Below are 249,491 nucleotides of genomic sequence, written 5' to 3'. Positions count from 1 at the left end.
AATTATCCTCATGCACAGAATTCACACTTTTGCATAACCAGTCACAAACAAGAAGACGTGGAGATATGTTTGATAACCAAGCAGGGAAGACTGATGCAAAGAAATGCAGGCAAAGTGCTGGCTGGAGAAGCAGGGTCAAGAACCGCTGCCTGTTCCCAACCTGCGCGGTCCCACAGCTGGAGCAGGTACACAACACTCCCCTGCATATTTTTTTTTTTTTAGTAACTTCAGGGCTCAAGTCATTGACAAAAGCTTTCCTGAGGGTTTCTAGTATTTGTGCCTCTTGAAATGTCTGCAAGCTCCAGCACTGCCTTCCTTCTCAAGTCACACATGCTAACTGTGAGGTGCCTGTGCTGTGGGAGCAGCCCTGCTCTGCCCAGATGTAATTACACAGTACACTTTGTGGCTTTCTATAAGGAAGTGGCGTCACCACTTCTGTCTTCCGCCAGGCACCTCTCCAGAAGCAGCCCAAATAGGAATGCAGAGCCATGAAAGGACTTCCTCCGTCCTCCCAGCCGCATAGGGCGGGGAGGATCCCTGGAAGCATCACCCCAGCTTACGTGCCAGGGCATCCTCTGCCTTCAGCAGGGTCTAGGCACTCCTTGCTGAAGAAATCGGGCCAGAATCACAAAAACTGATCCATCTCACCCATACTCCTCTCAGCATCGTGGGCTTAAGCACTTCACTATGCAGCCCACGTTCAAACGTTGCCCATGCCCACAGCCGTCAATTCTTCATATGACTAATGTACTCCAGCAGGTAAGCTCAAACCTTTCCATTCCCTCCAACACCCAGTCACACAACTGAAAAATAAATGGAATAAAGGAAGGTTTCAGGTTTTTTTTACCTTTTAATGAAAACAAAAACAAAAATGAAGCTAGTGAGAGCTGGCTGAGCATTAATGCAAATGGTGCACTTGAACAGGCATCGTCAAAATACACTCACTTCTGTGAACTTTTCAAGAAAACTCATTTCCCAGCGTAGATCCATTAGCAAAACCAGCCCATGCCGGCTGCGTGCTGTACCGGGGCTGCCCCGCAGCATGGCATTGCGGTTGCCATCGCCAGTGGCAGCCATAAGCTTTCTGCTGAGCTGGTGCGGGCTGGGGACTGACGCCAGCCAGGCTTGCTCTGTCTGAGCTTTTCCTGATCCACCTGCAGCGTATTGTACTAGGTTTGGCTGTGATGGCCATTTCTCTAGCTGACCCTCTCTCCTGGGGTAGGGACAGGCAGCAGACCTGCCTGCAAAAGGTGTGCCCAGGTGGAAGACCTCCTGCAGCAGGTGGCTGAGCTGCAGGATGCGGTGAGAAGACTGCGTAACGTCAGGGAGGCAGAGAAGGAGCTAGATAGCTGGTTCCAAGCGCAGTCTGCAGCGGACCCACAGCCCATGGCCAAAGAGCCAAAAACTCCCCCACCGGCACACGCAGAAGGGAGCGGGGGGGCCAATAACGCAGAAGAATGGATGGTTGCAAAGGCAAGGACCAGCAGGAGGAAGAGACTACCCCTGAAGACTGAAGTGCCTTGCAGAACCGCTTCACCACTCTGCAGGCTGAAGAGGAAAGTCCTGTCACACCAGGAGAAGTGCTGGAGTATAACAACCAGCGCCACTAAGAAAAGGCAAAGGGTGATAGTAGTAGGTGACTCTCTTCTGAGAGGTAGAGAAGCACCCATTTACCAACCGGACGCACTCTCTAGAGAGGTGTGCTGCTTACCCGGGGCTCGCGTCAGGGATGTCACCGAGAGGCTGCCAAGCCTTGTGCAGTCCACTGACTGTTATCCACTGCTGCTGTTTCACGTGGGCACCAGTGACACAGCCAGGAGCAGTCTGAGGACTACCAAGAAGGACTACAGAGCCCTGGCAGCAGCGGTAAGGGACTCAGGAGGGCAGGTAGTTTTTTCATCAATTCTGCCAGTCAAAGGGAAGGGGTTTGAAAGGGCCAGTCAAATCTGGCGATTCAACAAATGGTTACAGGACTGGTGCCACAGCCAGGGGTTTGGCTACTTAGACCATGGGACTCGCTTTGAGAAACCTGGTCTACTGGGGGCTGACGGGGTCCCTCTGTCAGAGAACGGGAAGAGCATCTTCGGACATAGGCTTGCCAAGCTGGTGAAGAGGGCTTTAAACTACAGATGCCGGGGGAGGGGAACCTCAATCCATCCCACTCCTACCAGTTTGATGCCAGGGCCAGCAATACATGCCCAGAGCCTGGGGAAGGAACACAGGTCAGCAGGAGAGCACCTGAAGAGCAGCACAAAGGAACTCCAGCCAGTAAGACAGCTTCATCGGGGGCCCAACTTAAATGCCCCTATGCAAATGCACGTAGCATGGGGAATAAACAAGAGGAGCTAGAGACGTGCGCACACCTGCAGGGCTACAACCTTATTGGCATCACAGAGACGTGGTGGGATGGCTCCTATGATTGGAGTGTTGGGATGGAGGGATACAGGCTCTTTAGGAAGGACCGGCAGGGGAGACGAGGAGGGGCTGTCGCCCTCTGTGTCAATGACCAGCTGGAGTGCACAGAGCTCTGCCTGGGGATGGATGAGGAGCCGACCGAGAGCTTATGGGTCAGGATTAAAGGGAAGGCAGGGACAGGTGACATTACGGTGGGGCTCTGCTACAGGCCACCTGACCAGGAAGACCGAGCGGATGAGGCCCTCTATAGACAGGAGCAGCCTCACGCTCACAAGCCCTGGTCCTCATCGGGGACTTCAAGCACGCCGACATCTGTTGGAGGGACAACACGGCAGGGCATAAGCAATCTGGGAGGTTCCTGGAAGGCGTCGATGAGAACTTCCTTCTCCAAGTGGTAGAGGAGCCAACGAGGAGAGGTGCTACGCTGGACCTTGTTCTCACCAACAAGGAGGGGCTGGTGGGGAATGTGAAGCTCAAGGGCTGCCTTGGCTGCAGTGACCATGGAATGGTGGAGTTCAAGATCCTACTTAGGGCACCGAGGAGGGCGCACAGCAAGCTCACTACCCTGGACTTCAGGAGAGCAGACTTTGGCCTCTTCAGGGATCTGCTTGGTAGAATGCCAGGGGACAAAGCCCTGGAGGGAAGAAGGGCCCAAGAAAGCTGGGTAATATTCAAGGATCACCTCCTCCAAGCTCAGGAGCGATGCATCCCAACAAAGAGGAAGGGAGGCAAAAACGCCAGGAGGCCTGCATGGATGAACAAGGAGCTCCTGGACAAACTCAAACACAAAAAGGAAGCCCACGGAGGGTGGAAGCAAGGACAGGTAGCCTGGCAGGAACACAGAGAAATTGTCCGAGCAGCCAGGGATCAGGTTAGGAAAGCTAAAGCCCTGATAGACTTAAATCTGGCCAGGGATGTCAAGGGCAACACAAAAAGATTCTATAGGTACATCAGGGATAAAAGGAAGACAAGGGAAAATGTGGGCCCTCTCCGGAACAAAACGGGAAATCTGGTTACCTGGGATACAGAGAAGGCGGAGGTACTCAATGACTTTTTTGCCTCAGTCTTCACCAGCAAGTGCCCGAGTCTCACTGCCCAAGCCACAGAAGGCAAAGGCAGGGACTGGGAGAACGAAAAGCCACCCACTCTGGGAGAACACCAGGTTCGAGACCATCTAAGGCACCTGAAGGTGCTCAAGTCCATGGGACCCGATGAGACCCACCTGCGGGTCCTGAAGGAACTGGCAGATGAAGCTGCCAAGCCACTGTCCATCGTATTTGAGAAGTCGTGGCAGTCCAGTGAAGTTCCCACTGACTGGAAAAGGGGAAACATAACCCCCATTTTTAAAAAGGGAAAAAAGGAAGACCCGGGGAACTACAGACCAGTCAGTCTCACCTCTGTGCCTGGGAAGATCATGGAACAGATCCTCCTGGAAGCTATGCTAAGGCACATGGAGGACAGGGAGGTGATTCGAGACAGCCAGCATGGCTTCACCAAGGGCAAGTCCTGCCTGACCAACCTAGTGGCCTTCTATGATGGAGTCACTACATCAGTGAACATGGGAAGGGCTACAGATGTCATCTATCTGGACTTCTGTAAGGCCTTTGACACGGTCCCCCACAACATCCTTCTCTCTAAACCGGAGAGGGATGGATTTGATGGGTGGACTGTCCAGTGGGTGAGCAATTGGTTGGATGGTCGCATCTAGAGGGTAGTGGTCAACGGCTCAATGTCCAGATGGAGGTTGGTGACGAGTGGTGTCCCGCAGGGGTCCGTATTGGGACCAGTACTGTTTAATATCTTCATCAATGACATAGACAGTGGGATTGAGTGCACCCTCAGCAAATTTGCAGATGACACCAAGCTGAGTGCTGTGGCTGACACGCCAGGGGGATGGGATGCCATCCAGAGGGACCTGGACAAGCTGGAGAAGTGGGCCTGTGTGAACCTCATGAGGTTTAACAAGGCCAAGTGCAAGGTCCTGCACCTGGGTCAGGGCAACCCCCAGTATCAATACAGGCTGGGGGATGAAGGGATTGAGAGCAGCCCTGCCGAGAAGGACCTGGGGGTACTGGTGGATGAAAAACTGGATGTGAGCTGGCAATGTGCACTCGCGGCCCAGAAGGCCAACCGTATCCTGGGCTGCATCAAAAGAAGCGTGGCCAGTAGGTTGAGGGAGGTGATTCTGCCCCTCTACTCTGCTCTGGTGAGACCCCACCTGGAATACTGTGTCCAGCTCTGGAGTCCTCAGCATAAGAAAGACACAGACCTGTTGGGAGCAGGTCCAGAGGAGGGTCACAAAAAATATCAGGGGGATGGAACACCTCTCCTATGAAGAAAGGCTGAGAGAGTTGGGGTTGTTCAGCCTAGAGAAGAGGTGGCTTTGGGGAGACCTTATTGCAGCCTATCGGTACTTAAAGGGGGCTTATAGAAAAGATGGCAGCAAACTTTTTAGCAGGGCCTGTTGCAAGAGGACAAGGGGGAATGGCTTTAAACTAAAGGGGAGTAGATTTAGACTAGATATAAGGAAGAAATTTTTTACGCTGAGGGTGGTGAAACACTGGCACGGGTTGCCCAGAGAGGTGGTGGATGCCCCATCCCTGGAAACATTCCAGGTCAGGTTGGACGGGGCTCTGAGCAACCTGACCTAGTTGAAGATGTCCCTGCCTCTGGCAGGGGGGTTGGACTAGATGACCTTTAGAGGTCCCTTCCAACCCAAACTATTCTATGATTCTGTGATTCTATGACCAGGTGCTTGCGGCCACAAGTCCAACAGAGTGATGCAGCGTAGGGAAATGCTGCCATGATGGAGGTGCAGGATGCAGCACGGAGAGGCACAGGTGTGGGGGGCAAGAGATGGGCACATGCTAGGCACTGCAGACCCATGGGCTATGCGCAGCTCACCAACGCTCAGGCCTGGAGCTTCTGGCTTTAGAGGTAACAAAGAAACTAGCAAATGTATGGTACTATTGAGAATTTTACATGCAGGAATATTCTAAATTATTATTCCTTCCTTCCTTTTCTGTAATGATTAGATCCCGATGCAACAGCTGTGCTCTACAATGTGTGGTGCTGCTGACAGGCTGTTTTTTTCTAGCTGTGGATCTCAGGAGCTGAATTTCTGGGGGAAGGCAGGCGACAGTCACAGCTCCCTGCAAGGTGGTGCCTCCACATGGTGGTCTGTTTGCTCCCAGTTCAGGTCCTGCTTCCCTCTGAGCACAGGGAGACAGGCACCCATGCCCACACAGGGAGAAGGTGCAGCATCCTTCTCCTTCCCACCACCTCTTCCCACGGTAAAACTATAATTTGATTCCTCTCCCCACAGCCATTTTTGGATTTTCAGCACTGAAATTAGTATAACTTGTTCAGACAGGGAGTCGTTGCTACAGCACTAGACAAGGGTACTTGGAAACGAATACCAGTCTTTGATGAAAAGATAGATGTCTAAAACCCTTTTAATAAAACAAACTGAAACAGACATACAAAAAAAGGCCTATCAAAAGAATGCTCTACTCCCTTATCCTTACTTCATTTAGGCAAAAGGCAATGGAAACACTTTTATAACAGTACTGTATAATTTACCAAGGAGTTTCTGCAATGGCAAGGAAATGATCAAACAAAGCTCTTTAAATAAAAGTAAATAACAAGAAAATGAAATAAATAGAAATAAAAGTTTTACTATGTGAGACATCTTGAATGTCCAGAGTAAACGCAACCATCTGGAGTCATCCATGAAGCCTTCACTCAAAAAATAATTTAGAACACTTACAAAAGAGGTGAGATGGATTTGTGTAAAAATCCAAGGAATTGACTGAGGACCAGTCAGACACACATCTTAAACCAGCTCAACTACATCGAGCCTTCACTAACCCCAAACCTTTGCCTAAAGGGGAAACGGGCCCATGTAAACGTCTTCTGCATTTCTGGTGCTGGGGGAGCTAGAGACAATGGACATCTTAGGGCAAGAGTGTTTCTCTCTCCTCACTCCTCCCTTCTCGCCAGAAGGTTCCTGTCACCCTGTGAAAAGCAAGCTGCCTGCTTACTCCCCTCCCAGCTCACCCCATCTCATTGCGCCTTTGGTTCCCCGCTCCTCAATACAAATCCAGTGACCTGAGCTACCCCAAAGAGGCATTGGGACTGCAATGAAAACCGCCAGCCACTGTAACACTGATGCTGCCCGAGTCCAGAAGTTATTTATCTCCTCTCAGCACCCTGTCCCCTTCATGTTTAGTTAATTCTGTTGTGAAATAACCATCTCTTCAAATACCATTCCCACCAGAGAACTGAAATATGCCGGGCGTGGACTGCCTTCTAAAACTGCTCCCATCAGGTAATTCACAAGTGGTATTTTTAAGCCCATCGCTTGCTGAACAACAAACATTACACCCACCCACCCACAGACTTCTTTGTCTTGTGAGAGAGAGGCTGTAAGCAGCGAGACATCACACACGCAGATGGCAGATTTGATAGGAGCCTAACCTTCATGCTGTCACGAATAACACACGCTCCTCAGTATTTATTTCTATTTGAGGAAGAGGCAATTGCACAGTCAAGGATGCACGCAGCAAGGGAAAAACCTGAGGGAAGAGAGGAGCAGTCATCCAGGGCAGAAGCCGGGGGCACAATACCGCAGGGGATACCGAAACCTTCATGTGCTCTGCAAACCCTGAGAGCAGCTGCCCACTCCAGGCCAATGCCTAGCTGCCCTCAGCCAAGTAAAAAAAACCCAAGAGCTGCCATCCCGGAGCTCCCAGCAGCAAGGGAAGCACCCTGAAATGCTGCCTTAGGGGCAGGGTAAGAGGGGCCCAGGAGCAGGGCAGAGCTTGTTTAGCTATACAAAACCACACATGCTTTTTGCCAATTCCTGAGCAAGAGGGAGCCAGCATTAGAGCCGAAATAAGCCATTTACAGGCTATATGGAATATCAGCAGCAGAACCAGGACCAAGACAGGAGATGTTGATACTCCAGGCTAAGGCCATGCTGTTCCTGAATCAACAAGGAACAGATTAAGTACCATGTTGCACAATTTTTATGTCTCCTTAGGGACAAAGGCTTTGCTGCTTGTCATCACCAAAGATCACAGCACTTATTAAATAAACAGTCTTGACATGCTTTTTACATGAACTTCCCCATTACAAGCGGATGTGGCTTTTTCTCCACTTACATTTGTTTCATGGTGTTCCCAAACAACTGCAGAGCCACTTCAGGTGGCAGTCGGGTTCAATGCTGAATGAAATGGCATCCATCCGTAATATAAAACGTGTTTGACCCCCTGCCCCGAGACTTAAATCCATCTACAGAGGCAGTCTTAAGGCAAGTACTCAGTAGAACATCAGCAACGATGTAGATGAGCCACAACAATATCCAACCCTATTCGGACAGCAGTCTCCGCTGTGTAACTGTCTGCTTCTGCATTACACTTCCCCGAAAGCCTCTTGACTGCACTGTGTACCTGAAATGATTAAGTGAAATAACCACCAACTCTTGAGCCACACTTGGAGATTGCATGACTTGTGCAACGTGAGTGCTTTCAGCAGAATTGCCCTTAAATACCCACGCTGACCTCAATCTCTGTGTCCCATTATATTAAAGCAAATGCACACTTGAATAATATGGCAAGACAAAGCACATCTCTGCAACCCTGAACTACAGAAGGGTTCAGGTACAGATAAGATCTTTTCAGTTTAGAGCCATGTCTACCTCCTCCTGGTTTAAGGACTTTTCCTGTTCTTTTTTTCTACTTCTTTTTAAGAATTTGGTCAACAAAACATTTTGAACAATACAGACCATTAGCTCAGTCTGTCTGGCTGAAGGGCAAAAATAGCCATCCCTCAGTCTGAGCTTTAAAATAGCTCCTCCCCAACGGGAGACAAATGTTCCCCAGCTGGGAAAGATGTTTATTTCTCTCCCTCTTTTTTAAACATTTAATTTCAGCTTATGTAGGCAATGTGGTCAAACATGACACAACCCAGTGCAGCAGCTCACAGGAGGCAGGATGAGTGTCTCTAATACACTAACTGCATCACGCCTCGAAAGACAAAGGCCTGATTTAGCAGCAGCACACAGGCAGCCTCATCAGACCCTCGGCCCATTTTAGAGTCAGTTCCCGCACATTGTAAGTGCGACTTGTGTCCATACATTCAGGTGATGAGTCCTGGCTGGCATTTGTTCTCTTCTCAGGCATCATGAAAATCATACACAGAAATACATTCAGTACAGCATTTAATAAAGATAGATCAAGAAATAAAAAGCAGCAATATTTAAAAAAAGCAATACATGGTTTTGACGAATCGAGATTGCTGAAGGATTGAAAAACACCATGTAATAAAATAAAAGAATTATAATGTGCAAGTAGACAGAACTCCTGCTATATGGAATAAAACATTGATGATGGGGGGCTCCTGGACTAGTGCACAAGATAAACTGTGAAACTGCGTAGTCTGTATGGCTCTTGAACCTGTTTTTAGATGCAGAGCTGACCAAGTAACAGGTGAAAAAGAACACATAGGAGAACTTTTAACTTAGCTTCTCTGTGATTTTTTTTTTTTAAATGTTTTTAATGATATGCCATACTTTGTTGAGATTTTTCACTGAAACAACCTCTTAGGAGATAGCTCAGTTTCAAAAAATTCATCATCAACTCATATGCATTTGTTATTATGCTCCATCTTAAGAGATGCTTGTTAATCTTGAAAGGACTCAGGACATTGCTGATCTCTAATTGAGAAGGGCAGCTTTTAGACTCAAAAAAGCTGTGCTGAAATTTAATTTTCCAGAGTATAAAAATTTCAGTCCAAATTCAGTACAATGAGCCTTCAGAAGGCAGTCGAGTTTTCTTTCGAGGTAAAATAGAAGGAAGGAGTAATGTATGAATATTACCTTGTCCAGAGGATGTAATATGTATGCACATATATACACACACATATGTTATATAAACACTATAATTACCAGTGATTTATTTTCAGTAGATAAATTAATTTAGAAAGCAATGCATGCAAAAATACTTGGGCAAACTTCCCTATCAGAGTATCTATCATAAGATATAGAGAGCCACAACTGGCCATACACCGACATATCTAGATATTTCTCCTGCCTCCTCAAGAACAAGGCACAGAAAACCCCTCATGGTATTCCTTTGGTGCAGCACAGCTGAACTCAAGTTGAACAGAACTGGTCAAAGGCACCTGTCCGGCACTGTCTCCAACCAGTTCTTCTACCTGGCTAACTCTCAAGAAAACTAAACTCCCCATGAAATGCCTCTATGGCCAACCCAAGCAATTATTTCCAATAGGAAAGGACAAGCAGTACTTGCCAACATTTCCAACAGGAACTGCTACAGGCTGTGGTCTTTTAAGAATCTAAACTATCTATATAGTTATCCTAAATGAAGGCTATTTCACAGGCTCATGAGAGGTTTCAGGTGCACCATTTAGTAAGGAAGTTACACAGAGACTTCCCTTAATTTCCTGATCAGTTGTTAATTAATTACTAACAGGCAACCAGAGATATGCTTAGAGCCCTATCAACACCAACTGGCAGACTATGATCTGCAGCAACCTGGGAAGCCATGGCACATGCACATCAGCACTGCATGATCAGCCCTGGCTGTAATCAGATTCAAACTGTTTCATGTCTCGTTTTTTGTGTTTCTTTTTTTCCCCCCTCCAGTAAAAAGAGAAAAAGCAGGGACACGTAAACTAGGTACAATATCATGGATACAATAGCCAGTGTACACGTACAGTTTCTTTATCTACTCTAAAAACCCCACTTGAATTCCAACTTGCTTACATTTTTTCATTTCAAGGTAAAGCATAGTTGATGGAAAAGTCAAACTTTATTTGTGAATCAGAACTAGCACTGAGGTTAAAACATACTTTACATTTAAAAAACCTGTAAATTGAACCCTCATACCTGGTATGGAAGTGGATGGCTCAACACCACTCTCTTGTGGGCAAAGATCTGAAGGCCTATGGCTGTACCAAGCATGCAGATGTCCAGACAGCTCCAATAAAAACAAATGTTTTTTCAGTCTAACTCCCTCTCCTCCACAGTCAGTCATACCCACTGACCTTTTCTGCCAGGGAATACAATGCAAGACAGGCATATTAATAAATGTAACTCTAACTTCTCTGAGCTTTTCCTCTTATTCCTTTGTTTCAAGTGTTCATTTAGCAGCTGTCACAGTGAGACATGGATAAATCCATTTTTTTCACTTCCCTGTACTCATTTGTCTTTTCTTCCGTGTTTAGTCTTTATTGTTTGCTGCATATTCTCCCTTTCACTTTCCTCTACATGTAGTTTTCTTCCTTCCAACAGCCATACTCCTCCTCACCACAGGTTAGACTTACTGAAGACCAGCACGTAATATTCACCAGTAAGCACTCATTTTGCCCAAAAATACCCTTAAGGAGAACCCCACATGTCCAGTTTTCCCATCCTCCTGCTGGATAATGCACAACTTCACTGTAACAGTGTCGGCTGCAATTAAAGAGACTAAGTCTAAAATGAAACCGGGCATTTCACGTGAGGTACATCAATAATTGCACAGTACAGCAGACAACCAAAATGGGACCCACTGATGCTCCAATCACAGTGATACATCAATGCTTCTCAAGCACATGTTGATGAAGCTGTCATGTTCACTGCTGTCTAACGGCCATGCATGGATCAGGCAATTTGGGGAATATCTGGTCTTAACTAATTAAATTGGGGTTTAGTCCAAAGTCTACTGAAATGAGAAAGTGTCTCTCCAGTGACATGGCTGCTGAGATGCGTCCCACATTTTTGTATCCAGCACACAGGCTACAAGCACAGCACTGAAACACAAATGGAAACCAAAGCAAAGATCAAAGCCAGGATATCAGGACCTCTGGCGCAATACTGGTATTAAATGAATTCATGCCCTTCTATTGTTGAGCGAGAATTGACGCAGCCATATACTTCACTAAAAGGTCATCTAGCTGTCAAACACGCTAGTGCTCAAGTCCTTCCTCCCAAGTAAAATAGAGGTGGAGACAGGATATAATTATTCTGTTTCCAATGAAATCATCTAATGAGTCACAACAGTAATTTCCAGGTTGCAGTTTTCCAGCACAGCAACTATTTGGCTTCCTCCTCGCCCCTGTACTTGACCACGATGGTACCGCACTTCTTTCTGGTGAGAGAACTATTAATCCATCAATGATAGGGTTTCCAAAAATTATGCTACCTGACACAGGGGGACTGGCTACAGACTTCCTTGCTAGTACTGATGGCTCTGGGATAAGCTCAAGCCACCTGATGACACTCAGAAAACAACCAAGGGATCTTTTCTTGGCCAAAGCATCTTGTCATCAAACACAAAACCAGAAATTTTGATTTAATGAAACATTGCAAATATGTAACAACTTTGATAAACAATGTATAATCCTTCAACATCCTCAAAAGCAAAACATTTCCTCCCCCATTGCCCTGTAAGTCCCAAGAAAGCTGTTTAAACACAGAAACAGGCAAAGCTTAGAAATCACATGCACGTTTTCCAATAAGCTTCAAACCCCTACAAATTTCAGCTTCAAGTTCATGCATGGTTCTTCGCAGTCTGGCACTTTTTTGTGAATTAACAACTTCAAGGCAACGTTAATAGCCATTATCTGAAAATCTTATGAGAAAGAGCTAAATACTTAGCTAGTGTAAAATTAGCATTGGCGTATTTGTCCTAATTTCTGGGGAGCCACCTGAATATCTTTCTTCTATTAGTTGAGGATCTGTCCATACCTGGAATATTTAAAAATCACAGAAGAACACTTATCGCTGATCCCCCAATAAAGCTAATCTGATGGTACAAAGAGGGATGCTCATGGCACACAACAAAGTTTTGAATAGATAAAACCAGTCATCTTTTAGTAATGCACAGCAAAAGAAAAAACAAACAGGAAATTCTAAAATATCACCGCTCCTTTCAGATGCTGACTGGCTGACAGACTAGCAGAATTTCAACTCCAGTAGGCACGAATTAGTTTCCAGGCAAAGAAGCAGAGATAAAAGGGGAAGGGATTTAAAGAATTTCTCATGGGGCTTTGTCAATGTTTTATTTTCTGCTTGGTCTACAGAGAGAGGGCTCAGCTGTGATTTCAGCCTCTCTTTTTTTTAATTTTATTAACAATAAACTTCACAGTTGGCCACATAAAACATGGTAAATTTTCATACATTTCTCACTGTATCTTGTCTAATCACCTTCACAATGTCTATTACCTTTTGGGATGAACAGAGTAGAAGCTAGTAAAACTGTAACCTTAAAAAAAGTTAAAACATTATCTACAATGACTGAATTTTCAGCATTTGCATTACAGTTCTTACCATTCATACACTATTTCATTTTACTTTGACCTTCTCTTCCAATCATTTCAGCACAATATGCAAAGCGTCCTTGTTAGCAAGACATGATATTGGCAGAATGGGAAATCGGAGGCCTGATCTGCTGACTTCGCCACATATGCCACTGGAAGTGCCTCTATTCTTACATTGGTGCATCCGCTCCACTATTTCTGATCTGAGAACCTCCCAGAAAGTATCCCAGTTCAGGAGGTGCATTTTATGGAATAATGAAATGAGAAGGAAAAAAGAAAGATCCAACTCATTAATACTGAATCATAACAAAACCAAAAGCTACAAAGCATCTGTTGCAGGCAGGCAGCACTTGTAGAGGTTTTCACACTTATACCAGCTTGCTCTGTACCATCACTATCAAACAGACAGCACAGCCATGGCAACAGCTTCAAAATAGCTAACTCCTAAGAGTTATGCAAGACTCTCCAACTGATCCTATTTTTAATTTAGAGCTTTGCTCTTGACTCCTCTACCTTCTTCCTTTTTACAGGCTTACACGCACCATGTACAGTATATTGAAACAACACTGAAAAGCTTAGCAAGGATCGGCATCCTCCGTGCTTTACTTTCCCCCAGGCCCACAATGTGACTGCCCCAGCTGATCCCTTAGTTCAGCTCTTCTGGGGCCAGCCAACACGGCAGAAACGATTGCACCCGCTCCCTTTGGCTCCCCTCCCCACAAAAGACTAAATATGTCCTTCCCACACAATGGCTGAGCTCCACTGGCCCAGTGCCTGTGAACACTGAATGGTCTTTCTGATCCAATTAATTCAGCAGAATTACACTAGCCCATTACCCCCCGCCTCATCCCATGGAAGCCTAGGAGATTGTTTCCTTTAGTTTTACCAAGACCCATAGAGTATCATCTTCCTTCATTGAAGCTTACAGCAAAACACACTTGCTGAGAGAGTCCATATCAGACACCAAAATATATCACAGAAAAAGCAGCAAGATTTTGCAAGGCTCAAGGATTTCCAGTTCATCAGTGGCTAACCAAGAAGGAGCACCTCTTCTACTGCTATGGTACTGTTTCTTTATTTTTAATTAAACCTTAGAATGCCTTGTATCTAACTGTCTGCAAACTTTTTTTAACTTATTGTTAAATAGCTGAAGTTTTCATAGAGTATCGTTGTTTGTTTTAAGGATAAATCATTTCAGACGTGTATGCCTAGAACAGAAAGAAGTGTTCTTTATAAGAGAAAACACCGTATAGTTATTGTATTGAGGAAGATGACCTTTATCTTACCGCTGGGACCATTATTTTCCCTGTGATCCTGCAAAACAATAAAGCATTATGTGATGGCCAACAAGTCAAGCAAAATACATGCCTCTTGCAGAAGCATACAATCATCCAGCTGAAAGCCACGGTGCGACCTGATTTCCCAACACTTGTCACAATCTCCTGTAATATCAGTTCAGGAACTTTAATCCAATAGACAAGGCCACAAAAAGCAGATTCACCCTTCTCTTTTCCCATAATGGAGAGGAGAGAGAGAAACTGTGGCTGGTCTTGGAGGAACCTTTCACAAAGGTGTTGGTAGAACTGGTAAAAACCTGTAGCAAACGGGGCATCCATGAAGGAAATGCAGATTCTGGGAGACAACAAAACCCACCAATTGATATCAAATATAGAAAATAATTCTGGCTACTAAAGAGGTCTCATTTTGACCCCTCTCAAATCAAAGCAGCTCTTTTTGGCTTGAACTGGACTTAAACTACACAGGGCTCTGAAAAAAAAAAAAACCAAACCAAAAACCAAACCTAAAACCCCAGATCTCGACAAGTAGAAAATAAAATCAAATGGTAGAAGGGATGCATAACAGATCAAACAATTACATTAAGTTAATGTAAATGGTTTATTTAAAAACTGTTTTAACATGTCCCGAAATACTATTGGTTTGGGGTGGGGTTTTTTTGCATTCAGCCATCAAGGACTTATGGCCGATGGCTTTTGCAGCTGTAAAACTGGTAGCATCGGAGGGATCAATTCTCATTAGCAGCTATTTACTGGTACAGAATGAGTAGAATAGTTTCATGCTTTGGTATTTATTTTCTTACTACAATCTCTTCTTTTACTCAGATCAGATCTCTGCCTTTTATTTTTATATATGTACACACATGAACCAGCTTATACATGTGTAACATGTATACACACATGCTCTCACAAGGGCTTTTGAAACAGACCTAGACATAAGAATATGCTGTACCAGTTGCAATTTAAGAGTATCACATGTACATCTTGGTTATAGAAAGAACAGAGAATTCTCCACACTCATGAATTTCCCCTTGTACACAAATACACAAAACTCCATCCACTCAGAGTATTAGTGCTGTGATCATCACCTGGCTATGAGGACTACATCTTTACAGCATTTATCAGTGAGGATGTGGGCATCAGCATTTCTTGCTAACAAGCTTGATATAGCACCAAGCAGAGACTTTTTACAATAATTACAAGACATCCAAATTTATTGCATTCCAAAAAAGTTTCAACGGGGTGATTTAAGAAATCACATTACATGGTTTCTTAATGATACTTTAGGGATATATGAATGAAAGCTTAATTCTGAAACTTCTTTATCATTTTAATAATTATGAAAATCATAGTGTCTTAAAACATTTCAGCTGACTCAAGGTTTTACAAAAGCTTATTACCCAAGTCTCATCCTCATGAAATGAGCATTCATGCCCATTCTACACAATGAAAAACTGAGTTCCGAAGTTGACCCCATTGTCTTCCAGATCTTTTTTTGTAAATGCCAGACAACATCCATGCTCATTAGCGATGGCAAGGGATTGGACAACTTCATCCTCTAGAGTTAGGTCTAACAACAAAAGCCTATGCAGAGTTTTCTGCCAACGCTAGAGCTGAAAGTAGGTCAGTCTGCATGATTTCTTTTGTTAAACATGAGGTGTGTCACCTTCAGCCACAGCCTTTGCAAGTTAATCACTTCTGGGTGGCATTTCAAAAAGCAAGAGAACCTGCTAGGTCGCAGCTGTGTGAGGTTCACGATTTCAGTGGCTGACAACAATGCTGAATCAGAAACAAAATACAGAGACAGCAGTAAAGACTGCACTTGGCATTTCATCTATTCTTGAAATTCTCTCCAATTTTGGTTAAAGATGCAGACTTCCTGCTATGAGCAATGAGAAACAGTGAACCCTGGTGAAATTCCTGGTGACTGAGCTGCACTGGTGTACAAAATGCACATGGTACAGCATAGCTGAGAAGGACAGGCAAGACTAGCAGGCATGCCAGATGCCATTACTTCAAGCCCTCTAGACAAAAATAATGTCATTGATCAGTATTTCAAGTGACTGCTGACATACTATTAGAATGGCAACCCTTGTGCAGTCTTCCTGTCAGGGATAAGGTCACAAGTAGTCTCTCTGATCCCCAAGAATGCATTGCTTGAGTTTCAGCAAAGATGCCAGCAACTGCAGAACCATGAGAAGTGAAATAACCCCTGAGCAGCAGTCTCCACAACTGAAGGCTGAAGGACACAAGCAGTCATCTCAGCTAAAACTTGAACTGTTAAGTTATAACCTTTGGGTTTCCAAACAGAAGACACAATCGTGAACCTTTAAATGGCACTTTTTTTAATGCACTTATCTTAAGGATAAACTAACATTTAACTTGTGATCCATTTTTCCAGCTCTCCTTACTGGAGGGGAAAGTGTTACTGTTTGCAAGTTCAGCAAACCAAGTAGATGGATCATTCAATCTTTTAAAGCCTACTGATGTATCGGAGGTTTCAGTTACCCATCACACACTTCTGTAAGTCTGATCTCAGGCTAGGACTGATGTTCGCCATGTTCAGCAGGCCCTCAGATGCATACAGAGATGACAATGCAGGGCTGTTGTGTGCAGCCCATACTCAGAAGGCAACTCCTCTTCATAAAGCAACTCTGCTCAAGTCCTGGCAGAGGCTTTCACGAGCTGGACATACTTCACTGTGCAGCAGCTGCAGGATCCTACCCTGGAGCTGTCTAACATGGCCCACTGCATCTGTGTTCAATAAGACTGCATGCACCAAAGCACCCTTAGCCCCATCGCAGCTCAGCAGCTGTGCACTGTCCTCTGAAAAAAGGTCATTCAGGGGTTGTTTACTCAGAGCAATTATCACATCCACATCAAGAAAAGTTTGGGTTTTTTTTTCCATTTTAAGCTGAGCTATATGTATCCTGCCTGGAACCCACTGCGATGGAATAAACAACTCGGAGCTTTTGCCTCCTCCAAGTTTCAGGCAAAACATATTCTTCTTTCCAAGCCTGAAAAAGGGGTGGAGGGCCTAGTTAACATTGCTTTCTCAATACCCCAAGCTGAAGTATTGTCAAATTCCTCATTTCTTGGTCAAATAATCATATTCAAGAAATTTCATATTCATCTTCTAGCTAAGTTTTCCTACAGATTTTCCTGCAGAGTATAGTGACTGCATTTCTCCAGGGGGATGTCTGCTTCCTTTTAAAATAGCTTCTTGTGTAATAGTTCTTTACTGACAGTTCTATTAATCTTCTATGTTACAAAAGCTTGTTTTTAGGAATTCTGTTCTGCAGGACAAATTTGGAAATTAAAGCAAGAACAAAGTGTCTTCACATTTAGATTTCAGTGTAAAAAAAGTGAATGTCACAATGCAGATCCCTGCATCATATGACAATTAGCTAATGATTAATTTCTTCCATCACCATCATCTTAATTGCCATATATTACATACGACCCACAAGAGCTTTCTCATCTCTGCACCTGCTCGGGCTGGCTATTCTACTACTTCAGCAAAAATGAGTTTTCCTTTCTAACACTGAAAGACTAAATGAGCAAGTACAAAAATCCCATTGCCATGAGCCACAACCTTTGCAGCAAAAAGGGCTGTAGGTTTGCAGGAAGAGTTCCTTGTGGGTTTTTCCCCTTCATTAAGAGCTTTACCCTTCAAGCTGCATATCCCTTGGCTCCTGCTCCAGCAAACCACCTAAAACCCTTCACATGGATTATGTGTAGGAAGCAAAAATGTTCTCCTGGATTCTGGCAAAAGGTCTTGGTATATTGTGCAACCAAGCCCCTGGAGCCTAACCAAACATGGAGTGACACCATAGAAACACTCTTTTCACCCCTGGAGGACAGAAGGGATATGTGCTCCATTGTACAAAGATTTTTTTTTTTTCCTCCCTGTTGAAGTGGCTGTTGTGATTGACTTTGCAGCTTTTATAACAGTCATCCCAACTTCCCCACTGCTCTCCCTTCATGCGTACCATCAGCATTGAAAAAAATCTTTGTGACTATGGCTATTGAACTTGCCTGGCAGTTTCCAGCCACCAGTCGCAAACAGCTGCCTGTACTGGCTGCACAATGGGACTGGTATCACAGGAAGGAGACGCAGAATTACATGGTTAACTTAGAGCAGTCAGGTCCACTACGACGCACCAGCTAAACCCCAAAACTCCTTGCTCTGAAAACAGTGGGAGGAGATACTTATTGCACAGCAATTGGTATTGCTGCCATACTCAGAAAGGCAAAAACCAGGAATTAACACCGGCAATACTTGCACATGCGTTACAGTTTAAGAGTGTGTTTTGCAATGCTACTTAATGTTTGGGGCAGATTATCCTACTGGAGGAAACAAACCCTTGCAACTCATTTGGACTATCGTGACTAGAAAAAAACCCCCTCAACTCGACTATGTTCCTATACTCCATTCAAGGTGGTCAGACTTACCTAAAGACTTATGCTCCCTGTGGGCTAGTTACTAAGAGAAAAATACAAAAGCCCTGTCCTGCCAGCTTAACTCAGATTCATTCCAACCACTTTTTCATTATTTGGACAAAGGTGGCAGAAGCAACTTTTAGAGCCAGTGACAGAACCAAATTCGAAAATTGTAATTATAAATAAAATACAACATGCAGAGCTTTTCATTTATAGCTCTCAAACTAGTTTACCAAAACAAATGTGACAAATGAGATTTTTTAGAAAAAGAAACTCAGTCAAGTGACATGCCCAGAGCTGTGCTGCTCACCAGGAGCAGAGAGAAACAGAAATCAAGACTACCTGACTAATTCAAATACTTCTTTCCTCAGTCACTTGCCAGGCCTTCAAAAGCACAGTATACAGTTTTTAGGGCTATACATGAAATTGGATTACGCCCCTGTGTTTCTGGCAAGTCGCCTGCATGACCCTCAGTCTAACAAAACTTGCCTTGATCTGAAGTGACTGCCCATACACAGTCCAGTGAGGCATTTTGCAGATGCTCATTAATGGCTTTTGTTGTATTCTGTCTCTCCCTCTGAAAACGTCTTAAACAACTAACTCTGGATGCCAGAGAGATAATAGATAATTAGATAAGAGATAATTTGGGGGCTAAATCAGTTAACTGCAAGAAAGATGGTTTGCATACTAGATATGCCCCAGTAATGAAGTCTTTTGCTCTTCATTAACTAAAAGATATTGACATTAAATAATGTGTAACACAGGGATCTTCCAAAGTGTACACTTCAGATCCAAGCACAGCAGTAGCCAGGATACTTTTGCAAGCTTCTACACCAAAAAATCAATGTAATGCTCAAAGTCCTTGCTTCTTGCTTCACCATTCTGGCTCCCATAAACACAAGCTCCCCTGGAATTCTCCTTTTGGGGTTTTGGGTTCTTCCCCTCCCCAAGAAAAAACATCTGGGTGAACAACATTTTAAAACCATACATTGAGCCTCATGTGATTGAATACAATTGATTTAACTGGCTGAAATCACTGCCACTTTCTTCATATGCCAGGGAGCTCAACCAGCAAAAGACACACTGTTCTTCAACTAAGGACATGGCGATAAGTGTTTCATTAGGAAAGGGGGAAGCAATGAAAAAGGACATATGTTAGGTGGAAAGTGAAAATATTTTAAAGGGCAAGGGGGTGTGAAGTCCGAGAAGACAATTTCCAAGGAAGAACAGCCAGTAGAATGAGAGCAGAAACAGAAGCAGAATGAAAGTCCTACTGATTCTGTATGAATACAGAAAAAAGAACAGGAGGAAATTAAAAAGAATAAGAAAGAAACACAGTAAAAAAAAAGGGGAAACAGAAACAATGACTTGTTTATTTTTGCTTCTCCCAGTGATACAGCTACAGCCATAGAAACTTCCAGTTCACGTGCACTGCAAAAGTGAGAAAATTTGCTGGTGACATCCAAGGTAAAAATGAGTTGCCTTTCACTCACATGAGGATATTAGCATCGACTGAAGAAATTCCTAATGCATTGTGTGTTCTTCCAGCCATCCATCTCGCACACTACTGCACAGCAGAGTTGGGTTTGTTGCTTCCAAGGCAGGACTGCACCCGTCTGTCCAAAGCAGCCCAGACAGTATTTTTGGGCTTTGAGGCCTGCTGAGCAGAACTTCACCACTTAATTCTTCCTACTACAGCCACAAAGGAGAGCAGCCAGGAGACACCTTGGCTGTAGAGATGCCACAAACAGGCATTGTCTCAGAACTAAATAAAAAGGGACATTTTTCACAAAGTAGTATCTCAGAAGAGCGGATAAAGATTTACAGGGCTGAACCTATGTACATTCATAACTCTGCCTTTCAGTAACACCACTAGAGTTTGTGAACACAGTGTACAGCTTAAGTCCTGTAAAAGAACTAAGACCAAAGTGTCCTCTAGATAAGCTGGTCTAACACCTGAATTTACATACAACTGGACACTGCGTGGAAATTTTGTGGGTCTTCAGACTAAGCAAGTTACAGCAGCCACTACATTGCTTCCATCAGTCATTTCTAGACCATTATACCCAAATCCTGACTTTATTTCTCTTCATGTTGCTTGCAGAAAAGAAACCTCTAAACTCTACCACTGTACCATTAACTATTGTCCTCTACGAGATCTGAAAAGCATGAAGGCTGTAGCTCTCTTCATTTGTCTTGTAGGATCAGCTTTTGCTATTCCAGTAAGTTCTCATCATGCTATTATTACTGGGCACTTAATTTCCCATTCTGTGAATACTCTATGTTATCCCATTGACCTATACAAGATTTTTATTTACGTGCTGATATTGAATATATTTGTCTATTCTAGACCCATCCCTTAAACTACAAACTCGGAACCGATGGACATAAAACTCCAGAAAAGGTACTCTTCTTGTTCTTTAAGCATTAAGAGGCAACCTATATTATTCATCCCAAATATATAAAATACATTAGCACATATGTAGTGGTTGGCAAATTGATTTAGGTTAAAAAAATGTAGCCCCCCCCCCACCCCAAGAATTAGTACCAAGCATCTCATGCCTCACATATTACATAGCTAGAAACAGAACAGGACAAAATCTAAAGCTCACAGCAGAATTTTCACTTATTTGAAAAAATTACCTTAAATGAATCCCCACATATTACACCCATATTCGTTCAAACAATAAGCTCCACTGACAGTCAAACTTGTGATTATTGCTGCTCCAGTAAACAAGGAGGATGCAATCTTCAATTTACCACACCAAGCAATCATATGGAGTCTCAAACATGTAAGAATTTTAGCCACCATGTTTCATTATTCACAATACAGAGCATCAGATACAGCTCATCTTGGAAAAGTACACTGTGGCTGACAAGCCAAATACACAGCCCTGATGGTAATGAGACAGGTGACTTCAGCAGCCCTATGCCATATATGTATGCTAATGACAAAGCTCACAATTTTGCATTCATGGTTGACCCAAATTAAAATTCCTTTTTGTTGCACCATTCTGGTGAGCATTTGTGGTTCAGACACATTGAATGTAGCTCCAAGCCAATGAATGTTTTGGAACAAGTAAATTCAGAGCATGCTCTGTAGTAAGAAATGCAAAATCCCAACTCTTATGCTAACCTTTTTTATGCTAACATCATTATGTTAGCATAACATAACATGCTAACATCATTATGTAGGCACAACAGCCTACAGCTGTCTCCCAGAAAACAACTCATACAGAAGACACTTGCATCGAAACAAAACATTGCAATACCCAGCGAATCATCAGTTCCAAGTGAATATGCAGCATCTATCAAAGGCCAGTTGTCCCCTAACAGTAGCTAATTAAAGCTATATTGACTGAAATTTGCCATCATATTAAGAGACCCAAGTATCTTCACAAGCAACCGAGTTCTAAAAGTTTCTTATTCTGGGGACAAAGGTATAACAAAAAGCAGCAGCTGAAAGCCACATTCGGGCACATTTCTGCATTGAGGTGACGGCACATAACAAGGCTTCCTGTCAAGACATGAGCCACATCTTTCTCAAACTACTGCTTCAAATACAGGCACCCATAATAGACAATCTTAATGACTGTTTGGCCTTATATTTTCTAACTCTATAGAACTGGAAGCCTGAAGAACAGAAGACTGCTTTTTGCTTAAACTTAAAGACATATTATATGTTGTGCACAGCAGTGCCCAAACACATATGAAAAACCTCTGTTCTTGAAACTTAATTTTCAAATGTTTTAATATCAGCTTGAGATGCTTGGTAACACATAGATCACTTTTTATAAGGTCTTCAAGAAATGCGCATTTAATCTGGAAAGGCTCTTCACTGAATTTCTGTTGGATTTGAGCAAACATACAATCTTCCCCTGAAAAAGTTGAGTTGGAAATGACATAGTGAATATGTTGCCTAGTACTTTTCCTGCATCAGCAAGTACACTAAGCAAAAGATAAACTTGTAAAACATTCAGATACCACCTTGACATTACGAAATAGGATATAGCTGATCTGCCAAAAGCCAAATATTTCTAATCCTACCTTTTTTTTTAAAATTTGTATAAGTATTTGTTAGTGGAGTGTTTGTTTCCAAGCAGTCATGACTCTGCCCACACTAAGGGAAATGCTATTCCAACAACTCAGGCACTGAGAAGGTCTCAACTTCATAAGTAAGCCACCCAAAAGCTTTAAGGAAAATCAGCATCAGGTGCTATATTGTAGTAAGCAATAAGCAACACTGAACATCCATAGGCATTCAGAAATACATCAGATGTTGCTGCTATTGGAAGTGCCTGTACTCACCCAGCAGCTGCTGTGATGCTAACAGCAGCAGAAAGGCAATTGCTGCAGCAAGAGCTAACAGTCATTTTAGTACCTGCTTTCTCCTCAAGCATTTGAACCTTTTCTACTGAAGTTACTAGTTTTGCTATTGGCTTGACAGCATGCAAAAAAAAAAAGCCACTCAAACACCTACGACTCCTGCTAGTGAGCTTATGATACAGTAGTTGCCACCAAATACAATAGTTCCTGATGAATTCAGCTAGGAAGCAATGATGTATCAGATGTATCAGACTCAAAGTAGATGAATCAATTTCATTGATTATGAAATAGTTAAGATGCAGTGTGCTCCTCAGGAATTACTACCACAACAGCTTGTGAAAGGTGCTTTCTCGCCCCCGGCCCTCTTTTCCCAGGCGACCCATTTATCTGTGTAGGAAGATGAGTATCACATCCCACTTCTCTGAGGTAAGTGATAATTACTGCAGCCTACAAGTACATGAAGTTATGACACTAAATTACTAATTAAGCATTTTGAGATTTCACAAGACACCCATATGTATCTATCTCCTGTAAGATCTTAAACAGAGTTGCACAGACTTCTTCAGAAACTCCAGCAATAAAAGAAGGGACAGAAAAAAATTTGCTGAGAAATGGAAATTACATCAGCTGTGAATTTCATGCTCTGGGCTAGCTTAAGAGGAGCATTTACAAAGAAAACAAATAAAGTCAGTGTCATGCTTTGCAATACAAGGCAAAAATAACATTGACTTCAAATAAATTCTAAGATTTATTAATCTACTTGTTTATTTTTTTTTAAGACTGAATATATTAATCCTGAAGCCCCAAAGAAAGAGAACGCAGGTTATGTAGACAAGGGTGATTTGCTGCCCAGTCACAAAAACTTAAAACCAGAGGTATCGGTACCAGACGCTGAACACCAGGATGAGCCCCAGACCACTAGAAAACAAGGAAGAACTGGTAGCGAGCATCAAGTGAAGAATAGCCTAAAAAGCATCAATTTCCTCGCGCTGCACAATAAACCAGGTTTGGCTTCTGATAATCAGGACAGTGACTCTGGAAGCAGCGGCAGAGAACAGTCCAGCTCTGAGCATTACCAGTTCAGGAGGCATGAGAAACACAGCAATACGGCCAATCGACATGTTCTGGGCAATGCAGAAAATCCAGTGGATGCTCTCAGTCTTGATCATGAGCATAACATGTGGAAATATAATAAAAATACAGTTGGCCTATCTGAAAAAAACAGTGAAAGTGGTGAAGAAGAAGGTGTGGAAGAAGAGGATGAGGAATGGGGTGAAGAAACTGATTACAGATATATGAAGCACAATGGCCACCAGACAAATCAAGGTAACCAATACAAAAAACAGCAAAATGAAAACAGTACGCAACCTGATGAAATCCTGAGAGATTCCAGTCAACCAATCCGGTTAACCAAGAGACATGGTGAGAAATTTGACCTAGAGGAAGAAGAGAGGGAAAACAGCCAGAAGAAGCCCTATAAAGAAGAAATCCCCCCCTCTCAGAAAACCCATAATGAAGATCAGGATGACAAATGGCAAAGCCAAGAGAGGAAAGACAATATTCAAGTAAACTATCAGAGTGACCATGACACAGTGGTGAAAAGACAAGATATGGAGGACAGTAGTGTTGATGATGGTCATGACAGTGTTGATGGCAAGGAAGATCTCAGCAATACCTGGAAAGAATCAGCCTACGAGGAAGAGGAGAGAATCCAGAGTAATGACCAGGACAGCACCAGTACTGAGCACGAAGGGGAAGGAACAACCAAAGATGACACTGCAGGTCCCAGAGCGACTGAGGATTACCAAGATGTCAAGATTAAAGACCTTATTCACTCTGAACAAGATTATTACAATCATGAGCCACCTAATTCTGACAGCAAGCAACAACTGGAAACGAGTAGCTCTGTTCAGAGCATGAATTCAATGGAAAGTGAAGATAAGGTAAATTCTCTTTAAAATAAAGTTGGAATAATAGAAAAGGGGGGGGGGACACCAGTCCCAAATTTAAGTTCCTGATAATTGAAAGGACATTTTGGAGAAAAACAGGTTTAATGATTTATTAATATGCAGAAGTCTCATCTCCCCTTTTATTCACTATTCATCTGGTTCATGCTGTGTCACTTCACATATAACATTTAGATGAATGGTACCAGAAAGGAAGTGAGCACAACTCATGTAAGAGCTCCAGCCCCAATGGGCTGTGTAATGAAACATACAAATAAATATGGATATACAGATACAAAACCTGGAACCCAGTCTCAAGCCAACTAGGAAAGCCTGTTCACTCCTTTCTCCTGAAGATTTTAAACACTACCATACAAAAGTGAACAGCTTGGAAAGGCAATCCCTGGAATAATTACCATCCTAGTGGCTAGGGCACTTTCACACAAGATGAAGGATGTGGGCTTTGTGCCTTCAGACAAAGGAGGATGTTGCACCCAGATCTCCCGTACCGCAGTCAGCCACTGGATAACCAGTGGACTATCAGGGGTGTTCTTCAAAAGAAAGGAGTGTTCCTATGGCTGTTAAATAAGGATCTGTAATATTAAAAAAAATTATAGGAGGCATCCACTAGAAAGAGGGCAGGCACCTCCCCACAGCACCAAAGAAGGGTCAGAACTGAAGACATCTTTCCCTTCTTCTGCTCCATGTGTCTGGCCTGGCAGCTCACGGCGCTGCTGCTCTGAGGCACTATTGAGAGGCAGTTCATGCTTGCTGACCTGGAGGGCCCCAGTGCAAACTAAGACTTAAAGCACCAATTCTGCCAACCTCAAGGCACTAGACTGCTGTATGTCAAGTACTGCAGAACCTCCAGGTGCTCAGGCCTTACTGAGCCCCTGTTTCTCTCTCTCCACCTCCTACTTTTTTTTTTTTCTGAATAACAGAGCACCTTAATACTACCAGAGGCTTTATGCACTTCTCATGCATTTTGCATAGCAACTTCTTTCTGCTGCAAGCAGAGCACACTGTGCCTCAGTCAGCTCTATATTTATACCTGACAAAATTTTGTCCAAGTATTTTTTTCTTGCCAAGATTTACCACAACTTCCACTTATGTCTCTGTGACTGTACAGGTTAAGACTATAGGCAGTTCCTATGGTGAGATGGAAAGTGCAAGCAACAGGAGTGAGAAGGCTCTCCTGGGTAAGCCACAAGCAAAGCTATCATGTAACTGCTAACTCTCTGCAGCTGGGGAATCTGCTGGCCTGCAGTTCTTTTCTGCCTTTGGCAGCACACGATTTCACATGACTGAACTGCACTTGTGCATAATCCTGCATCACAATTATGTTCCCAGAGAATCCCTTCCCTTGGATTTACTCATTTGTTTGTGAAAAACATTTGTAGACAGTGCACAAATTTTTGTGTCAGTTATACAGGAATGGGAATTACCTTGCATTGAAACCATTCAGTTTCAGAACAGTAGCTTGTATTCAACTAGGAGTGGGACAAGTGCCAGTGCTGGATTCAGCAAGGACAGATGGGGTATGTTTCACCAAAGGAAGCTGGAAGTGAATGTCAGTCCTTATAGAAGAAATAGCTTTTTCTGAGAAATTTATTTCCCTATCCAAGTCAAACTTGACTGTTAGAAGTCTCTCAAAAATCCTCATTTAAAGTTTGGCTTGCTTTATTCAATACAAGATCCAGCTGCATTTTAACAAACTTACAAAAAGCACTTGACTTCTTGGTGAATATTGGGCTGTATTTTACTTTGACTGTCAGTAGTACCTGACAGAAACACCTAGCTTCGTCCTATCCCCTCTAACAGTCCCTCCTTGCTATGACTGCTAGACCCATGTAGGAACTTCCACTGCAAAAGAGGTAAAGTCTGCCGTGTGGACAAACAAGGGAAACCCAGCTGTATCTGCCAAGATCCTGCTGCTTGCCCTTCCACCAAAGACTATGAGCATGTAAGTATTTCATTCAGTGCACAGCATGGGGGAAAGCCAACTAAAATGTTTACAAGAGAACACATTCCCCTGCTATTATTTAGAGTAATTCTACCCTAAAAAGCATGCAAGTGGGTTTGGGTGATTCCAGTAATTGTAAAAGTAAGTATAAAGTACCTAAACTCAGTGACTATAGCTTGAGAATAGTATGAACACATGTAGCTATGTAGTACCTAAAGTGATTTGCTTCACTTAGTCTCTCAGGGATCATAACTTTTCCCCATCACTAAAAGTTCTATTGATCCATTTGATGTTTTGGAGCATAGACTGAATACTAGTACATATCTAGTGTGATAATCCTGTACCATCTCAGAAACTATACTACTGCCACACAAAAATAAATTCAAGTGTCTCTAAACTGGGTGTGTAAGTACAAACAACTAATCCTTATGTAGGCATATAACAACTACAATTTTCAGTACTTCTGATCACGTGTATTCCCTGTGGGTATTCACAACTGCTACACCATATGTTAACAATACTTTTATTATTGTAATGCCTATATGAGTGACCAGAATTTTTCTCAACACAGTGGCGGGGGTGGTTTTGTTTTTCACTCCTCCTCTAGGTTTGTGGTACAGATAATAAGACTTATGATGGCACATGTCAACTCTTTGGCACCAAATGTCAACTTGAAGGGACAAAAATGGGACGCCAGCTGCACCTAGACTATATGGGCTCCTGCAAATGTAAGGCTTGTTTTTCTATGAAGAATTCACCTAGGTATAAAGAGCCAGTAGCCTTAACCACCAGCTAGCCTTAAGTTATCTGCTTTCATGCTGTGCTCTCCCCCTTCTGCATCAATTATCTGCTAATTAAGACCTTCAAACCCTAAGCATGTCTAAAAAGTCACTTTTTCTATAATTAAAGGTATTAAGCATCTGAATCCTAAAGACATCCCTCCTGTGCTTACACCAATTTGTTGTCAACCCTGTCTTCCCCCTGCACTGTCTTACATGCTCCCATTGCTATAGCATCTGAAGATTTTTTTAACACCTTGACCAGAAAACCAGTATTTACAGCCAGTTAATAAATGAAAATGTCAAGTCCAAAAAAAAACCACCATAAAAAACTACTTTGATGCCAAATGCAGAAGTCAGGATCTAAAAGCCAGAACTGATTTCCAAGCCCTTCAATTGCTGCATACCCTGGGAGGAAAGTGCACTCTTAGCCAGAATATTCCTTTGCTGCCGAGAACTCTGTTTTCATGCAACTGAGTGGTAACAGTTTCACTGCACAACTGTGCTCAGAAGCTGCACAGATAAAGGTTGTGTCTTGCACAACTGGTTAAACGTGCACCAAAGAATGGTAGATTTATAATTGAACCCATTAGTTGCACTCCTAATTTTATATATTAACAGTTCCATCAATTTTAAGCCTAACTGGAAGTTTGCTAGTGAGAATCAAATCTAACTTGGCTCAGAAATGCTCGAATGGGGACTTAACAGATAACTTGTTAACAAAAGCTTTCCTGTTTGGCACAGACATTCCCCACTGTACTGATTATGAAGTGGATCAGTTCCCCCTCCGGATGCGAGACTGGCTCAAAAACATCCTTATGCAATATTACGAACGTGATCTGGATACTTCTGGATTTCTAACTGAAAAGCAAAGGAGTAAGGTCAGCAATTCTTTTCAAGTAAGACCATACAGTCACATTGTTAGAGCCAGACTAACCATGTGAAAAAAAAGTGATTCACATCTTACAAGTTCTCCCATTTCCTATGAGCATTCCCTTTTTGGTTAAGGCAATTTAGACTCAGTTAGATTCACAAGTTGCAAAATACACTTACATGTCCCCTCGCACTCATTTAAGCTGAGACATTTCTGCTATGAGTATTCCTTTTGTCCAAGCAAATGTAAGCCAAGTATATTACTTTGAAGTCAGTGTCTACAGGCAAGAGGCAGAAAAGTCAGAATTAGTACACACCTAGATAAACATCGTTTGCTTGAGAAGACACAAAAGAGCTTTGAAGGAACTGCTTTGTGACAAATCTCTTGGAAAGATCAACTAATACGTAGATAAGGATGACCCAGTTCATGCAGTCAATGCCATTTTCCAAAGGACTTGAGAAAACTAAGCAGCCATAGCATAAGACGGAAGGTCTGGATATGGATAACTAATTAAAAGACAGAATAAGAGGGAACAGCCAGCCAAGAACTCACCTGTGGAGTCCCACAAGTTGAAAGGACTTGTGCCATTCAGCTTTCGTTAAGTGACCTGGAAGAGGAAGGTAGGGGACTGTCGTGGTTTAATCTCAGTCGGCAACTAAGCACCATGCAGCCGCTCGCTCACTCCCCCCCAGTGGGATGGGGGAGAGAATCGGAAGGGTAAAAGTGAGAAAAACTCATGGGTTGAGATGAAGACAATGTAATAGGTAAAGCAAAAGCCGTGCACGCAAGCAAAGCAAAACAAGGAATTCATTCACTACTTCCCATCGGCAGGCAGGTGTTCAGCCATCTCCAGGAAAGCAGGGCTCCATCACGCATAACGGTTACTTGGGAAGACAAACGCCATCACTCCAAACGTCCCCCCCTTCCTCCTTCTTCCCCCAGCTTTATATACTGAGCATGACGTCCCATGGTATGGAATATCCCTTTGGCCAGTTTGGGTCAGCTGTCCTGGCTGTGCCCCCTCCCAGCTTCTTGTGCACCAAGCTGAAAAGTCCTTGACTAGTGTAAACACTACCTAGCAACTAAGACATTGGTGTGTTATCAACATTGTTCTCACCCTAAATCCAAAACACAGCACTGTACCAGCTACTAGGAAGGAAATTAACTCTATCCCTGCCGAAACCAGGACAGGGACAAAGTCTGGTGACAATGCACAGATATTCAAAGGAAGGAAGGAAGGACTTGGAATCACCATGAAGAAAACCGCTCAAACCTCATGAGACTGAGCAACCAGGCAGTCACACAGCAGGATTCGAGACAGAATTACAACAGAGAGTTTAGGGGACCCTCATGGGGGCAGGGGATCCCTGCCTTGGACCGACCAAAAGTAGCTCCTCTTCTGTTCTTGAGACACACCTTGTACTTGGCCATCAATACAGAAGTACCTGAAAATGGACTCAACAGTTAAGGGCATCATTTGCACTTTTTAATCCGGCCACATACACTGTCCATCTATACCATGATGATAGGGCTATAAAATTACACAAGTCTGATGCTCAGTTTTAAGAGAAAAGAGCTGCTTTCTACCATCCAGTAGACCTGCAGCATCACACTTCATTGGCTTAAAATGGAGTCAGCATTTATTACCATTAGGCCTTTTTTTTTTTAGAGAAGGATTTATGTCAAGTGAATTGGTGACAGTAGTTTGTTTTTGAAGATATAGATGCCATAACTGCCTAAAAAGCCATAACTGTTAGAAAATAGTTTAAGTTAAACCAGACCTGGGCTGCTCTAACTCTGGAGTAGGAGATGCATGCAGTAGGTCACAGCAGGTTTATACAAAATATACTTGAGCAACATCAAAGACTACTTACACAGTTACCAAGAGGGACATTGACCTACCCGGAACATCTCATACTAAATGGTACGAATTAGCTAATTTCTGAGATGGCTTATTTCATACCAAAAGCTGAGTTGCTTGCCTCAGGACAGAAGCTCATTAAATGTGATTGGTTTCATCTTCTACCAACCTGAGGCTACTGCCCTGCTTAGCCAAGTCTGATGATTAGGCCACAGGAATTTCACTTCCTTTCTAGTTACTACCAAAGTCGACATCGACAGCAACAAAAATCATCTGGACTACTTGAGGCAAGCTTTTCATGCTGTGTATGGTCACAAACACTAAAACCCATTTCCCCGCTAGTATTTTATCGTTTCATTTCTCCAAACCACCTCCTTGCAGGATAGTTCTCTTCAGGACAGATCTTCATCCCTAAACAAAAAATATCAATTTCTGTTGTATTCAGGTCAAAAAAATCTACCAGAACAACAAGCGCCTCGTGGCTGGCAACCATGCAGTTGAGCTGCTCCTGCATGACTTTGAGAAAAATTATCACATCTATGTGTATCCTGTGCACTGGCAATTTCATCAGCTCGATCAGCACCCTGTTGACAGGTAAAAAGAAAAATCTTTGCAGATTCAGTTCCAATTTGCTGTTTAAACTCAGGCTGTTTTACTTTTCTAAACCACTTGAAGGATTCTCTACATACAGGACCAGTCCCTCAGCTGACAGAAGCCAGTATTCCCCTCTAAGGAGGCATTCATCTCTAACGCAGAACTTCTCTCACTGTTTTGCTGGAGCCATGTCTTGGGTCAGAACCTGCTATCCTCTTGCCTTTCATAATCATCATGTATTACACCTTAAGCTCTAAAGTGTCTTAATAGCTACGAATGCCCTGATCCTGGAAGAAAACAAGGCTCATGAGATCCTGTTATTACTGAAGCTAAGAGCAACAGGCTAAGTACAAAGGGCAGAGGCCTGTCAGCAATAATTCACTAGTGAGGCACCCATAGTTTTCAACTAATACTACAGAAGTCTCTTAGTTTAAGGAGCAGATATAGTAAGACAGCACCAGTGTCACAGTTCAGAGGAAGCCCCCAGCTTCTGAGAATGTGACTCAAATTTCAGGCTTTTGGTCATGACGCTTGGTGGCGAGATCCATGTTTCAAGGCTGCAGGCCCTCAGTTAACATAGCTAAGCACCTTTGCAAGCTTGATCTCCTGAAGATTAACGGCAAAACTCCACAACTGATGAGTTGTGAACAAGTCACAGTAATACTTGTTCTAGAAAAAAATGTTAGCGAACAAATAGCAGTTAAAACATTTTAGTTTATCAGGTATTATACATCACTGTAATGACCTGGGACAGATTCACTACAGAAGCACCACAACAGAATCCACCGGGGCATGTCAAAGCCACCATTGCCATCTTCTAGCAGCTTAGATCATCTTTGATGATCCTGATGATTTATTAATGAAATACAGCTCTACATACCTCCTCTTTCTTTCAGATTATTAACACACTCAGAGCTCGCGCCTTTGAGAGCCTCCCTTGTTCCCATGGAACACTGCATAACCCGTTTCTTCCAAGAGTGCGATGGAGACCAAGACAAACTCATTGCTTTGAAGGAATGGTGCCACTGCTTTGGGATTAAGGAAGGTAAACCTAAAAGAACAGGCAGATGTACAGGACAAAATGTTCCCATCAAGACTAGGCACATTCTCAGACCACAACATACAGGAAAGAAATTGGAGCCAGAAGCTCATGGCTACTGTGCATGGAGGCAAATGGAACAGTAACAAGATGACTGCAAAAGGTGCAAGGTTCTCAATTGTTTCATAAAAATAGGAAAAAGTTATCTTTTCCATGAGGAAAAATTTGGAAGGTAGTTTGTACTAAATATCAAGTCATTCCTGTGTAGTGTCTGAACCTGTATGTTCTGCATGTCTGCCTCTCAAGAAACACTATTTTACTCTTCAGGGCCAAAGGAAAGGTAAAGCACACTTGTACTTTTAAATCAGTGGTCAAAGCATATTGATTGAAAATGCATTTAAAGATCTCAAGCCAAGTAGGGAAAACAGATCTCTCACTGATCAAGTAACTGTGCTCACCTCTAGATTACTATATACAACACAAATGCTGTCATCACACTGTAGTTGCAGGCCAAACCATCTATTTTACCTAATCTGTCAGATACAACACATGCTCAGATGGTGCCCACCAGACTGCATGCATCAAGAGACTTAGGTAGAGGCAGGGACAGTTTCTGAATCCTAAATGGACTAGCCATATGTTTGGTTCAGCTCAATCCACATCGAGACTTCTCTAGGAAAGTGAAAAGCTAGGTACTACTGTGCTGATGTCTCCAGAATTAGGCAGCAGCTGAACAGAAGCTGTCATGATAGCAATTTGAGATTTACACGACTACATTCAACCTAAGGCATTCCTTTGCAATCTACCTTCTGATCTAGCCCTGAGTCACAGCTGAACAATACTGCCAGTCATTAAGCAAGGGTAGCAGTAGCACAGGTTAATCCCAGAACCCTTATGTGACAGAAGGCATTTGGCTAAACATGCGGACTGAAGAACATGTTCAAAATCCTACTAGCAACTCCCTAATTTTAAGTGGATGCTGCTCCTGGTCAGAGGTCAGACATGCAGAGCCTTCACTCTTCCCCAAATTTTTCCAGCTCTTCTGATGACAATTTACCAGTCACAAACCACGTGTGGAAGTAAGCTGCAAGTAGTTTTCGTAATACACATGTACTGCTGCCAATGATTGTTCATCCAAAGAGGGGTTTAGGGTCAGTCATTTGTGAAGAGGGGAGTGGAAGGGATTCTTGACTCACAAATAGATCAAGGAGACCTAACACTAGAAACAAGAAAGCACCTATCGAGAAAGGTCTAAATGAATGGCTCCTGAATATGAATCAGCAACCATACTTGGTTTTTGTTAGGGATAGTGTTCCCCTACATGAGCCCTCTGAAACTTTAGTGTACCACTTTCTTGATAGTGATACAGCATAAAAATGTCTCTTTGGCATCAAACGTTAATAACATTTTCTACTTTGTTGCAGAAGACACAAATGAAAATCTCCTGGTCTGAGCCTGGCTGAACAGAATCCCAGTGCTGCACTAAAACTGGTGAAATATGTGAATCCCATTTATTTCTGTAATTAACAGCTTCATAGTTTTCAAGACAAAGGTGGCATAAGGTTCACTGCATTCTTATCAAATAACACAAGTGCAGAAAAGTTCTACATTCATTAACAGCAGAAAAATTTAACTACTCCAAGTGGTTCTTAGCTAAACAACCAGTGTTTTCCCCTGCATGTATCCATGATCTCTTTGAACCAATAAATAGTACTAACCTGATGACTGAGCTGTTCACAAAACTCTTCAGCAGAATTAAGATGTGGATTTTACCATAGACTGAAGAAAATTACCTTGAAATAGGACTTGTTTCCTTTATTTACTGTATTGTCAGTTTAACATTCTGCATAGAAGCCTCAAATAAAATAAGTCTACCAAGAGATATGGGTTTTGCCAGAACTTCGTCAAAGAAAAGGTATCAAGGCAATGGTTCAATGAAAATTTCATTTTAGATTTAAGGGAGGAGAAGAAACTAGACTGTAGATCATATACACCAGTCCTTAAACCACAATTCCTAAAATACGTGAAAAAATCAGCGCTTTTCAGATACTTCTTCCCCCACCTCTTGAAATGCAACAGTAATAGTACCAATGCCACACAGCAGAATTCCTTCTGACAAACTGTGTAACGAGCTAATTGTATAAGCATGGCAAGTGTGGATGCATGTCAAAAGACTGATTAGCAACAGGTCCACCATCACAAGGAGCAGAGGATATCACAGCTCCAACACCTCCTTATTCTCCTTAGCAGGCACATTCTTCCTTCCTCCCACAGAAGCACCAATTACTGCTACCATTTTTCCTGAGAAAGAAATGCTAACTTTCTTTCATCTCCCAACTTTTGCTTGCCTGAAGACAGGCACAATGTAGGCATAAAAAACACGACAGAATGAGACTATTCCTGAATCCCATTAACTTTGTGATTTTAAGCCAAGCACTTCACTGAAAACGCTCCAGGCATGCTCTGCTGTAAGCAAGCAGCCCCAAATGCTGTTCCTACAAAGGAAGATCAGAAAACACCTTTCACCTGAACCATGTCACCTTTCCAATGAAAAGAAAATGGGATTCAGAAATGCTGTTTTGGTAGCTCATATAGCGGAAGTCCACTTGCCCCTTAATAATTTGCTCTTGAAACAGCAAGGGCTGCTATCCTAGTCCAACTCCAGCCTGATGCCCTGAGAGACAATGAATCAAGCTATGATTATTTTCAACACAGGAACTTCTTACACAAAAGATTATTTCCCACCAAAACCAGTTTCACTGACAGTTTCTCCCATAAGCCTGACTTGTCACCCACTTCACATTCTACAACATCACACAGCCGTATATATAAATCAACCTGGACTGCATGTACAAAAGCATTCTATGTGCTAATTCCATTTGAAAAAGACCCTTTCTCTGGGACTTCAAATGTCTCAGGGAAAAAGTAATTGTGACAGCATTTTTTTCTGCCTGACTGCAGCCTATTGCTTATTTGCTCTTTCTACAGCCAAGAGTCAACCACCTTAAAACAAATATAGTTCACACAAGGACAACTCACAAGGGATTGACCTATTCTTTACTGAGGCTAATACTCACCATTGCTCTGCTCAAACCAAGTACTAGAAAAAGATACAATGAAATTGAATTTATCAGGGCAAATGGGGAAGATCTTCCTTTAAACAGACCAAGTTCTGCAGGGCAAACAATGACCATCTCCAAGATGATTACAGCCATGGATGTATGAAGCACCTAATGTATTAAGAAGCAGATCAGCATCCCACCTGTTTTGAAATTCTGAGTGATGCTGCCACTTACACTTTTCCACTGCAAGACACAGAAAAGGAGCATTTGCTAATGTATGCATAGGTAGATGCTACAGTCACAGTATGAAAAAAATTTTCACCTGAGCTCTTGTAGTCCGCGAGGGGGCAAGCACCACCAATATTTAATCTACAAATTATAAGAACATTAAGAGTAAGGATGATAAATGAAAGCTAGTTTCCCCATCAGTACTTTAACTATATTGTTAATATTCTAGCTTAAAATATTTTAATCTTTATTATTTCTTCATTTTGTGAAGTAGGTAACAAAGTTAGTGATTTTATTGACCTTCTGTAGACTTGATTGTTTCCATTTAGTTTTAATGAACCTAAATTAAACATCTGTTTAGTCATAAGTATTTTCCCTCTCTACAAGGGAGAAAATGGTGAATCATATTCCTACCAAGACTCAGGCACCCTTTGAGGCACACAGACATACACACATATTCACATACATACGCACATATAGAGAGTACACTCACAAATGCACCCATTGCTCACACTTAAACCATGGCACAACCTTATCTACTGCGTGCAGCTGGTTATAACATGAATGGGACTAAAATTATCTGACTTACTGACTTTCCCTCTATTTCAGCTAAAACAGCAGGTCAATGTTAAGTGAGAAGAAAAGCAGATGGGGATAGATGTTTTTAGATAGGTCCATTAACAGATATCAAAGTCCAGGATGCAGCCATAACTTCCAACCCTAATGGAAGACTGACAACACGCAGAATATTCCAGGAGAAACATCAACCTGCACTTCCTCTCTCCTCATATTCTAAGCCAAAGCACCCACTGCTACAGACATCACACCTGACCAGACAATCCTTCCCTCTGATCCAGGACAACCACTGCTAAGTGCTCTGTAGATCAAGTCTGTCCTCAGGACCTAGAACTGTACATGTCAGGGCAAGTGTCCTCATCAGCTACATAGAATCATAGAATAGTTTGGGTTGGAAGGGACCTTTAAAGGTCATCTAGTCCAACCCCCCTGCATTGAGCAGGGACATCACTAATCCTTGTGACCATAAATTCAACAGAAATGGCCTGCTCTCATCCATTTAGGTCTCACCTGCTATGAGGCAGGACATTCAGCTCAAGGCAAGCATGAGCTCCTCCTCCATTAAATGTGGCTTTGAGTCACTGTGAGTAGAGCTTTCAAGACAACACAAATAGGCTTAAAAACAGAAAAGAGTTTAGATATATTTTGTTAGTTTAGGCTTAAGAACAGACAGAATGTTGTCAATAGCACAAATGAGCAACACCACCTCTGTCTAGTTTCCACCAACTGGCACCAAACAGCAGTTAACTCACAAAACCTTTCCTCCAAAATTTAGTGAAATTGCTCAGTTAAGTGGGCCTCCTCTGCGTGAAGAGGAGCAAGGATCTAATCCAACATTAACAAACCAGAAAGATATAGCTGCCAAAGGCAAGCTGGCTTATCTCTTTTCACTGACTTGGCCATCTGAATCTCCTTTTCAAAGGAGATCAATCTCCTTATCAGTGCTGTACTGATACTAGATGTGTTTGCATTACGTTTCATTTTCAGTCCTCCTGCATGGCCACATGGAAGACTCCAAAAAGAAGGAAATGCAGGTGGCCACCACCTCACCCATGGGTTCTGGCTCAACAGTCCTGCCTCCACAACAGGCAAATAGGATGCTTTGTAACAAATTTACAGTTCACCTCGCATCCTTACTAAACTGCATGTGTGATCCAACAAGTATGTATTATGCTTTACACCTTCAGACATGTCCCCAGAAGAGAGCACGGAGATGAGCTGTTGATGTCAGTGGTCTCAAACAGTTCCAACACAATGCCAACTTCTTCTGAATTGCATCCTGCAAGACTTTCCCCAGATACATATATTAATTTAAACTTATTTACCAGTTCAGACTTTTCTACTAAAATAATCACCAAACAGAAGGACCAAGCAAGCACCGTAATTGAAAACTTAGAGACTTGTCTTTCAATAGCTTTTTGCTTAACCTGCACGTAGTCAGATGTCAGAAAGCACAGTTCTCAAACTGCAAGTATGCTGCCGGTATACAGCTGGTCTCAAAAGGTAGCAGTGACTTTAATTCACAAGTTCCCATTTCTTCAGGAAAAAGGAGGTAATTTTTGAATTTGTAACACTCCCTCTCAGTTAGCAACTTCAGTACTCTAGGTATTATCACCCAAGTATTCCTCCAGCATCACTAAAGTGCAGAACCCTACAGTCAAAATATCTATATTGAAAAAACACACAACAAATATTCCTTTTATAATACATACACACTTCCATTGCCAAACCTGTCAATCCTCCAAGGATTAGTAGGGGTCATAAAAAAATGGCTTCTTTATCAGCTGAGAAGTAAACTAAACATCCAAAAGGTCTTAAGAAGGTATGATTCATGATGTCTTGTAGTTTTCTGACGTAAGCCATAGTACTCAAAACTGTATATATAGACACCAGCCATTCACACAACACTATCACTGGAGCCAGCCAACTTCATCTGATCCACTGACCAGCTGTTCAACATGCAATCCAAAGGTAATACAGATGCTTTAATGTTACCTGGACTAAATTTCATAACAAAAATCATTTGCAGTATGGCTGTAGACTGCATGACTGTGAATGGGAAGGAAAAACTTTCTTCCACAGTGAGAGTGGTCAAGCACTGATGTAAGTTGCCCAGAGAGGTTGTGTATTCTCCATCCTGGGAGATGCTCAAAACCTGACTGGACAGTCCTGGACAACTTGCTCTAGCTGACCTTGTTTGAGAGTGTCTGGGGAATGGACTAAATCTCCAGAGGTCCCTGCCAACCTCAACCATTCTGAGAGTCTGAAAAAAGAGCATGTGACAAGAACTACTCAGAGGAATACCAATGCTCTGCTGCTATGCCTGTTGCTTAAAACAAAAAATTGCAAAAGGCTTCCATAAGCATTGTTAAGAAAGAGTAAAGTTAGGGAGAGGTAAAATCAAAGACAAAAAACAAGGAGAAGTAAAATGCTGACAAGATCTCAAAGCACAGACAAGGCAGCAGGAAGCAGAAGCATAGCAAGCTTTATTCCATAATGACTTATCCTGACCATGTACATGAGCAAGTAAGATACAGAGATGTCACTTAAGGTCACACCACAAGCCATACTCAACTAGGAAGAAGCTCCTGCTGTCTGATTTTCCTTTCTCTCTACACGGAGGAGAGCCATACTCCCCCCAGGTTTTTCCTTTTGCCAAAACCAGGACATTATAACTCTTTGTTTTCAATCTGCTTCACAGGACTCTCTCTCAAAATGCAATTCCTGTTGCTTTCTTGCGTTCTGAGCATGGTTCTTGCTGTTGCGAACGCAGTAAGTACTGAAGAAACTAAACACGCATTCAATGTGGGAAATGTTAACATTGTAAACTGGAAATCACATGCTTTTAAACTAATACAGCAGCCTTAAAAATACTTGTTTGCTACAGGCCTAAACTTATTTATGTATTACCATTCTTAAGTTATTACTGAGCCCTCAAACTTTAAAGCAAAAAATAAATTGTAAGCACTAGTAACAAGTTTATACCCAGCCCAACAACAGGGGCAATATTTTCTCCATTAGCTATTTCAGCTAACAGTATTACAGACATTGAAGATTAAGTTCCCTTTGCAGAACTATCTTTGCTTTCTAACACGAAAAGAAAAAAAAATCAAAACCAAAATGAAGTACTTGATTTTTTTTTTTAAAGAAATACAAGCAGGAGGAATTATACCTTAATCTAAAAGAAAATTAATTCTTTTTCTACAGGAAAGCAGCAGTGAAAGCAGCAGTGAAAGCAGCAGTGAAAGCAGCAGTGAAAGCAGCAGTGAAAGCAGCAGTGAAAGCAGCAGTGAAAGCAGCAGTGAAAGCAGCAGTGAAAGCAGCAGTGAAAGCAGCAGTGAAAGCAGCAGTGAAAGCAGCAGTGAAAGCAGCAGTGAAAGCAGCAGTGAAAGCAGCAGTGAAAGCAGCAGTGAAAGCAGCAGTGAAAGCAGCAGTGAAAGCAGCAGTGAAAGCAGCAGTGAAAGCAGCAGTGAAAGCAGCAGTGAAAGCAGCAGTGAAAGCAGCAGTGAAAGCTCCTTTTCGGACAGTATGGGGGACATTAAGTCTTTTCTTTGTAAATTAACAGAATCTCCCTAGTTCTAACATTTGTATTTAACTGGGGATTTTGGTACTGAACAGGAAGATACTAACACAGATGACTTTCTTTTCACAGCAACCAAAAAGGTTCATAAACGCTGTCAGTTGCTTCTTTAGATGCCCAGGCTGGAAGGCTGCTCTGCAGGCTTATCAAGCTCAAGTCTGAGGTAATTGAACTGTCCGGTAGTACAATGGGACATAAGACTGCAGGAAGCTGTAGCTGGCCAGGGAGCACTTCATCAGGGATATTGAGAGAGCTGCTTCTGAATGACAAACTACCATAGAAGGGAGCGGGGGAGGGACTGTGGTTTATCTTTGAAGCTTGAGGACAGTAATCCACTTTGCTTTCCTATTAGCAGACATGCATTCTATGGGGTAACTTTTTTTTTTAATAAAAAACCACTTTCTTCAGCTTGAAAAGAGGTTACAAACTTTCTCAAAATTCTGCTGCTCTTCCTTAGATATTCTTTGAGTATTTGTCTGGGTATGCCAAGCCTTGGGGATAGATGATCTCTTAGATATTTTTAAAAAGTAGTTTAGGATAAGTTAGAGACACAACACATAGGACTGAAAAATAACGCTTGCCAACACATCTAACTTGCATTAATACACAAGCTAACATCACCCATATAAAGAAGTTGTCCATTTTCCAGAAGATTTGCCAAACGAAAAGAAATGCCACTACATTTGCTTACTTATAAACTTTCAATATTGTAATTATGCAATAAATTTCAGGACACAAGAATGCATCAAGACCTAATTAGTAAGGTTCTGAGATACGCATAAAGTAATTGCATTCTGTACAGCATACCGTCTAAGATCACACACTCCAACTGAAAACTGTCTAACCAGAAAGCTTTCCTGGAAACATGACAATCAAAAAAACATACAGCCAAGTCCACTTAGCCTGTCAAAAAAAGACTTTAACACAAGACCAGTGAGGACTGAAAAGATTCTTTACAGAAATTTTGCTTTCCAGGAATAACACACTGGCTATCGAAACAGTGGAGTTTTTCTATCTCATTGAGTATGGTACTTTCAGAATTTAAATTATTTTCTTATGTTTTCATCTTTAGTACTGTACATTATGTTAAGAGCTTCATATGTAAACAGTAACATCCAAGAAAAAAACCCCATGCTATTTTGACATGCCACAGTATAGTCACCCTTGTTCTCAGCCATGATGAGCTGCACATTCACCTCCCATGAACTGCTCTGAATGAGCAAAGGGTCTGCTCTTGTGGTCATGCTTTCAAGACCTAACTACACTGCTAGGGGCCTGCTCTGCATAATGTATTAATTGCACATTACAGTAATTAACTGCTATTAATTCTAACCTGCCATTCTCTTCTTACTCTGCAGATACCTGGAAAACTATGGATGTCTCCTACATCTCCTACTGTTACTTCCAGATAATCTTCAACTTTCTACAGCTCATTCCCACCCTTTGTCTCACCAGTGCACTGGAAACTGAGGATAACTAACAAGCAAGTCCTGTGTCACATGCCCACCTCTGAAGCCAGTGTGGGTTATAGTGCACAGCGCTCTCAAACCTTGTCTGATTGCTTGTTAAGCTTGAATAAATGCTAAGCATAGAATTTCTTAGTTGTCTTCATCTTTTCTTAAGAAAAAATATACCCAGGTCATTTCAGTGATCCTGTTTCCAAAAACCAGGAGTAGAAAGGGAAGGGAACTCCTGAAGCTGGCTATGCCTTTTGTCCATTCTGAGTTTCACAGGTTCTCTCAGGTCTTGATCTGGCCCTACCAGATATTACCCAGTCTCCATACTATGCTGAGGACAGATTTATCAAAATTGTTTCTGCCTAAGCAACCACTAGATCTTACCTACAGTTTGAAGAAAGATTTTGCATAAACCAAGTCTATGGAAGCTTCTACTGCAACAGAAAGCATTCATGCTGTTTTAGTAAGACCACAGAAGAAATCAAATGTGCAGGAGGAGGTGAGCAAGGATTGAAGGAAAAATTAGTAACGCTTAGCATTACTTTTTTCTTTGAAAGGAACAACTCTACAAGATTCCCAGGGTTCCTCGCATAAACGCACATGAGTCCTCCAGATTTCATTAGCTAACTGGGAGGAAGGGGTGGTGTTGAAAAGGAACAAGCCCTAAAATCATTCGTTACTTAAGTAGGATGTGGCCGACAGTCTCAACAATGCATGAGCATGTCACAGTACTGTTACACAAGGTAATTCCAGACCATATCACCACCCTACTTCAACACATGGCTCAAAATTCATTAAGATCCCCTCCCCAGGTCTCAACCACAACTTTTAGCCGTTACTGGCACCAACTCTTGACACTATTACACAATTAACAGCATTTACCCCTTGATTAAAAACACAGGGAGAAATGTCAGCAACTGTTGTGCAGCTCTTGTTATCAGCATAAATGCCATAGAAGACCCACATCAGCCTCCTGACTGCAAGTTACTCACATTACCTAAACTGTAAAAAACCACCACAATTTACAAGATTACACTTTAAGGCTGCTCTTTCCAATGATCTTATTTATGGCACAGTCTCCCCAACAGCTGTACTGCCATAAGCAGTAGGAAGAGAGGAACCTCGAAATCCAGCTCCCAAAAATCAGTCATCAAGTTACATCCTCCAACAGTTATCTTTTTAGATAGAGGCACTGTCAAACATTCAGATGTGAATACCATCCATACTGTAAACAAGAAAGCAATTAAATGTGAAAACTAGTCTCTCAAAATAGAAAAATCACTGAAAAGACATGTTAAGTGAAACGACTCAGAAAAGAAACTTCACTTTATTATGTAGCACTTAGAATTATTCAGGTTACCATCCTACAAATCTCACATCCCTTAAGGATTCATACTCCTGACAAGAAATCAGTGCAAAAATACAGAGCTAAAGCGAACAGCCTCTGAACTACAACCAGAATCCCAGCGTTGCCATGCTGTCGTGACACATGCAAATCTGCAGATATTATGAAATGGCTGCAAATAATGAAGACAAGAAAGCAAAACAAGGTAACAGCTCCACATTTATCTCATTTCACACTAGCTAAGAAATCAAAAGAAGCAATCTGAAGTCTCTGAAAAAGCCTCTATTTATCACTGCCAAGTGTTTTTGCCAGCTGAATTTCATGGAATTTTCACTGAATTTCCACTGAAAAGGACAACGTCATCTGTTTCAAAGCTGGAAAACATTCTCCCCTTGGTGTCTGTCGGTTCCTTGTTTACATCACTCACAGCACTCAGGACCAGGATCCTCACTCCAGTGGGCTCCCCGTTTCTCAGTCACAAGCTTAATGAAGTAGCTATGACTTGCATACAGCTTGAGCTTCTCACTGATGTCAACCCACTTCACTATTCCAGCATCATCACCTGCTTCCAGAGGCAAATTATCCATTGTCTCACCTGTTCACAAAACAAGAGTTAGGACATGCTATTGCATCTTCTTTCCTGCTTTTTCTTCTCACATCTGATCAGTTCCGCCCTTCCACATGGCTCCTTCACAGGCAGCAACCTTCAATTGTTTTTTCTCTGAGAAGCAGTTAAGTTGCTCATCAATTCTGTGCCAGAAACCTTTTTCATACTTGGACTATTTTAAGGCAAATCTGCATGGCAGAGGTGCTGTTAACTCCTTGTCACCACTCCTAGGGTACCATCAGCAGCATGACAAGTTACTAGAAATCATTATGACAACATGCACTCACTACCTCAAGTTTAGCCAATCCTCTGCCTTGACTTTTGTTTGTTTGCCTAACATTTGACTGCTTCCTTTCTCAGGTACTATTCTACAGGACAAACTGAGTTCTGAAACTTATATATGCTTATGGAAAACCAGAATAATTAAAATTTTACTAAAGGCCCCAAAATCAAAAATAGTACTTAAGGAGGGATGCAGAAAGACTTCTGAATTGCTCTCCAAAGTTTCTTGCTCTGTTTCCAAAAAGAATCCCAGGACTTCACAGACAACAACCAAAGAAATGGTTTTAAAAGTATTACAAAAAGTGTATTAGAAACAGAGGCCAAAGGAACAGTATCTTCACTGTTTCTGGGGGCTGATAAATCAAGGACATGTGAAACTTCACCACTGGTATCTACCACGCAAAACACAGTGGAAATGTCACCATATGAAGTCTCTGACTTGAACAAGTCAGACACCTAACTAGACTGATTTACCTTAAAAGGTGAGAGATGAGAATCCAAGATAATAGATCGATCTAAGAACTAGCAATGTATGCCCATTCCTACTGATTTACAGAAGTAAAATAAAGTCCAACAATTACTCTGGTAGAGTAACGGATAAAAGGTCTCAGAGCAATTACAACACCAAAGCAATAAACGCAGTGAAAATCTGCCAGCAGCCAGAGGCAATGCTCCTGAAGCACACACTAGCTACTAAAGGAAAAATAACAAAAGAAACAGACTATCCTTCTACCCCACACTCATTAAAAAGGGAAATTAAACCAACTCAAGTTAAATACAGTGACAAGAAGGAACCCTTGTCCAATGTTCAATCTCCATACGAAGGCACATGGTCCATAGCTTAGAACTAGCTGACAAATGAATAATCAATCTTCAGGCAGTCTGTATGTTCCTTATTTCAAGACTGACAGAAACCAAAGGGGAACGACAACTACCTGTCATGGCTGAATATCTTAGGAGACAAGAGACCCTCACACCCATTGGTTTTAGTCCAATATTTTACACCTGACTTGCATGCTCCCCCATTTCATTGCCAATCTCAGCCCAACACACATCCCAAGTTCAAACCAACATATAGAGTAAAAGGCAACTAAAAGCACACTTGGAGATACCCACCAGTTTCATCATGATAGTTCACAGCCTCCGTCTCCATCCAGGCATTATCAGTGTTACGAGGGTCGTCCACATATCCTCTGTACACCTAAGGCCCAAAACAAACTGAAACAAGCTCAGTGTCACAACAAACAAGGTGAAATCAGTAAGAAGATTTTTTTCTTTTCCTCCAATACATTTGCCCTTACAGAGTTTTCAATAGTCCCTTCCATTTCCTACACCATGACAACCTGAGCATCACAGCTTATTTTCATTTCAGCTACACTTTTTCAAGTTCCATACAGCTGCAAGTTACATGCATAGCTTAAGAGGCTATCACAAGAGACACAGAGCTCACCACAAAGTGTTCCTGGCTGAACAGCTTGTGGAGTTGCTTCTCCAATTCTGCTCTCTCCTCAGGCGATTTCTGCAAGGAGTTCAAGGCCTCCTCCTCAAATTCTCGCTTCAGGGTAGTGCTAATCTTCTCTCCTGGGTCCACCATCCCCTTAGAGGCGGGGGGAGGGGGAAAGAAAAACAGTGACTATCCCTCAGATTCCACTTGTTTTTACTCCCTTTTGACTGGTTCTTAGTATATTACATCCACCTGCATCATACTCTGGACATGGGAGGAACTTTACACTTAGTTGTAAAGAGCAAGCACACACATCCTTCAAAACCTCCAATGGATTAAATTGTGCCTGCATTAAGCAAAAGACATGGTCAGAATTAAATATGAATACTGCCTAGCAATGCAGAAACAGCAGAAGGCATACCAGCCGATGCTTGGGCAAAGCTAGTTTAAGGAACATTTCTCCTCACCTCTGCAAAACGAGGTCATTCATCAAAAAAACATGCTTTTATCACACACATGCCAGTTATCGCATTGTTGCCTTACCAGCAGGGAAATGTCTACTGGCTCTGGAGCTTTGTTCTTACCCCTGGAATGGCCCACTCCCCACAGTCTCTCCTCTTGATAGCTACGAACTGTAAGATGTTTTTGCCAGTAACTGGATGAGCAACTTTATTGCCACTTCCATCCCTCTTCCACCTGCAGCAAACAACAAACAAGAACATGCTTTGCTGCTACTTGACACAAGGGCCTGGGAGAGGAACAGCAAGGTGCCTGTGCTGTCACCTGTGCGGGGGCAAACAAAGCAGAGAAAGAACAGTCACGGGGGGACCGACGGATGCCGTCCGGCAAGATCGATCGCAACCAAGGGCAAAACACTTGAGTTTTTCGCACACCTCTACCAACTGTGTTTTCCTCAGCCAAGGGGGCAGAAACCGCCCAAGGGGGCAGAAACCGCCCGAGAGTCACATTTCTGTAGCCACGCTGAGAGCAGCAGCTCCTTTGAGAGCTACCTCCAGCACATCCCATCAGCTGCAACGCTCACTGAGCTGCACTTGTGCCTATCCACAACGAGAGGATAAGTAAGCCTTCTGCTAGAACAGAATGTACATGCAGGCTGCAACACCTCCGAACGGCTCACCCAGCACCAGCACAAGGCCACAAACATCCACCATTGCCTTCAGTAGAGAATTAAGAAGAACTACCAATAGTTAAAGCAAAAGCTATCTAAGCAAAGACAAAATAAAAACAGTATTTCTTTTACTTTCAAGGACAACTCCGTATCATTGGCAGCCTTCTGAAAAGGGGAAGAAGTAAAATGCATTAGGATGATTTTCACAATGGTTCTATCTTCAGCATGGCACTTCTTAGCCTGCACCTTTGTTAACTATGCAATCTTTTCTGAATGCTTTATTTGTGTAAAATAGCATGTACACACAGATCCTGCTGGTAAAAACACCATTAAAACAGAGCATACACTGACAAAAAAAAGAGGAGCCTAACCCCACCTCCTCCTATAATATACTAGGCCAAGTCAGTATTTCTTACAGAGCAAAAGCAGGCACACTGCTTTTTTTTTTTGCAGTTGAGTCATTATGATAAAAAAGCCTATTCCTGCAATTTGACATGCCTCATCTAAGGCCTTTTGGCATATTATGTATACAGTATCAAAGCATCATGTAATCCTTTCAGTTTTTACATTAGTTACTGAAGATTATTTGTATAATGTATTTCTACTGAATTATATTTCCTGGGTTGTTTTTTTTTTTTTAAATCTGTTTCCTCAGCATTTCAGAAGTGATTGCTTGTCATTAGCAGTGAGTCCTTACTCTTTTCCAGAGATGAAGACTAAAAAAATTACGAAATTAGTGTTCCACATGTCTATATATCTCTCCATTCAGATACCCATATCTGAATGGGCTTACACATACAGGAACACACACAAAAGGCCCATGAAAAGTAATAGCCTGTCCAGAGATGCACAGAAAAAGCAAAACGCATGGTTCTTTTGCTCTACTGCAGGGCACCTTTCAGTCACCTGTCCCTTACCTAGTTACAACAGGATCAGCAGCATGGTTTGGTCCCCAGCGCCCTAACAAACCTCTGCCTGTGAGGCCAGTCCTTCCCGATGGATTTCTGAAAGAAGTGGAACAGTACATTCAACATATTTACTTCCCCACATGCCAAATATGCTCCAATTAATCTAAAAAGTAGCTTTAAAGAAGCTTAAATAACAACAAAGGGAAGGATAGCAACATACATTCGGTGCCACCATATGCTTTAAAAAGCAAGAGAGACAGCGTGGTTTCCTCCTTCATCAACCTCTTTTTGTGTTTGATAGTACAGAGAAAGGAAATATACAAAATGGCTTTGTCATTTCCCAGATCTTGTGTCCTGAGATACTCCTGACCAAGTGTTACTCTCATTGTGCACACAACCTTGTCTGAAAGGTTGCAATCTGCAATCTAGTTTCCAAGACTATAGCTGCACAGAGCATTCAATTATGTACAAACAGCAGAAAGAAAAGAAAATTTTCGGTGAGATTACCCATCTGTGCTATGTCAGGATTTGTCAGTGGAAGGAAATACTCTTCCGCTCTGCCATAGCACACAAGCAGTACAAAAGCTTCAGAGCCCAACACCTGGTCAAACTGTGGAAACAATTAATTCAACAGACCCTACTATTAACAGCATTAGACCTCCTCCAACTCCAGCATCACCACAACCCTCTGTTGTGTTAGTAGTGGCTAACCTTTTAGTGCCTCTCTGCCACAACGTTCTTTCAGAAAGAACTCTCTGGCCCTGAGGTATCATTTTTCCTGTCTCTAGGGGAGACTATCTTGATTTTGTTCTAGCAGGTACCATGTATCAAAACTGATAGACCTGTAAGAGCTCTGAAACTACAACAGTGAAATGAATATGCAAACAAAAAAAAACACTCACCGGGGCCTCCCATTTTCAACCACATACAAGCCATTCAGACTCCTCCTCTCCACTTCTCCATCTCTCTCATTGAATTTGGGAGAAAAACCTTTATCACTGTGTGGAAAAGAATAATTCAATAGAGATAAGTTATAAAATGCAACACACTCCTCTGCCCCACAAAAGCTTGAAGGCCAACCACCAGATTGGCAACACCCATTTGACCAATGAGCAGTTTTTACCAGAACTTAAGTTGCAGGCCCTCCCTTTTCTATAGGCTGCTATGAAGTCTCAACCTTTACTGATGACAGTCTCCCTGTATTTAGTTCTGCAGACATAAGTGCGCCACTCTAAAGTATTTAACATTGAATCTCTCTAGATTTTCATTTAGACAAAGTGTTTCAAAAGTGTTCTTGTTAAGGTTAGAGAACATAGAAGGATGTTATCCATTGATAAAACTAAAAATGATAAAACTAAAAAAGATTTTGCTAATTAAAAAAATTGAGCAGAAATTTTTATTAGATATGACTTATCAGAATTACAAGCTAATAATCACCTACTTTCAAAATTAGCTTAATGCCAATCTCCTATGTGCACCTCTGAAAAACCAGCAGAGAAGCAGCTATCTGTCTACAGAAGTGTATTTCCTTTCCCAAAAGCAATTCCTCCCAAACCATCACAGGTTTCAATCTACTGACTAGCTTCTTCCACACATAATTCATTTGGGAAGTTACAGTAATACCTAAAAAATGACTCCGCATTTTCAATTATTACCAACACCTAATAAAAGATTACTTGACACTTTCCCAACTATGCCTTAGCAGAATATCAGCAGCCCTATGGAGTCTGAAGAGTAGTGTACCTTGCAATCAGCAGAATACTAAACCATTAAGAGCAAACAGAAGCACATGTTCACACAGCAATGGGAAACAAGGAAGGTAAGGCTGAAACCTCAAGTGCCATTTTCTTCTGATCTTTCTACACAGGTGTGCACACACAGGAATCACCACATTATCACAGGTTGCATTAGATGCATGCATCTAACTTTCTAGCCAAGAAGCATACAGCATTCCTTGAGAGGAAAATATATTCACAGAATCAATAAAAATGAATACACACATTCACAAAAAAAGTTAGTCATGCATTCAACCTGTCACACTTCCTGAGTCAGAGCACTCAACTCTCAAACTACAACTCTACTTTAATTCTTTTCTCATCTTGCATTCAATCCATGAACAAACAAACAAGTATATTATGAAAATGTTCTCCCAAATTCCTATGGAGAATTAGATTTTTACTTAGCTCACAACAGAGAAGAAGCACTACACAACAACGGACACAGCTGTCCATTATTCCAATTAACACTACTCTTATCTCAATCACCAGCTCAGTAAAATCACGTGTCAAAGACCTTCACAGCTAATCCAAACCATTCAGTTCTCTAACCACCATTTTTCTAGGTCTTGACTTTCACACATCACTGTAGAATCACATATCCCCTAAGCTAATGATCTTATTAACTCAGCTGATCACTACTTTCTGCTTCCACATTCACAGGAAAAAAGAGCCACAATTTCCACTCACTTGATTTGGGGATCTGCCCAATTAGGTCCAGCCAAAACAGACATCGCAGTGTACTCCACAGGATTATAATCTTTCCACTCAATCAGCCAGTCCACTTTATCTTCAGGAACTTGGCTACGCTCAACACATGATCCTGGATACGGGGAGGTGAGAGCTTTGCTGTGGTAGAACTTAACATTATAACTGTTGAACATGTTAAGAGGATGAAGATGGGACCAACAGTTCGCAGATGAGTTACTGAAAGAAAAAAAAGAGTACCTCATTCATTAGGCTTTAACCCTATTATTTAATCCCAGACCTGCATAGTACATTATAGCAAGTGGAACAGACTACGCTTTTTCCACAAAACAGCTCTCAGTAATATATTATTGCTTCTTTCAAACATCATGCATCTGTATGCCTGGACCAACAAATCCTGAATTTTACCTCCAGCTTCTTGAAGCAGAAGAGTACTCTACTAGACACATATGAAGATTTCATAGCATGAGTGAGAAGCTGAGAAATAGAAATGCCATCCCAGACTGTGTGGAACACCGACCAGTTGTTAATCATATCCAAGGAACACCTCAAAGATATTTACCATAAATGCAGCAGGAAGGCCTGCTTCAGCATTAAATCTCCATGTTGGCATTTCATCAACAAACCAACCTACGACAGTCCTGCTCACACATCCAGTGGTAGACTAGGTAAGAGCAAGAAAGAAATATCCAAAAGCCTGAGCAACACAGCTCTACAAGTCGCTGTGACCACCAAAATGTAATTTTGTGCAATACTGAGTAGGATAACACATACCTTGTTTTTCAATTTTAAAGAAGGCTAGAACTATCAAACTAGTTAAGTTAAAAGAAGAAAATACTTGAGACCTCTAGTGATTTTATTTTGCCATGGGTTTTCAGGAGCTGAAAGACCAGTCAACAATAAAATACTTAACAGCAGATTGGGTTACAGCATCTGATCACCAGCTCTTAAAAATTCTACACAGATTTCCTTCAACACACAAAGGGGCCTTCCTGTACTCAATTGGGTTTTTTTAACTATTACAAAAATAAAGAGGATTATTCTAGATAAGAGGCTCAAAGCTTAGCAAGGGGCTATAACCTACAGGAGTACTCTAAAAGCAAGATATCTGTAAGTTCTTAGTGAAAAGCTTTTTTTTTTAAATCAATAATCACTTCCAGCATATAAGGAAATATACGTCCTCTGCAAAAATGCATCCAGGTTTTAACAACTTAACACCTGAGCAAGGTGGTGATAGGACCAATGAGTTTGAGATAAAAAAAAAAAAGCAGCTCACACATTAAGTATTAACCCTGCTATTTGAAACCAGATAGGAATATTAGATTGTAACTAGCAGAAAAGGCCAGGCTTTTTCAAAAACAGCAGTTCCAATTCTAAACTCCTCACTCATGCTATGAAAACTTCAGGTGCATCTAGGAGAGTAGGTTCCGCTTCACACTGAAGTTGAGAATTCAATGGTCACAGTTACAGCATGCATGTGCTGTCACATTAACTGCTGAGGTGATGTTCTCAAGGGCACGATTCAACTCATGAACCACTTGAGGATCATAAAATCTTTAACAGAGAAGGCGAAAAGAGCATACTTGATAGGGTGCCAGCCTCCATACACAGGTCAATGTTTCATCACTTTTGTATTTTTCAATAGCTGCATCAGTTCAATTTTAAAGGACAGCCTAATTTTTGTTCCTGCCATGTCCAAACAGGACACCCTCAGCTACACAGCACATCCCGTGCCAAGCTCCCCCTCAGCTGGTAGGGGATGGCAAGGCAGCCCTGAGATCTTGGCCCAGCGATGAGGTGGCTGCTCCCTCGAGAACAGGGCCCTACTTCAACAGGGCCAAACGCCAGCAGAGCCACCGACTCCGACAGGCTCTGAGACTCTGGAGCAGCGGTCCCAGCCTGGTCAGAACACCGCCCAGCTTCACCATCAACAGGCCACGGTACCTGAGGGGCGGGCGGCGCTGGAGAACACACCGGGCAGGCTGGGTGGACAGCACAACAGTGGAAGAAAACACGGCGACTGCCGGAGGGAAACCGGGCACCGTGGCCGCACGCAGGGCGCCGGCGAGAAGAAGCATCGACGCCGCCAACGACCCCACCTCGGCAGGAGCAACCCCTGCCTCAGCTCCACAGGGCTGGGACGGGGCCCAGGACAGAGATGCGGGCGCTGGACCAGCTGGGCGAGGCAGCCCGCTCCGAGCTACCGCCCCCGCCCCGCGCAGGGAGCCGCCGGGGACGCCCGAGCGCCGGCCGCACCGCGCCTCCGCCGCGCTGCCCCTCCCGCCCAACGGCCGCCGCCGCCACCCCCGCCGCCCTCTTTACAAGCTCGCCTCTCATTGGGCGGAGCGCCACCAATCGCGAGCGCCTCCAGCCCACAGGCTTTTCCCCGCCCACGGGCAGGCCCCTCCCCAAGCGCCGCTCTCTGATTGGTTGCTGCTGCCCTGGGAGGCGTGGCCGGGCGCGCGGCCCGTCGGACCGTGGGCGGCCGGCGCTCCTCGCGCCGCGGGCGCGCCCCGGCCTCGGCGATCGCGGTCCCCGCGTTTCGCGGAGCCCCGCGCGGCGAGGGGAGCCCGGGGCCCGGCCGGGGCGGGCCGGGCGGCGCGGGGAGGGCGGCGGCGAGGGGGTGGTCGCTGCCGGGGCAGAGGCCTGTGACTGACAGGACGAGCGGTGCGTGCTCGGGCGGGCCGCGGGCGCCCCCTGGCGGCGATGGAGGGGAGCGCCCCCCGCGCAGCCCCACCGCGCCCGGGCGGGCCCCCGCGGGAGCGGCGCTGAGCCGTGCATCACCGCACACACGGGCCCGCCCCGGGCCCGCCCCGCTCCCGCCCCCGCCCCGGGCCCGCTGTGCTGCCGTCAGACGTTGCAGGGCCCAGCTCGGTACGGCAATCAAAGGACTTCCAGAAAAACAATGAATCCCTTTCTGGATCTTCTCCTGTTCTTGGGTACGCTCGTCTACTCCTACTTAGAGGCTTTTGTGAAGCTTTTTGTCCCTGCGAAGAGAAAGTCTGTCAGCGGAGAGCTTGTTCTCATCACGGGTGCTGGCCATGGTGTAGGGAGAGCGACTGCCTTGGAGTTCGCCAAGCGTCAAAGCAGACTGGTTCTGTGGGACATCAATAAGGTAATGGCACAATTCATGTCTTGACTTGCACCAGAGGACGTAGGTGTCTGGGTCCCACAGTTACGCAGTGCTAATCAGCGGGGTGGCATGCACAGCACGTCAAAGAGTACCTGCAAGAGGGAATGCAGTGGTCAGCAAGCTGCTGTTGGAACCGCTGCCTAGGCTGGCAGAAGGCGGCGTGCGCAGGCCAGAAACCTGCTTCTACAGGGAAGCAGGTTTACCTTCTGCTCGCTGTCTCTCTAGCCTCACATATTTTGCGTACACTGCTGGAAGGCATGTCTCGCTACTCATATTGACGGGCATCACTGCGTTGAGCTGTGTGTGAGCCCTGCTGCCCTCTGGCACAGTTAACACGTGTAGGCAGCGCCTGGCTAAACGTTTATGCTAGCCCAAACTCTTTATTGCAGCTAAATTGACTGGAACGCAAAAAGACCTTGGCAAGCGGACGATGGACAGATACAAGCACGCAGAACGTCGTTCAGTAGGGATCGAGGCAAAGTGCTGTGCATAGGAGCGATTGGCTGTACAGAGGGGGTGAGTGGCTGGGCAGCAGTGCACGGGGAAGGTTTCTGACACAGTGGACCAGAAACCGCAGAGGAGTTCATCATGTCATCCTGAAGCTGCAAAAAACCCGCAGCCCACCACAAACAAACAAACAAACAAAGAAAAAAAACCCCGAGACAAGCCTAGCATAAGGGGTTTTATAAATAGGGAGGATATTGTTGACTGTTTTCAGTGTCTGTTCATGCTACCCATTACGGCTAAGGCCAGACGCTGGAGGGGTGGGAGGAGGCATGGCACCAGCCTCCCGATGCGTAAAGGGCTGCTGCCAAGTCGAGTGTTGTCCATGTCCACTGGAATGGGGAAAAAGGAATAAACTTAGTAGCGGGCGAGACCTGGCTTTGGTGCTGGGAAATATGTTGTAAGGGTGGGTGTAAGCAGGCACTGAAACACAGTGCCAAAGGAGGTGGAGGATGCCAAAGGTTTTAGGAGTATGCTTCGAAAGACACGGACCTGTTGGGAGCAGGTCCAGAGGAGGGTCACAAAAAAGATCGGGGGGATGGAACACCTCTCCTATGAAGAAAGGCTGAGAGAGTTCAGCCTAGAGAAGAGAAGGCTTCGGGGAGACCTTAGTGCAGCCTTTCAGTACTTAAAGGGGGCTTATAAACAAGATGGCAGCAAACTTTTTAGCGGGGCCTGTTGCGACAGGACAAGGGGGGGATGGCTTTAAACTAAAGGGGGGTAGATTTAGGCTAGATCTAAGGAAGAAATTTTTTACGCTGAGGGTGGTGAAACACTGGCACGGGTTGCCCAGAGAGGTGGTGGATGCCCCATCCCTGGAAACATTCCAGGTCAGGTTGGACGGGGCTCTGAGCAACCTGATCTAGTTGAAGATGTCCCTGCCCACGGCGGGGGGGTTAGACTAGATGACCTTCAGAGGTCCCTTCCAACCCAAACTATTCTATGATTCTACGATTCCCCAATCCAACTGCCTTGACAAAGGCCTCATTCCTGGGGGCCATCAGCCTTAAGCAGCAGCTGGGGCTGCGTGGAGCTGCCCGGTCACCCACCCCAGGGACCTGCACAGCTTCTGTCAAGTGCTGAGCTGTCCCAGGCCATTTGTGAACTGGGGCTTTTCACTGCACGGGTCCCCGTTGGCATGGCTTTCTGGCACCTGGGGACAAGGCTACAGCAAAGTCACTTCTGCCCTCACTTAGTGGGTTGATAATAATGACACAGGGGAGCTTCTGTGTGTGTCAAACGCTGTTCTCACAAGAAGCGTCTCTCTACATTGTGCACTTTGGAGCACACTTCTCTTCTCACATCCAGTCTGTGAATACAGAAACGCATAGGGCCACTTTTCGTATCTCGGGGGCGTCAGCTGGGCCTGTGTTTCAAGAGCTCTGCTTACAGTCACGGTGTCTGCCTGCCGTGCTGTGAAAGTCACCGAGTGCCCCCTTTCTGCAGCCTAGCTACGTGTGCTTTACCAAGGCAAACTCACTCTTGTTGCCACATTCCCTTTGTGGCGGTCACTCTACGCAGGTCTGAAATTTAAGGTCGGAATACTAGTCCTCCCACGGACCCCGGCTACAGCTTGAATTTCCCTGGGTAGCCATGAACCGTTCCAGGGCTTGGCAGCGTTTATGCAATCAGGACAAATCTTCAGCCTCTAACTGGTCTGCCGCCATGCCCGAGCAGCGACACGCGGGCAGGGTACAGCTGCGCATGCATGTCTGTCTTTTCTGCCTCTTACAGCATGGCGTCGAGGACACGGCAGCAGAATGCGAAAGGCTGGGAGCCACTGTTCAAGCCTTCGTGGTGGACTGCAGCAAAAGGGAGGAAATCTACAGCGCTGCAGAGAAGGTAGGGGAGCAGGGGCACGTCCAAAGGCTTACCCAAACGTGCTCGGTTTTCAGAAAGGTCAGGCAAACAAGAGAAGAGGTACTGTACACAAGTCATGCCAGCCCTTGGACTCTCCCCGCTTCTGGCTGCTTTCTGTACGGAGAGTGAAGTAGCACTTCCGAGATCGCAGCCAGTCTCATCCTCTTTTGTGAGGCTCTGGCGTATCGCGCCTTGTTGCCAAGTTTGCTCTTTAGGCTTCCAGCTCCTGAAGGAACTTCTGCTTTTTAGTTTCCTGAACAGCACACAGACAACACTGGGGACATTTGAAACATTTTATTGTAAAGGATATGGTCCAGCTGGCTCAAAACAGTCTGTACGTCCATAGTCTCAACTGTGAGTACGCAGAGCATACTGTGTCTGTGGGCAACGTGTGGAAGACTATAAATACTGGCAGTAATTAAGGGAGAAGCATCAGAGCTAAACCAGCTTTCATGGTACTACTGCACAGTTCCTACCACATCTGGAAATGTGGCGCCATCTTCCTCTCCCTAAAAGGAACAACGTTAAGAATTAAATTGTCGCTCATCTTCCACAGCCTTGCATTTTTTTTATAACTAATGACACGCACCTTTCTGGGCTTTTTTCTGTCCAAAAGGTGAAAAAGGACATTGGGGATGTCTCCATCCTGGTGAATAACGCTGGCGTGATTACAGCTGCCGACCTGCTCTCGACTCAGGACCACCAGATTGAAAGAATGTTTGAAGTCAACATTCTTGCTCACATCTGGGTAAGGGCCACTACCATCTTCATACCTACGTTTTTTGGGGAGCGTTGCTGAGGAGGCATAGTTAGACTAACAATTATTTTCAGCAACCAGTGAATTACAGAAGCGTCTTTCGGACATGTATAGCACAGGGGCACCCAGCTAGACTGACTGCTGGGAAACCTGATTATCCTCTTGCTGATCTGAGCCTGGCCCAGTTTTTTCATTCTCTCTTTCCTCTGCGTGAGCTAGCCGGTGGCGGCCTCATCTGCAGCATGGGTTGGTCTCTGTCAGAGGTGTATTAGGGTTCTCTTTGCATCGGGTAGTTTCGGCACCTGCAGCATAGCGCCGAGACCCTGCAAGTAGAAGATACACAGCTGAAACATACAAAGCAATGTTTTTATCGGCTGAACCGCACAAAGGGCAGCCGGCACGTGGCCCGAATGGCCAGGCAGGGTCTGGCAGGTGCGGGTCGGGCAGAGCAGGGGAGGGGAGGGCCAGCCCCACAGCTCCCAGCACAGCCCAGCTGCAGGGCACAGCGAGGCCTGGCCCCTCCCTGACTGCACCCACCAGCCCAGCCGATCTCCCTGGGTGCTCTTCCCCTCGCGGTTTGTACCTCGCTGTGTCGCCACCTTCCCTCCTGTCTCCTTGAGCTACTTCTGAGCCCGTCTCCCATCATCAACCCTGCCTCTCCTCGTGTTTTGTACCTCTCTCATCTCTCTGCGGACTTTCTCCCAGCAGCCTGAGTCAAGGTGACACAGCTGGGCCCTATCAGAGCTGAGCCCTGGGTCTTTGGCATGCCTGCAGCTGACCCCTGGGGTAGGGCAGCTGCCAGCAGGGGTTACAGAGTGGGAGGGTTTCAGCTGTTAAGGACTTGTTGTTTGCAGCAGAAGAAAAGAGATGCTACAGATTGCTGAGCGAGTGTTTTATTGTACGTGCTGGGGTGAGACACTGGCAGCATTGCCGCTGACACCTGAAACCTAAAAAGCGGCACAGGAAGGATGTGAGAATCGGCTCCTGTTTATAGTCGACTTCAGGGTCAGTGTTGAATCTGCCTAAGAAAACATTGTTCTTTTCCTCCTCTACCCCCGCCCCCATGTTTGCCTCTTGGTTTCCATGACTTTCAAGACCACAAGAGCTTTTCTACCAACCATGATGAACAACAACCACGGTCACGTTGTCACGGTGGCTTCGGCAGCAGGTCATTTTGTGACTTCTTTCATGGTGGCTTACTGGTAAGTGATTTTAAAATCGGCTCTCTTCATTTTTTTTATTTTTAATTGCGTCTTCTCCATCAGAAAGCACAGAGTAACCGAAATAGTCCTCCTGCTGAATACGGTACGTCCAAAGGACCATGCCAAGGAGGAAAAGAGCACAACCGCCAGCACTTAAGGATGCCTGGAAGTTCCTGCCGATTTGCTTATGAGCTCTGACTGAATCAGGAGCAATGCTTGTATGAAGGAATAGTCATGTGACACATCAGCTAATGCAAGCTTCTTTTTTCTCTCCCTCACTGATCCAGACTTTTGCTTGGCAAAAAAGGTATCCTCTTCCCTTGTCATTCTTAGAAAGTAGCACTCCTGTGAGTTGTTGTAGTGTTGTCAAGTAAACCCCTAATGAGTAGCTTTTGATCTTTCTACCATTGTGGTAGTGACTAGTGTATAGAAATACTTCTGCCATCGTGAGATAAAATTGCTTTTTGACTGCAAAATTACCTTTCAGAAGGCAAAAACATGACGATGCTTACTGTGTTGTGAGCAACCTAACTGATGCAACTGAGAGGTCGATGCATTGCCTATTTCTACTAGAAGCACTCGAGTCACGGTGCACGAACAGAAAAGCTGTTAGATTGCATTTTGTCATTCTGTGTCAGATCTAGCCCTCTATAATAGCAGCTCCAGGCGGAGCAATCTTCCCCTGGGAACGCTCCTTCTTAGAGAGTCGCTCGCTGTCGGCAACGTGAGAACTCCCCAGCCAGGGATTTTACTGGGATTACACTGTTCAAATCAACAGCAGTCAGTAAACTGATTCTCTGGTTCAACTTTCTTTGAAGTTGATTTATACTCCTGGCCTGCACCAATTTCTGTGGCAGTAAGTTCCTCAACTTTTGCACGCATAATGCTCCTCTATTTCAAAACTCACACGCGAGTGTCACAAGACGCTCCTGTGTGGCACGAGAAACAGTAGAGGGTTGTTCTCCATTTCTACCCTGCCCATCCTTCTTAATTTTAGAGATTCAGGCTGCGTTCCTTCTAAGACTCTTCTCACATGGGAAAAACGGGAAGTCCATCGATTGAGGCACATTAGTTACCATTTTCTAAGAATTCCTGACGTTCATCTGTCTGTTTGCAGCTAAGGCAACTTTTTCTGAAAGACACCCACTCTGCATGCCACAATTACTCCCCCAAGCAGCAATATCTAATCCAGCACTACACTCTGGCACAGGGAAGGTTAGAATTATTCCCTGCCCTCTCTTCTCAGCTGGATTACATTTTCTTTTTGCCTCCTAGTCAGTACTGTGTGATCTTTTAGGCCATTTCCCTTTGTAGAAAGCTAGAAATAGTATTTCTGCCTTCTCTTCTCATTTGTGCTTTTTCCCCCTCCCGCAGTTCAAGCAAGTTTGCTGCAGTTGGATTTCACAAAGCTCTGACAGAGGAGCTGTCTACCCTGGGAAAGGACGGAATAAAAACTACGTGTCTTTGTCCGGTTTTTATAAACACTGGATTTGTCAAAAACCCCAGTACGAGGTAACTATCAGAACTCTGCCTTCCTGCCCGCCCTTCTTTGCATCGAGGCACTACATACTAGCCCCACCTTTAGGCCTTGTATTCCAACTGACTATATAAAACCGGAGATAAATCGGTATATAGCATTGGCTACAGAAAATCTGCAGTGTCATTTAACCCACATTATGGTTGCATTTGAATTACCTGAGTTTGTGCCCATGTGAAGCATCCTACATCAGCTAGTACCGCCCCTGTTTTACCACCACAGCTCTTACACGTATACTTTCCTGTGTAGGCTTGGAAAGATTTTGGAGATTGAAGAAGTTGTAGAGGCCCTGATGGAAGGAATACTGACCAACCAGAAAATGATTTTTGTTCCATCACATCTAAGCATTGCTTTACTTTCTGAAATGTAAGTAGCAAAAGAAAAAAAAAAGGGGGGGAAACATATCAATGCTAACTACCCGAGTATACAAGCATCAAACTTGTAACATCTGATTCAAGTTTAAGTTTTATTTTATGAGGAAGTGCATTTTGCACTCATGGTAGTAAAAGATATGGTTTGGCAGCATAGAGAAACCCTGGAATGACAGTTGGAGAACAGAAGATGTTGTTGTTCAACTCTGTTTCATTTATTTTGTATTATCTTCAGTGTTTGACATCACTATACTCAGTTATTTATCAGTCCAGATTTTACATCAATATGCCTATAGTAACTAGATAATGTGTAACTGTCTGCAGGAGAGAGTATTATTTTTTAAACAACCACCCATCTGAAATATTTTAGTGTAAGAACACCACATCACAAGGTAATGAAAGAGCAGCAGTTCTTTCTAATGACAACAGCAGACATCATGCACAGATTTTTTTGAGCCCTCTCATAGGTCCTTGTGATCCACCTTCTGCAGCTAACTATTCTCAGTGGAGAACTCAACTGCTTTACAGGCTGATAGGGAAGGAGAGGGAGAACAAGAGAACACTTTCTCTTCACAGATCTCCATTTCCCTTGGGCTTGCAAATGAGAGTTTCTCTGAACCACCAGCCCCAGCGTAGTTCCAGACAGAGCTGAGGACCTGCTGCTTATTAGTGTTTGTTTCTTCATGTCAACACCAAAGATTGAGGTCACAGAGGCTGGGAAAATTGCTTCAAAAGGGCTCTACTGCTTCTCTCTGCCATGTAAAGCAAGATTTGCTCTCTCACATGTCTTTAATGTCCAGAGTAGTTGCTCTGCTGAGGAGGCGTTTTTACCAGAGCTCAGGTTCCAAGTCTGGAATTCACATCAGGACAACTAAGTTAACTTTTCAGTTAACTTCTACAGTATTTCATTAAACACTTGGTAATATCTTGTTTGCAAAACCCAACACCAGACAGTGGTAAAAAGCTTTTAAGTCTTTTTGCATCTCCAAGAGCTGCATGCTGACGGTACAAGTCTGTAGAAGCACAGACAAGTCAAACATAGCGCTGCCAAAGCCCTTAGCATAACTTTGCCTTTTTGTCTTAATTTGGGGCAGGGAGACACAAAGAGACACGACTCATAAGAGAAAAAATCCTAGGAGAGGAAACAACACGTCAGTTTTAACATCTCATCCTTCCATAGGCCTGCTGCTTTTCAGAGCATGAAACACTCAATACACACCTATCTCTGTTCAATACTGAACCTTCTTGGATGCTGCAGCAAGATTGCAACCCAAATACTGCCAAGTAGATACCCAGCCTTGGAACTATCATAAAAGGAGATGGGTGGGATTTGAGTTAAACGAGACAGAGATCGATAAGGGCTACGTATTCTTTGGAAATAAAACCCTGTTTAAGCCTTGGTCTCAGTCTGTGTGTGCACGCTTCCACTCCCAGACCAGCTCTTCCCTCACCTGCAGTGCCACTTTTTCCCATAATTTAAGTTTCTTATCCCACATTTAATTTCAAGTTCTCTCTTTCAGGTTGTTTCCAGAACGTGCCGTGGCTGTTCTGAAAAAGCTGACCAATGCCAAGTTTGATGCAGTCGTTGGGCAGAGAAGCACCCAGTGAAAAGCAAAAATTGATTCTCATTTCCCAGTGGCACGAGTGAAAACAGAACATGTGTGAGCATAGTTCAGCTGGTTCAATTCAGAGCAGAACTAAGACAGATGCTTCCAGGCCACCATTTCCAAGCACACCTAAGGGCTTATCCCACACCTGCAGCAGGGACTTACCCACATAACATGGAATGTTAACAAGCAGAGATGCAGCTCTAGAAGTCTAAAGGGCTGCTTTGGCTGTATGTCACATCGTCTCCATCTCCTAGTGCTGAGGCAGACAGGAATTCCCACAAAGCCCATCTTTGGGACAGCACAGCTGCGTACTTGAGTGCAAAGGGATTGCCTGAGAATATGTTAATCTGGACTCATCCCTGAGCAAAGGTATCTTGCAAGAAGCAATTTATAGAGGAGGTGGATGGCCTGTTTCACCTCAATTTTTCTCTTTAAATTTAAAAAAAAAAGTGCTCTAATGAACACTCACAGTTTTGTGTGCTTTTGTAGCGAGTACCTGAAATAATACAGCCTTGTTTGTAATGTAATACCTAATTACATCGATTATCAATTATGCATTAGCACCATCAACACTCCTTATTCCAAATAAATACAGTTCTTTAACACAAAGGTGTCTCTCAGCAATGAAAGTGGTAACCAGGTCTGAGCAAGGACAGCGGAGCAGGTGCCGCAACGGTGAAAGGGTCAGCCAGAGTCTGCCAACCACCAGGCCAGGCTGCAGGGACGAGGCAGGTCCCCGGTCACACCAGGAAGCCACATCAGGATCAGCGAGGTACAGGGCCAGGCATGGCACACCGACACCACAGCCCATGCAAGGGCCGGGGCCAAGGCCAGGGCTTAAAGGCAGGTGCCAGGCCAGGGGGCAGAGGGTGCACGGGGGAAGGCTCCAGATGAGCCTTCTCACAGCTCCTCATCACAGGCTAGCGGCCTGCTCTGACGGGACCCACCCTGACCAGGAGGTTAAACCCCCAAAGGTCTTTGGCCTGTGGTACAAGACAACAGCACCTGATGAAACACAGGTCAAAGACCTCTACAGAGCACAGATTATCTTTCCACCTACTTGTGCAACTCCCGACTGCGCCAGGCACTTGCTGGCTCACAGACATCCAAGGGAGGCCTGAACACGCTGCCACCTTCAGTACAGCTGGAAATGGGTAGCAGCCATCCCACCAACCTGAGCATTCATGTTGTTCTGTAAACTGAGGTTCTTCAGAAAAGGGAGAGCCCTTGTCATCCAGCTCCTCCTGCTCTTAGGTGGCAACAGGAAGAAGTTTGTGCTGCTGGAAGCCTAAATGACACAAAAACGGTTTCCTTTTTGCTCATGTAACGTTCATGTTACAGGACATTCAGGGTGTGTCAAAACAGAAGTTCCCAGCTTGTGACCTTTCGCTTCACAGTGCAAAATTCCTGTAGCCAAGAAAGGAAAAAAAGAAGGGGTTTGCAACATTCAGGGCATCAAAAAAAAGTTAAAAGCCAATTAAAGAACAATTAGGCATGGTTTCCATTTAAGACCAAAGCCAAATTCTGTGTTTTGTGCTGGCCCTGCTTTTTTTTGAGCTGTATATTGCCCTCTTGCTAAGATGACAGTCCTGTCACATATATGAGACACTTGAAGCCAGAGAACATCTGTTTGGCTTTTTCATTATGTTCACTTCCACCTATTCTTACCTAGTGAGGAGTCAAAGGGTCTAAAATACAGATGCTTCAAAAGCCCTTCAGAGGGAGCAGCATACTGGCCAAAATGTTTATTCTTAACACTGGAACCTAAAGGCTAAATCAGTACTTATTTGTATGTATTTGGCAGTTGTCTCTTGTACTGCTGGTAAACATTCTTAACCTTCCACCCAGCTTAGCCTCTCCTGGTACACACCTTTCATGTTTCTGTTATTTCATGGCTTGAATCCTTGCTCAAAGGAAGGGCACAGTATGGTCCAATAACTCCAAAGAAAAAGCTCAAAAAGACAGCCCCCAAGATAGACAAATCAACATCCTGATGCGTAGGGTCTCTTCTCAGGCAGGGGAAGAACTGGCTCCAATAGGACACATCAGACAAGACATTTGACCTCTCCTGGCCCGTTATCCCCACTAGCCCTGCGCATCATTCAGATTCTGATGGCAGCATTAAACTGGAAGACAAAAATCCATCTAGGGAATGATAGACAGCACTCTCCTGCAGAATCTGTTTCTCAGCACACTTGCACCTAAGGAAAGGGAGACTGTGTTCACTCCTGCTTTGCCAGATCTAGTCCAATCTCTCAGAACCCAGAGGAATTACCAGGCAACGCAACTTGTGCACTATCCATAAGGGGCTACAGTTCCTCTCTCTGTCTCCTATGGCTACAAGTCTTCTGCCTGGCATAAAGAAACAGACACAAAAGGAAGGATTTAAACCTGCATCTCCTGAACACCAGTGACAGAACTGAACCATCAAGCCTCCTAGGCTCTCAGTTCTCTTTCTGACCACAACAGACAACTGAAGCTTATCCCAAAGTCTGGTCCTTGTGGGTGCCTAGCAGGAGCCTATGTGAGCCAGCCTCATATAGGCGCCTACAGCTAAGTCCCAAATTTGAAGCGTAATACCTCACATCCTGACTTCGGACTCCTTATGAGTCGGGTTAGTGACTCTGGCCTCGTGCTCTGCCTTCCTCTGAGGTGTCTCTTGGAGTCAGCGCTTCTCTGCCCTCCCTGCCTCCTCCGTCTCGGCCACAGCACTGACTGGAGCCCCGTGCCAGGAAAATGACAGCACCGCTGAGCTGTGCAATTAGGGTCTGGCCCAAATGCCGATGCGTTAATTAAGAAGAGAACGAAGTTCCAAGAGAAAAGTAGGAAGTGTCTAGCACTGAATCTCTCTGCTGGAGTCAACCCAGTCTCCCGCAGACAAGATGAGCAATGGTGCAGCCAAACCACCAGGACAAAAAAGAGATCCTTTTCAACAACTCTAGTCTTAACTGGAGATCAATTTTGGTCAGAGGACAGATGTTCATGCAACCTTCATTCTTCCCCAAGCGGCTCAAAAATATCCTCCAGTAAAATTATGAACACGACCTGGATACATCTAGCTTTCTAACTGAAAAGCAAAGGAGTAAGGTCAGCAATCCTTTTCAAATAAGACCATGAAGTTACATTGTTAGAGCCAGATGAACAATTAGTTTCAGGTGTTCTCCCATTTCCTATACGCATTCCTGTTCGCATTCCTGTTCCGATTAAGGTTCTGGATACTCCATTACACACAAACAAGTCCAAGTGTGAGCTGTGTAATTTAGACTCAGTTACATAAGGATGACCCAGTTCATGCAGTCAATGCCATTTTCCAAAGGACTTGAGAAAACTAAGCAGCCATAGCATAAGATGGAAAGTCTGGCTATGGATAACTAATTAAAAGACAGAATAAGAGGGAACAGCCAGCCAAGAACTCACCTGTGGAACCCCACAAGTTGAAAAGACTTGTGCCACTCAGCTTTTGTTAAGTGACCTGGAAAAGGAAGGTGGGGGAAAAAGTCTGCTGACAATGCACAGGTATTCAAAGGAAGGAAGAACTTGGACTCACCATGAAGAAAACTGCTCAAACCTCATGAGATTGAGCAGTCGTACAGCAGGATTCGAGACAGAATTACAATACAGAGTTTATGGGACCCTCAAGGTGTTTTTGCCAGTAACTGGATGAGCAACTTTATTGCCACTTCCATCCCTCTTCCACCTGCAGCAAACAACAAACAAGAACATGCTTTGCTGCTACTTGACACAAGGGCCTGGGAGAGGAACAGCAAGGCGCCTGTGCTGTCACCTGTGCGGGGGCAAACAAAGCAGAGAAAGAACAGTCACGGGGGGACCGACGGATGCCGTCCGGCAAGATCGATCGCAACCAAGGGCAAAACACTTGAGTTTTTCGCACACCTCTACCAACTGTGTTTTCCTCAGCCAAGGGGGCAGAAACCGCCCGAGAGTCACATTTCTGTAGCCACGCTGAGAGCAGCAGCTCCTTTGAGAGCTACCTCCAGCACATCCCATCAGCTGCAACGCTCACTGAGCTGCACTTGTGCCTATCCACAATGAGAGGATAAGTAAGCCTTCTGCTAGAACAGAATGTACATGCAGGCTGCAACACCTCCGAACGGCTCACCCAGCACCAGGCCACCAGGCAGCGAGTTCAGGGCGGGGCTGAGCGAGGCAGCCCGCTCCGAGCTACCGCCCCCGCCCCGCGCAGGGAGCCGCCGGGGACGCCCGAGCGCCGGCCGCACCGCGCCTCCGCCGCGCTGCCCCTCCCGCCCAACGGCCGCCGCCGCCGCCGCCACCCCCGCCGCCCTCTTTACAAGCTCGCCTCTCATTGGGCGGAGCGCCACCAATCGCGAGCGCCTCCAGCCCACAGGCTTTTCCCCGCCCACGGGCAGGCCCCTCCCCAAGCGCCGCTCTCTGATTGGTTGCTGCTGCCCTGGGAGGCGTGGCCGGGCGCGCGGCCCGTCGGACCGTGGGCGGCCGGCGCTCCTCGCGCCCCGGGCGCGCCCCGGCCGCGCCCCGGCCTCGGCGATCGCGGTCCCCGCGTTTCGCGGAGCCCCGCGCGGCGAGGGGAGCCCGGGGCCCGGCCGGGGCGGGCCGGGCGGCGCGGGGAGGGCGGCGGCGAGGGGGTGGTCGCTGCCGGGGCAGAGGCCTGTGACTGACAGGACGAGCGGTGCGTGCTCGGGCGGGCCGCGGGCGCCCCCTGGCGGCGATGGAGGGGAGCGCCCCCCGCGCAGCCCCACCGCGCCCGGGCGGGCCCCCGCGGGAGCGGCGCTGAGCCGTGCATCACCGCACACACGGGCCCGCCCCGGGCCCGCCCCGCTCCCGCCCCCGCCCCGGGCCCGCTGTGCTGCCGTCAGACGTTGCAGGGCCCAGCTCGGTACGGCAATCAAAGGACTTCCAGAAAAACAATGAATCCCTTTCTGGATCTTCTCCTGTTCTTGGGTACGCTCGTCTACTCCTACTTAGAGGCTTTTGTGAAGCTTTTTGTCCCTGCGAAGAGAAAGTCTGTCAGCGGAGAGCTTGTTCTCATCACGGGTGCTGGCCATGGTGTAGGGAGAGCGACTGCCTTGGAGTTCGCCAAGCGTCAAAGCAGACTGGTTCTGTGGGACATCAATAAGGTAATGGCACAATTCATGTCTTGACTTGCACCAGAGGACGTAGGTGTCTGGGTCCCACAGTTACGCAGTGCTAATCAGCGGGGTGGCATGCACAGCACGTCAAAGAGTACCTGCAAGAGGGAATGCAGTGGTCAGCAAGCTGCTGTTGGAACCGCTGCCTAGGCTGGCAGAAGGCGGCGTGCGCAGGCCAGAAACCTGCTTCTACAGGGAAGCAGGTTTACCTTCTGCTCGCTGTCTCTCTAGCCTCACATATTTTGCGTACACTGCTGGAAGGCATGTCTCGCTACTCATATTGACGGGCATCACTGCGTTGAGCTGTGTGTGAGCCCTGCTGCCCTCTGGCACAGTTAACACGTGTAGGCAGCGCCTGGCTAAACGTTTATGCTAGCCCAAACTCTTTATTGCAGCTAAATTGACTGGAACGCAAAAAGACCTTGGCAAGCGGACGATGGACAGATACAAGCACGCAGAACGTCGTTCAGTAGGGATCGAGGCAAAGTGCTGTGCATAGGAGCGATTGGCTGTACAGAGGGGGTGAGTGGCTGGGCAGCAGTGCACGGGGAAGGTTTCTGACACAGTGGACCAGAAACCGCAGAGGAGTTCATCATGTCATCCTGAAGCTGCAAAAAACCCGCAGCCCACCACAAACAAACAAACAAACAAAGAAAAAAAACCCCGAGACAAGCCTAGCATAAGGGGTTTTATAAATAGGGAGGATATTGTTGACTGTTTTCAGTGTCTGTTCATGCTACCCATTACGGCTAAGGCCAGACGCTGGAGGGGTGGGAGGAGGCATGGCACCAGCCTCCCGATGCGTAAAGGGCTGCTGCCAAGTCGAGTGTTGTCCATGTCCACTGGAATGGGGAAAAAGGAATAAACTTAGTAGCGGGCGAGACCTGGCTTTGGTGCTGGGAAATATGTTGTAAGGGTGGGTGTAAGCAGGCACTGAAACACAGTGCCAAAGGAGGTGGAGGATGCCAAAGGTTTTAGGAGTATGCTTCGAAAGACACGGACCTGTTGGGAGCAGGTCCAGAGGAGGGTCACAAAAAAGATCGGGGGGATGGAACACCTCTCCTATGAAGAAAGGCTGAGAGAGTTCAGCCTAGAGAAGAGAAGGCTTCGGGGAGACCTTAGTGCAGCCTTTCAGTACTTAAAGGGGGCTTATAAACAAGATGGCAGCAAACTTTTTAGCGGGGCCTGTTGCGACAGGACAAGGGGGGGATGGCTTTAAACTAAAGGGGGGTAGATTTAGGCTAGATCTAAGGAAGAAATTTTTTACGCTGAGGGTGGTGAAACACTGGCACGGGTTGCCCAGAGAGGTGGTGGATGCCCCATCCCTGGAAACATTCCAGGTCAGGTTGGACGGGGCTCTGAGCAACCTGATCTAGTTGAAGATGTCCCTGCCCACGGCGGGGGGGTTAGACTAGATGACCTTCAGAGGTCCCTTCCAACCCAAACTATTCTATGATTCTACGATTCCCCAATCCAACTGCCTTGACAAAGGCCTCATTCCTGGGGGCCATCAGCCTTAAGCAGCAGCTGGGGCTGCGTGGAGCTGCCCGGTCACCCACCCCAGGGACCTGCACAGCTTCTGTCAAGTGCTGAGCTGTCCCAGGCCATTTGTGAACTGGGGCTTTTCACTGCACGGGTCCCCGTTGGCATGGCTTTCTGGCACCTGGGGACAAGGCTACAGCAAAGTCACTTCTGCCCTCACTTAGTGGGTTGATAATAATGACACAGGGGAGCTTCTGTGTGTGTCAAACGCTGTTCTCACAAGAAGCGTCTCTCTACATTGTGCACTTTGGAGCACACTTCTCTTCTCACATCCAGTCTGTGAATACAGAAACGCATAGGGCCACTTTTCGTATCTCGGGGGCGTCAGCTGGGCCTGTGTTTCAAGAGCTCTGCTTACAGTCACGGTGTCTGCCTGCCGTGCTGTGAAAGTCACCGAGTGCCCCCTTTCTGCAGCCTAGCTACGTGTGCTTTACCAAGGCAAACTCACTCTTGTTGCCACATTCCCTTTGTGGCGGTCACTCTACGCAGGTCTGAAATTTAAGGTCGGAATACTAGTCCTCCCACGGACCCCGGCTACAGCTTGAATTTCCCTGGGTAGCCATGAACCGTTCCAGGGCTTGGCAGCGTTTATGCAATCAGGACAAATCTTCAGCCTCTAACTGGTCTGCCGCCATGCCCGAGCAGCGACACGCGGGCAGGGTACAGCTGCGCATGCATGTCTGTCTTTTCTGCCTCTTACAGCATGGCGTCGAGGACACGGCAGCAGAATGCGAAAGGCTGGGAGCCACTGTTCAAGCCTTCGTGGTGGACTGCAGCAAAAGGGAGGAAATCTACAGCGCTGCAGAGAAGGTAGGGGAGCAGGGGCACGTCCAAAGGCTTACCCAAACGTGCTCGGTTTTCAGAAAGGTCAGGCAAACAAGAGAAGAGGTACTGTACACAAGTCATGCCAGCCCTTGGACTCTCCCCGCTTCTGGCTGCTTTCTGTACGGAGAGTGAAGTAGCACTTCCGAGATCGCAGCCAGTCTCATCCTCTTTTGTGAGGCTCTGGCGTATCGCGCCTTGTTGCCAAGTTTGCTCTTTAGGCTTCCAGCTCCTGAAGGAACTTCTGCTTTTTAGTTTCCTGAACAGCACACAGACAACACTGGGGACATTTGAAACATTTTATTGTAAAGGATATGGTCCAGCTGGCTCAAAACAGTCTGTACGTCCATAGTCTCAACTGTGAGTACGCAGAGCATACTGTGTCTGTGGGCAACGTGTGGAAGACTATAAATACTGGCAGTAATTAAGGGAGAAGCATCAGAGCTAAACCAGCTTTCATGGTACTACTGCACAGTTCCTACCACATCTGGAAATGTGGCGCCATCTTCCTCTCCCTAAAAGGAACAACGTTAAGAATTAAATTGTCGCTCATCTTCCACAGCCTTGCATTTTTTTGATAACTAATGACACGCACCTTTCTGGGCTTTTTTCTGTCCAAAAGGTGAAAAAGGACATTGGGGATGTCTCCATCCTGGTGAATAACGCTGGCGTGATTACAGCTGCCGACCTGCTCTCGACTCAGGACCACCAGATTGAAAGAATGTTTGAAGTCAACATTCTTGCTCACATCTGGGTAAGGGCCACTACCATCTTCATACCTACGTTTTTTGGGGAGCGTTGCTGAGGAGGCATAGTTAGACTAACAATTATTTTCAGCAACCAGTGAATTACAGAAGCGTCTTTCGGACATGTATAGCACAGGGGCACCCAGCTAGACTGACTGCTGGGAAACCTGATTATCCTCTTGCTGATCTGAGCCTGGCCCAGTTTTTTCATTCTCTCTTTCCTCTGCGTGAGCTAGCCGGTGGCGGCCTCATCTGCAGCATGGGTTGGTCTCTGTCAGAGGTGTATTAGGGTTCTCTTTGCATCGGGTAGTTTCGGCACCTGCAGCATAGCGCCGAGACCCTGCAAGTAGAAGATACACAGCTGAAACATACAAAGCAATGTTTTTATCGGCTGAACCGCACAAAGGGCAGCCGGCACGTGGCCCGAATGGCCAGGCAGGGTCTGGCAGGTGCGGGTCGGGCAGAGCAGGGGAGGGGAGGGCCAGCCCCACAGCTCCCAGCACAGCCCAGCTGCAGGGCACAGCGAGGCCTGGCCCCTCCCTGACTGCACCCACCAGCCCAGCCGATCTCCCTGGGTGCTCTTCCCCTCGCGGTTTGTACCTCGCTGTGTCGCCACCTTCCCTCCTGTCTCCTTGAGCTACTTCTGAGCCCGTCTCCCATCATCAACCCTGCCTCTCCTCGTGTTTTGTACCTCTCTCATCTCTCTGCGGACTTTCTCCCAGCAGCCTGAGTCAAGGTGACACAGCTGGGCCCTATCAGAGCTGAGCCCTGGGTCTTTGGCATGCCTGCAGCTGACCCCTGGGGTAGGGCAGCTGCCAGCAGGGGTTACAGAGTGGGAGGGTTTCAGCTGTTAAGGACTTGTTGTTTGCAGCAGAAGAAAAGAGATGCTACAGATTGCTGAGCGAGTGTTTTATTGTACGTGCTGGGGTGAGACACTGGCAGCATTGCCGCTGACACCTGAAACCTAAAAAGCGGCACAGGAAGGATGTGAGAATCGGCTCCTGTTTATAGTCGACTTCAGGGTCAGTGTTGAATCTGCCTAAGAAAACATTGTTCTTTTCCTCCTCTACCCCCGCCCCCATGTTTGCCTCTTGGTTTCCATGACTTTCAAGACCACAAGAGCTTTTCTACCAACCATGATGAACAACAACCACGGTCACGTTGTCACGGTGGCTTCGGCAGCAGGTCATTTTGTGACTTCTTTCATGGTGGCTTACTGGTAAGTGATTTTAAAATCGGCTCTCTTCATTTTTTTTATTTTTAATTGCGTCTTCTCCATCAGAAAGCACAGAGTAACCGAAATAGTCCTCCTGCTGAATACGGTACGTCCAAAGGACCATGCCAAGGAGGAAAAGAGCACAACCGCCAGCACTTAAGGATGCCTGGAAGTTCCTGCCGATTTGCTTATGAGCTCTGACTGAATCAGGAGCAATGCTTGTATGAAGGAATAGTCATGTGACACATCAGCTAATGCAAGCTTCTTTTTTCTCTCCCTCACTGATCCAGACTTTTGCTTGGCAAAAAAGGTATCCTCTTCCCTTGTCATTCTTAGAAAGTAGCACTCCTGTGAGTTGTTGTAGTGTTGTCAAGTAAACCCCTAATGAGTAGCTTTTGATCTTTCTACCATTGTGGTAGTGACTAGTGTATAGAAATACTTCTGCCATCGTGAGATAAAATTGCTTTTTGACTGCAAAATTACCTTTCAGAAGGCAAAAACATGACGATGCTTACTGTGTTGTGAGCAACCTAACTGATGCAACTGAGAGGTCGATGCATTGCCTATTTCTACTAGAAGCACTCGAGTCACGGTGCACGAACAGAAAAGCTGTTAGATTGCATTTTGTCATTCTGTGTCAGATCTAGCCCTCTATAATAGCAGCTCCAGGCGGAGCAATCTTCCCCTGGGAACGCTCCTTCTTAGAGAGTCGCTCGCTGTCGGCAACGTGAGAACTCCCCAGCCAGGGATTTTACTGGGATTACACTGTTCAAATCAACAGCAGTCAGTAAACTGATTCTCTGGTTCAACTTTCTTTGAAGTTGATTTATACTCCTGGCCTGCACCAATTTCTGTGGCAGTAAGTTCCTCAACTTTTGCACGCATAATGCTCCTCTATTTCAAAACTCACACGCGAGTGTCACAAGACGCTCCTGTGTGGCACGAGAAACAGTAGAGGGTTGTTCTCCATTTCTACCCTGCCCATCCTTCTTAATTTTAGAGATTCAGGCTGCGTTCCTTCTAAGACTCTTCTCACATGGGAAAAACGGGAAGTCCATCGATTGAGGCACATTAGTTACCATTTTCTAAGAATTCCTGACGTTCATCTGTCTGTTTGCAGCTAAGGCAACTTTTTCTGAAAGACACCCACTCTGCATGCCACAATTACTCCCCCAAGCAGCAATATCTAATCCAGCACTACACTCTGGCACAGGGAAGGTTAGAATTATTCCCTGCCCTCTCTTCTCAGCTGGATTACATTTTCTTTTTGCCTCCTAGTCAGTACTGTGTGATCTTTTAGGCCATTTCCCTTTGTAGAAAGCTAGAAATAGTATTTCTGCCTTCTCTTCTCATTTGTGCTTTTTCCCCCTCCCGCAGTTCAAGCAAGTTTGCTGCAGTTGGATTTCACAAAGCTCTGACAGAGGAGCTGTCTACCCTGGGAAAGGACGGAATAAAAACTACGTGTCTTTGTCCGGTTTTTATAAACACTGGATTTGTCAAAAACCCCAGTACGAGGTAACTATCAGAACTCTGCCTTCCTGCCCGCCCTTCTTTGCATCGAGGCACTACATACTAGCCCCACCTTTAGGCCTTGTATTCCAACTGACTATATAAAACCGGAGATAAATCGGTATATAGCATTGGCTACAGAAAATCTGCAGTGTCATTTAACCCACATTATGGTTGCATTTGAATTACCTGAGTTTGTGCCCATGTGAAGCATCCTACATCAGCTAGTACCGCCCCTGTTTTACCACCACAGCTCTTACACGTATACTTTCCTGTGTAGGCTTGGAAAGATTTTGGAGATTGAAGAAGTTGTAGAGGCCCTGATGGAAGGAATACTGACCAACCAGAAAATGATTTTTGTTCCATCAAATCAACGTGTTGCTTTACTTCTTGAAAGGTAAGTAGGAAAAAAAAACCCAAAACCGAAAAAAACCCTACATGTATCAAATATAACTTGCTGAGTGTAGAACCCTCAAACTTGTAACTTCTGATTCAAAATTAAGTTTTATTTTAGAACACATCACAAGGTAACCAAATAGTGCAGTGATTCTTTCTAATGACAACAGCAGACATCATACACAGAAAGATTTTCTTGAGTCCTCTCATAGGTCATTATGACCCACTTTCTGCAGCTAACTGTTCTCGGTGGAGAACTCGACCGCTCTATAGGCTGCTAGGGAGGGAGGGGGAGACAAAAAAACACACTTTCTTCACAGATTGCGATTTCCCTTTTGCCTGCAAACAACACTTTCTCTGAAACAGCAGCCTCAGAGAAGTTCCAGACAGAGCTGAGGACCCACCGCTTATTAGTATTTGTTTCTTCATGTCAACACCAAAGATGGAGGTCACAGAGGCTGGGAAAATTGCTTTAAAAGGGCTCTATTGCTTAGCTCTGCCATATAAAGCAGGATTTGTCCTCTCACATGTCTTTAATATACAGCGTAGCTGCTCTGCTGAGGAGGTGTTTTCATCAGAGCTCAGGTTCCAAACCTAAAATTAACATCAGAACAACTAAATTAAGTTTTCAGTTAATTTCTACAATATCTCATGAAACACCTGGTAATTTCTTGTTTGTGAAAGCCAGAAAACTTGGGTCTAACCCCAAATTTCTTTTTGAGGTGTAAAGATGTTTGGGGTTTTTTTTCCCCCAAGAATTCCCCAAACTAACCAGATAAGCTTTTGAAAGCGGAGAGAAAGCAAATGCACACGTCTATGTTCAATATTAAAACTTCCTGGATTCTTTGGAAATATTGCTTGGTTTAAGTCTTAGTCTCAGTCTGTGTGTGTGCACACATTCTGCTCCCAGACCAGCTCTTCCCTCACCTGCAGTGCCACTCTTTCCCATAATTTAAGTTTCTTATCCCACATTTAATTTCAAGTTCTCTCTTCCAGGTTGTTTCCAGAACGTGCCTTGGATGTTCTGAAAAAGCTGACCGATGTCAAGTTTGATGCAGTCGTTGGGCAGAGAAGCACCCAGTGAAAAGCAAAAATTGATTCTCATTTCCCAGTGGCACGAGTGAAAACAGAACATGTGTGAGCATAGTTCAGCTGGTTCAATTCAGAGCAGAACTAAGACAGATGCTTCCAGGCCACCATTTCCAAGCACACCTAAGGGCTTATCCCACACCTGCAGCAGGGACTTACCCACATAACATGGAATGTTAACAAGCAGAGATGCAGCTCTAGAAGTCTAAAGGGCTGCTTTGGCTGTATGTCACATCGTCTCCATCTCCTAGTGCTGAGGCAGACAGGAATTCCCACAAAGCCCATCTTTGGGACAGCACAGCTGCGTACTTGAGTGCAAAGGGATTGCCTGAGAATATGTTAATCTGGACTCATCCCTGAGCAAAGGTATCTTGCAAGAAGCAATTTATAGAGGAGGTGGATGGCCTGTTTCACCTCAATTTTTCTCTTTAAATTTAAAAAACGCTCTAATGCACACTGAATTTCATGTGCTTTTGTAGCAACTACCTGTAATAATACAGGCTTATATGTAATGTAATACCTAATTACATCGATTATCAATTATGCATTAGCACCATGAACATGCCTTATTCCAAATAAATACATTTCTTTAACACAAAGGTGCCTGTTGGCACTGAAAGTCATAACCAGGTCCCAGAGGTGCTTTTAAAGTACGGTATCAAGTAATACACCCTTTCCCCATATCATTTCTCACACTGCTCATCTGCAATTCTCAGACACCTTTAAAACACCTTCCTGTGAAAACAGTGCAGTATTTCTCTACAAATCACTGGGTGCCCTCCTGCATTTCATGCATGCTAGAGAATATGATTTATTACATGAGAACGCAGACTGAGTTGGACTATTTTTCTCCTTGCATTACAAGGCAAATAATCCAACCTAATGAAAATTCTGCATTCTGTCTGCTTCAGTATTCATAAGTCAGACTTGTGTATTAAAGAAAAGAGCAAGATTATGCTAAGCCAGGAAAACCTTCTTTCACGTGCAGCAGGCAAGTCTAAGTTGAAGTCCACAGGGCTTCTGCACCTGTGTACAATGCAAGAGAAGGCCTGAACTCCTGGAAACTCCTGAATACGTCTTCATTTTGACTAATTAACACATTCACAGCACAAAGTTACACCCATACAGACACCGGATAACACATGTGCCTCCACATACCTCTTTTCCTTCTGCCTCTTGAAACACACGTGCACCAGACTGAGGGTTTATGTATTCCACTCCTCTGAAACACTGCCTCGCTGACTGCAGAAGATGCTGCAGCAAGAACATCCCTGTGTGATCCTGGGCTTTACCTTCCCAACCCTGCTCTGCCCCTTCTGGGTGCAGGGGAGCACTGGAGCGGGGATTCTTGGCAGGAGGCACGCCAGGTGCCACAGGTGGGGGCAAGGCAGGCATCACACCGACAGGTCGCTGCCTCACTGCTCCCGAGCAAGGATGGCAGAGCAGGTGCTGCAACGGTGAAAGGGTCAGCCAGAGTCTGCCGACCACCAGGCCAGGCTGCAGGGACGAGGCAGGTCCCCGGTCACACCAGGAAGCCACATCAGGATCAGCGAGGTACAGGGCCAGGCATGGCACACCGACACCACAGCCCACGCAAGGGCCGGGGCCAAGGCCAGGGCTTAAAGGCAGGTGCCAGGCCAGGGGGCAGAGGGTGCACGGGGGAAGGCTCCAGATGAGCCTTCTCACAGCTCCTCATCACAGGCTAGCGGCCTGCTCTGACGGGACCCACCCTGACCAGGAGGTTAAACCCCCAAAGGTCTTTGGCCTGTGGTACAAGACAACAGCACCTGATGAAACACAGGTCAAAGACCTCTACAGAGCACAGATTATCTTTCCACCTACTTGTGCAACTCCCGACTGCGCCAGGCACTTGCTGGCTCACAGACATCCAAGGGAGGCCTGAACACGCTGCCACCTTCAGTACAGCTGGAAATGGGTAGCAGCCATCCCACCCACCTGAGCATTCATGTTGTTCTGTAAACTGAGGTTCTTCAGAAAAGGGAGAGCCCTTGTCATCCAGCTCCTCCTGCTCTTAGGTGGCAACAGGAAGAAGTTTGTGCTGCCAGCAGCACAAATGGTTGCTAAATGTGCTAAGTGACACGAAAACGGTTTCCTTTTTGCTCATGTAACGTTCATGTTACAGGACGTTCAGGGTGTGCCAAAGCACAAGTTCCCAGCTTGGGAACTTCTGCTTCACAGTGCAAAATTTCTGTAGCCAAGAAAGGAAAAGAAAGAAGGGATTTGTAAATTTCAGGGAATAAAAAAAAAAGTTAACAGACACGGGTTGACCAAGACCCTCCAAACCCCAAAACTTTTGAGAGAAGCATGCTTTGAGTCCTGAAGGATAAAGGAGGCCAATTTGCGTGCATGTTCAGTGGGTTATTTTGTAAGTCTGTTTTCCCTGCCTCAGAGGCATCCCCCAAATCTGAAAACAGTGATTTAATGTCTTGTGTCTACTCTGGAAGAAGTTCTCTGTTTTGTGCTGCTTCTGCTTTTATTTGAGCTACATATTCAGCTCTTGCTAAGAGGACAGGCCTGTCACAGCTGAGAGCCACTTGCTCTTCTCCATGTTGCCTGAGACTGCAAGTCTTCTGCTTGACATAAAGAAACAGACACAAAAGGAAGGATTTAAACCTGCACCTCCTGAACACCAGTGACAGAACTGAACCATCAAGCCTCCTAGGCTCTCAGTTCTCTTTCTGACCACAACAGACAACTGAAGCTTATCCCAAAGTCTGGTCCTTGTGGGTGCCTAGCAGGAGCCTATGTGAGCCAGCCTCATATAGGCGCCTACAGCTAAGTCCCAAATTTGAAGCGTAATACCTCACATCCTGACTTCGGACTCCTTATGAGTCGGGTTAGTGACTCTGGCCTCGTGCTCTGCCTTCCTCTGAGGTGTCTCTTGGAGTCAGCGCTTCTCTGCCCTCCCTGCCTCCTCCGTCTCGGCCACAGCACTGACTGGAGCCCCGTGCCAGGAAAATGACAGCACCGCTGAGCTGTGCAATTAGGGTCTGGCCCAAATGCCGATGCGTTAATTAAGAAGAGAACGAAGTTCCAAGAGAAAAGTAGGAAGTGTCTAGCACTGAATCTCTCTGCTGGAGTCAACCCAGTCTCCCGCAGACAAGATGAGCAATGGTGCAGCTAAAGCAGTGGGACATTGGCTAGAGGTCTGTGGAGCTCCTTCCTCAGCTCTTGCAGCTGTTCCACTTTCAGAAAGCAGATGAGTGTGAGGACCCCACAGGGATTTTATGTACCGGGTGCACTATGTGTTCCCTCAGCTGCTGCACCCAGCATGCAGATGCCACTGCCGTGACTGCCCTGCTAGCTGACAGAGGCTCTGTTCCCCAGTACGGGAGGCATGAAGCTATGGTATCACAAACCCTATAACTGTGTTCGTAAGCTACATGGCCAGGCAGCATGCTCATGCACTGTTTTGCAGTCATCCATACTGTCGAAGTGTTAGCATGCTTCCTGGCACAGTTTTGGCCCATAACCGTGTCTGGCGGCACATGCACTAGCATAGTGTGGGGGAGTGCGTCCCTGGGTACAGAGCTGCTGGGCAGGCAGTGTGGGTGAGACCATCTACTTTGCAAGAGGAGTGGAAGTTTACAGACACAGAAGCCTTCTGAGGACACTATCCAAATCAACAGTAAATAAAACAAAGGAGCAGCCGTGATAGTTTCCCTTTTCCACTATATATGCAGACCTGACTGGTCTGAAATTTGGGAAGCTCATTATTAGAGGAAAGAACAACATTTAACAACAATATTTAATAACAATATTTAACATTCATAATTATTGTCTTCATCATGATAGGTGAGATTTTCAAGAGTGTCTAAGTGGCTTCAGCTCATCTCGGTCACATTGAGTCTTACTGAATTTCTAATAGCATGGATTAAAGCTCCCCACAGCACTGCAGCCTGATCTGTCTCTTCAGCAAAGTCTGAGAGTACTTCTTCGGAGACTGGCTCTGCTGCATTTTTCCAAAGTCCTTGAATTCTACTCAGAATGTTAGGAGAATCATCCCAAATTGTGTTTCTTGTCACAAACCTAGGCCACTTAAAAGTGAAAGTCATGGCTGTACATCTTATTGCCACTGTCTGCTAGCACTGAGGCCAACCTCATGACTGGGGCAATACTCATAGTATTTTAATGCTTGCAGGTAATGCCAGTATGCATAATAAAATACGCAATTTTAGGCAGCATTTCAGAACATGGATTTCAAATGCACAGAAATTCCTGAACCCAGCAGTTCAATGAAAGGGGGTTTTGGGTTTGGGTTTTTTCTACTGCTCCACTGAAATTAAGCATCTGAGATCACTGGCTGTTCACAGCGTTGCAAAACTGTCTGCAAAATTCCATTCTGAAACAAATTTTTGGTACCCTAAACCTTTCAGATTCTTTCATTCTGCATCTAGTATCTGGCCATGCATTTTGCTTTTTTCCAAGCAGGTCTCTTGCTTTCTGTACTTATGCTACAGTTGGAGCTCACCACTGAGAGGATCGCGGTTTTACTGCAAAACCTCTATTAGAGTATGAATAAGCTTACATTTATCCAACAAGCCAGGTGTTGCTAGGAGTAAACATGCTCTCATGCAAACTATTTCCTCTCTGTGTTCTCAGCCTTTTAATGTTCATAGCTGGTAGCTGATCATTTTCCAAAACATCACAATCAGAATGTTTTTCAAGAAACATTCTAGTTAAACAGATGTTGCAACAGGAAGATATGCTCATTGCTCAAAAATAATCCAGTGACAATAGTGACTTGTTTTTATATAAAGGTATTCCAGACATTCATGTTCACTAGTACCTACCAGCTTGCTAATCACAAGGTAATCTCTAATGGGAAAAAAAACCAAACAAACACTGAGCAGGAACTTGCACTAATCTTTTGATGACCACATAGCTTTGATGATGAAATGCTGCTGCTTTCTTTTCAAGAGTTGACCTGGAATATAGTACATAAGAAGTTCTTTAAGCCTCATAGCACTGACACCTGCACTCTAAGAGAGGTGAAAAATTGAAGATCATGTAATAACGGTTTTTATTATTATGCAGAGGCGATGGTCTGCATTTACTCTCATCTAGTGATTTCTGTGTAGTTACACTGAAATTATACTGGCAAAAGATAAAATTCAAGTCTCTCTGGTATGAAAAACATCGAGGGGGGAAAAAAGTATTTATCTGGAGCTCAGTTCTCAAAGCCCTTAAAGCATACACATGCAGTTAAGACCAGTTCTGGCTGCACAGCCTAATCATCAGTGTTCTCTTCCCAGCTAAGCACTTTGTTCATGTGGCACATTTCCACTTCCATCCTCCTCTTTCTCTTTGACATAAAATGGTATCAAGAGCCCTTTTAAACACAAGCACAATTCCAAGGGGATTTTAATGAGCTTGTCTGGGAGGAGGCTACACCATGATTTACAGCAAGCAAAATAATATGGAACAAAAAAAGCTAAAACATTTTAGATTAATTGGTTATTTCCTTAGAAGTACCCTTTTTGGTCACTCAGAGCTACATGTCAGTTCCTGTGAATTTAATGCATACTTTCAGACAAAAAAGAGTGTAAAACATTTTGAGGAAGATAAATTGAGCTAAGTTTAATTTTACAAGGGAAAAACAAATGCAAACTTTTTTTTTTTTTTTAAATGAAGTCACCAAGACAAAATATGTGATTTCCATGGCTCTGATATGGAAAAGAAAATGTTTACTCTGGGACATGATGATGCAGATCCTGCTTCACAAAGGCTCTGCATTTTATACATACAGGCTAGTTGTTATATGACAGATCTCTGTTTGGCTAAGGTAGCTCTACTTGGGCCACACAGCTAATGTCGGCCACAGGACACATCAGGATCCCACTGTGCCAGTTTAAAATGACACATTTGGTAACTGTTTGTCATTTTAGGAAGTTCAAAAGAGTACAAGTGCAGTAAGAATATTCTACTGAGTATGAGCTAAACTTTATTCCTCACAAGGACAAAGAATGTATGAGCAAAAACAATCTGACATTAGCACACTAATTAACAGAGGCACAGTTACAGCTAACACAGCTATGTTGCTCCTGAGATTCAAGTGAGTATCTCTGCACAGGACCATGGAAATACTTTGTAAAGAATACTCCATTTATGTCTGTTAATTGTAATGGATGCAACATCAGGAATGAGTAGCTGAGAATCATTCAAAAATGCAACATATTATGAACGTAGTTTATACTCACTGTTTATATGTTCATTTTCTAGATAAAGAATTCCTGACTCACAAGGATTATTTTGTTCCTAATCCACACAGTTAATCAGTAACCAATTTAGGGGCAAGAGTGGCTGTAGCTCACGTCATGCTCTCTCTCCTCAGGAGCAAGGAACAGATAAAAAGGAAGGAATGGCAGCATGTGCCAAACAGAGGTGTATTCTCCTTTAGCAGGATGACGTAAGTCCATGTATACCCCAGGCCTATATATAAGAAAGCAGCAGCACAGATTTTTCAGACTGTTATTTTTCAAGCCATGGATTGTTTCAATCTTGCCCTGTCACATACAACACTACCTTTACATCTGCAGCCTCAGAAGTCATGAAACTTAGGATGCTCCGTACACAGTTACATTAAGCACAGATCCTCTCAAGTTCTTAAACACATAATATGGGCCGCAGACAACCAAATCCTAAAGCATGATCCTCAAAACTGTAAAGGCAGTTTTAGATAATGTCTGTGCTGTGCAACGCTGAGCTACCTCAGCGCTAGCTCAAAGGCACTGAGAAAGAGATGTTTTGCATATATAGATAGCCCTGTGCTTATCTGCTACCTTGGAGCCTGGCAGTGGTACAGCTGTGTTAGTGCAGCTCTGTAGTAACATGTTTGGGAAAGGGATTGTTCTGCATTCAGCAGCTAACTCGAGGATCTGTGGATGATGCCAAGTGACACAGTGCAAACCTATACTCAGTGCATGACACCTTCTTGGCGAGACAAAACTACCTGGCATTCAGTCCCTATCTGAAGCCTCCTCAAGGTAGGTGTTTATGCTCCTGCAGGATTTCACCTTGTAGGCATATCTGACACATACTGATTTAGTTGAGCTTAGCACACAAAGCCACAGTCACTCAACACCCAAAGATCCTTTTCACCCAAGCTTATGTTCTGTCTCTGAGCTGTCAGGTCATGATTTCTCTTTTGGACCAAGTGAACTTCATTTTTCCCCCTGAAGAGTAACACTGGAAAAAAAAAAATCAGCTATTTAAGCTTTCACAGTTGGCTCTTTAGTCATATATCTGCTTCTCTCTCTCTCTTTTTTTTTTGAGAATTGTTACTATCAGGGAAGAGCAATATTTTTAAATTAGTTTTTCAGAGGGCACTCCTGTTCTCAAAGCATCCCTGCTTGATAAAAAGTCTCTATCCCTTGCCTGACTGGGCACAGTTGGAAACTATTTCTTAGTTTGTTGACATTAATCCTGGATACAAGACATATTAAAAATAGACAGCAGAAAGATACATGACAATAAAGGATAGTTTTAAGAATCTATGTTTTAATTTGTTGCATTTCTCAGTTTAATAAGTCAGCCTTTACAGCAAGGAGATAAAGTATCGAAGTCTTACAGATCCCTTAAAGCCAACCAACCAACAAAGCTTAGCAACCATCCAGGCTTTATTCTTTTGTTGTAGATTATTTTATATTATCACTAATCCTGCTACGAAACTTCCAATTCCATAGGCTCTATATTGCCTAACTTCAGATACAGTCCAATGCTTGGAAGTCTGAGGTCCCTTTCACTACTAATATGCATCGTGCAGCATAGCATACACAGGCTAGTCTTTTGTGTTCTTAAATTATTGTTGCAGAGCTAATGAGATGGCTGAATAAACTTAAATACATTAGGAGACTAATCAGATTTCCATTTCCTAAAATGTAATTCCTTAGCAGTGCAATTTTATAAATATTAACTGCATTTTCTAGAAGACATTTCCTGATTCTACAATTGCTAACCCAATGAGCCAGTGTAGTTTTAAACTCAAATCTTTAAGAGAACCCAATCACAGAAGTTATTTTATATTTACTAACAGAACAGAGCAAAAGCATTTACCAGAACAGTCACAATGGACCGCCAGGATTTCGGCCTCAATGTCTCTCCACGTCCAGGAAAAGGTAACCTCCTTCTGTCATCAGAGATTATACATCACGCATGTAAATCACTGTTTGCAAGGACTTAGTAGATATATGTATCTGAGGGCAGGAGGGGAGCACTGTGCCAAAACCCCCAATGGCAGCAAAACTAAACAATGGCATCTTTGTGGGTTGAAGGCCTGATCAAACTATTACTGAAGTCAATGGGAGCCTTTTCGGTGGTTTCCAGGGGCGCTGGATGAGAGCCACAATACATTACAAGCAGTATCGCTAACTCTCAAAACCAGAAATAAGAGCACAAAGGCGTTAGTTTCTCATTTAGAATAGCAGTCTGCCCACTCATTCCTCCTACCTTTTTACAGACCAGAGCGACGAGCATGTTCCAATCCGCGGCACTCATTGCAGGAAGCTGGGAGGTAAGGTTTCCTACAACTTCTTAAGTATCAGGCTTTCATCCTGAAGAGAACCAATCTGGGGAAGTAAAGCAGCTGCCAGGCTGGACATTGTGGACATACGACGTAGAAACTATGAGGCCAATAAAGAATAAAAGTGTGCACTACAATAGAAGGCAAGGAGAAAACTGCAAAACACAAAGCTCTGACAAACTTGTTCCCATCAGACCACTGGCTGTGTGCCTGCGGTTCCCGAGGCCTGCTGGGAAGCCCCCTTCTTAACCCTCTGACCAAGAGGTCTGTCTGTATGGGTCAGTTTGTCCGATTACAGCCTTCAGGAAACTACTCATGGCCAGCAGCGTCTCTGCCACATACATACAGGTTAGTACCTTTTAACCACATGGATGGATTTGGGGAGGATTACTTGGTTTTTTGTATTCAGAAAAATAGCCACTAAGGCATTGCCGAATTGGAATTTTCCGAGATGTATTGACGCAAAACCTAAAATGTTTTGGATTGATCACAACTAGTGCACTCTGGGCAGTTCAGCACATCATGCAATCATTTCAGCTGTTTGTGACTGAATTTTCACCACCTCTGACCTGTATGAAATACATGGCAGGGGGTGAGGGAGGGGGAATAACAACCCAAACCCATTAAATAGCTATATTTTAGATAATAACGATTATTTCCATTTTCACATGGATAGTGTTCTGGTTCTTTCTCAAACAGGTCAGCTCAAATAGCAGTGTTATTTAGTTGGACATTTTTGCCTTTAAAAACTCCAAAATAAATGTGCATCTCCTCCTAAACATAGTACATGTTGTGTGGAACTGTAAACTTCCAGCCACTCATTCTCAGATAAGCATGGATTTATAAAACACCTTCCTGCTTTTCAGCAGAATTGTGTTGTATTCAGGAAAAAAGGAAATCCTAGAATTATTATGCACATCTATAGAGGTGAACTTGGCATGCAGCATGAGAGTCCAGCTTTCAACTCTGCAGTATGTAACTGGAAAAACTATCGAGCTATTTAGCTGTGGGGCTGGAGGCCAAGGGCATTTTCAGTTGGCTAGCTGTGCTTGCTTTTGTGCAAGGCAGTTACTTAAGAAGACTCCGTACTTCCCAGGGCATGTATTTCTTTAATAAGGTCTTTCTTTGATTCTAACAGCCTGTTAAACATTCCTAGCCAACTCTTTTCAAGTTCTCAAGTCAAGCTTTAAGCAAAATGGGACCAAGACTTATCCTTAGTGCTCCACAGGCAGAGAGAGGCACTACGAACAAAGAGACTGAAACAAACCTGGGGAGAAGTGTGTAATGGGGAAACGTATTCCTGCACTGAAGGGGGTGTATGGTAGCACTGTGTGAGACATGTATGTATCTACTGTATGGGCCAGAGCTGGTGGACAGGTGGGGAGGAAGGAGCTGGTATAGTCTTTTCCCCTCTCTCCTAGATCCTTCTCTCTCTGAACTCATGGAGAGCAGTTCCTCCAAAATCCGAAGCGAGATCACTCTGATCTGTATTGCCTAAGAGATTGCACTAGTTCAGATTTTGGGGGCACAGGGAGATGGTATTTCTTCAGAATTGTTCTGCCTGCCTCTGCTTCCCACTGAAGGGCAGCTTTTTTACGTGCCAAGAGGAAAGGAGATAAGCTTTGGTACGCGGCATTGAACCAGAAAAGGGAAACACAGTAATGGGAGAATAGCAAGCCAACAGACTCATTGTCACTGTGAATCTGTCCTGGGATGGATGCCTAGCATGTGCTCCAGCAGCACTCATGTGCCTTTATTCACATGCAAATTTTGTTTTTTTTAAATTTGCCTGGAAGATATGTTTTTCACAGAAATCACTCTCTAATGGAAAGAAAATAGTCAAAGACCAGCTATAGCAAGAAGAGTAACTATTCTCATATGCCGTTTGATAAACGAGTGGAGCTGGCACAGAAGGATTAGCCACCCTGCACAGCCATCAGCTCTTGCCGACCTCTGTTGTTCTCCTCTCTCCGCGAGGATGAAGTAAAGCACAGCCAGAGCAACTCACATCAGCAACACTGCATCAAAGCCCGCCCTTGGAGCAGCAGCAGCTGCTGCTTTGTGCAGTCACCGTAAACTGCCTGTGCTAAAATAAACTCTGCTGCTGGCCCACTGTTAAATAGCGATGGAGCGCACCTTCCTGTTTTTACTGCGCAGCCTGCCTTCTCCCCTTTTCTTCCAGCACGTCATTTCACACCAGCAAAACCCTCACGTGCAGCTGCCTCCCCTCAACGTGTCGCTTTGCCTGTGTTTCTTAAAAGGCGGCCCTGGAACTACAGGTGCTGTAGCACACCGAGCCCTTCCAGCACAACGCTCCTGCCCCGTCAGGTACAGCACGGTTCCGGTGAAACACCAAGAAAAGTAAAAAATGCAGTATCAGCTCAGACACGGACCAAACCCTTCCTTCTCCTAACGGGGTTCTTGGGGGGGTGCGGGGGGGCGGGAAGAGAAGCGCTGGGTTTTCGTAACGTCACAGGCCCAAGGTGGACGGAGCATTAAATCGAAGAGCCTTGCCGGAGCGGGGTGCATAACGGAGACCTCGTCACGTAGGGCCGGCGGAGCCCCGCAGCCGCCCGCCTCCCCCGCACGAGGCAGCGGGCCGCGGCCCCAACGGCCGCCCCACCCTCCCCGGCGCGGCGCATGCGCCCCGGCCCGCCGCCCTGCCCCGCGCGGGCGCGCGTCCCCCTCCCCTCCGCCGAACCCCGGTTCTCCGCGGCGGCGGCGGCAGCAGCAGCAGCGCAGGTGAGCGGGGCGGCCACCGGGAGGGAACCGAGACTCTCGTCCCAGCCGGCGGGGCCGCCCTCCCCTTCCGCCGCAGCGGGAGGGCTGCACCCCACTCCCGGCCCCTTCCCCCGCGGCCGCGCTCCTGCTGCCGCCCCTCGCCGTCGTACCGCGCTCGTCCTCGGTCAGGGCCCACCGCCGCCATCCTGGGTTGCTCTGCCTTTATGTAACTCGCCCCCCTCCCCTCAGGTGTAAAGGGAAGCGGTCCTGCTTGCTTTGGCGCGAAGGGTCGGTCGGGATGGTTTTTCCTCCTCCTTGCAGCCCCCCCCCCGTCCATCCTTACCCCTGAAACGCCCCTGTCGCCTCACAGCGCGCCGCCAGCCGGAGGGTAGGGCAGCCCGGACCCCGCTCCTGTGAGGCACTCCTTCGGCCGCGGGGCGGGGGGATGGTAACGGGCCCGGCTGCCTTGCATTGCAAACGCTTATTGCCACGACCGGCTTCAGAGACCCAAACCGAGCGTGGATTTCTTGTAAGTTAACCTAGAATTGCTGCAAATTACCCAGGGCTGGATTACGCCCTTTGCAAGAGCATGCGGGGGTGGCAGGCTGCCTGGGCTAGCCTCTCCTCGGCATCAGTGGGCTTATTCTTTGGGAGGCACCCCTGGAGTCCTGTGCTCACAGAGCTCTTAGTTGCCATACGATTCAAGCACAGAGACAAAAACATGCAAATAAACTGAGCTGGGAGTCCACGTGTTTCAAGACGTTGCATGTAATTCACTACCATGGAGGCTGCAGCCCAAGAAACTAGCACCCTAATCAGCTTACTATTGACATATGTAATGGATAACAAGTAAAGTCACTTCAGTTACCCCAAACCAAATATTTCTTGTGTTAAAAAAACAGCAAGAAATTACCTGTTGCTACTGGGGAGAGCCTCAGGAGTTCCTAGCCTCTCCTTCCTTCTCAAATAAATGAGAATTTTAGATACCACAACTCCACCAGCTCTTTATATTGCCTCCGTGAGTTTCCTTCCTGCTTCCACCTTTCCATCTCCACTCAAGCCGATTGCTTACTGGCTGCTGGGAAGTATCAGTTAATCAAGCTCTTATCCCTAAGGGGTGTGGAGGTAGTTCACAAACCATGTAGGGCCTCCTAGTTCATAGATCTGCGTTTCCTCCTTTGCCTAGTCATTCCTATGTATTCTGCAGTAGTAAAAGTTATAAAACTGAGAGATACCCATCTTTCTGTGCCTGTTGCAAAGGCTTCTGGAAGTATAATCAAGAAACAATTCACGCATGGGTGACTATGGAAAAGTGCCACAGCAGGTAAAATAGCTCATCAAATGTTAACAAGCTAAAACTGCAACAGGTGCATCACATATGGCTTTGATTGCTTGTAATGAAGGTTAAGCTGCAAAAGGTTCAGCCACCTTCTTTAAGCAATTGGGTGTGAGGTTTTTGAGTCAGTTTGGGCTGATTCCCCTATAATCTCTGTGTGAACTCTTGTGCTATGTAAGAAGCGTGTCCACTTTGTAACGTGCCAAGATTGTACCTGTAGTTTCTGTGCAGCATGTGATTAGCAGTGTACTCATGACCTGATTTATTTTATAAACTGTTAGTGAGATGTCAGTAGCCTGGCACCCAGTTTTCTAGTTGCCCATTTATTTGTAAAAGCAAGTTTAATCATTGTGGTCACAAGAGGACACAATCATTCTGTAATTACTGCCAGTAATTTGATGCAAGGCAGCATAGTACTGTGTTAGTCAGTGTCTTAGCTCTTCCTCAGCAGGCTTCACCAAACAGATTTTGTAATAATAATTTCCTGCATCAACAGTTGTAGCTTCTTGGGTTGTGAAGCCTTTTATCTTACATTACCTCTACTCCCTTCTGATTTCAAACAGATTTTGAAGGAGCCTTGCAGCTCTGGGACAAAAGGAAGATGATACTGCTTTATGGTTTGAGCCCTTTGACTTGTGAGTGTAACGTGAGGCTGCAGCCTCAGTGAATCTCGACTCTAGATGAGAGAATATGATGATGGTTGGCAGCTAAGGCAGAGAGCCCTGAGAGGATGGGGCTGGTGGGTGTATGGGAAATGGTGTTTGGCTACAGCTCTGGGATGCTCTGGCGGGTACCATGCCTTGATTTACACGTCCAGGATAAAGGACAGCTGGCAAATGACTTAGAAATTATTTCGCTCTCCGCTAACACTTCCTAGGAAAGGCTGGACTAAACACTGCTGTGGAGACCATTAAACTATTGTAGTTTTCAGTCAGGTCCATCAGAGAAGACAATAGTCCCTCTCCTTGGTAAGGCCTGTTCTGTGTTCTTACAAATGTAAAGTACTAGTTAAAATTTTTATTACGTATCTATCAACACTTCCCTATGCTCCCAAGAATTGCACTGATCTGCAGTGTTTTTTCTTTTGTGTTCTACTTTTTGGATATTCCTAAGGTTACCTTGCATAAATAAATAACTTCTTAAGTACACCTGTATCTGCAAAGCAGAGTCTTCTTCACTGTTCTGGGGCTTCTGATGGGTTTTGGTGGTTGTTCTGAAGCAAAAGTAAATCAAGTGTAAGTAAATTGTGGCATATTAGGTTGTTTGATTATGCAAAATTGAAAAAAACTGTGAACTTGTTGCCCCATAAAGCCCAGAAGACAGTTGGCCTTTCTGGTGTTCGATGGAAACTGGGATTAGACCTCAGTAGAACTTTGCTGAGCATATTCATATATTGGATCAAAGGAAGCGGGGAAGAAGCTGTCTCAAAACAGGATTAAGGGATTGCCAGGCAGAATTATTTCCAAAATGAGATTTTATCTGACTATGCTTTTCATGCTCTGCAAAACACCTTTTCTGTCCTTTTTCTGTTGCATTTTTCCAAGAAAGAGCAGTCCTCATTCACTGTTGGTGCGTCTGCAGCACTGTGGGGGTTTTGGTTATAGAAGCAGATAAAAGATGGTGCCAACTATACGCCTTTCACTGTTTTCTGAACTACGTGTGTGACAAGTAACACAAAACAGTAATACATGTCAGTTTTTGCTACAAAAAACTTTTGAAATACTGAAAGGATGTAGAAATTTTATATTAGTGTTAGAATTTCTACAAAAGGAAGCCTGGTAGTTTTAAACAAGCTAAACCAGTTAGATGTGTGGTTTCTGAATTATTTTTTTTTCTGTTAAATTAACTTTCTGCTGAAAAGTACAGTAGGCTTAGGCTTGTAATACAGTGTGTAACTTGAACTTTCCCATACTTTCCAACCTTGTCTGATTTGACCTAATTAGCATGGGCATCTGAGCAGTTTTGCATGAGGTTTCCATAACTCCTTTGATGGAATTGGTGAATGGAGAAGGGGAGAGCACTAAGATTTTTTTACACTATTTTGTCTATCAGTTTTTTCTCCCCATGTTCCTTCTTGGTGATGCAGCTGTAACCAGACTGAACAGCAAACAGCTGCTTGTGCAGTCCCTGCCAAAGCTGCTGCTTGGCTGCAGTTTGCACTGCAGCTGCCTCCTGCCCTTCCCACTTCTCTCCCTCTGTCTCTTTCTTAGTTCTGCCAGCTGCCCTCTTTTCAAATGTTCAGGTTTTCTTAGTGCAACACAGGACAACAGCTAGACTTGTTCTGTTAGCTAGATTAAACTGGAGAAGATCTTGTCACTGCATATGCTTATCTAATCTTGTGGTCAGCAGCACCAGTGTATAATTACCTGCAGAGACTCATCAGGCTCTATATTAGACAAGTTAGTTTTACACAGCCACACGTACAAACTTACATATATTTATATGCATGCAGTCTGTGCGTACTTGAGTCACTTCCAAAACCTCTCTGCTCATAGGGCTACAAACGTTGCATTTGGAGAAGGCAAATTTGTCATCTCCTTCAATTAAAAGGCCCTTTTGTTTTCTGAGTGAGGCTAACTGCCCTTCTCTGCACAGATCGTGATGTGATTTTTGTTCATCTTGTGGGTGGGTAACCAAAATTACATACAGGATAGTTGGTGAAACTTCACCTATATCTTGATTTCTCATGGACTTCTGCCTTCTTTTTTCCAACTTCAGTACCACTGCTCATAAAGAGCATTAGATTTACGGGTATCATACTACTTCTCATCTGAACACTGCCTAGTTGCAGTTAGAGTGGGAGTCCTGGTTTTGTTTCTGTTCTGTATCACCGAAACATCTTCCTCCCTTGCGTCAGTGGAAGAACAAGGACGATCCCCTCTTTCTGGGGCACTGTCTCCCAAGGTACCTGACAGAGGGAGGAGGCCATGTACTGCAACATCTAGGTTGGCTTGTCGGCCAGGATTCCTGGGGTTTAATTTCATGACAGGGAAAAACAGAACAATGTTCATTCATGTCCTGCCACTGTCTATTGTCTTCCATTTCTTTTTGCTTCAAAATTATTTGAGGTATTTTACCTCTACTGAACATAAGTACTCTATGTGACTTAAGGAATTTTACACTTAATTCAGTTTGAGATTTAGCTAGAATGTGTGAATCAAAATCGCTTCACTTTAGGATGTTACTGTTACCTGAATTGCAGCAGATACAAGATTACGTGCTTGTGCTCTGACCTCCCATCCCTGCTTGCTTTTCTAAGTTTGATAGTGAGGAATAGCTAGGAGGGGATCTTCTGTCCCTTGCCTGAGGACCAGCACTGAGGACCAGAACACCAACTCTGGGGTCTGGAACAGCTGCACTCTGGGAACAGCAGACATCATCAATATTTCTAAATATTTAACTTGAACAAGAAAATTGCTGACCTGCTCTCAGCAAACAATGGTGAGCTATAAGCAATGTGTGGTTTGTTTTTTTTATTCAGACAGTTACTCCTTCATGGAAAGTGTCAAGCAGCTGTCTACAAGGAATAACAGATGATGTTATGAATGAGGCACTTCCTTTAGTTTCCTGAGAGTCAGTCACTTTCTGTGATGGTCACTTACTCTTAGCGTAGTCAAAATATTAGATTGTATGGAGGCTGGAAGACTTAATTGTCAAGATGAAAAGGGAGCACATGTTACTGAGGTTTTGAATGGCCATGGCAGTGTTTTGTTCGAGAAAGGAAAGACTGTGTGTGTAAGTCTGCAGCATTCACCCAATACTAAACTAACGTCAAGTAGTTGGATGTTACTGTTGCATTACTGTTGATTTGGGGAGCAAATCTGTAAAAGGCTCTTCTCTCTCAGTTTGTGGATTCTTAGTACATAATTAAAAGAGCATCATGCATGCTAACCTAAATGCTGATTAATCCTCCTAGCTAGTGGTTCTTAAACTAGTGAACTTCTATGTAATTAAAGATGTGAAAATACAACTTCTTGCTCTTTTCATATGCTATCCCTTTAAGGCTGTGCAATGACAAAACTATTTGCCATTCCACTTCAAGCTAGAAGGAGGAGTAGGTTTGGAGTTGAAATATACTGACCTTCATGACTTCTGCGTGACCTTCAGATTTCCAGAGTTCAGTATCTTGATTCAAGGGCTACTAAAACTCATTTCTGTTCCGTTTGAAATCTGAGAACAGTAAAGGCCTATAGCTAAGCATTCAGATTAGCCCAAACCAGTATTTTCTGCAAATGAAACGTCTGTTCTCTCCTTCTGTCTGGGTCGTGATAGCTTGTATCACACACTTCAATACATTATCTTAATATTGTGTTTTACATCTGTAATATTACTTCTCTTTGTGTTTAACTCTAGTAGTGCACCGTGTTGATAAGACTGGCTCTTTACAGAAGCTAAGTATGGTAGTGGCTCTTGACTTACCTTAAACCTCTGATTGTGAAAATGCCTTGATTTTTCAAATAGATGATAGAATTCCTAACAGTGCTATTTCTCAAGCCAGATACAATTAACAGCGAACTGGATATATACAGTGACCTGGCCCTCCTTCAAAGTTAGTTTTACAGCTGTCACATGGCTACAGCTGGTACTTTCCATAGTAGATGATGATTTGTTTGAAGACTCAAACTGTGAGATGCTGTAATTAAGACAAGTGGAGGATTTGTGGACAGATATCTAAAAAGATTTGAATGTTCGAGATGTATCACAGAAACAAGATGCTCCTGAATTGGTGACTTGGGGGAAGAATAAAAATCTTTTATCTAAGATATTATTATCTGGCACAAAGCCTCATCAAAATGAAACTGAAGTGTGTCAGACTATTGCTATCGGAATATTTCCTTAAGGTTATATTAAACATGTTAATTTTTAACATGTCACAGAAACTTCTTTTTACCTGAGGAGCAGTAACTGACTTGCTCTCATGTTCCCATACACTTATTTGATATTGCCATACTGGGAGCTCCCTCGTACATGTGATTCTCCTATCTATGGCTATGTGCCTGAGTAATGGCCTTGGTCTCCTCTGATGTGATTTCTAGTTTCTTCCCCTGCAATATCAAGTGTGTACTTAGTATGTACTAAATATATAAATCCAAATATGTGCTCAACTTCTTTTAGAATCATGGAATCATAGAATAGTTTGGGTTGGAAGGGACCTCTAAAGGTCTTCTAGTCCAACCCCCCTGCTGTGGGCAGGGACATCTTCAACTAGATCAGAGTTGAACTTCTTCTTCAACTAGGGCTCAGAGCCCCGTCCAGCCTGACCTTGAATGTTTCCAGGGATGGGGCATCCACCACCTCTCTGGGCAACCTAGAGGTGGTGGATGCCCACCACTTCTTTCTTACAGGTGAGGGCTCAGAGTATCTTCAAGAACTTCATTTGATATAAGCATCAGATACGGATGAAAAGCCTTGCTTAAAATCAGTTATGTTTGGCTTTTGTGTTATTGCTTAGTTTATTTAAAACATTAAAAAAGTCACCCCAACAGCACTGATTTATCTTAAGACTCATGGTTTTTGTATTGGTGTTTATGATGGCATACCCAGAATAGGTAAAATGTACACCATCAGCCTCTTTTACAGTGAGACACAGAATAGTTTTGGAAAGTATATGTGCAGTTGCAATTAAAGCATGAGGATAAATGTAGCATATATGCCAGATGGAAAAACCTTATGATCTGGGAGCTGCAAACTATCATTTAGTAGTCAGTGGCAGTTCTGTCTGAAAGCAGCATTTCTACTCGGCTGTAAAAACACTGTTAGGTGTGAGTAGCTAGGGAGCGGTGAAGTGAGAGTGTCAGTTAAGGACCAAAATAAGCAAGAGTTCCCTAGAAGTGTAGGCTAAAGACGCTGTATCTTACCTCTGAATGAATAATACATGATGCTTTTCAAAACCCTTGTACAGCATTTCAACTTCTCTCTTTTTCCTCATTTGTCTGTGTTCACTTTTGTAACTTCAGTAGGTTGCCTCTGAAGCTCTGTGTTAGCTTCGTATCTCAATGGTAATAGCGACTTCTTCAAAGGGCATGTTAAAGCAAAAGTGGAAGATTAATTTGAAGTTAAAAGAGGAGAAACAAAATATCAAGATTTTTCCTCCTAACGAACTAGGAAAACATCTTAGTATAGTAATTTGTAAAATCTGGCATAATAGAAGTTAAGTTTTCAGCAGAAAAAGGTATTCCTTGCTATAAACTATATAAATATCCCATGATCCATAATATCTTTGAGCTAGTTTGTGGTTTTGGAAGAAATAAGATATTTTAAAGGAAGAATACTTACCTTGCTTACAGCACCATTAGTGAATATTCTAGGCATGTTTGATCTTGCTTTAACCTGCCTGGCCCAGTGTAACCAACAGCCTTGTCACCGTGCAGGACATGATGCTGGCAACAACCCTGCGACCTACAGCAGAAATGAGTATGATCGCCTCAAGTCAATTCCTGCTCTTTCTCTGGTACCAATGCATGAAGAGTTGTAAATTTAGTAAGAGGCATGGATATTTTCAAAATATCCCAGAAGAAAATCAGTTCTGCTCCCAAACATGTGACTGACTGACATTTTTATTGTAGAAGACTTTTTTGTTACTTCAGTCAGTCCACTTCCTCCAACACCAGAGTCCGTGAGCAGAAATCACTGAACTACAGCAAAGCAATCATCAACTCTTAGCGTAGAATGAAGAATGAATGCATAATAAATTAACCAGAAAACATTTAAAGCAAAGCTAGCCAGTGTAAGAGAGGAACACGCTACTAAATATGTTCTCCAGAGACTTTGTCTTAAAACCTTACAAATCCATTTGCTTCCCTTGCCAAAATCTAACAGAACTCTTGCTTGTAAGCTGATTCAGTAACTCCATGCTTTCAAACAGTATTTCATTTTTTTCTTGAGGGCTTCATAATCTTCCACAAAGCATGTGGATGCTCAGCCTAAATCTCACTGAGTTGGCTTTCATGGCTTTTAAACACACAGAGCTGAAACTTAAAATATGCTACCGAACTGGAAAAAAATTTGCTCTTCCCCTACTGCTTAACTTTTTTTTGCAAATAAAAAGGTGGACTTCAAGCTTAACCTAATTGAAGCTCACAGTAGCAGGAAGAGTAAAATATTTGAGTGACAAACAGAAAAAGCCTCCTCCCCATTGTCTGTGGTATCCCTGATTTGTCTTTCAGCCCTGGGAAAGCTGTGATGTCAGGATAGCTAAGATTCCTTTAGTCCAAGCTGTATATATCTTAGACACCTTAAGTGTCTTCAGCTAAGCTGGGTAAACAGTCTAAAATAAAAGCTAGCAAGCAGGAGCAAACTTTTGTGTAACACTCATTGTCATGCTTTAAATATCAATCTGTTGGATTAATAAGGTTGCTAGACAAAAGGAAATAATTTTAATTCCAAGATTTTTCTATAAGTGTAAGTTCTTGTTCTCTAGTTCTGCAGAAGCTTTTTATATTTTGCTTACATTTGCATAAATTCACAAAACACTTAAGGATTGCTTTGGGTTTTGACAAGACCTAGGAAAGCTGAGTAATAAGTATGTACAAAATACCCATCGGGGTCAGATCAATGTCTGTGGCAGTAGTGATGAGAGATGCTATTTAGGGATCAAAGAAGCACAACTGTCTGTGGGCCATGTCCCTTCTGTTCCTCTGTCATGCACAGGAGTGAGATCAGGAATGTCGCAAGATACATCCTTGCCTTTTCTTTTTCATGTCTTTTTCAAGAAGTGTGGGCAACGTGTTCAGAAACAACGGCTTTTCCTAAAGGTACCTGCATGGGATTCTTGACTGTGGGTCTTTCCCCCCGCTTCTCCTCCCACCTTCCCCAAGTAAGATTATAGGTAGTATTTATAACATGTAATCAAAGTGTTAGGTACTAGCAGTACCTAATGTCTCATCTGCTTTTTTTTTGTGTCTTTTTAAACAGGAAGATGAACAGAACTTAACTGCATTCTAGGACTTGACTCCTGATGGGCTGGATTTTGTCTTGGCAGGAGTTCTTGAAGATTCACGCGGTGAAAGAAGAAACAGCCAATGGCTTCAGAATCCATGGTTCCAGAGCAGGCAAAACAACATCTGATAAAGGGAAAAAGGCGGCAGCAACAGCAGCAGCAGCAGCAAACTAGGTCTTCCAACAGTGATGGTGAAGATGACATCTTTGTATTTGAAGCAAATGAGGCTTGGAAGGATTTTCACAGCTCTCTTCTTCACTTCTTTGAAGCTGGAGAGCTCTGTGATGTTACACTGAAGGTGATATTGTCACACATCCATTGCATTTAACAGTCTGAAGATTAAGCTATGAATAAGTGTGCTGGAGGCTGGCTGTGCATTTGAGCAGGGGTATGGAAGCTATAGAATACCTGTTGGATCTGAGGCCTCTCTAGATATGCTTGTGGTTTTTTTCCTTATTTAGGAAGTTTACAACTGAAATGTAAACACTTAAGGTATTGACAGTCTGAGAGAGGAAGTACCTGACTTTGACCTCACCCAACTTGCCTTCTAAGCAAGTTCCCATGGTTGATCAGTATATTACTGTGCAGTTTCAGCTCGTCGTAGCCTCTTTGTTCTCACATCCCCAATTTTATCTCTATTTTTGCATTCTCTGTTGCTCTGCTAGATCTTTCCTGGCAAACAGGATTTCTGGAACAAATCTAACTTCCAGCATTCTCAAAGAAAGAAGAAAAAAACAACCCCAGACAATTATGTTCTACAGCTGATCAAAGAGTAAAGGAGGAGGAAGAAACCAGTTTTATGATTCTTGCATAGCATTGCTTTAATGCATTCTTTGTAACTCAGCTGTATATTACTTAATCCTGATCACAATAAATTTATACCTAGCATCCGTAACAGTGGTTGCCAGAACCTACAAATATTAAGTAGTGCTTAGCTAGGCATCTTAGTAGTGTAAGATAGTTATTTAAGAAAAAGAGATGAAGCATAGCTCCTATACCAAGAACAAATGACAGATGCCTTTAGGAGAAATTGTTTGCCTCCCACTTTCACTATTAGATATTAACAGGGAAAATCATTGACAGATGTGTGTCCCTGGTGCCCCCCCCCCCGCCGGTAGGCATCTCATCTTTGTAAAACACTTGGGAGACAATGGAAATCTCTGAGAGGAAGAGGGTTTCTCTCCCTTCCACCCTAGTGGACAACAGGAGTAGAATAAGCAAGAACATTTTTCTGTTCTGCTTCACAGCAGATATTAAATTGCCTGTCAGCAGGCACTAGATGCAGCAGCGGATAGGTCCAGTGGCTCATAACAGTTGAGTTAATGCTCATAGGGCACTCACTGAATGACAATACTGAAGCTGCTCCAGCATGAGAGCCATGAAACAGAACTTGCCTGAGAGCTCATCATCAGGTCTTTTTACATCTGTAATTTTAAAAGGCGTTTTGGGTAAGAAGGTTCATGTCAGAACTCTTAACAACCCTCCTCTTCCCTTTTTTTGACCTCATCCTCACCTTTCTCCCTTTCCACCCACCCTTGCAAAAAAGACAGAAAGTCTTGTTTTATAAATGTAGTTAAATGTATACTCCTGCTAGGGAAACTTGGCTTGGAAAATACACTTCACTGTGGGTGCAGTTTTTCTCCTCCCAAGTTAGGCTTGTATTAATGTTCATCTGTATTATTTGTGTGGAGCTACTTTGGTAATTTAAGAATATTAGATTGCATGACTTGGCTTCCAGTCCTCAAGTAGAGAATATAATCTATGGAGGCTAGAGCAACCTATGTACATCTTACCATAAGGCTTCCTAAATCAGTGATTTTCAAGTAACTGGTAACTATATCTTGAACTAGAATTTTCTGGAGGACTTGATTTTTCTTTCTGTAGTGCTCAGGCATTTATCATGTTTTAAGAATAATTACTTCTCTACTGAACTTTCTGCTTTTGTGCGTGACCTCTGATAGCGAGCAGTTCTGGCATTGCTGTTGTCAAACCAATTACTGATTTAACTGCTGGCTCTTAAAATATGATCGTTAATAACTGGAGGGGAACTCTGATTTTGAAATACCAAGAACATGTTAGATATTTAAAATTAAGCTGATTTGGGTAAAATAGTGAAGCCACTTAGTTAAAAAGAAAGATCTAGTTAGAGAGTGGGATGATGGGCAGAATAAAAATCTCTGAAGGTGAGAAATGGCCTAGGACCTTTCCCTGATATAGCAGACCAGCTGGTAGCATCTTTTTGCATGAGTACTATAATTAGTTGGAGTGCTGACACTGTAAACAGTCATAAACTATGGGAGCACACAGGGAGACTTCCTCTGCTCCAAAGAGTTAAAATCTGGAATTCGCCTACTGTACTGCTACTGTTATATGAACAGTTCCCTGTTAGAAGGTGGAGAGTGGCAGATACATACCATCTGCTTTTCTCCTGTTGGTTTGGTTTTTTGTTCATTTGGTAGGTCTATGAATTGTTCCTTCTGGAGTGATCTTATTAACTCACACTGAACCATCCATCTTTTCCTCTCTTTTAATCTGCGTACTCTTTCATGTGTGTCTGCTTTCTGTACTCAACTTACTGCTCACCAGACAGGTTACACTTGTGTTGATAATACACACTTTTAAAAAGGGTAGAGCAATTGTGTATTGAATCAGAGCTAGAAAAAACTCCAAATTATCTTTTATAATTTAATATCCTTTTTTTTAAAATTGCAAGACAACTCACTGTAACACCTTAATCTGAAAATGAACGTGTAATTCAAATCTGTCAGGGAAACTGGTTGCTTAACTCAGCCATCCCTTTATGTTAGTGCAGACTGCAGAATGACAAAGGCTGTTAAGAAAGCACTCCTGTAACACAAGTAGTGGATTGCTCATTTACCTTCAATATTTACATTCTCTTTTAATGTAATTGAATTCTAGAATTTTGTAAGTGAAAAGCTTGTTTTGTGCTTTCTGATCAGAATTTTGAAAAATACCTCATCTTTATGGGGAATACTCTATCTTTTGTGGCTAAACAGCTTCTAAAAACCTTGATGTGATTGGTAACTTTTAATAATCCCTGTAATAGCTGTTATTACTGCGGTTTTACTTGAATTTGCTTCTATAAACAGCATCATCAATTCTTCAAGAAGTCCAGAGGTTTAAATTAAGTAGTTTAAAAATGTCACTTTACAGTTTCCCCTCCGCCCCCGCTTAAAGTCTCTGAATACACATAAAACAAACAAGTGCCTAGCAGTCTCCTCCTGTCTCCAAGATGCATCTAGAAGATTCCTAAGGATGTTTCATTTAAAAAATAGGACACGGCTCTTAAAGAAAAGCAAGTTCAGTGCATCAGTGCTATTGCTTCCTTGTGTTATGGCTTTGCCCTACTCTGGCGGCCAAGTTACAACTCCGGTCGGCTTGGGATACATTGATCTAATGTCAGAAGTACAGAGCAAATTGAGTTAATTTGTTTGCACAAAATACAGTAGCTCAATGCATATTGAGTTCAGAATTCTTATTTCAGCTTAACTGTCCATCCTTTCATAGCTGAAACTGACGTTCCAGTAAAAGATTGGGTTGGTTTTTTTTCTTTTTTTTCAGGTTGGTTCAAAGCTTATCTCCTGCCACAAACTGGTGCTAGCTTGTGTTATACCTTACTTCAGAGCCATGTTTCTTTCGGAAATGGCTGAAGCCAAGCAGACGTTGATCGAGATCAGGGACTTCGATGGCGATGCAATAGAAGACCTAGTGAAGTTTGTGTACTCCTCCCGGCTTACTCTGACGGTGGATAACGTCCAGCCTCTCTTGTACGCTGCTTGCATTCTTCAGGTGGAACTGGTAGCAAAGGCGTGCTGTGAATACATGAAGCTGCACTTCCATCCCTCCAACTGCCTGGCAGTCAGGGCATTTGCAGAGAGTCACAACCGCATTGACTTGATGGACATGGCCGATCAGTATGCTTGCGAACATTTTACAGAAGTGGTAGAGTGTGAAGACTTTGTGAGCGTGTCACCACAGCACCTCCATAAACTCCTGTCCTCCAGTGACCTGAATATTGAAAATGAAAAGCAAGTTTACAACGCTGCTATCAAGTGGCTGCTAGCCAATCCACAGCATCATGCTACGTGGCTGGATGAAATACTTGCGCAGGTAGGGCAGACCGAGGCGCTGGGTGCCTGACTCATCACTGGTTTGGTTGTATAATCAACTGTTTGTATTTGGGTAGGTCTCAAGATGAAAATGTTCTTAGCAGTTGGTGCCTCATCTGGTATTCACAGTTGTGAGTTGACAGTGGAAAAGCAGGTTAGATCTCTTGACTATCAGGAAGAATTCATATTCTCCAGTTTCTGTAGAGAGAAGAGTACTCACTTTATGCTCATGGCTGGGGGGGTGGGGAGCCGACAAAAAGCTGCACCTGTGTTAGAGCAGAAGCTTCTTACATTTAAACATAGTGGAGAACATAAAGCCATCACTTCACTTGGTTTGATACTACTACAGCTTGAAATGCTTACTTCCCTTACTGGTAAGTATTTGTACTTAACAAAGGAGAGCAAAGCTGTTGAGGTTTTTTTACATGGCTAGGAAAGTAAAACTGTAACGGAGATGTGTCACATCAAGTCGTGCTACTTCTAGAATGTTCTGTATATTTAATTAACAAAAGACCAAGATACGTTAGCCCTACGAGCAGGCTAGGAAACATATGCTAGACCCTTTAATGCTCACTAGACTAGCACTGCTGGTTACCTGTAGGATCTGAAAGGAGTTTGCAGTTTAATCATCTAGACTTGATGCGAGTCCACTGCTTCTGAAAGAAACACATTGAGGTATCAAAAGATCACTCAGCTGAACTTATTTAAACACCCATTGGACCTCCTCCGGTCAAAGCGTTAGGTACTTCAGTTATTCAACTCCATATGTGCTGGTTATGGGAGTTTAGAATACAGTATTTGAGACAGGTATGGAGAACCTGTGCTGGGAAGGAGGGGGGTACATGCCATGCGCTGCAAAATGCCTTATGTATCTTAGCAGGCAGAATCAACTGTGCTGTTTCAGTTGTCACTGAGCTCCAACTTGAATATTTTGCATTTGGCAGAACTGCTAATATTGGCGTCGTGTGAGTAACGAGAGGTCCACTAACATGCTGCTGTCATTGTCTTCATGCATCATTTTTCACGTTTCCTGGTAAAAGACCACAAAAAAAAACTTCTTTAGTACACTATAATTAAATTTACAGGCAATATAATTTGAGATTTAAAAAAAAAAAACCCTAGATTTATTTTTGTTGCCCAGTTGTGCTAGCAGATGAAATTAACAGCTTTATTCTATTCACAGAAACCAGAGTCTAGAACGAAGCAATGAAAAAGTAAACCCCTTCCTGTAAATATGGGTTATTTGCCAGAGTACATGGAGCCATCAGTTGATTTGGACATTATTGGTAGCAGAAAACATGACTGGGCTTCTTGACAGTTATTATCCACATCATAATCAGCCTTATGGATTTCACTGTTAGAATGAGGTTCTGAATTTGTCAGCCTTGAGTTCTTACTGCATCACTAACCTCATGAGTCTATTAGCAGGGCTACGGTGGTGCTTTTAATCAGCCTACAATAAGCCGGGCCAAAGTAAAGGAAGAAGTGGGACTGAAAGCAAGTGGGTAAGGAAGAACTGCTAGAGACACCTGCTTACTTGACAACAGGCACGCTTGTCAGCCATATAACAGCACCATCCTGCTGCTCTGAGAAGCACTGGAGATAATGGACTTCTCCTTCACCATTGCTGCTGAGCTAACTGGGAGCTGCTTGACAGCATTGACTCCAAACCTTAGGAAATCAGACGGTGGTTTACTTCAGTTCCCCCCTGCTAACACCTGTCCTACTTTTGCGCCTGATCATACTTCATATTCCTCACTGTTTCTCTCACAAGGACAAATGAAAGGTTTGCTGAAATAAATGACTGTGGGCAGGAGGACATTTCAAGGCAGTCTTGGAGAGGCTGACCTTATTTCAGATCTGCCCTGTCACTGGAGATTGCTCTGGGCAGTGACTGCCTGTAGCCTCACCCAGAAAGAGCCTTCCATTCCTCAGCCTGGTCGCCAGCTCTCTTCTGGGCAACCACAGGAAGGATTTGGGAAAGGAAACAATTAGCTCTCAACTGTTTGTTGGTTGTTGTTTTTTTTTTTTTTAATGCTGTAGTTTGTCAAGTCCACACTAGAGAAAGGTGTTACTGCACTAGCAGTACTTCCTTAATAGACACTTAGTTCATGCTGACAGTGTTTCCTTTTTGACTTGCCACCCAAAGAAAATGAACCATTCTAGCAAGAGCCCTCTTAAGCTCGCAGGGCAATGAGCTGAAAATTCATGCCTTCAGCAGACTAACCTGACACAGGCTGTCCTGGTAAAGTCACAGATGCTGCCTGCATCACATCGGGCAGACACAGTTTGCAGTACAGGCAGCAGCACTTCTTCCTCTGCTCAGCCTGGGCCAAGGGACAGTTCTCCACTGCTGCTTAAATGCAAATGGTTGTAGCAAACATTTGTCACTAAAAAGAACTGTTCATATCGCTGTTATTCTGGAAGAAAAATACAAAAGCCGCTCTTTTTAGTGAAGAGTGCGGGGCTGGCAGCTGGCTCAGAAGCTACCATCTGTTATGCGTGCGTCACTGTAAATGGTGAGACTCAGTCAGTTCAGCCAGTTACTCCAACTGTGTTCATTTCTGTCAGGTACGGCTGCCTCTCTTGCCCATTTGTTTCCTTATGGGTGTTGTGGCAAAGGAAGAGATTGTCAAGCAGAATCTAAAATGTAGGGATTTGCTGGATGAAGCAAGAAACTACCACCTTCACCTGAGCAGCAGGGCAGTGCCAGACTTTGAGTACTCCATTCGCACAACACCAAGGAAGCAGACTGCTGGTAATTAAATGTGTGTCTGATTATCCAGTAGGGAGTGATGTGGACAAAAGGCAGCACATCTGTGCAGGGTTAGATAGCTTGGTATAAATGGTTGTTAATGACTTAATGCAAAATTGGGAAAGCCATTGTGTACCTCTCTGGTAATTAGGTAATGTGCTGCATTTTCCTAGCAGAACTTTAGCAGTCATTTTCTTTCTTTAAAGCATTATTTATTTATCCTGATTGGCTCTAACTGTATTAAAGCTAGAACTGTTAGGTATGTTACGACGAGGCAGTATGCCTAAAGCTATATCGAAAACAGTGGACACTTGATCTTTTGGTGCGAGAAGGTTGAGCTAACTTTTAAACTCTTTGGTTAACCTACACCAAAAGCGAGTGATGAATATTAGACTGCAAATCCTAATTTTTACGTTGTTATATTTAACAAACAATCTGTTTATCTCCCTAAGCAAAATCACAAAAAGCATATTTAAAATATGCATTGTTTTTGCAAGAGCATAGATAGTTAATTGCCATAGCAGCATGCCAAGCAAAGGCCAAAATCCAGCATCCAATTACGCAGGGCAATGACCGTGCCCCCTTGAAGTGAAATACGACTTCTCCAACATAATTTTCAGTTCACTCTACTATACAACTTTATCCCCCATCTTCCTGCTAGTTTTCTGGAAACCCATTTTATCTTCTTCAGGTGTGCTGTTCTGTGTCGGTGGTAGAGGTGGATCAGGTGACCCATTTCGCAGCATTGAATGTTACTCTATCAGTAAGAACAACTGGTTCTTCGGCCCTGAAATGAACAGCAGGAGAAGGCACGTGGGTGTGATCTCTGTGGGAGGTCAGTAACCCTATTCAAAAGGCACTTGTTTGCTCCTTTTGCTGGAATTGGTACTTTCACTAAATAAATCTGTCTTGCAATGGCTTAACTGTTGGATATTCTTCAATTTAGTAAAGCTTTTCCCCATGAAGGGGTTTTTGATTCTGAAACAATCTGAGAGCATGCTTACTGAAAAGACATTACTGCGAACTGAGAGAGTTGGGGTTGTTCAGCCTGGAGAAGGCTCTGGGGAGACCTTATTGCAGCCTTTCAATATATAAAGAGGGCTTACAAGAAAGATAGGGACAGACTTTTTAGTAGGGCCTGTTGAGCTAGGACAAGGGGTAGATTCAGACCAGATATAAGGAAGAAATTTTTTATGCTGAGGGTGGTGAAACACTGGCACAGGTTGCCCAGAGAGGTGGTGGATGCCCCATCCCTGGAAACATTCCAGGTCAGGTTGGACGGGGCTCTGAGCAACCTGATCTAGTTGAAGATGTCCCTGCCCACGGCAGGGGGGTTGGACTAGATGACCTTCAGAGGTCCCTTCCAACCCAAACTATTCTATGATTCTATGAACAGTATATAGCCTCTTGCCTTAATAGGTGATTTAATTTTTAAAAAATCAATTATAAAGAAATGGCCTTACACAGCAGTCACCCAGAATTTGCTAGTACTCATACTAGCTCTCTTCATACTTAAATCCGTACAGGCAAGTCACTAAGACCATAACTCTTCCAAGAGCAGACCTACCTTTATTTTTAGGTCTCCCATCTTCTGAAACCAGGTCCGTGCAGTCCAGAGCAGCTTAGCACCCATGATGCAACTTTTCCTTGTACACGGTAGCCCCTGTGTTGCTGCAGCAGAACAGAAATCTTTTTTTCCCCATAGAAAATCTGGAGAGACTGATGTAAGTGTCCAAAACTGCAGTACTCAGGTTATGGGAAGATTTTTTTGTCTACGTATCTCAAGCTTTCTATAAAAGTCCATGTTAGAACAGATCTCTGGTTGAGTACAGCATATGAAAATTATAAAGTCCATACTTATTAAAATCCTGATATTGAAAAGATCTGAAAGCTTTAACCTTTCTGTATTTGAGCTTTTTGTCTCCATGTAGGCAGGGATATTACATAAATGAAAACTGAAATGTTGCCAAGCAATCTCTGTATCGGAAGATGTGTATGTGTTTCAGGTAAAGTGTATGCAGTAGGTGGACATGATGGAAATGAACACTTAGGAAGCATGGAAGTATTTGATCCTCTCACAAACAAGTGGATGATGAAGGCATCAATGAACACGAAGAGGTACATGTCCCGTGATCCAAAATTTTAAGTCCTAAGCCTGTGATACATGATTTCTTGCTGATGCTGAAAAACATTATGTCTTTCCTGCCTTTATTTGGGTTTCCAAACTGTGCTATTTTTAGGAATTTTTTTTCCTATTTTGGGGCTTTATGCTATCAAACACCTTTATTTACTAGCTGTAAAGCAAACACAAATCTGCATCACATACTTGCATACATCACATATTTGCACAAACACAAAGTTGTGCGTAACATACTGTAAGTATTTCAGTGCAAAACTGCATAATCCCTCTCTCTAGGGAGAGGCCCTGGCTAGTAACATTGGTTATGTTTATGCTTTGGCTTTCTTTTGTTGCTCTATTATCCTTTTCTTTTTTTCTTTTGAAGGGGGGCAGGGCTGGCTTCTGGAGCAGAGAGCTCTTCTGCTCCAGCTGTGCTTACATTCTGATATCTAGGGCCTTTCTACTATGCCCAGTAAAGAACTTGAAACTGATTAACTGGTTCTGTGGGTTTTTTGCTCTTTTTAAGAATGAGCAAGGTAACTGCCAGCAGAACATGCACAGTGAAATACTTCATGCCCAGGAAACCAATAGCTGCTTATGGTTTTGCCACAAAAGGCTGGAAGCACTAAAACACTGAAAGTCAGATGGAGGATTTTTCTTGCCTTTTGACATTTAAGATTCTTTTAAGGAGCTACTGCACTCACAGATCTGTAATTTTTTGTTTCTGCTGTCATTTAAATCAACCTCCTTAATTCTACATTCCATTTTGTTATTTGTTGTTTCTGAAAGCATTATGTACAAGTAGGAGTAAAATACTGAGCATGGCTAAGTCCTAAAGCTATTCATAGCTGCGACCTAATCAAAGTAGAAGACCCAAACTCCTAGAAATGCCTTCTTGCTCCTCTTCCTCCCTCCTGCCACCACCCCAGGGCATATTCTCGGCACACATCAGCCCTAGATTTGTGTGACATTTCTTACTCAGTACCTTGGTAAATGAAGGGGCTGCTGTGCCTTGGCTACACTCCACTCCTCCCATTCATGGAGGTGGTGTCGGAATACTTAGTTGAGAAAAAACTGCCACCATTGATGGTGTCTACGTTATCTGCTGAGGCAATTTAAGATAAGCCCAGGATATTGCCACAATGTTTGTTCTGTAGAAAGATTGTGCCTCCCTTGCTCCTGCCTAGGTATCTGTGAACCTGCCCTCTGTGTAATGAGACAAGAAAGTTTTCAGTGAAATGGTAAATCACCTATCTTGGTAGTTAAAGCAGAAACTTAACACTTACATTCTAGACCATACTTTTCATTTTGTAGTACTGATCGTACTCTCATATTAGTAGATTCAGTAGAAAAAAAAATCTGACAACTATTTTAACACAGACTTAATAGAAAATAACAGAATGGAAAAAATTGCAATTAAATCTTGCTAGAGTTCAGTCATCTAATATCCAGCACAGGTTTGCCTTTTAATATGTATTAATATCACCCCCCAAAAAATCATTCCCAAATTGTAGCAGCAGCTATACCAACAAAGTTAAAACCAGCAGGTTTTGGTTCTCCATCAGATTCAATAAAACAAGATAGGAGGTGTAAGATTCAGTACTGAGACAGAGAAATCAAATAACTAAGACAATCTCATGTATCGAAGCATGTAAGTAGAGGACTTGGGCCTTAGGTGACATTCAGTCAAAACAGTATTCCATGACCCCCTGCCTTTATTTTTTTTTTTCATTTTTTAAACAGGAGCTTTGCCTTTTTGCAGTCTAAAAATATTCTAGCTGCAACAGTCCTGTTCGTGGATCACACAATAACATACAGCTGCCTGGGAAGGCTGAGGTGAAGTTAAGATAAAACTCTAGAGCCCCTCTAATGGGAGGCTGCAAACATACAAGAGACTTTCAGGATAAAGCCGCAAGACTGACACAGGTGTGCAGAGGGCCAGCCACAGTTACTGGTCATTATTTATTATAATCTTCACTTTTTAAGTTTTCATTACTTTTTTCCCATAGTTTGAAACAGGTGCCAGTCAGGTAACATTGCACTTGATGTGTCTTTCCCATTCCCTTTCCTTAAGGATTTGCACTGAGGTATTGATCCTATGGTTTTCTTAGGAGGGGAATCGCTCTTGCCTCCCTTGGTGGCCCCATTTACGCAATAGGAGGTTTAGATGACAACACTTGCTTCAGCGATGTGGAAAGATACGACATTGATTCTGATCGATGGAGTGCAGTCGCCCCAATGAACACTCCCAGGGGAGGAGTCGGCTCCGTAGCCCTTGTGGTAAGTGGCTGTTTCCTCCCAAGTCGGGGCCAACTGAGGAACCGACCTGCTTTTCAAATCTGCTTTTACAAGGCAGAACACAAGATTTTAAACAAAATGCAGCTGGTGGGTCTGAGCACCTCAGGTCATCAAAATCCTATGGAACCGTGTAAGAGCTGAGGATATTTAGGATAATGCTCATATCAAATTAAACTACGCTCCCTGCTCCCAGTACCTCAAGTACTGTTGAAACAAGTACCAGGACCCTTTTAACAACATCAGGCTAATGCTTCATGTCTCACTCAGAAGGCTCTGGTTTTCATGGTTACTATGTTTAAAGGTGCTGAATGCACCCACACTTTAATCCCCCTGTCGCCATGTATACGCTGCAAAATATCTGCAGCACTACATAACTTTTTCACTTCTTTAATTGGAAGATAGTGTTTACAAGTTGTTAGATAATTAAGTCTGTTGTTGGAATTCTTAAATAAAAGTAAGTAATTAGGACTGTATGGATATACCCTGTTTTCCTATAATTTTAACATTGCTTATGAAAAGCTGAGTAAACACATATACATTACAAATAATCTTTCTCTATACAACTGTTTTCCAGAACCATGTTTATGCTGTGGGTGGCAATGACGGTGTAGCATCTCTTTCCAGTGTGGAGAAATATGATCCCCATTTGGATAAGTGGATAGAAGTGAAAGAGATGGGTCAGCGAAGAGCTGGCAATGGTGTCAGCGAGCTCCACGGCTGCTTGTACGTTGTCGGTGAGTAGGGATGTGGCATTTTGTAGTGCTGTTTCTGCCAAATACTGGCATTTTGGAAGAGGCTGTTGTTGCTACAGGAACTGGGGAACAGATAGACCTGAGCTGTACTTTGTGTTCTTTGGCAGGAGAAGAAAGCAAGCACAACCAGGGCACGCTTAAACAAAGGTGTGTTAGTGAGGAAGTAAAAAGCAGTTCCTAACCCACATTTCAGGAGGGCTCTACTGTTCAGGACAATATGTCTATATAGAAAATCCTCTCGAGACTCACTAATCTTGAGTTTCCCTTTAGGAAAATGATTCTTAAGTTCACACACTTTTAAAGCACCCTAATTCTATTCTGAGTGTAGACAACAGTAGCTTTTTTGCACAGTGATTACAGTTATTCCACAGCCTGTTGTCCGAGGCCTGTCTTGTTCTGCTCTGCCTTGCATTTACCCACTTTCCTGAGGGAGGAAGATGCCAGGTAGGTATGCCGTAGTGATAGTTGCAGAGCTCTGCCTTGTTTATTATCATAAAAGTGATTAAAAAAGTTTTGAGTAAAATGCTCCTCTGACAGCTGCCCCAGCAAGGGGAATGCATCACTGAAGTCTTACTTGAGGATGTTTTTTTCCTACTCAATTATTGAGCAATGCTGTAATTTGAAAACACCGCAAGAGTGTGTTTTGCTTAAGCCAGAATAAGATGAGGACCATCCTTTTACTGGTCTTAGGTTTTTTCTATTCCAAATTAGAAGCTGTTTCATTATAACTATGTGTAAGATGAATTCAAGGAGAAAAATAATAGAAATACCTCTCCTTGCAACTTGAGTAGAAGAAAACTGTCACTCTTGGTGATGCTTGTACAGTGGCAGGAGGGAGAGCTGTTAGATTAATTTTTAGGAGCTTGTAAAATTCCTGTAAAGAAATAGAGCTAGCCCACTGAATGCTGAGAGTAGCCTGATAATGCCAGTCCTGGATATCACCAGCACTAGAAGTGGCTAAAAACTGATAATGTGATGATTTTTTGCAGGTGGCTTTGATGACAACTCTCCACTGAGCTCAGTGGAACGGTTTGACCCACGCAGTAACAAATGGGAATATGTAGCAGAGCTTACAACTCCAAGGGGTGGCGTTGGCATAGCAACACTGATGGGTAAAATTTTTGCAGTGGGAGGTCATAATGGCAATGCGTACCTGAATACAGTGGAAGCATTTGATCCCATAGTGAATAGGTAATGTAAAATCTTTTATTTGGCTTAATAAGACAATGAAATCTGCCTATATGAAAACACAATATAATAGAAATAGTGTGCAGCAGGAGTCTATCTGTTGGTTCCTGGTAATAATTGAGTAATATCCGTGACTGCGATGCAGGAGTGCTGCTTATGCCACTCGGTTCTTCTTGTAAATATATAAGCACTTCCTCCTCCCCCTCCTCTCCATCCCTTGTCCTCTTCCCTTCATTCAATAAGAATCTACATTCTTCTGGTTGTTTCAATCTGATTTTGCAATAAATTTATCAGAGAAATAACAAGAATAAGCTAGCGGGGTGTATTTTTGTGCAAAGTAAACAGCTAGGCTGTATAACAATTTCAGACACAAAAGAAATACTTTCAAGTTGCTCAGAAAGGACAGGAACTTACTTTTCTTTTTTTCCTCTACCATCTTCTTTAGGTGGGAACTCGTCGGCTCTGTGTCACACTGCAGGGCAGGGGCGGGCGTGGCTGTGTGCTCTTGTCCCAGCAGCCAGATCCGGGATGTGGGCCAAGGATCCAGCAACGTTGTTGACTGCATGTGAGCTCTGCTGCCTCCTCCAAATTCCCGAAGAATGATAGTAGGGAGGCACTGCAGAGCTTTTAAACACCGTGTTTTGTATGGTAGGTTAAGAAATAAAAACAATACATTTTCTTTGTGAAAATGTTACCTTCTGCAACTGTAAAGCTTTTGGTGGCTTTCTATCAATAGTCATACAGAAAAGCCTGTGAAAACATGGAATAAAAGTGTGACTCACAGGAGAAAACCTGCCAAGAGCTGCAATCATCCGATTTTTGACAAGTTGTAATTTCAGAATCATTTGACACAGCTGTTGCAGGGACTCATCATTGAACTGTGAACCAGGCGTGGGGTGAGGAGAGAGAGCAGCAGTTACTACTGCTGAGCCTGACCCAACAGCCCTGCTACATGTTTTCTGGATGACTCGAGTGCCATTTAATGTAACTTATTTTCAGGAATGTAGTCTTAAACATTTCCTAATTGTACAAGAGCTCTGTAACACAAAGCGTCTCAAGTTTTAGAAGGTAACGACATTCCTGTTGCACACTAAGATAACTGGAGTAGAGAAGTTCAGTGTCCACCTCCCAAGGGACTGCTGGCAGACAGGTACTCAGCCTGAAACCTGTCTTTCAAAGTACTTTCTCAAGCTAATACACTTGTTAGAAAGCTGAAAAGGTTCTTGACCTGAGTTTAGCCACTGGAATTCTCAAGTCTTCAATAAAATTTGTAGTAACTATCCCCCCCCCCCAAAGGCAAGTTTCTGTGGAGAGAACATTCCTGAAGTAACCAGTGTAATTTGTCCTACTTTGAGATGATAGTGTGTGAAAATGTAGGCTTCGGTGGCGTCTGAATCACCATTTTTATACAAAATGGAAACACATCATAATAAAAGTTGCAGTACTCTGTAAAGACCTTTAAATGCAACTCTAGGAGATGACATCTCCGATTTCAGTATCCAGTGGCAACTCTATGGTAATTCTAGAGGTATTGGCTCTTTTAAGGTAGTTAAGCAAGGAAGATCTAGCCTCAAAAGAGGTAGATGACTTAAAGCTTACATAGACCAAAGAGAATCAGCAACAAAAAGAGTTGGAAATAAACCAGTACTTACATTAAAAACTGAAATAGGAACTTGACAGTGTTGTGTACAAAGGCGGCGTCTTACGCAGTCAGAAACCCTGAATTCCGAGTAAAGTCCAGCTGGAAAGACTGCAGATTCTCGTTCCTGCATCACCTTGAACAAACCAACTGACAATCCTTTGTGACCAAAGTTTCACGCTACCAGGTTGTTCCAGGTGACCAGGGAGAACAGCAAACTTCTCTGCATTCAGTACCAGGGAAGAGGCAGGACAGTACGAGCATAAGGCACAGCCATGTTTTGCTGTTCAATTACCATCATTTAGCTTTTCTGTTTGAAATGGCTTGCACTTTGGTAGCACCCAGGGACAAAGTGAACGGTACTGTAAATAATGAAACATTGCAATAAAACATTTGTACTTCAAAGCACCTTGTTTCTAGTATGACTGGAGCATGCTATTGTGGGTAACATTACAACACTGAGTATTTTTTTGCTTCTGCAGAGTAGGCCCCTTTGTCAGCAGGGAAAATCCTGCGTTAACAGCTGTGAGCCATACTGCCCTGCTGCCACCCTTGCCCCCATGCAAGGATGCGGTCACCCTTGTGGTACTTCTGGCTCTTGATCTGGCTAGGAGGGGTGGAAAGAAGAGGTGCAGGTTCCCTCTCTGGGACCAAACAGGTTCTTCTATGGATGTCCTGGCTAACAAGAAAACTTAAGAGAAAAAAAATAAAGGCAAGTTTTCCACAAAGAAACACTGACCACAATACCAAGTAGCCTGGCAGTGGTGCTTGCCAGCCGATACTTTTCTCCTCTTGGTGGGAAAGTGCTAGCACCCATGGGTGCAGCCTGTAACTTGCGCACATCTGGACCACACTGACAGCAATTGCCTTCCAGGCACCAAAGGGAGACACGTGTGTTCAGCAGGGAAATAAGGTTACAGTAAATGTGCTGGGATTCTGTACCTCTGCTGTCGACCCTGTAGCTGGAAGTCAAATGGTACTAGGTCTGAACACGACTGTAAGACAGACACTTCTGTTGTATTTCAATTTGCCCCCCCCCCCCCCCAACATTTGTGCTCAGGCTTCTTCAGGTGTATTGTTAAGGGCTGGCAGGAAAACTGCAAAAAAGGTTTACAAGGAACAACCCTGTTGCCAGTACAGTGGTGTCCACATTGTTAATCTTAGATGGCACCAGAACTACAAATACTTTGTGCAGAACTGTTTTTAGAAACACTATTGCTGGAAATGTGATAATGATGTCCAAGTATCATAAACAAAGTAGTATAGGATTACTGTTGCAACAAACTGTAATGACTTACCTGCATATAAAGCTGTTGTGATTTAACACCAGCAAACTCGTTTTTCTTCCAGTACTGGCAACAGGATAATGATGACAAAGAAGTAACCTCCCCCAGGCTGAGGGAACAGAGCAGCCCACTCCGGTTCCCCGTGGTGAGGCAGCCCTCCAGTGGCAGCAGGCCCTAACTCCCACCACGTCTTCTAATTTAAAACTAAACCCGGGATTTGCGATAGCAAAGTCTTTAAACATTCAGGGTCATGAGATCATTGCATCTAAACACGATGCACGTCTGATCCCAAATGTGGAATTGTTACTGCTTCTGTTAATGTTGTTCTTCCTGCATCTAAAAGCCTTGACCTCACCCATAAAAATCATAAACTCATAGATGTCTATTAGTACATCCTTTAAACACAAAGAAAAAAATAATTTTGGAAGAATCGAGCGTGGTCACAGTTACTCACATCGAAGTTTCCAGCCTGCTGATTTTAACCATGTCATGGGCTTCCAGGAGGAGCAAGACCAGACCCTGGACAACTCTTGACCAACCCCCTTGGCCGTGTACCTCCAGTCATGTGTGTGCAGCCAGTCACCCTTGCTGCCTGTCCACCCCGCTGCCGCCCCAGCTTCTGGGACACGCCGCCTCCCCGTCTGCTCCCTCTCCTGCTGCCACACAGCAGCCCTCATGCACGACGCTGCTCCTCACCTCAGGACTTGGACTGTTGCTTCCCAATATCCTCCCAAACCATACCACTGCCAAGGGCAGCGCATCATCTGCTGTGCCACCCACAGCCATATTTGTCTTCAGGAAATTTTAGTCTGAGCACTTTTATGTATGGAAGATCAATACAAAGGCAAAGATTTCCCTTTAAGTTAGATTTCTGATCGCTACATTAAAATAGTAATTTCTGATTGTATTTTTTTCAGGACATGCCATAACACCACGATGATGCAAGGATCTTGCATGTACTAGTGTTTATTTCAATTCTGTAAAATATGTCCTTTCAAAATAATCTTAAATTCATACCTTATTATTTACATTCAAAGGGGATTGTGAGAATTTGGTTATACTTTCACAGCTTGGAATACTTTTTAATATTGCTCTTCCCCAAAGCCATCTCATTCCTAATAGAGCCATGTTTGTGGTAAAACTGTCTATCCTGCTAAAATATTCAGATGTGGACAGAAGACTTTAGAAGGCGATGCACGTGCTACTTGCATGTTTTAAAACGTAAGCAAAATATATGCATGCACTCTTAGTCCCATCAGAAAGACTACAGACTTTCCTCCTGTTTGAACACTGGCTGAGAGAAAATGATTTCACCGAAATGTCCGCCGGTAGAGGGGGATGCAGCCCTGCAAATAACCAAGCCTTCGCAGGGGGCTTTGCACACACCATGTATTTATGCAACATAACCAACAGGCAAACAACCAACGGCCTCCGGCTGCTGCACAGAAGCAGGAGGTAACAATGATCCCAGCCAGGCGCTGGAGAGATCCCGTGTCTGTTTCCAGGATCTTCTTTCAGGTGCGGTTGGATTTGGGGGCAGTTACTCCAGTGTCAGTGTTGTTAACCTTTGTAGCATGCACGCACGTAGGGCAATGAACACGTCAGAAGCAATTTATTCATCAAAACCAAGGAACTTCTCTTGCTCTTGATCTGGTACCACACTTCTTTTTTTAGAGCAGTGGGAAGTCAAGATAATTAAATAAAAGCACAATTGCCGCCAGCATGACTGGCAGCAGATTCTGAAACCAACACTTGGGCTCAACAGCCTCTTCCTCTATGCTCGATCCAACTGCATTCAAGTGCTAGCAATAGAGATGCAGACAGTCCAGCAGCAATAAGGCTATCAAAGCCCCAGGAAATTTTATGAGATCGCTTTGCTGCTCTGAACTTTTGTGTGCACTTACCTAAAATCGGGCTGCCTTCCTGTGTCCTGACTGCATGACCTCAGTTCTATGTCCTACATCCACTTGCAACAGCATTTTGACTCTGGAGTGATTCCATCTCTTCTAGGAGTTGGAAACAAGCTGCATGAGAAAATTCACGTCAACAGGCAAAAACCTCTACCAATGGCAAACACTGAGCAGTGGGGGGCAGGCCTCGCCGACTCAGGAAAACTCCTGAGTAAATAAAGGTTTGTTAAAGATAAAATTGAGTGCTCAGAATGCAACACTGATTGCGCAGCTTCCCAACAACTCCAGCCCCACGTAACTGCCCTGAACCACAATGAGAAACAGAAGCAGTTGTGTTTACCTCGTTTGCTGCGTGTCCACTCTGCTGAAAGCAGCTGCAGGATGCTCAGCGTGATCTTGTGTGATGGGACCACGGCTCTGACACCAAATGACACTGAGATTCATTTTACAAACAAGTTGTAATCAGGCAATAAAAATTCAGCCAATTAACCTGTTTAAGCTTAATTAGAACAAATGCCTGGAAAGTCTGTAACTCCAGATTACTCCCACAGTTAAATGGGGCTTTCTATCTTCATTTAGGCTGAAACTGCTTTTAAAACTATTTTCAGCATCGCTGCAGTGAACAGTTTTGCAAACCCAAGTACTTTATTCCAGATGCTCCACTTAAATTTTTTGCTGGCTGCTCTTACCACATCTGTATTTGTTTTCTAAACTTTTGCATGTTCTGTTGACTGGAACTGGCAGCAAATAAAGCACTCCGAGCCAGGAGATGAAACGTGTATTTGTAATTCTTTCCTGGCTCTGTCAGCAAGGTTGGTGTTGCTGCCACTTCGTGGCATTTTAATGCAATTCCTTGGGTTCCAGACAATTTCATTTTAAAGCTGTTCCAGCACACATAAAGAAAAAAGTCAACAGGCAGCTACGTAATTTCTGCCATCTGACTTGTCTGGTCTGCAGGGGTTGTCGTGTTCCATCACTTCAAGCAAAAAGCCCATGCAAATAAATACCTGCCACAAGTTTTCCACCAAAACGGTGACTCGCTCTTTCAATGAGTGCACACAACCTGCGTTAGCTGGTGTGGCAGCCAGCATCCTGACAGAGATAGTAAGATACGCGTGCACCGGGCTTCGATGAAGAGAGTGCACGCGTGGCTACGGCTGCCTGCCTGGCTGCTGAAGCGCCCCTGCTGCCTGGCAGCGTCCCACAGGAGAATTTCTCTGATGCTTATTAAATTAATGGTCCTGAAAATTAATACTCTAAGCAGGCAACTATGCGGCTATAGCTGTTCCTGGGAGTGGCAGCGAGGCATGGCTCTAGTTACATAGCCAACGAGAAACGTTTGCGTCTTCATTTGCTTGACAGGTAAGACTTAACTCGGGCCAAGAATCATAAGCAAGTTATCTTCCCCTACACACATTTTCCAAGAAAGAAAAAAAAATTGGGACAGTGCAAGTCAGCATACCTAACTCAGCACGGACTGCTGGGAGAAAGTAATTGCAAATCCATGCACTGTGCTGACACAGTCTGAGTCAGATCTCCAACACAACAGCCGCCAGATGAAACAAACAGCACATTACAGCTGCCAATATGATTGCATTTAGATGTCACGTTGTCATTGCACGTTACGCCACGTGGCAACTTTCTCCTCCCACTTCTCACTTTTCTTTTTGGGGAGCAGCTGCCAGCTCCCCAGCCAAAATCTTGCTCAATGCAGGACAGAAAGGACAGAAATGGAAGAGCAGAGCCAAACAGCCCTTCTTTCTTCCCGTCCTTAGTGGACATCCTAGCTGCTCTCGCTACTGCCGTTTGGTTCCCAAGGTCTTCCTTTTACCTCCAAGAGACCGCCATGCCTCTTTCTCTCTCTTACCTCTTACTTTTCCATCTCCTCACACCTGGCTCTGCTTCCCCCCAGCTGGTTTCCTTGCTTTTTATCACTCCCCACCCAACGTGGGTTGCTGGAGCACCCCTCAGTCAGCTAACCATAATCCATCTTACCGAATTACCACCAAAGATCTACAACTCCATGCTCCCACGAGGGCTAGCCCCTCTGCTCCATGCACTCTCTTTTCCTGCTTGCAGTGCCTGCACGCACGCGCACTTTGGCTTTCAGAGGAAGCCAGTTTGACCTTGGCACCAACACTGCTCTGAGGCATGCCAACGCTCCCTCCACTAGAGCCTGTCAGAGGGGGAAAAAAGGAAAGCTGATGGGGGCATACACTTGCCCTGCTCTGTAAAGCCCGTGGCCACAGCAACACACAGCACAGCCCTGATGGAGTCATTAGCCCTCATCATGGCCTCGGAGCTGGAGCGCTGCTATCTCCAACCCCTTGGGGTCAGGCTGAGATTCATGCCTCTGCATGTGCGTGGTGCCGATTCATACCCACTGATGACCGGTTTTTAGCAGAAGGTTAGTAACCGCCCTTAATTAAAGATTTCCTCACTGAAAGAATGTCAAAGCTGTCAGACAAAATGAACTGGTAAAACAGAAGACTAATTCTCTCTTCTTTTTCATGTTATCAACCAAAAGACAGAGGCAGCATGGGACTACTATGCATGTAGTCATTAAGAGAGAGGAAAAAAGGAAAACACATATGTACTAGGTATCCAGAGATCCCAAGGACACTTGGCCCAGTAAAACATGCCCCAGTCTCAGGCAAAATAAATGGGATTTGGAAACATGCTGGAGTATTTTGCCAAAGTAGTACTTACAAATGAACCCCAGCATCACAGTCGCATCAGGATGGACACCCCAATTTCAAACTTCAAGGTTAAAAAACTTGAAACACACCGTTTTGATACCTTCCTTCAAAAGGTGGCAATGAGATGAAGACAGTGGCAAGTTCATGCTGTTGAATATTTCAAGAAACTCAGCCACAAACCAAGGAAGATGTGCGGCACAATCACACATTGCATGGCCACGTCAACCCTCACCTCTGAGCGAAGCTGCACCCAGGGACTGCGCTTGTGCAACTGTGTGTGAGCAGAGCACAGGGGAGAGTGAGACATTTCAGCTTCAGATCAGCGAAACAAGAAATTCTGCCTCCCCAGGCAGCTTGTTTTTCATTTCATCTTTACAATTTTGACCAACATCTTTTTCATCTGAAGAACTCAAAGACAAGCAAGTCAAAATTCATATTTTAATTTTTTATATATATATATACACACACACGCAGCAATTCATCCTCAGTACAGAAGACAAACAAACAAAAGATCTGTGGCACAATTTCTTTGGAGAGATTTTTTTTTAAACTTTTTTTTTTTTTAAGCTGTATCACAGATCTGCTTTTTGTCTTTTTCAAGGACTATAAAAGGTAGCTACTTCTTATTCACAGAAGCCTCAGAGTGTGGATTCAGTGCTGAAGCCAAACACATCAGTCTCCTCCCCTCGCCTATTTGCACATCTTTTCCCACTGGAGACTCCATTTTGCAAGAGGTTTGGCATCCTCATTTCTCCGTGGGGCTCTAAGACATCGCGCCTCTCCTGAGCCGAGGCCACTGCTGTGTCCCAGCACGTGAAGAGCTGCTGTGAGAGGGAGGACTGGTGCATCACTCCCCACGGGATAAGGACCATTTAAGAGATTTAAGACCAATGTTCCATGTTCAGGAAACCTGACAGTTGCTTTTTAAGGGCGCTTTCACTGAGAGTTGCAGATTTTATTTATGCTCTAAGATGATAAGTAAAGTGGGGTGAAAAAAAGAAAAAACCCAACCCTGTATGATAACAGTTGAAATAGAAATCCCACAGAAATGACCCAGAAATGCAAGGAGAGGGCGGCTGGCAGCTGAGCAGGCAGGCAGCGGCTTGACCAGCGTGCCACAACTCACATGCTGCCCGGAGACCCGATGACACAAGCCCTGCCAGCGCCCACGGCACTAACTGTATGTATTCATGTCGCAAAGAAAACGCTACTCACGAAACCTTCAGCTCCTGCCTTGCTTTGCAGATTGCATCTCCCTCACTCCCATTTCCCAGGGCCCTCCAGAAAAACAAGACAAAGCAAAAGCCTGACCCCAGATCGTAACTAGCTCTTCTCTGAACAGTGAGGAGAGCTCATGAGGAAGTTCAGAGCTTGCTGCACCTCGTGTAACAAGCAAAAAGGTGCACAGGTTGGAGTAACTTTCAGAAATACCTTTCAGCTGCCACAGACCACATACGGGCTGACACATGCCCTCTAATATTGAAAGAGAAAAAAGCTATTGGTTGGGATGCAGTTTTGCTGGCTCAACAGAAGCAGACAACATTGCTGTATTGCTATGATATGAAACGTTGGACCCAAAGAAAACCTTAATCTCAGCAATACTGAGTAGGAGAGGAGAAAAACCCAGTGGGAATTCCAGGAACCCTGTACCTTGACAAAACACATCACAAAACAGCAGTGATCACACACTGCCATCGTAACATGCACAAGTCCTCGTTTCAGGAACACAAAGTTTATGGAAACACATTCAGAAATGCTGATGATGGCCCAGGAACACTGTTCTTTTCAGGTAGTGACAGGGGTTACTAAAAGTGCAATTAATATAAAGAAAGCACAGGTTGCCAACGGGCTATTTCAGTGTTTGGAGAGCAGCATAGGGCTGAGAATCAACTTTAATGCAGCTGTTTTGCCAAAAGTAACATTTGTCTTTGAAAAGGGTAGGCCAAGCCAAAGAGAGAAAGCAAGCTAATCTATAATGTATAACAAGTCTCAAAATAAATTAAACATGGTTGCAAAATTAGGTTTGGTCAATAAAGGCTCAATAAATAAACAACAACAAAATATTATTGGAAAACAACCCCAAAATATTTTTGGCTGTTTTAGGCCAGGGGGCTGCTGCCCAGGGCAGAAAGCCGAGTGGGGCAGTCGACGCCTGCTGCAGCTCCACAGCCTCCTGCTCCCCCTTCTCCCTCCCTAGCTTTTGGATGACCTCCCTGCTGGCACATTGCACCTCCTTCCTCTGCATCCCTCCTTCTGCTCCCCATCTCCATCTCACCTCCAAAACTAACCCTCCTTGCTTTTGCCCCAAGCAAGGAGTGTGGGAACCATACCTTTCGGGGTGCAAGGGGGAAGGAAATGGTGGGACAGAGGACACGAATGACCCAGGAAAAGCAGCTCCACCCCAGCCAGCAGGCAGGACAGCTCGTGTCCAACTACCCCTCGCACCCCACTGAAACCAGAACAAAATTCACAGACGCTTAATCTACATATGTACGGCCACAACCACAAGCTATCCTCCCATGTTCTTTTCTTACCCTCCATGCATCTTGCAACGAGCCGGGGGCCGACCTGGTTTCATGCCACTTGAAACACTAATTGATGGCAGTGAACTGAGTCCCAGTCCCACCTCACCCAAGCAGATGCACCACCAAGCTCCTCCTGTCTAGTCTGTAGCTAAAAATCCCACCAGATGCTCATCTGGGGACATTTTACATTTCATTTCTTTTGACTAACTAGGCATTTTTTCCTTTTATTCTTACTTCAATACCGATTTTGCCATTGGGATTTTCGGCGTGCAGTGAAAAAGTGCACTGACCCCAAAAAAGTGTACATTTCTATATACAACATCTGTAATAGCAACATACCTAGTGGGCATTCAAACAGGTTCCAGAATCCTCTACAATTTACATACCACATTAGAAAACCACATCCATTATTAGCAAACATCTTAGGTGCAATGCCCGTTGCAGAAAGGACCTGAATTATACACACAAATTATATCACAATAGTGCATAGAGAGATGCAAAAATCATTCTTCCAAGGAACAGTTACATTGCCCGACATAAAACAAAAAGTGGGAGAAGCCCCAAACAAGAAGTGTAAGGCCATTGCAAAGAGATCACCTTGCACAACCAATGAGAAGGAGAGCTACCATGGGGCATGAAGTCCTGCGGGATTCCCTGAGGGAAATCCTCCTCGCAGCACTTCAGAAATACGTCCGTTAACTAGACCTGGGCAGACCCTCCTCCCAGCACCGAGCCCTGCAACACCTTTGTGGCAAATGCAGAGCAGTACGCTTCAGCCACCATTTCTGTGCCTTGTCTCTTTGTTTTCTTATTTAAGTTGTTCGACTGCATGAAATCAACCCGTGGGATTTTCCTGTCAGCGAGCGCTCAGAGCCAGGCTCTGCTGGCCTTCAGCGGCTGACCGCAGCACAGTCTTCCCCGAATCCATTTTGGGAGGACAGGAAGCAGATGTCTTGAGTCATGACCCTCCCGCCACTCTGAGCATCTAGATTTGCACCCATTCTTGTTCCTAAAGGAAAGGGCAAGGGGCGATGAACAGGGGAGCAATTGAAACAGAGACTTCTTGTACAGAAATTCATACTTAAACCTCATTCAGAAGGGAAACACTAAGACCATTCAGAGAGAAAAGGCAAATTACAATTTCTCTACAAGAAGCTGAGAACACGAGGACTCTTGCAACAACTAATAACAAATAGGCTACTTCATTTATTGTTTATTTCCCCATATGAATGAATCAACCATCTCGGAAACTCCATCACACACAGGGCAGAAAAAGTTATTTACAAGAGGGACATACATCCCCAAAATAAGTTTAAGATGTACAGATTTATAATGGGAACCAAGAGGGACGGGAGAGGACAAAACCAAAAACAAGGACATTGCAGTCAGACTTTGACTTTCAGTTACAGAAGAGATCTCCATCTCCATGTAAGTGGGGTTTTCAACTATTAAATAAATGGCATCTTAAAAATAGAACATTTGACAATTTCAACACATGTATTATTTCTTCTAAATAAATATTGCATGGAAATGATGCTGCTTTGCCACCATAGCTGCCTCCTCTCCTTCTGGGACTCAACCATCACCTCTGTTTTTCCTTGGATTCATGGTTTTGTTTCCTAATGGGAAATGCTATTTTCTCCACTTATGTTTTGGTTTGGGTTTTTTTTTTCCTTTTTTTTTTTTGTTTGGTTTTTGTTTTTTTAAAGGCCTGAACAGGCCCAAGTGAAAACGATGAGCATCTTTCCTAACCCTTTGCAGGCCTCTGACCCGGCTCAAGGTTGAAATATGATGGCTTTTTAAAAATTACCTATTATTTAAACAGTCTTCTCCATGACCTGAAACAAAACATAGCTTCCTGCTATGTAGCTTGGTACTGATGCTTCCACAGATCACTTTTGAAATGAGAGCCCCCAGATAGCCCCCCACGTGCCTGTGACACAAACTGCTCGTGATCTTGTTTCCTCCGAAGCCCGGGGGGGTTAGCCCTGGGAGCGGGAGCAGCCCTTGCACGACTGCCTCCGCACGGTAGCAGAGCACGTGCTGCCTTTTCCCAACTGTAAAGAAGCAAATGCCAGTAGTTCATCTGCCTTCACTGGGTGTCTTCTCACCGACTTTGCCCGCCCGATGCCCTTGCATGAGCTTTCCTAGGAGCAGGGCAACAGATTATCACTATCTGGGCAGCAAAGTGCCCAAAGGGCAGGTGAGGACAGGACCTGGTGCACCCACAGGCTGCACCAAGCTGGATGCAGGATAGGGGCAGCTGCATGCCCTGCCTTGCAGGTTGCAGCAGGCAAGCTGTGAGCAAGTGGCTCTCCGACGGGAACCTGGCCTGGCAGCAGGGAGGGAGATGGGTGTATGCGAAATGAAAGTACCGGGTGGACCCGCGTCCCTGCTTCACCTTACGCTTACCCCTAACACTCTGCTACAGTTCTTGCAGACTCCCACAGCAGTTTTCAGGTTCAATAAAGCTTGCTTCCTTCCTTCCTCCTCCTCAGCTGGTGATCCTAAAACTAGCTTTGCTTGAAGACAAAGTCAGAAGAAGGCATCGACCCACCAGTCTGGAATCGAGCTCCAAAGTGCATGTCAAGCTTTCAGGCCAGCTGGCCATCCCCGTGCTTCCTGAGAACAAAACAGTTAATGCTGAGCCTCTCTCTGTCCCTGGCTTACTTAGAGCAGTTGCTCCTCCACGGAGGAGGAGCACAAGTGAAGTTTGATAGATAAAACGGGGAAGGGGGGACATGGACCTTCCTTCCACTGGTTAGGACAGCTTATCCCTGAAATGCACTAAGGCTGTTAATAAAGTGAACATAAAAGGACAGTCCCTTGAAGGTGTGGGAAGACTCAGCCAGGATCCCGGCGGTCCTGCACTGCCAGGGGAGGCGAGAGGAGAGCTCCCTTGTGCTCAGGACTAGGGCAGAGCTGCAGCATGCTCCCACCAGCTCCTCCCAGAGGCAAGATGACTCCAGGCTTCCCCATGGCAGGGGCCATTTCTACAGAAACTACTTTTGGAAATGTAGACCTTTTGCTGATATTTATTTACTGTCCATTTTCGTGAGCCTCAAAATCACGAGCAGGTATTTTACAAAGAGGATACTGCTGCACACCTGCAGACCTGTTCCTCCATTCTGAAGTTATGTGGAAAAGGGAGCTAATTCTTTCCTGCAAGCACAATTATTTTGGGATACTATCCTTCTCTTCACCACTCCCACGGGTCTGTCAGAGATACGGCAAGGGATGCGAGAGGGGACCAGAGAGCTAAGGCACACTATTAGATACGAGGATGGCAGGATGCTGCTGTCACACAACAGGAAATCTTTGGGTAGAGAAGGGTGTCTTCTTACTGAATATGTGAATGTCGCGGATGCTGCCTTCACTGTTACTGTCACCTGCAAAATAGCAATTTCAAAAAGGCAGCTCCTGACAAGGAAAAAATGCTTGCAAACAGCTAATTATTCCCTTTCGTGTTCCCTTGATAGATTTCTAAGTCACTGGGCCCATCCTGTAGTTTGGTTGAGAAAGAGCACATGAGTTATCTCCCACATGAAGGATGCCCTACCTTTGGTACCAAATCCTGCTCTTAGATATTCACCGAGACCAGCAACGGCTGCAGGCAAATATCCAGATGCAAAATTTGTCTTATTCAGCCACTTAGTCCCTCCTTAAACAGAAACGATTCCTCCCCATGTAAGCTCTCAGACTCAGAACAATGTCCAAGCAATCACAGTGACCCAGTACAGTTGTCCACCCCCACCCATCGAAATGACAAAGAGCAACCGGACAAGGAGTCCTCAGTGTAAGCGACGTCCCTCCACTGCAGAAGAGAGGCAGAGCTGTTTCCAACCACACCTGGTCATTTTGCCACCCCAACTGTGTTTGACTTACAAGGCTTAAACCGAGCAAGACCCTAAATAACATAGTTTGAGTGCTAAGGGCATGTGTGTGCGTGAGTGCACGGCAAGGAAGAGGACCAAAGCAGCCGTGACTTAAAAAGTGAATTTGCAGCACTGAAGGCAGTGGCTTCCCCCGATTCTCAGGACAGCAGCTGGCTCACAAATGCAAGAGGGTGAGGTTGGAAAGCAGGCAAGGCAGACCACTTTGCTGTTTCTATTGTAACATAATGCTGTTCGGTGCTGATGAGGTTGCTACTTGCCGTCTGAGGAACAAAGACACCAAAAAGATTGCATCTGTGCTTGCAAAAACACTTCTCTGATGTCTTCTGGGCACACGACTGTTGCAGACTGTAGGATGTTGCATAATAACCTCTGGAGGCAGATTTCCTTCTTATCGGCACTTCTTCATGTGTGATTATTGTCCTGCTGGTTATTTGTAATAGAAATGTTTATAGACCATCAATACCTTGAGCCATTCAGACAATTCATTGCACTTCGTCGTTTTAAAGGAAGGTGCCATCAATGCTGAGGCTTTCCTCCATCTCTTCTTTTTCAAGGCAGCAAAGCGCTACCCTAAAAACACAGTTCAAAGTTTTTCCAGTGTAACCAGATTCCTTCCACCTTGATTTATTTTCCCTTGCAGGTGCTTTGTATCCAATGATTCAACAAGTTAGGCTGTTTCTGAGGCTTCAAAAGTGCAAAAAAGTTCAAGGTACTTAACCACCTTGAGCACCAGTTAAGGCGTATTTGTTTCCAGTCTCAGCCACTGTAAACCCTGTCTAGTGTAGTGTATCAGTTCGGTCATGCTACTGTTCAGTGCCAGAGCGCACGTCGCTGTGCTGAGTTCAGCAAAAAACTCTGGAAAAAGGGGAGGGAGAGAGAAAACATTTGGTTGGTTTCACACAACAGGCACGTCTGACAGGCGAGTGGGCAGCGAGGAGTGACCACAGCAGCACACTGTCAGTTGGCAAGTCCAGTTAAACACATTGTTAATGTAGAGAGCTCAGCAATATTAGAAAGCTGTGAAGCATAACAAGCACATGAGGCAGGGCACGTGAGAGGAAAACGCACTCACACACGCATACACACACTGAACCGCTTCCCCAGGTGCTGGCTTTAAAAGGACATCGAGACTCCATGGTAGGTGGACAAAAGTTTGGGTGTTCACACCCCAGTCCCCGCTGCGTGCTTCCTCCAGATTTTAAACAGGCCAAATCTGAGTGTCTTTCTGAGTGATGTGCCAAAGCACACACAGCTGCCATCAGACTGGTCCCTTTCCTTCATCCATCCTCAAACCTCGGAGACATCATGATTTCTCAACTGAACAGGTTTAAAAATTTGTATAGCTTGCCAGGCTACACAGCTCTGATTTGGGTTGCTTAAAGCTGGGCACGTCAGGCAGATTTAACAGAGTCCTCCTATCCTGCCATCAACTTCAGGCTCCGTGCTCCTCCTCCCGCATGGGCAGGAGATGGCTCTTGCAGCATATGTGAACCTGCCGGGAGGTGCCAGCAGGCCGCACGCCCTGCTCTGTGCTGGCAATCATCTGTGCAGGTGACAGCGAGTTACAGGAAATTATCACACCTATTCCTTTCCAGTCACCTTTCCAAGAATTCCTGCATGACCTGCCTTCCAGTGACATGGGCTTGTCCCAGACCCTCTGTCCCTCCAACCTCGATCATGTTGCCAGGTACCTTTTCAGAAACTGGCCATTCTCAGCTCTCCTTTTTTACACATAAAGATTGAACCTGGAGGCTGAAAATTTCTGCTTGGCTGTTCAAGAAACTCTTCAGAAGCAGAGAGCACACCACCTTCATTCTAATACTTTCCAATTCAGAAGCAGAGAATACATTTCGCCTGATTTTCCCGTTTTTGTTTACAAAATGAGTATCCATTCCCTCCATGGGGAACAGAAGAGCTGTAAGCAGAGACAAGGAGTCCAAACCCCCTGCCTGAGCAAATGGAAGATAATCTGATCTGTGACCACAGCACCATCTGAGAGGAGAGTGACTTCACATGCACGCGTGCAACCTCAGCTTGTCCTCACTATGGGCGATCAGAGGCCGGAAGACAACCTGTTACAGCCTCATGATCCATGGTGCTGCCCTGAATTATGGCAAGGAGCTGGGTCCTGCGCTGGAAGCACCTGGCTGTGGACCCGCCAGAAAGCACTTCAGCTCTGCACAAGTGACTCAGACATCAGATACAACTAACTGCTTTCCGCTAACTTATGACTTCCCTGTTTAAGGGAACTCGATAGCTGAAGGCCACTGCTCTTTCCTCTTCTTATGCTCTATGAATTGCATAAAAGAATGAAGGATGTGGCCTTTTTTTTTAGTTTTATGTACTCACTCTCCGTACCTCTTAGCATCTGTACATTACACTGAATTATTGACAAGTTCCAGTTCTGAAACTCATCCACTGTCCTGAACAGTGACAATAACTGCCAAGCCTACATGAGTATTCACTGTTCTCCTGCACAGATCTACTCCCTTGGGAGTATTTACTACCCCCCAGCCATCATTCCCCTACATTAAAATGGCAACACAGAGCAGGTTTTAAATTTAGTCTTGATTGATGCAAGATTGTGCTCAGGCTGCCCTCCCACAGGTTTTTCTCCATGACTCATTCCTCTTATGCGGCTTACCAGCAGCATCCACCGCTCCTTCTATGTGACAGTCTTTTATCAGCCTTTTGAGGATATAATCCAAGATACTACACATGAATTGCTGCTGCGAGCACAGATTTGCTCAGAGGACAGCCAACGATGGAGTTACTTTATTCAAAGGTGACTTGCAAAGCCTTTCAAATTTCAGCAACTGCCTCATTAGTGTGAGTATTTTTACAGCCTTCCAACAATTCAGCCAGGCACATCATGCTTATTTTCTTTTGCAAGTTTGCCAACAGATCATGGCAATACATCCCTTCGCCCACAGTAACTCACAAAACTTTGTATTTTATGAAAAATGACACTGCAAATGCCATGTGGGATGGCAGGTTACAGACTGAACTGCACCCGCTCTAGGGCTTTTGCTTATTCACCATTGCTTGTACCACAGGACAATACAACATTGTTAACAACAAAACTGTAAAATAAAAAAAAGTAGCAGCAATTTTAGGATATGCTGCTGACTGGTCACGTGCCCAGCAAGGACTCCAATTCAAGTGCTGCTCAGCTCCTCTGTTACGGACAGAAGCCAGCTTCACCATTTTCAAGACAAAAATACCTGGAAGTTTGACAAACAAACTAAAACACAAGGCTACAGGCCAAAAAGCTGTTTTTAAAGAAAGCAAACCAACTCAGAAAAGCTAAGCGCCCCAAAGGGAAAAACAAACAGCAAAAACACCCTTCTACTTCTTGTGTTACCAAGAAGCGAGTTGGCTGGTTTCCTGCACTTGATACCTGCATCTCTTAGCTCTTAAACATTTGAGGATGCCAAGACAACCTTTTAATTGGAACACTCATCAATATATCACCATCAAGTATCTCTGCCAATAACCTGCCAATATGCCATAGCTGTCTATTTCAACGTATTTAACGCTTTGATCTTTAGGTATGGTGTTTGCTACCCTGAGTGTTAGGATTTAAGCAAGTACATACACATAACCACAACACGTAAGACAGAAAAGCCAGAGGGCAAAAACTTACCCTTATTCTTCCTGGCCAGTGCATCAGCCCGTTCCCAAATATCATACGCATAGAGGATATAGGAAGTGATGTTGACATAGGAAGAGGTGACGCTTGGGATATTATAGGGGACAGTGATTGAAGAGCCAATGCTGTTGCCACTGCTGTTGGTAGCATTTGATCCTGGCTGAGAACTCACAGAACCGGCAGGAGAGGGCATTGGAGAAAGAGGAGAAGGCATGCCTGTGCTTCTGCAGGAGAAAGAAACACCATCATGAATGTTTAACTTCGGAGTTAAAAGTCTTGCCACAAGACTATCTTATGCCAGGAGCTATCCGGTGTCATCCAGGCCCGCAGTATGGAGTGGAGTGTTGAAAATAGAGATGTGTTCAGCTACGTAACAAGTAATTGTCCTTCGAGTGCAAGACCAAGGTTTTTGAAGTGATTTGTGACTCTAAGGACTTCTCTTGACAAAAGAAAATGCGGGACCAGACATCAGAAAGGGCCACCCATCCACCTTCCAAAATCTACATCTACTTGTGGAAGCCTTCACCAGATTACTTAAATGTGTTTTCCTAATGACTTCCATTTCAGGCATGCTGAAGCTCCCCACCTATGGAGGCTGGAGCTTTCTGACAGCTAGTCAAAGCAGCCAGGTCAGCCTACATACACTTATTTATAGACATAGGGAAGCTAAATGCAGTCAGCTGCCCGCCTTCCAGACACAGGCTGGCTTCATCACATCGCTTCACCCCCACCACTTCACCCAACCTAATTTTAGTCACTGGTATGAGAGGGCCTCCACCACTGCTCCTGGGAGACCATTTACTTTCCAATAAACTATACTGTGCAAGGTGGCGGAAAAATAACTGGAATTTCAGCATCACTATTAAAGACCAAACAACCCTCTCTCAACCACGGAGTTTAAAAGGGACAGACGTGGAGCCGGGTAGCTATCTGCCAAATGCAATTACCACAGCACACAGAAAATCTTTCTTACTCATTGTCATTAAAACACAGGCCCAGTCTGCTGGGCATCGGGTCAAACACTTATGTGACAGCTTGCCTTTTACTTTTGCTGCCACATACACAGCAACACTGCTGCAGATACATAGAATGGACAAAATGCTGAATAACTCACAAATTAGAAAATTAGTTTCTTTTTCTTAATTGGTGACTGAGCTAAAGAGAAAAATATTAAAGTATCACCTCAAAGTTATGCTACCACAGGGTGAAGGCATAACCCTACTGGACAGTGGCTAGGGAGATGGGGATGGTATCCCATTAAGCCTCAAGGGATCTCTAACAGAACAAAGATGACAGCAACAGGGGCTCTGAAACAGCATAGTGACAATATCTTCCTTGCTCCTCTGACCTGCTTCTCTGGTGGAGAACTGCTCTGCTTGATACACAGTAACTCTGGACCTCATAACAAAAACCCTTTCCAATGAAAAAAGACAGGAAAGAGAGAGCAGAAACATACTCAGGCCCCCTTAACAGTATGATTTCAGGTGGCAAGAAAGAGCGAATGGTGAGGCACTCTCAAATGCAGCTTGCAACTCAAATACTCCGGCTACTGTTTTCACTCACACCCCTTATAGACACATTACAATGTATGTATTTTTAAATCTTACCTTGCAACACACGGAGAAGGTGCTTGTGTTACTCTGGAAGAATTCTGCAGCAAGGAATAGAACTCTTGTTAAGTTTGTGCTATTCAGCCAACATCAGTAACTACCGCAGCCATCCAGCCGGTAGTTTAGTAATACGCGTGCCCTACCTTGAAGTGGTCATTCAGGATCCTGGAATACTTTATTGCAGTGTCTTTTTTGTAACGAAACATTGCCATGTGCAGAATGGACTGGCAGCGCATGCTGTGAACAGAAACACACCCAAGCATCAGTGTTCACACTCACTGCTGCCTGCTCAGCAGTCATCAGCCTTGTGGGACGGAGGCAGGCACACATCAGCTGTACTGCAAAGTCAAGAAAGCTCAGAATTTCTTCTTCTGCTCATCTTAAAAAAAACTCTGTGAAAAAAAATCACAAGGGGAAAAAAAAAAACAAACGAGGAAGGGCCAAGTCTGGTCTTTTATATAAACAGGTGCCCAGACTCCTGTAGGTGCCACAGGCTGACTAAGCCCCCATCCAGAAGTGCCTCAGCTATGTTCAGCTACAGCTTCAGTTACACGGCTCAAACATGGGCAGCCAAATCGCATTCTTTCACCTTAGGTGAAAGCCCTTATGCGCTCTCAAGTTACAAGCAGATCAAATTTTAGAGCCTGTGCCTTCCACGTGTGGTCCCTTGTGATATCCCAGCTCACTTTAGAGATGTTCCAATTCATTCTGGGTTTTATATTGTACTTTTTTTCCTTGCAGAACTCTGATTCCCATTTAACTCATTCCTTCACCCCTGAAAGTAATGGGTCTTTCACTCTATCAAGTCTAAAAACAGAATAAGAAGGCACAGCAAAACAGTTACGCACCATAACACGGCAAAGATTTTTGCATGTGAAGATGCTGAGGAGTCCATAAAAGGTTTCAATGTCATGGTGAATCTAAGGAAACAAAATAAACAGAATCTTGTCAGCCATCAGTACTCTGAAGTCTCACTGTTTATGAAAAACCAGTGCATGCTGTTATCTCAAACACTGGTCCAAAAGTCAGGAAACCTGCCCTGAGTTCTTACTCCTGGCACCAAGTGCTTTGTATGATCTTGAGCAGAGGACTGTGTCTCAAAATGCCTTGTTTTCCACGCAGCGGGAACAGATGTGGCCCCGTATGCGACTCTCTCTCCTTTTACACTGATTAACAGGCAACATCCCTACAAGTAGATGCCCCCCATGGGCCACCTACAGGCCTGGGGCCCAGAAGAGGTGCCTCCAGTACTGAAGGTGAAATATTAATTCAAGTGTTTCTGGATAAGACAGACATGTTAGTGGAAATGTTTCTTTTGGAAAACAAACAAGCAAATCTCCTTTTTGAAAACAAAGCAAGAGCATCTTGGAAATACAGTCCATCAAGACTAGAAATCAAACAATGTAATTTAAAAAGTTTGAAGTCTACCACAAAAAGAAAACCTGACAGCTGTTTCAGCTCTAAGGCAGGAAGTCAAATCAGCTCTCGAAAACACTCACATAACCTGTAATTTCAATATGAATAAACTGATACCTGTCTCTCTTCTATCCAATACATGGTTCCTTGGGTTGCACTGTCTATATATGTCACACTATCTACATACATCTACTATGGCTGCGAAACTAAATGAGGAAGGTTGCTAAGAGAAACCCCAATAAAGTGTACTGGTAGAAAGACACATGGGAAAAACCAGTAAAACCTGCCTTCAATCAAGCTGCAAGACCTTTGGGGCACAAACTGTTCTTCCACACACTATGTTGTTGCTTTGCTTTTTTTTAACTGAAATACTACTGAGCTCGCATGCAAAAGCAACTTCAGATCTGGATAAAGTAAAAAGTCCTTCATGTCCTTGATTGTCATAACCAGTGTCCTCTGGTGTACCTCAGCTGCAAGGCTCAAATGCTGAGGAGGACATGGTAGCTACAGCTACTTCTTCTGATGAGCAATGCTGAAACGTTTCGAAGGATTTGTCTCTGGTGCCTCTGGATGGTCTGTCTGTCTCGTGCTTGTACAGCAACCTGAATTCTGCTCCATGGTGGGAATCCAGAGCTGCCACAGTTGCAAACAGGCAATGCAACTAACCCTTCCCCTCCAAACATGCTGCCTAACCATCACGCTTTGAAAACCGCTTACTTGATGAGATCTATGGTGTCGCTGAATATGCTGTAAGCTGATTTAGGCGCTGGTGCATCCGATTCCAAGGCAATCCCATATTCAATGAAGGAAAGGGCAGCATCTAGGTATTGAAAGGCCTTTCCAGTCTTGTCAGTCTATTGGGAAGAAAATTCTCATTTTTAGACTACGACAAAAACTACTCTCAAGTGTACCTCAAATTCCTTTTTTCTCCCTAGTTAGGCAGGATTTGGAGAAAGAAAAAGATGCAAGTCAGGCCTCCGGGTGATAATTAAAGGGTTCTCAGCAGAACCCCTAATGTGGTCCCAGTCACCAGCTTTGTGTGCTCTGGCTATTTGTGTATCTTCCTCTTGCTCACTGTTTTCCTCAAGTAGTTTATTATCTTCAAATTTTTTGGATATTGTTGTCTGGTCTTGGAGGCCTGCCTCGTGAAAGGCAGATAGAGCTTTCCCACTGCAGTATCCCCTCACTTCATTTTCACAGGTAAATGGCAAGTAGCAAATGTACATTATCTGACTGAGCAATAATTAGCAAAAAAATACGTTCAGTCATGCACACTGTTAAACTGCACAGCAGAAAAAGCCAGTTACATCTGCAAAGGGCAATTCCAAGTCTTGTTCACCAGCAACATAATTACCGTCAGGATCCTGACATTTCAGAGTAAACTGTCTTAAAACTAACTGTTCCAGCTATCTTCCAAGGACTTTGTGATAGCTCTGCAAAGCAAACAGGCCTGCTAACCTCAGAGAACATCAGTTCTGAATCCTATTCTCTAGGCATATTCTCTAGATGTGTTTATAACAAAGGGAAATGTCTGAACATTTGGCAAATAAAGACAGCCTCCCCAGATATGACTTGAACATACTCCAGTATGGAGCATGGAAATAATGTTAGCCAGCGAATCTTATTCACATGCACTCAGTTACAAGGTCTGAATGCAAGAGCTGGTTAACATTTCTAACACAGGGCCAAGACTTACCATTGCATCAGCTTTGTGCTTCAGCCTCTTGGCCTCTTCTATATAGTGTTCCATCGGATGCTGTCTGAATTGGGGATAGAGAGAGGAAAAACAGAAAACAGAGAAAAAGGGTAGGATAATTATCAATTTTACCTTTGTATCTAGAGGATGCTATGAGTCCAAACATCCTATTTTGGTAAGCCTGTTACAGCCTTATCAAACACACGTTACAATTATGATAGTCACTAAATGAATGTTGTCTGCATGTTCAGAAATACACATCAGCTGAATGCACAGATAAAATGAATTGATTTCTTAAAAAATGTATGTTAGAATAAAATTGAAAACTTACATTTTGAAATAAAAAACCACCAGAGATTAGGCTACTATGAAGCCAAGTTTACTTCTTCGCTCCCATGGAAAGATAGTAGTTATGTGATCTCCTATCATTCCTCAAGTACAATACCACAAATACATTTTGATTGAAACATATAGTAAACTTTGCAGTACCACACACTCATCTCAGACCAAAAGAGCTTGTATTCAAGTTATCTACTTACAAGAGATATGGTCACCAAGGCTTCTACAGGTCTGGGTCTCAATCAACACATAAACGATTATCAAGTTGGACCACACATTTTTGTGCACTAGGATAATCTATTCACCGTACAAATGGCACACAGCCACCTGTGCACTAACAAAACAAGCAAGTAAAGAGTCATGCCCTCTCAGAAAAAGTCAGTTGCCTGCCCAGCATCTTGTCACAGAGGAGTTTGCCACTTGTCAAGACTGAGATGAATCAAAACCCATCACTTGTAGGCAGGCACAAGAGACACCTCCTCTCAGAGTTAAAAAGTACCTAATTTCTAGGGTAGCTTCCCTCAAACCAAGAACTGTTGTAATGAGACCTTTGCTTTGTGGTGGGCGGGGTAAGTGCCAGGCACGAGAAGGCAGTACAGGGCAGGTCCCAGACATCTCTTCCTCTCTCTTTCCTCCCAGAAGACGTGCTCATTAAGAAGCAGAAGCCAGGGTGGCTGCAGGGCCAGCCTTGCCTGGTGTCTTCAGAAAGTACAGATGAGGGGTGTAAAACAAAAACTTACTTTTCAAACTTGAGCTGAGGTCTCCTTGGCTTGGAGGTACCATTTGGCAAAGAAGGCACTGGGAAAGGATTTGTGACATCCCCTGCAGATCCCTGAAAAACCACAGAGTAGAGATAAAGCTGGTTAGAGAGATATGTCTAAACCAATTCCAAAGCCTGGCTTTCCTAAATTTCAAGAGAAAAATGTTTATTTGTCCCAGGCATGGTCTATTCTCCAGGCTCTCCTGCTCTTCTTACCTTCTTCCCCAGCACCCCCTCCAATAATGGAAATGGAAACTTGGCTTCTTACCTGACTGGTAGTAAGGCTTAATACCATTTAAACTTTTCCCAAGCATGGAGAAATTAAATACAAGGTTTCCTTGCACAATGACTAAGATAGCAGTAAGGCTGCAAGCAGCACATCTTTCACAGCCACTAGCCAAGGCAGGAATGGGTAATACCCACTCACACTTATTTCCAGCTTAACCACACAGCAATTGCTGATTCTCCATTACCAACTACATTATCATGAAAAAGCAAGCAATTAGAAGCCAGTTAATACAGCATGCACAGTCTGGCTTAACACACACCCAGCAACATCCTAGACCACACACACCCAGCCACTAGTAAACAGCAATATAATTAAATTTTATGACCCAAAAATGCAAATATCCAGCTACAAGGATCATTAGCAATTTTGTAAGTAGGCTATAAAACCTTATACCCAGGTTGCAGTCAAAAACACAGGTTGCTTGTTTCTTATTTTTAAGCAATCCACTCTTTCTTTTTGTAAACACACTTATTTTTATGCCAATATTGTACTTGCAGTTGCCTACAGTCAGAAACAGTTACTACCATAAACATGATTATCTTGCCTTTAGTTTTTACATGGTCACCCCTTCTCACTATGTTTCACTGGTGAGATGAAAACAGATGATGGAAAGTCAGCAGAGAAGTTACAATGCAGGCTTTCGGGCTAGCAACATATGGTCACAGATAGCCATTAAAGGGGCAAAAATGCTTCAAAGAGCTTTCTCTGGCAGCTGGTTTATCTTCCTTTTTAATATCCTCAGAGCATGTTTCTAAAGCGAATCACACAGCACCCATGGGTCGCAGGAAACATCCTGCCAGTTATAATGGAAACCTACTTTGATGCCCTTCGACAGTTCAGTGTGATCTCCCTCCACTTTCTTGTGCTTGGAGAACAAAGGATCCTTGTGGTTGTTCTTGTTCCTGGCAATGTTATCCATGGCAGGCAGCTCGCCGCTCTCACTACTAGGTCTCTTTTGGGCCATCTTGGTTGACTTTGGTGCAGGATGTGCAGGAGACATGGGTGGCAGTGGCGGGGGTAGCAGGAGATCTTTCTTCTGGGTTTCAAAAGAAGCTTTTGATGCTCTGGAGATGGAAAGCAAATTCAGCAATTGGGATGAATATGGTGTACATATAATGTAGGGATTTTTTAAAAACTTAGTTACATCATATACCAATTCTGTTTAAATTTCTCTGGAAGTGTGAGATGATTTGTTAACATAAAGGATCCAACAAAAGCAAAATGAAACTTCAGGGATTTCATCATGCATTAGATACCACATCTTCACCTGTCAACAGCATACAAGCAAGTTGCTTTTCAGGTAGGAATAAGCCTCAGGATTTGTCGTTGGAGTAAAGACTTGCAACCACAATATCAGGAAGTTGCAAAAAAGGCATTCCTCCAACACAGCCCCTTTTCACTGAAAGAGGGAGAGAGGTAATTACAGCGAATAAAATCCCTGGGACACATCACCCAACAAGGCAAATGAACTGCAACACTGCCTCTCTCTCCCCATTATGGCAGAAGATACCTTCTGTGGTCAGAGATACTAACCCTGACACTTAATCCTGTACGTGCTTTGAAAGAATTAAACTGAGTGGTTCCTCTAAGACTTGGCAGCTCAACTAGACAACACTTACAAAGTCGAGAGGATTCAAGTGAGAGAGACTTAAAGTGCTGTGCTTTTAAATGGCAGAGACTAACACATTTAATAATACAGTGGCATATCAGATTTCTGATCATCTGAAGTTAGGATTACCAGGGAACTCCAGCAGCTCTAAGCAGAACCAAATAGCTCTAAACCTTGTTTCACTACTGCTCATTTACATAATTTTTATTCAGCTTCTCAAAGTTTCCAAGAAAACACTGAGCACTGAATCCCAACTCATGGACTGCAACATCAGAAGAGGAGGAAATTAAGGTAAACCCAGTAAGAAGACTGAAGCATGACGTTGCACATCTTGCTTCATTCTACTGTGCATGGGACAGTCCTCTCCCCTCTTCCACAACCCACTTTTCCCATGGTACAGTCCCTACTCACCGCACACATGCTCCCTAGCTTCACTACCTTAGTACAGCTGATGCTCCAGAAAGGACTACTTTACACAGAGCACAGCAGCATCCCCTGACATGATCCAGAGCCCTCTCTCCCCAAAAATGCATCCTATCCTTCCCACTCCGAAAGCCAGAACATGGCTAAAAGGGGTGCTCGTTTTCACTGAGAAAAAGGGGGGAAATGAACCCTAGAATTAAAGTCCTTCCATTTTTACCACAGCTGAAATATCTCTTCACCCAGCTAAATGTTAGCCCCAATGTCTCAGTGCTTTAAGAGTATATCAGTGCTTTCTATGCAGAAAAGCAGTTTACTCATATTGTCAGGACACAAACCTCAATGCTACATACCAATCCAAGTCAATACCTCAAATTCCAGCTACAAGCAAGCAGGAATTGAATGCAGTAGCCCATGACTGACGCACGAGCCTCCCCTCTCGGGAACACTGTCCATTTGAAGACATGCTCTCGGAAGCATTCGCTCTAGCAAAGACCTAGCCAAAATGCTGGCAGTTCACTGGTATACAAATTATGTGGTAAGTTTCAGCAGATCTACAAGAAGCACTGCAAATGCTCTGCTGGAATAAATTAGAAATTCCTGGACATAAAGGCCACCTGAAATTCCAGACAGAGTTGCGATTCAAAAGGCACACTGGTTGTGTGTCCGTTAGGTCACATACAAAAAAGACAAAGACAACAAGATAATTTTAGCAGAGAAGGGAAATGCTCCCTACCCCTACCCACCTATACATACAAATCTGTTTTCTGGACTGGGCTTTGCACATTTCACCCCTATACAAATTTGGGCCAGTCACAGTGAAAAGCCTATTGGCACTGTGGCATCTTGGTTTGGTTAGAGAAAGGGGGAGCTGCATATCCACGTGCTTCTGAAGCATCCCAGTTCAGCAGCCTTGCACGGCAGCAAGGTGAAAAAACAGAGCTCTGCAATATCCATCACATCCACCTCTGTGTTCTCAGCTGGGAGAAGACAGGTCCCACCTAGCGCAGACACCGTGTGCATCAGCAGCCAGCCAGTAAGTGCTATTCAAAGCCTGTAACCAGTGACAGCAAAAGCAGCTGAGGGAGCAGACAGTATCAGCATTAACACCTCACTTTTTTCTTTCAGCAGGACCTGTCCAATTAAGTAAACAGCAATGATCACCAAGTCAAAATTTATGGACATACAGTTACACTTAGTACGATATCCTTTCCAGAGAGGCTGCCAGAACTCTCTCTGCTGTGGACATGATTGCTCAGTCACAGGAACGAGAGTCACGACTCCCAGGCCACCCTTTTCAGCTATTTCACCTGTTCGCAGCAGGATTCTGAGCAAGCAACTCAATTTGTCTGCACCTCAGTTTCTCCATGTGCAAAACGTGTTCACATCTTCTCACCTTACAAAGACTAAGAGTTTTAAATGCATGTAAAGTATCATGAATCTGATAAAAAGCTTTCTGCTGCTTCCCATGCAGTGAGAGCACAAACTTCCCCAAAGTAAGTATGACAGCAGAACCCAGAATGAGGAGGACATAGGCGAACAAAAAGAAGTTCATAGAACCATAGAATGGTTTGGGTTGGAAAGGACCTTTAAACACCTAGTCCAGCTCCCTTTTTAAAAGCATATTAAGGCTAGGTCCATTTCTCATGAAAGCAGAAATAACTGATACTTGAACTCTCAAGGCTTACTCACCTAGAATTACAGAACAGAATCATAGAATAGTTTGGGTTGGAAGGCACCTTTAAAGGTCATCTAGTCTAACCCTCCCTGCCGTGGGCAGGGACATCTTCAACTAGATGCCAAGTTCTCTTGCCATCCCCAGAAACCCCTAAACTATCATAAAGAACAAGCATATGCCACTCCCCACAGAACAGCTGCCACCTCCCAGATCATCTAGGGCAATCATCTGCTGACAGATTACCACCACTGTAGTTTGGAGAAGGGGAAATGACTCCTGCATCTCAGCAGGCAGGCAGCCTACCACACTGCGACTCAAACAACATATAATTTTTTTGCACAAATCTGTTTCATGTATCTGATCTGAAAGACAGCAGTGCAAATGGTTGCCCACCAGCTTAGAAGGAAAAGTAGTATGGGCACAACTGGCAATTAAATTTCTTGCAGCTTAAACATCAGAGCATGCAGCAACGTAAGCTGCAGGATGGACAAGTTCATGTTTAAAATGGTGAAGTCATTCATTCCCATCTCAACTGTTAGAAATCAGGACAAATGCCACAACATTCAACGCTTTTGCAGCAGTGTAAACCAAGTATAGGAAGACGACCAGCCACTGAAACATCAGCTTATGCTTGAATGATTAGAACCATAATCCTCAGCATTAAGAAGGGAGAGGAAGATAGGTGACACCCAAGTATCACTTCACATCTGCAACAAATAGAAAGGCGAATTAATTACATTCCCATAGCCATGTGATTGGTTCCAAAGATGTAAAGACAAATCTGCAGCAGATTAAGTTTCAGAAGGCACATTATGTTATAAGCAAACTCACAAGTATAAGGACAGGAGATAATAATTCCTCGCCTTAACCTTTTTAAGAAAGATTCAGTTTTATGCATCTTCTGCCATCCCACCACTGTATACTTACTTCAATTTATCGGAGCCTTTGTTAGCTGAAGACTGCAATGATTTTGTTTCTTTTTCCGATTTCATTTTCTTCCTATCAATCTCCTCCACTTCCCTCTAACAGGAAGAAAAAAAAAAGAAAAAACCACTCAGGTTTTGAAAGTTCATGTAAAGTATAGACCAATGGAGCTAAGTTTAATTGATTCTGATTAAAAAAAAGAAAAGATATTGGAATCGACAAAGTGGAAACCGAGAGCACAGTGGATACAGATTTCAGGCTCAGTGACAAGTATCCTAAAATGACATTTTATCTACTTTTGCTTGGATAGATTAATTATTTTGTAGTGGCAGGGATGGAACTGCTAAACCTCTTGTTGCTAGTAGTAATCAAAATTAAGGCACTTCCATTGCTGAAAATAAGCATTTCATCTGTTCTGGATGGGCTTTTTTCTCCTACTCAGTACGAATCGTACAGAAATGTATTCAGATTCCTCCTGGCAAAGTCATGAACTGCAATCAATTGTGTTTTGTGATACGCCTTATCAAAGGGAAGGAAAAAACTGCATTCACAGGAGAGTTAGATCACTCATATTCCCCATTTGTGCAGGGGTTTTTGGTTTTATTAACAAGAATCTGATATAGGTGAAATTTTAAACAGTCAGTTAAAATCGCTGCCATTGTCTTCCAGAAGAACAGGAACCATTAAGGCAGAGAGGTAATAAATAATAATTTTTAATTGCACTCCATAGATCTTACAATACAAAGCCTACAAATCATCAGCTCACCTGAATGAAAAACTTCAGAATAATTTGCTACAAGCCAAGAAAATGTAAAAGAAACTGCACTTATCAGTCAGCGTTACCCATAGTGTGCCTGGTGGTAGCCAAAAGCATTCCAGGACTTTCTGTCTCTCTCCCAAGAGTACATCCAGGTTTATGTCACTGTGATGGAGCTCAGTGGGTCATGCTCAGCACAGAGTCTACCTCCAGCAGTATGCTCAGGGCAAGGCTCCAGCACCTAGATCATATCCTTAAACTGTTTCTTCAGGTTGAGCTCCACACTGCGGCAAAAGATGTCTGACAGCCGTACCTGACCTAGCTGGCTGCAATGAAGCCTGAGCCTCCAATGACACTGATGCACGCTGACATAATACAGACGGCGAGGCTCTGAGGTGGGTTTTCCTGCAATCAGACATTCAGACTGCAAGGGAAGACATGTCTCACATCAAATAGCTCCTCTCTTGGGTCTTTGAGAGAACAGGAGAAGCGACAGATTTACTGCCTGTTTACCTTTCTCCTGCTGCTCTGGAAGAGGGGGACTGATGGGGTGTCTCAAGTTTCTTCACCATTTCTCTGCTCTTCTCAATTCTCCCCCACAACTACGGGGAGTTCAGAAAATGACAAGACTAAATGAAACCCATGTGGGAACCAAGGTTATTCACTCACACATGCTAAGCCACCTGCTTTGTGAGAAGGACTGAAAAGATATACAGGCACTGAAATATCCACGGTGAATACCCATTCACCATAAGGCCTGCAGTCAACTCTTTGTGCAGCTGAACCAGCTGGCTGGAAGTCTAGTCGCAGTCCCCTTTGGGAGTTAGCTTTCCAAAAAACACTTGTGAGCAACTACCATCTCAGTTAAATAAAGGGCTGTCTTGTAATTCAAGGGAAAGCAACTATTATAGCTGAATCATAGAATCATTTATGTTGGAAAAGACCCTTAAGATCATCGAGTCCAACCGTAAACCTAACACTGCCAAGTCCACCACTAAACCATGTCCCTAAGCGCCACCGAAGGACTCTGCAAAGGGGTCTCTGGAAAGCCCCTTACTGGACACATGCATCTTTTAAGCATTAGCATCACTGCTAGCACCACAGCAGCTCCAGGGAAAACCAAAGTTTTCTACGTATTTATCCAAGTACTGAGATCCAAAGCAGGGTTTAGTGATGGTAAATCAGTGAACCTGGTTCAGTTAAAAGTCTGCATTTATGGAAAAGCAAAAGGCACAGGGTTGTTGCCACCACCCCTAGTAATAATAACCCAGTTTACACCTGCAGAATTCCTCTTTGCGTAAGCAAGCAAAGGCAGCAGAAGGTGCATACATGGACAAAATCGAAAAGTGCAGACCGGGGCGGCCTGGGTCGGTTCTCCCTCTGGGCACACCCACGAACTGCAGGCAAGGTGCTCTCCCACAACAGATGTTAAATGGATAGCGCAGATGGCTGCACAGTCTGGGAGGTGCTTCAGACACCATGCTGCTTTTAAAGGGGTTGCAGGGGGAGGAGGCACTGCAGCCCTGCAAAGCTCTGCTTGGGCTGAAAGCTGGAGAAACCCACAAATGCTACCAAGGGGCTGACCAGCCACATACTGACACAGCCTGCTGCTGAAGGCTCCTCTGACATAGGAGGGCTGGGGTTTTGTTGTCTGAGAAAACTAGTATTTCAAGAAAACACAGCAACAAAAATGTTTTAAAACACCAAAGCAATTGTTAGACAGCTTACAGGGCTTTTCATTTGCTCAGCAGGGGATTTGTGACCAACAAGAAACATCTGTGGACAGTTTTGATACACATTCTCTTTAGAAGTTTGAGAACACCTTTGTAGGAACGGCATAATGGTCCACTCCCAACCTATGAAGCAGAAATGAACTCTCTGTGTGGGTTTTTCAAACACCACCTCGGTCCTTGTACAAACCCACCTCCACTTCCACCTCTCACCTTCCTCTTTTGAAGGGACTTGTCAGGAGTGTCCATGGTTTTCCTCTCCAAGTCCTGCTTCCTTGCACCGGGGAGTTCCTTGGCCTCTGCTCTCTTCTGGTGACTGCCTTTCCCAGGGGGCTGGGGGACTCTTGACAGGAGGGGGAGATCTATTTTCACCATGAGGGACTGAGGGGCGGGGGAGTCCCTTACTGGAGAGAGCAACTTCTTCTCCCTGATAGGCAAGGGGAGTTTCTCCTTGTGAAAATCCTCTCTGGCCACTATGGCAGGCCTGTGGCCACTAGTCCTGGTGGGGGTTGTGCCCTGGCCTTGAGGAAGGGGACTAAGAGTGAGACGCTCCTGGGCACTGCCAAGCAAAACGTCTCTCATGAGCTTGGGGTCCAAGAAGGGTTTGGCGTTGGCCTGGTGGGAGCTCTTGTGCTTTCTGTTCTCAGGGGGCTCTTGCAGTGCCGGCTTCAGGTCTTTTCTGTCACTGGGTTTTGGCTTCCCTTTCGTTTTGACTTTTGGTTTGTCTCTGGAAGACTGGTCTCTGACCTCAAAAGAACCAGGGTCACTCTCCACCTTCAGGCTTCCCTTGGGCCCCTCGTGCACCGGGGCCTTGCCAGGCCTTTTGATACCCACCGTCTGCCTGGGTGAGGGCTCCTTGGCACAAACAGGAGACTTCTGGCAGTTGCGTTTGGTCGGAAGATGAGCATCCTGAGGAGCCCTGGCCACTTGGCCAGAGCTCTTATGATGAGGCTCCCTCAGCTCGGTGCGCTGGTGGGAGGAATTGCTGCTGATGCCCTGCCCCTGCTCCTTGCCCTCCTCACATCCATTCCCATGGGCAACTTCGCTGAGACTCTCTGTTGGTACTGCTGGTGGGTTCACCTTGGTTAGCCAGTTGTCGAGCTGCCACTTATTAGAAGTTGGCGGGTCAGGCTGCAGACAAAAAGAGAAAGGAAGGATGCAAGACTGATGCCTTAATGGGCTATTTCCATCCTAGCAGAGCTTACCAGAACCCAGTAAAATTTCCCCTTACTGTTAAAAGAGCTTGAAAGTGAAAGACCATGAGACAGTGGGGATACTCTAGCATGTGCACATCAACACTGACTTCAGAAACACAGGCCTTATTTTTGCACAGGATCAAATGTGTTGCACAGCACTCCTGGATCTCTGCTAGCCCTACCTGTCACTCAGTAAGAGACCAGTCTACATGAAAACTTCATCTTGGTTTGCCACTAACCAACATCGTTGCACAATCAGACAACATACAAAAAAAGCAGCAATTGTAAAAACAGGTTAGGTGCTGTCCTCACAACGCTTTTAGAAAGTTATTTGCACACAGCACTGCTTTCAAAACAGACGATGAGCTGTGCCAGCTATCACATCTCATTGAAGTCTGACAGGTAGGCTGTCAGGCTCCTGTGGTTTAACCAAAAGAAAACCATTCACCAAAAGAAATTGTATGGCTAGCACATCAAGTCCAGCCTCTTCTGAGTCCTCTGCCTACACAACCCAACACTTGCTTCCCTCTGGGTCAAGCAAGGCATGAGCAACGACGGAGGTCTGAAGGCCTCTGGAGTCACGGTCAGATGTGGTTGCTACAAGCCCTGCCTAATCTAACAGTAGTCTGATAAATTACAAGAAAAGCAAACCCAACTAACCCTAAAACAGACAACAGAAGCTGCAAATCAGGGGCATGATTCTCTGGGGCCCATTCTGAAAATACCACATTATGTGTCAGCATCACTCAAATGTGTAGCTCATTATCTGGGCACCATCAGAGCACAGCTACACTCCTGCCGTCACAGATTCTCCCCAGTCACAACTCTCGCTTTTGAGAAGAACCACAATTCTTGCCCAAAAAGAGAAAGCCTAGTACATGAAAGGTTTTCCAAGACTAATGAATCCCTTCTGCCGTGATTTTCTTCTCTATCCAGACTCAACTCACTGTAGAACACATGGATAAACAAGACGTCTTCAATTGTGTTTGAGTGAGTCAATCTAGAAACCCGGTTTAAAAAACAGAGTTTGGTTTTACCATGGGTTTGTAAGTAAAACTAAACGACAAATTCCATTATACTGTTCAGATAGCACAAATCTGCTTTATTTTCATTAGCATTTTAACTTATTAGCCACTGAAGAGCATTTTTTTTTGTCAAATGTTATAAAAACATAGCCAAAAGACTTAGTAAACTTTGGTTTATAATGTAGGTAGCTAGCAGACAGTGGCATACTCTCATCCTTTTCCAGCACTTCTACCATCAGTTATCTTGTTTGTGATCTACACTATCATACGGGTTTTCATTAGGTTTTCCAAACACAAAGGATACTAAGAGACTTTTTTTTTTTTTTTTTTTTTTAAAAGAAGGAACTATTGCCTATAGGTCTTAAAGTCTGTGCTTTTGCATGTGAAGAACTGACTATAAACAAATGGGCCATGTGCATTAACTTGCTCCTTGAGCACCATGGATGAATACTTTGCTGAATAAAAAAAGGATAAAATGGTCAATGGCAAATAGCTAGGACTTCACTAGAGTTAGAAGGATCTTACAATCTAGTATTTTCAGGACAAACCAGGCAGGATTTGGTAAAAGAGAAGCATAAAATCTGTTTCCTTCCAAAGACACCCATATTGCAGAGGGCAAAGTCTGTAACTGAACTGCTGGAGGGTAAAGTGTATTAGATGCGAGATGAAAAGATATGCCTTCTCAAAGCTTGTTTTCTGTACATAAAACTCTCCTTGTTCATGTGCTTCTAAGGTAAAAGAAAGCAAGGCTAGGGCTGGGGGAGGGGAGGGAGAAATAAATTACAAGGTTTCTGGGCTTTCCTCTCACAGTACCTCAAAACTGTCAGCAGATTGGTTTACATCAGCTGTGGTCCGTAGGATATAACCATGCACTTCCCACTGGCCTGGGAATGTTTTGCAAGCTGGAGGAACTGTTTGAAACCATGGGACACGAGCACTTCTACAGCAGATTATTAAAAAATGCATGGTCTCAGTTATGAAACTTTAAGGCACCAAGTTCTGTTTGTCTGCTTTTCCCAATAAAAGCCTCAGAAATGCCAGTGCAGCACTATCCAAGCCAAATTCAACAGAAGCAAGTCTAAGCACATTCCAGCCCTTCCTGCAGGTCTGATCACTTCAGCTGCGATCTGGGAGAAGCTGAATCTGTCACTCATGCACAGGAGCTGCAGGGAGGCAGCAGCTCCTCTTAACATATCAGGGTCTCACCCTGAAGCAGCCCATTGCCTCAGCACCCAGAAAAGCTGCACGGGCAGGGGTGGGCCCCAAACACCCCAGACAAGCCGTGCTTCTCATCTGTGCCTTGCTTGTGTCTTGCCAATGAAGGCCCTAATTCCTCCAGGAGTGCTAGACAATGATGCCAAAGGAGAATGGGGAACACTTCAAGATTAGGCAGGTAAAAGTCTAATTATGCTGTTACAAAGAGTTATTTAATTGACAAACTCTAGAAAGGAAGCAAAGGGCAAGAAAAGTCTGATGATGCAGCAAAGATGTCAAGGGGACACCTGAACAATGACAGTATTTCAAGTCTCCTGTCCTGATTGCATTCAGACAGCAGAGGGTCTGAGGCAAGAAGCTATATTAAGCAGCCTCTACATTTTATTTGCATTCACCTCAGGTGCTGACGCTCTCAGAGGGTCATTTGCTTCACTGTCACTCGAGTTGCTCTCCGTCTCCGAGTCTGAAGAGCTGTCTGAGTCACTGGTGCTCCCTGACTCCGGGCTGTTGGAATGTGCTGATGCCACACTCTTGGGCTGGGACTGTAGGGCACTGCAAGGCCACCATGAGATAAAATTAGAAAGCAGCATGGGTGAAGGTTACTTACTTATTATATTGACATGGCAGGATTCAAAAATAAAACTGAAGCCCTGTGTTTTGGTACTGAGAGGAGAGGGGAGAAGGCCAAAGGAATACATTGCCATACTCAAAAGATAAAGCACCAGAATAAAAAACCTCTGGAAATAAAAAACCCTTCAACTCCAACCCAGTCAGAAAAATACATAAGCAGGACATCACTGCTACAATATGAAGCTGCATTTAGCCAACCAAAGTTTAAAAAATAACCAAAACTGACAAGTGCTTTTCTGAAAGCCCCAACCCTCAAAAGAAAAATTTCCAACAAAGGCTAACAAGACAGAAACATACATTCCAGGATAGTTTGTCCTTTTTGTATTCTCCCCCTTAAGTTTTCACTTCGTCATCTGTGTTACTTGGTCAAGGTGCTGTAACCGTTTCATTAACAGCCATGTCAAGCAGCAGCATTTTTTGCAACACCCTCCCCTACTCAAAAGTGTTTTCCTCCAGCACTGACAATGGGAGTGGATGGAACTGAGGGAGAGCCATGACTTTTTATGCACAGCTGCTTTTTCTTTTGAAATGGGCTTACAAAATCAAAATGTTGATTTTTTTTTTTTTTTTTTTTTTTTTTTTTTACTGTTTCCCATGTCAGTATCAACACATTTGTATGATTTGGAGGCAAGCTCCTTGCTGATCCAGACTGATAGAGTGAGAACACTCTATTTCAAGAACTTGCAGAGACGCAGATCATGCCAAGAATTGGCATGCCCTTCTGCAAGTCTGACTTTGCAGACCATTACTCTGTGCTTGAAGAACATAGATATCAAGCCAAAAATGTATGTCGGTGCTCTCCCATAGGAAAAATTCTGGGCTTCTCCACCTTTCTTCCTCTAATGCTGGCACGTGGCTGTTCAGTCTACCTTGAATATTGCTTCTGACTAACAATACATGGCAGGAACTGCTTACAATCAGCTGCCTTAGGAGGAGCTGAAACAGCCTCAATAAGTCTACCTAACCCTCTTCTGTTCTCCACCCGCTTGGCTGTTTTGGGCTTCCTTCTGAACTAAAACGGGACTCACACCTCACCCATCACTACTACAACTGAAAATCCCATTAGCTCCAGTGTGATCTACATATACACTGGTGGAGGGGAGGAAGAGAAAAGGAGGGAACAGTTGGGGAAATACAGTTCTGGTTCACAGGCAAAATCCAGCATGCCTGGATTATTCATTTCTAATTGGAGCTTTCTGTAAAACCCCACACAACTAAAGCCAATTTTCAACAGCAGCTTCAGGCAGCTAGAAACCAAAGCCTGTATCTACAAGAGAAACCAGGAACCCTTGCCCATCTACCCCATATATAAAAAGTAGTTTTGTTTTTCCTCTTTATTTGGTCTAGCTAGTAGTTTGGGAACAAACCTGTACCTTGGAGGAGCAAGTGAAGAAGGTGGCTTTTCAACAACCTGTTTTGTTCACAAAAACAAAGAGGAGAGGGGGAAGAAAGGTTAGCTTAAGGAATTCAGAACAATGCAACAAGTCGTGATGATTTAAAGGGATGTCTGTGTGCCTAGTGTATAAAACATCTAAAACTGACTTGGTCGTCACCACTCTCTTCACTATCACTGAGCTGCAGGTCGTCCTGGAGCATTCTGAAAGACAACCAGAAGATAAATATCAGCCAAGGCAGACACATTTTCAAGCAGCAGACACTGAAAAATACTTGGTTTGTGCTTGCCAAAACAAACCAACCTCCCACATCCTTTCTGAACATTCGGCATGCTCAATCTGCTAAACCCTGTCATTACCTGAATGAATGATAAAATGATAACACACAACCTAGGCATTTTACTGTGCTTTCCAACTGATCTCAGGACATTTTGCAATGGAGGTCAGTATCATTGGCTGCCATCTACAGACAACAAAGATGAAGTTCTGTGAGGGGAATGCTCCTCAGCAAGGGTTACTTAGCACACTAACAGAACAGGGCAGGGTGGAAGAAGTCTGATCCTTGTACAGCAAGAAACTAGCAAGCTATTAGCCTACGCTGGCTCCCCAAGGGGCAGAAAGCACTGTCTTTGCACCAGAAGCTGTGCAATGTTCATGCTCTCTGCTCCCAGGGGCTGCGAATATTTCTTCTGTCACAGGGGTTCTCTTTTTGCTGCTGAAGTCTCCTATCACACATACGTAAGTAAATGCTGAGGTCAAGCCTATCTCCTATTTCTTCTCTACACAATGAGCTTCATGCTCCTGCACATCTCACCAATAACCGTAACATCGAGCAGTTCAGATACTCAAAGCAGTTTACAAGTGGGGAGGCACGAACTCTATTTTACTATTGCTAGAAAGCAGGCTGCCTGCAAATGTTTCCAAAAGCGTAATTTAGTCCTCCGCCTGCAGGTGGTAACTACTGTTTGCAATTTCAATGCATTACCGAGGTCCTCAAAAGGCTGGAGGGGGAAGGATTTGTGGGGAGGGACCCAAAGTTCTCCAAAATTGTTATCCCCCTCTTTGGGAATCATGCAGGCATCCCAAAAGGAGTTGGAAAACAGACAGGCAAAACTCTTGCTATTCAAAAGTGGAGCAATTCAAATCTTGAAACTAGCTGGAGACCGACTCCTCAACCCAGAGAATTACGCAAGTGTAATTCCAAAAATGGGATAAAAAGCTTGGGAACTGAGACAGGGATTTTAATCAATCAGGTCAAAACTCTGTTTATTTCAACCTCATTTCAAACTAAGGTCTCTCTGTGAGAAATTTTTCTCATGCCCAAATAAGAAAAATAAGCTTCCAACCCCTCATGACAACACACTTTATAGCACGAAAACAAATATGAAAGATCCCCAGTGAACCACATCACCTTGGAAAAGTGGGGAGAGAGTTAGTGTTCCTGATACTTGGTAGGAAAAGGAAAACTACACAAACCTTCACACTCTTTCAAGCCTTCATGTCAAATTATGAACAAAGCGAAAAAGATTTACGGCTGTGGTTCACCTCTAATGACCCTGAGCAGTTTACTTTTATGATTGTGTGACAAAAGAAGAGTACAAACCTTGAATTAAAAAGTGATTCCATTATTTAAACACTATCCCCACTAGCTAGACAAATTATTTTACTCTCATACCAAAGCAGTTGACATGCATGGAGATACTTTCATTGAAATAGGACCATGTTTACTGCCGAAGCTGGTCACGATCTCACAACAAACAATTCCACAAACCAGAAGTGATGAATCTGCTCTTGTCCACAGAGCAGGACAGCATGAAGAAACCCCAAAGGTCTCCTATGTCTACCAGTACAGAGCCAATCCCTCCCGCACAGGTGATGCCTCTTGCAAAGGTACTGACCACACAGTCCCCAAGTACCTCTCACTGATGCAGAAGAGGTTCTCAGTGCCACAAGGGCTCTGTCTGATTATACTCGAAGACCTATGTGCTTTCTTTGTTCAGGCATTTTGACTTTGCCATTCCCCTGTGACTATCCTCCTCCATCTCCCAGCCTCTATTGCCTTATTTCCTCACACACCTCGGTTGAAATCACCTCTTGCTTCTTCTTTTAGAGTAAACACTGAAAGGAAGCGCTGTGAGACACCACCTTGGAAAACGAGGCCCCTGAATTTCCTACAGAAGGCAAACGGCACGCAGTCTGCAGCAATCCTACACACACCAACTTTGGATATGTGGGCTAGAGCCGAAGCTCACTGCCAGTCCACTGAGACACAAAAAGGAAAAAAGAAGAATAGCAACAATACAGCCACTCTTCACACTTCTGGGCAGTTTGGCCAAAAGTCTACTAGCATCTCAATGAATTCTTTTTATTTTTTTTCCAACCCATTAGGGGAAGTAGTCCTTCAAAGGTGATAATGAACAAACTTCCTGGGATGCTGAAAAGTTCTGAAAGTGTTTTCATTTTTTTGTTTTGTTTTGCTTTAAGAATTGTGGACTACAGATGCATTTCCTTTAGAGGAAAGAGGATAATGCAAGGAAACACTACCTAGATCTTCTTTTAAATCTGATTTAACTGTTTGTACTAAAAAGGACTGCCTTTTTCACCTGAGCTGCTGGTAGATAAAATGCATCAGCATAAAAGAACATTGCAACTACTTAAGTTCAATTTAGGATCAAGGAAGAACACTAAAACTTTAAATGAGTCATAATTCTGCAAGGATAGACAAAGCCAGTTTCCCCAAAACAAGGTTTCAACAAATTGTTAAATAGCCTACTCAAAGAAAATAAATCTGCTTTAATAATTTTAATGCTTTAATTAGCTCAGGAGTTAATAGATGCCAAGTTTTCACTTGCAGGACCTGTTCATTTGCAGCTTATATATACACCATCAATCTCCCTGTAAAGCTATTTAAAAAGAACTCTTTTAGTGAGAGGAGCAGCACTAAAATTAATACCGCTTGCCAAACCACCCCACTGAAAGCACAGGCTGGTGCCTCTCGGCCAGCCAGGTTAAAGATGCATCACCAAGAATGAGCTTGGCATCTGCCCTTTTAAAAGAAGGGCTACTTCCATTCCAGCACAGCCAGGTGCTAACTTCGGGGCTGTATTCAAGAATGAAAGCCATCTGGGAAACCCTTGCATGCTCTGTAAAGCTGAATGCTTAATTTGGGCGCACAGATGCACCGGGATTTCAACCTCTAATTAACCAGCACAAATGCTGTTTGTTTTCAGGCAGCTACACTTTGTAACGCTAGCTACTCCAGGCAGCTGAATGTTCAGACAGTCACGTGTGCTTTGAACAGCAAAGAAAGCAAGCCCTGTTGTGCAAATGAAAATAAAAACAAAACAAAAAAGAAGGGATGCATCAGTTCAAAGGAAAGATGTAGAGGAAGTCCTTGGGCAAATCTCGCTTGACTCCATTTTGGACGTAAACCTAAGCCACCCTGTTCCTCCTGCTTCAACTGCTTTCGTCAATTGTGGGTACGCATGTCCCTGGTAGATGAGCACTGGCTCTGAAGTGCCCGCAAGGACGTGGAGCAGAGAAGGGATATTGGCTAAGGACAGAGCTACGTACCATGCCAAATTTACAATTCTGGACCTTTGGGCTAAGAAAGGAGAATTTTCAGATTCTTGTCTACAGTAAAAGTCTCTTTTCTCTCTGCCGCCTGGACAACCGACTAAAGTGCTAGAGGGATTTTTACAAGCAGCTGAGAAGAGTTGAAATAAAGATGATGGTTGTAAGGTATCTGAGGAGAAAGGCAGAGCCTGGAGCAGTTGAAACTAGTATTTTTAATAGTGCAATGAAAATTTCCAGAAGTGGTTCAGGAGGAGCAAACTGGGGTGGAGGAAGGAGGAGCAAAATAAAGAATGGATTAAGGGAGTAGTTGACTACTCAGCAAGACACTATCCCACGCTCCCAGCCAGCAAGGGCTCCTCTGCATGATGCTGGAACAGTACAAAAAGGGTTGTTTTAACAATGTTACAGAGCTTGGGTGCAAAATTCTACAATCTCAACCAAGATGGAGAGATGCTCTTCCTCTTACTTGTGACTATTCCAGTTTTGGAGTGGTTTTTTAATTAAATTGTTCATGATAAGAAAAAGGAAAACAAGTGGAGTAAGCTTTGTAGTCTGTAGTTTGCAGCCTTCCATGGAACAACATATCATGGAGTAACATGAGATCTTTATATATCACATGAACTAATAGGCATTTAATGGTTTGGCAATTGCCTTGCACACAGACCCCTTAGCCTTCCAGACATGGAAAGATTTCTATTTGTTACTCAGGGCTCAGGATCTACCAATGCTGACATCTGGCCAGGTTAATCCTGAAAGACTAACGTCAGCCCACACAAAACTACTTTCAAGCAATTTCTGTAATTAACAGATAACCACTTTCACCTACAGGGACAGTACCAAGTTATTTTATCCACCAACTTAAAATTTTCTATTGGAACGATTCATTTATTAGTTGGTGCTCCTTCCTAGCCTTGTAAAACTTTTGTAGTGATTATGCATAAAATCTTACACTGCAACTCAAATTCTAAGAAGCTTTCTTCTGAGAGAAAACATAACATGATAGAGAAAAGAATAAATATATAAAAGAGAAGTAGAAGTATATAAATACTATTAAAAAAGCTATAGAAATTTCATCTTCACCCCACTTTGCAACTAGCTAACATTATTAGAATATAAATTGAGGTTTTTAGAAAGTCCACATGAAAATTTTGTTTGTTTGTTTGAAATAAAAATAAAATTAAGGCAACACTTTTTAGAAAACTCTTCCTTGGGCAACTGCAGAAAGTTATACCATATGATTGCTTTAAAATTTCACCCCTAGTTTTCACAGTTTTCATAGCTGTAGCTTTACTAGCCCTCACAGGCTTCAAAACAACATGCAGAATAGATCAGATTCAGTTTGTATCCCTTATAATTTATGTCAGTTGAATGCATTATTAGTAGTTTGAATAGCACTAAGTGTGACAAGATGTTTAGTAGCCACAGATTAAGAGCAAAAAACCTTCAATCTGGCACATTAATAGTTGGGTTTTTTTTCTTCAGCTTTGTTTTGTTTTTAACACAGTCATCATAAACATGAAACAGCAATGTTTCTGTTGGTGAAAATTCCCTGCACTGAAATTTTCTGAGAAAAATCATAATCTTTGGAATCAAGTAAACCAAATTATAATTCATTCCAGGTTCTTTTAAGTAGCTGCACAGTAGAGATGGGAACTGAGTCCGGTTACTTACGATGTTCTTGGCTGAGAACTAGGCAACGTTTTTGAAGGTGCGTCATACTGTTCTGTAAATCAAAAATGAATCAGTTGGTTTTATTTGCCTCACTTGTAGCATATTTTACCCTATGGTCTCTGAGCATCAGATTAGAAAGTCACTTTCTTCCAGGACATAATTGTTTTCCACTGAGATTATTCATCACTCTAAATGCGGTTTCCTAACGAAATACTGTTTGTTCTCTGCTGAACTGCTGCCTTAATTTCTAGGTAATGAATGTATACAACCTCATAAGCATTTTCTAAATTCATCACTGTTCAACAAAGCACAGGAAATTGTGCTCCTTAATCAATGTAAACATTTTATGTTCTCCTCAATGTATAACACACAACACACAAAACTGTCTGTCAATACACACATAACAGTGTGTTTTCTTTGGATTTCTACTTACTCTGATTCTGTGCTACAGATCCAACGTGCTGCGATTCCTAGAAAGAAAGGACAAAGTGCAAATTGAGAATAAAATAAATCAGCTCTCTCTTAATAGCAGCATATCGATGATTTTTTTCCACATGTTACTTACTGTAATAAATACTTTGACTAACTTGTCAAAGTATGACTTTCAAGTGTCCAATAGTCTAAGCTGGCCTGACATAGCTTAGCATGGACAGAAATGATATGTGCTACTGCCACCAAAAATATGTGTTGCTAGCACATTAGTGGTATGTGCATTTTTGAAGAAATATTTTTAAAAAATTTATAAGAGCTGCCAAACCCTTCTGTTTAACACAGTCAGCAAATATTTTTGTTGATAATAAAAATAAAATGTTTTTTGTGCTGCAACAGATGAGATGCTTAAAATGTTTCTGAAAAGCAGTCACATTTGAAGCCCACGATTATAACAAATAATGTTTGTTATTATTGAAACATTATTCATTCATCCCCCTCCGGCTCAAACATCTTAACAACTCTAAAAATACAAAGCTTGCTTAAAAAAATAAAAAAGAGGAAAGAGAATTATGCTACCATATAGCCCACTCAAAAACAATTACTCAGAAGCACAATCTGATCTAATTCTCAGTAAAACGATGCGTTGCAAGCAGCTGTTATACAACTCGAGATCCACTGTGCTTTAATTTATCTGACTTCTAAAGATAATCTCTCCTAACAGCCTTTAGCTATGAAAGGGGGACAAAATCAGATGAAAACACATGCAAGAGCCGGAAAGCTCTCTTCTAATTTATCAAAAGCCCTGGCAGAAAGAGGGTGTTTTACCTTTGTTGGGAACGGAAATTTGGAAGGCTCTGCTGTACTAGGCGTATGAATAGCTGTCAGGGGAGGTGGCCATGAGTGGGTCATTTCCTGGAAAGAGATTGAGAGAAGCAGCTTACAGTATTTTTGCTGATACATGCAGGTGAAGTTTTATGCTTAAGAGATTCATATGGATCTACCAGAAAAGTCCTTGTCAACCCGATCGTAAACCTGAGACATGGTACTGCAGTGAGAAGCCCTCCTTTGAGCACAGCAGCCAGACCATGGTGAGGACTTGCTCCTTTTCTGCAAGCATGCTTGCATTGCCCAAGTAACAGCAATCTCAGCGAAGCTTGTGGAGAGTTAAGTACTTACAGTGTTTGCAGGATTAGGCCTCAGCCTTACAGCTATCACAGTTAATAAAGGGAAAAGTAAATAAAACCCGTATATGAGTAGTTCTGGGGTTTTTCAAAGCGCAGGACTTTCCTATTACGGAAGTTCTTATATCCCCTTACAGCAACAACACTCCTAAAGGCTTTTCATAACTTGAGGAGGCCAGCCAGAGAGCTCTGACTGCCAGCCGTTCCCCATGCTATTCTGTCTGAAACACTGGCTTTTGCTCTGACTGACCGAGATGTCTGTCGCAAAGCTCTGGGACATGGTTTCAAACCAGAGAAAGAGACCACCCGATGTGCTATGTCTTTAGAATCCTTCTGCCCTGTTCCCCTGCCCTTACTCTCACCCACCATCACTACCAGGTACTGGCTTCTTGGGCTCAGCCATAGTCCAGGTGAAAGCAGAGCACAAACACCACAGCCATGGGATAGGGTTCGGCAGGCAAGATCAACCTCCAACCTGCCTCGTCTGGCACCACAGCTGGGCCCAGACGAGTGTGCTAAAGCCTTGGCTTGCACTGCAATGAACACACATGAAAAGCCTAGCACAGAAAAGGATCTTTGTCTTGAACATACGCTAAAATACTTTAATGGAGGCTAATCTAGACGAGGCCTTTGGGGAAGTTGGGGCTCAGAAATTCAGAACCACCTTGTTGAAATCGCACAAGACAGACTTTTCTTGGCTCCTGATCCTCAAGTTTTAAATCCTGAAGAGTGTAATAGTCGCTCCAAGAAGTAAGTGAATTGATATGGCCTGCAACCCTCACTACCTTTCCAGGAATAGTTATCTTGGGATTTCCCCCTCCAGCCCAACATCACCTCTGCACTCAAGGTGTGCACCCACCATCTCCATCCAGAGTGGCTGTCATGACAATTGTTCCCTGCCAACTTCCTGAAGAAAGCAGCATGCAGAGTAACACAATATTGGCACTTTGCTCACTCAGAAAATTAGGAATTATGTTCATGCTGAACACATCTCATGACGAGCATGCACCACACGCAGCTTGCTCAGGGGATTAAAAGAAATTAATGAGGAACGTGTCAGTGCAAAGTACATTTTTGTACTTTTGGCACCAAACAGACTGAAGTGTGAAAATCTCTACTGTGTTGTAATTTACAAGTGCCATTTTTTCATCAAGGCACAAATATGAAAGTTCAGAAGTGTCCCTAGTTTCCTTTTATCTATTATCTATATATAGAATATATAGATATAGATATATATATATAGAGAGATATATATCTATTCCTGTTATCTATTAGGAATAACATGAAATGCAAAGATTTACAGGGAATGAAACCACATTGCTGTAAGCAGGGATCAGAGCAATCTACAAGGGTTTCTGTGCAAGAACTAGAAGCAGCTTACAACTAACCAGGGTAACTATTTGATTGCATTGTTACCACCCTTGCCTTCTCCTTTCTCCCCTCCCACTGTTCAGTTCATTGCTTACTTCACTCACTAGCTGTGCGATCTTTCAATACATGATAAACTCCTCAATATACTGCACTACACTTCTTCATGTATTTGTACACGCTTCCCTTCCCTGTGGTTGCTACAAAAATAGTGTTATGCATTACTAACAGGCAAGAAAACAGGATGTCTCATGAAACACAAAAGGGTGCAGTACTTCCAGGTGGAGTATTTGTGCTGCAACACCAACCAGCACACAGCAGCTAGTGACCACCTGTGCACCACTACCTTTCAGCTAAAACGCTGTCCCAACAACAGCTTCTTGAGAGCAATAAAGGCATCAGGATTTTGCAACCTGAAGCAACAGTGAGGGAAGTGAATCACAGAAACCAAACACCTCCGTTAGGACTTCAGTGTCTCAGAATAGCATTTGACATCAAAGAACTGTCTTCTCAGTATCAGCATGACCGGCTTGCAGATCACAGTGCATTTTCACACTGTGCACAGTGAATGGGTGACACGTACTCAGACCCAGCTACTGGGAGCCTGTGCACTGCTCTGACACAAGGTTACAGAGACAGTTTTGCATCAGAGCTGGCTTAGCTTTGCACGAATGCACTAGAATTACAGTGAAGGAGAAGCAGCCCAGCAGCAGTGTCGTGCGCAGGTGGGTGAGATGGACACAGGTGCATGCTCCTGTTCAGGGCCACGCTGCTGGGGCTGGCAGCACGGACAGGAGGCATCATGTCCAGCGCCTTTGGAGGAAGTGTGCTCAGTAATGGCAACCCCCTGACTTGAAAAAGGAGCAGCTCTGGCTGTTTCGGATGACTTGTCAGTCTTGCTCTTGGACTGCACCAGACTGTATTAAACCTACATACTGATAGAAAGACTGGTATTACAACTCCAGCTGTATCCAAAGCTAACTTTTACCTTTACTTCTCCACAGTGTACCCCAAAACACACTTTTAGTGATTGCAACGTCTGCTGACAGAACAGAAGCAGAGCGATATTTTTTCCCCCACACACTACTTAAATGCATGCAAAATATAAGCAAACACAGAGGTCTATTATTTAAGAGCACCTACCTTCAAAATTTCTTCAATAGAGTGGACATCACTGGGGAAGGTTTGCTACAACAAAAAAGAGGGAAGCAGCATGAGTTTGTTTTGTCTTTACCAACTGACATGAGAAAAAACAGATGCACTCATCAAACATTTGCTTACCAACGGTTCTATAAACTTCATGGAAGTCCATTAATAATAAAATGCTACTAAGAATTAAAAGCCCGATCAGAAGGGCAGTTAATAATGCACTTCTACAAAGCCTGTTGTTTTCAAGTCTTTAGTAGAAGATGTATTCTAAGAAATGTGAGAAAGAAAGAAAGTGTCTCCAAACAGCATCTCTTGAGGAAATAACATAAAGAGAAACAGAGCTCATTAAACAATGGTGCTCATTCAGCTGACAGGATTCCTCTTGTTTCATGACTTGCGTTCTTCTATGCACCCATGTGCACTCAGCAGAAAAGAAGCCAGTATAAAGTCCTAAGCTTGGAGGAGGCAAAAGTAGAGGTGGTTTTAACTGGAGGAATCATGCACCAGGGCCTTGAATGCCAGCTCTTGGACTCATGGGAACATCAACTGCCATTAAAAAATAGAAAAGCAATACAATTGTAACTTGTGCAGTTCAGAATAAAACCTTGAATGTACCACCAGGTAGGAGCAACATGGTGATTCCTGGAAAAGCCTGCAGATGACCTGGATCTGGATCGAGGAACTGCCCCTGTGCCTCCCCCACCTGTTTTGCTGGAGCCCAGGCAGTGACCACCACATACTCGCCTGGCAGGGCAACGCAAGCATGGTGAGGACCTCTGAAGGGAGGCCAGCTCCCTGGTGGTGCCCTGGCACTCCACCAGCGCCACCTGAAGGGGACCAGGAAACAGCCGTGGCAGCGCCTGCAGCTGCCTTCAACCAGGCTCACAAGCCCAGGCACGACGAAGCTCTGGGGAAGAGTACAATGCAAAAGCAATGCTAATATTTGCCAGTTATATAACAAACAGCAGACATTGCAGCTTGTACAAACATGTAAATCTGCTTTTAATGTATCAGCAAAACCACTTAGTGGCTCCTGGCAGGACACCCCCCTGCACACATGCGACACCATGCATTGGTAGCATGGGTATTGCTGGGCAAGGCAGGGACTGGGACAAGCGCAGCAAACACCTCCTGCTCCCCAGGCATGTGGGGATGAGGGTAACCACACAGCCAGGGTGAGTGGCAATGCCCCCTGAGAGAGCCCACCTGCCCCATGCCCAGGCTCTGCACGGCGGGAGAGGATGCAGCAGCAGTGCCCTCCTTCCAGCGCTGCCGGCAGCACTAGGTGCTGAGGATGCTCTGTAGCAGGACCCATGCTGCTTCCACACACTGACCCGCTGCCCACCCATGGGGAACACCACTTCACTTCAACAGATCGGCTTCTCATCTACTAGTAAGGCATGTGTTTTGAAAGTACCTGTCATTTACACATCCTTTCCTAACTGATATCATTAAAGGAAATTGAAATGAAAAACAACCTAAGAGCTGAGTAGTTATAATGAGCAAACTGCATCCAAGACCAGCTTCTTGCCTATTAACAAGAGACTCAATGGAAATGTCCAGCAATCGGTGTAATTGCTGAAAGAGAAAGGCCAGGAAGGTGTTCCTCATGTCAAAGGAAGAGGGCAGTGAGCTACGGTGCCAGATCAGAAGGATCTTCCCCAGAACAAGGTAAAAACAGCAATGCAAGCAAACACTTTATTAAAGTCAAAAAGCGTCGTCCTTAGCACTCTCTCAGAAAGGTCACTCATCTGCTTCCCATATGCTGCACTATTTACATTGGAGGGAGAAGAGAAGATGAGGAATCTCTTTTCCCTGCAACCTCATTTGTCTGTGTCTACATAAAGCTTTCATCGAGGCAGTGCTCATTTGACAAAGATTTGACTTTTCTTCAGAAAATCACGCACGGATAGCTGCTTCTGACCTTACTCACCCCGAGACAAATGGAAGCTGAGGCATGGCCAGATGAGTCACACAAATGAAAGCAAGGGGCTGGGATCTAGCAAGGCTTGCAGAAACGTCCCGCAGGAGACAGGAGGAGGGGAGAGGGAGAGCAAACAGCAGGGAACTTCTACCATGTGGCAAGAGATTGGGATGCTCACGGTGCCAAAAAGGGATCCCTCTTTTCCTCTTTTTCTTCCCAGCAAGCTTAACCTGGTAGCTCAACCACCTAATTTACTTCTTGATTTAATAAGTGGTGAACAGCAGACGCAGAAACTTGCATCTTGCTGTACAGAAAAGCAGCATTCAACTAGCAGATTGCTTCAGAAAGCTCCTGAAATATCCCATGAGAGCACCACAGTAAAAACCCTTCCCACAAAACAGGTAGGGAATCAAGATCCTGCCTGGACGAAGTATTCAAAAACTCTCTCTACAATGGATCGATTGCAACAAATCAAAATCAGTTTGCTTCCCCCATTCCAGAAACTTAAGTTTTATGAGGTCATAACCGATGACAAAAGTGGAATTCAATTAACCTGAGAATCATAGAATATCTGCAACAGCCAGTTTGGACCTCTTATCCTTGCCAAACAACTCACACCCCTTCCTGAAGTTCTTTCAGCTAAGCCTGAAGAGGCTTTGAAATTGATACAAGTTTACATACAATGAGTATTTATAGTGCAATTGTCAGGAGGATTTATCGTAACCCCGAAGGGCACTGTTCAGTTACTGTCTGCTGCTCTTCACAGGTCCAGTGGATTAGCAGAAACCACTTTCTTCTTTGTGGCACAAAATTTAAAGGAAAGCAAACACATGACACTGAACAAGTACTGCAGAAGTCTGCATCAGCAGCACAAGGACCTCTATTTTTGTTTTTTAAAGACACAAGGTTTAAGTACATGCCCTCCAGATATGTGCAGCTCTGGAGCTACAGAACATAAGGTATCAGGGATGCTCAGGATTGCTTTCATCTTTGGCTAGCAGTTTACTCCCAGAGCCACTAAGTTAGGACACACTAGGAAGCTCGTGCCCCTGCTGGAGACTATCCCTGAAGAGTATGGGTTTTCAGGCATCTTTAATCTCTCTTCTGCTATCCTGCTGCACCCTAAGACTGAAAAACTGAATGACATTTTCACCAGCAGTAAAATGTGCAATGAGCAGACAAAACTGCTACCCACAAATGGACTTGCAACACCCGTATCAAATACATGGTGAAACGTTTGCTCTAGAGAGTAAAATCACAGACTGTTCAGGACATGCACAGAAGATTTCTTTTCAGTGCTAAAACCACAACAAAACTGGTCACAGCCATTTGACAGCACCAGGGAACCCTCCTGTCTCTCAGGTAGGACTGCGACTGTCATTTTTACCACAAGGCTGCAGCCCCTCGCAGTCCCTGTGCCCCAAACCTGCTGGCCCTGGAGAAGGGCGGGCACACACCCTTTCACTCAGTCCCAGCTGCAGTGCCCAAGGACTCATCTTTTACAAAGCTATGCATCCAGCGCCTGAAGGAGCTGAGCTTTTCTGCATGCTGAATAATTTTTTGCCCATTCACATCTCGGCTGTGTTTCTGCCTGTAAACTACCATTAAACCACAATTCCACCCAGCAGCAAGGGCTGTCCTTGCCAGTTTTAAGAGAAGAGTTTAGGGACAAGGAGAAATACAATGTTGCTTGAAGAAGAGTTAAAAAGCCCTAAAGCCAAAGAAATCACTGAAATGAGATCAGCTCCACTGAGGACTGTGGATGTAGAAGATCAAATATTACATGTTGCTGTCTATCCCCGCTAGCAGTTTTTTACAGCCTTTACAGGGAACTGTAACGCACTCCCCACAGACAGCTCGATTTAAGCCCTGTGCATATTTGCTGGCTGACACTGACATCTGCACGATCTCCAGCTAGGATTTCCTCATGCCACATTCATGCTCACTGTCAGTTTGGGAATGACACAGACGCCTCTGAGTGCCACTCACAAAACGTTTTGATGGCCCAGGTCAAGCGCAGTCACAGGACATCCAGAACTGTTGGGTCGCTGGGTTTTTGTTTTGGTTTTGCTTTTTAATGCCAACGTTCCCATCCAAACTGATGCTGTGCTTTGACAACAGCCACCCCCCTCAGCAATAATACTAATTTATGTTCCAAAAAGTCTGTTTTTGCTCAAGCGAAGGCCCAACTCCCAGTGATCTTGCAGCCTCCAAAAAGATCTGCAGGGCAGCATGCTTCTCCATTTACCATCTCCCCCAGCAGAAGGCACCGCCAGAGCCAGACGCGCATGTCCAGCCGCAAGCGGGTACTCACATCTGACCCAAGACTCCAGCCCAGTTCCTCTACTGATGCAGGCCCACAGACTCTGGAGAGATTAAATAAATGGATGTAACTCGGAAAGAAATCTTGTTCAGAAAGACAGAAAACTACTTTAATAAGAGAGCAGGCAGAAGAAACTGCCACCTTTGTAATTTGCAGTGCTTATCCACAAAAATCCCAGGGATCAGCTAGACACACTGTGCAACATGGTTCATGCCTGTTACGTGACCAATAATTTAAGGGACAAATTCAAATTTGTACTCATATGTTAACATATGATGGGAGCAGAATCTGGACTGATTAATTTCCATAACAAGTTTTGCAAGGCTAATTTAATAGATTACTTCCTCACTTGAAAGCTTAACAAGCAAAGAGAAAGGTTTAAAAAGGTCATCAAGACAAAATCAAGTATCTCTTTGATGAGGATTCACAGACTTAATTGACATAACAGACATTTCACAATGTCAAAGATAAATTTGGTTTTGAGGTTTTTGGAACAAAAAGCTGGATAAACATAAAGCCAAAGCCATGAAATAAATTTTGACTACCGAAAAATGCAGAGACTACCATTAATATGACTTTTAAGCCTCTCTCAGTTACTAAAGAACAAGCAACATGCTATTAAAATGGTGAGACACCACCACATTCTCTCCTTTTTATAATTTTGCAATATATACATTTTTCCAATTCATCAACCTGCACAACTGCCTGATGAAGGCCAAGTAATATTTTGCAAAGACATATCCTCTCAAGGTTAACAAAAGACAGTGCTACGAGGCAATATGCCTGAAGTGCTGTTAACTATAGCCGAAGTTGTCTGAAAAGGACTTCACTCAAACCTTTTGGTTCAACATAACTTCAACATAATAGCTCAGACCAGCATGACCTAAATCCCATATCCACTCTCTCCCTTTGGTAGTTGCACAAAATAACCCACTTCCTTTTTCCTCACTACTAGTGACCTCAGCCAAGAAGAAAACTCTGTGCAGATACCTGTGAAACTTTAAATAAAATAAAAAAAGGGGTACCATATATTTTCAGGGTTTTTTTTGGGTGTGTGTGTGTTTTGATTTGGTTTTTTTTTGACAAAGAAGTTGTGCACTTTCATTTAGCATCTACTGTAGGTACACCACTTTGGAAACCGCCGATATATGCAAGTGCATTGCCCAGATAATGATGTGGGGAAGAACATGCAATTCAGAGTCATTTCAGACAGCGCTACTATACTTATTTTCCTTCTGGGAAAATGCAGTTGAGGAAGTTACTTCAGAGAGATTAATTGATGAATTCCTACAAATTCCAGCAACTCCCTTTCTGCTCACTTACACACACAGAGCACAACATAATAATGTATCCAGAAAGCCAATGTATGGTTACAGAAAGCAAAAATGTATATAAATACCACATGCTTGGGTGATAAATTTTAATGCAGTTTCTTTACCAGAGTAATAAAGACATTAATGCTTTCACTTTACCAGAGCATAAACAACTCAAAGGCTAGAGACCTGCAGGAATTACCATCTACATGATAACCTACTGCAGCTGACCAGATAAAGAGTATTTTGTTTTGCTCTATAGCATCAAGCTTCCTCTGAGGAAGTTAAATGTTTGTCTCCTGTACCATAATGCATTCAATCACATGAAAAGTAGCTTTCCTTATGCTAGAGGAGGTGAAAAGAAGCAGAGTTAACAGTTAAAGCATCTATTAGAAATTTGGCTGTGAAAGATTTTGTGTGATCCCCTCCCCATATGTACCAGGGTAGCACACGATCTGCTGATTTGACTATGCAATGGGATTTACCCTTGCCCATTAAAAGTCAAAAAAATCAGCCACTGAAGGATTCAGTACTACTTCACTCCTGAGCTGAAAAGGACTTCAGGATTGGGGCCAATATAATTTCAAGCATCTACACAAACATAAGAAGCCCTAGAAGTTACATGAGGAACTAATCCGCCTTTACTACAACAGGCTTGCAAAAATGCACAGGTGCACATACCCGCAAAAGAAGAGAGGGAGTTCTTAATTTAGAAAACAATTTAAAATCTGCTCAGGCACTCAATTCAGGCTGCATAGCAACTGTGTGACGAAACTCTCAGAAATACCTCCAAGTCCTCTCTTCGCGAGCAATTCCAAAAAACCACACACTTTCATGAGCACAAAGCTCTGCTCATGCCCCGAGCCTTGCACAGCTCTGTTAGACACGCTAAAGAGAGATGAACGAGAAAATCAGGGTAATAAGAATCACCCAAAACCAGACTAAACTGCTTGAGGAACCACCTGGTACACAAATAAGATGCCCCACTGGCCACGATAATATGTGGGCCGGACACCCAGCCTTCAACCAGAAGCGGTGCAGTGCCCCAACCAGGGAGTAACACAAGAACGGGCCAGCATCAACCCTCGCGGTGCTGCACTCTTTTCCTGCTGACACAGTTACACCGCTAGACTGTCACAGCAGGAGGGACCAGCAGCCTGCTCCTCGGTCTCAGCATGATGGCTAGAGGGGGAAGGGGAAAACAAGAGAGACGTTGAAAGGATCCTTGCAGAAGCCCAGCTTTCTCCTCTCTGGCACAACACAGTCAACACTGGCCAAAGCTGGGAAACTCACAAACTGGGCATCTTCATAAAAATAAGGTTTTGCCACAGACACTACAAGGAATAAGCAGTGCTTTTTTTGCTAATGAGAATGGGGTTGAAGAGCTTCTAAGGTTGCTTCTTTTTTTAAAAGCTATTCCATTAAAAATTACAGCACACATTTTTATCCCACTCTGCCACATGTGCCAAATGGAGCTGAAGGACCGGACGCACCGTATGGCTCTCATGCGTGGAAGCGGGGGGCTGAAGCTTTCTCCCTGGTTTTTAAATAGCTTGCCTCGTCAGGAGGCTGTGGCAGAATAGTTTCAAGCAGGCTGTCAAAAAAATTGTCTCCAAGGGAGAGTTAGCCATGCATTATTTCAGAAGTCACCGAGTGGCACTGCTGAGATGTGAGGGCTCAAACAAGGCCAGCGGCGGTAACAGCGTATAGATTGTGCAAAGGCGAGGACAGGAGGTCTGGAAGGACATATTAACTGGAACAGATACGGGCTGCCTTTCAGGCAAGCATTAAGGTGTTGCAGACCTTTCTGTTCCTCCTCATCTCAGTAATTTCCACCCGACTGCTTATTTCTACTTATTTGCATGCCTCTGCTGTCACAGCCCATTTAGAACTGCCCCTCTGACATCCTGCTCACAAACAAGTCCCATGCTCCTCAGCCTCCTTCATCTCAGGTGAAACCGGTGCCTGTAGATACCCAGGTGGCATAGGTGAAGAACAGCTAACAGCATGTGTGCGTTTCATATTCTGCCTGGTATCTCCTCCTAATGGAAATGGATTTGCAATGTGTGTGTGTAGCTCAAGTATGCCAGCTATTGCTCTTTGCCTGATTGCAGACTAAATTATTAGCGCTGAGAAAACCCAAGCGAGCAGCGCAGCAAGGATGAGAAAAGCCAATTACGAGTTCCATGCCCTTCATTGTGTTGTCAGTTCTCTTTGTTTCCTAATGAGAGCTTTGCCACTGCAACTATCAGCAGAGAAGGTCACCTGTTCACACGAAAAAAAAAAAGTCACATTTACAGCTGCTTCCCATTTAATACTATATTTTAATATAAATATTTAGCTTTAAATTTATTTTTTCATGTCAACTGCACAGGCTTTTGCCATTTGAATGCAATGAAGATCATAAAATTGCATATGCGTGAAGGGTTAGTTTGAAAACAACAGGCAGGACAAAAATCGGACTAAAACCTACCATCCTGTCCTCACTTCACCCATATGTGCTTAACAAGCTCAAAACAGGAGGAGATCTCGCATATTAGATGGACTCTCCTATTTGCACACAAGTCACGCTAGGGATAGCATGCTAACTTACTCTTCAAAGCAACCTTCCACCTGCATTTTTGTGTAGTTAAAAATCCCCCCTCTCCATACTATAGATAGATGCGAGATGCACACACACACAGAGCACATTTCCAAAATGACCCAGCCAACAAAAAAGACAATACGTATTTTTAACAAGCCTTTACTAATCTTGATTATGGATGCAATAATGTTCTGCCGTGTATTGAAAAAGGCTGCCAAAATTTGAAGCTTGAATTACCTTGTTGATCAAAACAAACCCATAAACACACAAATTCATAAAGGTTTTTGCATGCTTTCTTGAGGAACACCAGACACCAAGCATATTCTCTGCCAAGGAGGTTTAAATGTTCCATATCAGAAAACAGATTAAAATACTTCTGTGATACAGAGACAGGTCCAATGATCTGAAACCTGGCTTACTCCATCCACCTTTTTTTAGAGGATGTGGAGACAAAGCTGCTTTCAGGGAAAGCTGAAGCAACAATTCCTAGTTATCTATTCAGGAGAGCATTTATCGGAACAAATATGAAGACTGTGTGAATACATTTGTGATTAAAATAATTTCTAGTCAGAAAGGCACCATCCTGTGAGCAAACTATCAGCATGGGTGGTCGTTAAGCATGTTTTTAAAAGATGTTTATATTTTACTGCAGACACAGTGCACTTATTCAACAGATCTCTTTCTTTCACACGCTTACTGATTCCCAAAAGTGTCTGATGCATGGGGAACCCTTTCTTAGGAGGGCAAACAAAAAAATTTTCCAACTCAGCCAGCTAAAGGTTTATTTTGCAGATAGACAGGTTCCCTGACAATCTTTCAAACAGCATCCACTCAATTCAACAAGATTTTCTTAGCATGAATAGCAGTTGTTAAGATATGCTAAAAAAAAAAAAAAAGGGTGGGGGGGAACAGAAATGCAAACCAAGACTAATTAGCTAGCAATGCTAACAACATTATCATGCCTGTGAGCTTTACATTTCAATTCGTCTTGTATGATTCTCAGCCAGCATTAAGCATGAACCTTACAGTAAACAATATTTGTTTTAGCAGTAATGAATCTCGGAGAGAAGACACAAAAGGAACTGCTATAAAGTAATCCCAACTAAAACAGTAGCCTTGAGGCAAAATTCAGCCCCGCAAGTCTTTTGGGCAGGCGAGTGAGTCAGCCGCCAGCAGAGTCACCAAAAGCAGGACTCTGCTTTTGAGCTTTTTGCCTCGAGTGGGAGCCAGGGAGAAGGGAAGACAAAGCAAAAATAAATTTGAAGAAGAAACAGCTCTGAGGCTCAAGGGTGAGCTTTGATGGCACAGGGAAGTTGATGCAGCCCTCAGTGGCTGCCAGGACAAGTGACTGCATGGTCCCTGGCCACATGCACCCCTCTGCTGCCCTACCCTTCCCCTGGCACTGGCCTGAGCCTGCACCCAGACAGTCCAGGACTTAACCTGGCAGACAATCATTCCCCTTCTGTTGATTCAGCTCCTTTGATCACCTGGCCACAGCACCAGATGAATACCAAAAGTGGTGCAGCTGAGGGGGAAGGAGAGCACATTCCCACTAATGCTCAGCGCACCTGGAGGGAGCAAAGGTCTTAATTTTACACAGCTTCCAATGTTTGGTAAACCCTTTGGATCCAGAGCCAACCACCTACAGCCAAAATTATCCCCGGAAGCACAGAGTTCACAGCTTAACCCTGCTTCTATAGTGGTAAAATTCCCATGAACTGCAGTGGAAAAAGTGCTGCAATTCTTCACATTTTACAGTTCTGAAGTGCCTCTTATATTGCACCTGATACCGCGTAACTTGAAAATAATAATTTCAAAGACTTTATGAACCTGGTATTTTAGATTTTCAAAAAGACACAGAGAAAACCTCCCATGCAATCAATGTATGGTTTGCTACCAGCATATTTCCTTTTCCCTAGAAAGCACACAAATAGGTAAGATTGTGTCATGACACTCCATTTTCTCTCATGCACTAACCTAGTCCAAGGCAGTGTTTTTGCCCCAGTACTCTGAACTACAGATCAGGGGTTTTTTTAATTACTTGTAGCTAAACAGATTCGAAACAAAAGAAAGTGATGACTTGGTTTTGAAGTGCAGGACATGCTGGTGAAACTTATTAATCTCAACAGCTCTCTGGGGCATAAAACCACATTTTCGTTTCCAACCCACAGGTTTTATCAGCATCCACCCCTTCTAATATAATGCAACTTGTTCAGATCTGGCACCACCAACCACTTAGGTGAACCTGATTTCACCTACCGAGGGAGAAACCAAACAGCTACTGTCTGCTACCATGCCAACTTTCCCTGCCCGCAGGTGGGTTCCTTGGCTCGTGAGAGCAACCTGAAGTCAAAGGCAAATCTTGCACCAACGTCACTGGTGGAGGACTGAGATCAGTAAAGAGCCCACACACAAGGAGCAGAGATTTTTAAGCCAGCTGGCTCCTCTTCACAGCGCTGCGGGGCTGCAGAGCCCACAGCTCTGGGAACAGTACAGAACAAGCCCCGGGTGCTCTGCAGGGCTTCACTAACCACAGCTTAGAGTGGCAGCATCCCAGCTGCTCAGCAAGCAGCTCTGCTGAGTGGGTGGCAAAGCAGTCTGCAAGGAAGGCACAGCCAGCACTCAGGATAGCAGAGGAGTTTCTTTACTGCATTCCTGCACCATCTGCAATGCTGTCGGGATTCGGCAGCAGCAGGAGAAGCCGATTCAAGGAGCACGTGGTTAACCCACAACACGCATATGTAAAAGTCAAAATGATTCAGATATGTCACTTACATTTGTAAACGTGTGTTTTTGCAAGAATATACGAAGGGAAAACATCGCTACCACAGCTGCTGCAGTAAAAAAGACCCCTACAAACCACAGGAGAACTGACTACACAGGGGAAACAGCAACACTGATGAAGAGCAAATGAAAGCAGGAAAATTTCAACAAATAAGAGAGAGGTGCAGGGAGCTAGTTAATACAAGATTTTCTTCTGATTTCTTTCAGGTTCAGGAATTGTAGGGGTTGGTTTGTTTGTTTCTTTTTTAAAAGTTCATACAAAAAAGTATTAGCATTTTTAAAAGGAAAAATATGGAATTTGAGCTAAAACTTACTGAGATGAGTAAGTCTTTGCACTGCTGCCTGGGAGCTTTGGATTTAGTCAATAACAAACCAGATAAAAGAGTGTGCAAAGACTTCACAACAAGTTGTATTTTAAGGATGAGACCATCCCCTCCTGACTTCAGTGTGGGAATACTTGCACAGATTTAGGTTTTCCTTGGTGCTATTTTTGTATTAAGCTCAAAAACATTTATTTCAGAAACTTACAATAAAAAGGGACTTTTATTAGCTAGTCATGAAATCTTTGTTGATATAATTTGTTTAAAAATCTCAAATTGTACAGAACTAAATATGTCCTTAATGACAGGCTTCATAAATTACAGCTACAGATTTTAAAGGCCACTTTGTTATGCAGAATATTGCCTGAGGTTTCATTACTACTGTAAAATAATGTACAGATACTATTTGGCAGCAGAGTCCCTGTAACAGCAACTTGAGTTGTTCTAGGAAATTCAGGAAGCTGCTGTCAGAGAACGACAAACCCATGAAAAGGGAAGGCAATTTTCTCAGCAGGTTGCCTAAGACTAGGATTAATTTTCACAGGTTAAAAATTACCGCAAGACACATCATTTTTAGCACAGAAGAAGAAAGCTCACCTCATTTCAACAAAAACATGACAACCACAACAAAAAAGACACAAGAAGGTAGAAGAAAGAGGGATAAAAAGAGGAAATGAAACACAAAGAAAACCGAAATAGAAAACCAATTTTATAAAAACCTTTTATCAGACTATCTTTGTGGAAAGAGAAGAAACTTGATTCTAGTGGAGTACTAGGCACTGCACACCGCAGCAGCTGTAAAAAATACGTGTTTGGGGATGCACTTGTTCAAGTTTTGTTCTAGCTTCAGGTAGCCAGCTGAGTGGGTTTAGTGATGAAGGATAAGCAGAAAAAAGCAACACATCCTATGTCTCCCCTCTCACTGACTTAGTTCTTGAACGTAATGGAGCAAGACTGGAATAATTCCAGCAAATCAAAGCAAAGCTAACGTAGATCTGCTTCCCATTGCTTACAGCATTAAGTTTCACTTCTATATTTAATGAAAAACAAAAACCATGTTATTCTTTTTGCTTTATGCAGACTAAAACAATGCTGAGGCACCACAGAAATGTACAGAAGGGCTCTCATCATCCAGCAAGACAAAAATCTTCAAAATTACATTATAAATGCGTTTGTTTTCACATTTATGTTTATGCTGCTTGCTTGTTTTTGACACACAAGACTTCATTATAGACTACAAATCCAATCCACCAGTCTCAAAGTCCATGGGAGCCTTCTAAAATAATTTCACTGGGTGCTATTTCAGGTCCTCTGCGGGCACCAGCGCTTAACCAGCAGTTTGCATGTAGCCGAACTGTAGACAGTTTCACAAGCGCACTTAACCCATTTGAGTCCACCCCTCTCCTTTCCAAGGCAACGCCGAAGTTATTCCACTGAAACAATGCCACACCACCAGGCACTCTCCTGCTTCTGCCCCAACGTCAACCCAGCAGCCCAGCTCACAAGAGAAGACAGCAGCTCTGGCCTGCCACCGCCCTCATCGCAGGTTTGAAAACAAATCAAACCATTTCCATGAACTTCTACTCTTGCTTTATTCAGCTGACACTGAATGATCCTGGCAATTTAAGCATTTTACATCTAAATGCTCAGTAAACAATGGTTGTACTGTCGTGTTCCTGCGTGGGCGCCTGGAGGAAATAAAACATTCTTTAAAGATTTTACACGCTTTTCTAACTCCGAGATGGATTATTTTGCTCAATCTAAAAATAAGTGCATGGGCCTCCTTCTTGTGTTCAAACAGCATAAGGAAAAAAAAAAAAAAAAAAATCGCTATTTTGTCTTCCTTTGCCTGAAGGAGCAAAGGGTTTTGTGTTCTGGGGGAACGGACTGTTGATATGTTTTAATAAAGGATTCTTTAAAAATCTTGAGTTGCTGAAAGCAATTCATGCATCTCGTTAGCCTTCATCTAACAGTAATATAATTGAAATCCAAACAAACTAAACATGAAAATTAAGTGCAGCATCACCTGCATATAGCCATGTAGATCAGAACTCCAGCCAAGGCTGATTATTTCACTAGTAAATTGCTCTGCATAAAGAACCTTTGCACAAAAGCACCTCCCCGTTGTAACTACCATCTGTATGGTGCCTCTCAAAAATTTAATTTTGACCCCTCAATCCTGCAAAACTTTCTTACCTACTGTCCCCTTAAAGTCTCTCCAGTAAATAATTTTTAATACTGCTTAACAGGAATCTATAAGTATTGTGTCCATAACAGGCTGGGTCTGTGTCCTCTTGTTCCCTTCAGAACAAACACAAGGTGTCTTTCAGTGTAAGTGCTGAAGGTATGAAAAGCATTTGAGTAAGAGCAGCAAGCCATGATTTCAGGTATTTTCTCATTTCCAATACCACCTTGTCACAATTTACGCTATTATGTATACTTTTTACAGTATTTTGAGTAGCCTGACTCCTAGCCTACTCCAGAAAAAAGCTGGTCACTGCAGCTGATACAGATGAAGCTGTACAAGTAGCAGAACTGAACAGAATTTGTGTCACAGGAGATTTTTATTGATAATATCTGTCAGATGAATAAATAAAATAAATCTGTACGCTGCTGACATAACTAAGTTTACATATGAATTTTTGATAATACAAAATAGTCACAGGAAAGGAGCAGGGCAGGAGGAGAAATCACAGCAGCTTTGATATTATTATTCTGGGGGCTGGAGGGAAAAACAGCTCAGACCTAGTTGAAAGATAATGATTTTTAACATTTTTCTGAAGAAAAATAGCATGAAATCATGCATTAGGGTGCATCAACGTTATCTGCAAAATTTAATACATGACCATTAGTAGGAACGTTGTATCAAGGCTAATACATATATACATGTGATATATCAACTATAGCAAAGCTATTTGAAAACCACAAAGTGCCATAATTAAATAAGTATGCAGCACATGTTAGGAAATTCAAATGATGGGGTATATATTTCAAAGGTTTCAAGTTTCTCAGAAGCTCTAGCTTTACTTCCTAAAATGATTTAACAATTTAAGGGTCCATGTTTTGCTGGAGGTCAGCAGGAGTTAGTTCTTAGCAAATAGCATTTTGCAAATAAATTCTATTCGCTTAGATCCGAGCTGAGCATAGGTACTTTTTGGTTCTTTAAAAAAAAAAAAACAACAAAAAACCCCCCAAAACTGTGCATTAAGACACTTGTTAAAAATACGAGTGAGTGCAAAGGATGCACTTCGGTTCTCAAATCAACTGCTTTAACCAAAAAAATCTAGCAACACTTGAAAAGCCACACATGCTTCCCAAACTTCCACTTTCCCATCCCATTCTTGACCACTACTGTATATCTTATGGACGCTCAGTGCCAGTAGCACAAAACCCTGCGTATTCATACTGCAAGTAACCTTGAATCACATAGGAACTACAGTCTTCAAGCAGGCTGACTTCTGATGTCGACCATAATTTTGGCACTAGTATGGTTTCATTTCCATGGAAACACTAATGTAGTAGGCATTATTTTATTACAGCTAGTATACTTCATTTCCAAATCCCGTAATGTGAGCTTGAGAAATTATTTGACAGTAAATCCTGATCTTCATTTCAGTTCAATGAAAAGGTAAGAAAACAGTAACCACATTTGTTAAGACCATCAAGGAAATTGGGGTTTTTAGTGGTGAGAGGTGTCCTGTGGTTCTGGGGATCACCTCAGATAATTAACTGCTGCTGTCTCTCAGAAGTTTTTTCCCTTTCCAAACACCACTTTCCCCTTGGAAAATGAGCCAAGCTAGATTTTTGATGGCAGTGGTGACACTTGATGCACTTCCCTTTAATGACTCAGTAAACAAGACTTGGAGATGCAGGCTCTCACACTGTTTTAATACTTAATAGGACTGCTTTTCTGAACCGAGACCTTTTATTTGTCTGTCTGTTTTGAAGAGCAGTACCCCATGCCACTTCTCTGCATTGCCACCACTGCAAATGAAAATTTGGAAAACAAAGGAATTGAAGAGGCAGGCTGGAGCCTGGAGCAGCACCACCAGCCCCAGGCCAGCACCCAGCACAGTCTGTGCTGCTGCCTGGGACAGACCACACAACTTGGAGGGGAGCTGGAAGGCATCAGCCACCAGCACCGGTGCATCAACAGAGAAGGCAAGCGGGAGGGAAGTGAATAAAGGGATTCTTGTTAGTGGGTCCAAGGATAGTATTCCCAAAGGAAAAAAAGAAAACGCATGTGTTGAGAGGACAGGAGTTTTACCTCGGTCCTTAAGAAAGCAAAGTTCTTAACTAAGAAAGAGCCTGGGTGCTATTTTTAAACCTTAACGGAAATTTAAGAAATATTTTTAAATGCTTCCAAACCAAGAAACTTAACCTGTGGGAAAAAAATAGCAGGATATCCTTTTGCTTGTAAAGGCAACTTTCGCCATTGTTTTACAACTGACCTAAATGCAAATAGAGTATTGCTAGATTTGATGTTTTGGGGTTGGGACAGCAAAGTGCCTTATTAAGTCATTTATACACAGATGAAAGCTATCCTCCCCAAGTATTGGACAAGTCTCTTAGAAAGCTCCCCTATCTTGCCATAGAAGACTGGAAGCCACAGCAAGTCCTGTCCACCAGTTACCTGGTCACCCTTTCCAGTATACAAAACTATCTGTTGGAGTAGCTTTACTTAAACTTTCAGCTGTAAAAGCAGTGTCCAAGGCTGACAAGGCCTACTCCTAGGAGATGATTATTATTACTTGACTGAACACGCACACACTTTCATCCTCTCCTTAGCAAACAGCTTTGCACACTCAGTGTAAAGCCCACAGCATGCTCAGCTTGTTTGCCAGGTGGGTACAGAGGCCAGGGCTGGACACAGCTTTCTAGGACCTGTTTTGCTTGTGCTGTGTCTAGAACAACCGGTCTACAATTAATATTTAAAATCCATACGTAGGAGACACTTGCCCCTGTTACGATTCAAAAATGTAAGCTTCCTTAAAGGACATTTTTATCATCCCCTAAACTCTGCATTAAAGACTGCAGACAGTGTTTCCCAAGTCCCAGAAATTCTTTACAGCCAGGCTTATGCACTGCAGAGCTGTCACATACAATTTTTATCTGCAGCTAAGTGAAGTGGGAGGTGCTGAGCTTACGTACCTGGCTGGCATTTGAGAAGTGATCCCTTTAAGTCAGGTGTATTAGGAAGGCTACGGGCCGTCAGCCTCCCAGGCTGATGTAGCTGTCAGAAAGCAAAGCAATGCTGAGAGGACAGGAGAGGGTCAGTTCACTGTTTCTTTCCTTGTCTGTCTAATCTGGAGGGAAGAAGTGGCTTTTTTGCTTATTTAACATACCGTCTGAATGGCTTATAATTACAATCCAACCAAGGCGACATGGTTACAAGAATTACCCAGACACCAGCCAACCTCTGCCTAAGGAAAGGCTTTCTGCATCCTTCCCTGAAGCAGCTTTTGGGGACAGCAAACTGGAGAAGACTTAATTACTTGTGGCTCTCGTCCACTACACTCATTTCCAGATTTTCTGTATTACTGTTTTACTGCCTATAGTTTCCTTCATACATAATTGCTCATATTATGGCAATAGTTGTGTGAAAAGTTCCCACGAACCAGTGGCAAAATACTCAAACCATTTGAAATGCTTCAGGGATGTGAGCAGGCAGGTTTATTTGTAGTCATATGATAGATCAGGCTCAACACCTTGGTGTACTCCAATTTGTTCTTTATGTCCTCTCAGGCAAAGTCTCTACAGCGGGATAGTTTCACATGCAATCCCCAAACAACCTCCCACAAGCAGGACAACAAGTGTTTCCCTACACGTGCACCACAGAAGGCTGTGGGCTGTAGGACTCCAAGGAAATGTCTAAGGAAAGGGTAGGACATACCCTAGGGGTTACTGCTACCATAGCAAACAAGAAAATAAATATCACACTGCTTCTCTTCTTGCTTTCATTATGGAAATGTGTAGTATTACTGTGGTAACATGAATGCTATATTAGCAGAGAGGGGAAGGGACGGAGCTGACCCTACTCTACAGTACAGCAAACCAAGGAGACAAGGGAAGTCAGCCTGTCCTCTGCATCAGTAAAGCACAGATGGTATTCTTTCAGCACATCCAGCCAAGGATTAACAAAGCAAAACTGCAAATAGACAAGCAACATGACAGCCAAGAGCACCTTTAGTAAAATGCTTCCTTCAAGTGAAAATATTCAGGCTGAAAATACTGCACCTTTCACCTTCAGTGAGCAGATGGCGTCCAACCAAGTCTGAATTACAACTTAGTCTGAACAGCAATGAGCTGACAGGCTGATGAAAGAAACCAAAATATTCCTTGTTTAAGGAGAAGTAGGTTGGTAGGATCCAAATTTGACATGACTGTGTCCCATTACATGAATTCACCTTCCATCTTCCAAAACCTACAGCATTCTTCATAAGCCACTGCTATTCAACATGCAACGTGCATAACACATACTTAAAAGAAATTAGTGTTCATATGCCATGTTAAAAAAAAAATACTTCAAGCTTTAAAAGAAATATATACAACAGCGTTAATAAGGAATCGTTCCACACATTGTTTATTTTACAATAGACTTTTTAAATGTGCGGTCACCCTGCCAGTGTGTTCATTCTAGAGACATAGAAAAATACTTGTAAATACATACAGCAGTTAGCCTTAAAAATCGTGGGGAAGTGCTCACTCAAAATTTTCTGCATTTCTGTGGGTTTGATCTCTAAACTTGAGGAATTTCTCGCTTTGGGGGTGCTTTGTTTACTGAATTCAATAGTGCATTAAAACAAATATTTGAATTTAGGCTCTGATTCAAGAGGAGTAAGTTCTTTCAAAATTCTGCTAATACAGAAAATTAATTTTCTCAACATCTCTCAAGAAAAGGAAAAAGTAAGTATTGCTATGTTGTTGCTATTCTTTCTAAATTCAAGCAGTGAAAGAGGAAAACAGATCTGAAAACTTGAAAGGTTTTTTTTTTAATGGACACATTTTTCTTTTGACTTAATGAAGCTTAATAAGCCAGCCAAGATAATATTTCTGACTGTGGCATAATCTAAGCTATACAGCAATGTATTGAACAGCAATAGTTACTATTTATCTTGAAAGGAAAGTGCACATCTGGGTAAGTCACGCAAACTGAAGTTTCTGTAAGTAATGGGACTTTAGGTGAAGTTTCATTTTTTTACTAATATCGAAGGTGACTAACCGGTTAAAAATTAGTCCACGAGTCCAGTACTATCGAGCTCTATTCCTTAGCAGCCAAGGCAAACATCACACTTGTTCCTTCCTCCTTTGATTCAAGAAAAGTTCCATCTTAAGAATAGGCAGAAAGGCCAAAGTTATTAAATTCAGTATCCCAGAGAAGCAGGACTCATAGAAAGCAGTAATACCTTTTATTAGATTAAGGTAGCTGTGGGGAAGGGAGGGGGCAGAGGACACTTTCCCACATATCAAGCACTTGCCGGGTCTGAAACAAACGCTAAGTCATGTCCATGGGCAGCTGCAGTTTGTTTTCCATGTGGTTGGGTATATGTAAAGGCAGCTGGGCTGACAGCAGAGCCTCTCTGGGAAATGCACCCGGGCCTTTTGCTCGGAGCAGGATGGACTGCCAAGATCATGTCTCGGACTATTTGCTACACCTGACTGCATGCAAAAAGAACACCTCAATATCTAATGACATTTAGGAACCGTTTGACCAATTGAACAATTTGGCAAGAAAATGTAACACTGCTAATGCAGTTTAGAAAGATGAATTAGTGTGTTGAAAAGCAGGAGATCAAAAAGGTAGGAATATCACCTTTTCCAACTGGGAATTAAAATATTCTGCTACTTAAAACAATTAAGCACTAAGTTATTGTCTAAGTAATAAATGCTCATCATTATGATGATGAAAACTGGCAGCTAAAGCTTGGGAGGGAGGGGGAATATTAATGATGATTCAGACAGTGACATCATTAGACACCAGTGAAAATGAAAAATGAGACCTGAAACTTCCAAGCACAGAATAACCACACAAGGAAACAAATAAGAGAAGCATAACTGACAGAAAACAGACTACGCTGAGTGGTATGCCAGGGCAAGAATACCACTACTTTCTGAATGTCATTTCAAAAATGAACATGTTGGTATAGTCAAGCTTTGGAAACGGTACAGCATGTCAGCCAGAGATGTTGAAATTCAGGATCGGTGTACCACTGGTTTAGAACCAACCATCAGCTTCAGAAGCAGCCAGTGCTGGAGACTGCAGAGGTCAGGTCCCCACGCGCAGGGCTGCGCAGAGAGCTGGAGCCCCACTCTGAGCCCAGTCCTGCCAAGGATGCCAGAGGTGTGCTCTAGCCAATATTGCTGCCCCTAAGGCAGCAGTGGTTACACGCTGCCTTCTTCGGTGAGCTCTGGCAATCTCACGCCCTGCCAGGTAACATCAGGAATCACTTCTGCAATACAGGACTATACCACCTGCCCTCTCAATTTACTCATCATCAAAACACCAGGGAAACTTTTCTCCCCTTAATACTCATGCTCATTGACAACCAGAGAGCTGACCAATACTTCAGTGTAGCAACTTCTTGCTCCAGTACCTGTACGGGGCAAGAGCACTGCAATCACAACAGAGCCCAAGAAGCAAGAGCCGTACCACCAGATTTGTCATAACATGGATCGCTGTGCTGATGCAGACGATACCTATGAAGCATCCTTAAGCTGCAAAATGCCACTTCCACTGGTGGTGCACTGGTACCCAGTAAAAATCCTATGAAGTAAGAAATAAAACACAAAGCATGTGCTAACCATTTCTCTTCACTCAAACAATGCAAAGAATCAGATCAAAGACCAGAAAGTGCTCCAAATAGCATTAGAAGAGTATTAACGTGATGCCCAATGTAGGAAGACAAATCTGTGTCTTATTCCTGAAAATACATCTCTTGAACAAGACACCAGAAGTATATTGCCACAATAATTCAGATGCTTGAAACAGGCAAATTCACTCTCTGAGGAAACAAACATCTCCAGTGGCATTCAGGACCACCAGAAGAATGAACCCCAGTCTGGCACTTAGCTATGAAGTGCTGCTTGGCCAGGGAGGAGTGCAACTATACACAGGTGTTTTAAGACTTGCCTTGTTTATATGCTCTTTCATCCTTCAATAACTAGAGAAGTTAACCTGATTTACATGAGGCAGCCTGCAATTACAAGACTCACTGAAAACAGCCCCCTCTCCCCGCCAGCCCATCATTCAGCAACCTGCTCCCAGCCAGACACGAAAGCTGGACCCAAGTCAAGGCCCCCCCGCCCGGACTTCATGGGGCTCGGCCACCTGCCCGGGTTTCACCTCCTCCCACTGAAGCCAACGCCTGACATTGCCCTGGCAGAGGCAGCTTAGTGCCGAGCCATGTCTGTGTGGTGCACTTACCTCCGTGAACATGTCTTACTGCCTTCCTACATGGCAGGGGAGATTTCCTGTTTTCATACATTCCCTTGTCAGCCCTAATCAGTGTCAATAGGTTATGGTGTCTTTTGTGCTGGCAGCGTCAGCCCTGACAGGAAAGAACTTTTAATCTCTTCCCTCGCACCGAGCCATGAGAAGCTGTGAGCGCTCCCAGGCATAACTCCCTTGGCTCCTCTCCGAAAAACGCTCTCTCAAGCACACGGTTGCTTAGCAATATTTGCCTTCCCCCTGTACGGTTCAAATTGGCAACATCTGTCCCTTTGGCACTTTCCACTTGTGCAAGAAATGGTGTGGAGAGTTTCAAAAATCTACAAACAGGTTGGCAGAGGACATTTCGCATGAGCTATTAGAGCTGCTTTGGCATTTTATTGCTGGTTTATTTCTAGCCTGGATAAAACTTGTGGCTTCTTCCAAAGGAGAGGCACACAAGGGAAAAAAGTCTTTCGCATCCAGTGGGACTCACCTATTAAATCAAATATAACAAGTAGCTTTTCCTGTTTACATAATTACACCTGCATGCTATGGCTTGGTTTAGAAAAAAAAACCCAAACAAACCAAAACACAGCACTGCCATGTAATTCTCCCCTGTCCACTGGGATTGACTTCGATTTCTCCTAAGATACTGCATGCACATCAGGTGAGAGAAAACAAGAGAAGTCAAAATCTCTTTATGTATTTAAAAATGCAAAAGCTGTATGCAATCCTGACCACATAACCAGTAGCGCTCTGTCAAACCCCTAAACTGCTTGTGTCTATGAAACTACCCCAAGGAGCAGTGATCAGGGTCAGTGCCTCTGGATGTACCCGCAATACAGCTGCTACAGCAAATGAGGGGAAAAAGAAGTGAAATTAATGTAAGAGCATAAAATGTATGAACTGCTTTCACTTTTGGGAGCCAAAAAGGGCCATGGAGAAGACTCAAGTAAGAGGATACACCTTTGGGCACTTGGTATAACAACAAGCAGCAGAGAATCCTGTAGTTAACCTTTTTCTGGCTACAATTCATTTCAGCTCACGCTTACCAGAATGCCTATGGATTACAAGAAAGGCCTTGGACCACACAGCTTTGGATATTTACATGCAAGTTATTAGGGATGTTTACTGGGAATGATGTAGCTCAGTTTCAGTCCTTATAGTGAAGTTGAGGGTTTCTTGGTTTTGGTTTTTTTAATTTTTCTTATAAATAAAATTGAGTTGATCAGAGTAAGTGCTATTACAACAAGCCTGAGTATTAAAGTCTATTATATAGACACGTGAAGAAACTATAAAAATAAGTGGTTTTGTCAAGTGATTTTAAAAAAAGAAATTAAAAACCTCCAGTCCTCCAAGAAACACATACAATCCATTCTCTTACAAAGATGCGGGTGAACACCCCTAATGTCTTCCAAGGTGCCAACCACTATGCCCGGTAAGAGGATAGTGGTGGAATCAAAGTTCAGTTTCTCCTAAGCAAATGACTCGTGTTGTGTTTAAGAGCGAGTGCCATCCCAGATCTAGGCATTTTATGCCACAATATAAACCCCAATGACAAACTCCATCCTGTTGTTAAGAGATGCTTATAACGGGAAGGCTAATCAATAGCTAGCTAACTGTATATTGTGAAAAGCTGACATATACTTTAATCTACAGAAAAATAACTTCAGGAGCTGCCACCATGTTCAACCCCCCTCACCTTGCACACTGTGCCCTTCCCACTGCCCCCTGGCTTGGTCCAGCAGGAAAGGGAGTAGGAGAGAAAACACTGGGAAAACCCAATGCAACATAAATGTTGGGAGGAGAGGAGGGAAAGAGGTGAAGGAATTGTGATTTGCAGTCTCCAACATGCTGTTTATCCTTTTTTTGCCTGTTTCATTTTACTTTAACAGAGGGTAAGATACTGCGGCTTTGAGGCTCCATTGAAGCGTGCAGTTTTCCGTAAAGGTTTCCAAAATATGCCCCAACCAACGCAGTCTGGGTTGCAGAGGACTGATGGATTAAGTGAGCCGTGTCCAGGACAGAAAAACTTTCTACTTTAAACTCCAAAGGATTTCTTAAATAAATCATAAATCATTTTTAAACAAACCTTAGACATATCTCACATTTAAACAGATATCAGGTCAGAAATAAAGCTACTCCTCAGCTTTTCATTTTAACAAGCTTATCGCCCCAGGCTAAAAAAAAAAAATTGTCGGTTATGCCTAACATCAAGTGCAACATGGATTTTCAAAAGACCGTGGGTTTGTGTTTTGGTTTTTTTATTCCTTCCAGAACTACATCTAAAATTTAAAAAAAACCCAAAAAACAACCAAAAACTTTTTATACCTCTTACAATCAAAGACCTTACAAACGCAGGATGATGGGAGTCTGGAGACCAGGCAGAGGAACAGTTGAGGCCACCACAGTCACCTCCTCCTCCTCAGAGATAAATGTCTGGCTTTACTTTTGAAACTGGCAGAGATAAGCTGTCAGTGGCTGTATTTTGTTTTGAGCTCATTAACATGCACGTCGCCTGTCACCTCTCCCTGCCTTCAGTGCTTGCTTTGAAGTTGCCTTGTTGGAAAGACTGGCTGTCATCTGCTCTTAGCCTTCTCCTCAGGCTTTCCAGATCACTTCTCTTGTTTGTTAGTCAGAATATTGGATAGTAACAATCATTATATTTGCAGTATGAAATGCCTCTTGTAACGTTTCTGCTGCTAATCACAACCTCCTTGAATTTCGTTCATGATGTGAGCCCACAAGCAAGGAACCCAAGTTCTATTTTCACTTGCTGTTTCTTCCCCACAACAATTCCCTCTTTGAGATGCCACTACATGAGTACATATTACTCTGTTCGGACAACAGTTTTGCATACCAGCAGTCACCACAGGAGACCCATATGAACAATAACCAAAGATAAGGATGACACAAAGTTTTCTTGTTTCCACACAGATTTTTAGCAGGAGTGTCAGGCAATTACTACAAACCATTACTATCCACACAAGGTTTGAAAACAACCACTTCAGCTTAACAAAACAGTTAAAACCAACCAACCAATCCCTCCCTGACATGCCACCCCAGCAGCTGGTAGTTAATTTCCTCCCTTGCAAGCTTACTGTCCCAAACGAGCTGCTTCGCAGACCAGTAACGCTGATGCAACTGCAGTGCTCCCCTGACAGGCAGGGAATGCTGTTTCCATTCCCAAACTACTTTTTTTTTTTTTTTAAATGTTTTTCTGCAGTCTACTCCCTTCATTGAATTTTGGTTTCCTTAAGTTGCTATCGAAGCACCTAAGCTTTGTCTGCAAAGGCACAGGCTGCCTCTGCATTTACAAGATTTGTGCAGTAAAGTTAATTAGTTTAAAAAAAAAAAAAAATTAGAATTAATAGTTCCCAATTCTTCTAAGCCAGTACTAGAGAAGCAGTAACATTTGTCATTCACCCAACTAAAAATTGGACTCCTTGCTGTTCAGAAGTAAATAAAGCTGGCTATAATGCAACCACCTGCAAGGTGCAGTTTGATGCTTGGCTTCAAATTCAGAATACTGTTCAGGGTCAGGTAATTCATGCTGGACTCCAGGCTGGGTCCTTCTGCCAAAATTTAACTTTCGCTAAGCAGCTCTGGCAAAGGACTTTACCATCATCACTGCGGGGGGGGGGGGGGCAGCACAGGTCTAAGTAATGACAACAATGGTTAAGCCTTCATGGTAGAAGATGGTACTTTTCTGAAAGAGCCAAAAAAATCCTTCAGAGGAAGGAAAATATCCAGCACACAACTCTCAGCATTATGGTTTTACTCCTCTTTTGAGTTCTGCCAATCAATGAAACTGAAGCAATGATATTTCTCAAGACACATGATTCCAGGTTCCCAGAAAGAGATACTACTACTTATTAGACAAAGTGCTTTAGCAGAAAAAACAAGTCAGGCCTTCAGGCACACAAGCTTTTCTGAAGGACTAACATAGAGACCACAAACTTCAAACTAAGCACACCTTGTGGACAAGCTCTGCAAGTTTGATTTGGTTTTGTTTAGCAATTATAGCACAAGGAAAGCATCCTCATATGAAACTCCTGCAAGATAGAGCAGACCCTTAAAACAACCTGTTTTCAGCTGCCTTCAAATGATGCTTCCTTTCCCAGGACTCATGGGCAGCACCAGCAAAGCCCACAAACTCCATGCTATCCCTCAAACCACAGCCACCCTAACGTAACTGCAGCCCCAGTGGCAGATGCTACCTTCCCCTCACTCTCTCTAGGGTGTAGAAACTCACACAGCTGGTGCTAGACAATCACAGCTTGAAAAAGAGTTAGGAAACCTGAGGGATCCAGCAAAACTGTCTCACTGACATTTTCCATACTCGTTCACAAGCCAACCACTCATTCCTGCTGCCCTGCATTTCAAGAATATTAACCTGACAATGTCAAGCGCTCAGGAGAAACGTGAGAATTTGTGTCATATAGACATTTTGCCATTTACTGTGTTAGACAGACGGAGCTTTACAGAGCAGCTTATAGCACTTGCTGGTTTTCCCCTCACTTCCAAACTATTTCTTCTTGCTTGATTTACCAGAGCTCACTACTAACATCGTGTTTTGAAGACAGGGTTATCAATTTCATTTTGATATCTTCTCACCGTTACTACATCTGAACACTTCTACACATGTTTATTCACTTACCTTCATAAAACTTGTATGTGTTAGTCCCCATCGTACAGATGAAGGTTTGGAAAATTACTCATACCACAACTGCAGGATATTCATTTTACTCATTAACATACAGCCATTGACACAAAATGGGTTATTACAGAAAAAAAAGTAGCTGTTTACATACACAACATTGAACAAGCACTGATTTTGTTCTGCACAGCAATGGTAAATAACAACAGAAGTGCTCTTAAGTTCTCCTTAAATTCAGCTTGCTGGCTCCTGACTTTGCAAACTGCACAGGACCACAGGTTTTCTTTCATTTTTTGTTTTGTTTTGTTTTGTTTTTTTGTCCCTCCTTTTTAAACACAGCACTCTACAGTGGCCAGTGAGAAAGGCAATGGTCTAAATGCTGTGCTGGAATCATAACTGATTCCAGTAAGGATGGCTGATCACAAGCCCTTCATAGGAAGAACAACCACCTAAAAAACCTCAACCAAAAAACTTCCCAGTGATTAATACGCTATGGCAGCTCGTTTAAGCCTGAGTTTCTCACAGCAGTCTGGACGAGACACTGACTTCTGCATCATCTGGAAAGATGCAATGCAGTTTATGGAAATTCTTGCCTGACCTTATCTATCCTGCTCTTGCTTTCTGCAGGATTCGCAAATCCCCATCTAACTACTCTTTCTCAGTCTCCCATTGCTTTGCAAAGTGATGGATTTAGCAACCGAATTTGGACAAATGTTCTGCAATGGGGCCCAGAGACACTCTATGGAGAGAATTCGGGTTTGGTGTAAGCCAAAGAGCTAACACCATCCATACCTGATGGGAGAAGCTGACGAGGACTCAACCGCCCTCTCAGAAACACTGTTTCTTGACACCCCCTCCTTCCCCTCCTCACCACACACTCCAGGCTGATGCAGGATCCCTGTTCCTTTCTTCAGACTGATACTCCCTAGTAGGGCTTCCAAGCAGCAAGAACAAACACTACCTGTTTCTGATGGCCTGATGGCTGAATGCTGCACTATGCTTTTTTTTTTTTTTTTTTAAAAACAATTCTGCTATTATTTGGTATTTTGCATAAAAGCCAAGCCTAGACCTTGGAGCCAAGTGAACAAGCAAGGATCTCAAACTTGGAAAGCCTTGCAGCTGAGAGTTGGTAGTTGAACACTGGACCTGAGTGTACCTTCTCCAAACATCAAAGAGGAAGATGAACAAGACTACTTCTAATTTATGACTTCTGCAGTCTGACACATGAACTTTGAACATCAGAGTCTGGTTAAACTGAAGTAACAATACAAGATGTCCTTTTGGCTTTCGAACCAACCACCTGCTCCTTGCCCCACATGCCCTCACCCTCCAGCTCTTCCAGAGTGCTCTTTGTTCTGGAGACTGTAAGCAAACATTAAAAATATAGTAGTATCAATTGTCATTCGTGTTTGATCTGCTTCTTTAGCAGTCACAAACCAAAAAAAAGACAAATTTACACAACACTTGTGGTGAAGCAAGGAAACCCTTACCCAATCACACAAGGCACTTCTGACTATAAACAGGGGAGCAGAGGAGACACAGAAGTAACACCTTGTTACCCCTCTTGGTGCAAAGCAGGGGGAAAAAAGAAGAGAAGACTCAAAAAAGGAATACAAAGGGGAGAGGGAAAAAAAAGCCCAATCTCCCTTCTATTCAATAAATGATAAATAAATAAATATAAGTTTGGTAGAAAGACAACAATAGTAGCTTAATGCTAAATACTCTGTATTCATTAGGTAAGATCAAATGACAGTGCTATATATATTTTTAAAGATTTTCATTTTTAAAGGACGCAGGATTAAAGCAATATATTTATTTCTAGTTTACAGGGTTCACCTGTCTCACCACTCCTGCCAGTGGAAAAGCTCAGTTGCCATGGAGAGAAGTCAGTGAAAAATTATTTATCTAGAATAGACTTTTTATTTTTGTCATCCAAACTTCTTTCTAGGTATTTAGTCATTACCATATACTATTCAACAATCATGTTTTAACTGGTGACCATTCATAAATGTTTACTGAGGTGAAAAGAGCTCAATGACAGCAATCCCACCTTGAACACAGAGATCTTTGTGTGTACCCTGTGCTTCAAGGATAATACAGCATTACCAAAAAGACAACACGTGTCTGGGCTCCTTCATTGTTTGTTGTTGTTTAGGTTTTTTAAAATTGGTTGCTTCCCTATTTGCTTCCCACTTTGTAGGTGAAAGAGGAGAGTCTGATGAGGTCTCATTACATGAGATAAAAGGAGCTACTCCCTAACAAAACTGACAGGAAAACAAAGCCAAAACCTCAGTGAGCATCAAGTGCTATACATCCCTCCAGACACTATGCCCTTAATAATGCTTGAGGATTTATAAACACTCTCTCTCAAACCAGCCTCACTGCTTCTTGGCCCTGCCGTCAAGCCAATTCCCTTTAAGACATCACAGTCTTTGTCAATGAAGTTAACACAAGGGTCTCTGTTGGTGTTGCGGCTCTCCTAAAGACATGAAAAGCGAGAATGGCTTTAAAAGAATCTTTGTTTAGGTGCTGGGGGAAGAGGTAAAACCTGGCACATTAAGAGAAGGGATACATCTAAGCGTCACGTATGCTATATTTTTAAGTCTTCTCACAATAAATTTGGAAAGATCCCTCAAAGAGATGGGGATGACGTTTGAAAGCGAAGGGGTTTTTTTGGGGAAGAGGGGAAAGAGCTGTTCAGTTTCTTTATGTGAGTCACTGCACAGTTATCCACTGTGGATTAATCCACTCTACAGTGAATCTGCTTGTCTATTCAGACTGGAAGGCTTAACTTGTCAGTGTTGCCATGAACAGAAGCTGTCAATAATGAATTCACAGCTGCAGGTGACACACGCCTTAGAAATTCAATTAGCCAAAAAACATGTGGAAGAAGAAATGGCTTTCCTAAATGATGTAAAGGGAGATCACGGGAAAAACTGTATTTGGCATGTGGTTGTTCAGTATAACCGGGACCGAACACTTTAAATAAAATTTGTAAAAACCATGCTCCCAGTTGCTGGGAGGAAGAGGGAAGAACAGCAGAGTTTCTGCTAGCCTAGACCTATTCACTGTCAGGGTCATGGGAGGGCAGGAGCCTCCCCGCAGCTCCTGTTTCACCAAAAACAAAAGGGAGGGCCAACCTTTCAGCCGAAGGACCTCCTGATTAGCCTTCACAAGATCCTTTCTTTGGGTGAATCTTTCACCTGCATGCAACATACCTCACTGGATGTTTCCTAAAAACAAACCAGCCCAGCCCTGTTCCCCGATCACCTCTCTCACACTATACATCCAGCACACAGGGAATATATCCAGGTGTGCAACCATGCTGTTTCTTCCTCTTCACTCTCCAGGCTTTAGCACTGAAAGACTGTATCATCAAATACATGTTAATCATTGAAACCGAACAGAAGTAAGTAAATATGATAATGACAAGCCTGAAACAAGCAGAAAAATGAAGTCATGGATTTTTCATTAGAGCTTACAGAGAGAGCCATTATCCAAAACGCCTATGCATAGAAAACAGTCAGAGGTCACAGCCTAAAAGATGCCTACCTCAAAAGAGGATCATTCAGCATATTCACAAAAGGTTTCATCTATCAGCTTCAAAATGGACTAAGCATATAATTAAAACCAGGGGTTTGGTTTGTGCAAAACCATTTCTTTCATTATCTTCAATTCCCTTTTTATTATGTTCTTACTCTGCCACAGATCTAATAGCACTCCCGCACCAGCATGGGTAACGCTACTCGTGCTCTGGCAGCTGTAGGATTTTTATGGACATTTGGATTCAGAGTCCTGTGCTCAATGGAAAGTGAGAAAGAAGTTTTAGTCAGCATACAGCATCATAGCTAACGCTGCTCCATCTAAAATCATGTTAAACCAGAGATACGTGAGATGACATAAAAATCACAGGGATGGGAAAAGAGATAAGATGAAAATAGAAATGGGACCAGGAGAGTTGGGAGAGAACAAGTAAGTCATTTCTGAAAAATAAGCATGCCCTCTCAAAAAAAAAAAAAAAAAAAAAAAAAAAAAAAAAAATTAAAAAACCCTACACCCAAACCCCAGGAATTGCAAAGAGTTTTAAACCCAGAAATGCCCTTTATCTTTTTGGCAATGGATAATGAAGAATGGGTAATGCAGAAGGTAAGACCCTGCACTGCTCTACTTCTCCCCCAGGAGTAAAATACCCAGTCAAGCAAATAATGAAATGCAGACCACAGTGCACTTCCTATTTGGAGGTATGATGTGCAATGTCAAACCTACTTTGAAGCAAATAAAGTCTCTCAGCATGCAAGTATTTTCACAACTTCTCAATAATGTCATTTTGCCAGTTTCCTCTCATTTTCTACAAGAAATTGCCTACAGCCATCTGCAGCTGATCAACACCCTTTTCCATGAAAAGCAGACCACATCCACACTCTCCCTTTTTATTACCAAGGCAAAATACAATTTGAAAACTATCTCCGTTGCTCTCCTTGCCCAGCTGCCTTAGGTCAGCACTGTGGGATCCTACATCCCACAGGGCATAGCAATATTCTCAGCGCTAAAGGATGAGCGTGGTAAAACTGCCAAACGTACCTGGGAACCAAGTGCCTTTGAAGTCACGGGAGGCTGAGCCACAAGGCAGGCAGAATCAGGGTGCTGGTCCCTTAGAAAAGCTGAAACAATGGGCTTCAAAGGGCACAACGAAAAAGAGCGTGCATTTGCTGAACAACACATGTACAACAACACTGCTCCTCTCCCAGTGCTTTACCAGTGTGAGCTTCAAGCTGCTTTAGCCTACAGCACACGTCTGAGAAATCCAAGGCTTCTGCCTCCATCACACATGACAAATCAGATAGGTGGTCTTGGGGTCAGCAAAAACAGATGGAGTACAACAAGGAATCTTGCTGTATCAAAATAATTATAAAGGAAAGAACCACTTCTTAACCACCTGGTTAAGAAGCAATTATAATTCCAGCTATCCCCTTCCCCTAAAGTTTCCTAATAGTCTCCTAAACAACATACCTGCTCCTTGTGAAGCCACTGGACTTCACAGCAGGGCCCAAACTTAGGTGAGAGATGCTTTCTGAAATCTTCAGAAAAGCCTTCCCAACCACTCTGACCGATGCCCTTTCCTTTTTCTCTCAAGTGAAAGCTAGAACAGACTAACCTAACCCAGCTCAACTGCACCAGTCTCTACCACACACTGCATATGATCTCTAACCAACTCAAGATGCAGGGAGAACTATACAAAAAAAATCCATATTCTTAGAAGTTTTCTTCCCTCTGGCAAGAGGGCCACTTAAGTAGTACAACAGCAACAGCGTTATGTTCTGAATTGCACCTGCTAATCTGCAATACCCTGCACTCAACATTGCTGCAACCAATTGAAATGTTTCAACCTGGAAAAGAGCAATCCATGAAAATGACCAAAAGAGCAGAATGAAAGACGAAAGAGCGCCTGAAGACAGAAATCTAACTGCAGATTGAAACTGGAGATTCTAACTGAACATTGAATCTAAGCCCCAAAACATTAAATGGGGGGCAAATGAAGAAGCTAGTGTTTCGCTCTCAAGAAAATAATATATAGTTGGAAGAAGCTGTTCTCAGATGAGCAGGAATAACCAAAGGTTTACATGCAACACATTTTGGTCTTTGGCCCAACTGCCACCTCTTCACTGCAACAACTGCAGCTTCCCATCCCACGCCTTTTGCAACATCCCTCTCAGTCCCTGACAGAGAAAGGACAAGTGTAGTGACTAGAACGAAGGTATGCTCGAGCTTGCTGCCCAGGCTGCCTTCTGCTGATAAGAACAAACACATACCAGAGTTCTGCTCATCTTGTTCATAGTTGGGACAAGAAAGAGGGTATCTTTTTTGCTCGAATGCAAAATTTTACAGAACTTTTAGGATCTTGCTTATCACTGAGAATTCCACCTCTGCACTAAATTTATTTAAACCTTCAGAACTTGCTCAAAAGGCATTTGATGAAGCAGGAGACAGAATGGTGTCGTGCTTCCCGAGGACGCCAGGCTAAATCCATCTGGCAGAAATCTACAGGATGTTTTTTGTTCATATTAATACTTTCCTGAGGGTCTACAGAGAGACCTTACAAACTTACTTAGGAGAACACCCTGTGGTGTTCACAGTCACTTATCACAAAGCCCCAAAACCTTCAACCTACCAGGTGACCACAAAGCTCACTGCACAGTCAGCTGTCCCAATATTCAGTGAGGATTTGGGGCCTCTACCCACCAGCACTCAGACTGAGTACTGACACTCCACATGTACTAACTGCGGGTGCATCACCACTTGACCTTCTCAGCATATCATTTCCCCCTTCTCCTTTTCAACAATCTTTACAGGCAAAACAAAAATCATAGCAACAGAAGCAGTCTCTCTAACCATAAAAGCTGCTGCAGCCTCACTGAGAAAACCACAGAATCATGGCAAGCGTTGCATTTTTACCATCCAAACAGATATCTCACCCAGGTCAGCAAAAGCCAACCTCAAAATGCACCTTCTAAACACGATAACGCGTGCACAGCCATCATTGCTTCCGATAGTCTCTGCCCTTCGATGACCTGTTCTCCCACAGCTGAACTTACCCTGCTGGCAACAGAGTCCCCCAACAATTGCACTCACCTCTATGGGCTCAGAAGGGATTTCCAATTTGGATAGTTTGGCTTTGGCGTTTGCCTTCAAATCTGATATTTTTTCATAGGGTTCTCCGTGGTATTCCTCCAGGAGAGGTTTGAGCTCCGGTGATTCAACTGGTGCCTGATCTTGGCCATCCATTGGTCTGACATAGGCGGTTGGTTTCTGCTGCATTGCACTGGTTTTTGATGGCAAAGGTGGGGGGAAAGTCTGAGAGGAAGGCTGAGTGGTGCTGGTCAGGTTAACGGCTGAGCTGTCCCGACTTTCCTTCTCCTGTGATCCTGTCACTAGGTCCTGAGATGATTTTGTCTGACTGTAGGTCGGCCCATGACTTTTGCTGCTGTTCTGTGACCTGGAATTGCTATGCTGGCTGGAATGTAGAGGTGACAGGGGTGCCACTGGAGAAGACAAAGATGACAGCAATGGAGAAAGCGCCAAAAGGGAGGCCTGCAGTTCATTAGCATGACCTTCACCAACCGCACGCCTGTCATTTCTCTTGTGGTGAAAACCTGCGTGACTTTCCTGTCCACCACGATTGTGTTCTTGACCTTGGCTCTGACCGTTGGATAAGCTGTGACTCTTGGCGTGCAAACCTGAAGCTGGTTCTGTTCTTGGTTGTGCCTTTTGGTAGTGAATGGAGTGGCTTGGAGGGGGAGGAGCTACAACCGTAGGTCCCATGGGTGGATGGTGGGTTGTGCGGTGGAATGAAGATGGTAACGTATGGCTGGTCTTTTCAGGGAAGTATGGGCGATCAGGCTTTCCTTGTGGGATCAGAGGAGCAACGCTTTTTGGAATCCCGATGAGATTCTGATGGGATTTGTTGCTGATGAGCTCCTTGACCTCCTCATAATTGCCCAGCATATTCTGAATTCGGCTTGACAACTCATCTTCTTTATTCGTCTGCAACAGAAGAACAGAGAGGGGGAAATTTAAAAAACACGGACCCCCCACCCCAAGAGATCCAGCTCAAGAAGAGACATTCTTCAGGATCTTATTTTAATCACCGTACATCACCATGAGTGAAGTTACGCAAGCTCATCTTGTTCCTGCATGCAGTCTCTCCAAAGCAAGTGGGACTGCTCTAGTCAGTCTTAGTTCTTCTGAGCCAAGATTGCAGGTATGCCTGCAGTCTTCAGGAACACTAACATCAGACCAGTTTGTTTCAACCACAGCTGCAGACAAACAGGCAGCCAAGCTGCTCTTGAGTACTCTCCCTCAAACTCCCAGAATACAGGAGGCCCCCAAATGAATCTGCCCAACCCAAAGTCCATATTGTGCTGGCACCATCTACAGAGCTGTAAGCACATACTCTGATGAATTTAAGTTAAGCAGATGGGAAGATGCTGTGTTTGCACGTATCATGCTCAAGTCTACTATACCGTATGCAGAGGCCACAGCTCTCCTCTTCCACCCCAACCCTCTTTCCTCCTCTCCCCCCACCACGCGCCCCCCTACCATTACCTTGTAGGGTTCTGCAAAGAGGGGAGTCTTCTCAGGGAACTTGTCTTTCGCCTGCAGAGCCTCCTGATTCCGCCTCTCTTTCTCTCGAATACGCAGCAAGTTTCTGTCCTCGTTATACAAGCTTTAGGAAAGAGAGAAAGAAAGGATGGTTAACACTTTACACCAGTGTTATCAACAAGTATCTACTTTGTGCAGAAACTGTGGTTTTCAGACAACGGTATACATCCAGCATGAAAGTAATTTTGAAATCCACAGGGTGGTTACAGCTGACAAATCAGTTATGTCAAGTATTTGCTGTACCACATAGTAATGTAACACACAAGGTACAACATGCATCCTTCTCAGTGATTTCTACTCCTGATACCATACATCAAGAAGGGTGGGAAGGGAAATACTATCCATCCATTTAATTGTGAAACACAAATTGAGGAGTCAACGTGGGTGATAAGTGCATGAGCTGCCAAATCCAGTTGCAATGATCAATGTGAAAACTACCATTCTTGTTCTCCTCCAGACTTTCACCCCAACTCTTCACCTGAGAGTAAAAAAGCATCCACTACTGTGAAGGTGTTGCCACTTTCAGAGATTGAACTTTGCCTACTTTATAAACAAGCTTGAAAACTTACTCTCTACTTTAAATGGACATTTGGAAAGCTGCTTACCTGGCAAACCACAGCTGCATTTAAAGCAATCACATAAATGTATTTAAAGAGAAGGTCTCAGAAATTTGGAAAACACCAGGTCGAATGCCCCGATTCCTCCTCAACCACATATGCATGCACTCAATTCCACCAGCCCCACATCAAAACAGCAATAAAGCTGTGTCACATGCACAGCAGGATGACTTCATGGAAAACCAGATCCTTTAAACTACACCTCCTCTGTGAAATACTACTGCAAAATAAGGGAATCTATTGCTCTAATTTTTATGGACATTTGGGAAGAAAAAGCATGCAGGCATAGTATGTGGATGCAGGTATTTCTCTCCTCTCCTATTTCTACTCTACTGCACAATCTACTGCATACATACAATTCCTATATTCTTCTTAGTACACTCAACTTCAAGTGTCCCAGTTTGGAAGGGAAGAGCCTTGTCTTCCCCACCAGTGACATTTTCTCAAATACCACACACATAATCATCTACTGAAAGTTTCATCATCCCTAAAGGAGAGGTAGAGGACTGGCTTTGCTGTAACAGTTAACCAAGAGGTCTGACTACTGCAGAGGGGGTTTCCTGACTCAACGTGAGCTCTGGAAAACGATGCTGTCTGATGGCAAATTTCCATATATGGAACTGCAACAAGGATGTACTTGTGCCACTAAGACAGAAAAACATATTCAGGGGTTAGATTGTGCACATTTAAAATAGTTTCCAACTTTGTTAGTGCTGAACTGTTTCCAAACATAGCAAAACAGAAGTTTCCAGCAAGCTCTATGTACTCTACTTCTGCAAATGATGCAAACAATTTAAAAAAAAAACAAACCACAAAAAAACCCCACAAATCACTGATTCAGTAAATATACACAATCCTTCTGTTACAAACAATATATACTGGAAGCATTTCCTCTGTGCATCTAATGTCATTTTGCTTGTGAGCAATTTCATATCTATAATCGGTTAGTTGGTCAGTTGCTCTGTGTGTGCCAGGAAAGCTTTGTGCAGCCAGATATGGGACATACCAACTGCAGAAGACAAAAAATTAGGAGGAATTATAAGGCAAACTAGAAGTAATCTTGGCTACATCTACTACTTGAAATTGTATGCGTGCAAATGATTTTTTTAAGTGAATGCATTTCAAGTTGACAGCATTTTTTAAACATATCTGTTCAAGTTATCTGGAAAATTTTTACTGAATGAAACACCATTTTCCAAACATTCCAGGAAGTAAAAAATGATTCTGTAAATATCCTTTATATAAACTTCAAAAAAATTCCCTTAACAGCAAGCATGAAAAAAACACAAAAGATGTTTTTAACAGCTAAGATGCTGGCTTTTAGCATGAAGGAGACCTCTGAAACCTCCTCTTCACCAATCTGTGACACCACGGCCCAGTGTCAGGAACACGGATGCCAACTGTAGAACAAACTTTTTTAATGGGCACGATTTAATCTGGATCAATCAGCTCCCCTTCCCACACCGGTCCCCAGTCCATTTCCCCCATGGCTGCACAAGCACTCAAGCCAACACAGTGGGGAAGGTAAAGGAACAAAACTACTGCCCTTGGTGGCAGTCCTCACTTCTTGCCATTTCCCAGTCTCTTCGCCCTGCAGTCAATATCTTCCCTTAACAAATTATACAACTGTCTTGCAAGGAGCTCTTCTGCAGTGTTCGGACTAATCAAGACTCTTACTGCAACCAGGTGCTCAGCTCCAGCTCTCCCCCACCCACCTCGACTTCTCCCTTTTGAAGCTACCACCAAGTATGTTTTTGAGCCTAAGGATAGTATTCAGTGCAACATTGAAGGTACAAAAGGACAATTTTAAGTTAGTTTTAACTCCTCCTTGAGCATCAGCTGTTTTCCCAGTCATGTTTTTCCCTGACAGTTCTTCAGCCATAATTATCATCATTCGATAGACAGAGGGACATACAGGAAATTAAAAGACACAAAGGGGATCTACTTTTTACAAGTGTGACAACTGTGTTAAAGAGAGAAAAGCTCTTTCTCCCACTTTGTGTCTTTTGACACATGTACACATTTTGGTCTGCACAACGCTGCTGACATCTCAGCCCACCCTGTTACTATTTCTGTCTTGATCCACACCATGAATGCCAAGCACTCAGACCCACACAGATTTTTTTAATACAGCTGCAACATCAAATATTCATACTTGTTTTTGTTTGTTTTCTCCCTAGTACTTATTAAATTACTCATGGTGTTGTCTAGAGTACACAGCTCACACAGATATTGTGCTAGCTTTTCCCAAAATAGATTTTGCTACGGCAATTCACAGATTGTTGTGGCACACTTCAGATCCAGGCCTCCCGAAGACAAGCTGTTGAGCTGAAGCCCAAGATGATAAGAAATGAAAGCAGTTTAAAATGCTCATCTAAACAATACATAAGGACAAAAGCCACAGCCAATCCATCTCTTTTCAAAACAGATTGTTTTAAAATGAGCCAATCTCATTTTATCTTCCCAGGTAAGAGATTGATTGTCTCTTTCAGAGGGGACAGAGAAAGACATAAATGCCACAAGGTTGAACACAAGTCTCTTGGGGAACACTGCCAAGACTAGAAGACTAATTTCTCTTCTAAAAGACCCATTCCCAACCTCCCTAACAACCTCAGTTACCTTTCAAAAACTCTAACGTCACTATTAGAGCATACCACATCACTTTATAATCTGTATTATTATTTAGTAAGGCACATGCAACAGTATTTGAATACTTGAAATCTTTCAAGGTGCACTACTGTAGTAGTGGCCATTCCTATAAAGCACAGAGGACTGAGTAACAGCCTCCACACGCTACTAGAGTCAAGCATCCTATCTTGCAATGACTTCACTATCCCCTCCTCGTCTAGCTTTCAGCAGTAATCTAAAATTTGCTCCCCTGATCAACTTCTTCACATAAGATTTATTAGCAAGGAGATAATGTAGATCAACTTTCTTAAACAAACAAAAAATACATGCAATACTTTAGATGGATCCAGTTAAGCTGGGTATCATTTCCACATGCCAGATGGCTGACGTGGGGAGTCAGTGGAGATCCACATGTTTGCCTCTGTTCTCCCTTTGTATGATAAACCTATACAGAACATGACTTGGTATTAACAGGTTTTTTTTTCTATTGTTGCTGGGTAAAAAAGGCAGGAGCCGTAAACTGTTCAGATTACTATTCTTGCAGGAAAATACAAAACAGCATGCCACTATCAGCAGTAAACCAAGACTGAAAAGCATTAGTGATGATCCACAAATATCAGCATAGCTATGTGTGTATCTCCCTGGCTGGAAGAGCACTGAGAGGTTGAATCACTCCACAGCGAGACTGTGCTGCGAAACAAACAAGTGGAAATTCTGACCGAGAGGTTTTGTGTTTTGTTTGGTTGTTTCAACTCACAGAGCAGGAGGGTGAGCCAAAGCCCACTGAAATAGGCAAAAAAATTCTTATCAGTTTCAATGGACTTTGTGTTGGGCAATGAGAGTGCATTCTTCAGTCATGCAAAACAGGCCTGACCTTGGGCACACATGAGCAAACCTCCAGCAAAATGAACGGAAGTCATCATTTGGACACTATACATCAGCTCACAAGGTTCAGCTTCTGCACCTTTCAAAAAAAAAAAAAACCAAAACCAAACACCCCAAACAAAAACCCACAAAAAAACCCCACAAAAACCACCAACCAACCAAACCAAAAAAACCCACAACCCCCAAAAAAACCAAACCACCCTCAAATATTAAAAGTTTACTTGAGTTCATAAATGTTAATCATAAACCAAAGCATTAGCACAATATTACAACTCATATATTTCATTGTCTTTACCACAAACTCTCTTAACCATAACATCAAGTCTTAATTATTAAGACAAAACAGAACATGTATGTGCACATACATGCATGAGCAAAAATTTACTGGAAAGGAGGCAAGCAGAACATCAGTCTGACATGTTGGAAGAACTGGGGAAAACCTCGTGCGCTATTTTTATTTGTTCTCCCAGGATAAAATCTGCTGTCAGCGCTGGCCAATGAGGGTTCTTGTTTTACATTATGCCTTGCTGTAAACATCTCACTAGATCTCAACTTAGAGCAAGAGAAGCCCATAACTTGCAAGTAGTTTAAAAACTAACAGCAGCAATAGAAAAGTAAATAAAAAAAGAAAACCCAAGCCACATATTATGACCCTACAAATTGTTTTCTACTAAAACACTGTACTACGTCCATGTGGATTACGGATATCCTTCTATTTCTAGGCTGGCGAGCATCCAAATTCAGAGCAATCAAGCTGTTTTGCTCAGAGGTTCTGATTGCATTAAAACAAAAGGAAAACCCTAAACAGCTGTAACTTATGTCTCTTGCAACAATAATATTTACAATGAGAAGTAGCTACCTTTCCTATATGTATCCCAACACTGAACATAAAACATCTTACATGCTGCTTGCTGCAAAAACAGCAGCTGTAATACCTTCTAAAGGCCTTTTCTTTCCCTGAACCTTCCTTGACCCCAAGCGCTCTTCCCAGCAATAAATTCTTTTTAAAGAGTGTGTGAAGAGAAAGAGAGGAGGGATGGAGGGGAGGGGAAGGGACACCGCCTTTTTGCCATAATGCCAGTTCCTGCAGGTTTAAAAGAAGACAAATGTGCCTGCTCCAGGACAGCCCGGTGGACCTGGGTGCTCTCACACATACAGAACTACCAGGCACTGCTCAGCAAGGTTAGTTATGTATTGTTACTATGGCAGACCTCTTCGTGCTGTCATGGTGACTAGTGGCCCAGGCTGCTGTCCATGCACAGCTGACTACGCGTTCAGCCAGGCAAGGGGTCATTCCCCTCAGTTTTGCTGTTCAGGATTGCCATCCACCCTCTGTCTCCCTTTCTGAAACAGATCAAACCAATTTTCATTCCAAGTTTTCCTCCAACTTCAGTGCGCAGAAGGAGGTACAGTTTTAAAAGCAGAAGGATAAGGGAATAAACACTGAGTAGCTACTTATTTGGTCATGCAGTTAAGAGCACCAGCCATCCCTTCTCTAAGTTACAACAGCTAAAACTCATTTTAATTCATATACTTTATCATGTAGGTGTCAACTTTCCGTGCACACTGCCTCATCTCATACTGAGGGGCTTTTATTTCAAAACAAGTAAATTGTATTGCACTAGATGACATTCTTAATTCAGAGCAGAAGCATCTGCTGTCTACTGAAATGCCCACTTTTTTAATATAAGCCTGTAGTTATCCTAGTCCCAACATCTGGGGAGACACTGTTTCTGTCCACCATTAACCTAGCCATTTAGGGTATTTGTCAATATCCTCTTTAAAGCTTTTGAAAACCTGGGCTATGCTGTAACTCATAACACGGCACAGTTTCCCCAAAGTCAGTGTTAGGAAGCCAGGCAGAAAGCATCGGAGAACTACAGTCAGCCAGGCCCTGCGTGGACCCGTGCCAAGAGGAGAGGAGGTCTCCATGGCCTGCCAGGCGCCATCAGAGGAAACCTGTGCAGCAAAGCTGCCTGCCAGGCTCCAGCAAGCTGTCCCCTGCGCATGCACAGACAGAACCCTAACCTCGCTATTGCCAAAGCTGCAGGGTGAACCCCAGCTCCTGTTCTTCAGGAACCTCTCCAGATCAGCAGCTTTGATATTTAGAGTTTCCTACAATGGGAACTCAAAAACCCTCAAAACCAAAACCACCCCCAAACTCTTCCTTACTGATCTGTGGAAATGCTTTGGGAAACTGGACCTCCAGGCTTAGCGCCAACATGCCAAGCACATGGGAGCCTGGGAGCTGGGGGACTCCATGGTCCCACCCCATCAATTTTCAGGGGGAAAACAGTTCAAAATTTGAGAGAAAAATAGTGCTGTACTCTCTGCAGCTGGGCTACACTTGACATGTCACCAGGAAAAGCCAAATACCCTATATGTTCAAACAGGCAGATGAGACTGAATGTCTGCCCTGAAATATTAGTTCAGTCTTGATCATCTTCAAACATGCTTCACAAGAAGTAAACACATGCACAAATCCCCCCCCCAAAAAAAAAACCCAAATCATGCTTTGCTACACACTGAAACAGTAAAATACTGCTAGGGTCAAAGCAGCCCATGCTGGAGAAGGTAGTCCACTGGCTCTGGTAATAAGAGATTTAGTTCAGAAAGTTCAGCAAAGCATACACCCTGATCCATGACATCATTCAGGCTTGGGTCTGTAACAGAAACCGTGAAAATACCAACATGCTCTGAAGCCACTCTCAGTGACATGACAATCCTTACTACAGAGTTTCAAATGCTGGTATGTGACAATCCAGCCCATGACAACATTTTAAAAAAATAGACTGGTGCAGGAAGAAATTCTGCCTCTCCTCCTGTCCTGTGTGTTCTCCAAATGATAAGGAAATGAAAATAAAAATAAAAATCTGCTTTAGTTTTAATTGTAGTAAGATCTGTTGCTGGCTCCCAAAAGTAATTATTCTAGCAGCAGGGAACGGGGTGGAGAAAGGCTAAAAAGCAAACACACAAATGACACTCACTTCTTTCTGAACGTGCAGAACCTCTTCCTCCGAAATATTAAGAGAGAACATTTCCTTTTAGTACAACTGCAGGAAATCACAAATTTATTGAAGCTGTTTTGACATTCAAATGGACTCTTTTTTATCATGAGAAGCTGCTGATCAACATTTCTCAAGATTGAGAGACATATTCTTGTTTAATTTCAAGGCAAGACACATCGCCCTCACCAAAGATTAAACAGAAATCACACAGATGCAATGTTAACAGCCTTGCTGCAGCACCTAGGCTCTGCTGCTCTAAAAGTCTCCACAGAAGAATTGCCATCAATTTATACAGCCAGGATCAGATCTACAAAGATTAAATATGCAGTTTCACTCATCAGCTTGAAAAGACATGCAGATAAACGCATGGCACAGAAAGTTACCGAGCATCACAGATGTGCTCAGCTCTCACACTGTATCACCTAAGCAGCTTGCCTGACAGTGACTGTAAGACAAGCAGATGAAAGGACGACATTAAAATTAATACCAAACAGCATCAAAAATGCATCATCCCAACCTTTGCTTCCTTTCCTTTATGGAAACGTCGTCAAGTTGTGACTTGCTGGATATTTTTAAGTTCTGTTTCACATCAAACACTATTTCACAGAACATACACAGTTTGAACAGAAACAAATGATAAGAGGAAAACATATGGCAGAAGCACAACAGATGGTACAGTTAGTCAATTATTTTCTGCATCATCATCAACCAGCTTTGGTATATGCTTTCCAAAAATACATATCTTCACACTGGAGAAATAAGAGTCGGAATTTGTTTTTCAAGTTTTTGCTTCCTCTAGCTCCTTCAACTCATCAAGTCTATCCAGCCTTGTTTAGTGACTGTAAAATAGCAGCTTTAGACTGCTGAGCAAGAGATCAAGGCCTCACAGCCCATCCGTACTTCCACAATGATTGTAAGAAACCTCCTGGCAAATATTTTTGAACAAAAATAATGTTGCAAGAAAATCCAGTACTGCTGCAAGCCTTCCTTCAAACCATATGGAAAAATGATGCTGAATACACCTCTTCCTATGTTTTAAATACACAGCCCTCTAGGTTACATCAAAAAATTGAACTGGAGAACAGCTGGGATGTTATAACAGGCAGCAGGGAACTGCCAGTTTGCCTAAGTAGAAGTTAAGTTGGCTTTTGCCAGAAAAAAATCAGTTCTACCTATGTAACATTCAGCATCTTCTCACTCTGCCTCTTCCATGGTAATCTCTGGGTTCAAATTCTTACTTATTAGTTTCCTATTGCTGTTGCCAAGTTTAAAAATATATTCATTACTCAGTCATTAAAAGGTTTTTGCTTCCTTTCGGCATCAATAGGCCTTTCTTCGTCAAGCAGTTCCCAGGAGTAAGCCTGAACATTTCCTGAGAAGAGCTGAGCCCCTGCAGCGCCTAGTGACTTTGGCAGGAATTGGGAACTCTCAGATATTCTTCAAACATGACAAACCCTTCACAGAATTGAGCCTAAAAACCCCAAATCCTCAAATGGCTATATGCTTAAAAACACACCCAGGATTCAGAGCAGTATTTCTCAGCCTGTGATCTACAAACCACCAAAGGCTCAGAAGAGGAAAAAGAAGATTTGTGAAAAGATGCAAATAATTGATGGTAACAATCTGTTCTCCACCTACTCAAAAAAGGTAAACAAAAGGTTTATGACTTGGATTTTTCCCTCATGCACTGAAATGTTTAAAATCTAACTTTTATTTAGTTGTAAATTAAAGCCATTATAGCAATATTGCACTAGACAGGCCTTGGATACTTTCAAAAAAGGTGTGGCACTCTCCAGCCAAAAATGCTTCCAATAGGAGTGCTCCAAGCTGCGGTGCTCCCCTAAGCAGCAGGGCATCCTATTCCTCCTCCCCTCCACAGTGACGTAAGCTCTCGTACCTGAGTCGACCGCTCCTCAGTCTCCACAGACACACCATTTACCCTATGAGCTGAAAGCTTTTGATTGCAAGAGGCAAGAAAGCCTCACAATGAATGTATAACACAAACAAACGACCCCCTCCCAAAGCAGTGAACCCCTGAGGGGCCAGAATACAGCATGCAAACAGTCAGAGCCTGTTAGCAGAAAGATGCTCCCAACAAAAAGCAGGAGCTCATGCTGAGGGCCAGCCTCACTTAACAGCTGCATACAGCAGCAACTTAGAAAATTTGGAAAAATGTGACAATTACTTCAGTTTATACAATCTTCACTTAGTTGTCTTCAATAACAGCACTTAACTATGTCGCCATAGTCAAAGCACCTGAACAAACCAAGACGCAGTCTCTCCATTTGTGATGCTGCAGAAATGAAGTCTCTAAAGGAACCCAGGCTTTCAACCTCACCCCATGTACGCAGATGTTAATAGAACGCCGTCAGAAAAGGTGTTAATTATAAGTTACATGGGCAATACGAAAGTTGTCATTCTCCATCTAAATGCAAATATACTAGGAGGGCTTCTAAGAAGGTGTGGATGTGTGAAGTGTAATTACAAGGACAGCAGACAAGGCGTTGGAACAATGATGCATTTAAGGCTTTGTTTGATCTGGATGTGGCAGGCAAAGAAGGAAATGTGAAAAATTTAAATCACCAGGTACCTGCAATGAAAAATCCTGACCACTTTGCCTCTTAGAGACAAGGTGTTCTGTATACAGCAGCCTAATTCATCAGGCACACATCTCAGGATTTCCCCGAGCCAAGTAAGAGGTCCGACTGCCTTTCAGCCCTGAAGGCACATATGTCTTTTTGGGTAGGTGAGTAAAGATCTGCAACTTGAGTGCTATTTCAGTAATTCAGTATGCACAGAAAGATTCAGACAAAGTTGTTGGTGCCTTGGCTGCAGTACTGATGGAGCAGCTCTAGATGTGCAGCCTAGGATGGTATCTTAGTGCAGGACTACTCCCAGGCTCTAAGAGCCCCCTCGCAGCTGCACATCAAGCAGCCTTGGTTGTGGTGACCCAACTGCAACAAGACTAATCTTACATGTGAGCCGCTTTTGCAGGCAAGAGAAGCCCATCCATGTCTCTTCTCACTTCAGCAAGGATCAAAAAGTTAGGCTGGTCAGGATGCAGATAGACACATGCCCAAATGACTGGGGTTACTTTGCAGAGGCGACAGCGAAGAATGAATTATTCGAAACTTCACTCTTTGTATCAAAATGGGAGACTTCAGTCTGCCACTAACACAGTTACATTCCTCTGTTGCACAGCTGAGCAAACATTTTCACATAGACCCAAGTGCCTCCAGAGGCACTCCCACAGCATGCTCTCAGACCCAAGACCAACCTGGTTAAGCTCAGCTGGTACTTTGAGAAACGCACACCCAGATCCCTCTGACAGCGTGTTACATCCTGGCTTTGTCTGATGATCCGTCTGTTTGGAGAAACGGCATTCCCTGCTGAGCAGATCCTGCTCTAACAGGGAGGGGACTCTTGAGTCACCCACGATCACCCTAAGACCTGTCTGCAAAAAGGCCTGAGGAAACGATCGAACAAACAGAAAAGACATTTACCCTTCAAAGGTACTTACATCATGCCTTCCTAGATCAAAGGCTGCTGGAAGTAAATACAAGGCCTTGGCACTACCAACAAACATATGGGGTGTAGCCTTTCTACCAGAATGTAAACTTTGGGTCTGCTTGGAAGTTTAGCTCAGAGAAAAAACATCTACTGTCAAAACACAGGAAAACCAGGTTTCAAAGGCCAGCCACTCTGTTCCTCTTGCTGCCCCCACAGCAGTCATGCAGCTAATTCACATTCTTATTCCACTTCATTCTACTTGTCTTCTTTCAAGTGGTCCCACACTCACACCATTTCTAAGCACTTCCTGCCCCCCCTCCCAAAACCTGCTTCAGCATGCAAGTCCATAAGGTAGCTAGAAAAGACTTCTTAGAAGACTCCTAGCGTAACCTTCATTAAGCACCATCCACCACCACAGTGACTGCAGGATCACATTTGAGTTTTCACCTACCATTATTCTTTCTTCTGGACTTGTCTTGGTGCCATCTTGCATTAGCTTAGGCCCCATTCTGACAAGCCTTGGATGTTATCTTCCTGATGGTTCATCTGTGCTGAGGCAAACAACTTCCATGTTAGCTTATTTTCCAATGAGAACAGCCATGCTGCATAACACAGCCTAGAGCATCTGCATTCACACCACCATCTCGTGTGCCTCTACATGACAGAACAAGCATCAGCAACATTTCATCTTCCTTCTAAGCCCCAGCAGGTCCACCAAATGACCAAAAGATACGAGCTGCCTGGTTGAATCAAGCTCAGCTGAGTTGAACCAATTAGGAAACATTGTTGGTTCAAGGCCACAAAACGCTTTTCATGTAAGCAGAACAGAACTTTTCACTGACATACCTGATGGCTGTAAACATCTTGGAAATTGCTATGCACAGACTTACTGTAGTAACTCACCACTCTTTGCATATACTATGTCGCTTAGAAATTCATCTGGATTGCCTAAGAAACAGTCAGATTCTGACGTTAAGTGGACAAGCAGGTAAAAGACATCGCTAAATAGGTTTGTTTAGTTTACAGAGGAGCATATACTTGGTGGATGGCTTTACATCCTTCCATTCTTATCCTTTCCCTTCTCCTATCCTGAAAAGCATGTTTCCTGAGTTGACATTGTCTTTTTTCTTTTTTTAAAGAAACTAACACATGCTCATTATTCTAAGATAACAAACACAAAACAAAGCAATATTTTTTTCTTTAGTAGAGCATAGTATGACAATCAATACAAGAATTCCATTTACTTTTTTTTTCCTTCAAGAGACTTCTATGAAAAATGAGTTCAGAAAAAGGACTTTTATACAAGAGGTACAGCCAATTTTGCATTTAAAATACTGTCCATAGAGAGTCATTTCTGATCAAACACTTCATACACGCATACAATGACATCTCATATAAAGCTACGTCCCAGTAGCAAGCTTTCCCCAGTTATAAACAACATATTATCAATAGCTATGGAAAAAAAGGGCTATTCTTTTTGTGTTTTTACCTACCAAGTGCCACGCACACTAGGATAGCAACCTTACTAGCACTTATACCCATGAAGATGAACATATTTTTACCTGCCTTCCTAAAGCCAGGAGAGCTCCCCACATAAGAACTGTGACACATTTCCGGATCAGAGCTCAGACTTCTACCAAATATTACAGATGAAAAAAAGTTGTCAGAAAGCCCTCACTGAGTGTCACATGCCTCTACAGAATTAATGCAAAAATTATGTGAGGAAGTAATAAGGAAACAAGAGAGGAAAAAGACAGGGAGAAGTCACAGAATTTTCTCCAGGGTTTCTTCTTCCAGAAGAATGCCAGATGTCGAGAAACCCGCCAAAAAAAAGTGTCAATGGGCAAGGGAGAAATTATCTCTAATAATGTACTCTCATTTTGATTTCCTCAGATAAGGAGGAAGATAAGAGACAGCTGGAAAACACATTCATGCAAGATGCAGTCACTTTGCAGGGCTGATCTTCCTCCACCCAGTCTAAACATTACAATACAACATAGATCGCAAAGTAACTTTAAAAGGAAGTGACCTAGGATCAAATCTCACTAGGGAAAGTGTGTGTTTGAGTAACCACAGATGTACTGTAGTAACCCAGTGTTGCAAAAGAAAAGAACTGTTGTCATAGTACACAGCCTTCTGAAAAAGTAACCAGTCTTCTACTTAAGTGTGCTACCTACAGTGTGATTTTGTTAAAAACTTATTGCAGTTAAGATAAATCTTCCTGTAGCCAGAGTTCAGCTTTTAAACCAGATGTTTCACATGTAAACCCATCCTGAACACAAGATCAAGATCTACTTCTCAGAAGTGACCTTTTCCATTTTTATGGATTTAAAAGTTGAAGGCAGTCATACAATCTCCCATCAACAAAAAGCAACCTTGTATTATTCCTAGCTTGCCACAGGGCAAGCGCAGGCATGCTGGCAGCAGGGTAACAAGCTACTGTGCGTCAGCTGCTGTTTAAGTAACTGTTTCAGTGGTACCTACCCTGCCCCTGCAGCACCTGGAGCTTGCTGCAAGGTGGTTCCCCCCCCCCCGCCCTTGATGAAAACAGAGGTGAAGCACTTAGCAACTGACATGAATTAAGAATGTATAAATGAACTCAAATGTGGCCACGTTAGAGCAGCACAGTGGCAGTTTGGATAAGTCAGTGTTCAGACAGTATGAGGGCAGTAAGAAAAATTAAGGTGAGTAAGCCCATTACAGACCCAGCTCAACACCTTCTGCTCTCCACCAGGATTACAGCACCCGGAACAACTCTCACCACTCAGGAACGGACTGCCTTGCAGCAATATCCCCTCCCACAATGTTTCTCCCTCTTGATTATCCACATGCCACTCATAATAAAAACAATCGTGCACTTCTCCCAGTTGTTTAAGTCAGCCTGAGACACATAAATAAATCTAACTGAAGTGCTAGGTTACAAACCCCAGCTCAGGAAAATGATATGACTGAAGTTAAATCGGTGGAAGAGAGCCAAAACTCAAGTTTTGCTAAGCCCGGCTGGATCCTCTAGCACTCTGCACTTCAGCGCACCACTTCAGCTATTATCTCTATGCCAAATCTTTCTGTTACGGCTCTTTAAGTCAATTATATGAGCACAGGAACAGGGTAACTACTATGTGATAAGAGGAAGCCTTTCAGAGCAGGGATAGTCTTCCACTGCATGCACAACTGCCTGGCACAGTGAGAAGGCGTTCCCCAGCAGAAATGCAGAGGCTATGACTGTAACGTTTTATCAACTCACTTACCACTAGCAAAATATCACTGTTTCTAACGCTGATAAGGCATACTTGAATAGACAGACATGGTTATCAGCTGCTGCCCAATCAATCTGAAGGCTTTCTTCAATGAAGTGCTGCATCGAATCTCCCACTGTACCCATCTGCCTCTGAATTCCTCCTCTCAGCGGAAGAAATCCAGCACCTCAGATGAACTGTTCCAGGTTTGCCTGGGGAAATGCATTGGGTAAAACTTCCTTTGTACCCTACATGAGACCTATCCTAACTGTTCATTTGCTTTTGCCTTGAAATATCTTTTTTGTTGTTATTATTGTTCAGTACAATCAATTTATTGGTAATAGGTTTAAAGGCAGCGAGAGAACTGTGCATTTGCACTAGCAATCTACAAAAAATGGAATAAAAATGAAATCAGGTTTCTATTTCTTTAAAATAGGCTCCAAAAGAATGTCTTTTACTGGCAAATCTTGGAGATCTCGGAGGTTAGGTAAAAAGGCTGTTTGCACTAGTACCGGTTGAGAAAGAGCCAAATAATCAAGTAAGGGATCAAGAAAAACAGTTTTTGCCTTTAATATTAATATTTAATATTAATTTCCCAGACCTATTGTAATTCATTTTTTCACACAATTACAAGATTTTGATTCACACACATATTTCCATCTTACTGACTGTAGGAAATGAAACTGTGATTGCTTAGACCTACTGTTTCTTCACACCAACTGTCCAAACATTTTATTCCTGACCTAGAACAGAAGTACTCAGTAAAGCAAAGCCCAATGGTCCCCCGCAACCCAGTTACTGTTTCCCCAGGGTCCTCATAAAAACGATAAGCCTTTCAAAGAACTATCTCAGTTAAAAGGTCTTAAGAAAAAAGTAGGTTAAAGCAAAAAAAAAAAAAAAAAAAAAAAAAAAAATCTAGATGATACCAGCTATTACATTTCAGAAAAAACCCAATGTTTAATTTTCCATGTGAAATCATTTTGCAAGTTAAATCAAGGATTCAAGTCTTACAATCTATTTTTCTACCTCAGTTCTTCGAGTATACATAAATGCTTACTGCAGGTGCAAGAAGTCAAATGCAATAAATTTTCTACTTTAAGACTACATTAAAATTATTCAAGCAGACGTGCCTTTTGTTCACTGATTTTATAGAACCGTCTTCCTAAATGCTATTAAAAAAACCCCACATTATTGTTCTCCATTACACCAAATAAGAATTTAAACAAGATATATAGTTACTAAAAAAGAAACTGAAATGTTTAGTGAGCAGCTGTTTCATGTGTCTGCATTTTAAATCTCTTCTCACATAATACTTCTCCTCACATAACTAACATCCCGTGCAGCCCCTGCACTCCCCAACTCAAAAATTACCAATGTACCGCAGTATCTGATTTCTGCTGCGGAACAAAATGGAATTTCTGATGTAACAGAAGATTTGGAAAAACACCACATTATTTCCAGAACCCACTCCCCGTATAATTCACCTGTCTGGCCAGTCGAAAGCCGGATGGGAGATGGCGTCTGACAATTGATTATCAGCGCCTAAATGCCAACACAGCTCCGCTAACGGCTGCACCGCCTAATACTGCAACTTTAACAGCCACACTACAAGCAGCCGCACACCCATGGATGGCAGTGCTAGATGTGACAGATATGCTCTTTATGGTCCCCTTGCAGGAAGAAGATAAAAAGAAATTTGCTTTTCCTTGGGAAGGTGTACAATACACCTTTAACAGACTCCCACAGGGGTATAAACGTTCACCTACAATTGCTCGTGCTGCACTTGCTGAGCTCGTACAGACAGTCTCACTCCCTCAAGATGTGAAACTGTGCCAATATAGAGACGATGTCCTAGTCGGAGGGACCTCCCCTGAAAAAGTGGGAGAAGCGGCAGCAGCAGTGTGGCGGGCGCTATATAAAGCACAAGTTGAAGTTCCACCTGAGAAATGTCAGGGACCAAGCAGGGGAGTAAAATTTTTAGGAACTTGGTGGATTGCAGGTAGTGCAGCAAGTCCACCGGACACCCCGAGTAAAACAGAACAATGGCAGATGCCCCAATTTAGGAAAGAATTACAACAACTTATGGGTAACTCTAGGGTACTGGAGGAAACATGGGGACCTTTGTCTTTAGTCCGAGCAGTTACACGAGCTGAGCCACTAAGGGGTCACCCCTCCGGACAAACCCCGCCGAGACTTGTACTGTCTTCCCTTTCCAGGAACGATACCGGGAATGATACTAGCACACCTCCCCTGGAGATCAGGGTAAGCGTCGGAGGATTGCTTATCCTTCTTGCAGGAGTAATCGTTGCCAGCATGAACCAAATATGTCCACATGTCGACAAACCTGACCCACAGGGTGGAGAACCTCACTTCTTTCATTTATGCTGATCAATATGGTAACTGTAGTACATTCTGCACCATACATGTTTCTCGGTCATGGGTGCAATCTACCGTAACGGCAATTATAAGGGAAGGCGATGAGGACACCTTGCCCACTGAGATTCAAAAGGTAATCTGGGATAACGCAAGTGACTTTCAAAAGGGAATTCCAGTCTTGGTGGTATCTAGTTAATGTCCCTTATGACCCCACCGACAGTAAAGCCACAGCTTTTGGTCTGACAGGACGCAATGCTTCGGTATACACCATGTACCCAAGCATTGCGCCGGGGTGAAGTCACCACGGAACTGTGCTCCATCCGTCAGAACACAGAGTGTGGGCCCAACAAAACGGGAACAACTGGCAAACTATTGATGTTGATGCACGTGTTGTACGGGAAGAGCAGGGATTTATTTGTGAAAGTCATACCGCTAAGGCCCAAGACATTTGTCGTGACACTGAGCAAAACGTTTGTCGTTTTGAAATGCACCCGGACGAAACTCCTGAGACCGTACTTGCATATGTTGGAAATGGACGTACTTGTATGAGAACCCTTTGTGATTCTGTATGTATAGACAACAGCACTGTAGATATAGACAATCACTCAAATAGCTGTATCTGTAATTTCACCAAAATTATGGGATGCGACTTTAACTCTTCAGCTCCTGTCACAACCCACCAAGTGCTACAGTCTAACTCCACATTGTATCAAGATCTGTTGCCTACCCCCCTTGCAATGAATCTCACGTGGGTGAGAAAACCGTGGCAACGTGCCGGCCTGAGTCAATTGCTAAAACAGATTCGGAACAATGGACAAAGGACCCTGGTTACCGTCCATCGTGACGTAGAGGCGGTACAGCATGTCCGAGAAAGAGTGAAGAGAGATGGAGAACGTCGGTGGTGGGAAACTCTTTTTGGATGGTCGCCAGCAGCAACGGGAATTTTGAGTTTGATGCTGCATCTAATTGTAGTTTTGTTAGTTTTAACCTTGTTATGTTTATTGCTTATAATCATTCTACATATCAACGTTTGGCAAAAAATGAAACCAATTACATCAGTCCAGCATGTAGGACGTACACAATCAACTGATTGTGTATGTAAAATGGTATATAACTAACATTAATTGTGACACTTAAACTGAACAGCTTCTCAAGTAATTGTACCCTTAGCCCTGATCTGCAATACGCCACATATTTATGACATAGAGGCAAGAGGTAACCGTACTACCGCTCTGTGAGTCGATAAAGTGGATTGACCGTGGTCACGGGGTGGAATGCGACGGGTGCGCTCAAGCCCTGACCAGACTGGCAGCGGTTTGGTGCAGGCTCCGGAAGGGGTAAAGGCCTGAGCCGTAGCCAGGCGTGAACTCCCCTAGTTTCAATCTGTCCTCTGAAAACCCACAAAGGAGCAGAGCGACACAGCGAGCATCGATGCATATGAGCTTGGAACACCGATCACGCGATTGACACATGAATAGCGGGGTGGCTTTTCCAAGACTCATTTGTCAAGGAACAAAGAATGTTGTGGGTACACGGAGTCTCATGCATACCTTTTCCATCGCATAGAATTTGACGACGAGCCAACCACTTTATCCCATAACTATGACAGCTTAGGTGAGCCGCCTTTGAGCTCTCCCTGCTAGGCAGCACGGCTGCATGGCGGCGATCTCCCCTTGAGCTGGGACACCTCTCAAGGTTGTTCCTCGAGGCAGAGAGGCCTTTTGCCAACGACAGATCTTTGGTAAGCGACCGATACCGTGCATAACCTTGTAGGATGGTAACTTTGATTTGTGCCTTGGTAACTTTGATTGCATGCTGAATTGATGCTAATGAAACATTACATAAATTTTGCATATATAATCACTTAGACATAAACTGTTGACCAAGTCTGAGACTAAGTTTGGACCTAGCTACACCTAGACTCCTCTCTGAGCAGGAGAATCTCCTCTCTGAATCTCATGACTCAACAGGAGGGTCCTCCTTACCCTTTGTGTCTCTGGTCTCTCTGTGAATCATTCTAACTCGAGTGTAACTAAATTTGCCTTTGTATGTTTCTTCCATGCAGTAATTAATAGAGTGAACCTTGCCATCAAACTTTATGATGTCGTAAAAGTGCGACAACATTAAAACCACTTTTGCTAATACCTTTGACAGTGATTCTTTAAGCGATCTAAATCACTCTTTTCACGACATGTACATCCAGCTGAGTGAATACGTCACTGGTTTTCCATAGGAGCCTATCAGCTGACCTTGTCCATGCTCTGCCAAGCAGCTCATAAGTCCATCAGCCGCACTGCCATGTGGTCCACAGGTGCCACGTCATACATCTATTGCCACACAGTGCATCACGTCCTCATTTCACACGCAGCTCAACGTCAGCACCATTTCTCCACAAAGAGCCCCTGCACGCTCCCCACATCATGTCATGGGCATGGAGCACCAGTTTCAGTACTACTTCATCTTGCTTTGTGTGACACAAATACATGCACATACATCACAACTTATCTTTTGTCAATTCTCCTCTTGAGGCAACAGAACCATCTGTACCATTGTAAAGCATGTAAGCCTGTTCCCTTAAACACTTCCAAAACACCCCTATCTTTTTCAAAGACCTGATTTCACCCAGCCTTTCCTAAATGCTGTCAGACAGTTTGCAAGGCTGGCAGTGAGGCTGCTGCAGAGCCTAAGAGCCTTTCACCTCGTATTTCCGACACAGTCAGAAGGGTCCTCCTTTCTACCCTCTGCTACCATCCCAGCTGTGGGCTAACATGAAGCCCTACAGCTTAATGCAAATAAAGCCCAACGTAAAAAGGAATGTAACATCAGCCTTCATATTTGCTCCTTTCGTGACTGCAAACCCGCAGTTGTTTAAAGAATAAACTACACATCAAATGTTATCAGTGGTTTAATTTGCTATGAAGCATAACAAAAGCAAAACCTACAAATATGAGCATTTGAAACTGTCTCAGAAATATGGGTATGTGCAATTCTGCCTCCTGAATCTTTAACCACCTGCAACCTATAAAGCACATGAGCAAATCTATAATATTTTTTGTGAAACACTCTCCCTGTGTAAAATCCTTCCCAAACAATTGACTAAATCAGACCTAATGTGCTATGAACAAGAACAGGACAGCACTGTAACTAATTTGAGATTAAGAAAAAATTAAAGAATATTAAAGACCTAAATTCTTTCATAGGAATTAGCAGCAAACAAATCATGCAAGAATGAAAAGGTTTCCTAGTCTTCTGAGTTTTCCACTTACATAACAGCACGTACCGAGTAACAGGTTGGACAAGTCTTATCTGCATAGCAAGGACTAAGTAGGAACAGAAAGCGATTAGCAATGTTTGTCGAAAAGATCTGCTTATATGCTGAAAAGCCTATTTAAAAATCTTTCCTGCAGTCTCTGCCAGACTATAATTATTCCAGAAGCATTTCCTAATTTTTCCATCTACACACACAAGCACCTGCTAATTTTCCTATGGTTTTTAACTGTTGTTCAATTTTATTAAGAGGCACACATGCTCCGTATCTGAGTACCTCTCTGTGCTGGAGTTTCAAACTGCATTCGAATCATTAGCCTGATCTCTATATAACAAAGCACCTCATTGTCATTCAAAAGGACTTGGAAAGCGTTCAAACTATGCAAGAGCAATAATCCATGACAGGATGCATTAGGCAAGTACCGATGCATGCCTAATGCACACTGCAAAGCATATGCCGCTCCAAAATACACTCTGAAGTATCTTATGTTTCCTTTTTCCTGCTTTTTAAAAATACTTACATGCAGTTCATTTTACACAAGCTATTACTTTTAGTAACTACAAAAAGCTACTCCTTTAAGAGAATAATACTTTAAAAAGCTACAAATACTTTTTTCCTTCAATTCTGAACACATTTTTTCAACATCTTCCTAATTTTTGAATTTAAAAAAAAAAAAAGAAAAAAAGAAAAAATATCATTTTCCTTGCATGATCTGAACCTCTATTTGAAAAGCTCCTATCTTTCCCTCGGTATTAGAAGCCGGATGAGAAACAGTGAACTGCTCAGCTTTACCAATGTTAGCAACACTTGCGTGCAGGCAGTGGGAACAACGCACTCTGGCTCAGATCAAAAGCAACAGCTAGCTCCAGTTCCCACGGGACAGCAGCGTGGGTTTGGCAGCGCCAAGACCCACTGAAAACACTGGAAATCTCTCCAACTTGCTTGGTGCAGGCATGGCGCTTGGTCTGCATCTGTGTGCACCAGAGAGAGAAAGAGAGAGTCCAACAGGCATGTGGGATGTCCCAAACATGCAAAGAAAGGCTTGAGCAACAGAGGGGCTTCTGCAAGCAGGTGAAGTCAGGCATCCTTGTCAGGCATCCAGTCAGGCAGCACGGGGAAACCACGCAGTAAGTTGTGGGAAAGGGGAGTGCTGGTGCAAACCAGCAAGGCCACTTCCAAAACACTTACCTTGCCTCCCTGAGCAGCATGTGCTCTCAGAGCACATATTCACTGATAACCATGTTCTGTGTTGGAGAGCACGCAGCTGTACACCAAATCAACTGCCAGCTCAATACCAAGTTAATCTTTTTTTACCTGCTGCTGCCTAACCTAGGTGAGATATCCGAAAGACAGACACAGCTTCTGTAAGGACTAATGTGTCTTGAAAGGCTTGCAGCAATACCAAAAAATGATGATGTCAATGTGCCTTTGAGCACATCTCCTTTGCTGCTTAAAAACATGAGGTATTTTTTGTGAATCACATAACACAGCAAAAGCCATGATTTCTACAGGGAGGCAGAGGGACAATGCATTTTCTAGCTGAAATGGCAAACTACTACATACCAGGAGTTATCTGCCAATAATTGGGCAATGTGCTGATTAATACTTTTTCTGGGTTGCCTAAGGACAGTGCATGCATGAGTATCTCGCCACTATTAATTAATCGCTCTTTGTGCATTTATCCTGGTAGAATTTACGTGTCCCACACAGTGAATACCCTGAATGAGGCAATTTCTACCTCCAAAAGCACTTACTATTGTCAGTTTATTTGCCCTGCTTAGCCTGATGCTCAGATTGGCAATAAATCATCGTTCTTAGCAGCTGAAGTGTTTAGTGTCTTTCATTCAATATTCTTTCCTCCCCACTGTCCCCCCCCTGCAAGTACAGTAATCATGTGCTGAATAGTCATTTACAGCACTGCAATTAAGAGATTATTCCATTAGGCTTTGTATTTCTATCCGGTTTTACATTTCCATTAAAAGCACTTTGTTAAACAATTGAGCAACAAACGTAATGCAAGCGCAGGAGTCTCACTAGCAGATGCCTGTCAGGCAGAGCCCCTGTGAAGCAGCCCAGGAAGGGCAGGCAGTGCTCATGGGTCAACAGAGACACCCTCCTCTCATGCGGGGTCCCAAAACCAAGGAGAGGACAGGTAGGACGACTACAGATGGCCCAATGTGGAGTAAGCAATGGAGGAGTTGACTGTCTGCCAGGAGTTTGGGTGAAACTGGGGAAGAGTCACTGGCTAGACACAAATGTGCGGGATGAGTTCCTCTGTAAACACAGCATTGTTGCTCATGCCTCTAAGAGCAGAGTAAGAAACATCAAGAAAGTTTTACTCCTGTAAAAAGTGACCACTCCTGTCCCTCACATTTTAATACGCATGCGGGGCTCAGGAATTCAAGTATTTCAGACACGTCCAGCATTTGCGCAGCCTCAGTCAACACCTTTACCACCAAGAAAACTGGACAATGAAATAGTTTGCCATTTCTGTGGGTGGTTCCCCTCATCTCCCATTTTACAGTTTGTTGTTTGGTTTGGGGTTTTTCCCCCCCGCCTTCTTTCTTTTTCTGCAGCATCACTCTGCTGCTCTTTCCCAAGTCCTTGCCCTCTGACTGATCCATTTTAAGCCCGTGAGAACTGGAGGTTACTGGTGAAAGCCCCCCTGCTTCATCACGTGCACGATGTTTCAGCCCTTGGCAATGGTCAGTACCAGTGAAGCCCTTGCAAAGTAAAAAGGCTGTGACAAATGAGGAAGATGCTCTTCCTCGGACCTTGGCAGGAAGCACGTGCAGTGAACAGATGTTAGATGCAACTCCTGCAAATGGAAATTAGAGAGGAAACTCAACTTTAGTCGTATTAAAAATAAGCCTGTCTTGGCTATGAGAACATACAGTCACATTGCAGCAACTTTTTTTTCCTTCGTCAAGGAGCAAAACCTGACAGCCAACTGGTAAAAGGCAACTAGTCAAAGTACTTGTTAATTACATTGTAGCTCTTCTATTTCATTGGCTTCCAGACTCCGTATCATTTTGTTTCCAGTTTTCACCTTCTAAGAGATTGGTGTCTTTCCAAGAGTGTTCTCAACCGGCTGTCCTTTTGTCTAGGGAAACCACCACTCTCGAAGGAAGTCACGTCTGCCCAGACAATAATGGTGCTGATTTTGTGCCAAGCTTGCGACCAAGGCTGGAAAATCACACCAAAGTGCTGCAGGAATACGCAGGAGTGGTTTCATCAGGCATATGCAGCATTTTGTCCACTCAGTGGTGACTCAGGATGTCTTCCAGGGATACATCACCTTCTCTGATAAAACCCATCAGAGCCTCTGCCCTTATGAGTGTTTTCATGGCAACAACCAAAGGCCTCTTCGAGTCCCTGTCCTCAATGCCACGGTGGCGACATGGTTTGGAAAGAGAATGAATCAGCACTGCTTCTCCCTGGGGTTCCTCATCCCCTGCCCTCCCACACATGTTCCCAATGACACTTATTCATCGCCCTGAGCACGAGGCAGGAGGTCTGCGCTTTGCTCTCTGAGGGACTGAGCAGATGCCCTACAGTAACCATTGCGTCAAACTTCTGAAGAAAGTTTTAAATTCTTCCGTGTAGGCTGCTGCATTTTCCCTTACCCCCTGACTCTGTCTGTCTAGAGCTACATCCAGTGTCAAGCATGGTGAGCCTCTTGAACAACCTGCTTCCAACTAGACAGCTTCCTGCATCATCACAGGGACACACTTCCTCTGGATTGCTTCACCTCTCTGTTGTCTCTCGCTGCCTCAGAGATTCATTAATGAAGCGTCCACAAACATGATGAGTAACAACTCCAACACCAGCTAACACCCCAAATAACCCAAGAAACATCCAGCCAAGTCATCTGTAGAAAGCTAGGCATTTTCAAGAAAACACAAGCTGATCATAGGGATTTGGAATAACTTTTTTTTTAAACCACAGGGTAACTAAATCTCCCTAAAATCTCAGCACACACTTTCTAATACATTCTGTATCTTTTCCATCTTACTCAATTGCTTAGTTGTCACAGTTAATAAACATGCAACCACAAAAGAGTAGATGTTTTGCACAACAAACTTGTTATGCGTAAGTATTTCTGGAAGCCACTTGAAAAATGGGAGGAAGGAAAGAACAGAGTGTCACTATTTCTGCATTTTCCTATTCCACCTGAAACTTTCCTTTTATCGATCCTCAGAACAACTCTTAGAATCCTTCCCGGCCAGCATATTGTGCCTTAGCCCCACATTTTTTCACTTGACACAGCCCTGCTTAGAAATATGATGCTTGTAGCAATACACACAACAGAGAAAGAACAAAGGAAATGGTAAGGTTAATATCCCTCCCCTCTCCCATATCTCTTTTTCCCTCTGTCATGCACATACGTAGAAATCATTCCTCAGTTTCAAGCTGTGAATCAGGAACCCATTTTAAGCACCTGCTTATACACACGCACATGCAAAAACCATCCTCCATGTAAAAGCTCCAGGTCAAGAATTCATTTTGAGCACAAGCTTGAGCACAGCTCTAACATGAACGCTTTCTTGAATTGGACTTGAAAGCTTAAAGCCAAAGGAAACTAGAAAACCAGATACTGGTCTAAATCCCTCCTTTCACCAAAGTAGTTCATTGCCTTATAATACACAGTTTAAGCCTCTCAAAAGATGTCAAGGGAACAGATCAGCTGGAACCGAGTGCACATGCTGAAGGCTACAATTTGGCCCCGAATGAGACCGATATAGAAAAACCCAGAGGAATCCATGAAATTCAGAGCAGCAGCTGTAAAAACACCTTGCACGTACACCCTGCTGAGCCCTGGCACGTCGCCTCTCGCCGCCGCCTCAGCTTCCAGCATACCCTTGGCAGGCCAAACTCACACAAACCATTTCAGCCCTCCTCTGGTTTCCTACTTTCCATCGAGACTTCGCTGTGCATCAGCAGGATCCAAGATCTGTATCTAGTCAGTGCCTGCACCTCACTTGCACTCCATCTTATTTGCACTTACTCACCAAGGGAAAGAGAACAGGAAGGGGTGAAAGAATATTTCAAGGACTTTCTAAGAAAACTGCATGACTTAATTAAAGACCTTTTAAACGCATCATATTAACCCCAGTGACTGCTACTGTTTTTTCAGCCCTCACGTTCTGGTTCTTGTGTGTTCAGGGACTTCTCTAAGGGAAAGAAAGAAATATTGAACAAACAAAAACAAATCATTATTTGCTTGGCAGGTTACTGTACATAAATGGTCTTTAAAGTTGTTACACTCAAGTAAACATAGCTTATATCAATATCATCTGTACATTTCCGTCATTAGGCTGAGAGGGAGGAGGATGGCCCATTTTCAAGGAAGCAATTTTTAAAAAAGGAAACCATTAACTTGATATTTAATCAATGTACAAAGGAACAGGGAAGTAAATAAGTAATTTTCCCAGTATTTCCCCTGTCCATAAGTTGCATACTTTTTCACCTGCCCTATGCATGACACCCCTTGCCCACCAAATTAACAGCTAGAAAGCAATGGACCTGTAGGAAAAAATGAAAGGACAGCTAATACAGAAATCCATCAAAAGATAAGCAAAAGATGGGTTGGGACACAGAAAGAAAAGTCTTCAACACAATCCCTTCTTTTATATGGCATTTCTGTCAGATTTTTTCAAGGGGGGGAATATTTTTAAACATGACTTTTGTGTTTTTCTTTTGCTATAGCTGAAAAAAAGGACTTTTTCTCCCCCTCCCCACTGTTTTGGCTAGCACAAATGATTACTGCCAAATCAGAAAGCTACAGGAATAAGCACTCTTAAGGGAGCTAAGTTGAAATGGTACTGAATGCAAGACCCTCGAGTGAGACACTGCATGCTCCATACATGTCTCTATATAATTAAGTACAGCACAGATACCAAGTCAGTTCTTAGGATAAGGACTGAAACAACTGTATTGGGCCACAAAATGACACAAGGTTCAGTCCAAAGGACGGAATGTCAACTAAATGTTGATTAGATTTAAAAATTAACCCAGATCACATCTAGCTTCATAAGCATTACAGGATAGGGTTTTTTTTGTGTGTGTGATTTTCTTTTTCTTTGTTTTGGGGTGTTGTGTTTTGTTTTTAAATAGCACAGTTCCTAAGTTTTCATGATAAATTCTCTCACAAGTTGTTCAAATAGCAAAACAACATCAACACACACCAATACAGCTGCCAAAACAGAGCCTGAGAAGCTTTTGGTTGCAATTACCAAATTATGTTATAATTACAAACTGCTTTCATTTATTTAAGAATTACAGAAAGAAGGTTCTGGCTGTGAAACGCAGTGCTAGACTACATCAGCTGTCTATATTGTAAGAGAAAGGAACAACAATAGGCTCCCTGCACATAAATTCAGTCTGTTTCTCCAAAGACTTATGAAAAAGGGATGTGTAATGAGAGAAACCTATCTACTGTAGGTCAGTTCGTTCAGTTTACTTAACTGACTTGGAAAGAAAACACACTTTCCAAATCATTAGGAACCAGACTGATTCACATATTTAAGTAACGGAAGAACCAGCTTGGGAGCCAAGTTTTAATGTTATCATTTCTGCAGACTGACAATTTCATCCATCCACTTTAATCCACTGTGGTCCTACTTGTGCAGAGTTGCACTTCTGTGCACCGCAGCACTGAGCAACAGCACTATGCTATGCTCAGCGACATGCTAAGGTAGGTACAGAAATTCCAGTTTGGGGCTATCTCATTTTGGCTCGCTTGGAACCAAGGTTGAGGTCATCCCATTTACCCACTAAGAGTTTGAAGCTGGTCTGGAAGGAGGGAACAACATCAAGAAAAAGTTAAGGGCATCTTCAGAGGGAAAGTCTAGGCTTTGCTGAAAAAAAAGCTGTTAACATTTTTTCTTCTCCTTTCCCAAGTTAAATTCTTCATCCCAAACTGGCTAGGCTGCCTTGTAGGCACAATTCATGTATCTGCATAGAAAGTCTTTGATAAAAAATGAGTTTTCAACGTGGTTTATTCTTGCACAAAAGGCTGCAGTCTGTAGATAAAACGTATAGCTATTCACAACCAAACCTTAAGCACACCTTTGTACTCAGAGATATTTATTTTTGTGAGAGATGAATTAAACCTAGTAACTTTCCCTTCAGCTGTTATTAATGGTTCCCTAGCAAGCTACAAAACTGCTCAATACAAACACTGGTATCCCGCTAAGAAAGTCTAGAAAGTAAAGCTTTTTTTCCCCCCAAATGAAACCTGCTGAATGATATGCTAGAAAGAAGGGTTTTTTTCATAGGTAACCTATGGAAAAAACACTCTAACATCTTTTACAGCTAGATGGCACATCTTCACAGCATTATTAGTGTCATCCATGTTCTCTTTCAGCTTTCTTACTTGCTACTGCTTGATTACACTGTACTATCTAACTTAGGAACTCTGGGTTTTCCCAGCAGGGAAGAATTTCTGCCAGCTCCTTCATCTATCACATCATTTTTATCCCGATAGCTTGATGACAATTAAAAATTCCCTATACCTAGGAGAACAAAAGCCATACAGGTATTCCTTTATCAGCATATGCTTTTAACAGAAAAGGCTGGGACTACTTGTGCCATTTTTGTTACAAATAAATAGAGAACTGCAAGGGAAAGCTTTATGGCAGTTAATTCACTAAATGACCAAAAGTCTTTTTTCAAAGGTGAAACACTGAGTTACTGAATTTTTCCAAGTTAGCCAATTTAGGAAGGTTTTTTTGTCTATTATTTTTAATGCCTCAGTGTATGAGTCAACTGCTTTTCACGCAGAACGCAATGGGAAAAATCCCCCATGTCTCTGAATACCACATCTCATTATTACAGTGTTTCTAAAAGCAGATTAGACTTTCTTAAAGAACAGAACACAATTCTACCTCTTTTTCTGTCTCTCCCCAATTTGGGCACTTGCACAGAATTTTCTTAAGCTCTAGACTAGTAGTTTTTTTACTCCTGTAGTCCATTACACAGAACCAGGCATTTCCTCTTAGGAGGGTCACAAACACTAGCTAAGCAAAGAAAGCCTATTACTAGTTTACTGAAGCCAGCCCATGTAAAATGGACAGGGATTTGCAAACAGATAAAGATCGTTAACGGCGTTCCAAAACCTCTGCAAAGTGATCACATTCCCTCTAAATATTAAGAGACTCATTCATCTTGTTTCCAGAATGAAAGTTATAGAATATCATGTGTTAAATCAGAAACCCAAAATCAAACCCAAAACTTCATATATTTAAACATTTCTGAGACACAGAGCATCTAAACAAGTTGAAAATCAGGGGCTTTCAAAAATGAATGTGCATAAAACATATAAACTCCACATGCCTCTGAACTGACATTCTTAAAGCCTTAAAACTAGATAACTATTTTTGAAGGGAGAAGTACTGCTTCGAGTACTGCCGTAAGTTTCCTATCAGCCTGCACAAGAGACAACCATGGGGAAAGCATCCTACAGCAAAGCTCCCTCTCCAGACTGGGATGCACCTCAAATCTGGGTGCCCATCAGCCAAGATCGCTCTGCAGCACAGACTGAGAATTAACTGCAAGCCAGGCTGCGACTGAAGAGTTTACAAGTGGGCTTGGCTTTCCCGTAGCAAACACTAAAGAGAGGCACAAGTGAGAAAATAGCAAACAGACCAACCACAACCAGGTATCGCACTGGTGAAGGCAGGCCCCAAAACAGCCTTCTCCGAGAAGGGCGATGAGTTTTATTTCTCATGTGCTAACTCAGGCAGTAATCACAGTTTGGCACAACAATCACAAGAGACAACATGGTACAAGGTCTCAAGTACCATCACGTTATTTCTAGTGACTGCTTTCCATTCTCCCCATTTCCCCCCAAAACCAAGTACCAGAACCAAATTGAATCACCTCACTCACACACTGAAGACGCAACACAATGGTTTAAAAAAAGAAAAAAGGAAGAGTAGCTGTACAAATTATTTTTGCCAAAGGACATCCAGCAGGAACAGAGAAGTAACTGCATTCCTTGTGTCAGACTATATTGCGCTAGTAATGGAAAAAATGAGTTTCTCCAAAAGAGGCACATACTATGAACCCAGTGATTTATGCATGAGGCATCTTCATTTTTTCTATCTATATAAACCACAGGGGGTTTAGTACTTTTTAAAATTTATATAGACAGACAATTCTAGAAGTAACTTTAAAAACAACATTAAAAGGCGGGTGTAACATTTCAGTAAAATTGAAGAGAGACTTTCAGGCTGGACTAAAGAAACATCATGGTCCCACTGGACAGAAATGGGTGTTTTCTTTCACCAATTAAGAGTTAACTGCTGGACAAAGCAGACTACCCTGCTACAAGGGGTCTGCAGGGTCTCAGCAAAGAAGGGAGAGACAGTGATCCAGAAGAGCTCTTTAGCCAACACAGCTTACATTTACCGTCCCAAACACATCCCCCCAAAAGCCATATGCCAGAAAAAGCAGCCTTATTCACTGGTATCATGCAGTTTACACTAAGCTTTGGCCAACACAGTTATCTCACCTCTGCAGTATATTTGTTGCCTGTACTTTTAGCAATGCCAGCAAAACTTTTCACGGTAAACACGGCCTCGAAGCTGCAGTGACAGACAGACAGACATGGTAGCCATCAGGGATGAGGGCCTCTAGGTAATGGCAACGCTAAGGGAGTCTTTAAAAAAACCAAGCAAACCTCCCTGCTCCGCAGCATGGCTAGCCCATGCCACCTTTCTGTTAGCACACATTATTTTAGCAAAGGTATGAAGAAATAAGTCCCTAGTCTGACAGCCTGTTCTCAGCAGAACCACAGGCTTACTGGCACCAGGAAAAACAACTTTTACTAGAACAGCTTGTTCTGCCGAGGGCTGTGGAGACAGGGAAAAGAAAGCAGCATTTCACCAAAGCACTTCTAAACTGCCAGCATATTCCCGGTCTTCAAATTAGGATGATTTTTCCAAAACAGCCTACTGGGGGCAGAGGATTCTTGAGAAATAGCTGCAGACCAGTTATGAGGGAGAGTTTCTAAGCTGTGCTTGCAAAGATGAATAATCTCAATAATATCTTTTTAAGCACAATCTAACAAACTGCAGATGCACAAGAATACTGAAAGCAATTTCTTACCATATGTCTACAACTCTCTAAAGATGTAAATATCCCTTTACTGCTATACATTTTAATAATTCCTTTCAATTTCAGATGCTAGCAGATACCCATATTTTGAACTGTAATGCCCATAACTCAGCTCAGGGAAGAGGCACGTGCACTCATGCTTTCTCACATACACACACCAGCTGCTAAACACTACTGTGCCATGAAGGAGCTGTTCATACATCGATGAATACATCATTTGCTGCTTATAGATTACACATTAATTTGCTACATAGAGATTATATGGTATTCTAAGCAAAAAATGTATAGAATAAAAATACTACCATATGCTTGTGAGTTTGCTCTTTTGTTTCTTTTTAAAAAGGGCTTCCTGCTTAGGTTTTGGTGAATTGGGGGCAGGGGCATTTTTGTTGTTTGTTGTTCTTTGTTGCTTTTTTTGTTGTTCTTGTTTGTTGGGTTTTTTTTTTACAAGTACAAAAATGAAACCCACATTTTTTACAGTTCTGAGAATGAGTTACTGTTGTCTCTGAGGTTAAACATTAACAATTTGCTTGTTGAACTTTCTCTAAAAATTAAAGTGGGGACATTATTTTCTCTTAACCTGATGGGTAGCATTGCAAAAACAACACTAAAGGAAAACTTTAGGTTACTGGTACAATAAACACTCAGTACAACTAAAAATGACAACTCTACACACTAAACAATATCTAAGCCTAAACTAATCCAGAAGACAGACATCTTCATGAAGCATATGGCACCTGTGATGAAGGTTGCCTATTTAAACCTGCCTAGACACCTCAGCTTGACAATGCTGAAAACAGTATTAACACTAGCAGAGCACCTCCTCAAACACAGTTTTGTGCCCACACACCTGCTTTTTCTCCCTGCCTGCCACCTCTCCCTTACCCTACAAGAATAAGGCAGCAAAAGAAATGCACTTTTTAAAACCTGTGCAATAAAATAAGGTGATCAACAATTTCTGCACCTTAGCAGTGTACAAAAGAGCTGGGGGCTAGCTCTGCACAAAGCAGCCATCACAGCCAAGAGGAAAGACGGGCGGGAAGGATTCTGCCTCTCACCGCTTTCCACAGCTGCTTGATTCTGTACAGATCTAGAATGCAACTTCTCTTCCCCAAATTGTCTGTGAATATGCAACTGTGGAAAATCTGCTCATAGCACATGCAGTAGCTCTTGTCTGTTCCCCATAAAAGCATTCTGCAGGAGCAATGTAGCTCTACCTTAATCCACCTATGATAACACTGCATTTTGGAGCAGTATCTGCCCCAGCCAGTTGCTCCGCCCCAGCCCGTGCTACGTGTCTTTTCTCATTTTTATCATGGACACAGATGAACTGCAGCAGCCAAAATTGCAAAACACAGCATAGCCAGCACCACATGTTATACATGTGGTATAACATACCACAGGGGAAAAAAATCTCCACGCTGTGTTCAAGCCTGAACAGGATGAGTACTTTCCCATTTTTTTTTGAGGCTCAGGCATCTCTACATTAAAGTAACTCTTTCGTCATGGTGCTCGCGAGCTAGGCAGTAAACCAGCCTCTGCGCTCCCAACCACCCTGCGCCTGAGCCAGGCCTTAGGAAGACACCCTGCACTCGGTGGAGAACTCTTCCTCGCTTCACTGTAGTCCACCTCATGAAGAACAATGTCTTTGTAGCATTCCTATGTACTTTACTGAGACAGCTTTTCTATTATACTTTAAAGGCATTTAAAAGCTTCATGCTGTCATTCATTATGACTACGCTCAGAAGGAAAGTGCTGAGGAGAATTTATGCAGTTCATTAAAAGTTTGTTTCCTGCTATTCATGCTGCATCTTGCAGTTGAACTAGCAAATGATTTTCTCATAAAAAGCAGTGAGAAGATGCCTCTCTCTACAATACAGATTCAGACCCAGGAAAATTACGTGATCTAAGGAAACATTCCCTTCTATACCAGCTCAGGTATACCATGACAATAGTACTTCAAAGTTTTCAAGGGCCTATTACAATTTGGAACCCCCACCGCAAAAAAAAAACCAAAAAACCAACAACCAAAAAAAAAAAAAAAAACCAACCAACCAACCCCAACACACAAAAAACCAATAAACCTACTTGAAAAATCCACTTCCCTGTGAGCATCTCTTCTCGGCGGGGGGAGCTTCAGCTGCAGGCCTGCCCCAAAGCAATAGACTCCAGGCTCAGAAAGTCCAGGCAATAAGGAACTGTGAACTGAAAATCCCCAGCAGCCCGCAAAACATGCCATGGATCAGTTAGGCATTTCGTTCTGGAGAAAATAGGGTTGTATTTCCACAGGTAGGGCTAGTAGCAGTGTACAACTAAAACTGACAGGGGTTCACAGGATGTTTTAGCTTTCAATAGACAGGTAAACTCCAACAAGACATTGTTTCAGCCCTTCTTCACCTACATCAACTGACTGGAATGAAGCATCACCAATACTGGCATTTGCCTGTATCAACAGGACCCACAAAACAAACAAGTTATGAAACATGTCTTTAGATCTGGCCTGGAAAGCTGTGAAACAATGTCGAACGAAATCAAGCTGCATCATTCAGCGTAGCTTCTCCTCAGGGAAAAGCCTCAGCGTTATTCCCTTTAGAAGAAACTGTTGTGCTGCATTTACCATGTTTTAAATGCAGATATGGCCACATTTTGTATCTGCATAGTGTCACCTTCTTTTTCTATCAAAATGAGTGGTACAGCCTTGTTTCAAGACTCTTCCAGATTTAGCTGGTACAACTTGGCTTTAGGGGGTGGAAACAGAGGGCTTCCCAGGCTGCTGTCCATCATTACCCTTCTCTGCAGGGCTGACTCGGGAGAGAGAGCAGGGTGGGCTCAGCAGGGATGACAGCACAACGCTCAGATTTCATGTTGCTCTGACTGTGCTACTGTAACTCACCTATATACAAAGATTAGGAAATTGCATTCATTCTGCAAACCTGCAATCATACTTATCATGACCACTTTGAAAGGCAAGTTATACGACAACTGGAAATTCTTAGCGTCCATAACAACAAAGTATTTATTTATCCACCAATTTTAAATAAAATAAGTGTAACCGACAGGGTCTATAGATAATTTAAAATTATCCCAACCAGCCTAAGAAAAGCAGCCTACATCTTCAAAAAAGCAGCTGTTTATCTAAAGATCCTCAGCTTGCGATTGCTGCAGTAGAGCACACATTTTAATGAAGAAGGAAGCAGAAGAGAGATGGGCTTGCCACTCAGTTAAGGAGCCATATCCTCATGATATCCACTGATCACTGGTAGTAGCTGGTAGTGAGTGCAGGTGCCAATCTGCCCCACACACCTCCTAGGGGTCCTGCTGTATCTCAGAGCAGCTGAACAGCACGTGATGAATATCACACCACATTTAACAAGAAAGTAAACTTGTCCTCATTCAGATTGATTCTGCTTCTGCTCACACGTTCCTGAACATACCATAAAAACCTGACACAAGCCGTGTTGCCCGGGGACACTACAGGCGTTAGATCATCCACACGTTCCAGAAGCGAGTGCATAGAAAGCTACAGCTGCAAACCTACAGCTCAGCTAGCAACTTCAAAAAAAAAAAAAAAAAAAAAAAGAAAATCTACATTACACACAAAACAATGCTAACTGGAGGATAGTTTCTCCACCTAACGGCTCTAGATATAAGCTATTTACAGCAGCCATTGGTAGAAGCTGATCACTCTTAAACAGCTGAAACAAAAACATACCCAACTCACCACATAATCATTTCTTAAGATTTACTGTTTTAAAAAATGTTATGGCATCCATTAGCACATCAGTTTCTCAGTCATCACCATTACAGTTTTTAAAATGCTGAAGAGCAGCAACAGGCACGTTTTATCACCTTGTTTTCCTTACCCTTCCACCCTTCAAAACAATGAAGCCCAAATGCTAGGTGAGCTGCCCAGGATCACAGCACTGAAGCGGAAGAAAGGATGCAGGATTTTCTTGTTACCAAACAGGCGTCATCCCCAATGTCACACCCCTTTCACTAGCTGAAACATAGAGCATGTGACAAATAGCAAACCCAAGCAGATGGAGGAGTGCCCGAAGGCCTCATACAGAGTGATACCCAAAACACTACAGTGCTCTGTATCATACCACCTTATCAGTAATTTACTGAGCTTGCAGAAATTGTTTGTATTTTTTACAAAGGAGAAACGAACACAAAAAGCTCACCCACATCTTTTGTCAGCTACCTAGCAGAGTAAACCCTCTGACATGTTTTGGCAAATTAATTCTGGAGACATGTGGCCTCTCAGTCCCACGCAGTATAACTCCAATTATTTATTGTGAATATGAATTCATCCTTCACTGTTGAATAAAAGCTTCTACACACCCACAAAGCACAAATCTCTTGGACTGAGATGGATACTCCTGCTGACCTGTGCCACTGAAACAGAAATACCACAAGCACCAGGCTTTCTGGCAAATGTAACCTCTCTCCTGCAAGAGATTCATTTCTGCTGCTCATATTCACTCCTACTCTCTCTTAAATGTCTTAAAATGAGCAATAATCAGAGACTTTAACGCTGATCTTCAAGCACACAGAGGTTACCTTCTTACTCACTATGCTGAAATGCTCTGACGCAGTTTTACAGCTTGAGTGCCTCACAGCATCCTGACAAAAGCAAAAGCCAACGCACACGATGGAGAAGAGAGGGTACAGGATGGCAGGTGTACGTCTTGTCTCCATGCCCGTCTCAAACGGTAGGTGTGGGGCACAGTCCTTTCACCTACCCCGCAGTGCTCAGCCCCATGGATCCAGCCCTTTGTCCATTTTCCTCACTTTCAGTTTGAACCACTCAGCATATAAAACTTTATTCTCTGCGCCTCCCACCTTACAGGTTAGGGATGTGGTTCGCTGACCCCAGTGCCAGCCTTGCCCTTTCTTGGCCAGTTTGCTGAGGCTGGGGGCTACTGCTGGGACCCGGCTCCCATGTGCCCTCCTGCCACCCAAGAAAATGGCTGTGCGACCTCTGAGACATCAAGCGTGTCCCTGGCCTTGGAGCCAAGCCAAACTTCAAGGCCAGCCAGCGGCACTAAGATTTATGCTGTATCCTCTCTTAGCATGCAGGCCTATTAAAGCAACGTGCTGATAATGCAGGCCAGTAAATCATGTGAATAAGTGATCATACAAAGGAAAAAAAGATGCTGAAAAATTAAACCTTTGCCTCTTTGTTAAGTACTCCCAGTCTCCCTACATGCAGAGAGAGCAGGCAGTTGGAGCTAGAGAAGAGTTCAGCTGTTAACGAAGCAATCAATCTTCCCGTCCTTCCTCCCCAAACCTTAGGGCTCTGTCATTTTGCAGTTTGTAATTTAAAGCCAGCTCTTGCCTTCAAACCTGCAGAAAAGCACCACTTTGAAAATACACTGCGAGTGCCAAACTTCTCTGTAGGATATGCCACCATTTTTAATTTTTTTTCCTGCCTGGAGGAAAGGGGAGCAGGCTGGCTGTTTGGTATGAGACTAAAGAGCAAAAAGAGGAGTTTCTCTCTTCGGCGTTTCTGAAATGCCCATTAAAGCGTCGTAAAAGCTAAAAGGCATTTAACAGGTACCTTAAATAGCACTGCTTCATCAAGTACTATGACTTAAGAAAAGCTGCCTCCCCCATGCTGAGTGTGAAATTTACTTTAGACAGGACGCCCCCCCCCCCCCGAGAGCAGACAAGAAGTTGTTTCTTTAAAAACAGTTAGTTGAAAAGTATTTAACCAAGACTGGTATATATGCTTGAATTTTGCTCCCTGACAGCAACTACATTGGATCATTCTTTTTCATACTCTTCTCTACAACCATTTTCTACCCTCCCACCTATCCAGCAGATTTGCACACAAGCAGACACAACCTGCTTCCATTTTATACAGCCAGCTCTCCAATCCAACCAAATATAAACCATTTACCTGTTAAAACATTGCTGTAAGCAGTCACAGAAACCTGTTTAGACTAGGCTGGTTACAGGGGGGAAAAAAGCAAACAAATAATAGACAAGTCCACAAGGGAGAAGAAAATCAGTTTCAAAGAACTATTAACTTGTTGGATGGGGAGAGATTTGACAGGGAGCAACTGAGACTTTGTTTTTCCTGTTAACAGAAAGTTCATGCTGAGAGGAGGTAGTGGACACTTCAGTAAGCAAAACACATGAACAAAATCTATCCAGGACGCATCTCCAGACACATTTCTGCGAAACACCGTGTAAAAAGCAAACTGTGCCCGAAAAGGAGCGAGGGCATCATTAACGACACCGCACTATGAAAAGCCCTCAGCGAAACCCACCGACAGCGGTAAAAGTTGTTCAGTGCCCTACCTCGACTGGGCAGCCATCGTGAAGTTTATACTGCCAAGCGTCCTCTATCCATGAGCTCCTTCCCCAGCTGCCCAGGCTCTAACCCCCTGCCAAAATCTTCTCTTCCATTTGCCGGCTGCCTTCCTGCCCGTTTCCCCGTTCCCGTGAACGTGCCCCTCCAGAACGTCACTGAGCCCCTCGCTGCCCGAGCCCCGGTTTCCCGAGCCCGGGCTGGCTGGCGCAGGGTTGGATTACACCCATTTTGATCGACATCCGGGCACCCGGGCCCTCCCCCGGCTCGATGCATTCCCGGCCGGCGGGGAGGGCGATGCGGCCCTCGCACTTTCAGCTGGCGGGGGGGGGGGGGCCCACACAGCCCCGCTGAAGAGCCAAGGGCCGGCTCGCAGCTTGCGAGCGTCAGCGCCGCAGGCCGCCGGGGCCCGCTGCTCTTCTACTCCTCGGCTGCTTTTTGGCCAGCGGGTCTTCCAGCAGCTCGCGCGCCCCAGGTGCCCGCACTGTGCGGACCTACCCCTCCTTTGCAACGTCTTCATGGTACGACCCAACCTCCGTAAATGGGCATGTTGTTCTGTCAGGGCAGGAAAACTGGAGGATTGGGTTAGGAGCGCACGGGCGCTGCCGCCGGAGCCTATCGCCGGAGCGGCACCGCGGGGTGGGGGGGTGTTCCCTGCCCGAGACCACGCCCACAGGCCCGTGCCCCGGCGCCCGCGGGCGCAGCTCTCGGCAGCCCGCCTCCCGCTCCAGAGGCGCCGCCGGGGCCCGGCGGACGAGGGCGAGAAGACGAGCACGCGTGAGAAGCCGGGAGACGTGGTGGCTGCGGATGCCGCGCCGAGTACCAGCTCCCTGCCCTTTGCCGCATCCCAGGGGCTGCGGGGCGTTTTGTTTGTTTTTGTAGAGAAACAGAAGAAAATGGCTCACGTAGTTTTCAAAATTTTCAGAACAAATATAGAACGCAGATGTAAACACGGATCCCACCTGGCCACGCAGATGTAGCAAATGAAAACCGGAGTGTACTACTAAACTTGCAGGTGCCCGCACTTGAAATTGCAGGCTAAGAAACTTTAAAAACAAAACAACAAAAAAATTGTTACGCAATTTCTTCTGGGCTCTAGTCCTGACCACGTTTGTAGACTCACTCAGAAAGCAGCAATACCTGTTCCTTTGCTCTGGGTGTTCCTTGGCACAATTATAAAAACAAACTACTCCTGCAACTCCTTTCAACCAGTAATTAACCAAGCATTCAGCAGGCAAAACCATTTATCCAAGATGCCTTCAACTTTTCTCAGCAGACTATATATAGCTAAGATTTCTACCAACACTGCAACAACGTTACCTTCCTCCTAATTTTCTGTTTTAAAGCACAACTTGTGCCAAAGTACTCGGCAGCTACCAGGAGAGTTTATACCCCATTCATGGCAAGTAATGAATTATAATTTTAAAAGGCCACTTACGTAAAGCTTCTACAAGCATACAATTTTAAGTACGTAGTTTAAAAATCTAAAAAAGATCGGAAGATGTTTGTTTTCTTCCCATTCTTTGTCTTTGCCCAAAAAGGAAAGGTTGTAAGTAGAAAACCACAAAAGAACAAGCGGCTCTGATTATAAGGTAAGCAGATATAATACCATTGTTATATCAGATAATCATGGACTCAACTGCTCATAAGTGACTGGGGATTTGAGGTGTCACCTTGATAACGGACAGTGTTTATTATGAACGCCAAAAAAGCACCCTCAAAAACCAACCCAAACAAACAAAAACACATGAACAAAACAAAACCCACACCCAGTGAAATTGTTTGAAGTCCTGAAAGTGCCGGTAAAACCACTATCATCCCTGAAGACAAGATGACAATTTCACAGCAATTAACAAATAAGGAAACCCACGAGGGCTAGACAAAATAATAAAAGAACAAGTTATCCAAGCAGCAGATATCCATCACTGGAAACAGCAACTGTAACACAAAACCCCTGACTCCCAACAAAGCATACATTTCACACTTACACAAACACTCACTTGCATACGTGGTTTTTAACTTAAAACTAAGCTTGCAGAAGTAGCTATTTAGTGCAAATTTCATATGTAAATGAGATAGAAGGCACCAAGAGATAATTACTGTGTATGTCCTGTGGTGTGGAGGTAACAAGACTAACATGAAATCCTCATACAACACTTTTTAATAAGGGCGTCTCCAAAGAGACCAGTATCAATCTCATCAGGTTACGAACAGGGTACGGAAGATGGGTGCCATGACTTGCCCAGCATCACCCAGGTGGCCAACAGCAAAACCTAGAAGGGAAGACAAGCATCCCGGATTGCAGCGGGGGTCTTCAAAGGGGCAAACTAACTACCAGTATTAGAGTTGCTAACGTCGGTAGCTAATACTTCTTATTTTGCAGCATTTTATAAAATCAAAGCACTGTAGAAATATTACAGCTCCGTCAAGAAGGAAGTAGAGCATCTCTCTTTTCCCTAGAAGCCTAATTCAGGCTCTTAACTCTGATAACTTCATACTGGTGACCACAAGGATCTTTCAGCCAGGTTTGTAATATGTAGTTTACCTCACAAGGTAAAAATGATAGGTTTGTCGTCTTTTCCCCTTAGCTTTATTTGAAGAATGGCTCTAATCATCTCAGCTCCAGGTCTGGAGTTCACCATTCTCTATATTGTATGAATTAAAACTCTTCCGCGAGGTACTACAGAAAAACAAGCTAGAAAATTCCTGTCTACATCCTCTTGCTGTTGCCTTCAACTGTGTCATAACCTGGAGGGGGCTCTTTGCTTCTTTTAAGAGTTTTTATTTTGTTGAAGCTGAACTCATTGATTTTCTAATCAGGGGATTTTTATCATTTTCAGATAAGACACAACCCCAAGGAAACACACCCTAACAAGCCCCTTTTCTGCCAGGAAAGAACCAGATGAACAAAGAAAGCAAAAGCAAGGCAGGAATGCTATGCAGATACACGATGTGCCAGCCCTTGTCTTCGTTGCGTACGGGTTGCATATGCAAGCGATTTAGATTGCTTAAAGAATTGCTGTCAAAGGTATTAGCAAAAGTGGTTTTAATATGATGTTGTAAAAGTGCAACTTAACAAAGCTCAATGGCAAGGTTCACTCTATTACTGTACCACACAATCATCTGAACAATGATTCAAAACTACCAAGGCAAAATCAAAGTTACCAAGGCACAAATCAAAGTTACCATCCTACAAGGTTATGCACGGTATCGGTCGCTTACCAAAGATCTGTCGTTGGCAAAAGGCCTCTCTGCCTCGAGGAACAACCTTGAGAGGTGTCCCAGCTCAAGGGGAGATCGCCGCCATGCAGCCGTGCTGCCTAGCAGGGAGAGCTCAAAGGCGGCTCACCTAAGCTGTCATAGTTATGGGATAAAGTGGTTGGCTCGTCGTCAAATTCTATGCGATGGAAAAGGTATGCATGAGACTCCGTGTACCCACAACATTCTTTGTTCCTTGACAAATGAGTCTTGGAAAAGCCACCCCGCTATTCATGTGTCAATCGCGTGATCGGTGTTCCAAGCTCATATGCATCGATGCTCGCTGTGTCGCTCTGCTCCTTTGTGGGTTTTCAGAGGACAGATTGAAACTAGGGGAGTTCACGCCTGGCTACGGCTCAGGCCTTTACCCCTTCCGGAGCCTGCACCAAACCGCTGCCAGTCTGGTCAGGGCTTGAGCGCACCCGTCGCATTCCACCCCGTGACCACGGTCAATCCACTTTATCGACTCACAGAGCGGTAGTACGGTTACCTCTTGCCTCTATGTCATAAATATGTGGCGTATTGCAGATCAGGGCTAAGGGTACAATTACTTGAGAAGCTGTTCAGTTTAAGTGTCACAATTAATGTTAGTTATATACCATTTTACATACACAATCAGTTGATTGTGTACGTCCTACATGCTGGACTGATGTAATTGGTTTCATTTTTTGCCAAACGTTGATATGTAGAATGATTATAAGCAATAAACATAACAAGGTTAAAACTAACAAAACTACAATTAGATGCAGCATCAAACTCAAAATTCCCGTTGCTGCTGGCGACCATCCAAAAAGAGTTTCCCACCACCGACGTTCTCCATCTCTCTTCACTCTTTCTCGGACATGCTGTACCGCCTCTACGTCACGATGGACGGTAACCAGGGTCCTTTGTCCATTGTTCCGAATCTGTTTTAGCAATTGACTCAGGCCGGCACGTTGCCACGGTTTTCTCACCCATGTGAGATTCATTGCAAGGGGGGTAGGCAACAGATCTTGATACAATGTGGAGTTAGACTGTAGCACTTGGTGGGTTGTGACAGGAGCTGAAGAGTTAAAGTCGCATCCCATAATTTTGGTGAAATTACAGATACAGCTATTTGAGTGATTGTCTATATCTACAGTGCTGTTGTCTATACATACAGAATCACAAAGGGTTCTCATACAAGTACGTCCATTTCCAACATATGCAAGTACGGTCTCAGGAGTTTCGTCCGGGTGCATTTCAAAACGACAAACGTTTTGCTCAGTGTCACGACAAATGTCTTGGGCCTTAGCGGTATGACTTTCACAAATAAATCCCTGCTCTTCCCGTACAACACGTGCATCAACATCAATAGTTTGCCAGTTGTTCCCGTTTTGTTGGGCCCACACTCTGTGTTCTGACGGATGGAGCACAGTTCCGTGGTGACTTCACCCCGGCGCAATGCTTGGGTACATGGTGTATACCAAAGCATTGCGTCCTGTCAGACCAAAAGCTGTGGCTTTACTGTCGGTGGGGTCATAAGGGACATTAACTAGATACCACCAAGACTGGAATTCCCTTTTGAAAGTCACTTGCGTTATCCCAGATTACCTTTTGAATCTCAGTGGGCAAGGTGTCCTCATCGCCTTCCCTTATAATTGCCGTTACGGTAGATTGCACCCATGACCGAGAAACATGTATGGTGCAGAATGTACTACAGTTACCATATTGATCAGCATAAATGAAAGAAGTGAGGTTCTCCACCCTGTGGGTCAGGTTTGTCGACATGTGGACATATTTGGTTCATGCTGGCAACGATTACTCCTGCAAGAAGGATAAGCAATCCTCCGACGCTTACCCTGATCTCCAGGGGAGGTGTGCTAGTATCATTCCCGGTATCGTTCCTGGAAAGGGAAGACAGTACAAGTCTCGGCGGGGTTTGTCCGGAGGGGTGACCCCTTAGTGGCTCAGCTCGTGTAACTGCTCGGACTAAAGACAAAGGTCCCCATGTTTCCTCCAGTACCCTAGAGTTACCCATAAGTTGTTGTAATTCTTTCCTAAATTGGGGCATCTGCCATTGTTCTGTTTTACTCGGGGTGTCCGGTGGACTTGCTGCACTACCTGCAATCCACCAAGTTCCTAAAAATTTTACTCCCCTGCTTGGTCCCTGACATTTCTCAGGTGGAACTTCAACTTGTGCTTTATATAGCGCCCGCCACACTGCTGCTGCCGCTTCTCCCACTTTTTCAGGGGAGGTCCCTCCGACTAGGACATCGTCTCTATATTGGCACAGTTTCACATCTTGAGGGAGTGAGACTGTCTGTACGAGCTCAGCAAGTGCAGCACGAGCAATTGTAGGTGAACGTTTATACCCCTGTGGGAGTCTGTTAAAGGTGTATTGTACACCTTCCCAAGGAAAAGCAAATTTCTTTTTATCTTCTTCCTGCAAGGGGACCATAAAGAGCATATCTGTCACATCTAGCACTGCCATCCATGGGTGTGCAGCTGCTTGTAGTGTGGCTGTTAAAGTTGCAGTATTAGGCGGTGCAGCCGTTAGCGGAGCTGTGTTGGCATTTAGGCGCTGATAATCAATTGTCAGACGCCATCTCCCATCCGGCTTTCGACTGGCCAGACAGGTGAATTATACGGGGAGTGGGTTCTGGAAATAATGTGGTGTTTTTCCAAATCTTCTGTTACATCAGAAATTCCATTTTGTTCCGCAGCAGAAATCAGATACTGCGGTACATTGGTAATTTTTGAGTTGGGGAGTGCAGGAACTGCGCAGAGTACACGCACTGTAGCCTCCCAGTTTCTACGAGGGTTAAGGTCAGTACTTTACCAAAGAACCACATGCTGCTGTCTCGCAAGTGCCAGTTTTTCCAGTCAAAACACCGAAACACAAAATATTTTCATTGTGCTTTTTAACTGCAAAGTGAGCGGACAACATGTGCTTCTCGCCAGGGAGCCATAAATTAACTTTCACAGTTTGGCAAATAACACTTGCTCTGTTTACTCCGGTGACTTTAATTCTCTGCCGTCCAGTTCACATACCCTGCTTCTCAGCATCCTGTTGTGTTAGTATTGAAATTTGTGCTCCTGTATCTATTACAAATTTCACCACTTGTCATAGAGGGCCAACTGGAATCAGAAGGTGTTCTGCTTTAACAATGGGTCTAGCCTCATATTCAGAGGAATCTGGGGGGAACAAGGGAGAGCAGCTTAAGTGGGAAGGTTTCAGCACTTTACAGTCAGAAAAAAAACACAGAACCCACTGCTGCAGGGACTACCACTGCTGGAGCTGGATTCACAAATGGCTAACTCTTCTCAGGTGAAATATCTCCGCTCTCCCCAACTTTAAAAAAAAGTTTCAGATCCCAGATGAGTACCCCATTGCTGGTCTCTCCTAATCATCTGTCACATTTTGACAAGTTATTAGATAGCAAGGAGGGAAGGAAGAGAGAGTGAGGATAGCCAGGCTGTCACTTGAGGGCACAAGAAACTGAAGCTTCTTAAATAAATATTTCAAAAAGTTTGATTTAAACAAAATATAAATTGACAACAGGTCTTAAAAAGGTGATGGTGGGAGCTTTCCCATTTTTTTATTTTGCAAGACAGAATCACAGAATAATTTAGGTACCTGGGATATCCAGGCATCAGTTAATCCAACTTCTGCCCTTAAAGCACAACCAACTTGGATCAAGTTGTACTGAGGCTGGAGATCCTACAACCTCGCTGGCCCCCTGCTCTTACTATCTAATTGTAATTTGCTGTGTTGCAAAATGCATCTGTTGCCTGCCATCCTTTCACTGTTCATGTCTGAGAGAAGCCTGCTCCTGCCTGCTCTCTACCCCCACCGGGTAGCAACAGACAGAAATAAACCCCGCCTTGTCCTTCTCTTGCCCAGGAAAACAAACCCAGCTCTCTTGGCCCCTCCTGCTGCACTTTGTGCACTCCAGCCCGGTTGTCCTGGTAGCTCTGCACTGCATTTCCTGTAGCATCTCAGTATCTTTCATCTACTAGGGAGCATGGTGTCCTCAGCATCAGACAGAGGGGAGGAATCCCTTCCCTTGTCCTGCCAGCCAGCCTCCTGCTAATGCAGCCCCGGCAGTGGTTTGCTACAAGGGTACCCTGATGACTCCTGTTCATCTTGTTCACCAGGACACTCAGCCTGCCTTACATAGCAAAGTCTGGGGTTCAGTGCAATGTATGTTACCAAACAGAAAATAAGAGTAACTGCAGCTTTCAAAATGTGTGCTTGTTTTCTTCTTAGGGCTTAATGATAGCATTTTAAATCATGTCTTTAAAAAAAAAAAACCCACATCCTTTCTCAAGCTCACATGCCACTCCAAGGAACGTAATTCTTCTCCCTACGAAAAGCTGCAGAAAATAGTAACGCTGAGAGTCTGACAGCTTCAGAGAAAAGAATATATTTAACTGTTGCTAGAAAGTTCTTACTAAGTATAAGCAAAAGCACTGATAATTAAACATACTAATACCAGCACCAGAACTGCATATTCAGCCAACATTTTGGAGGGGTTTTCCAAACAAAAGCAAAGATCCTATTTGCCCTGGAGTTATATATGTAATTATCTTCTGCCATTTCAGCTGAAGAGACTAGAAACAGGGAAAAAGGACAGGGAGGCATTTAGTTATTTAAGACTATCTACATATTTTTAAGTAAAGTAATTAAGAATTCATTTAGTTGTCTTCATGTATATCTTTCATGGAAGCAATAACACAACTCTCCTTTCTGAAAGAAGGGATACTGCACAAAGAAAGAAAACTAATTGAAATCTATGCCTCTATCTCAAAGTTTCATCATCAAGTGTGTGTGTGGGGGGGGTTTCCCCTGTATTTATCTCGACCATTACAGTACTTTTGAAGATTCGTAAGCTATTGATAGGAAGAAAGCTCTACCAAGCTAGCAAATTTAAGGGCCCTCCAACATGCCATTCTGCTGTTTAAGCAAAGAAACAAAAAAGCACTGCTACACTAAGTTGAACACTGTGCACATCCAGCACTGCAAATGCAGAATATCGACATAGGGAATGACACTTTTGGCTACCCCACAGTTCCCACATCTTGCTAAGACCTGTGGAATCCCCACCTCCCTGAGAATCTGCTAACTGGTGTTTTCCACAGCTACTCAAACACACAGGCTGTAACTATTTTCTGTATGTTACAAGAGATTTTGCACTTGAATAAAAGCTGCTACAAATATTGTTAAACATAGCAAAATATTCCCATTGTATAGCTGGGTAAGTGTATACACAAAGCAGGCAATCAAATTACTTCATGTCTACCCTGCAGAAATCCTGTGACAGAGATGATATTCAGCGTTTCTCTCTCCAAGACCTACACTTCAACTAATTCCACCCCATCTCCCCAGGTGAAGGGAATGCTAAGTACTCTAGGCTCCCAAAGCACTTAGGTAAATATATCAAGACTTCCACCACACATCAAATCATCTGCTTGACTAGAAATTAATTTGGACCAGGGCCCGCAGTCCAGACTACATTTCCAGATGTGTAACATATGGAAAAATCATTAAATAAAAGGGTCAGTTTCCTTTCCATGAGATCAACTTCAAACTTTCTGAAGACGTGCCTGGATGCTTCAGTCCAGTATGAAGAAACTAACAGAGCAGTATGGGATATCTTCAACTCTTTGCCTGCACTTAACCAGGCTGGAACCTGCTCTCTATTCAAGAAAACTTTAAATATTATATACTTCTAGACTTCTTCCTTGTCTCCAATACTAAACAAAGCTTTTGTCTGTACAGGCTGCACAGATACATTCCTTAAAATTTCCTAAGCAGTGTGATTTGTCTTCTTCTGGCTGGTAGCAGGTTCCATTGCTAGATGTGGACATATATACACCGTCTAATATCACGGCATTTAAAAGTTTATGCAGTGAAACACAGTAAGCCAACTTTACATATATCTACACACACTTGATGTATGCAGCAGTCTTACATTTGCTATGTGCTCTGAGGTTTAAACATACATTCTCTTAATGACTCAAAGCTTTAATAAGATATTTCACTGCATATACAATCATGTAGTCATAGGGGAAGCCAGCATTTTGAATATGATACTGAATGCAATTAAATTTTTATTTGATAGTTTCAGGATCCATAAGCAGCAAGAGATCACTGCTACCTCTTCCCTAGGATGTGAGAAGGGGAGAACACAGCGAAAACAATCAAGAGACCCCTAACATATATGGATATATTTACGCAACATATGTAGGTTTTATTCTGTTTTAGGAATGCTTAAATTGGGTAGGACGAGGAGGTTCTCTAGGTCATAAGCACTTTCACTGTTGGAAGGAATTTGCAAGGTGGAAACAAATGTAAGAAAAGATCAGAAAACATCGCCTACTTTCCTTCCTTACGTTCTCCCATCTCTTCCGTGACTCTATGGTATTCAGTCACTTTTGACCACAAAATGCATTTTCCCTCTCCCTCTTAAAGCATTAATCTGACCTATCACTAGCTTAATTTCTATTATTTATTATAGTACAGTAGTGCCTAAGATACACCAGCTACAACTGTAGCTCCACTTGTCTCCATATGTACTAACACAAGGACATCATTCTTGTCCAGTGGCAAAAAAGGCCAAGGAAAAGGGTAAACAAATAACAGGCAGAGCTACTTTCTGTTTTAAAACCCTCTCCAGCTGATCATGTAAGTTTTCTTAATTCAGATAGCTCAGACTGCAGATTTCCATATAGGTTATCTCCCTGAAGATTAAATAAAATTCATCTCAGCTCTTTTTGGCGGAACAATAGATAATGGAAAAAAAAAATATATATATATTGACTTGCCACAACAGCTAAGCTTTCTCCAGGAAAAAAATGTCAAGAACAACATGCTTTGTCTGCATCAAAAGTTTCTAGCAGTTTTCTGCTCCACCCCCCCGAAAAGCACTTGTTCAAGTGCTTCTTGATTCCGGTATTGTGAAAAGGGATTGATGTTTAACAGGGTGTTGGCTTTATGGCAAGGCCTTCTGCATTGATCCAAGGTATACAAGGCTGTGCCAAGGCGAGGCACCTGCACTGGAAGCACACAGGCTTTCCAAGAGAACAAGGACCGTGAGGAAATGGGGCAGGACACAAACCTCCATGTCATTATTCAACTTCTGTATTTCAGTGCTCATCTCACAAATGCCTATGAAACCCTCTGAGACAGTAAAAGAAAATCTAACCCCGCTTCATAGTCAGGTGAGGACTGCCTACCATCAATTTCTTCAAAGCACACAGCAGAGACCTCTGCTGAGGCTCTGAAGAGATTGCAAACCTGCAGGTAAATCAATAGGATGACCAAATAAAACTGTGGCACAGAAATAGCTGCTGGCTTTCTTGTTCTGTTTTACATACCCCTTAAACACAGATACACTGTGGTGAAAAGGATGCTATTATTTTTGCAAAGGCAAGCACTCAAAAATTAAGAAATGTTAATATCGCTGACACCCAGGCAATGACGGTACAGTCTTTCAGGACATGATCACGAACCACCTAGAAACCACTGTTAGTCCTCAGGACAAACCTATCCTGGGAGTGAAACACCTGCTTACAGAAGACAGGGAGTTAATGTTCATAACAAGCTCTTTGGGCCTTGTTCCTGAAGCTTCTACCTCATTCCTCTCAGTCCACAACTCAGCTGGGCTTCTTGCAGCAGTAGCACCGCTATCCCGAGTGGGTCCTAGACACAGCCTTCCCAGAGCATCAGTGCCATGAAAAGCACAGTGCTGGTCCAAGAGGCCCCTGCAGCAGTGATGCTGTGCTACAGGCCCTGATATATGGGGCTGTACCTGGCAGAAAGGCTATTTTATTAGGCAGTATCCAAGCAACAAATGCAGCAGAAGTCATTACCTTCTACTCATCTCCAAATCTCTGTGCCTCATTGCTTGTGAACTCCTGATTTCTAGGGACCCTGCTGTACTTACAGAACAGCATTTAGTGGCGAAGCTGGTAGAGAAACCAAGGGATGGGTAAAGGCAAGCACCCTGGGAAATCCTGCCTTTGTCACCAAATTGTTACCTGAACCTTACTTAAATCATCTAAATCTTGATATATGGTATTCTTTACCTAATGGTCTCCACCCTTCCCCCTTTGTGCCATGCTCAGTTTGGTTTAACAGTGAATTCAAACAAAAAGTGGATTAGTATCAACTGCTTAAAAAGATGAACAAAGTCACCATAATGTCATGCTACACATACCCCCTGAAAAGAGCTTGTAAGTAAAATCAATACTCAAATCATTTGAAACAGTGCAAAAAAATCACACAGAACAGGTGGGGAATATCAAGATCCTGCCAACTACTGGAAGGGAGGAAAACCAGTATCAGGAATCGAAGCAGGAAAGGACTGGGAGACTAGGACGCTAGGACCAGACTTCCCCTAGTGTTGCTCACAGTGATGTAACAACATACTACTGCTGAATTGCAGGGCTTTTTTTGTTCTCCTTTCCTAGGAAGGTATCTTCAGGGAAAGAAAAGGCAAAGAACACTGGAAGTGTCATGTGTGCAAAACAGCATCTCAAGTTTGCTGAAGATATAAAAGGAATTTTAAAATAAAAGAAAACTGAGCATTCTCTCTGTCAAAACTTTAACAAAGAAAATAATAAACTGAACAACAACACTGTATTACTTAAGATTTTCTAAAACTTCCCAACAATCCCACTTACTTACTGGGGTTTTCCAAAGAGCCAAGGCAGGCGTGTGAATGCTTTCTCCTAACAGAGATAAGTAATAATTCCTGAGCTGTGCTGGCAGCCACTTTCCATTTTTAAGGGGGGGGGCAGAGCATTGAACATCCCACCCAGAATAAAGCCTCAGAAACCCTATGCCACAAGCATTTCACGTGAAGCAAATGCTATTCTGATGGTTTTTTTAAAGTCTTAGACACACAACCAAGGGAACGGCCAAGAGGCCTCGCGTTCCCCGCCTCTGGTTTCTGGCTCACCAGCTGCCCTAAGAACAAAATTATACCATTTTTGTTGGAAGATTTGATGAAAACTGATAAGTTTCTGTGGAACATTTCGAGTCTGACAAATCAGTGTTTCCCCGAAGAAAGCTTTCTGTCAGAATATATCCTGTCAGCTGTAGACCCCTCCCTTACATCTGTTTTCAAGATTAGAAGACTGCAGCTTTTCCCACCTGTTTTTTTATTCACCGATCAGGGATACAAGTTTCCCCTTTTTCAGGTCCTTGTCTCTGAAAGAGGTATTGCAAATGAAGGAAACTGTCTCCATTAAGTAAAACACAAACAAAATGAATCAATAAAATAAGCTTTTCGTACTCTTCAGCTCATCATAAGCTCAGAAATGCACTCCTGAGGTGAAAAGGATTACCAAAGTAGCACTTCTTAAAAACCTAAGAGGAAAAGCTTCCTACAGGTGATCATAATTCCAAATGTATTTAAGCTATTCATGAGCATTTTAATTTTAGAAGATCCATTCTTATCTACCTATGCGTTGAATGAGAATGGAGTTCTCCAGAGATGAAGCTTGTGATTTAAACACTGCATAGAAATGCAAATCCAACCAAAAAACAAACGAAGGTGTGCAGACAACCTGAATGCCATTGTTTGTTAATTTTGAATTCTTGAAAATGCCAGACTACTGACCTCAGGCATCAGTGGTAAAGCACAGGATGTCAGTACATTATATGCATTTTACGTACACAGCACCATCTTGTCTGGCCATATACCTACCCATATCTGGACATGTTGAGTGAAAGGAAGCTGAGATTTACAAGGAAAAAAAAAAGACTCAGAAGTTTCAAACATAAAGTGACAACATTTTCAGATAAAGTGCAGATGCTGATACATTGCCAAAAACAGTACCTACAGCATCTACAACAGCGTCTGGCACTCCTACATAAGAAAGATTGGTATCTCTTTGCTCACCACTAACAATGCCTGCCATACCTGAGTGTTGGTTCAGTACTACTCAATTCACACACCCCTGGATTTTCAAAGTAATCACATGGTATTTTACCTCCAGCCTTGTTCATCTATTCAACTTATTCCTCCTGAAGCATCTGAAAGTTTTCCACATCTCCACAGAGCTTGAGGAAGCCATTCTTTAAGTTAGTAATTTTTCACCTGCTGTGAAATTTAGTTGCTCCTGGGCCTTTTCTGTTATAATGCTATTTCAGGGGTTGGGTGGGCATGCATGGGGGTGGTATTATTAAAGAAATCTTTGCACATCTTTGTTTTCAAGAAGTGTTAAATAAAATAAACAAAAAAAAGAAAAAATGTTAACAACAGCAATCTACCTAGCTTTTGTTGCAAGATTCCAACAAATCTGGATCAGGGACAGTTCAAAGGGGAATACAGCATCCCTTAACTCAGGAAAAAAGTGTAATATGACGTTATACTAATAAACGTATGATAATCCATTAAGTTCATGGGACAAATACCAGAAGCTTACAGTATTGTGAAACAATTAATCAAGCATAGAGTACCAATGAAGAAGGAATAGATACCAAGCTATATTAATATCATTAGATTAAATACATGGCCAGTAAATGGCCAGGCCACTTCCTGGAACATATTTGCTGTAAAGTAAAACATACATTTGTTTATACCTAGAAATAGGTCAAATTCATGCCCTTACCAAGCTTTTCAAAACATCTCATTGCACTGTACCTCATCAGGTTTTTTAAACAGACACACACCCTTACTTTCAGTCTTCAAGAGTCACTGCTGTCCTTTAATTAAAATGTGTTCTCCCAGCTCTGTTGACAAGAAATCCATCTTACTGCTGCCATTTATTGCCACTGATGAGTCCTTCGCATTTGGAGGTGAAAAGGGTCAAATGGATATTGTGATTCCCAGCCTGAAGCAGCCGCGGGTAGTCTTTTCATTTGCAAAGGGGACTTCTGCACCAGGTCAGAAGGCAAGGACCACGCTCCAATAAAGGCTCTGCTGTCCCAGACCGGCAAGCCAATTCCTAACCTCTCAGCCCCAAGAGCCTCCCTGGCTGTCAGCACCCTTCCTCCTTACTTCTCCTCGCTACCTCTACAGAAAACCAGAGGCTGCATGCCTGCAGAGAGGTTAATCCTTAAAGGGCTGCTTATGTTCTGGCAATCCCAAACCCTACACAAACCTGTCAAGGGCTTGATACTCCTGTGTCTTTCTCCACCAGTAGTTGAGGAACTAGCTATGCAACAAATACTTACATTGCTACTGTAAAGCACAGGCTACAACCATAAAACATAGAATTTCAAGGGCTCCACATATTTGGAGGAAAGGAGACAGATTAATCTTATCCCCAAACTCCTGCCTCCAAAGTACAGTTGGAAAGCAAGCAAAATTCAGAAACCCATACACGCAAGCATACACAAAAACCAGTTTAACAAGGTAAATGAAGCTGTGTGCTGTAAGCAATGGCAAGCCTGAAGAAGGCTGAGGCAGCAAAACTCTCTGTTGACCCTGATTCAGCAAAGCACTTCTCCGTAGGCTTGCTTTATAACACCTTCTTAAACTTAGCACTTTCCAGAACCAAATCTGACTGCCAGCAGCACATCCTTGCTGGGCAAACCATGAAAAGCACTTAGATTTCACCGGGTCTAACCCACACAGCATGGCTACAGTGAGGCTAGAGGAGCAGCAGGGCAAAGGAAAACTGAGCTGAGTACGACACTGAAAAAAAAGGGCAGGGAAGAATATAACCAAAAGGATATTTCGACTTTAACAACAGAAGAGTAAGTTGGATGCAGCCTGTTATGAAAGAAATTGCTCTACAGATGTTAGGAATCAAACATTTCTGAGAAAAGAGAGGAAAAACAACCCTTCATCCTTCAATATTTAAATTGAAGGAAACATTTAAAAAAGAAACCACCTTCTCCCAGGAACCAGAGTGCACTAGAGGCTGCACCCTACTAGCTTTTGGCAGCCATCAGGAGCAATTTCCATCATTTTCCTTGGCATTACTCGTTTATCCCTCTGAATGCCTTAAAAAGTTCCATAACCAGTATGAACTTTCACAAACAGTTAAAAACAACAGAAAGAAGTTTATAGTCCTTGTTGTGTTTGGCACTTTGGAGCTGTCAGAAACCACACTGTGAAGAGTGTTAAATATCCTGATTTATATTCCAATTGAACGCAGATAACATCTATGTACAGAACACAATGTACCCTTCAGATTCACTACAGCTGTCAGATTCATTTTGTGGTGATATCCAATCCCTAGATGAGGCAGAGAGGTATGTAGGACACTGAACAAGTAAATGCCCGTGATTTTGGTTTGTTTTTTGATCAGGCTGCTATACCAACCAGAAGCCATCCAGAAAACAGACTGTTTTTTTTTAAGGCCCATTCCTTGCAGATGTACTGCCAAAAAAAAAAAAAATTGTGAAGTTAGATGTACTTTGGAGAGTGATAGCAGAGGAGGTGCAGTAGAGAGTTTGGATGTCTTCACAATATCTCTGTCCACCCACGCCCCCCCCCCTAATGTGACTGTGCAGTGATCACTGTCCTTTCATGCCTCAGGATGGCATGTATAATAGGGGAAAAGAACACTGCCCTGTGGCATGAGGATAAAGCATACTGGCAGTTGTAAAGAGCTAAATGAGAAAGAAATGGGAACTACAGAAAAATTACCTCCTCAGGGCGGGGGTGTGGGAATTTGCAAGTTAGGTGTCTAAGTGTAAAACCCTTGTTGCCCAAGCTTCCAAAAATGTGTACCTGCAAGACTCAGAGCCCTGAGTCAGGTCAGGATTGCCTTTCTCAATTCAAATGAGAAAGTTCTTGTTTTAAGGGCTGAGTTGCCTCACACAGATCACTGGGATGGCAATGTTGCCCCCTACTACACTGAGGCTGTGAACAGGACAGGATATGAAGCAACAGAGCTGGTGTACTAGCGATCAAGGCATGATGTGCTGTAAGCAAACACCTCAACTCCATGTGACAAGTAGAGTCACCACAGGACAAGGGGCAACCCTTACCAGTGAGAATCATAGAATCATTTAGGTTGGAAAAGACCCTTAAGATCATCGAGTCCAACCATTAACCTAACACTACCAAGTCCACCGTTAAACCACGTCCCTAAGCGCCACGTCTACATGAGGGTCCCACTGAGACCCAGTGTCAAACACTATTCATTTCACAACAGATTCAAGTTACAAAAGGCATCAATTCTTTGGTAAAAGACAGCATGTTAGATTTGAAACTCATCCTCTCCCACTCAGTCATTATGATTCTTACATTGGGGGGGGATTATTTTTTTAAAACCATCTCAAATTTGTCACAGCACCTGGGAACCCAGGTTTACATCAAATTAATTCCTACCCATTGTTGCTGCTCTGGTTGTCTGTAGGTTCCATTATGATGTTTCCATTTGAGTCAGCTCATCTGGAAGAGAAAAAACAGATATTCAACATCTCTTTTACAAAAGAAGAGCACATTGTACTCAGTAGATGCCACACAAGCTTTGCTTCAACAGTCACAAACACCAACCCAAGAACATCCTTCCTCCAAGACAGCAGAGGGGGAAAAAGCAAATAAGCAAACATGAAAAATCTTCAGTTTCCAAAGTAGCAAGTCATTACAGTATAGCAATGTCTAGAATGTTTGTTACAGCAAACAAAAAAAATGAAATCTAAATGTTTATTTCCTTTGTCTATGTGTGTCTGTGCACGCACTCTGCATTTAGGTTTGTATGTGTGTTACATCCAAAGTCTCCATTTTAAATTAACTCTCAAAAATCATTCTGCACTGCAAAATTAAAAGATACACAATACTCACCCCCAACACTCTCACACAGAGTTGTGTGGATCCCTCAGTTCTCCCTAGCAGTCTAAATCATCTTTCAACTACGTTCAGGATGATGGTGTGAAACACTACACAACAGGAAAGTTAGAAGTAACCTATAGATTGCTTATCCAAGGCAGCAAATCATTCGAATTTTTGCTGTTCACTAGGTTGACAGCTTTTTCGACAATCCTCAATCCTGATAGGCTGAGGAACAATCTCTGCATCAAACACACTTACAGTTCAAGGAACTGAGTTCTGGAAAAGCTTGTAAATGCTGGGAATGCTCCTGTAAACACTTCTGTTGATTTCAGAGAGACCTGTTAGAGCCACAAACACTCATTACTATATTGTAATGAGTGTTTGCAGAAGTTGGCCTTAACTGTCTAGGAACAACAAAATACATTTAGTAATCATCTGTCCGGAAGAGCAAGGCAGCAGGAGCCGCCATGACATTGGCTTTCATGGCAGGTTTTTCAAAGGACTAGCAGCTACCTAAGCCAGCATCTGTGCCAACCTCTGCTGAGCTCTTCAGCATTCAAAACAGGGAGCTAAACTGCAGCTGGATGAGTACCTGCCTAAACGAGGGAGACTGGGTCGAGATCTCCAGGGACACGCTACGCACAGAGCCTGGGATGTCCAACTGGCAGTGATTGCAGTGCTCCTAAACATATACGATCCAAACACATGGATCATATGTAGCTAAGAATGAGAGAACCAAGATAGCCATTTTCCCCTTCTCCCAGCAGTGATGCTGCATTTCAAGTCAGCTCTTAAAGAGAACTACAAGCTTGGCCAAGAGCATGACAAACCAGAATATTGCTACAGGCTCCAGATATTTGGTTCAATTTTAAGAATAAATATGCCACTAGGGCACTCCCTTCAGACAACCGAATAGCCTTCTGATGAATGGAAACATTTGTGGAAAGGGGAAGGAGAGAAGAGGAAAAACAAGGATTAAAAGTACAGCTATAGATTAAAAGGTAACACTGGATAAAAATTCAAAGCAGCAGTGTTCAGGAAGCAAGGAGGAAACAGAAGGGGAAGGATGTTGCAGCAAGAGAGCGAGCCCCTCATGTAATGGCAGTTCCACCTAGCAGGGCCCTCAGACACAGCTAAGTTTCAGCCACTACATAACCAGCGCCATCTTGGCTGATCATAGAAAAAAAAAATAAAAAAAATTTCCCCTTGCTTACGTCCACACAAAAGAGATGAACTTGGAGCATACTCACACAAAGCTCTCTGCTCACTCTATGTCCAACACCTATTTCTCACCATCCCCTGTCTGCCCCAAACTTGCCTTTAGTTCACAGTAGTGCAGACAAAGCAAAGCATGTGCAGAACTGATGGCATCAAAATAGTTTTCATGATGCCTGCCACATGGGTGCCCTGTGCAGCTAAGACATGGTCTACAAGGACTTGTGAAGAAAAGAAACATGCCTGGAAACACAAAGACATGGTAAAGCAAGCCTAGATTAATTAAAGTGCAAGATCATCTCAGCAGAAGCAAAAAGTCTCCAACAGGAAGAAATATGACTGAAAATGTTTACATTTTAATTTGTGACATTCATTTGCAGCATCTCACACTCCTGAGGGAACAAAATGATTTATGGCTGGGGGGCAGGCTACAGTAGCATTATGTGAAGCCTTGTGAACCCACTTAGAGCAACTGATATTAAACAGGAGCACAGATGCTTTGATGATTAGATGAAGCAGCTGGCCTCTAGGTCATGGTTTTAATCCCAGGTAAGATACCATCAGATAACCATTCTGCAAGCCACAGAAAGACACAGGCCACTAAAGATGGGAATCGTGTCAGACACCCACCTCAACCTGCAGCTAGGAAGACTAAGTAACCGACACGCATACTAAGTTTAGAGTACAGATCTGAAAGCAAACAAACCCTTCATATTTGTTCCCTCCTAAAAATCATGAAAACCATAACCTTTGCTGGTAAGTAAACAGCCTTAAAAGAACAAGGTGCCCACTTGAATTTAAAAATAAATGAAGGTGGGAGAAGTAGGAAGCAGGTACTGGAAGAAGTCATTCCGACTTTCTTTCAACTTTTGTTTATTTAATTCTACATTCCTGGTCTTGAAACGTTCAGAGGAGTTTCCTCAGCCAATGCATGGACCTCACATTGTAATAACATAGGCAGATAGAGATGCATGCACACATTTGACTAAACAGGGTGGTGGGGAAGCCTGCTCTGTCCCCAACTTATCCTTAACACGGCTATAAAGCACGTGAGCATCCAGCAGTAAAATCTAGATTTCACTAAACAATCTACAAGTTTTGCAAATGCCTCTGACAGGGCCAGGTTTTCAACCATACTGATGCAGCATGGATTTGAGGTTGCGTGGGCATTATTAATCTGACATATTTCAACAAGTTACAAATGCTTTTGCTTTTATTTTCTGCAACCAAGCTATGTTTATAAACACAAGCTTTCCTCTCTGATGTCAGTTAGCCTAGCTGGCTAATTTAGTCTTTTCTTGTTCTAAAAGCAACTGTTCTATTATTAACAGTGCTTTTTGGTCAAAAAGCTTAAAGTAGTTTCTTCCTTCACTCATTTTCAGTGATGATTGTTGCTTCTTGCCCTGCAGCTCCCCCCCACACCTCCCTGATGTTTCAGGGACTCAGTGATGCCAAGGTTTTCCTTCCCAGTCAGTCAGAAAGCACTCTTGCAAAAGACTGGTGGAAATCACTTTTTAGATATGAAAAATGCTAACCATTTTTGTAAAGCTTGTTTCTTTAGCAGTTTTTTTTGTTTGTTTAATTCTTCAAGAATTTCACATTGAAAACAGAAATTAATGGCTGTGTGCATTTATACAAGCTGCTGGCTTGTCCTCCAAAAATGTTGCCACTAACGCTCATGCAAAAATGAGGAAATGCAAAAGGAGACAGACTGAGTTTGCTGCATGGGAAAAGGTCACATTTTTACTATTTGCTTCACTGAAGTCTTAGAAATAGCAATTCTAACACTACTTAGGATAAATGGTAACTCAAAGGAGAAAGAGGAAAGATCAGCACTACACTCCAGAGAATATGCAAAAATACTATAAATAAACCCCTGATGGCACCTGGAGGATGAAACAAAATCACCCTGCCTCTGCGGCCACACTGCATGAGGAGACAGTGCACCACCTCCTGACCATGAGGTGCAGCTCATAATCCACCTGCACTGTACCATAGTGAGCCAAGCTCTGTTTTACACATTTGGGCACAGATTAATCTAAAGCTGAGGAAGTGGAGAGCTGCCAAGGGAAGAAACTGTCCACATCTGCCCCTAACCCCAGGTGAGCCAAACAATGCCTCCTAATCCATGGGGCTGAGGGCAGTTGGGGGGCTAATTACTCAAATGCTAACACCTGAGCTGCATAGCGCAGCAAAACAGCCATCAGAAACTCAAGACCAAGCAGTTTCTGTTCCAAATACTCTCCCCAAAGTCATGAAAAATTAAGATATTCAGAAGCTTCTAGATTCCTCGTCACAACCTAACCAAGACATAAGACTGCTTTGTGACTGGCTAGATCATTAGCATTAAACCCCACCTTTTTAACAAAAAATATGCCAGTACTGCCTTTAAAAGAGAAGCCTGCCTAAGTTAAAGATACAATCCAACAGGGAGATAGATCAAGCATACCTTGTGCATCTTCAACAGGTAAGACAGACATGGATTCAAGGATCTAGATGTAGAAGGTAATTTTATGTACTGAAAGATGACAGAAATGCTCATAAACTGACTCTGGAGCAGCTCAGACCTTTTTGAAAGGAAGGCAATGTAGTTCTGCAAAATTTATGAATGCGTTGCAAAACTCATGGATGCAGTTGGGCTGCTTAGCTGAATATTGGGTTAAGTTTGCCACCGATAAGTAATTTTCTACCAACCTACCAGAAAATGTATCCAAATTTAATGTTATTTTGTATTTCCCATCAAACTGTCTGGAAGCAAGTAAAACATACATATAGTACCATGGCTTAAATTTTACTAATAATGAAAAGCCAGGTGAGATGCACGTGTACCTACCTTATAATCTAAAATAGATTTGAACACTGCAACTAGTATTCATGAACAGAAAAAACTGTTAGAGCAGAGTCTGGAAAGCTCCGACTCTGTACCCCAGGAATTGCAAAAAGTACTGTCATGAGGGGTAGCAGGACTCATTTGTTTCACTGGCTTTACCCGTGGATAGGCTATTTCCAGCCGCCAGTTTTCTATTGCTGCCAATTATTCAATTCTACTTCACATTTATCCCAAAAGGAAGTGCAAGACTAGTTGTTGGTAAAGAAGCTGAACTCTTTGTAATCACTGTTTCTCATTTTTAAAAAGCTACTGTCATAGACAGCCACAGCATACAACGGAGATGAAAGCAAACACCCAAGTGGCCCTTATCTGAATTTTTACAAGTTTCTTACGGCACTGTATTTGGCAAAACTAATTTCTGTATCCCTTAGCTGGACATACTTGTATTCCTCTTCTTTCTGCCTTTCTCCATCAAGCCATAGGCAAACAGCTGTGCTGATGGAACACGGAAGCTGCTTGGAAAATTAAACTTATGTACCCACATCAAGAGTTTCCCTTCCTTTCAACACCGTTATCACTAATATAGAAATGACATTATTATGGGCAAAACGATGGATTTGCGTACATAAAATTATTTGAAGGGACATCTCAATGTACAGTCACAGAAGACTTTGGATTATTACAACAACAACAAAAATCAATAGTTTTGACTTCACATCTCCAATTTGGGTTTTTCCACATATGCGTTACTATCTTCCTCTAGAGTCACAGAGCGCTACAGCTCAACTGTAAGACCGACTAATACCCGTGCCCGAGTGACAACAGTGGTATTACTCACCTGAGTAAAAATACCCAGGATAAGCTCCTTGGCCAAGCAGATCCCAAGCTAATAAGATCCCACTTACACAACGGGGGGAAGCGGGGCGGGGGGCGAACAGACAGGAAAGACTGTGCTGCAGTCAAGGAAAATCGTCGGGGAACTTGGATACAACCACCCCGACAAAACACCTTACCGCAAAGAAGCCGGGTTTCAAGTTGCCGCCGTGTTAACCTGAACGGATACAGCGCTTCTGTGCCTAACCTCGCTTTCCACATAACAACGCAGCAACTTTTAGCAGCTAATTACTGCGCTACAGTATGCTGTGGCACTGCAACGCTCGTGCTCGCGCAGGCGGTTGGAAACCGCCCCGACCCGCGCGCCTGGACACCGCCCGCCCCGCGGAGCCGTTGCGCGACGGCCCCATCCGAAAACGGCGGCGGGGAGCACCGGCGGCTGCTGCTGCTTGCCGGGGCGCCCCGCCGCCCCAGCCGCCTCCCTCCCGCCGGCGCCGGCCGCTCCTTCTCCGCGGGCAGTCCCTGGTAGCGGCAGGCGCCGGGGCCGGCAAGGGAAGCCGTCCGTCCGTCCGTCCCCCCCCAGCTCACCCACCTCCGCCGCACGGCTGCCGGCCGGGCTGCGGGGAGCCCTCCCCGCTCGCGCTCCGCCTCCCCGACCTGTTGCGCGGAGCCCCGAGGCCGCCCCCTGCCGCCGCAGAGAGGTGAGCGGCGCCGCCCCGCCCCGCCCCGCCCCGCCGAGGGGTTCCGGACGCGCCCGAAGGGTTCCGGAAGCACCCGAAGGCCGGAGGAGGCGGCGGCGCTCCGCGCTCGCGTCCGCCCCGGCCGCAGCGAGCGATGTCGGGTGCTCGCAGCGCCCCGCGTTGCGTTGTGTCGCCATCTGGATGAAGAATGGATTTGAAGAACGACACAAAATCCAGGGGAATAGCAGAGATGAAATCTTAATGACTGTGCTGAAATAAACGTCCCGACTTCTAGTCCTGTTCGGGGCTCGAAAAGGCAAATGTCACAAATTGCCCTGCGGCCCTAGCAAAAGGCAAGACGAGAGCACAATGCCGGTGAACATTACAGCAGCCCGATAGTAAGAAGCCCTGCTTCTGCCAGAACTAACAACCTTATTTTTTCCTTCAGGTTGTGAATCAATGTTTCTAATTTGACACTGAGGTTGATGCAAGAAAAATGTTTATTTTCTGAAGGGAAATGGATGCAGGCTGATTTTCTATCCTAGAGCAATGCAACCCACACAGTATCTCACATAACAGCTTTGCAGCCACCTTGACGGGTGATCACCTCACAGGGAGCACCTTTGCAGGCTGAACCCTCAGGCACCGCCAGTTTCATCTGACTCACAGGGAGCTCTGCACTTTACCCGGGCTCCTAATCAGCTTCCAACCCACTGAAGTTGATGGTACCTGCTTAAGGGCATTGCTTAGTAAAAGCACAGAGGAGCTGCTGTAGGTCTTATCACAGAAAAGGGTGCAAAGAATTGCTCTTTCCACAGATCTGATTGTCTTCTCTCAATCATCTCTTCTTCAGCAGCGTAACCTTTTGGCAGCCCAAAGACCAGAAACAAGTGTGCTTTGCACTGCCAGTATCGTACCCCTTTACTAGACTATTAATGGACTATGAAAGAAAAGTTATAGCTCAGAAAGGTGTTAACCTAGCTAAGAAATAAACCAAGAGGGGAGGGGAGAACGTGGTGTCCTCCCTGGGAAGAGAGATGTACTTGGTGGGAGGGAAATAAAAGGCCCCTTGGCATTGCTCTTTCATGTCATTGCAGAGTCAGGCAAAAGGGGCTGCTGTGGAGTGCAAGGGCTGCTAGATGCCTGGATCCTCCTCTGCCTCAAGGACTACCTAATACCTACATTAAAGGTTCAGGCATGCCAACCTTACCTAAACAAACTCTTTCCAATTAGCTAGTAAATTTTCATACACACAGCAAGATGCAATGAATTTACTTTATCAAAGACGTGCTTTCCTATCATCACACAAGTACGTGTGCAAGACTTGTAAGTTCTTGTCTTGTATTTCTTCTCAAACTCCAGAAGCAAGTGAGGAGGACCTTATCTTCAAATATGTTGTGTGTTCCTAAGGAGTTCATTAGTGCAGGAAACAAAACAGTAGCAACAGAAACACTGGGAGAGCTAGCTGACTGACTGAGAAGCCTCTTGGCCATAAATATTCTCTTGCCATCTTCCTTTTTTTCTTAACAAGTGACGAAACATTTTCACCACATGACTCATGTCAGACTACGAGAGAACTCCCTCAACACACACATATGCAGGCTGAGAGATGCTCATAAAAGTTCTGCCAGATCCTGCAGATAGATCTTTGGATGTATACACTTCCTGCACACAGGAGAGAAACCTCACCAGAGAAACCACTTCCACAATACTCTCTGCTTCACACAGCTTCCTGTAGACCCTCTTGATTTACTGAACAGGTCAAGCCAATAACTAAACAGTATGTGAAATTTATCTCATCACAGAGCCTGCAGTAAACCTCCCTCAGGCTGGAAAACACTAGATGAAGGCATTGACCAGTGGCTAGGCACTTGGCAATTACTCCGTCAAGTAATTATGAGCAAATAGCAACTTTCAGGACATACAATAGCAAAACACCACTGTGAGGTCTTACAGTTAGGAAGACAACGCCTAACACAACCTTTGCTTCAGTAGAGAAATATTTCTTTAGCAGAAATTATTTCCTAGCAACAGCAACTATTTTAGTGGCAGCTATTAGTTCAGAATGTATGGAAGAGCAGGAAAATAAGTAATTCCTGTAGTAACATCTGTGTATCCTAGGACATTCCAAGTCTAAATTCAGACTCATTGGAGTTAAAGTGTGAATTTAGTGCTAGTCAGTGTCTCAAAGCTGCTTTTTCCAACTTTATTTAAATATTGATTTTATAAGACTCTCTCCTTTCTTCATTTTAAGTTCAAATTTGAAGTGTCAGCAGATTGTCTAACAGGACTGTTAGGTGCATAATTTTGGGAAAACATTTTAATTGTCCTAACTCTCAGGCTTGAGATAAGAAGGAGAAAAGAACAGATGCCCTCCACATCATAACATTTTGAAATGCCTTCTATTTCTAAGAGTTTTACAGACTGGTATGTGCAATGTCTGCATGCTGGTTTGCTGCACCTGACACATTGCAACTGCTGCATCAGCTCATGCCAATCCTGTGTCTGACCTTGTTTCAGTTGCTTGCTGGGGGCAGCTGATTCAGAGGAAACTTCAAGAAATCCTCAAAAAAGCTATTTTTAAAATCAATAACTGCCCCAGTGGTAGCACTACTTCCTAACCACACACTAGCCCTTGGTCTCTGCTTTGATACACTTCTGCTCCGCTGGGTGTTGAACTTGGCCGACCTTGCTCATACCAGCCAGACAACTCTCCAGGGAAAGACACTTCCAAGCTGGCAACCCAAGTTAAAGGGGCAGTTTTATGGTGGAGATGTGTTCTTGCTGCCAAAAGTCACACCTCTGGAAATCTTGTCTACCCTTCTCCTAACAGAGAAATATCATGCACACGACACAGAATTTGTACTTGGCCAGGCTACTCACTACATGGCAGAGACCTAGGGTTACAGCACAAAACTGTCACTACAGAGCACTTGAACAAGAAGGATTACAGGGCTATCCTGCTCCTCAGAAAGACTTATGTTTAAAGCTGAATCAGCAGCAAGCCCTCCTGGAACCTTACCCTCTCCACTTGAAATTAATTTGACACACTGAAGGCTGTTAAATAATAACAACAACAACAATAATAATATCCATAAAAATGGCCTTACCCGCCATTTGCATGGTGAGGTGACTTCTTGCAGAGAAAACAATTCACAGCATCCAGCTTGCAGAGCAAAGTACTAAGAATCTGGAGTTAAAGCTGCATTAGCATTTTTCTCTCCTAAAAAGAAAAGAAGAGAAATCCAGGACTGCCAGAAGAACAGCAAAGAATCACCGGGTTCAGTGTCCCTTATCCGCTGTATTGTATGCACAGAGATCCAGGTCAAAGATACTGTCTATGTTTTCTGTGAATGACAACTAAGGGACAGTACTGCAAAGCTAAGCCTATGATCATTTCCCAAGCCGCCTGTAAAAGGAATATTCAAGAGGATGCTTGAACTAGCTGAACTTGTGGATGTTATGTTTCTAACTTCTAAAATCTCCCAGAAGTTAATGCTGAACTGTTCTGGGGACAGGTCATAATTTTACTGTATTTCTAAGAAACACAACCCAAAATTTAAGTAGGCAAATACACCAAACCCAGCATTTATGATTGTTTTTGAGGCCTTAATTTTCAAGTGAGCTGCGTGATTCTGATAGGCAGGTGGATGATGGCATGACCTTTAAGGGGGGTACTGATAAAACAGTGCTTCACAGGGCACAATAAGGTAATTAAGCCTTTTCAAGCCCTTGTATTCCCCAAGCACCTGATCCTTTCCACTTCTCATGACATCAAATTTCTTCCTTTTCCATATTCTCTACAAGAATGGAAACCAAGAAACCCAAGTTCCTTCATCCTGCTAGCTTTCAACCCTACAGGCAGCAGCAGCTGCTGACGTATACTTTGGTGTCATACCCACTATGCTGCCCACAGCAATTAATCCTGTGATAATACAAGCCAAGGTAATGGACAGCGGTGGATGGTCTTTCTTGAAGGTTCATACTGGATTTTCCAGGACCAAATACAGAGTGCCTGACTTGCAGGTGCTACCCTGGCTGCACAGCTATCTTCTGGGTTCCTGTCAATCTACACTGACGGGAGAGGAGGCTTAAGTGCCTGCCCTTTTTTCCCCCCTTTCAGATAAGCAGACAATTTCCTTGGAGTCCCTATTCTCTGATGCACAAATAGGCTTTCCAGACAAGAAATGCTTTAAAAAAATTAGAGAAAAGACCTAACGAGAGACATGCTGCCATGCCTACCTTCTAGCTCTGCCTGAAGGAACTGGTGCTACGTTCCCATGTGCCCAGGAACCAGGAGCCCTGGTGTCATAAAGGCATTGTTGTGGCATCACTGAGCTGTGTGGGGCCACCCTGTAGGGGTGGCGACCCAGGGACAGGTTGGCAAGGCTGGCCTGATCCGCAAACCCAGATGAGGTTGGGGGAATTCAGCACTTCTGAACATCAGGACAAAGGCATGTCACTAAGGCAGTAATACAGCACAGACCTGTATGACAGAATCTCCCAACCCTCTGCCCAGGAGCTGATAAAAAGCCATATGAGTAACCCTTAAGTACCAGGACCGGACATGCAGCTTCTTTTTTCAAAGGCTGCAGTCTCGGGGATGAAATGAAAAAAGGCAGCAAGAAATTAAATGATGCAACTTGCACATTTCATGTGGGCCCATGCACTGATGGAAATGCAAAGAGGCTGTGTTTACCAATCTAGACAGGCTAACTACTGGACCGGGTCCTTTGCAACAAGACTTTAATATATAAATTCTTTGTTAATGGGATAAGAAAAACAAAACAACGTTGGAATTCTGTAGCCAGCGAAACACCACAGCAACCCAACTTTGAGCAGGTCTATATGATTCACAGATTCTTTACGTTTCCTTCAAGTACAGCTAATTCTTGAAAGACTTAATACGAGGAAAGGCTTCTGCACACCTTCCTGAGTAACCCCATCAGATTGTGAACGATGCAGTATAAAATCATCTCAGTCAAATATACACAATCTAAAAAAATTTAAAATTAATACATCACTGATAAGGTACAAATCATCAATTCAAAGAATTCCTAATTTGCTAAACAAATCAAGGAGATGATTTGCTCACCTCTACACTGAAAAATACTTACCAGATGATCTTTTTAAGAGCTGATTCATGCAGCTCAATTGTTCTAATTATCTGCCAGCTGCACAATCTTTTTTTACATTCGATTGCTACACTGCAACTCTACGTCAGAAAATTTTCTGTGGAAAGAGGGAATCCTGTATCAAATTCCTATTTAGGATAGCTTTCAATCACAACAGTAACAGCACTTAAAGTCTGATCTCCTACAACACAGCTTTGCTGGAAGAGGTCTCAGTGTTAAGTGATTAACTGGTCTCCAGAGGGAGCACTGTCCTAATGCTCTGGAACCCAACAGGAGTGGAATGCTTTTATTGCATAAAAATTATACCATTTAAACAAATTAACAAGAATATTCTATGTCTTTCTCTCCATGACCTGTACACACAATAAAATGAGCTGTCAGGCTTCCAGCCTTTTCCCTGGGAGATTAGTGTAAGATGTCTGGCTCATGCAATGCGCTCAGCTGCCTCGTTTTCAATCTCCCCGCACACAACTCGACATTCCTTTGCATTTTTCTGAAAGAGCCGCAGTCATTATATTCTTTAACCAAAACATAC

General features: G+C 43.5%; 6 protein-coding genes and 2 long non-coding RNA genes across 16 annotated transcripts; 4 read left to right on the top strand and 4 right to left on the bottom strand.

Moving 5' to 3' along the window:
* The first annotated feature begins 20,632 nt into the window (after positions 1 to 20,632).
* On the top strand, positions 20,633 to 33,432 carry SPARCL1 (SPARC like 1). Its single transcript, XM_076337652.1, has 10 exons — positions 20,633 to 20,701; positions 20,830 to 20,883; positions 23,585 to 24,748; positions 25,881 to 25,950; positions 26,596 to 26,714; positions 27,322 to 27,442; positions 28,238 to 28,374; positions 30,674 to 30,822; positions 31,719 to 31,867; positions 33,286 to 33,432. The coding sequence occupies exons 1-10, from the start codon at positions 20,648 to 20,650 to the stop codon at positions 33,312 to 33,314; spliced, it is 2,046 nt and encodes a 681-aa protein (XP_076193767.1). The 5' UTR covers positions 20,633 to 20,647; the 3' UTR covers positions 33,315 to 33,432.
* An 8,626-nt stretch (positions 33,433 to 42,058) lies between these two features.
* On the bottom strand, positions 42,059 to 51,200 carry NUDT9 (nudix hydrolase 9). Of its 2 annotated transcripts, none has more exons than XM_076337048.1 (8): positions 50,907 to 51,199; positions 48,945 to 49,181; positions 47,382 to 47,477; positions 46,489 to 46,575; positions 45,027 to 45,138; positions 44,449 to 44,595; positions 44,115 to 44,199; positions 42,059 to 42,704 (listed from the first exon to the last, which is right to left on the bottom strand). In XM_076337048.1, exons 1-8 carry the CDS (start codon positions 51,038 to 51,040, stop codon positions 42,529 to 42,531), a joined length of 1,074 nt encoding a protein of 357 aa, XP_076193163.1. In that variant the 5' UTR covers positions 51,041 to 51,199; the 3' UTR covers positions 42,059 to 42,528. The 2 variants fall into 2 exon arrangements, with proteins under 2 accessions (XP_076193163.1, XP_076193164.1); XM_076337049.1 differs by having other exon boundaries at positions 42,620 to 42,704; positions 44,115 to 44,216; positions 50,907 to 51,200.
* Positions 51,201 to 51,759: 559 nt separating this feature from the next.
* LOC143159739 (estradiol 17-beta-dehydrogenase 11-like) lies at positions 51,760 to 60,545 on the top strand. 2 transcript variants are annotated; one of them, XM_076337046.1, is made up of 7 exons: positions 51,760 to 52,077; positions 54,334 to 54,441; positions 55,076 to 55,207; positions 56,312 to 56,418; positions 57,793 to 57,930; positions 58,205 to 58,321; positions 59,507 to 59,725. In XM_076337046.1, the coding sequence occupies exons 1-7, from the start codon at positions 51,868 to 51,870 to the stop codon at positions 59,637 to 59,639; spliced, it is 945 nt and encodes a 314-aa protein (XP_076193161.1). In that variant the 5' UTR covers positions 51,760 to 51,867; the 3' UTR covers positions 59,640 to 59,725. The 2 variants fall into 2 exon arrangements, with proteins under 2 accessions (XP_076193161.1, XP_076193162.1); XM_076337047.1 differs by lacking the exon at positions 59,507 to 59,725 and adding an exon at positions 59,847 to 60,545 and having other exon boundaries at positions 51,762 to 52,077.
* On the bottom strand, positions 54,739 to 61,184 carry LOC143159740 (uncharacterized). Its single transcript, XR_012995213.1, has 3 exons — positions 61,111 to 61,184; positions 55,049 to 55,539; positions 54,739 to 54,968 (listed from the first exon to the last, which is right to left on the bottom strand). It is a non-coding gene; the product is annotated as an uncharacterized LOC143159740 (long non-coding RNA).
* Positions 61,185 to 64,734: 3,550 nt separating this feature from the next.
* LOC143159737 (estradiol 17-beta-dehydrogenase 11-like) lies at positions 64,735 to 73,343 on the top strand. Its single transcript, XM_076337044.1, has 7 exons — positions 64,735 to 65,050; positions 67,307 to 67,414; positions 68,049 to 68,180; positions 69,285 to 69,391; positions 70,766 to 70,903; positions 71,178 to 71,294; positions 72,290 to 73,343. Exons 1-7 carry the CDS (start codon positions 64,841 to 64,843, stop codon positions 72,375 to 72,377), a joined length of 900 nt encoding a protein of 299 aa, XP_076193159.1. The 5' UTR covers positions 64,735 to 64,840; the 3' UTR covers positions 72,378 to 73,343.
* LOC143159738 (uncharacterized) lies at positions 67,712 to 80,928 on the bottom strand. Of its 2 annotated transcripts, none has more exons than XR_012995212.1 (2): positions 80,852 to 80,928; positions 67,712 to 68,512 (listed from the first exon to the last, which is right to left on the bottom strand). It is a non-coding gene; the product is annotated as an uncharacterized LOC143159738 (long non-coding RNA). The 2 variants fall into 2 exon arrangements; XR_012995211.1 differs by lacking the exon at positions 80,852 to 80,928 and adding an exon at positions 74,339 to 74,433.
* A 2,686-nt stretch (positions 80,929 to 83,614) lies between these two features.
* Positions 83,615 to 108,203, top strand: KLHL8 (kelch like family member 8). 3 transcript variants are annotated; one of them, XM_076337043.1, is made up of 10 exons: positions 83,615 to 83,666; positions 92,963 to 93,218; positions 96,503 to 97,051; positions 99,622 to 99,808; positions 100,497 to 100,640; positions 101,812 to 101,923; positions 104,036 to 104,204; positions 104,797 to 104,956; positions 105,964 to 106,165; positions 106,608 to 108,203. In XM_076337043.1, the coding sequence occupies exons 2-10, from the start codon at positions 93,003 to 93,005 to the stop codon at positions 106,729 to 106,731; spliced, it is 1,863 nt and encodes a 620-aa protein (XP_076193158.1). In that variant the 5' UTR covers positions 83,615 to 83,666; positions 92,963 to 93,002; the 3' UTR covers positions 106,732 to 108,203. The 3 variants fall into 3 exon arrangements, with proteins under 3 accessions (XP_076193158.1, XP_076193156.1, XP_076193157.1); XM_076337041.1 differs by having other exon boundaries at positions 83,625 to 83,666; positions 92,896 to 93,218; XM_076337042.1 differs by lacking the exon at positions 83,615 to 83,666 and adding an exon at positions 92,759 to 92,797 and having other exon boundaries at positions 92,896 to 93,218.
* Positions 108,204 to 114,120: 5,917 nt separating this feature from the next.
* On the bottom strand, positions 114,121 to 243,776 carry AFF1 (ALF transcription elongation factor 1). Of its 4 annotated transcripts, none has more exons than XM_076337036.1 (22): positions 243,734 to 243,776; positions 237,819 to 237,881; positions 185,276 to 185,396; positions 183,803 to 184,714; positions 151,829 to 151,873; positions 148,962 to 149,048; positions 148,138 to 148,174; positions 147,705 to 147,756; positions 142,606 to 142,660; positions 142,437 to 142,474; positions 140,829 to 140,985; positions 137,211 to 138,128; positions 134,514 to 134,608; positions 130,697 to 130,943; positions 129,571 to 129,662; positions 128,492 to 128,555; positions 127,513 to 127,649; positions 126,228 to 126,299; positions 125,523 to 125,616; positions 125,377 to 125,420; positions 123,764 to 123,993; positions 114,121 to 120,972 (listed from the first exon to the last, which is right to left on the bottom strand). In XM_076337036.1, exons 2-22 carry the CDS (start codon positions 237,851 to 237,853, stop codon positions 120,851 to 120,853), a joined length of 3,654 nt encoding a protein of 1,217 aa, XP_076193151.1. In that variant the 5' UTR covers positions 237,854 to 237,881; positions 243,734 to 243,776; the 3' UTR covers positions 114,121 to 120,850. The 4 variants fall into 4 exon arrangements, with proteins under 4 accessions (XP_076193151.1, XP_076193155.1, XP_076193153.1 ...); XM_076337040.1 differs by having other exon boundaries at positions 137,832 to 138,128; XM_076337038.1 differs by lacking the exon at positions 243,734 to 243,776 and adding an exon at positions 243,321 to 243,360.
* Between the last annotated feature and the right edge of the window lie 5,715 nt (positions 243,777 to 249,491).

The sequence above is a fragment of the Aptenodytes patagonicus genome, chromosome 4 (genome assembly GCF_965638725.1).
Source record: "Aptenodytes patagonicus chromosome 4, bAptPat1.pri.cur, whole genome shotgun sequence".
Classification (NCBI taxonomy): domain Eukaryota; kingdom Metazoa; phylum Chordata; class Aves; order Sphenisciformes; family Spheniscidae; genus Aptenodytes; species Aptenodytes patagonicus.
The sequence above is the reverse complement of the archived record's forward strand: the minus strand, read 5'-3'. Positions and strand labels throughout refer to the sequence as shown.

Coding starts and splice junctions, on each gene's coding strand:
- LOC143159737 (XM_076337044.1), top strand. CDS start 64,841: ATGAATCCCTTTCTGGATCTTCTCCTGTTCTTGGGTACGCTCGTCTAC. Junction 67,415..68,048: donor TCTACAGCGCTGCAGAGAAG/GTAGGGGAGCAG, acceptor TCTGTCCAAAAG/GTGAAAAAGGACATTGGGGA. Junction 69,392..70,765: donor TCTTTCATGGTGGCTTACTG/GTAAGTGATTTT, acceptor CCCCTCCCGCAG/TTCAAGCAAGTTTGCTGCAG.
- LOC143159739 (XM_076337046.1), top strand. CDS start 51,868: ATGAATCCCTTTCTGGATCTTCTCCTGTTCTTGGGTACGCTCGTCTAC. Junction 55,208..56,311: donor ACATTCTTGCTCACATCTGG/GTAAGGGCCACT, acceptor ATGACTTTCAAG/ACCACAAGAGCTTTTCTACC. Junction 56,419..57,792: donor TCTTTCATGGTGGCTTACTG/GTAAGTGATTTT, acceptor CCCCTCCCGCAG/TTCAAGCAAGTTTGCTGCAG.
- NUDT9 (XM_076337048.1), bottom strand. CDS start 51,040: ATGCTTCTTCTCGCCGGCGCCCTGCGTGCGGCCACGGTGCCCGGTTTC. Junction 47,478..48,944: donor TGGGCAGATCCCCAAATCAA/GTGAGTGGAAAT, acceptor TTTTCCACACAG/TGATAAAGGTTTTTCTCCCA. Junction 42,705..44,114: donor GAACTATCATGATGAAACTG/GTGGGTATCTCC, acceptor TTTTGTGAACAG/GTGAGACAATGGATAATTTG.
- AFF1 (XM_076337036.1), bottom strand. CDS start 237,853: ATGGAACCTACAGACAACCAGAGCAGCAACAATGG. Junction 185,397..237,818: donor AACCAGAGCAGCAACAATGG/GTAGGAATTAAT, acceptor TCTTTCCTAAAG/CTTGTATAACGAGGACAGAA. Junction 127,650..128,491: donor AGCACAAAGCTGATGCAATG/GTAAGTCTTGGC, acceptor TCTTCCCAATAG/ACTGACAAGACTGGAAAGGC.
- KLHL8 (XM_076337043.1), top strand. CDS start 93,003: ATGGCTTCAGAATCCATGGTTCCAGAGCAGGCAAAACAACATCTGATA. Junction 93,219..96,502: donor TCTGTGATGTTACACTGAAG/GTGATATTGTCA, acceptor CTTTTTTTTCAG/GTTGGTTCAAAGCTTATCTC. Junction 100,641..101,811: donor GGGTGTGATCTCTGTGGGAG/GTCAGTAACCCT, acceptor TATGTGTTTCAG/GTAAAGTGTATGCAGTAGGT.
- SPARCL1 (XM_076337652.1), top strand. CDS start 20,648: ATGAAGGCTGTAGCTCTCTTCATTTGTCTTGTAGGATCAGCTTTTGCT. Junction 27,443..28,237: donor CTATATGGGCTCCTGCAAAT/GTAAGGCTTGTT, acceptor TGTTTGGCACAG/ACATTCCCCACTGTACTGAT. Junction 30,823..31,718: donor GATCAGCACCCTGTTGACAG/GTAAAAAGAAAA, acceptor TCTTTCTTTCAG/ATTATTAACACACTCAGAGC.